This window comes from Eublepharis macularius, chromosome 5 (assembly GCF_028583425.1).
Source record: "Eublepharis macularius isolate TG4126 chromosome 5, MPM_Emac_v1.0, whole genome shotgun sequence".
Classification (NCBI taxonomy): domain Eukaryota; kingdom Metazoa; phylum Chordata; class Lepidosauria; order Squamata; family Eublepharidae; genus Eublepharis; species Eublepharis macularius.
In genome coordinates this window covers 135,385,449-135,673,806 of record NC_072794.1, presented here as the reverse complement: position 1 = coordinate 135,673,806, position 288,358 = coordinate 135,385,449, and the positions used below count along the sequence as shown (strand labels likewise).

The 288,358-nt window shown below is 42.4% G+C and overlaps 5 protein-coding genes across 6 annotated transcripts; 1 reads left to right on the top strand and 4 right to left on the bottom strand.

The window, feature by feature from the left end:
* Nucleotides 1-992: 992 nt before the first annotated feature.
* Nucleotides 993-2,072, bottom strand: LOC129329788 (trace amine-associated receptor 1-like). The gene has a single exon (XM_054979424.1). It carries the CDS (start codon nucleotides 2,070-2,072, stop codon nucleotides 993-995), a length of 1,080 nt encoding a protein of 359 aa, XP_054835399.1.
* A 49,145-nt stretch (nucleotides 2,073-51,217) lies between these two features.
* On the top strand, nucleotides 51,218-98,435 carry PIGU (phosphatidylinositol glycan anchor biosynthesis class U). Its single transcript, XM_054980533.1, has 12 exons — nucleotides 51,218-51,354; nucleotides 52,796-52,860; nucleotides 58,508-58,567; nucleotides 60,095-60,157; nucleotides 63,270-63,379; nucleotides 65,715-65,815; nucleotides 67,234-67,331; nucleotides 71,402-71,556; nucleotides 73,422-73,565; nucleotides 81,802-81,926; nucleotides 84,561-84,703; nucleotides 96,785-98,435. The coding sequence occupies exons 1-12, from the start codon at nucleotides 51,225-51,227 to the stop codon at nucleotides 96,896-96,898; spliced, it is 1,308 nt and encodes a 435-aa protein (XP_054836508.1). The 5' UTR covers nucleotides 51,218-51,224; the 3' UTR covers nucleotides 96,899-98,435.
* A 7,587-nt stretch (nucleotides 98,436-106,022) lies between these two features.
* Nucleotides 106,023-148,866, bottom strand: MAP1LC3A (microtubule associated protein 1 light chain 3 alpha). Its single transcript, XM_054981202.1, has 4 exons — nucleotides 148,715-148,866; nucleotides 128,622-128,677; nucleotides 110,115-110,221; nucleotides 106,023-107,222 (listed from the first exon to the last, which is right to left on the bottom strand). Exons 1-4 carry the CDS (start codon nucleotides 148,752-148,754, stop codon nucleotides 107,060-107,062), a joined length of 366 nt encoding a protein of 121 aa, XP_054837177.1. The 5' UTR covers nucleotides 148,755-148,866; the 3' UTR covers nucleotides 106,023-107,059.
* A 6,938-nt stretch (nucleotides 148,867-155,804) lies between these two features.
* DYNLRB1 (dynein light chain roadblock-type 1) lies at nucleotides 155,805-166,268 on the bottom strand. Its single transcript, XM_054980813.1, has 4 exons — nucleotides 166,161-166,268; nucleotides 160,910-160,985; nucleotides 158,822-158,989; nucleotides 155,805-156,237 (listed from the first exon to the last, which is right to left on the bottom strand). The coding sequence occupies exons 1-4, from the start codon at nucleotides 166,161-166,163 to the stop codon at nucleotides 156,194-156,196; spliced, it is 291 nt and encodes a 96-aa protein (XP_054836788.1). The 5' UTR covers nucleotides 166,164-166,268; the 3' UTR covers nucleotides 155,805-156,193.
* A 6,388-nt stretch (nucleotides 166,269-172,656) lies between these two features.
* Nucleotides 172,657-272,012, bottom strand: ITCH (itchy E3 ubiquitin protein ligase). 2 transcript variants are annotated; one of them, XM_054979591.1, is made up of 25 exons: nucleotides 271,958-272,010; nucleotides 247,959-248,042; nucleotides 244,980-245,070; nucleotides 233,467-233,608; nucleotides 231,871-231,995; nucleotides 227,989-228,126; nucleotides 223,932-223,974; nucleotides 215,777-215,946; nucleotides 213,533-213,767; nucleotides 211,793-211,888; nucleotides 209,429-209,603; nucleotides 208,600-208,660; nucleotides 205,838-205,922; nucleotides 203,567-203,695; nucleotides 200,562-200,634; nucleotides 193,153-193,224; nucleotides 192,697-192,785; nucleotides 189,517-189,676; nucleotides 188,558-188,691; nucleotides 186,756-186,896; nucleotides 180,059-180,179; nucleotides 179,610-179,714; nucleotides 178,379-178,475; nucleotides 177,222-177,294; nucleotides 172,657-175,984 (listed from the first exon to the last, which is right to left on the bottom strand). In XM_054979591.1, exons 2-25 carry the CDS (start codon nucleotides 248,022-248,024, stop codon nucleotides 175,885-175,887), a joined length of 2,721 nt encoding a protein of 906 aa, XP_054835566.1. In that variant the 5' UTR covers nucleotides 248,025-248,042; nucleotides 271,958-272,010; the 3' UTR covers nucleotides 172,657-175,884. The 2 variants fall into 2 exon arrangements, with proteins under 2 accessions (XP_054835566.1, XP_054835567.1); XM_054979592.1 differs by lacking the exon at nucleotides 247,959-248,042 and having other exon boundaries at nucleotides 271,958-272,012.
* Between the last annotated feature and the right edge of the window lie 16,346 nt (nucleotides 272,013-288,358).

The following is a 288,358-nucleotide window of genomic DNA, read 5'->3' as shown; positions in this document are numbered from 1 at the left end:
CCCCAGTCATCTATACTTTACCCCCAGGAAACTGGGTACTCATTTTACTGACCTCGGAAGGATGGAAAGCTGAGTCAGCCTTGAGCTGGCTACCTGAACCTGGCTTCCGTCAGAATCGAACTCAGGTCGATGGAAGGCTGAGTCAGCCTTGAGCTGGCTACCTGAACCTGGCTTCCATCAGAATCGAACTCAGGTTGTGAGCAGAGCCTGGGCTGCAGTACTGCAGCTTACCACTCTGCGCCACGGGGCTCTAGACTTATACATAATAGATAATAATGTAATAGATATATGTGGCTACTTGCAAGTTTGTACAGCATTTCTTTTATTCTTGTCGCATTTTGGGTTGGGGGTTGTAGTAGATAATAATGTAATAGATATACATGGCTACTTGCAAGTTTGTACAGCATTTCTTTTATTCTTGTTGCATTTTGGGTTGGGGGGTTGCTTTTTATTAAAAGCATGGCCTATTTTCATTCTATCTGTTAACAGAAACCAAAGTCTTGAATACTTTGGTATGGACTCATTTATGCAACTTTGTATTACAACAATGAGTTGCATACAAAGGGTACTTGTTCATTGCTGTAAACCTTTACACTAGCAGAACAGCACTTCTCTTGACAAAGGAAGGAGAAATTTTGCCAATTCTCCCTCCCACTGCAGACCCCCTTTACTTTGCCCTCCAAACATTGTGAGATGTGGTGCAGTCCATTCTACCACCTCAGCCTTCTGCCGTATCATTACCATCTCATTCTGCCACCAGGCCTTTGTCCACCAGGATCAGAGCGCAGCAAGTGGTCAAGAGCACCTGACACTGCAGTACAGGTAGAGCTCAGTAGTATGGATCTCATTTGTCCTTGGGATGAGAAACCACTGCTAGGCCCATTTGAGAGTAAGATACAAGTTTAATAAATATTTGCCTGGCTAATCATCCGGAATATCCTAACGAATCAACAGCAGCCACCCGTGACGAGTGGCAGAAAACAACTGTGCCATCAAGTACTGTCTGGGCGGAACATCTCTTTAAGGACTACCACACAGGCTGCAGAAGTACTGTCCACTTCCATGGAGTGACTAGGGCCCTGGGAGCCTGATTTTGGCGCTCTCTTGCCAAACAGTTCCCTAACCCCCTGCCGGAACTTGGGGTCCCAAGCACTATAGATGGCTACATTCCAACAGCTGTTGGAAGTGAGGATCCAGAAAGCATAGAAGGAGAAACGGCACCACTTATAACCCACCACAGAACCCACCACAAATACAGCAATGGGGCTGAAAGAAGCTGCAAAAGCAAAAGTCAAGACGCCAATGGTCTTGGCTGCATTAACATCCGAGAAGGACAGCTGGCTGCCACCCTGTGACTCTCCCCTTAGCTGTTTCCGGATCTTGCAGTACTGATGGAGGGCAGCGAAGGTGACGAAGTTGATGACTAAAGTGCTACCCAAGAGAGAGAAGTCAAAAACTGGATAAAGCAGCATAATATTCCAATGGGATTGAGGTGGTTTGTCTGTCGGAAACTCATAGTTGCAGAGATTGCTGCAGGAATTGTACTGGAAGGTAATATCCGGGGAGGTAAGCATGGGTATCACTGCCAGACAGGCACTCAAGGCCCAGGTGATAAGAATGAGCCAGATTGTCCTGCGTTTGGTGATCACCGCTTTCTTGTGCAAAGGCTTCAGCACTGCTATGCTCCTTTCCACGGAGAGCAGGAAGATGGTGGTGATGGAGACAAAGGTGGAGATGGCAAAGAGTGGCCCGATGATGTAGCAGGTCAGCTCATCAGGGTCCCCGCTCTCTCGTTCTATCCCATATGCCAACCTGTTCACTTCCCTATATACTGAGTAAGGCACCACGATGACCCCTACAATGAAGTCAGCCAGGGCTAAAGAGGCTTTCAGGTAGCCTTGCGGGCTCCGGAACTGCTTGACGTGGAGGAACACAAGGAGGCTCACCATGTTGCCAAGGCTGATGGCAACAATCAGGAGGACCATGAGGACTACCTTGCAGACATCCCCCGCAAAGTCCTGGCTGCAGAGTGTGCAATTGGGACTGCTGTCGCCACTGCTGTTTCCCAACATTGACCAGGCAGTCTTCGCTTCCAAAGGCAAACTGGGTGTGTGGCAGAGCTGCAAGCCGGGCTCTTCCCTGCTAGGATTCCATGGAAAGCACCTGGCAGGCTGTTTTCTTGTACAGACACCAGCTGATGCTCCAGAACTGCTGGTCCAAGCAGGTGAGCAAACAGCCGCAAATGGGAGCCCATGCATCAGTTTGCAAGTTGTTCACAAAACCAAGTCTGATTGGGTGGGCACGGATGGGTCACCTTGCAAGGATGGGAAGTGAAAGTCACAGCAAAGATGCTCCTGCCCACATGGCTGTTCTGGACTAAGTTCTCTCCCTCTCACACCCACATCCTTCCAAGGGAGGGAGAGCTGGAGCGGTGTGAGAGCATTAACCGGATTCTACACAATACGGTTGCCAATACTGTCATTTTTGTACATCATTGTTTGCTATGCACAAGGATATTTTACCAGAGTCTCAAACTCTGGGATTTCATAAAAGAGGGAGGGAGTCTCACTCTGTCCTTTACAAACACAGGCAAGCAGGAATCTCCTATGCTGGGGGAATGTTGCTCACCAGTCCTTCACCAGGGAAGTCTCGCACGACACTTGATCTGCACGAAGCAAAGACTTCCCCCAGGCTGGGAGTCGCTTGGCCTCTTACCAGAGAGAGATTACTACCGTTTCCTCGGAGGTCCAATGAATGCCCACATCTTGAAGCATGGTGGCAAGTTGGCAACGATCCGGATCCGGTGGCCAATGCAAGTTAACTCCCCAGAGGGCAAGCGGGGGTGGGATTGAATGCGGGCACGGTTTTCGCACTGCCTCACCCACTGCCCATCATCACAGCTTTATACAGCCTCGACGCAGTGGGGGCGATTGGGCGATTGCGTTCAGCGTCGTCGAGTTACACTCTGAAATCGCCCACGACTTCGTTTCAAAGGAGCAAGACCTCCCCACCTCCCCGCCACACACAGGCAGCCCACAGGTGCGGAGACGGGAGGGGCGAGCCCTCACCCCGCGCGCCCCATCTTGCCTCTTCAGCCTTGTCGCGCCGCGCGAAACTCCCGGCTGTTTGCATCCTCGGGGGCTTCCAGCATGGCTCTCCTTTCCAGTCCCTCGCCAGGCTACGGTGCCAGCTGCGCTCTGCCCTGAAGCCGTGCGACGGAGCTCAGCGGGCGGCCAAGGAGACGCATCCCGGCAAGATCTCCTCCCGCAGTCAGGAGCTCCGCTTTCCGCCTCCAGCCGAGTTGCAAAACGCGTCCGACAGGATGCAAGTCCAACACACGCCTCCGGCCACTTCGTAAAACAAACCGCTCTCTTGACCTCCGGCTGCCCAGCCCAATCAATCCACCCGTCTCCGTTCCCGCTTTTCCGGCCAAGACTCCGGAGACCTCCGCGCTCTCTCCTAGCCGTGCCTTCCAGGGCTTGTTGGTGCGCGTCCGTCTCCACACGGTCTACGCAGCCGGGTGGCCAAAGGGAGGCAGCCGCGAAGGTGTCTTGCGAGCCTGGGGCAGCGCCGTCGAGAAGCAGCGCCGGGGCTCGGCGACTTCCCAAGTGCTCCGGGCCTCCAGCCGGGCAGCAGGACAGCGAACGTCGCACGCCGGAGCGCCTCAACCAGCTCTGATCGCGCCGACAAGGAGGAGAGGGAGGGGGCGGGGGGCGTCGGGGGGCCGGCGCTCTGCAAGCGGCGGCGTCCCACGCGCTGGCCGAGGGCCAAAGCCAGACCGGCGCTGCCTGGGAGTTCCTTGTCCGGAGCGCCCAACCAGTTTCAACGGCATTTTAAGGCGCTAACCTCACAGAGGATCGCCGGACGCACAACTCGCTGACCGCGACTGCTTTGGGGTCCGACTGGCAAAAGTTTTCCGCGCGATGGGCCCCTTTTTAAAAAGACGCACTACGAAGACGCGTGTATTGAGAGGTCTTTATAACCGCCCTTTTGCGTCACAAGATCGGTATCTTGAAAAAGTTGCACCTAATAGATTTTTATCCCCCCTTCCAGCAAGCTTCTACCCTCCTCCATGTTATTCTCAGGACAGCCCTGGGGGTAGGTTAGGTTAGATTCGCGTTATAAAGACATCCTTGGCTCCCCCCACATGGAGGGTCAATAGATGTGGCCTGAGATTGCCAAAAGCCCCAATCTGAATAGATGTCACTGCAGTGCAGGGAGACTGGCTTGTCTCCCTCCCACCGCCCCACTGTTTTCCTGGTGGAAAAGCGAGTGCGAAGCTGCCATTTGTCCCACAGGAGAATTTCACACATAGCCATCTGTGCAGGGATGTTTCATCAACAGAGCAAATAATGGCTCTCCAGAATAATTTCAGGCTAGAAAAATGCCACAGGGGAGACTGACGCCCCGTCTACCAGGACGTCACATCCCATCCAAATTGGGCCCACAGATGTGGGAATTTAGTGTAGAGCACAGAACTCCCAGTACATGTCTAACTGAAAGTACTTGTGCTGGACGCAAGGACTTTGTAACATGTGAATTGGCCCTGAAAGATAGTGGCTGGCCCACGGTCACTCAAAAAGCTTCATAGTGGAGTGGAGCGTTGAATCCAGAGCTCCAAGTTCCTAGACCTGTATTCCAATTACTGTGCAACACTGTGTATGTAAAGTGCCATAAAGTCATAGCCAACTTGTGGCAACTCCTGGGGTATTCAAGGTGAGAAATGAACAGAGTTGGTTTGCCATTGCCTGATTCTGTGTTGTCTTCCTTGGTGGTCTCCCATCAAGGTACCATTTGATTCTCCCATTTCCTGAAGACACATGTCCTTTATGATTGGCAAGGGAACACACAAGTTTGGGTCCCATGAGGAATCAAGAGGGGGTAATAGCATTAGAAAACGCCTCTCAATATTGTTGGTGTGGTGAGGTCCTGGACTTGATGAGTAGCTTCCTGCTTACTTATCCCAGCTTCAGCAACTGTAGAGTAGCACAGTCATCCTAGGTTCTTGGCTCAGAAGCCAGACATAAGCTGTAAGTTTTACAGTGGTATATTTAGCCCCTAACAATCTTGCGAGGTAGACCACGCTGAGAAGAATGGCTGATTCACGGTCACAGACTGAGCACTGGTACTAGAACTCCCCACATCCAGCACAATACTCCAGCCCCACTTATGCACATCTGTTCTCTTTTGGGTGATTGATGGCCAATGGCACAGATACATCGGCCTCTGTGGCCTGGTCCAATAGCATCTGCCAGGCAGGATGAAGTAGACCAACCCCAAAGAAACACAGCTGTAAGAGAGATTGCAGGAAGCGAAAGAGCACAGAGTTGAACCTGTGGTTTCAGTAAGAGGCGGGAAAAGAGCCAAATGATTAAGAGAGCAGACCTAAGCAGAGTTACACCCTTCTAATTCTGTTGAAGACACTGGGCTTAGAAGGGTGTAACTCTGCTTAGGATGGCAGGACAAGTCACATACTGGAGGGAATTTTTCAGCAATGGTAAACAGGAGGCTTCTGGCACCCTAAAGACTAAACACAGTTTTCTTCCAGCAGAAGCTTTCATGGATTAGAGCCCACTTCTTTGGGCCTTTGCCAATTGAGAGTACTGGGGGGCAGGCAGGGGGAGGTAGGGTATCTTGGATGGATTAATTTGGGGTGAAAAGAAGGAGCCAAAAGAAGGCAGGCAGACTCAATCCTAGCACCATTGCTTTGGGAGTTTGCTCTTAGGAAAGACCAAAAAAGCCTATGAAGCAGTGTGTGTGAACTTGTTAGTCCCGAAGAAATCTTTAGAAGTATAAATTCATTATACAAGGCTGTAGCCTTCTCGTGTAGTCTTAGAGTATTCCTGAGCATATGAAGCTGCCCTGCATTGAGTCAGACTCTTGGTCTGCCTAAAAAGGTCATTCTAAACACCTGCCTAGGTATGTACCTTCTGCATGTGAAGCATGTGCTCTGCCACTGAGCTGTTACCTCTGCTGCATGGGTGTAGCCTCAGGGGTCTTTTCCACTCTGAGAAGGAACACTTCACATTTTCTAATATAGGCTGAAAATAGCAGGACATCTGCTGATGTGCGGAGAGCATTGTTATTATTATTATGTAGTGATTATGTACGTATGTGTGGGCGACAGCAAGCAAGAAATTCACTTGTGGACGGTTGTTTGATCATTATTTATCATTTTATAAATCTGCTGTTTATAGTCCCTTCAAAAAGGTTCCATCTGTCATCTTGAAGCTAATGTGAAAGTAGTTACCCATTGCATAGTGTCAGTTTCTGGTTTCATCTCTTTGGTGTGCAGTGGGGTTATTTCCTATAAAAAATATTCAAGTCGTTTGTAGAATGTCGTTCTTGCTGATATTCACAGCAGCCCCCACTTCAGGAAATGTGTTGAGCAGTTCAGAGGTATTAATAATGTCTTCCTTGGCTCCTGCTACTGTCCTCCTCCTCCTTTGCTAATTTTCCAGCTGATTTTGATGTTGCCTTCCCTCTAGATGCACATAAAGTCAGCACACATAAGCTTATTGTCATGTATGCAAACATCCATGCCATTGTTGTGTTCTGCATCTTATACTAAGAGTGGTATAAGCATCCATGCATCGTTGTGCAACTTATACTGAGAGTGATATAAGCATCCATGCCATCATTGTGTTCTACATCTTACACTACATCTTATTCTTATATTGATATAATGCCAAAGTTAAATACTGTATTTTATGCATTTTGTATAAGTCACCTGAGGGTGTCTAGACTGCTAATACTAATTTCCAGAGGAGTCAGTGACCCCTTTGTTATCTCTAAGAAATATGCGATTTCACTTCTGAGTGTCCTTGGACTGGAGCTGCAGCTATGTACTGAAATGTATCTCTTTCATAGGAGGGAATGATTCCACTCTGTGCTTTGTCTAGACTAAACTAATCTGTTCCCATGTAACTTTTTGGGTTTTCGCGCATGAATGCAAACTGCCCAAAGGTGGGAGTACGTCCCCTATAATCAGTAGTCCTATTGTTTGAATAATCACTTCTGCCAACTTGTACCTACGAGTGTACACCTGAACTTAATAGATCTCTGAATAAAGTTTCTTCAACCAATGCACCTGCATGCTTGCTGTGACAGTCTTGGGGGTCTAACTGCCAGGGACTGCTACCCTAGGATTGACACTTGCATTCTATGACTATTTTCCACAGACAGACTCCACTGCAGACCATGCTTTTTCTGTTTGAGCCAAATCAATGTTTTTCAGTGAGCCTTTGTGCAAATGGAAATGCTAGTAGCTGAGGAAGCATGCTCTGTAGTGGAGGCTGTTCAGCGCATGCAGAACGTCATTGTAGGATCCAAGCCATTATGCTTTCTTGATGCATGTACTAAAGGGGTAGCTGTGTTAGTCTTTTGCAGCAAAACCAAAAAGGCGTCTTGTGGCACCTTAAAAGAAAATTGATTTATTGTGACATAAGCAGCTTTTGTGGATTAAAGCCCGCTTCATCGGATTCATGTAGTGTATCCTCAGTTGTCAGGCATGACTAAAAGGTGTGGTGGTGGGATCTTTATTTCTGTGGTTGAATCCTGTGAATCAGTTCTGCAACTGGCAGTGCCTTTATCTGGCACAATCTTCCATCAGGACAAAGAGCATCAGTCTGGCAGAAGAGGTGTATTTCTTTAGAAGGCTTGTTGCACTGGAGGAAGGTTCTGCTCCTAGTGGAACAGATTCAGAGGATCCAACCCAATGCAGAATTGCAGAATGTTACACTAGACTCTTAATACTGTGAAATGCAAAGGTGCTCCCCAAAGAGCTGAATTATGAAAAAGAACAGTGTCATAACTCAGTGGCAGTGATCTTCTTTGCATGCAATTCCCAGTATCTCCAATTAAAAGGACCAGGTAGTGATGTGATGAAAGAACCCTACCTGAGATGCTGGACAGCTACTGCCGATCAGAGTATTTATTATTTATTTTATTCAGAACACTTCTATACTGCCTGTCCAGAAAACCTACTTGAGGTGACTTATAAGGAAAACATGATAAAAACACCATGCAATAAAATTAGTTAAAACTATTATTTTTAATGCAGCATTAAAAAAAAATACTGACCTTGATAGACTGATCTTCTGACTCAGTGTTCATGTAAAAATGTTCACATGAGAATTACGCAGATAATCCACATTAATTTTGTAACATGGGCCGTCAGTTGCTGACAAAATTATGGCATAATGGTGTGCATTACAGAGTGCCACCTTTGGGTACCCTTTTGATAATTATTTTTTAAAACCTGAGCAATTGTAGGGTAGATTAAAGGAATTTGTTGTATGCTCATTTTCAGATATCTAATTACTTCCAGAAATTATTCTAACTTACTTGATCTAACACTGTTACATTTTCAACAGTGTTGAGAAGATTAATTCTCATGATCTGTGACAGCAAGGGAGTGTGAATTCTGTATTCCTCCAAGGCCATCTGTTTCCTATTGTGGCACTTTACTTCCAAAATTAGAGATGAAGAGCAGCTGCTTCATCTATTGCCACTTTTATCTCCTGCATTGTCTCATTGGCCCTTTCCCTCAGTGCCTGCCTCATCTGCTGTTTTGATTTCCCTCACACACTCTCCTTTATGCTGGAACCAGACATAAGGCAGCACAGGATTTCCAGTTCTGGGTTTGCCTCTGATATGCAAAGCTGGGATCAAGGGCTTTGGGAAGGTAGGATTGCTGGACAAGAGAAGGGTGCTTAACCCTTTCTCCAACTGTTGCCTTTTCTTTGCAATCTCTCAACCTGCCCTAGATGTTTTCCCCTCAGCTGGGCTCTAAGATGGGCTTCCCAGTCAAATGGAGAAAAACAGCTGGAGAGTGATTGCAGGAAAAAATGTCAGGCAAATTGAAAGGTTGTGAAAGTTTAAGTAGAACTCCCGCCTAGCAGTTGTTCTCTGCAACTTCAAAAGTATTAGGTGGTTTTGATGTGAAAGATTGCAATCTGAGACCTTGGAGAGCGACTACCAGAGTAGACACGGTGCTGACCTAGACAGACAAATGGTCTGAGTCAGTATAATGCAGTTTCATAATGTCATGAGTTTCAACAGATTATAAGCTTGTGGATAGGAACAATATCAAACTTCTTGTTTTAAGTACAGTGCCTATCTTTTGTTGATGGTTAATAATAATAATAGTTCCCTGAGGAGAATATTGGGGACCAAATTCCTTTTCCGCAGCTTAAACATGAAGGTTCTAATAGCCTGCTAAAGGGAATAACATACCAAGATAGCTCAGTTCAGTTGTCTTCTACTATGACAGATATTCAGTACTCTGCATGGTTAAATAATTTCTTCACTAGACAAGCAGACACATAGATTAAACAAGCTGGACATTTTTTGAATTATTACAGGCCTTGCACACTGCAGCCAAAAATTCTTGTTGTTTATTCTATCTCTCACTTGCAGAAGCTTCTTCAGTAGAAGGTAAGACCTTGTCCACAACATGTCTCTCAACAGAAGTGCCTAAATGGTCATCTATTAAGAATTTGTTAATTATTTCCAAATCCTTCATAAATAGTCTCTCATAAACAGTCCTTCATAAAAAGGACTTCAAGCATATCTTTCATAAACAGTCTCTCACAATAAGACATCTTTGCCTGCATGACTCTCAAAAGATGAAGCATCTATTGATGTTCATTTGCCAAGCATGTGTTAAGTAGAAGAACAGCATGAAATTCTGGACAACGGACTGAAGGGCCACAAAATTAAGCTACAATAGTTTGCATAATTTTAATCTGTCAGGGTTTTTTTGCCACTCTATCCTTGATGAACTGGCACTAATTGCCTCATGAAATAACAGCCCGAGATGGTTTGTTCACACTCCATTCCCGTTGCTATTCTCATTGAACAGTTCCATTTAATCTTTGCTTATCAATTTAATTTGTGCTTTGAAGGAAACCTGATTTGTATCATTCATGCTTATTTCAAGGACTATCACATTTGGTGACTCAGTAGTTGCTTGTCTTGAAGTTCTGGCAATACAAATAACAGAAGAAAGATTTTGTGCCAATTGGAAGCATACAAGTGTCAAATGCATCAACTGGACATATTAGTGACACTTTCTGCCTCCTCCCATATTCCTGACACTTTGTGAACTTCATTTTCTGTTTCTTCCCCACTCTTCTAGTCCATTTTAGAAAAGATGAACTTATGGGAAGATCTATGGACTAGGGATATAACATTTACAGCCTGTCAGTTACTAAGAGAAAATTGGTATGGTACATCACCCCTACAGACATTGCAAAAATTACTAAGGGGTTTAATGGACAGTCAGTGCTGGAAATGTCAGTGCATGGATGCAACATTTCACCATATGTGGTGGACCTGTAAGAAAGTGTGAAAATACTGGATAAAGCTACATGAAGAGATGCAGAAGATTTTCAAACAAAGATTTGAGTTGAATCCAAAAAACATGTTATTAAACATTATACCAAGTAATTTCATTTATTGTTATATCTTTTTTAAAAATAAAAACTTCTATTTTCCAAAAAAAGAGAGAATAAGAACTGCAGAACACAAAAGTAATATTCACCTTTTTTTAAAAAAAAGGTGCCCCCTGGTTCAACACTTTTTAGAACACAAGCACAGTTCAACAGATGTTATGTTCTGGACTCTTTTTAACAACAACAACAACAAACAACATCAACAACATTTGATTTATTACATTGAAGATATCAACTTGTACTAATATTAAAGAAAATGTTTATAAGATGATATATAGATAGCACCTAACACCGAAGAAAATAGCATATGGGAACAACAAAATGTCAGACAAGTGTTGGAAATGTAAAAACCATGAAGGTTCATTATATCATATGTGGCGGACCTGTGAGGTAGCAGAGCAGTTCTGGGGAGATATTACAGAAGTTATGACTGAAATTTTACAAATCCCAATAAATAAGAACCCAGAGCTGTTGTTGCTAAATCTGAAATTAGAAGAGATTCCCAGGCAACAAAGAACTTTATTATTCTATAAGTTAGAAACATAATGTAACTGATAGTTTGATGTTAGGTTTTGTTTAATATATATTATCTATTTTAGTAGTGTGTTGAGACAGTTAAGAATAGAAAAGGGGATATAAGTAGTAGATTCAGACAGCGGGTTGGAAAACTGTTGGAAGTCTTAGATTAAGGGGGGAGGGAAAAGGGTGGGAGAACATGGAAGTGAGGGTTTTAATTGAAAATCTGTAATATTAATTTTTACTCACCCAATAAAAATTTCTTTAAAAAAACCCACAACATTTGATTTATATACTGCCCTTCAGGATGATTTAACAGCTACTCAGAGCGGTTTACAAAGTGTGTTATTATTATCCCCATAACAAAACACCCTGTGAGGTGGGTGGGGCTGAGAGAGCTAGAAGCTGTGACTAACCCAAGGTCACCCGGCTGGCTTCAAGCGGAGGAGTGAGGAATCATAGAATCATAGAGTTGGAAGGGGCCATACAGACCATCTAGTTCAACCCCCTGCCCAGTGCAGGATCAGCCTAAAGCATCTCTGACAAGTATTCATCCAGCCTCTTCTTGAAAACTGCCAGTGAGGGGGGTTCTCCAGATCAGAATCCTCGTTCTCCAGATTAGAATCCCACGCTCTTAACCACTACACCAAACTGGCTCTCGCCAGTTTAAAATTTCGGATCTGAATGCTGCAGGGATAAAGTTCTAGTATAAAAGAAGGGTGAGTGGATTCTTAAGTTTACAACATTGGTCCCCCACAGGATGAACAAAAGTCTCAAACTGCTATCTCTCACATGAGATAAAAGGCTGAGTCAGACCAGCGCACTTCACCCTCTGGAAAACTGTTGCTGTGGGAATTCCATGATACTGTTATGTATATATTTGCCTAACTTGTTGACGTTCTTGAGTGCTGTACACTATAGTTTTAAAATCCATGTCTCCATCTTTACATTGTACCTGTATCATATTTGTAATATTCATGATTTTATGGTTCTGGATATAGTTATATACTCAGCACATGCTTAGTATTTACTGTCTTTTAAGGTTTTTCTTAATTTTGTTTTAAATGGCATGATATTTTCTATCAATATTCCTATAGACCCCCCTGAAGAAGCATCAGTGAAATGTGTAGAGGCAGTATAGTCAAATAAAACAAGTGCACCATCATTTTTGTTCTTTGATCCACTGCTAGAGTGGCCCTTCAGCAACAGTTGTTGGCTGGCCCCTTGATTGTGCTTCCAAGCCCTGGATGGATTGTCTAGATGTAGACATTGGCTCACTCTGGAGCTCATGTTTGTCTTTAAAATGCAGGACAGACCTCTTGGTTGCTGATCCCTGATCACGCCGAGAATCTGTATCACTCCAGTTCCCAGATTTCTGCCCTGGTCTTCCAGCTTAAAATATCTGTATGCAGTGTTCAGACTCAGTGTGACATTCTAAGAATGTGAATTTGGATGTGAATCATGGAAATATGATTTTCAAATGGTTTTTATGTATATAGACTTTACCACTATGTTGCCTTCCGTACTATCTGTTGCTTTAAATATGTGCTCCTATGTCAGCCCTAGAATTGCTTATGTTCTGCTTCAGCATTTCTTCAAATCTGTATTGCTAGAAGTGCTTATGTTCTGTTTCAGCATTTCTTCAACTCTGTATTGGATTCTTGCTAATGTCTTTGTAAACTTGTGTTTATGGCATTGTTTATGTGAGGCTCCTCCCTCACTGGCGCCCCCCTCTGACCGTCTGCCACCTTGGCAGCTCTCCAGGTGGACATCCTCTGGCCTCAGATGGGTAGGGAAGGGGGTTGCACCACCTTGTTCCTTCTTCCCTCCAGCTGCCTCTCCCTTCACTTCCTCCTTGGCCTTCACAGGGACCTGACTTTAAAGGCCTCCCCTTGCCCCACCTTTCTGGCTCTTCTCCCAGCCTCCACCCAGCCTCCCTGACTGGCCCTGCTCTCAACCTATCTGATGGGAGGGCTGTGTAGACTCTGCAGTGTCCTGGTCCCACCCACTCCATCCCAGCCTAGGGCAGGGCGTTGGGTCTACTCTCTGCCTGGCTCACCCCTGCTGCTTCTGGATCGTCCCTAGTGGCTCTCTTGGCAGCTTGGGCCTGTGCTTCCCTGGCTCAAGCTGCTGTCAATCCCCTGTGGACCTGGCTAAGGTGGAGCTGCCTGGGCAGCTACAGGAAAAGGGTGAGTCAGCTGAGTGACTGCAGGATGACCCTCAGGGCTGTGTCTGGGTGTTGGCTGCTGCTGGCCTAATGGTGGAGGAGGCCTGGGGCCCTGTAGAGGCACCTGCAGCTGAGGTATTGCCAGAGGTGGCGTTGCAGGGCCTGAAGGGGGCCTGCTTCTGCAGTGGGGTTGGACAGGAGGTCAGCATTGCTGGGCGGTTTATAAAATTGTCCTTAATACTGACTGTACTAATCTCACACTGTGTAATCCACCTTGAGTTCACTCAGTGAGAAAGGCAGACTATAAATGACATAAATAAAATTAAAATAAATATTTATGTATAATGTAATGCTTTGTGCTTGATTATAGGCAAAGTGTTCAAAGCAAACTGAAGGTACAGAAAGGAAGGGAAAGCGGAACTTTCCTGCTTCTGCCACTAATCTTCAGTATAAAACGTTTGTGTCATTCAGGCTAAAAATTTCAAGCCAGCTACTAGTTTGAAGTTCTTTTGGCTTTTGAGAAGACACAATGACTGTCCCTGTACCTCAGATCTCTGTAACATACACAGCATACATTTTTAAAGCATTTCCTGACAGATGCCTATACAATTTTTTCCCAGGTCTTCTGAAGGCTCTGTTCAGATCCTCATATTAATGGACCCATTTTGATGAAGTGCATCTTTACTGTCAATATAAGCAAGCTTCTATACTTGGCTTTTAGTTAAGTCAAGGGAGAATTAGGGTACCATTGCCTTAGAAAAGATATAACCCTATACAAAAGCCCCATCATTCTGTCTTTGCTTTGAAGAACTTGCTATTCTCTGCGTCATGATTCAGATCAATTACTTTGGCCTTCCTTTCTAATAGAATTTTATGGGTGATTCAGTATGCGGAAAGGTGTTCCTTTGTGCGTTCCATAACAAAGAGCAAGTTAATTTTATGCTCTGTACATGTCATACAAAATAGCTTCCATAACTGGCAAAAGGAATGGCATAGCCAGTTAGAAGTTTGTGCAGGACTTTCTGAACAATGAGTCATTTCTCTAATGAAATAAAAATACACTTGACTGTGTGAAAAAAATCCTAAATCATCTACTCTCTGAGCTTACTGAAAGGGAACATTTACTGAGCTCATGCTTTTCTGTCACCTGTGCTGCCATTCCCAAGACTTCTCTGATATTGCTAGTTTGTGTAGACTTCTAAGGTCTTATTAGCAATAGGGTTGGATCCAGTGGAGGATATAGGGGCAATTGATGCCAATTTCCCTATCTTCTTATAGACCTTTCTCCCTCATGTTTTTCTTGGGGTCTTCTGTCTCCCCAAAGCAGCATTTAAGGGGGCAGTATGGCATGCAGTGAGGCAAAGGTGAGGGGGCAAGGAAGCCATGCACTCTTCTGTCCACAGAAGTTGCTGGTAAATTCAAGCCATTATGTGCTATACCTCAGTGGTTCATGAAATGGTCAATTAGCAGCACTGCTAAGACGAGGAATAGTATGAACAGTTGCAGAAAATTCATACTGAATCTGACAGAGAACAGCATATAGTCCATTGGAAGGCCTATGGTGTAATAATATGTAATGCTGAATTGGTTGTGAGAATGTGATGACCTCTGGATAATAAACTTAGTTGTTGTTGGAAGACCTATGAGGTGACAGTGTCAAAGTGTTACTCTTTTGCTACCGTTGTGTCCAGAGTAATTATTTAGGGAAATTCAATATTTAAAAAACTCCAGTCTGTGTTCCAGATTGACAGTGATTTGACCTTTAACTGTGATGGTTTCACACAATTTGGTGATGGTATCTGCCAAATCGGGTCAGACCTTAGGGGCAAAACTGGTGATAGCCAGGATGGTGTTGTGGTTAGAATGTTGGACTAGGAGATCCTGGGTTGAATCCTCACTCTGCCATGGAAGTTTTCTGGGTGCTCATGGACTAGTCACACACACTCTGTGTGCTGGAATGCAGGCAGGGAAACAGCCACGAGCCTCTCCAGCAGTCCGAGTTCAAACAAGCCAATAAGGGAGTGAGCCGGGAGCGTAGTCCAAGGAGCCGAAATGCAGGGGTCAGAGCCGAAAAGCAGTCAGAGCAGAATGGAGTCGCAGTGGAACCGGGCGGGTCTGTGCACAGGTGCTTCTGCACCAAAGGAAAGGGCGTCCTGGCTTAAGAGTTCTCACCTGCAGGACGGTGCTGCACTCTGTTACAACTCAAGGTCGTTCCGACGCTGCTTGAGTGCCTGAAGCCTTGCACTTCGCCTCCTTTCCTATGCAGCAAGCCGCTGCCTTCCTCTGCGCTGCCTATCAGGTTCGGGGGAGCTAGGTGGGGATGCTGCCCTAGTCTCAGGAGCTGATACAGGTAAAGGGGCAGCTTCTGTCCCTGAGTCTGCCCTGGATTCCTCAACCTGCTCTGGCAGGGATTCCTGCTGCTCCAGTCCCTGCTGGTTTTCCAAGCAGCTGACGCTGGAGGAGCTTGGAGTATTCCCACTCCTGTCGTCCTCCCCGAGGTCTTCATCCTCCGAGGACTCAGAGGCCATGACACTCTGAGCCAAATCTACCTCACAGGGTTGTAGTGAGAATAAAATGGAGGAGAAGAGATGTCAGATGCACCTTGCTTATCTGCCATGTGTGCTTATTATTCTCTGTACTGTGTTTGGGGCCTCTGAGGATGTGTAAAGAACTATCTGTGTAACTGTCTAACTATGTAGCCATGAGTACCTTATCTTGCAGGTGGCTGCTTTCTCTTTCTCGACTGGCATGGGAAAGTGTCCTTGAATTGTCAGCCAGAGCCGTATCTCCCTGAGACATTAAATGAGCTCATCCTTGTCTTCCCCTCCCCTATCCCCTCCAACCTTCTAGGCCCTGCGCGCCTAAATTCTAACGGTCTTTATCCCAAGGTGGGAACCCTGCCCTATAACTAACATTGCTTTCCCCCTTTACGTCACTTCTGCCAGTGTTGCTGTCTGAGCGCACTGATACTGATGGATCTCTAATAAAGAAACTTTAACCGGACTCTTGAAGTGTCTTCAGTGAAGTAACTGGGGATCTAACTGGCAGAGCCTGACAAGAAAACAATGTAAGCATATGTGAGTCTCCAATGGGGAGAAAGATAGAGTATAAATGAAGAACAAACAAACAAATAAATTAGGTGTTCCTAAAGCTCCAGCTGGTTATTTCTCTATGGTCAGGTTCAGCTAAGTGTCCCTGGACAACGTTGACAGGATCCTCTGAGACTGTGTGGCCTAGATTATTATGCTTCCTGGCTGTTAAAATCTTGTTAAGAAAAGGTGAAGGAATAGTTGAGGGAGATCATCAATGTTTCCCTGCCAGAAGACAACTTCCCAGGACCTTTTTAAAAAGACTATTTCGAAGAACACTTTTTTGGTCAAGTCTCCAAACTGCTTTTTTTAAGGAAAATGATTGAGTGGGTGATGGCAGAGGAGCTTCAGAGTTGTCTGGGTGACTCATCTGCTCTTGACTCTTTCCAGTCTGGCTTCAGGCCCAGTTATGGGACAGAGACTGGGCTGATCACCCTGGTGGATGACCTCAGTATGAAGACTGCTGGAGGGAAAGCTTCCCTTATAGACTTGCTTGTTCTCTTGGCTGCCTTTGATACAGATTATGTGCTATAATGTTGAAACACTGGAGAATAGAAATCAGAGGAATGGTGCTTAGGTGGCTTAAATCTTTCGTGTCAAACCAGGCTCAGAGGGTTGTCAATGGACATTCTGGGTTTGCTGCTTAGGACTTTCACGGCTCCATAGAAACTGGTACTGCAACATAGTGGTTGTTAAGTGGCTGGGTTGCGAATCAGCACTCTTGTTAGTTCGACTCCCACTACTGCCATGAACTCTGCAGGTGGCCCTGGATAAGCCACTCAGCCCCAGCTCCCCACATGTATTGTGGGGATAATAATAGCACTGACTTTGCTCACTGCTCTGAGTGTGGCACTAATCTCTTCAGAAGGGTGGTATATAAGTATACTGTTGTTGTTGTTATGCACACTGCTTTACATTCTTTAAGTGGACCCCTGAAGCAGAATACAGGTGAGTATTTATATTTAGAGTGTGACTTTTTCACGGAGGCTCAAGTTGGATTACACAGTGTAAGTCAATATGATCACCAGCTGGGTAATTCAACAGACAATACAATAGGGCATGGATTGCAGAAATTTGGAAACAAGCATGGATCTGAATAGAGATTTGAAACACCATGGAAACACAAAATAAGTAATTTCACATGGCATATTAAATGATGTGGAAACTCCCAATAGGAACATATCTACTCCAGTACCCAGTAGTATAGTCTACACTAGATTGTAAGTCCTTTTTTTATTTAAACCTCACATGGATGTTATTTCATCTTTTAGACCAAGCCAATTTAGCCACTGATCCAAACTATGGAAACTTCAAACTAATGAGCTGCCCATGAAGATAACCTGGAAACTTCAATTGTCCAAAATGCAGCAGTCTTTTTATTTAGTGCCACAAAACTCTACAGATGGGCAGGAGAAGGCAGGTCTGAGAAATGGGGGGGGGCAAGTTAGGGTTGCCAGATCTCCCTAGCAAATAGCAGGTGGGCTGTACCCACTGGGTCCTTTATCTTCTTTAAGAATCAGCCTGTTTGGGGCTGAAATTGGCCCTGTGTGAAGTGTGAGAGCACTCCTGCGGCCAGTATGATGATGATGTCACTTCCAGAACTAACATCATCATGCCAGCTGGGAGCATGCATGTTGCCCATTTTCTTGGTTGCCTGCCGGGGCCAGGTCATCACTGGGTGGTTTGCCACTTTCCACTGATAGCCAGCATTCAGTGGGCAGAAGAAAACTGCTGGGAGTTTGCCCACCACCAGCAGGCATTTTGCAAGGCTACTTCCGTTGTGACCCAAATGTGACAACATTGCATCAGGGCCCATTTTTTTGTAATCAGCCCAAAACATCACTGGCACCTCCAACACCCACCAATTACTAGCAAGGACCTGGCAACCCTATATGAAGTAGAATTGTGAGAGGATGGCTGCTCAGTCAGCTTCCAGACAGAGCTGAACTACACGTGACAAATTACACGGGGACGTTCAAGTGAAGGGAGACACAATGTTAGCCAGGAAGTGTAGTTTGTTAATAATCGACAGAGTCTTTAGAGAGGCAAAGAGGAAATTAACAAACCCTCTGAGTAGTGATCTTTGCTAACTCTGTAGAGAGAGGTGAAATTCAAATTACGCTTCCCGGCTAACATTACGTCTCCCTTCACTTGAGCGTCATCGTGTAATTCATCTCATGTAGTTTAGCTCTCAGTGTTTGTTTCTCCCCTGTACAGGTACTTTAGGCCTGGAGGTAGCTGGAGGCACAGCAAGAGAAATTGTGAGAAGATGGCTGCTAGGACATCCAGGGAAGACAAGAAGGAAAGCTTAAAGTGTACAATTAGTTCAGCAAGTCTGTTTACTAAAGTCTGTTCTGTTTTCTATTACTGGCAAATTTTAGAGCTTCTCAGTTCATGTTGTCTAATTGTTCAGCTAACAACACAGTTCACAATTGTGAATTCACAATACAGTCTACAATACAATTGGTTGGCTAACTACACAGCTGACTGGGTGCCGCTGGGTGGGTACAAGCTTTTTGGTGCAAGCCAAAGGCCTTGGGCCCTTAACCTGAGGGTCATAGGTAGGGATCCCATATGCTTGCCAATGGCAGGCAATCTCCAGGCGGTTTAACTGCTTGCCCACCCATCTCTGGTAACCAGCAGGAGGTTTTGGGCCAGTCAAAGATCACCTGCCACCGATAAGTACCCCAAGAACACATGCAGCACGCACACTCCCATTGGACGCAACAGTGTTACTTCCGGGAAGTGATGTCATCATGCAAGTGCTGGGAGTGCATGCACGAGAAACCAAGCACACAGAATGCACAAGGTAAGTGCCAGATCTCCCCTCCCCTCCCAGTCATAGTCATAGCCTAGACCTGACAGAAAGATCTCTTAGCATTTAGAAACCTTTTCCCCACCTCTTCCTGTTCATTTATTTTTCTCATATCATTGGATTTGGTTTTTTGCTGTGAGCCAATTTGGCTCCCCATTTGGGGAGAAAGGTGGAATATACATTTGAGTAGCCATGTCTGGAGAGTAACCATCTCCCATTGACCTCACAACCAAGTCATCCACTGAGAGCCAAACTACAAGTGACGTCTTACACAGGTTGGACACTAGTTGGCTTCCCTCAAGCTTTGATGGGAAATGTAGGCGCCCTGGTTTTACAGCTTGGCTCTCCATTACAGCTGCAAGACCAGGATGCCTACATTTCCCATCAAAACTTGAGGGAAGCCGACTAGTGTCCAACCTGTGTAAGACGTCACTTGTAGTTTGGCTCTGAGTTGTCTCTGCTCACGTTGTATTTGAACAGCTGGTTAGCCCAACTTCTCGATAACTGAATGGCTGATTTCTCCAACGTACAAAAAGCAAATCTCATCCTCAAAAATACATTCTCACATTTTTTGGGCTTGCTAAAAACACCAGCTGTTTAGTGGTTTCTTACCAAGAATAGAGTGGGCAGGGAAGATATTGTCAAAGTAAGGTTTTTTTAGTTTTAGTTAAGCTGTCTTAGTATATTTTGGAACACATATTCCGCACTTAAAAAAATAATTATAAGCATGGAGAATCAACATGAAAGGTAGAAATAGAATAAGGATTATAAAGTAACAGAGGCAGCAAACCTTTAACACGAACGCTAGGAGCAGGGCTTTTTTTCAGGGGGAACGCGGGGGAACGGAGTTCCGGAACCTCTTGAAAATGGTCACATTACTGGTGGCCCCGCCCCCTGATCTCCAGACAGAGGGGAGTTGAGATTGCCCTCCGCGCCGCTCAGCAGCACGGAGGGCAATCTAAACTCCCCTCTTGTCTGGAGATCACGGGGCGGGGCCACCAGCCATGTGACCATTTTCTCTGAAGGCAACCCACTGAGTTCCACCACCTCTTTTCCCAGAAAAAAAGCCCTGGCTAGGAGGCAGCACCAGGGGAAAGACTTGGCTTCTGTATGCAGTTTGTTGACGCTCCAGTTTGTTGGCTGTTTGGCTACTGTGTGAAACAGAATATTGGACTAGATGGACCACTGTTCTGAACCAACTAGAGACATATTATTATGGAGGAAGAATTTTGTGTTATTCACCAGTGCTGTACTGCTTTATACTGAGTACGACCATTGGTCTAACTATCCCAGTGGTCTTTCCTACCCATAAGACTCTTTATCTCGACATACCAAAGCTTGGACCTAGAACATTATATATTAGGGTTGCCAAGCTGCAGCCAGCAATGGCAACCCCTGGAAGAAACATGGTGTGGGACCTGCCACACTGGCCTTGTACCAGCACGCTGACAGTAAAAACTTCCAGTAAAAACTTCCAGTGACATCATTAGAAACTGTAGAATTTACAAAAACTCTATAGTTTTACCATAGAGCTTTTGTAAATTCTAGATCATCTACAATATCATGTCCAGCTTTTACTGGAAGTCAGCAACACCAGAGCACAATCCACCCACCCACCCCCATTTCCTCCCACTAGCACCTAAGATGCAGGCAGACAAAACTCTGGAATGCAGGGAGGTTTCCTGCTATCGCTGTAGTCCTAGGCTAGCATCCCTGTTTTACATGCATAACATGTGCTATACCACTGAGCTATGGCCCTTCTACCCCCCACCCCCACAACGGCTTTTGTGGGAGTTGTTTTCCTGTGCTTATATTTGTCCATGTTAGGAGACTTACAGAGTGATCCTGTGCCAAGTTACTCCCATCTAATCCCATTGAAACCAATGGATTTAGAAAGGAGTAACGCTGCATAGGATTGCGCTGTTAGCAATCTAGGAAGCTACATCTGTGTACTACCAATCGGTATAATCTACAACAGCCACAACTCCACTGACGCAAAGTTCTGTTGATTTACAAACACTCTCGATTAGTTGCAAGCAAGTACCCTTTTATAGCTGATGTTTGTGCCTCACTTTATTGTATTTATTTATTTTTAAACAGAAGGCTCAACTGTGAATAATTCAGATTGTTTGCTGTTCCGAAAATATTCAAAACTCTCATTCACTGTGACCAATTAATTTGAGTTTTTTTAAAAAGGCATGAGAGGTTTGTACAATAAGGGGAAATGAGAAGGGAAGAAGCCCTTCACATTTTGATTGTTGTTAAATGAAAGCTTTTCTGCTGTTGCGGGGACAACTACTTGATTGTCACGGAAACACCCTTGCAATGACGACTGTAGATTTCAAAGCTAGCCAGAGACATATAAACAGTGTATTCTAAGAAGTATGGTATCAAACCATTTCCTGATTTTTATCCTGACCTGTTCATGGCTGTTGAGATGTTACAGACACGTGCCCTGATGAACTACATGTGCAGATCTACAATGGGCAAGTAACACTTCTGGGGGTTGGGAAAACGGCATGGGGGAAGGCTGAAGCCCCTCCCCCCACATACAATGGTCTCAGACCAAATCGGGCCCCTGAAGCACTTTGAAAATTAATTCCCAGCAGATGTTGTCTGACTGATGTGAATGAGACTAGGGCCAGGGGAACCCAGACTCAACTTGCGGGAAAATGTCATGTCTATTTTGGCCTTTCCATGGTTAGTAACAAATAAGACATTGGTATTTTTTCTATGACTTCAACCTGATGTTGTGTAGTGGTTAGAGTGTTCAGCTGGGATCAGGGATACCCGGGGGGAAATCCACACCTGCTGTGAAACTTACTGGGTGACCTTGGGTAGACATTCTTTCTGAGCTGAACTTACCTCACACGATTGTTGTAAAGAGAACATGGAGGAAGGAAGATCCCTGTACACCACCCTGAGCTCCTTGGTGGAAGGGTGACATAAAAATGCACTAAACATTTAAATAAACTCTTTTAGTCTGTTAGTTCTTGGGCTTTGTGATGTAGCACAGCATTCCTCAAAAGGGCAAAGCATGCTTCAAAATTCACCAGAGCAGGAATTTAACATCCTGCTTTTCCATCCTTCCTGTAGAAAAACACTTCTTCATATATTAAATTGTGACTAAACTTTCTTAACTCTCTTTTCTACAAAGGCTAATAGGATTCTTTGGGATTCATTTATTTAGATATTTACACCATACTATCCTCCACAGCAGGGATTTAAAGTGGTCCCTCATCATTCTTCTCTTGTCCATTTTGTCCTCACAACAACAACCCTGTGAGGTAGGTTAGGCTAAGAGAGAATGACTGACCCAAGGTCATGCAGCCCATGATCACCCGGAGTGGGCATTTGAACTTATTTCTTCCAGATCCCAGCTCACCACTCTAAACACTATAGCATGCCATATTACATTGTTTTAAGATCTTCTGTAGCCTGCAAACGCTTTGTCTCCTAGTTTCTTGGTCTGCAGCACGTCTCAAGTGGGACAACACTAATAAAGGCTGCCTTCTGTTTGTCCTGCTCTGTTTCCATTTGTCATAAAACGGCAGCCTGATCTCCAACATATCGTTGTCCAATATTCCTATATGGCGTCATTGCCACATTTGTAGAGAGAAACTTTTCTTGAAAGAATTGCTAGCCTCCCTTTCCATTTTAGTGCAAGATGACCTTCTATCAGGGCCATAACGCCAAGCAACATATGGTAAAACCATGGGTGTGTAAAATGCCATCAAGTCACAGCCAGTTAAGGTTTTCAAGGCAAAAGATGAACAGAGGCAGTTTCTTGTTTATTATAGGGACATTGCTGAGCAGAAAGGAACTGGAAAGTAAAAGAGTGGAGTCATGTTCTACCTAGGGATGGCAACCTTCAGGTGGAATCTGGAGATTTCCAGGAATTACAATTCATCTCCAGACTATAGAGAGCAGTTCCCCTGGACAAAACTGCTTGAGGTCCTTCCCCTCCCCAACCTTCAAATCTCCAGGAATTTTTCAACCCAGAGTTGGCAGCCCTAGCTCCAGCCAAAAAGGAGTTCCATCTTCATGAGCTGTTTTTATGATCTGCTCCTGGCCTGACTATTGAATGAATATTATTTTAACTTGCTAAATGGTGTTTTGTGCTATGTTTATGACCTGGCTTGTTTTTATAGCTTGCTTTTATTCTATTGGTTTTATTATTATTTTATTTATAACTTGTCCAACAGGTCTCTGGAGAGGCAAGATGTATATTTTCTAAGTAAATAAATAATAGCTTTCAAATGTAACCCCATAATGGCCACTACACTGATGTTACATTTCTATGAGTATTCCGTGAGTGAAAATAAAAGGGAATAGATTTCCTGGCATGCAAATCTTTGGTCATCACAATGGGAGACTGAATCATTGTGTCTGGTATTATAAAATGATCTTTCTAAAATTATACAGTTGTGATTGTGAATACATGAAGCTGCCTTACTCGGTCAGACCTTTTGTGGTAGCTGGGGGCACCCTGACTTCCACTAGGGGCAGAGCTGAGCTGTTGGTAGGCCAGCCAGCTGCCCCGCTGGATGGCAGTGTTCGTGCCATGGCAGGAACCTATTGGCCATTCAGCCAGGGACAACAACAAGTCATGGCCCTGCAGAAGCTGGGTGCATGAGAGAAGGGCTCGTGTAAAGGCCTAGCCAGGAGAAGAAGCATTTCCCCCCCCCTTTTCCTTTGATATGTTAGATGCCTGCAAAATGAAGGAGATGGTGCTGGAGGAGGGTTTCTTAGCTAGCTTAATATGTATACATAGCTTGAATGCAAGAAAGTATTTTTAAACAGTATGTTGATTTTAAAAGGCATTCTGTTTCTGCCTGAAATGCTGAAGACCTGCTGTCAGAGTTATGCATAACTTCATTTTCTGACATTTTGTGATTGGCTCTGCTGCATGAGGCAGCCATTTTGTGGTTGTATCCACCACCTTGTGTCCGAATTCCAAAGGTGCCCACAGGCTGATTAAAGTAGGGGACCTCTGGTCTACTGTAACTACCAGTGTCTCTCCAGCGTCTCAGGTAAAGATCACTTCACCTATCAACTTGACTTTTAATTTGTAAATCGGGATTGAACCCAAGACCTGCTGCATGCAAAACAGATGATCTACCACTGAGCCACTGCCCTTCATATTACTGTAACTATAAATGTGGGCCTATATGGTACAACTTTTCAAAGTGGGCAGTGCTTTGACACATTTTATATTCTTCATTATCATAATAAATGTCAAAAGAACTTTTCTACTTGGTGTTTTATTCCTCTGTGTAAAAAGACAGAAGCTGTTTCTCCAGGCATATTCATTCACAAACATTTGTCCAGAACACACGCATTAAATGAGCAAACCTAAAGCTCTTTAGCTATGAAAGCATGTTTTCCCCAGAAGGCAGCTGGTCACAGCTGTCTTTTCCGCAATACTGATGGTGATAGCCTGAATCAACAAACTGCAAAGTTAAGTTTTAGGTGTTGCTTAGAGTCCAGAAAATGCAGGAGTCGGACTGGAAATGGAGATTTTCTTGGGAAATGAATCCTCACACAGATTTCTGTCAATGTGGAGCCAACCACAAAATGTCAGGGAATTAAGATAAAGGAGATTGCCTTGCTTCTTAATTCAAAGTGTGTGGGACACAGTGCAAATCATTAGTACATTTTTATCCCACCTTTCCTCTATGGAGGTCAGGGTGGCATACATTGTACGCCCCTCCTCCATTTTATCTTCATAATAACCTCTGAATTCACATCTGGCCCTAGGTCACCCAGCATGTTTCATGGCAGAACGGGGATTTAAACCTCCATGATCTTAGTCCAGGGGTTCCCAACCTTTTTGAGCCTGCAGGCACATCTGGAATTCTGACATAGTGTGGTGGGCACACCAACAATATGGCTGCTGCAGGAGATGCAGCCAGCTACAAAATGGCTGCTACAGCTTACCTCCAGTCACACAATGACTTGGCGGGAGTGCTCCCACTGCGCACTTTCCTGGGTTGCCTGTTGGTGGCAGGTGATTGCCACCTTCTGCTGATCGCCAGCGATCAGTGGACAACAGGGAAAAACCCTGGGAGATTGCCTGCCAGTTGCAGGCAACTGTAAACCTTATTGATGGGTGGAAAGGGCCCAGGAGCCCCGCAGTGTGTGGAAGCATGCTGTGGAGTACTTCCTTATCACTCCAGGAATGACGCCATTCCCAGTGTGACAAGGAAGTGAAGGCCCCCACATGGGGCTGATTTGATAAAAATCAGCCTCCAACACTAGATTGGGGGCCAATTTTTATCAAATCATTCCTGCACAGAGGCCTTCACTTCCTTGTCAGACCAGGAATGATGTCATTCCTGGTGTGACAAGGAAGTGCTCCACAGCATGAGTGCGCAAAATGCATGTACAAAGTACGTACTTCCAAGGCACATCCCCCGCCCCAACCCTCTGGTTTGGGCTCTGGGGGGATCTGGCAACTCTAATCAAATCTCCAGCAACCAGTCAGAAGTCATGCTTTGCAAAAGCCCCACCTGGCCCCACCCACTTTCTAAAAACACTCTGCAGTCACCAGAAAAGGTCTCAGCAGGCACAATTGTACCTACAGGTGCCATTCCAGGGACCCATGTCCTAGTCTAACACCTTAACCTCTGTGCCATATGGACTCAGTTGCTCGGCAGTAAGGGAATCACACTTTGTGTATGTTCAGGGGTATTTTATTATGGAATTATACTTCATATTTGTTTGTTTAAGACTAGGACATGTCTATAGCTACAGTTAAAACATAGGCAGGGCCACAAGCAGTATACTATATGCACCATTACTCCCCATGTGAAAATAAGGTGGTACATTTGCCATGCACAAAGAAAAAAATAATAAATCACAGCTTGGACAGCAACTATGTATACAGATTTTAGTGTTGTGTTTGCTTTGATGAGATCAGTCTTATTTTGTTTTGTTCCTCTGATTTAGGCAGATTAACAGAAGAACTAAGTAGCTATTTTTAGGTAGATGGGAATATGACCACAGGAGATATGTACCATTTCCATGGCTTCTCTGATCCCCCATTTGTACAACACGATAAAAATAGAGTCCATGGATAGCACAATTCAAACTGTTTATCTTGTAAAGGTTTGCAGTATATGCAAAAGCCCATTGATAAAAGGTTAGGAATTTTTTAAAAACCTAATTCAAACTGGCAGCAAGAAGAAACTAAAATTGAGCTCTGTGGGAATGGAATTTTTTTATTCATTGTTATAATCTTAAAGCTATATAAGTCATACTCAAAGGCTGCCATGACTGAACATGCAGAACATTTTAGAAAAAGATATTGCTATATTGACTTCATTTTCTAGTAGCATAAGAGCAAGGCTGACTGTAGCCATTCAACAGACAAGCCTTAAGAGATGCTTAGGGGCCTCTCCTTATCTGGCACCTCTCTTTTCCTCAAGACCAGAGGAAAATTGGAGGCCCTGTGGTGGAAACTAAATTAAAATCCTAGAATTGAAGGGTGCCTGTAAAACAAAACAATCCAGCGGCCATTAAAAGATTAACCATTTTTTTCCAGCATAAGTGTTTATGAGTTAGAGATGAAGCGAGCTCTGACTCACAAAAACTTACTCAAGACAAAATGTATTAGTCTTTAAGGTGCCACTGGACTCCTGTTTCACTTTGCTTCTATGGACTAACACAGCTACCCACCTGGAATTATCATAAAAGATGCTTGTGTAAGCTAAACTTGAAAAATTATGAATATGAAGGAGAAGCACTTCAGAATCTCAGTTAACTGAGAGGTGTGAAGGGGAGCAATCAAAGGACTCCAGAAGTGGTGGCTTCTCCTAAACATAATAAAAGATCCTAAAATTGTATATCTTCTAGTTTCGACCCTATGGAAAGAGTTTTCCTCTGATGTAAGAAACTTTTGCCAGGAGAAGAGCCTCTTGTAGTGGAGGAAAGCAGCACCATCAACGGAAAAGTTCTGTAGAATCTAATCCATAAAGACTACACCTGTAATATTCATATCCTCAAAGCAAGGTTCATTGCTAGAGCACACCTTCTCTCCAATTTCACATTGCTAAAGGCTGTTAGAGGCAGCCTTTGGCAATGTGAAATTGGAGAGAAGGGGTGCTCAACAATACCCTCTCATTTACTCAACAATACCTTCTCAACCACCAGTTTTTTTTAAAAAAAAAACCTGACCATGTTTATTATTTTGGTTAATGAGATATTAGAAAAACAATTGTTTGACAAAAGTTTAATACAGTTCAAAAGTGCCTGAACATCTGGGAAACAGCAAGCTATGTGCTACCCATGCACATATAGGGTTGCCAGCTCTGGGTTGGGAAATTCCTGGAGATTTTGAGAGGGGGGTTGAGCCTGGGGAGGGCAGGGTTTGGGGAGGGACTTCATCAGGGATATGATGCCATAGAGTCTATACTAGGGGTGTGCACTTCGGGAATCCGATTTTTGTAAAATGCCCGAATCGGACCCGATTTGGAAAGCTCCCCAATTCGGAAAGAATTTGGGTCAAGGAGTTTAAATGTCCATTTCCCTGCTGCTGCACAGCAGGGAAAGGGGCATTTAAACCCCTGAATCAGCTGCTCGTTGGGGGCTTCCCCAATGAGCAGCTGAGTGCAGGCGCCACTGTTGGGGACAGGGAACTCCCCAGCCCCGTCCGCGGTGGCTGAATGGGGTGTCGGGGATGCGGGCAAATGCCAGCGAGTCCCCGCCAGGCACTCCATTCACCCGCTGCTGATGGGCCCGGGGAAATCCCTGGTCTTGTCAGCGGCGGGTGAAAGGGGCAGCGAGGAAGCAGGCATAAGCCTGTACCTCCCCGCTGGGCACAGGAGAAACAGCCCAACACGCTCGCCCTCCCGGTGAGAGGGGGGGGGAAATTTCCCCTCCCTTTCGCACCGGGAAAGTCTGCACCGCCAGGCTGCTTCTCTGCTTCAGAGATTTTCCCTGTCTCTTTGACACTGAGGAAAAACAGCCCAGTGCACTCGCCCTCCCGGTGAGAGGGGGGAAATCTCCCCTCTCAGCACCGGGAATCACCCCTGCCGCCTGCCAGCTGATAGTTTAAAGGGATCTTTAAAGGGCCTGGTAAGTGGGCTGGAGGGGAGAGGGGTAAGTGCGAGATTTGGGGTGGGAGTGGGTGGGGGTGCTGGGAGAAAACCCCAGCCCCCTGAATCACTTTGGAATGCTCCGAATCTTTATGGATCATTCCGAAGCGATTCAAATATCCAAATCCGAAGTGGCTTGCCGCTTCGTGTTTTGGATATTTCCAAATATTTTTCCTCCTGGGGAACCAATGTCTGTGGCCTGGAGACCAGGTATAATTTACAACATTAGGTGGGGCGGCAAATTTACCTATTTTAAATGGTTCCACCCTTTAAATTTGGCTTGAAGTGGCATGCCCAGAGGAGGAACTAAAGTTCCTAATGGTAGGAATAATAATGTGCTTTTGATTGCTGTAGCTACTTCTGATGTATTAGGAGATTTTTTATTTATTTATTTATTTATTTTCAATTTTTATTCCGCCCTCCCCACATTTCCAGCAGGCTCAGGGCGGATTACAAAATACATAAAGGTGAAAATATATAGAACAGTTATTATAGTTAACAATTCTAAAAACATCCAATTTACACAGTTAAAAGACAATGATAAATATGAACACAGCAGCACAGAATTCCACTGATCAAATTTAAAACAACTTCAGAGCACCTCTGCATTAAAGAGTTTTTAAAAATGGGAGTATTGGTGGTGGCGAGGTCCCAATTCATCATCAACTGGCCGGGGGGCTCCGCCTAGCACCGCCCATATGCCTGGTGGAACAGCTCTGTCTTGCAGGCCTAGCGAAAAGATGCCCCTGTTCAAGCAGCCGCTTAGGGCTGGAGGTGATGACTCTCCCAGTCAAAGAGAGATATGTATATGCAGAGGGGGTGGGCACTACATCATTGTTTTGATTCTGGAAGAGACAGGGACAGCCTGTGCTGTAGCTGAAGCAACTTTCTCTCTGGAAATCTGATGGTGGATCTGCTACCATATAGGAGTGCTTTTTTACCTCCTCCTGTGTTCTATCTATATAATTGTTCATAAAGAAAGTGCTACAAAAACACTGTGAGCTTTGAGTGCATTTCCTCCAAGAGAAGCCAACTTGGTAAGCACTAGCCCCAGAATTTCTTACCATCAGGGAAGTGGGGTTAAGACTGCAATAGAAACATGATGTGTTATTTTCTCATCAATACCCCAGACATCTGTTACAGCTGTTGGTTGACCACACTTTTCTTAGGCTGATAGCCCAGACCTGATAACTGATGTTTTGTTGATGAGATGGTTAGGAGATTGTTTCGTGATCTCTGTGTCTGAATTATTTACTCACCTGAGTCTGGAGAAAGTGACCCTCCAGCAGAAGGAGGGGGTCGGACCTGTCTGTGTGAAAAGAAATTGCAGTCTGGAAGAAACAAGAAGCAAACTAGAAAACTGAAAAGGAAGTACTTTGTAGTGCAGAGTCTCTTTCTCTCTCTCTAGAACTGATGGAGGAAGCAAACCTTCTGCCTTTTAGCTATCTCTCTTTGCTTTATTTGTACATTGTAAATAAGTCAACTATTCTAAAACATCATAAGACTCCATCATTCTCTCATGCGAAGAAAACCTTCTCTGGAGCTCCTCATTGCTGGGAAGTGGCAAATACATAAAAGTATCTTATGCTGTAAAATGCAGCATTTCCTGACCATTACCATGAGTGATCAAAGGATTCTTCTGACTCATTGTTAAATGCTGCCTGCTTGTTGTGTAAACAGACACACTTTCATTTGGATGTGACAGCAATTTACTGTACATAATGCATCTTTATGCTTTCTTGAGAAATAAGACTTGGCCAAAACTGAAGATGGGCGGCATGAACTCATTTCCTGCTCTTACTATGGCAGAGCAAGCCCAAGTTTTTAATCCAACAATAAATTTATTCCTTAAGGTCTAAGATAAAATGGAGGGGAGAGAGCACAGTATTTATGCCATTCTCTGGAGGATAGGAGAGGATAAAATTGTATAGATATTGTTATGCTTTTTTAAAAATGAGATATCCCATTGGCTAATGTGAGAAATTAGTAGGTGGAGACATTTTTAATATAGGATTGGTAGCAAAGTGGCTTTTGCTTTGATGAATTTCTGTTTTAGTATGTTAAGATGGCTGACTTTGTTTCAATTTTGGGTTGATTTGATGTGAGTTGTAGTAGTCTGGAATAACAAATAGCTAAAAATGCAATGAAAAAACATTATAAATACATAAATTATAGTCTGACAGCACAACACTGTTTTGATTGTTAGTGAGCAGAATTGATCTAATGGGTCTTACAGCCTCTCAAGGGCCAGTTACAAACATAGTGACCCTTTGATCTACCAGTAGAAGGGCAGCAGGGTGTGGATTCAGGCTGTAGACTTCTGCCACATCCTTTTTCCTTTTGAATTAATATTTCCAGCCAATGTGAGCCACATATGGAGGTGAGTGTTTTTCTATATTCTAAGTGCTAGCAGCTTGTGAATATGGATACCTGACTATTTGCTAATGGCTAGATCAAGATGACATTCATGTTCAGGGGCCTGGAATGATACATTTGTCTACAGAGAAGTGAATGCAAAAAGTCAAATCAATATGGTCAGATCTATGCATTACGTGGCAGTAAATGCAAACTTGTCAGAATGCTATTAATCTGGTTAGCATAATAATAGCTGCACAGAAATTCAGGATGGCACATATGACATAACCAACCAGGGGCATAGCAGAGTAGTTCCCTTCCTTATGGAAAGCAGGAAGGATCTATGGCAACTGGGTTTATTATTTTTTCATTAGTTGATTTGAGTGATACTGAAATGGAACAAACTCATGTCCAGATGTTTGAGTTCTCTACCTGTAAAACATTCATAATTGGAAAGCCTAACTATAATTCTGTTTTACTGCAAGGGCAAAATGATAGCTATGTTTAACATTTCATCAAGATGATTACAAGCTCTTGAGAGCTCTTTAAAAGGTCGCATAAATCATGTTAGTGGGTCAATGGCAGAGGAACACATCAAGAGCAACCGGAGAGAAGAGGAACAGAAAAGGATTCTGGTCTAGCAAAACCGTTCTTGTAACTTGGAACAAGCACCATTTCTTGAACAAAGAAAAAATCTTTTATCATTAGTAGATGTGGGCAACGACCAAAAAATGGACCAAAATTTGACACGGACCGGCCTGGTTCGGTGTTCGCAAACCAGTGGATCTTGGGACGGGTGTTTTTCACAGACAAGACTACTTTTGGGCTGGTCCATTGGTCCATTGGTCTGTGAAACCAGACATGCCGGCACCAAGCAATCAATTCCATAGGCAACACAGGGGACGTCCGCAGACCTTCTCTGGCTGTCAAACAGAGAGCTCCCATCCTTCTCTATGAGAGCAGAAGGAGTAAATTCCCCCCTACCTCTCAGGCAAGTGGTTTCTGTTTCCAGCAGGCAGTAAGACCTGGAGAAACTGCAGGGTGGATTTTTCAGTCACAGAGGGATGTATCTGAAGCTTTTGCTTGAGATACTGGCTGCTTCTGTTCCACAGCCAGGCTCAGGGGCTAAGCATGTGAGGACTCACAGAATACTTTTATATATGATACTTATTAACAGTATCATTATTATTTAGATCACTTGTCCTGGCTGAGAAGGTGCCTGGGTGGGTCAGGGCTTTGGACCACCCCCTGTCCTTGCCAAGTGCGAATGAACCCCACCCCCCACACACACATGGGGAATTTTAACCTCCTTCCACCTGGGTCCTTCCGTCCCCAAGTCCACCAGTGGCTGCTGCCTTCTGGTTGCATTCCAGTAGAGGGACTCATTGTCTATAGCTGGGTTCATTCCAGGAGGATCTGACCCCCACCTTTTGGGAATTCCTTGCCACTAGACGATGAGGATCTGTGGTTTGGAAGCATGTCTTTGCACCATGGTGGTGCAATGAAGTGGTGAATGCATGGTTTTTTGGGTGCAATTTGTGGCAACAGACATGATATGGGATTGCGTGGTGGATTTTGGGTGGCCCCATGTAAAAATCAAGAGGATCCATGAGGATCTGTGCTTTTGAAGCATGTTTTTGTGCCATGGTGGCACCACAGATTGGTGGATGCATGATTGTTTTGGTGTTGTCTGTAGACTAGGACATGATCTATAATATGATGGCCTTTTTGTTTTGTTTCAATATAAAATCATATGCATTTATGAAGATTCATTTAAAATCATCTGGATCCGACTTTTACCCATTCCTTTTGATCTGTTCCCAGAGACTATCATATCACTCTGGTGGCTGCCATTCCAGCCCCAGAGCAGTTTAGCTGCTCCCAGGGACTGTCATTACACTGGGGGGGGGCCTTCATTCCAGGCACAGGAGGGTTGCCAGCTCCAGGTTGGGAAATTCCTGGAGAATTTGTGGGTGGAGCCTGAAGAAGGCAGGGTTTGGGGAGAGGAGGAACCTCAGAAAGGTATGATGCCATAGAGATCTCCCTCCAGCCGTTTTCTCCAGATGAACTCATCTCTGTGGCCCGGAGATCAGTTCAGGGAGATCTCCAGTCACCACCTGGAGGCTGTACACAAAGAAAGAAGCTACCCTCGGATACAGCTAAACACAAAGGAGGTAACCACCATTGAGGGATAGGATACAATAAAGTGCAAAGATATAATTCTTATAAAAATATTTTTGTATTTTATATCAAAAGTGCAAAGTGCAAGTGCTACTAATAAATATACAATAAATAGATTCACATATAATATCAAAATGTATAGGAATATTGTCCAAGTAGTAATATCCAGTAGTAGTCTCTAGTTCCGGCCACAAAAGTCCATTCAGATTCTTTCAATCAATGTAAAGCATTCTTTTTGCAGGTGCACACAGAACATCAGTGTGAAGATAGAAGACGTCAGTATTATCAGGTAAGTATTCTCAAGCAGATAATAATTGTATTTTCTTCTCTTTTACAGGTGGAGTCAAAACAGGGGGAGCAAAGGACCCCATGACCCAACAAGGGGCCAGCTAATTAACAACTTGTTTCATAAACAACTTCATCAGGGGTCATATATTTCATCCACCTGGTACAAACACCGGAATTCTCTTTGATGTTAGAGTTGGCACACCACAAAATGTTGGTCTCTAACTCCATTTCACGTTTTCATTGCAACTTTTTGGTGCTGCAATGTATCTCAATGGAGCCAATGCAAGTCAATTGGCATTTGCAGATCCTATTATACTTAATGGAACTTTCCTGGGGGCAGCCACTTTGGGTGTCTGTAACTCGGACATCCGAAAACCAATCTTCACCAATCTTGGAGGGCTGCTGGAGGAGAGCCTGCTGAAGACTTCCTGTGAGTTTGGCATCTCTGAGTGTGAAGAGGGCTGTCCTAGAGCCCCTGGAAGTGACGGGCCATTGACCGACAAACCGGTCCATGAATTAGGGCAGGTCCGTGAAAAGTTTGTGGTTCGTGGTCCATGAAACATGATGGACCATGGACCAATGGTCTGCGGTTTTTCCCCAGTCCATGCCTACCTCTAATCATTAGCCAAACAAAATTTTGTTTGGTATTCTTCAACATATTTGGCTTTATTTTTACAAGTATCCTCCCCTCCTTCCTCCCTATATCTTGACAGTGTGCCTTGACAAAAGAAGATGGGGATCAGTGAATCATACAAGTTTGGCTTGGAAGACATCCAAAAATAATTTTAATAAGAAAACATTTGTGTTTAAGAGAGCATGGACTCTAGCTCAAGTGGGAATTTTGTGCTGGATAAAACTTATGGTGTTTTAAACACGTTCCCAGAAAACTATTCTGGTAGTAATGGGAAGCAAAAAAACTCCCTCCATAAACTGAAGAAAATGGAACACTATCAAAAGAAACAAATTAGACATTAAGACTCTTCTTTCCTTGATTTACCTCTGCAGCCAGGATATCTTTGAAACACAGTGCGTGAAACCCATGGAGGCTCTGAAATTACTCCTTGCTGTCTGCTTACACTAAGTTACAGCAATTGTATCCCCACTATCTTTTTCGCATGTGGAAGACCTAACACAAGGTATTTCTTCTGATACAATTTCAAAACCAAAGTAAATGAAATTGTGAGCCATTCCATTGCTCCTTATGCAAATTATTTCAATAAAGTTACATTAAAGCATTTTGTGTTGCTGTAGCCATTGCATTACTGCTTGTGCAAACAAAACTGTACTAAGTTCAATTTCTTTCCATGCTTGCTCCACTGGATCCAGTAATTAAATGATACTGCAAGGATTTCAGTGCTCTTATAGGTCTCCTTGGGTAATGCGCTTTTCATTCTCAGGCTACCATTTTCTTGGATACAAATTTCCAGTTACAACAGTTAATACTGTGACTTTTCCAGTCTGCTTCACATATGTTTACTATAATTTCAGAATCTGTGAATTATTTGACTTTTGTAGCCTTCCACTGTTAGTATGAATAAAGCTGCAGTTTTGACATACTTTTATCCTCTATAAAGGAAACAATGAGTTGGCCCTCCAGCCTTGTTTCAAAACAGAGGCTTGGATTGTTTCTAAAATTACAGCCACAAAATTAATAAACAGCTTTTCCTTCATAACAGAAGAAGATCCCATTTCACGTAAATGGGATATGTGTCGTTGGTCTAACATCTAGCAGTTCTTCAAGACTTATGTTTTAAGTAATTAGGGCTATATAGTTATATTAATATTTGCTTGAATGTTTATGTAGGTTTGGAAGGAATTTCCTTGATCATTGGCAATTATTTCACCCCATTTCTTCTGAAACTCCAGGGTCTAAAAATGTTAATACAAAGTTAAAACCTCTTGAAGACAACTGAGAAGCTTTTGTTGGTACAAAACGCAGCCACTTGACTTCTGATTGGTTCTAGGTAGAGGTGGGCATGAATCAAAATATGAACCAAAATTCATCACGAACCGGGCCAGTTCGTGGTTCACAAACCAGCGGTTTGTCAGAGTCCATTTCTGATGAACTGCCACAAACTTTTAGGCCGGTTAGTTTGGTTCATTTTTTGGTTCTTCACTGCAGACAGCCTGGCGCCGATCAATCAGTTTCCTAGGCAACAGGGGGGATGGGCTTTCTGCAGCCCCGGAAGTGACCTTCTGCTGCTCCGGAAGTGACGTTTTCACGAACCAAACAAACTGGTTTGCGAACTGGGGCAAGTTTGTAAAAGTTCGTGGTTCGTGAAATGTGACAAACCACAAACTGCATGGTTCGTTTTTCCCCTGGTTCATGCCCATCTAGGCGCTACGAACACATTACGCCTGTGCTAAAACAGTTGCATTGGTTGCCCATTTGCTTCTGGGTTCAATACTTTTAAAAAATGTTTCCCTTCAGTGCTTCAATGGTGCCAGCCCTAATTCTCTAACCACTGTTTAAATGGTATACGCAGGTAATAGAAGGGCAGGCTGTGTTGCATTGTCTTTCATTTTTTGAAGGGAAGTAGGACATGTGCTTTTGTACCAACTGCAGAACATATCCTTATGAGAAATGATTTAAGTAAACAGAAGGGGAAAGGTATTGTAGTTCAGTGGAAGAAATGAGACCCAGTTTGGTGTAGTAATTAAGAGCGATGGGACTCTAATCTGAAGCACTGGGTTTGATTCCCCACTCCTCCACTTGAAGCCAGCTGGGTGACCTTGGGTCAGTCACTGCTCTCTGGAGCTCTCTCAGCCCCACCCACCATACAGGGTGATTGTTGTGGGGATAATAATAACATACTTTGTAAACCACTCTGAGTGTGTGTTACGTCATCCTGAAGGGTGGTATATAAACCAAATGTTATTTATTATTATTATAAGAGCATCTGCTTTGCATGTAGAAGGTCCCAGGATAATCCCTGACATCTCCAGTTAAAGGGGTCACATAGTAGGTGACGAGAAAAATCTCTGCCCGCGACCCTGGAGAGCATAGAAAATACTGATCTAAACCCCACCCCCCATCACTTAGGCCGTTATTTTGAAAAAAGAAAACAGGAAGCTAAACTGAAGAAGATAGTTTCAGGTGAGCAGTGGTGTTGGTCTGTAGTAGAAGAGCAAGATTCGGGTCCAGTTTCAGTAGCACTTTAGAGACCATCTAGATTTCCAGGGTGTGAGCTTTTGAGAATCAAAGCTCCCTTTAGTTCTCAAAAGCTCACAGTATAGAAATCTAGATGGTCTCTAAGGTGCTAGTGGACCCAATCTTGCGCTAAACAGAAGATGTTTATCTTCTGAGGCCAAAAATGGCCCAGGAGCAAGCCATACTAAGAAGCCCCTGAGGCACTACAGATCAGAATTGCAGGGATCACTTGGTTCAGAGCCAACCAGTGGCACCAACCATAGGAGTCTGCTCACCCACTGCACCCTTTCTCAAATTGGCAGTGTTATTAGGGGAGGCAAGGGATGAGGTTAACACTGATTATCATTGCTGCTGAAGGGTTTCATCCAAGTAGTTCCTGAGGTACTGACACAGCTTTTGAGGCTTGGTTATCCTTCCTCCTGTCTGCCAGCAACCCTCTGGAGCATTGGCCCTCTGAGAACTTTTCTTATAACTTAAATGGCCAGCCCACCCCAGAAGATAAATACATAAATGCATTACCACACATGAAGTGAAATCCTGCCCTCAAGTCATAGCCAACTTATGGCAACCCCTGGTCGGGTGTTCAGGGCAAGAGATTAACAGAGGAGGTTTGCCATTGTCTGGCTTTGCAACCTTGGACTTCGTTGGAGGTCTCCCATCCAATTACTAACCAAGGCCAACCCCGCTTAGCTTCCGTGATCTGGGCTATCCACTTCAAAAACAAGAGTCAGCTATTTCAGCTACTGTGAGTGAAGAGTCCACTACATCTGTTGAAAAAAATGTGAATCTGACTTGACCCTTGCATTTTAAAAAAATAGTTCAAGAAGTTAGCAGCATTTATGAGGAAATAGTGACTCATCGTGAGTGATAGAGAGACAGTAGAGATTAAGTAGATGCCTTTACGGAAAAGTAACCAACACATTTTGAAATGAAGAGGCTCTATCAGCCAGCAGCAAAGTAAGGGAGTGTACAAAAGTGAATTCTTATTTTTCATTCTTTTCAAAATTCGATCATTCTGTATTAATAATGGGCCAATTCTTTGTCATAGACACTAAATTTGTTATAGGTATGGAAGCTCTGCCTTCAACTCTGCTAGTTTCTAGGGTGTGAACAAAGAAGTAAAGATTTTTAAAAATCTGATAAAAGTTATGCAGCAGAACATTTAAAATAGCCTAGCTTGAAAATCAATTGCTGGTTCACAGGGCTTTTTTTCTGGGAAAAGAGGTGGTGGAACTCAGTGGATTGTCCTCGGAGAAAATGGTCACATGGCTGGTGACCCCGCCCCCTGATCTCCAGACAGAGGGGAGTTTAGATTGCTCCCCGTGGAAGGCAATCTAAACTCCCCTCTGTCTGGAGATCAGGGGGGCGGGGCCACCAGCCATGTGACCATTTTCAAGATGTTCCAGAACTCCGTTCCACTGCGTTCCTGCTGAAAAAAAGCCCTGCTGGTTCATAACAGCATGCCACTGTAAGCAAAGCTACACCCAGATCATTAAAGTCAATAGGCTTATTCTGATATTTGTTAAAATCAGGGCTTTTTTTCTGGGAAAAGAGGTGGTGGAACTCAGTGGATTGCCCTCGGAGAAAATGGTCACATGGCTGGTGACCCCGCCCCCTGATCTCCAGACAGAGGGGAGTTTAGTTTGCTCCCCGTGGAAGGCAATCTAAACTCCCCTCTGTCTGGAGATCAGAGGGCGAGGCCACCAGCCATGTGACCATTTTCAAGAGGTTCCGGAACTCCGTTCCACTGCGTTCCTGCTGAAAAAAAGCCCTGCTGGTTCATAACAGCATGCCACTGTAAGCAAAGCTACACCCAGATCATTAAAGTCAATAGGCTTATTCTGTTATTTGTTAAAATCAGGGCTTTTTTTCTGGGAAAAGAAGTGCTGGAACTCAGTGGGTTGCTCTTGGAGAAAATGGTCACATGGCTGGTGGCCCCGCCCCCTGATCTCCAGACAGAGGGGAGTTTAGATTGCCCTCCATGCCACTCAGTGGCGCGGAGGGCAATCTAAACTCCCCTCTGTCTGGAGATCAGGGGCCAGGCCACCAGCCATGTGACCATTTTCAAGAGGTTCTGGAACTCTGTTCCCCTGCATTCCCCCTGAAAAAAAGCCCTGGTTAAAATCAAGAATTACATTGTCATCTTATGCAGATATACTCCAATTTAAGCTCATTGATTTTAGTGGATTTAGACAGGAATAACTCTGCATAGACCACTATTATATTGGTCAGAGCCCTAATGTGGGGCATCTGGAGAGGCTCAGCAGAGATATTTCCTTCTCCTTTAGGACTGCACCTTTATAATGCTTCCTGCCATAGAACGATAGAAGAGGAAGACACATCCTCTGGGATTATTCAGAGTTCTAGATAATATAAAAGTGATAATGTATGTATCCATTAGCAAATGCTCCTAAATTCCTTTCAAATTGTACAGAAAACCAATGGCACCAATCACATTTATTCCAGCATGAGCTGTTGGGCACACTTCATCAGGTGCACAGAGTATACATCCACAAGAGATATATGCAAATTTACAAGCAACAGTGGCTGCTTTCACATGGGCATGAAGAAAATGCAGCAATGAGCAGGGACAATGTTTGCAATCCCTGTTTCCATGCTGCTCACTGCTGTCCCTGTTCCTCTTTTACATTGGTGCAGAATCCCTGACGTAATGACGCTGGGCCCCCACAGCCCGGCAACCAACTTTCCTTCCCCCCCCCTTCCCAGCTCAGCTGCAGTTAAAGGGCTAAAGAGAGGGGAACGCAAGCTTGGCTCTGCCACACTGAAAGTAGATCTTAGCTCTGCCTCCTCCTCAGATTGGCTGTGGATATATGAACCAATTGCCCACACTTCCTCATTTGAATTTGATCTGACTTAAAAAAGAAAGCTCTAGGGACTGTTAGGGGTCGTGCTCAGAATGTATAAGGTCCAAAAAATGTGTGGGCAGTGAACTATAGTTCAGATTGCAGTGAACTATAGGATGCTGGAAGTGTGTGTATGTGTTTAAACCAGGGGTCCTCAAACTTTTTAAACAGGGGGCCAGTTCACTGTCCCTCAGACCGTTGGAGGGCCGGACTATAGTTTAATAAAAAAAAAAAAACTATGAACAAATGCATCTAGAAGGGAAAAGTGTATGAAGACATTTACTGAAAAAATTGATTTAGAATAGGAAAATAACCAATGGATGGCATGTGTTTGCAAACATGGTCAATGGTATAAAAATATAAAGAATTATACAAAGTACCAATACATATACATTCAGTACAATGGATACTATAGAGCAGGGGTCCTCAAACTATAACAATCCACCCCTCCCCACGGCGGGTCCGCAGCGCCCCCCACCCCAAAGGGCTCCCACCTGCGTGGCCTTCCGCCTGGGCTCCTGCCTGCGCTCTCGCGGACTGGTGGAGGGAAGGGCGGGCAGGCGGGCGGAGAGGGAAGCGCAGCCCGGCTGAGGCAGAGCGGGAACATGCAGCCGCCGCCAACGAGCCCACCGCCAGCGAAACAGCTGGACGAACTGTTAGAGAACCCAACGCCGGACTACCACTCCCAACAGGCCGCGCAGCGCTCCCTTGGCCCGGCCGGCGGGCGCCTTGCTGAAAAGCATTGCGGGTTTTGTAGTCCGGGAGGCTTCTCTGCGCACCTGGCAAAAACACCCGGCGGGCCGGATGGCCTTGGTGGGCCGCATGTGGCCCGCGGGCCGTAGTTTGAGGACCCCTGGTTTAAACCAATTACTTCAGAGAGTTCAAACTCAGAAATCTTTCCCAAAACTAAAAGTCATGTTGTTCACCCAGACTAAAAACAACAATTCCTACAATTTCTTGGATCCTTAATACCCCATATAGCAAATGTGTATTGCAAGAAATCTGCTTGAATTGAGTTTTGGATTCCAGTATGACCACTGAGGCCTCTATATCTGCCTTTATCCTTGCCCGAATACCTGCTTAATGCCATATTCTCAAAACCCACCTCTTAATTCCAATCTCCAACCAAACCTAAGTCTAAATACATGTAACAGCAGTCACTGAAGAGTTTAGGCATTTCCCCCTCAGATTGCAGTGAACTATAGGATGACTTTCGTATTTAATGTCAAGTTTTCCCTTTAGTGAAAACAACTCTTAGTTTAATATGGAAGACAAATAATGCTTCATTGAAGAGGTTCCACAGTAAATCATCACACTTGTGTTTATACCATTGTAACAGCTCCTACAGTGTTATCCTAATCAGAATTTGTGGTAGGGTAGGAGCTTTCGTGCATCACAACTCATTTCTTCAGACACCCAAGTATCTGAAGAAGTGAGCTGTGACTCAAAAAAGCTCATACCCTCCCACAAATTTTGTTAGTCTTATAAGTGCTACTGGACTCTTGCTATTTTCTACTGCTACAGACAGACAGACTAACATGGCTATCCATCTTGATCTAATCAGAATTAACACTCTTCTAAACCCATTGACTGTTAATGCATTAAAGGTTTCTGCTTTAAAGAAAAGTATGGCACCTTGATATAAAGGGCTTTGCACAGATATTAGAGTGGCGGCCAACCATCCTGTTATATTACTGGTGATCAACCACAAAGCCATTAGGTAATGAAAGTTTAGAAGTGCATCAACATAGTGGGCCCATGATAGACAAATTGCTTTTATAATATACAATTACTTGGACATAGGTCCATTGAGTTCCAAGTAAACATGTTTAGGATTCTGTTTCATATTCAGAGAACAAGTGTATTTTAGGGTCTAAGAGATTGCGCTGTGATCACAAAATCAAATGTTGACTCTTCTGCTATTTATATAGAGTGGTCATCCACTCTCTATTTCAAGTTATGAGGTTGACAACTCTTCAGTAGCCTGTCCATTGTCATTACATCTCTCTCTGTACCTAATGTGACAACAACATAAAGATCTTTTGCACAACCTCCCACGTGTCAGGCAAAATGATTGCAGACAACGGGGCAAAGTTTACCACAGCCAAGGAACAAATAAACAACCTGGGTGGGTAAATAGGGAGAGTATTAAAAACAGATTAAAACCGATGTGATGTACGGACATTCTACATCCGCGGTCATGACGCCGGACAACGGTGGGAACAATGCAACACAACAATCTGAGGCCAAACAGGAACAAAACAAACTTCCCACATCCCTGGGAGACACCTTTTCAACTGGGGTCTGCACAAACCCTTCTAGACCAGTCCAATACCAACAACAGAGGGGCACCTTCCCTCACGACAATAGAAGTACATCCAGTAAATGCTGGGGCTTACTGCACACGCTAGCAGCAGCTTCTCTCACCAGCCAGACAAATCCAGAATAGCATCACATCCAAGCTCCAGCTACTCTGGAACAGCCGTTATAGCAGGGTAAGCCCTAAATGGCCACTTGCCACGACGCACACGTTCCCATGAATCCTGTGACTGCGTGTCCAAAGACACTCACAAAGGGACATAATAACTGATAACAGGCCACATCTGAAGCCTCGATAGTGCCATACCGAACAGATTGTGTTGTGTTGGGGGGGGGGCAGCTGGACCACACTTTGCTGCTCGCCATCTCTCACTTGGTCAAGTGTTGCCCAGTGGAGCTGTCCGGGGTCTGAGGCTCAGCCCCTGGACTTACTGGGAGGAGGGGACAGGAGACAGCTGGGAGACAGCTACCCAGCCTCCACAACAGGCACCCAGGTCCAGCTCCTGCTGGCAACAGAGGGAGGGAAAGAAGCACGCAAGCCTCAGAGGGTCAGATGGGGCAGGTGGAAGCCAGCTAGCTCCACCCTCTGATGGGAAGCTAGGAGCCCAGGCAGGGAGGGGGAGGACAACCAGAAAGGGACCTGACCAGAGGGAGAGGGCACAAGAAGCAGGGACAGCTAGCCAGCAGCAAGCCAGTTGGTAACCTTACTGGCAGTAAAGGCAGCAAAGGCAGCGCAGGGCCATGCCCCAACCTGCAGGCAGGCTAGAAGGGATTAGCAAGGACCAGGTGAGGCTGGGAGCAAAGCAACCACAGGTGTGACTGCCTGAGGCAATCAGCTGAGAAAGCCCAGCAGCCAGCAAAGAAGGCACAGGTGTGGCTGCCCTGGGCAGCCAGCAAAGCAACCACAGGTGTGGCTGCCTAGAGCAGCCAGGGCCATGGCTAGAGGGCTGGGGGCGTGGCTGGCAAGTGGAGCAGGGAATTAGTTAATGGATATAAAGGGAAAGTCACCTACAAGGTGGGGTGGTGAGTTAGGAGCAGGAGGTGGGTTGTGTAGGAGCAAGGAGGAGGTGAGGAGAATGAAAGAAAGGATGGGAGAAGGAAGAACTAGAGAGAGGAAGGAGAGAAGGAAGAGCCAGCCAGGAGGAGGTGAGGAGGGTGGAAACTGTGGAAGGCTGGAAGTAGGAGGAGACCACAGGGACTCTGACAGGTTAAGCAGGCCTGCAAGTGGTAGAGATGGAGCAAGGGTGAGGAATACCTCCCCTCCTTCCACAGAGCAGGAACCTGTGCAGTCCCTGTCCGTGGCCAAGAGCCACAGTTCAGGCGCACTGGAGCCATGTGTAGCTATGCTGAGGCCGAAGGCTGACAGGGCCCTAGAGGAGGTGGTGGTCTCTCTACTAGCTACCCCCATAACCAGAGCCAGAGATGTTAAGAGACTTCAAGCTAGTCAAAAATTTAAGTTGCTGTGATAGTCCGGAGTAAAGTCCCAAAACAAAAGCCATGTAATACCTTTTATTGAGACCAACCCAAATAACACATCATAATGCACAAGATTTCAATGTCTCCAGAAATGTCTATCATGCTGAATGGTAAAAAATATGGCATAGTAAAGTTTCAAGAAATAGGCTTATATAAGAACCACCTCTTCTCTATGCACCCCACAGTCCCAATCCAAATTGGGTCCTACATGCATGGGGATTGAAGAAAGCCTGAAAATCACTGGGGATTGTTACAGAGTCAGAGTGGGGACTCTGGATGCCCCCTATTTACTTCATAATGTGGGAAGGGATGATAGATAGTGACTTTCTTATTAGCTATACCCTGTGCCCACTGAAGTAAGCAATGCGGGATGCTAATGAAGAGGTCTTAAGATAATAGCCCGAAAGCTCTTTTTTTCCCTCTCCCCCCTCCACGGTCAGTCTGTATCACCCTCATAGCACTGTAAGCTGTAACGTTGCAATAGCACAGCTGACCCTGTGTTCTTTGTCGACATAATGCACTAAACCATAAGATTGGTACTTAAGAGGCTTGCAAATTATTTTACAGATTTGTTTTTGCAACAGTCTTTCTGCAACTAATTTCTCCACTGATGAAGATAGTTTGGCTTTCCTCTCAACATTTGCCTTCTTGTTCCATTAAGACCTTTGAAAGAGTGCCTTTTTGTGGTGTTCTGTATCATTCTTAATTCAAAGAAAGCCTCACCCCTTGTTGGCTCTGTCCGTACTGCTACGTGCACATAAACACAAGTGCACATACAGGAGTACTCTGCTTCATATCTCTAAATTACTGCTTTGAATGATGGCTGGATTGACATGGAGTGAAGGCAACTTCTCAGCACAGCATTGGCTGCAATGTACTTCACTCCCAATACTCCCCAAACAGTCTGTCTTCCTCATTATAGTGACCTTGTTTAGGAAATGTCTGTAGTGCCCCACCCATAGGGCTGTTTCAGGTTCAGGTGCAGGGAGGAGGAGATGATACCCTTTCTCCATGTGCACTGTTTAGTTTAATTTAGTTTATTCGATATTTAACCGTCCCTCCCTGCAAGCGGGTACAACAATCATAAAATATATAATAAAATTATTTCAAAAACAATCATTTGCAGAATCAATCAAGATGGTCACTTACACATTCATGTCCCCCAACATACAGAGAGGAAGGAAAAATGGACAGATGCAATGCTACTGGATATATACCGGATATATACATGGGGCAATTCACTACAAGTAAATAGCCCCATGCTTTACAGGAGACCAGTGGGAGGCTCAATAATGTCCTAATGCTGGCCTCAACCATATGCCTGGCGGAACATCTCTGTCTTGCAGGCCCACTGAAATGATGCAAATTGTAAATTTCATGTCAATAAAGGTTCACCTCTATGAACATCAGTCCAGAATAAAAAATAAGGCTATGGGGGCACCTCTAGTACAACATTATAGTGATCTTGCACACAAGGAAATCGACATGAAATTTACAATTTTGTATAAAGTAGAACAGAGAACTTCCGAAAATGCCATAAAGGAACTTAGAAGGAAAGAAACATACTGGATTTTCAAGCTTAACAGCTTGACTCCAGTGGGCTTAAACATTGCCGATGATTATTCTTGTTTTTTGGGCTAAACAATGTTAGAGTAAGATGTATTTGACTATTATTAAAGTTCCCTTTAAGAAATGAGCAGACTAATGGGCGTGGAACAGCTGGATATATTGAGCTTGTTACTGACAATGATTACAACAGCACTAAGAAGTGGTTTTATGAATGGTTACCTATGAATGATACTGATGGATTTTTAACGTGAGTAAAATATCTTTGTATTTCACACGTTGTATTTTAATGATGGTTATATTTATTGATAATTACTTTTGAATTTTCAGTATTGTGCACTCCTTGACAAAGATTGTAGGAAACGGGGCACATTAGGATCTGGATAACCCGTCGGAGGACTACCTTTGGATTTTTTACAGCCAATATGAAATAATAACAAGAAACAATATACAACAAGAGATTGATTTTGTTTTGCTGGAACTCTCCACTCGTTGTTGGACTGTTGCATACAAGGACCTGTGAAAAAAGAATATGCTGAGAGCGGAACCACAAGTGATGCCTGACACAGGTTGGACACTTGTCAGCTTCCCTCAAGTTTTGATGGGAAATGCAGGCATCCTGGTCTTGCAGCTTGACTCTCTGACTGCTGTCCAATGGACTTTTCAACTGTCACTTGTCCAACATTCCGCCAAGCTGCCTACATTTCCCATCAAAACTGGAGGGAAGCTGACAAGTGTCGAACCTGTGTCAGGCGTCACTTGTGGTTCCGCTCGGAGTTGTTACAATGCACTTGCACTTTAACAATATACATGTGCAATGAATTTTTGTAGCAGTTTGTAGCACCAGCACTTTATCAATTTATGGTACCTGTAGTTTAGCAACTTTTTTAATGGTATTGTATATGTGGAGTGTAGTATTTGTTTTATGAATTGCTATTTTAGTATTATGTGTTTTACTGTATAATGTGTTTTATGTATTAAATACACTGGTTCCATTCTTGTCAGGTGCCCACCAGTGGCAGACAAACTCCTAGAAATTTGCCTCTCTGCCTGCAAAGCCACCTGAAGGTCATCTGCCATCAGCAGCCAGCCCAGGCAAATGGCTGCATGCATGTTCCCGTACCTCGCACAATGACATCACTTCTGGTGTAACTGGAAGCCATGTCATCATTCCAGGGCCAATTCATTAAGAATCGTCCCAAAACATAACCAGAAGAGATGTCATTGTTCAGGGCATGGGAGTACATGTGCGAGGAGAACTGTAAATACCCATGCCCCTACCCCACCCCTGAGCTCTGGAGATAAGTTGTAATTCTGGGAAATCTCCAGGCCCCACTTGGAGGTTGGCAACCATATGCAGAATGACTGTAGCAATGGTGGGGGCACTCTCTCCGTCACCACTATAGGAAGGGGCGGGGCCAAGTTCTGCTTTCAATATGGCACACACCCTTCCCCCAGCTTTTTAAAGAGCTTTTCCCCTTCCCCTGCTGAAACATACTATAGCACTTCAGTGTGGTTTGGTGAGGGGGGGAAAGGAACTGGAATAGGATTGGAAGAACACTGCCATCTCGAGGGTTAGTTCATAGGCAACAGGGCTTGCCCTTTGTTTTGACTATATTCACTACTCATAGGCCTTGGCCTGGTGCCTGTGAGTTGTTAGCTAATCAGACAGAACTGCTGCACGTGGTACCATGTAGGCAGGTATGTGCCTGAGATAAGGAGTTCTGTGGACTGTAAACACAGAGCCTTCTTACACGGACAGATGCTTGTGTAACTCAGTTGGAATTAAGAACGAGTTCAATGTCTAGGGTTTTTTTCCTTCTTAAAATACTCCACTTTGTATGCACACATCTTGGTATAAGTACAACTGGATTTATTATGACATATAATGGTAGTTATGGACCCCCCCCCCCACCTCAGGCCTAGAGTCCCAGGATGAAAGGCCTATCAAACCAGGGCCTTACTTACTGTCCTAATTTCCTTGCAGAATCTGAAGTGCACTGTAGTTCCTGAGCCTAGGGGCCAGTTTCTTCCCAGGGAGTATGGTTGCCAGGTCCCCTTATGCTCCCAGCACTAACCTTTTTGTAGCTACTCATTTTGTCCCCAGAAGTGACATCATCACCAGCGATCAGTGGGAAACAGGGCAAACCTCTAGGAGATTGCCTGCCACCAGCAAGCAACTGGAAAGCCTAATTCTTTCTTTAATTTTTTTAAAAATTTGCAGTTATATAGCTTCAAAAAATAGTTTGGGCTAGTGAGTTTTTCATCAGTGAGCACTTTCCCATAATTCCTAAGCCCTGAGATCTCATGTCAAATTAGGGTTGCCAGGTCCCCTGACCTCCTGGGTGGGAGGTCGGAGGCCCAGCATCTACCTTTTTGCTTCCCCCTCATGCATGTGTGGAGTGTGTGGGCACTCCCAGCTGCACGATGACATCAGTTCCAGGAACTGACATCATCGCACAGGTCACATGCCACCATGGGAGCACTCCTGTGCTCGACAGGGGGGCAAACTGGGCCTGATTCGGGCCCAAATGGGTCAGATTCAGGCCTGAATCAGGCTGCTGTGGAGCACAGGAGCCACCTGCAAGCCTCAGAGGCTGGATTCAGCCCAATTTGATCTGAATCGGGCCCAAATTAGCACGAATCCAGCCACTGTGGAGCACAGGAGCGCTGCTGCACTCCGCAGCGGCCTGATTCGGCCCCAAATAGAGCCAAATTTGGCCCAATTCTGGCTAAATCCAGCTCAATTCTGGCTGAATCTGGCCGGATTCTGGCTGAATCTGGCCTGAACTAGGCAGCTACAGCATACGGGCGCATGCTACACTGCCCAGGAGCGCGCCCTGGGAGGCACGTTCCCCGCCAGCCAGGTAAGCGGGTGTGGAGGGTGGAAGGTGGAAGCAGGGGGATCCCTGGCCTCCAGTGGAGGACTGGCAACCCTATGTCCCATATATATCCTGCCTTTTCTGATTATCCCAATATGCCAAAGGAAAAAAAATCTACAGAATGTATACGTTAAGTGATGCTATTTTAACTCATTTACTGTCACCACAAATATAGAACTTTAATGTGTCCCATGCGCAATACTGGAAAGAGTTGATGGACTATTCCTTACGAGACCAGTTCTTATCTCCATGTTAATCTATTCAGTTTTTCCTTAGGATCGCTGATGAATCATCACATAAAATAATAACAATTTAGATAATCTCCTAGTATTTTATTACTGCAGTTTTGCCCAGACTTGCTAACATTTCTATCATAGATGCAACTAAGGTGTAATATGTCCAGTAAGGGAATTCAGTATCATGAACAGAATTCTTTTTAAAAAAAGAAAAAAAAAGAAAAGGCTGTCCAGAAACTGTTCCAAAGCAATTCAGAAGCTTCAGAATGCTTGGTTTATGTGCTATGTAAATATTTATTTTAAAATGACACTCAAGGGAGATGTGCGGGACTTGGAATCATAGTTCTTTGGCAGTGCTGCTGATGATTCAGAGCCTCTCAAAGTAGAATTTAACTTGTAAACTGTACTTCGTTGCAAAACTTGGGTTCTCGCAGTCATAAAAGAAGAATCTGAGCAAATCTCGCGCTAGGTAGCATTAGCATTCACACCTCTCATATATTATTCTTTTGACATAGTTTTCTGATTGGTGTTATTTTTCCACTCAGGAAAGCTTTAGCATAATGGCATTTTAGAAAATGTGTGTTTGCCTCCTCAGATGATTAGGACTCGCCGGGAATTCTTTACCTCAGCACAAAGAGAAATTATGCTTTTGCAATCACAAAACAAGCATGCCCAGTCCTTGAGCTTCGGACATCCTGAATCCATGAAGAAGCACATGATGTTACAAGGTGAAGTCCCACCATTCCTCACCATTCCTTTCTAGTTCGCGTACATGTACTGAACAGGCACATCTTGCTGCCTTGATTTGGAGTATGAATCTTTTTTTCCAGCAAACCACAAGAACATGGCAGTAAGCATAGTGCTGTGAATATTTTGACTTAAGTTAAAGAGATCTGAATTCAAACCCTCCTCACTCAGACATGGGGAGGATGTCCGTGGGGCAATCACCCTGCCTTAACCTAGTCTACCTAAAGAGTTAGGATAAAAATGGGCAGAACACTGAACCTATTTGGAAGCATACAACTCTGATTAATATAAAACAAATATAGGTAATAAATGGATTTTGCTGGCCATTGGTGTGACTATAAAGAGAGTGATGGGGAATATAATTAACATAAGAATATAAGCAGAGCCCTACTAGATCAGACCAGGAAAGGTGCTCCAACCCTTTAACCATATTGGTTGCCTTCATCTGTACTTTTTTCTGCTCTGCTTATCCTTTTCAAGTTACATTGACCAGAACTGCAAACAGTATTAAAAATGAGGTCACACCATAGATCTATACAGGGGCATTAAAACATTGGCTATTTTGTTTTCATCCCTTTCCTAATAATCCTGAGCACATAGTTTGCCTTTTTCACTGCTCCAGCACACTGCATTGATGTTTTAACTGAGCTGTGACCCCCAAGGTCTCTTTCCCCCTCAGTCTCAGCAAGTTCAGATCCCACTCGAACGTATGTAAATCTATGGGTGAAGACACAAGAGCAGGGTACAAACAAAGTCAAAGAACCAATAAATATATTAAGTATAAATATAATGAAGTCACATATAATCAAAGTAATGAACAACAGTCAAAGCAATAATGTAATGCAGGTAAGTACAACCGGGTGCTATATCAAGAGCACTATCACCAGGTAAGTACAATGTATAGTATATAAATCAGTAACAAGGTAAAGTCCATATAATGACGGAATATTTAATTCCACAGGTGGAGTAGACGTAAAAGAGGATGCACAAGGCAGAGCCACAACGCCCTACAAGCAGCACCAGCTGGTTCTGCTGTTTTGTCTCCAGGACCTCTTCAGGGGCGAGATGTCTCCACCTATCTATAAAATGCATGTAATAAATAAATAAATATCCTAAAAAGGAAATACCTTGTCCATTCTCAGATAAAAGAATTGTAAACATGGCTTACCCAGAAAATTCACAAGGTAACAATAGTCACCAACATATTTAAGCTGAGCACCCTACAAACTTCAAATCAATGCAGTCAAAACGGCAATTTTCAAGCGTACTTGCTAGCCAAGAGGCGGGATTAAATACATAGCCTCATTAGAGATATCCTCCCAACTTTTAAAGAAACCAACAGTTATAAGTAATTAAAGCCAGTCCATGTAAATCAAATACAAAACACAGAAACTCTCCAAACAGTAGCAAGCATATATACACCTTTATACAAGACATTAGAGCCCAAAGTATACATACAAAAGTCTATAAATAACAAGAGAGATCCAGCTCGCTATTTAGCCCCGTGGCTAAATAGCATCCATCATTATATGGACTTTAACTTGTTACTGGCTTATATACTATACATTGTACTTACCTGGTAATAGTGCTCTTGATATTGCACCTGGTTGTACTTACCTGCATTACATTATTGCTTTGACTGCTGTTCATTACTTTGATTATATGTGACTTTACACTGGGACAAGTGCGCATGCTGTCAGTAAAGGCCTTTTCCTTTCTGCCTTAATAACATTTGAGGAAGCTTACAGGTTTATTCATGTCTCAGGTAAGCTCACAGTCTGAGAATCTCTAGGTTGCACTATCCTGCCTATTGACTGATGGTGAGGTACTAAAAACTAGCTTTTTATTCTAGACCAGTAAATTGGACACAACTGGTTTCTTAGATCAGTAGACAGAATCCAAATATATATTTTTAATGTTCTGGTCAGAATGAGGTTTTGTGGCATTTGAACAATGAGGAGGTTTGATACATGCTGCCAGACTAGCATTAAACATATTTAACCATAGCAAAATTTTGTATATGGCTGGTGACCTCTGCTTCTAGAATGAAGAGATCATGCCACCTGCAGTCAAAGCAGAAGCAATACATGAAGCTCTGGTCCCTTGTTACTTTTTAGGCATTAGCTAAAGATCATTATTATGAGTAACTGGTGTCTGTATATCACTGTGTGATATATTGATTTATTGTGACATTCAATGAGGGTCAGTCCGCTTCATCATATACATAAAAATGTCACACTCTGTACTTGTTTTTTTGATTGTACTGTTTGCAGTTTTATTTCTATAGAACCATGTATGACAGCTGAGGATTTGTTTTATGTATCTGATGAAGAGGGCACAAATCCATGAAAACTTATGTCACCATAAAACTATTCATTTTTAAGGTACCCCAAAATTGATAGATACATGGACATATAGACAGGTAGGTAGATACATCTAGATTGCCCCTCCTTGTGATGCTTATTGGGCACAGGAACACATGTCAAAAAATACCTTTCCCCTATTTATAACAACTCTGGCCATTATACATGAAAATTATTAGATCAGCCTTGAACTGTATAGAATTACCTTTAGCCTTTAAGATGCCTCTGGACTCTTGTTTAATTTAGCCATGGAGAACTCTTGAAAGGAATTGAAAACTGCCCAAGGAGTGCGACCTTAAAGTAAGTAAGGTCTGGATTGGGTTTTTAAAAATGCAGATTGTTTGTTATATTTAGGCGTGAAATAAACAAGCATCCTGGTTCTCTGGAGCGGCTCGTGCAACAATGCCGTCTCTCTGCTACCCATACCAGGAAGCTAATAACCTTTCGAATGGTACAGGCTTCCAGACACAACACTTCGCTAACAATTTTTTGTGTCCCACTTAGTGCACCGTAGTCCTCAGGAAGTACAGCAGGCGGTAACGCAGGAGATTATGGGAATTGTAGTTTTCCTTCCTAGTTTGTACAGTAGACCCGCAGCTCCATAGCCTGGCCTGCGAACTACTGCTGGCATTAGGCCGGTGCCCTACCGTCAAGATGGCGGCTCCCTTGGTGCTGGTGCTGCTGGTGGCCGTCACTGTCCGGGCCGTGCTGTACCGCTCCAGCCTGGCCGGGCTCATCTCCGAGAGGGTGGAGGTGGCGTCCCCTTTAAATGCTTGGAAGCGAGGTGAGGACCTGTGCCCCGGTGGCCGGACGGCAGGGCTTGCTCCGAGGCGCGGATGTCGGAGAGGAGCAGGTTCCTCGCCTGGCCTCTCAAGGAGCCGCGCCGCTGACAGTTCCCGCATGTGGAACTGTCATTCCTCCCCAAGAAGCAAGTCCTGGAGCTGCCAGTGGCCTTACTGGGGGTTTTCCTTAGCTTTGAATGTGTGCGCCTTGATGAGAGCTTTCGTTAGAAGGAGTGCAGTTTCTAAAAATATTAAAGAAGAAATGTTTAAGCGTGTTTAAGATTGCCAGCTTTCCCCTGACAGGATTCCTGTGCCTTTAACAGCTGCATAATCTGCAGAGGAGCCTTGTCAGAAAGAAGACGGTGGCTACTCTGATTACGTGCTGGAGAGTTACTGTCCACTTGCTGTGTTGGGAGGGGCTGTGGCTCAGTGGCAGAGTAGCTGCTTTGCATGCAGTAGGTCCCAGTTTCAGTTTTTGGTATCTCCAGTTGAAAGGATCCAGTTGAAGGTGATGCGAAAGACTTGAGACCCTAGAGAGCCAGTCAGAGAAGAAATATTGACCTTAATAGATCAATATGAAGCAGAAAAGCATGTATCTGCAGAAAAGAGGCTTTATAGTAAAAGTATTATTAGTTAGAGGAAGATTTACACACAGGCAGTAATCAGTTGACCAACATGGAGGATAGACAGCGTTACAGTTAAGGCAATTTGGTCTTTTTGTTTCCTTGTATCCGTTCCTGTGGTATTGTCAGAAAATTAGATAATTAAAATATAATTACCAAGGAAGTATCCCTTCCATTTTGTTGAAATCAAGTGACTCTCTGGCAAGACTGGTATTGGAAATATATCTCATGAGGCCTAGTACAGAATATCTTTTATCTACCTCTAGCCCGTGTCCATCCCATAATGTATCTCTCATCTAGTCTTGCTAATAAACAGACATGGGGCTTATGATGATGCTGTAGTACAAAATTCCTTAGCTGGGGCACAGTCTATAGATCTTTCATTGTCAGCCTTGCTGAAGATATTTTCAAAAATCACTGGCACAGTGTATGGCACTGGCGCTGCTATGAAACAAAACTCCAAACTTATTGGAGTTTGCATTTAATGGTTAATTCCTATAAACTGCTTTTTTTGCATCCTTGAAATACTGTAACTGTGGAATGCAATGGGCAGAGGAATATCTTTTGTTTTCAGATGTTTAATTACTAGGAGTTGTGCATATACATTTTTAGGCTTCCTGGGAGTCCATTTCCTAGAATTCAGGGTTTTTTTTTGCCAGAGTGGGTACATAAGGCACTGGATCCATAGCAACCACAGTAGCTATCAGCAAGATATGAGTGTAAGTGGTTCTTCTTAAGAAATTGTCAGGCCCAATGCAAATCAAACCTTGCACATAGCCGTGACTTGTCTTAATTTTGGATATCTTGTGTTTTTTTCCAGTGGTAGAGGGGCTAGCCTTGCTTGATTTGGGTGTGTCTCCGTATTCTGGAGATGTCTTTCATGAAGTAAGTGTATTGTGTTTCGGTTTGCTAAAATACATGTGATGCTGTTATATTCCTAAGAAATGCTTTTTTATTGTAAAAATTCTAATCACTGTAGGCACAGTCTTTTCCCACCCAAGACCTGGGGCCACATGCAATTGAATCCCCACAGATCCCTCTTTCTCCCCGCACATACAAGCTGCATAACAGAGCAATCTCAGGTATGAGAGGTGTGCAGTGTACATATATACTTCCCATATTCCCATGTAACTTGCTTTGTGTCCGTGCTGTAGGCAATTTCTCAAGTTTTGAATCTCAGGTAGCTTCTATAGGGTGGAGAGGGAGAGTTGAATGAATGATGATGGAAGAAGTGTGGACAGAACTCCTGCTCCCTGGACTGCCAAGGAACAAGGAAGGACTGTGTCTCCTGTTTTAAATGGACTGCTTTCAATGTGCAAAATTTCTAGGTATATATATTTTAAAACAAATCCTATTTGTAAAATGCAAACCTGAAGGATTTGGCGGAGAGTGGGGGTGGGATTCTGTAATTTTTAAGAAGGCTGTAGGTGACCCAGATATGGAGAAGAGCTAGAAACTTTACAAAATAATTGATATAATGCTCAGTTATTTTTGATTTGTAAAGAAAAATTAAAATTAGTGTATGTGAGAACCAATGTGGTGTAATGTCACACTAGGAGCCAGGAGATCCAAACGTGAAACCCTGTTTTGCTATGGAAGCTTGCTGAGTTTCCTTGGGCCAATCACTCTGTTTCAGCCTAACTTCACAGGGTTGCTGTTGTGAGGATAAAATGGAGGAGGGGAGAACAATGTTGTAAGTTGCTTGGGGTTCCTATTGGAGAGAAAAGCAGGGCATTAATAAATACTTGACAAAGGACAACAAGGTTAGTTCCTCTTGCTCCCAATAGCCCATGGATCCCTATGCAGTTATCTATTATGTCTAAAGGCAAGAGAGCTGTAACCCCTCGTTTGTGCAGAAACATAGCAGGAATGATTCTCCCAAACATAAAACTGAAAAGAGCTGATGTTTGCTCATGTGTATGTCCCTATCAGGTCCATATATACATGCTAGCTGTCATCAGTAAGCCAGGGCCTGGAGTTCAAGTGGTGGCCAGGAAATGAGTAGCCTGTCATGGCTTATGTTTCTTCTTCTCCAATGGATCTATAAGATCTCATATAAAGAAAAGGGATTGTATTTGGAGGTGAACTCTCTTCTGGAATCTGTTCATCATCCAGAGTTGTTTTGCCATTACAGTGCCAAAACAATCATAATATAAGGAGGTGTCATGGTTATTCATGGAGAGATAGACACTGGATACCAGAACTGCTGTATCTCTTATAAACTGGTATAACAGCACAGCTAATAGCATTAGATTATCTATTGTGCGGGAGCTAATTATTTCCCCCTCCACAAAACATATGAAATTGAAAGCTTGTAGTGGGGAGGTACTATCAAAGCTGAGTGTGCCAGCAGTCTGGAAGGCATTCAGTTCTTCATGTGCAGTAGTAGCCAGTGTTCCCACTAATGTGAGCACGTGAGCAATTGCTCACAGATTCTGACTCCTCTGCTCACAGATTCTCAGCTGTAGCTCACAGGTATTAACTCTCAGGTGGCCCCGCCCTCCCACTCAGCCAGTGCCAGCAGGCGGGCCCAATAGGGATGGAGCCCTGTCCCGCTTCTCTTCTTCCTTCCTGGTTGTGGCTGGCTTAGCCCTCAGGGCAGAGCCAGAGAGCGATTCCAGTTGCCACCAGCTCTCTAGCTGGGGAACAGAGGAGAGCTGAGTGATGGGGCCTAGCTTAACCCCGCTGGGATCCCCTCAGCCCCAGAGAGCACAGAAGGTGGCACCTCAGCCGCTGCCATGGTGAAGGTGTCGTTTAACTTGGACTTGGTGCAATAGGAGGCTGGAAAGAAGAAGGATGAGGAGGGGAAGGAGGGCTGAGCCAGGTGCTCATCATGCCTGCTGACAGCCAGATGAGGAGGAGAAGACCATTGCAGTGCTGAAGGAGGCTGGTTGGATTTTACAGTTGATGAGGCCACCTTTTCGAGGGCTCTTCCAAAGTGGCTTTTACAGCCTGAAATGCAGACTCATCTGAGAACTGGATCTGGCTGCCTTGTCTCAGCAAGCCAAGCATCTCCATCTAAAATGAAATCAATGGACGTAGACCAGAGTAACTGTGCATAGGATCACGCTGTTGGGGGTTTATTTTAGTGCAGCTGCTTTGAGGCTGGCTCCAGCTTGACTCTCTCGTTTTCTTTTTTAAAGCCTCCTTCTTCTTTGCAGGCTCACAGTCCTTCTTTGCCCCCCACCCAAAATCTGGATCTGAAGCTAACGTGAGCCTCCAAGGGCAGCTATGTCTGACTTGCCTTGTCTCCTGCAGTAGAAGCTGAGGAAAGGCCTCCTTGTTCACAGAGGAGTCTGTAGGTGCAAAATTAAACAGGAAGCCTCAAAGATTTTGCAAGGTTTGAGTCCAGTGGCACCTTAGAGACCAACAAGACTTTAATGAAAGTTGTTGTTTCAGCTCACAAAGTAGATTTTTAGCTCACAACACTGCACAGCTTAAAGGGAACATTGGTAGTAGCATATGTTCTGCTCACTCTGTGGATTAATTGTAGAAAGATAGCACTAGATAGCGCTCAGCAGCACAGCAACAGAGTCTTGTGACTCCTGAAAGAGAAATGTTTCTTGTGGAATAAGCTTCTGTGGGCCAGAACAAAAAAATCCAGTCAAAAAAGTAAACAACCATGTCAGAACGGAAGTAGAAGATGAACTGCCAAAGCACGATTAACAGTGTACATAAAGGAACAATTACTTTCCAAATCAAATTCCAGACAGTTTTATTTATTTACCAGATTTATTGTGCTATGTGTACTTATGGACTAGAGCCCACTACATCAAATGCATTGTGCATCTGATAAAGTGAACTGTTTCTCATAAAAGGTTGTACTAGAACACTGGTTCCCAACTTTCCAAGTATGAGGACCTCTTTTTAATGTAATTCATGGACCCCCAAATGATAGGATGTGTACTATTAGTATCTGTTGACTTAGAAAATGCGTAACGACAAAAGCTACTATGAATTCAGTAATGCTTTCAAATGAATCTGGATTTCATTAATCCCAACATCTATGCACATTTGAAAAACAGTAATACTATGTAACGTGTGTGTGTTATGTGCCGTCAAATTGCCTCCGACCTATGGTGACCTTGTAAATGAAAGACCTCCCAGAAAATCCTATCATTAACAGACTTGCTCAGATCCTGAAAACTGGAAGATGTGGCTTCTTTTATTGAGTTAAGCCATCTTGTTTTAGGTCTTCCTCTTTTCCTACTGCCTTCCACTTTTCCTAGCATTATTGACTCTTCCAGAGAATCTTGTCTTCTCATGATGTGACCAGAGTACGATAGCCTCAGTTTTGTCATTTTAGCTTCTAGAATTAAAGCTTGATTTGATCTAGTACCCACTTATTTGTCTTTTTGGCTGTCCATGGTATCCACAAAACTCTCCTCCAGCACCACATTTCAAATGAATCTATTTTCTTCCTGACATCTTTCTTCACAGTCCAACTTTCACATCCATACATAGTAATGTTAACATGTGAGACATTATTTATTCAAACTGCAGAAGGTATGTTTGCTTATTTATTATATTGAGTCATTTAATGAGATGGCTGGTACTTAGGAGTGCCATTCCCCTGCCCAGGGCAGGGGAATCCCCTGCTCCCCCCGCCCCCACTTACCTAGCCAACAGGGGGGGGGAGTGCCTCCCGTGCCCACAGCAGCCTGATTTGCACCCCTCAGTGGGCCCAATTCAGGCCAAATCACACCCAGCAGTGGGCCAATTCGTCCCCTGGTGAGCACAGGAGCACTTCCAGGCTGCCTTTTGACCCTGCGTGATGATATAGCTTCCTGGAAGTGCCATCACTGTGCAAGCCCAGGACACAAGAATGCAGCTAGGTAAGTGCCAGGCTCCTGATCTCCCACTGGGAGAGTCAGGGGGGGAGGACGGACCTGGCAATCCTATTGGTGCTGCTCTGCAGCTTTCATTGGAGGTCGGATTGAAGGATAAACAATACAGACCAATGACTTGACACAGTATAAGAAAGTTTTATATGTTTGTATGGTTTGGAGTTACTGGTAGAGCCGTCTAGAATGATCCCTTTGCTAACATAGTTAGCAGTCTGTACTCACACTAACATAGTTTGCAGTTAGTCTGTACTCATGGGAGTTTGTTTGGATGCACAGTGAGTTGGGATGCACAATGAGTTTTCAGTCCTTGTTAGAACAATTGATGGATGCTTATTTATTTTGATTTTAACCATGCTTTCAGTGATAAGTTGGCTCCCAAAGGAGCTCATGGGTATCAGAATTTAACACAAAACACAATTAAAGTACAATACAAAATGTTCCTTGCGGGAAGAATTCTCAACCATGATGGATCCGGGCATAATCAAGTGTTGGCTGGTGTCCCCCCCCCCCCCATGGCATTAGCAATGGAACTTGGTTGGAAGAAAGGCAGCCTCATCTTAGAAAATGCTTTCAGATCTCTGGGCACATGTGTTGAACTGCAGGTCTTTCCCACAGCTGATAAGGTGGTGATTACTAATTTAGATGGCAAAATAAAGGAGACATCCAGTGGCACGTTATCTAGTAACAAAATTTATTCTAATCCAAGTCTTCTTGAGGCAGGGCTCCCTTCAGATGCAGGAACTGTCTGGGGGCAATCCCTCCTCCCCTGCACTTACCAGGCTCTCTTAAGGTGGTCAAGAGGGAGATGCTACATCCGGAAGACAATCTTGGCCTCTGACGGCTTCTTGATATAGCTCTGGGCCTTCCCAGGCAGGCTGAGAAGTGGGAGGGGCCAGGGAGTCCAATTGACAGGCCTACAAGGCAGCTGCTGGCCAAACAGCAGCTCCTTAAAGGGCTGCAGCCCATACCTTCATTCAAGGCATGGGCATTTCCACCGGAGATGAGAGGGAGTGGGAAATAGAAGCCCTCCTTGTAAGTAGGCAAGCAGCCCTGACCACGCTTGGGGGCCTCCGGCTGAGGATGGCCTAATATTGCCTGCCTAGATGTGAGTAGGTGGACCCAACTGGGAGCTGTGAAAATCCGGCTGGTGGATGAAGCAGAGCCATCAGTTGGCCTGATACAGTTTTGAGGGGGACATGGTTGCCATGGAGGCGAGCCTGGGGGGAAGGCACAGGTAAGGGAGGGCGGAAACCTGCCCAAGCTAGATAGATTTGGGGACTCCTTTAATAACTAGGTGACCTCCCCACCAGGGGTCCCCAGCCCAAAGGTTGGGAATCATTGTACTAGAATAAAAAAATGTTTTTAAGGTGCCATAAGACCTCTACTGTCACTTCCTGTAGTGAGCTTGCCATCTTGCGTTCTCTGTGGACTGAGACCTTTTCCCAGCTATTATTTCTTTCTTGGTTGAATATTGCGAATGATAACTGAACAAATGGCTCTGGAGTTACATGTTGCTGTGTACTTTATGAAAGCAATACAACATTGTTACTCAGAGCCAGAAGTGCAGTCTTTTTGTCATTCCCAACAGACAGTATTTTTAGAATAATTCCTAAAGGTAAGTTGCTTTGATTTGAAAGCAAGTTACCAAGACTAATTGTTCTTTTTTCTTTATTTGTTTCTCTTAGACACCACTAGTAATATACCTCTTTCATTTCCTGATTGATTATGCTGAATTGGTATTTATGGTAAGTGTTGCTTTCATTTTCATCTACAGCAGAACGGCATCTTTTTCAGAGTTGATTTCTTGATTTTTTGAATTGTGAATGGTTTGAATTTTTTGAATTTGAATGGTTTCCTGAACCATGTCAATGGAAGGGGTATTTACATGATACAATTTTCAAGCACCTAACACATGCTATGCACAGTTCTTGTAATGGTTGTTACAAAATGGTTGCTGCTTGTGTGATTCCAAGGTGGTGAGTGGTTTATGTGAGCCATTTTCATAATGCATTTGTATGTGCATTTGGCTTGGAAATTGCTCTCTTTGTCATTAGGAAACACATTCTTAAGAAATCTGGGTGAGGCTGCAGTTCTAAGCACATTTACTAGCATGCAAGCACCATTGAACTCAGTAGGATTTACTACTTTGGCTCACATTGTTATTGCACATATAAATATTTGCTAGGGGGGAAATCAGATGTTTGGACTTTTATTATAGAAAGACACCTACGTACCGGTAAACAATGCTGCTGCTGCATAATTAGCAAAGGATTTTGTTTTGACAACCGTGGTATAGTTTTATTACTGAAATGCCCCCCTTTAATCTTTATTTACACGATGTTCTCTTTACATAAATCATATCATGGTGTACATAAATCTGTTGACATCATCAGTTTTAACAGAATTGCTTACAGCTATCATGGGGTGACTGCCAGGGAAAACACAGGGAGGGATTTTGCAAAGTGAACACACGTACCACAGTTGTTTCTAAAATGCATACAAAAAGACATCTGCACTGTGGATGACCCCTTGATAGTGGACATAAGGTCAGTTTTCCAAGGTATGTGACTTAAGATCCAAAGCCTGAGAAGGGCCATTTGCTATTCCAAATATTTTTAGGACTGGGGTTCAGTGCTATTAATCAAAGTGGTGTTTTACCATGTGTTAAGAAGAGTATCGATTGATGCATCTACTGGAAGGAATTAGCATTTTGTATATTGAAAAGACATACGTGTGAGTCCCTCCACCCCCGGCAGGTAGCAAAGTATCAGCTATGCTTATGTTATTAATTAACACGGTTCTGTGAATCAGCTATGGATCAGAGTTTTTCCAGCTTCTTGAAGTAAGAAGTGACTTGATTAATGAGATCAATTTTCTACGACTCATCTAAAATCTTATCTATTAAATCTATTTAGGAAGCTATTATGCAGCCCAGGTAGCTCACAAAAAATTAAAATACATGGTAAAATACTAATAAAATCCAGAAATATCAGTCCAATTAGGCCAAAATCAAGCTTTTTCTAAGGTCTTCTAGGAGATGTACAGCTCCAAGATTTTCTGGAATGCCTGTTCTCAAGACATTCAGTTTTCTACATCTTCTCACGGGAGTTTTATGAAGTGTAGATAACCTATGCATCATTATTTATAACAGCTCCAAAAATACTTTCTGGAGACATTTCTGACTGAGAATGCTTGTACACTGAATTGCTGGTTATTGCCTCAGGGGCTGATTTTAATTTCTTTAATCAACTTATTGGTGATCTTATCTTTAGATAACAGATATGTTGACCGCTGTAGCTCTCTATTTGGCCATTCAGGACTACAACAAAGTTCTAGTAAGTAAACAAGTGTAATTCTTGGTTCCATTTTTGTTCATGTTGCTTACTGTGTCTCTGCTGTGCACTCTCTGTTCCTTCCTTCTCTTGATCTTTGATAAATAGTTTATATTTTGCATTCTGTGGGCTCCTGTGGTATAATGTCAGTTGCTCATGTGTCATATATGCCTGCTTCCTCTCACCATCCCAGCTACATTTTAATGGTTTATAGTGTCATCGTAAGCAGAATCTAAGTCCATTGAAGAAGGGTGTAACTCTGCTTAGGATAGCATTGTTAGCCTTTCACGGGGTGATGCTGCACTGCAGTTTCTTTGCGCTACTGAAGGATTCCCTTTGTGCATTTAGCTACAAATAGAATTGAAATAGTGGTTCTGTACAGCATTTAATATACATCTAATTCTGAACCCAGCTCCTGTGCTGATAGAAAAATTCAGAGAATGGAGTCAGGTACACACATTAGACATTTTCCTGTAGACTTGGGGGAACCACCAGGTTTGTAGCTCTCCCAATGGTTAAACATTTTAGAGAAGGGAAGAGCAACTCCCCTCCACCATGTGAGCCAGTCAGGTGGGAGGGGGGGAGAACACCTGAGGAAGGAGGAGTGGGAGCCACTGCTGCTGTCTCTAACACCCCCCACCCCAGCCACACACACACACACTATTACTGTGAGCTGGCCGAGCCAGATGCAGAGGGAGCTGTTCTCCACCAGCTCATCACCAGTACTGCAAGAGGATGGGCAAGAAGGAGGGGAGGGGAGGAGGAATGGAAACCTCCACCACCATATGAGCCAGTCGGGCCTAGGTGGTGACAATGCAAGTGGGTGCACAAGCAGCCCGTGGGGGAGCGGAAGCCACTGCCTCCCCGCCTCCCCGCAGCCACAGGAGACAGAAAGGTGGTGGTGGTGGTGCTGTTGCGGGTGGCTGAGCTGGCTGGTGAATGCCTTGCCTGGCAAGGAAGGGGCAGGGGGGATGGGATTCCCCCCCCCCCACACACACACACACAGTGAATCTGAAGGATCCTCTGCTTGTCATACTATATTCCTCATAAAAATCTGGCAATGGCCCTTCCAAGGCCAAGATTTTGTTTAGTTGAGAATAAGCCCCCTTAACCAAAGTCCACAATTGGTCCTGCAAAATTGTTGCTTCCCAGTCACTTCTAGAGATATGAAGGCTGGGGTGGGTGACTAGAAAAAATGGGGGGGGGAGTGTATTGACCCAGAGCCTCTCATCCCCTGTCCCTGCCGGTTCTCCTGACCACACAAGACAGCTAGGAGCCTCTTAAGAGTTCTGGTCGTTAGTTTGAAGCACCCTTGCGTCTGGGTTCTTTTTTGAGTGTGTGTACCTCCTTAGCAAGCAACACTGGAGACAGGCTGGTAAAATATAAAGGAATTTATTATAGAAAGAACATAAAAACGTGTGCTAGGCAGAAACCGCTCGTGAAAGCATTTAGGCAAGGCAAAAATAAATAACAGCTTGCTAATTCTATCTATGTTCTATCTAGCTAAAATTACTACTTTGCTGGCTATCTGACTAAACATTCTCTGAGTTGGTTCCAAGACAGGTTGTTCTTACCAAAGTCCATCCATGCCAGCTCACTCTAGGCATCCTGGAGTTGGCATGGAGCTAGAGGCTCTCCTCTTCCATACCTGGTTGCTGGCAGTGGTTACCAGGTAGCATAGCTGGTCATAACTGAACTGAATAGTGTCCAAGGGTAGAATGGTGGAAAGAGAGAGATTGTTGAGAAACAGTGAGGCCTCTTCAGAGTGGTGGGGGCCATCAGCTCACTCAAGGAATCAATCAGGGCTCGTTACTTAATTGGACATTACCTAAGTGTGAAAGTTTAGGGAGTATGGCTAGAGCTGAGAACAGCGCTAGGCACTGAGCTTCTCAAGGCCACTTTCTCAGCAAAGATAGGGATTCAGGTGCAGCCAATTAACAGTGGCTGTGCCTCTCTCAGCAAACAGGTCTAGAAAGATCTCTCACAGGCATGAAGCCTGAACCAAAGTTTTACTCTGAATATGGTGGAATAGGGCCTGCTCCTTACAGGGAGTTTTTGTCTTTTTTTTTCTCCCTGGTCTTTTTTTGAGTTTTTCTGATGGAAAAGTAAAAAAATCTGGAGGAACACTGGAGAAAAATATCTGTTAATATATATATTTTTAAAGAATGAATGAAATGTTTCTTCAGGCAATGTTTTTCACTCTCAAAATATACAGCGTGAAAAGTCTGAGGACTTCCTCTGTTTTTCCAGTGGAAAAAATTGGGGGAGCATTAAGAAAAATATGATTTTCTCTTTTAGAATGAGTGAAATACTTCATTCTGAGCATGAAATTCTTCACACTCAGAATGTATAGGATGAAAATGTCTGAGAACTTCCATTTTTTTATTGAAAAAATTGGGAAATTTGGGAGAACACTGAAAAAAAGTCCTGTACTTCAATTACTGCTTTTCTCTTTGCAAATGCAGTCATAAATATTTTTATTGCAATCATTATAATAAAAATGAACAATTACTTTTTGTTGCAAAAGAAAGTGAGTAACAAATGTCTCCATCCCCAAGAAAATATCCACTGTGAAAGGCCAGGATGGCAGAACAGGAAATAATTAAGCATGGAGAGTGGGAAGCTTTAAAACTAGAGAGGCAAAGAAGATTTTAAGAAAATGTAGCCATGGGATACCTAAGCAGTGTTTTGTCCCAACATGGATGACTAGATCTGTAATTGTGCTTTGGATTTAAAACACACACACAAATCACATCTGAAAATAGATGGGAAATCAAGACAGAAAGCTCTAGAATTAAACTGGTTGACTATAGTGTTGTCTATATTTCCTATTAAAATTGTGTGAACATATTGTGGCTGTTCCATACAAAATGGTAGCGTGGACACCGGCTGCATGCTTTTTGGTGAGAGAAGCAGGTTAATGGGGGGGGGGGGGGGTTGATTGTATTATTCATTTAAATATGTGTATCCTGCTCTTCTCCCTGAAAAGACTAAAATGACTCGCAATGGCAATGCCAAACAGATCAACATTTTCTGTGGCAGCATGATGATGGACAGGATAGCTGAACATATTCAGGTACAGAATGTTTCTGATTTGTACTGTTTTTCTCTCCAGTTTAAAAAACAGAAACTTCTAATAGAACTGGATAAGTATGCACCAGATGTGGCAGAGCTTATTCGAACTCCCATGGAAATGCACTATATCCCCCTCAAAGTAGCCCTGTTGTAAGTATTATCACCCGTGGATGCAATTCTTCTGATATAAAGAATGTTTAGTACTACTGCTTTTCTTGCTCCTTACAGTATTTTGGACACTTTATGGTTATAGCCAAACCTGACCCTAAGATATGAAAAAATAAAAAGGACAAGGAGTATTGATATTTTGTTAGCAGCTTTTCAGAGACTGGGAAACCTCTTAGGCACTCCCACAGTGAAACCATATGAAAACACCTCCGAATTTGAAAATGTACCCAGTTCCAATAGAAAAGGATTATCCTAAAAGCCAAAATTAGGAAAATCCTGCCATCTTTGTTTAGTTTGGATTTCTGATGAAAGCTCAGTGTTGGTTATCCTCCAAATTCTTTAAAAATAGACCTGGATTGGCATTAGAGGGAATCAAAAATTGAAGGAAATTTGATGTTTGGAACCTGATATTCAAAAGAAAGTCATCTAGTTGTGTTGACAAATGCTCTGATTTGTCCACCAGATTTAAAGTAACCGATTAAACTCCTCAGCTCTAAGACAAGGAGAAATCTGAAAGTCTCTGTTTGAAGAAGACATTTCTTATTCTGTCCAGTCCAGAGACTGCTGAGGGGCACTAAGATTTGTTGCTATTCCCCTCCTTTCCCCCACTAACCAGATTTCAGCACCCCCTCCCTCTATTGTCCCTCCAGCAAGCAGAAAATGGATAGAGCTTCATGAGCTGAAATAGGCATGTGTCTTACATTTGCTGTGTCTGCAGAACCCTGGATCAGGGCCCAGACAGCTGGCTTCAGAGGATTCTGCCCACCTGATGAACCTGCTCCAACTTCTAGGGGTCTGTCCTAAGATGTCTTCCCAAGATTATGCAGTGGAGACTTTCCAGATGGTTAAAACAGTTTTCTGTATAGATTGACTACATTTGATCCAGTATATGATTACTGATGCGAGAGAACAATTTACTTAAAGTGGCAATAATGAATCTAATCTCTTGCTTAATGAGAAATTGCCTGTCAGTGTGTCACTATTCTTTAGATCCTATTGAACTGAGATTGTTGCATTGTTAAAGGATTAAGAAGCTGCTGTCTTAACATGTTTAAAATACCATTCAATTTGGAAAACAGCCTCAAAGAGAGAGAGAGAGAGAGATTTTTTCTCAGTGGCTCCAATTCAAATATGTTTGAATTGCAAGTAAATGGAAATTTTTTAAATAGGCTGGTCCACTGCAAATGCCCACATCTCTCCCCTATGTCCACATAATTCCTTTATTCAAACCTATTCTGTAGTGGAGTGTGTCAGTCTTTTCTTCAATATGTTTGAATGCATTAATTTATTCTATATTTCCCCTATTTGCAAAGGTGTGCGGGCAGGTAATAGTGATTGGATGTTAGTAAACTTGTTGGCCCCTAGCCCCAAAAAACTCACAATTCAGATCAAAAGAAAATCAAAGGGGAAGACATTAGGAAAAATAAAAACATAATATTTCTATATCAACATAAAAATAAATCAACCCAATCTTTTCTGACTCCTGTTTCTTAGTTCTGCTCCCTATAACCTCCCTGTCCTCCACCAATTGCCAGCCTCGCTCACCTTCATTTTCTGAAACCATTGCTTCTTTGTCTACTGTAATCCCACTCTTGGCAAAACCCATTATCCTACTAAGAGACATTTCTCACCTTTCACATTGTCACTTTCAGAATGAGATTGGATATTAAATGTACCCTCTCTCCTCTGACAGCTCCCTTTCCTTTTTAGACTCTAATGATTTTGCTCTATGATGCAAAAGGAAGAGGCTCATGTGCAAGGGAAGTACTTAAACTGGCGGAGCACCAAAAACAGAATTAGCTCCATACAGCTTTTTCTCTCAACCTCGCCTGGTTCTCTTCCTTATTACAGCCACCATCCTATGTGCTTTTTTGTGCAGGTCTTGTCATCCCCAGCATAACCTTTTTGGGTGCTTAAAGGAGACTCCTTCTCCCTTTTTCACCAACTGAAAAGCTGGTTGCATTCATCCTATAATTTCAGTTCAGGGTGTTTGATGCTGAGATGAAGAAACCATTTGTATCCCAAAAGTAAAAAGCAAGACAGTAGAATCATACCAGTGATAATATGCAGTGAAGAAGATAATAGTGATGTGCTTTACAGAGTAACAAAAAGAGAGTTCCCTACTCCAAGGAACTAAGAAGAGGGTAAGTGTAAGGAGAATGAGTAAACGCTGTTACACATACATAGGCTTAGTTTCAGCTGCAGGGAAGAGCTAAGAAGTTAGACCTAAGTCTTCATGGAAGAGATGTGATGGAAGAGAAAACATTAGCATCAGAGAGGTGTTTTGGGACCTTGACCTTGAGTGTCTCTTTTTCAGCTATCTCTTAAATCCGTACACTGTGATGTCTTGCATTGCAAAGTCCACCTGTGCCATCAACAACACTGTAATTGCATTCTTCATTTTGGCTACGATAAAAGGTAATGCTCTTAGGGAAACATGCATACATACATACTCTGTTTTGCTTTTTAATACATTTAAGGGATGCACCACTGAACAGGGTTGTGGCTGAGATTTCAGAGCAGAGGGGATTACGATGCCAAAACTGTAATCTGTTGGAGACATTTTTCTCAATTTAGCAAACCTTCCCAATTCCTCATTGTTGTAAGTGCATTTTACAGTTGCATTGCATTTAGCTGCAAGAACGTCTTGTGTTCCACAGAGAATAAGCAAACCAAACAGTGTGGCCCATAGTACATCAAAGTAAACAGCCTGTATTGGATCACCACAGTTGAAGCAATTTTCAATTCCTTGTCTTAGAATATTAGATGAACCTAAAGACTTATTTCCCATCCTGAAAACAATTTTGAATATTCCCATTAGGAACACAAATATATAAACCTGCATGGAGGCATTAAGAGCTCTTTTGGATCCTAAGCAGCATAAATGCACTTGCTCTTGAGGAAGGCAAAATCCCAGCCTTCCCCCTCCCACTGCAGCCTTCTGTGCCCCTTGAGATTGTGCTTCTGGAAGTCAGTTAACTCCTAGGAACAGTGTTTCTGTGTGTGGGGGTGGGGTGTGGGGGGGTCAAAGTAGAAATCTGTAGCAGAAGGGGGAATTGGCAAAACATTGCTCTCCCCTTCTCTCCAGTTGTAATTACCATTCTCTCAAAGGAACTGCTGTTACACTGCCAGAAAGGCACTTCAGGATCCAAGCCTCTGTGTTTGTACATGGGGCACATGGATTTAACCATCTGTTTAGAGGTAGTTCCATGTCTGAGCAGTAATGTTCTGTTACATGTAATGTGCCCAGAGGTTAACAGAGCATTTCAGAAACCTAAATTTTTCTAGTTCCGGAGTAGGATGTTTTTCTTCTTAATAATTTTTTTTATTCTTAATAGTTACCCGAAAGACATTTTCTGCTTTACTTGTGCTCACCTGCCCTTGCTGTGTAATTCTTGCTTTCAGTTATAATCCATTTACACAAGTCAATGTGCAGTCCTGTAGCAATTTCCTTAGTGCTCAGTTTGCAGCCATTATGAACTGGTAGTACAGAAAAGCAAGTGCCTCAAAAAAAATGGGTACCCCCCTTTTTTGGCTATAAGGATGTCGCTACAACCTTATCAATATCCATGATGTTACAGCTAACCATGTGGCCCATGTTAGGACTGGAGGGGGTGGGAAAATAGATGGGAGGCATGTGTAAATCACAGGGTACAAGCATGCACAGAAATCTTCTACCTGAATGCGCTCTTAATTTATGTTAACTATTCTGTTCTCAAAACATTCCCAGAGATTATAGCATTGATGTTAACCAAAAAAACCCCTTTTTAAAAGTCCTTTTGTTTTTGAAACTCTTGATTATTAATAATCACATTCCCTTTTATCCTGTTTTGCAGGCAGTGCCTTCCTAAGTGCTGTATTTCTGGCTTTGGCAACATACCAGTCCCTGTACCCTCTCACCTTGTTTGCACCGGCTCTTCTGTATTTATTGCAGGTAAATATTCTAGAGAAGCGAGCACTACCTTTTGTGTGGCTTACCTATCAGTAGATGGAAAGGCTAGCAAACAGGAGGTTGATAGATACATGGTGACAGGGTTGTTAATGTTTTGCAAGACCTGTGTTTGGGCAGATGGCTAGAACGGGAAAGCAACTTGCAAATTGCTTGCAAATCTTCTTGGCAGAAACACAACACAGTCTCTTGCAGCCAAAAAAAAAATATATAGCGTCTTGTGAGCACCAGACTTGTGCCTGTGCTGATTTAGCTCAAGAGAGGTGCATTTTGATGACACCCCTGAGTCATCTAAGCAACCCCCGCCCCCCGCCCAAGAACTCTGCAGTTTGCAATGATCACATATGACTTGTCTTTCAGTAGAAAAAAACTAATGCTGTCACTGAAAGCATCTGGCTTCTCTTTCTGAATGTGGATCGTAGTCCTTCAGAGAGCTGGATGCTGATGGAATCTTTAATTATTCATGTATACACACACTGGATCCTCAGAGGGCACAAGACACTTCCACAAGATCTTGGGACTGATATTTTAGGAAGAGCAGCCCTATGTTAGCCTGCAGGAGGCTGGAGCATTCCACTGCATCCTCTCACTCCAGTTGCATAGGGTTTTATACTGACAGCCATAGCACACTATGCTCCACTATGCTGAATAGGTCACAGTATCCAAAGTTCTTTTCTGCAGTCTAGTGGGACAAAGACAAGCCACACACACGCTACTCATTAGACTTACAAATCAGACCAATTTGTTAAGGACAATGGCACTCTAGTCTCAGCTGTAGCAAATAATCATATTAAAACGCGTACAGAACACATTATATTACCTTGCTTCATTGGTACCTAGTGAAAGCTCCTACAAGGTGGCCAGTCCACTTCTGCGGTAGAGAACATTATGATGCTTGGATCTTCTCAGGGCTGGCAAGGAGAAAGCAGACTCCTGTGGCCATGCCTCACTTTGGTTTTGCTGCATCGGAAAGCACAGAGGCAAACGTCCATGGAGGGCTCTTGATATTTTTTGGACTATATCTCTCTGAGTGTCTCTTGCCCTGGAGTGCTGTGAGCTTCCATTTTGCCAGATGACACAACTAAAATAAATATTTAAAAAATATAGTTACACCGTCATTCTACAACTTCCTATTCTTCAGGTGCTCAGGCCATCTGTTCAAGACAACCTTACTTTCATGTGTACGTATAAAGGAAGGGGTAAGGCATGGTTTGTGTCACAATTACAACCATTGTAAGACTTTTATGAGGGGACAGTTTGAAGGAAATGTTGTCAGGAAAGGGAGCAACAGTACTTGGAAACATGGTGGGGGAGAGGCTTTTTTTATACAGGTAGGAGGGCTGACTGTAAGGAAATAGTTCAAAGAGATGCACTGGTAAAGGAACAGGGACTGTTGGCTATACTGCTATGTACTGTCTATTGCTGTAAGTATGTTCCTGCTGGGTCATTTCTCCATTGTTTAATATGTCAAGTTTAATTACTTATGCTGTTTCAGCATTGCTCCTGCCCAGTAATCGGATTTGTGGTTGTTTGCAGATTGCTGCAAATTTGCCTTTGCCTACCCTGTTGCCTTGTCTCCTGAATGTCCCAGCTGTTGATCATATTGATTTACACTGTGTAATCTGCTTGGAGTCTCAGTGAGAAAGGTGGATTATAAATAACATAAAGGAATTGTCAAAAGTAGTTTAGAAGTCATAAAAACAAATCCATGCTAGGGGCTCAAAGATATCTCCCCCAATCTATTAGTTACAAGCTGCTTGCAAAATTATGAACAGTATCTAAATGGAACATGGGCCTCAAAGCAGCGCAAGTTAGATTGTGGAAATCCCAAGTTCAAATCCCTGCTCAGTCATAAATTTCACCATGTGGTCTTGGCCAGGTTGCTGTGTCTCAGTCTGAAATCAGGGTTGTTGTAAGGATAAAACATGATTCTGAGATCCTTGGAGGAAAAGACAAGTTACACATCAGGTTAAATATATGGGCAGGATATTCAGTGCTTCCTTGTCCCAATGTCAACTCTTACACTATGCAGCCCCCACAAGATGAGCTTTCATTTCATATGAACTTCCGTCAAGATGGCTCTTTTCCTAATGTTAATGCATTGTGTCCACCCTGATGGAAACACATTGTTTTATACTATAAATTTACAAAAAAGAGGTTTGGGGGCGGGGGAGTGATTAACCAATTCTGAAAGTGCTGCAGTCCATCAGAGACAATATAAATCAGTCTATGCTGAGAAATGAAGTTATCATTTCCCAGCTGTGACTGTCCTTTAACTGGAGACTGACAGAGGTGAAATTTGGGTCTCTTTGCATGAATTGCATGTGCTGAACCACTGAGCCAAGCATTTGGAGCTGAATCTTTGACACTGCTGGTTTGCCTGTTATCAAATAATAATTTTCCTGAATAGATTTTGTTACTGAAATCAATAGGATGTGTTTTGTGAATAACCATGGCTGTTGAAAGCTTTCTAGTGATTTTTTCTGAGTTAGAAGTAGAGCTTGTTGTCTGATAAAAGATTTTTTTTTTAAATCTCCTCCTCCTCTATATGAAGCTTTCTTATACTGAGTCAAACCATTGGTCAGTATTGTCTGCTGTAACTGGCAGTGGCTCCCCAGGGTCTCAACTACAGATCTCTCATTGGAGATGCTGGGGATTGAACCCAAGGCCTTTTGCATGTAAAGCAGGTGCTGTCCCTCTGAGCCATAGCCCTGCCACATATTTTGCTCGTTCTTCACTAGTCTGTAGTCCTGGCAGCAATTGGTAACTATATTCCCTGCTGCTTTCCTCTTTTTTTCCCATTTCAGTGACATCAGAGTGAGGGCAGGGAACTTTGCCCTCGTTCTGATTTAGCTTCAGATGTCATTCATTGCATGGATTTTTTTTTTTGCATCATTAGAATGAGAATTTTGCTTTCCTCCCTCAGTCTAGCCTCTTGCCAGAAAAAAAGGATATTGAGCAGCATCAGGCAACCTGGCTGCTGGGGCAAGTGCTTCTCCCATTTGCAGGACTTCCAAAAAGTGCTGAGGAGTGGGTACTCTTTATAATCTGCAGACAGGGTAGATATTGTGGGTCTGGATCAAACTGTGTAACTTTTCTACCAAAATAATTTTGGAATGTCGTTGTTGTCTTTTGATGCTTGCGGTAAGGAAGTCCGTGAAACAGTTAAAACTGCTTGTTAAATCTAAATTAAGCTCCTGCTTTTACATTTGGAAAGCTGTTGCTTTCCCCCCTCGCAACTCTGTGCTTAGTATTTTATTTTTAAATCCAGCTTCTGTGCAGATACGCCACAGTTTCAGCAGCTGTATGATAATTTGAAATGTCTTTGGGCTAATAACAAGAATTTCAGAAGCTTTAAAGCTGCTGGCAGATGTTCTGTTTCTTTTAATTTCACAGGAGCTTCATAATTAGAGAAGTTTCTTATAGATTTTTTTTTTAAAAAGTGCTCCCTTGCCTTGTCAAATTAATCCTGCCAGATTTTTGTTCAAATTGTTGAGGTGATTCAGAAAGTTGGTTTTGTGGAGCTTGGGAGCATGCCGGATCTACTCCCATTTTATCCTCATTTTATCCTGTGAGGGTAGGCTAAGAGAGGGACTGGGCCAAGGTCACCCAATGAATTCCGTGACTCAGCTGGGACTTGATTTCAGGTCTCCCTAATACTAGTACAGCATTCTACCCAATTTTGAGATACATAATTTCACAGTAACCAGCTATTGTTTAGAGGTGCCTGGATTTTAGATGTTAACCTGGTTTTTATGCTATGTTTTTAATTGAACATTCTTGTTGTAAGAATGCAGGAAGGGGGGGATATAAAATGAATAAAATAAATAAATATTTTACAAATTTATATGGCTATAATTTAAAGAAATAATTAAAAAGTAGGACTTGAATAAGCTTGCATAGAGGAGTATATTGTATATACCCGGTTATCAGAAACAACTTCTACTCTGTGTATCCCATTACTAAACATGATGCATACATTATCTTTTTTAAAAAAATCAATTTTTGCTTTAAATTTTAATATATATATATATATATATTTGTTTCCCTCCTAGCGCCAGTTCATACCAGTCAAAATGAAAAGCAAAGACTTCTGGTTTTACACTGTGCAGTATGCAGGGCTATATTTGGCAAGCTTGGTGGTGATTGTTTGCCTCTCCTTCTTCCTTCTCAACTCTTGGGATTTTATTCCATCTGTTTATGGTTTCATGTAAGTAAAACTTGTTTTTGTGCACTGAATATGTCCACAAATAAAATCACTGTCCCTTTCTCTAAGGGCTTTTTGGTAGGCATTATCACCCCAAACAAACACTGACCCTCAATAGGCAACAGATCTCTTGCCTGTGCATAGTCCCTTGTTAATTAGGAGTTCTTCATTGATGTGATTCTGTGGGTGAAAATAGTACAACTTAATGTACCTGAATGACTTGGAGGATACTGAAGCATTCAGATAAGCAAGCGTTCTAACTCTCGATGTGCAGAACATACAGTGATGCTGAATTAACAGTCTTTGATGAATGAGCTTTGTTCAGTGGAGATTTTTGTGGGTTAAGAGAAGCTGTGTTCAGAGATTCAAGAGCAACTCAGTAATAGAATAAACTGTCTATAAAGGGTTGTAAGCATTGCCTTTGGTAGCTTTTCAGAAAAATATTAGACTGGCACCTGTAAGGGAGTCTCAAGCTTCAGGGTATCCTGTCTTGGGTAGGGAGTTGAGAAACACAATCCATTTGTTGTCTTTGAATGCTTTGGTATTGCCTTCTTTGGTAGTGGTAGTGTCAAAATAGCAAGTAAAGAGTTTCCTGATGACCCTGATAGTTTCAACTAACTGTTACTTGAAACTGGCACCTGGCATAGTTGTCACCTGGCTTATGATTGACAATGGTTGCTGCAGAAGCTGATATCTGGAAACAACCTTAGTTGGCATACAAGTTAAACATGACAAAATGGTGACACGAAAGGAAATGTAGTAAGAAGCTCAAAAGGCTGGTTCTGTTAGAACTCTGGAAACAGCATTTGTTCATTGACATAAATGTCAAAACTGTTGTTACAATAACATTCTGGATGCATCCCACTGACAGATCCTTTGTTTCTTTGGACAAGACATTACTCTCCCTATTGCAAATGAGATAGGAGGGCCAGAAGCATGTTGGGTGTAGTCACCTGACTGACAGACAGTCCTTCTGCCTTGCCTATGTTCCTCTAAGTAAGATCTGAGATCAGTTCAGTCCTCTTCTTTCTCTTCCGGTACCTGGAGTCATGGTGGTCAAAGAGCTGTGTTCGTGCTGAATCCCTTTCTGTGTTCAAACTGAATTCCTTTCTCGAGCAAGTTTTAAACGTTGCACCTGTATAACATAAAAAACAAACTCACCACCTGTGTGTTTTAAAATATCTCAGGTTCATGGGAAACTAGAGGGAGCCCACAGTTCCAATCTGAAATATTAGTGCAAAAGCAGTATTAAACAAGTGAAGCAACGTCTCATTTCTTGATCGTTTTCCAGCCAGCCATTTTATCTCTTCTGCCTTCCATCAGCAGTAATTTTACTCTTGTTTTCTTAACGTGAGATGATACATTCCTTGGATCTGCTGTTATAGCCAGTAGATGTCACTGTATTTCTGCAGGAATGGAGAGTGTTATCAAGTCGAAGCTGACTTATGGCAACCCCAGCTGGGGTTTTCAAGGCAATGAGACCAACAGAGGTGGTTTGCTATTGCCTGCCTCTGCATAGTGACCCTGGTCTTCCTTGGAGGTCTCCTATCCAATTACTAACCAAGGCCAACCCTGCTTAGCTCCTGAGATCTGACAAGATTAGGCTTGCAGGTCAGGATGCAGGAATGAATATGCACTTGAATTTGAGTGACAAATGTCATAGGGACGTAGGGGCAGTTATAAGAAAGAGCAGCTTTAATTCACTTGTACGTCTTCTTAATTAATAGTCGCCAAGCAGGTTTTGGGATTTTTCTAACGGTGTGTGAGAATATTTTTATATATGTGCATATTTATGAGGCGGCTATTATAGAACAGTTTGGTGTGTGTATACTCGATCAATAATTTCAATATTGCTGCATCCATTACAGCCTTTCTGTGCCGGATCTGACCCCCAACGTCGGCCTCTTTTGGTACTTCTTTGCTGAGATGTTTGAGCACTTCAGCCTCTTCTTCGTATGCGTCTTTCAGATCAACGTCTTCTTCTACACCATTCCCTTGGCAGTGAAACTAAAGTAAGTAGATTCCTTTTGTCCTTGCTTTGTTTGGGGGAGCCATCTACCTTTCTTCTTGCTGCTATTTCAGCTTCTGCTGGCAGGTAGTGTTTATGAGCTTCTTGGGGAAAGGACAAGATAAAAGTATACATCAACAAATCAAATCAAATTTATTATTACGGTCCTAGACCAGCAAGAAAATTACAGGAATGAACAGTGTTACAGAAATAAACTAGAGAATACAGATAAAAGATACCTCAGTAACGTAATGGATTACATTGCCTTACATTACCTTAAAATGTTTAAAATTTAAATTTCAATATATCATAAAAACCAGATGACGAATGTAGAAAAGTAAAAAACTCTCTCAGTGTTAACCATTTTAGATATAGGTACAAACCAGGGACAGTAACCTTGGAGGAATTAAAAACTTTAAAATCACAGTATAAACAACTCCTTCAAAGGAAAAAGCAGGAGGCAGTTGTCCTTGCATGGGAACAATTAAATCAGACGACCAATCTCCTATTTTGGAGATTAATTGCACAACACTCAGGCAGTGCTCATAAGATGACAGACACCATAATAGTGCCAGAACTATGGGGAAAACACTACAAGGTTTTGTATAGAAATTTGGCAGGGAATAATCATCAGACAGTAGATCTTAGTACCCTTTCAAAATGGCAGCCTGTGAATCCCACAGAAGTGAAGCATCTTATTGAATCTTTAAAGCTTGTTAAAGCACCTGGCATTGATTTGATCCCCCCTGAGCGAATAAAACAAAATGTTGACTGGTGGGTTCCTTTCCTGACGGAACTATTCACAATAGTAGACAACACCAGAAGAATCCCAAGGGATTGGGGAGTTGCCGTCATCATTCCTATTCATAAAAAGGGCAGTAAAGATGACCCCTCCAATTACAGACCCATTAGCCTTTTGAGCTCTATAAGTAAGTTATATGCAAAACATCTCCAACAGAAACTTAGGGACTGGATTGAGGAAGGGGGCTGCCTAGCTGATGAACAAGCTGGGTTTAGAGAGGGGCACTCAACACTAGATCAATGTGTGATCTTAGACCACCTGATCACAAAATACTCCTCCAATTCAACAGCATCATTATATGCAGCTTTCATCGACTTAAAATCAGCGTTTGACTCAATTTCTAGAACCATTCTGTGGGGAAAAATTAGAATTTACATCAATAGACAAACGCTTATTATTTCTGCTTCGGGCCCTACGCGAAAATAATACTCTACGAGTTTGATACAATCCCCCAGGCCACCTATCAGATTCAATAGAAGTAGGGCAGGGAGTCAGACAGGGATGTATACTGGCCCCCCTTCTGTTCAATTTATATATTAATGATATGGTATCCTATTTAAACAATCCAGACTTCCATCTCCCGAAAGTTGGGAACAGGCATATTCCTGTGCTTCTGTATGCTGATGACGCAGTCATACTCTCCAGGACTCCTGTAGGTCTGAGGAGAGGTTTGCGCTCACTTATGCAGTATTGCCTGGATAACACTCTAGAGCTCAACTATGCTAAAACAAAGATAATGGTCTTTGCCCAGAGACCCAGAACTTATTAATGGAACCTGAACTCAGTCCGTGTAGAGCAAGTACGATGCTTTAAGTATTTGGGTGTGGTCTTCCAGGCGACTGGGTCGTGCAACGCACATATTGCCCATGTTGCCTCGAGTGCTCAAAAGTCTGCCGGAGCAATTCAAAAAAAATTTTGGACCAAGGGAGGTAGATGCCTGACAGCTGCATTTAGGTTATTCTCTGCAAAATCATTAGCTCAATTAACGTATGGAGCTTTGCTTAGTATTAAATCCAACTGTACCTCGACGGAAATGATATAGTCAAAATTTCTGAGAGGTATCTTTCAGGTCCCCCCTTGTACTACAAATGCTGCAGTCCGACTGGAGGCAGGCCTGACAACAGTAGAGGCCAGATTATGGATTGCAGCAATTCTTCATTGGTTAAAGCTAATTTTTTCCCCTAAAGGACTTGTAAATCTAATGCTAACTGATCATTGTGCACCATCTTGGGCTAGCAAGATAGATAGTAAACTAGCCTCTTATGGCTTATCGCAGCAATTACTGCTCAGTATGGGTTACAACCAAGCCCAAAAGGCCATTAAGCAGAGAATAATATAGGCCGAGAGACAACATGACTTAAACAGAGTTAAGGTGTCACTGTTTGATCCTGACCCTATGGTTAGGCTAACCCCTATGCCTTATCTTTTTAATCTTGCCAATCACGAACACAGGAGAGCCTTTACGTTAATGCATTGGGACGCTCTTCCATCTGCTGTACTGGAAGGCAGATACAAAAGGATGCCACTGGAAGAGCACCTGTGTCCCTGTGGTGATGGGAAAATAGAATCACTAGAACATGTCATCTTTGACTGTAAAATATACATGCAACTACAAGAAGTTTACATAAGGCCCATACTTTCTGCTTATCCGGGAAGACATAGAGCATTTCTACTTTCAAAAGTGCCCTCAGATAGATCCCAGGATATAACATATAAGGTTGCCAAGTTTGGCTGGATGGCAATAAAGAACAGGAGATCATTCATTACCAACTAAAGACAGTTCTGTTTTATGGTTTTATGGTTTTTTACATCAACAAATAATAATTAGGATCACTTTTTGTTTTCAGGTTATTATGAATTTTGTCACCCAGCCCCAGAGCTTTTTCTGTGCACCGTGACTCAGTCGCAGAGCTCATACTTTGCATGCAGAAGTTCCCTCCAATTAAATTATCTCAGGTGGCATGTTTTGGGACCCTAACTCATGCAGTGGCCAGATGTTGTTGTTTTTTTGAAAATTTTTATTTTTTAATATCTAAAACAAAAAACTACAAAAAACTACGAAAGTACAAGGGAAGGAAAAAAGGGAGAAAAAAAGAGAAAGGGAAGGGGGTGGTGGAAAAAGAGGGAAGGCAACATACAAACAATAAACACTGCACTTCAATGCTTTCCCTTCATACTGCCATAATTAAGAATTAAACCTTAATAAAGTAATGATGGAATGGTTGACCTTACAAAATACAAATTACAGTTCAAATTAAGTCTTTCCCCCCCGCCCCAGGCCTCGGACGCAATTCTCTCTGAGCAGCTACAGCCGCAGCGCTCGTTGCCTCCCCCCTCCCTTCAGGCTTCGGATCTTCTTCTTTTTGCTTGGTGTCTTGCCCAAATTCTTGATTTTTGTCCACAAAATCCCTTAGCTGATCTTCCATGCAGTGGCCAGATGTTAATGGGGCTGGCCAGTTTGAACACATTACTACTGTTCTACTAGATTAGTGCTCACTTTGTTTCCAAGCCCAGTTTGAAGCGTTTTTGTTAACCTTTATAGCCCTGAATGGTTTGGAAATGAGATGCCTCAAGAGCCAACTACTGTAACATGAGCCTGCTTGTGTACTAAGATCATTTGCGGAGACTCTGCTCCGTGTCTCGGTGCTTTCACAGTTTCAGCAGGTTCCTCTACTTAACAGGGCCTTTGGAGAGGAAGCTGTCATCTCCCTCATGATTTTTCATTTTAGAACTGTTGGGAAACGCGCTCTGTAATGCTGTCAAATTTGAAGAAAATGGCCAATATGTTCTCCTGACTGAAGAATCTAATCTCTTGCTGGGGAAGCTGCTTTCTACCCACCAACCTTATTTGTATGCTGTGGGGGGGGGGGGGGCGGGGGGAAGAGATTGCTCACTGTAGCTGAAAGTTGGGTTTTGCTGATCTCCCATCCTGGTAACTTTGCTGCTTCCTTGACTTGTGGAGATGCAGTAATTGGAAGGGCAGGGGGAATGATTAGACATCTGGCTGATTTCCCTTCTCCCCACCCAAACAAGAGATTCGATTCTTCAGTCAGGAGAACTTATTGGCTGCGGCAGCCATTTTCTCCAAATCTGACAACATTACAGAGTGTGTTTCCCAACTGCTGGGCCTGCAAATTAAAGGATAAAAATAAGCTCTTTCTCCTCTCCCTTGCGTAAGCATTTCATCTGTCCCATCTAAGGTTGCTAACCCAATGCTGGAAACCGGTGGGAGACAGTGGAGTGCAGGGACATGTAGATTGCTGTTGCTCTGACAGCACGATGTCACTTCTGGCACAAACCTGGAAGTGATGTCATCACGTTAGGGAAATACTCTAGGATTCTACAGAAATTCTGATATGATAATATTACTTTTGGATTCACACCAGAATGACATTGCACTGTCAGAGCAACAGTGACCCCCCCTCCCTCCCTGCCCTTCCAAGTGGCAGAGTGGGAGACCTGGCAGCCCTAGTCTCTGCTCAGCTTGTGATGGGGAGAAAATAGCTCTTTCTACCTCCCCTTTTCCAATGCTGAAATCAAAAGCATCACTTCTGTCCCTCCCCAGCTTGGAGGGGAGGGAAGAGCTCCCTTTTGCAACTTGATTATGTAGAGAGTGGGTAAGAACCCAACTCCCAGGTACTCCCTGATCAGGTGTCTGTCAGCTTCTGACCAACAGGCAGCTGCTAATTTGTTCAGCAATTGTTTGAGTTGCTTGATGCAATCCAAGCATATCCCTGCTTGGCCCAGTACGATTGTCAGTATTGAACAAGGGAAGCTTGTCTGTGGAACAGGTTTGTGGAGAAATTCAAGGCATTCCTTAGCTTCAAACTACATCTGCCCAAGTACATCATTCCAGGCTGCTTCAGCCATTCTCCCTTCCTAGCTTATCTCATTTGCAGGTCATGCATTTCTCTATAAAACCATGAAATTCAGGTATTGTTTACTTGACCATGTATCCTGTGGTGGAAAGGGGCTGATTTCAAAGCTCCTGATGTTGCCAGCACTGTATGTATGTATCATATTTTCTCTCTCCTCTCCCTCCCCCTTTCTTTTTCTTTTCTATTTCCAATCTCTAGGAAGAAAGTGTTATAATGAGATTTAGTTAACCAGCACATGCTGCAGGCTGCAGTTAGGGAGCTTTCCACAAGGATACCTATCTCAGGGCCAAGTCTAAGGGTCTGAAATACCAGGAAATGGCTCTAGGTTCAGAATTAAGGGAGGGAAGCTTTCCTGAATAGAAAAGTGGTTTGCTTGCAGATTCTTGACAGCCTCAGTCGGTGGTGCTTTAGCAAAACTGAGTTTTTCAAGAGGGCTTCTTTACTCAGATAGGTGGGCTGTATTGTAAGGAAATGGTCTCAAAGAGATCCATCAGGACAGAAATAGGGACTATAGACTTTACTACTATGTGCTTTTATGTACTATCTGTTGCTTTAAGCATGATCCTACTGGATAGTTCTATGCAGTTTAATGTGTCAATCTTAGAATTGCCTTTATTCTGTTTCAGCAGTCCAACTCTATATTGAATTTCTGCTTGTTTTAAATCTTTGCAGATTTGCATTTATATACCCTATTACATTGTTTATTGAAATGTTCTTGAAATTAACTGTACACTCACACTGTGTAATCCACCTTGAGTCTCCGTGAGAAGGGTGGACTATAAGTAACGTAAATAAATAAATAATTAGAATAAAAAAAATTAATCTGTCTCTGTGGAAGGACTTGGGCAGGATTCTGTGAACAATGTTTCTCACCTTAATTCCTTTTTTCCTTTCAGCCTCATGTAGCCGGTCCTAGGAAATTTTCTTCATTCCACAGTAGCCTAGAAGCTTCCATCCCTTTTCTCTTGCTTTAACAGTTGCAATCTTAGAAGATAGCAGGTGTTCATTTTGACCCCTCTAGTCTGCTGGAGTCGCACCACATACTCTGCCTATTCCATGTGCTTGGAAAGCTAAGAATAGTGTGAGAGGGACTCATGTGACCCTGCCCTGTGACTGTAGTGTGTGATAACAGTTTAGTATCCCTCAGCTTGAAGGTGTCATTCTGGGTCTCTCTCAGGCCATGTTTACATCTGACTTGACTAGGTATTTCACAGGCTTGTTTTTGCAGCCTGCCTTTCTCCCCTTTTCATTAAGACCGGAACATGTGCTATAGACGCAGCTTCACGTGAAGCGGTGTTGAAGTGGAATGTGCTGCTGTCCAGTTTCTGGACATCGTCTGGGCAGTGTCAGGATAACAAGTCAACCTTGTTTTTAAATGTGAGCAGCTATTTAAGAGGGGGAGGTGGAAGTGGATAGAGCATTGAACTTGCAGCAGGGAAAGTCTGGCAAGCGCAGTAGGTGACCTTGGGTCAAGTTACCATCCCTCAGCCAGGCCTACCTCAGAGCAGTGCTCTAAATTGAGATAACCCATGTATTCCACTGTGAGCTCCTCAGCAGAAGTGTGTACGTATGTGTTGGGGGAAGGGTTGTACAAATATAATAAATGCCCTGAGAAATATTTGAAAAACCACCAAGAGGATGCAGGACACTTCTGCCCACCTTAATACTAGCTGTACAGTGTGATAGCTTCAATGCTAGTGCAAAGACTGCAGTCTGTTCCATTTAATAATATAGGAACTGTGAAAACCAGCACTGTGACCTTTACAGCAGTTGTACATCCTCCACTTTTATAACAGGTAATGTTGGACCACAATTGATTATAACTGAGGTGATATGGGACCGCTACTGTTCTTGAAGAATAGATGTTGTGCAGTGATTTGCTACATTTTTACAGATCTAAGGTGTTTGGCATTTCCTTTATTCTGGATCAAACGATGATGTTTATTGAGCCAAATGCTTAATAATAATAAAAAAAGAAATATCACTGCTCCTTGCTGCATCCTGTCAAATGGGCTCTAGCCCACAAAAGATTGTTCCATAAATAATGACAGTCTGTAGGGGAGCACAAGAACTGTTTGTTGCTTTTGCTATGACAGACTAAAATGTATTTATTTATGCCTCTCCTTTCTACATAGTTCAAGGCATCTTACAAAATGATTAAAAAATTTCCAAATTAAAACCAAGATAAAAGCCCCTCAAAAGATGCCTGCCTTTCACATCCCCCCAGAGCCCTGACAAACAAGCAAGCCTTGCAGTGACACCTGAATATCTCCAAGGAGGGGGCTCCCTTCAACTTCTCAGGGAGCCCATTCCATAGAGCAGGGGCTGCGATGAAAAAGGCCAGGGCTCTGCTCAGTGCTCTGTACCACCAGGCCAACCTGCTTTTCAAAGAGCAAGGCAGGTCCAAGAGCACTCCAAAGCCAACTTCTCTCCATCGAAGACAAGTGGGTTCAGTCCCTCTAGAATATCAGCCTTCCCACCCATCATTACCTCTGCCTTGTCTGGATTCAGCTTCAGTTCGTTCTGCCTTAGCCACTTGATCACAGCATCAGAGCAACAGTTCAGAACCAAGATGAATGCATGTGGAGGCTTAGATAATGGTGAAAATTGGAAAATTGATGACTAGTATGGAGTGGTAGCTGCATGAACCTTTGACAACTGTGTTCTTTGAGAAAGAGCTTGGAAACAGATACAATGGTGATCTGGACCTTCCGTTAGAATACTGATGTCACAGAATTATCAATGTACACCTAAAGAATACACACAAAGGTCTACTTGTAATCTGTGAACTACACAGTTTATTGGAACTAAATCTTGGACTATACCCAATTCCAGTTGGAACATAAGGCGAGCTTGAATGAAAGAATTAGTGTGTACATGGTGCTAGGAAGCATTTGCACTTTAATACCTGTTGCAATATTAATAGAGCACTTGAAGCACTGGACACTTTATGTATTGACTTTGGAGCATATATGACGCCTGCAAAATAATTTTTCCTAGGACTGGTTACATGTGGTATAGTTTTCTGTTAAATTATGCAACTACTGTAAATAAAATAGGGAGACATTGTTATAATCCTATGGTGGCTGGAGCTGCCATACAATCAGCAGAGAAAGGTGTGATGGTAGTGAGGCAGAGAATCAGAGCTGAGCCGCATGTTCCTCTATCACTGAGGGCACAGCCCTCCTGGGTCTGTTTTATTTTTGAATGCTGGGAGGAGGGAGAAGAAGGATCTTGTTTTTATATGCTTCATCTTGTTACAAGGGGAAAAAACTACCCTGGCCATAACAAACTAGCACAAGGTTCGCCTTAACACAGCTACATGCCATTCATTTTGATGTGGGCAAGTATTCAAATATATGATCCCCACCATAGTGTTAAGTGGTATAGACCTCAGTTTAGCATTTAGAGGGCCAGTTGGAGAAGGCTGGTAGCCTGTTTGTTTCATTGAGTAACAGAGTTGTTACTAATCTTTCTCATACCACTGGGTAAGCAGCCTTGAGCGTTCCCATAGCATCCACACTATCAATTTAACAACAATCTTTTTGTTTCTTTTCTAGGGAGCACCCTATTTTCTTCATGTTTGTTCAACTTGCTATCATTTCCATCTTCAAGTCCTACCCAACTGTGGGAGACATTGCCCTGTACATGGCCTTTCTTCCACTCTGGAGCCACTTATATCGATGTAAGTTCTTGCAAGATGGTTCTTTCCTTCCAGCTGCTTCTAACTGAGTCACTGTCCATTCAGAACTTCAGTTCCTTCCTTGCTAATCAGGGCCCAATCAGCATTCTGGTTTTAATTGCAAAAGACCTTTCAGAAAATTCAGAATTGTTTTTTCTTAAATTCCCAATGTGGGCACCTTGCAGCAGGCTTCATAGGAGGACACCTGACTAACCAGGATGCTAAGCATGTTAAAATGTTTGGATTCCAGACATACTGCGATCCTTACGGTTTCTTACTATTTGGGAGTTCCCAAAGCACAGGGAGAGTCCCGTCTGCTCCTGGTGGGGTGTTCCTTTAAACGTTTTAGTGCATCAAAACAAAGTGGATTGGACAACCACTTGCTCATTCTGTCATATGATAGGAATGCAATGGTCACTTTCTACTGTAGCATGTCATAATATTCTGTCCAGAGGGTGTACGAGTCTCTTTTAGCATTAAAAAATCATCTTCAGACGAGAGAGTGTGGTTTAGGGGCTTAGCATGGTAAATATAATGGCGCAGGTGCAAGGGGATGCAGGTTCTTCTGAACTGAGATCTAGGGCCTAATGTCATAGAACTGCATCTGCATATCTTAGGGGAACTGTTTCCTAAGAGCTAGTTCATATACTCTTGTTCCTTGGTGGCTTAGGTGCCCCTTTTGGAGCTCACCAACCTTACCATGGAGAAAACCTGTGAACCTCATTTTCCATCAGATATTGAAAAAGAATCGTCATCAGCTGCTCAGGCTTTTTCTTTCACTGAGTTTCTGAATGTATGATCCAGCTCATGACGTTAGCAGGTATCAGATAATTTAGGCTAGAACATGCAAAGAGCAATGCTTACCATGTCTATTCAGAAGGAGGTCCCGTGTTAGTCAGTGGGGAGGTATTTTTAGGATGTCAGCCTTTAAATAGCATTCCCTCTCCAGGTTGAACAGAGCATGTTTTTCGGCAGTTCAAAGCTGTAACATCTCTCTGGCTTATTCAGTTTAGCTCTTAATGTGTGCACTTGTCTTTTTCAACGTGTACAGACTGAGAATAAATCATACTTCTGGATGACTTTAACCGCCTGCTGTGAGGACATTTGCAGAGGCAAGCACTCCAGAAGCATTAGACCATAGGAAGGTTTTTGCTTTGCATCTTGGAGTGACTTGCCTTGGGGGCAGCTTTTGTGATAGAAGTCAGCCAGCTGTTCCTGACTGCATTGTGGATTGCATTCGCTCCATTTCTAAGGATTAAACAAGACAACACGTTTGGCTGTGGTCAGGGTTCTCTGAATACTGCATGTGCAGCCTTGCAGCATCGCAAAAAGCCTCTCCCTGTTTTGGCTTGGGAAACAATGAGGGGTGGAAAGCCCCTCCGTCCCCAGTACTATGGTCCTGATCTGAATCAGGTCCTGTAGTGTTTGGGTAACTAAGTTTCCTTCTGCTGCTATGAGGTTACAGGGAAAGCATGATGGGTCGAAGTCCCCTCAGTCAGCTCATGGCCATACGTTTCATGTATCTTGGCCCTAATGGAAATAGACACCCAACTTTAGTTCATTCTGAAGTGCAACCTGGGTATGCAAAGGCATAGAGTCACATACATGAAATATATAAGCTTGCATTAAAAAAACAGAAGAGCAAAATGATGCTGTATTTTCTTTTGCGCCATATTTATGATATTTTGTAATTGTGATATTTCATAGCAAAATATGCTAAAAAATTGTGTTCTTTTTTGGGGCAGTGGTGTGTCCCCCTGAAAAAGGATGCAGAACAGATAACTAGTAAAAATAGTAACTCCGGTCTGAAAGCTGTAATTAGTGGAAGCAAAGGGAGATTTAAAATTCACTTCCATAATTAATTGCAGCAACCTGATTGCTGTAGAAAAAGGTTCTGTGATATATTTCTTAGTGGGGGAAAGCTTTAGTGAGTCTTGAGGAAAGAAAGGCATCAACACTTTGGTGGTTACATAGTCAACGTGGATACCACCTCAGGCTAATGAGATTGTCAAAGCATTAGATGGGAAGCAAAGAAAAGCAACTTTATATTCCTTATAGGGCTACCGGCGGAAAAATCAATGAATTAAGTTTTTAGCATGTAAATCTTGGAAGAGAACACTTTAAAACAAAATATTTTATCTGAATGGGTTTTTATGTATACATTCAAACAAAAAGCTTCACCAGCGCCAGATATTCTCTATGTACCGTTTTCTTGGCATGACCAGGAGAAAAAAGTCATGTATAAGCTACAGAAAACAAGTGCTGCTAACATTGCTCTGCACTTTAGAACTGAAAAAACTGAGTCCCAAAATAGCTCTCCATTCAGTTCCCCTCAACTCCCCGCCCTTAATCCGCCAGTGATATAGCTTGTGCTTTTGTCTTTTGCACCTGCTTACATCCAAGTAGTGGAAGCGGGGGCTGTGCAATGGGCACAGAATAAACTTGTCAGTGCTCTTGTTGCACACAGGAATTGCCACTAATTATTAGTTCTTGCCAGAGGGATTTCTATAGCTGCTGTCTTTAGAACCACCCTCTAAATTAGTAACTGCCACCCCATTATAGTTTATATGGTACAAAGCCAAGGACTTATTAGCATATGTTAAGCCATTTTAAAGATGCCTCTTCTTTTCATTGCAGTCCTCCGGAACATCTTCATCCTCTCCTGTGTACTCATTGTCTGCTCCCTCCTCTTTCCTGTTTTATGGCATCTCTGGATCTATGCAGGAAGCGCCAACTCAAATTTTTACTATGCCATCACATTGACGTTCAACGTAGGGCAGGTTAGTAAAACGAGGCGGTGAATAAGACCTGGGAAATTTTCTTCGAGTTCATAGCAGCCTAATCCCAAGCCACACAAGCAAAGAAAAAGCATTGAATTCAATATTTAATACAGAAATAATCATAATTGGAATCTTAGCATTCTTTTCACCATTTATTTGTTTTATTTATTTATTTCCCTCTTTCTCATTGAGACTCAAGGCTGATTACTTCATCAAAGAGAAGCTGCAAAGTATGTGGATAATGACTTGTGAAATTTATAAAGAATGCAAGCAGAATTCTGGTTTCTGGTGCTCCAATATCTAATGGCTATTGTCCATCTTGGCTGTGGAATGTTGGGGGGAAATGCACCTGTTGTACATTTTGGATTTAGTTTCTTATTGTTGGCTCCAGTTTGGCTAACACAGCAAAGATATTTTCTTCGAGAACTGAGCACAACAATGGGAGAATAAATAATAAGGACTTGTTATTCCCAGTTGGCAAGTTAGAGGAGAAGCTGCTTTCTCTGACATGGTGGAGTTTTTAGTACATTCAACTTAGAGTCTTCTGCTGTTATGCAGCTCATATCCAGGATGCAGCTTCCCATTGTTTACTGTGGCTAAATGCCTGATGGTCAGGAATGGGAGGGGACACTTCAAAAGAACAAATGAAAGGCCCTTCTGGATCAGACCAGTAGTCCGTCTAGTCCAGCATTTTGTTTCTCACCAATGTTTGTTTATTCACTTTGTTTATACTCTGCCTTCCCCCTCAGTGGGGACACAAAGCAGTTCACATCATTCCAGTTTATCCTCACAGCAACCCGGTGAGGTAGATAATGCTGATAATGTTTGACTGGCCTAGTCACCCAGCAGTCTTCCAAGGCAGCATGAAGATTCAGTCTTGGATTTCCTAGATAATAGTTTGACACTCACATACCACAAATAGTCTGACACTCACATACCACAAATAGTCTGACACTCACATACCACAATGCCCAACCAGATGTCCCAGAGGGCCCACAAACAGTCACAGAGACCAAAGCCTCCCCCAGCAACTGGTGTTCAGAGGTATAGCACTATTGTGTACCATTTAGTTATCATAGCCAATAGCTGTTCATGGCCCTATCTTAGCAGTCTTAACAGGTGTGGCCTGTTACTGCTTATATACCACTCTTCTGGACAGATTAGTGCCACAGTCAGAGTGGTTAACAAAGTCAGTGTTATTATTATCCCCACAATACAGCTGGGGACCTGGGGCTGAGAAGAACGGCTTACCCAAGGCCACCTGCAGAATTCATGGCAGTAGTGGGAGTTGTACTAGCAGAGTGCTGGCTTGGAGCCCAGCCGCGTAACGACTGTGCTACAGTAGATGAAGCATGCTGTGTGTTCTATTGTAAGGTCAAGATTTCCTTTGAATTAATTGAATCTGAATGGTTTATTGGGAACCAGTTACAGTTACAAAAATAAGAAACTGGGAATTCCAGATATGATCATATGTTGTGTATCTCTGCTGTATCTAAGCTATTTGAACTCATTGTGGGATTAGGATGCTCTTCCTTTGTTCTTCTTAAATTCAGTACTTCAAGGTTATCATCCACTTAAACATCAGTGGAAATTTTGGCTTCTAACCTAGGTCGCCTCTGCCCGGTTAGCTCCCATCTGTCAACTTTAATTATGCTTTTAATTACACGAAGCAACTCCTCTCCCCAAATTTCATCCTTCCTTCTACTTCTGGCCTCTCTTAAGCAACAGCAATTAATTCTCATCCTCTTGCCAACCTCCAATTTGTTTTCAAGATATGTTCCTGCAAAACGGTTTGTTTTTATTTTCTCCTGAAAGGAACCAAATGTTCCTTTTCATGTGAGAAGATTACACTGTGACTTTTATTTTGATAGTAAGCAGCGTGTTTAGCATGTTTTTGTCTTGTTTCATAAAGGCCATCATGCTTTGAGGCTGGAGTTAACCATTTATTGAAGCTATTGAGATTGTTTAGAAAGAAATCTGGCAGGTAAAGAAACTATTTATAGAATAAAGAGAGGCTGTGAGTGTTCAGCACAAAGATGAAGAAGATAGTTATAAAAACAGTGCTCTGAGTAAATACAGGGGTCCACCGCTAGTAGTGGATGGCAGCTCTAGGTCACCAGACTCACATCCAGATTGCCCTTTGAAACGTACGGATTATCTATGAAAACAGCTGTTTCCTGTAGCCATTCATAGCAAAGTAAAAGCACAGATGGTTATATATAATTCTGACAAACCAGAATATTTTTCTTGTTAGTTTAATATAGTTGACCTGCGTGTCATAGCTGATGTCATTATCAGCCTATGAGTGGAATTTGTTATATGATATACTTACGGTGGCAGCCCAAATAGCCAAGCTTAGGCCAGGGTTATTGGATATTGGGAGTTAAGTAGGGCTGGCCACAGTCAGTAGTTGGATGGGAGATCACCAAGGAAGAATGGGGGTTCCTGTGCAGAGAAAGGCAATAAGTAACCACTTCTGCTCATCTCTTGCCTGGAACGCCCCATGGATAGGGTCGCCATGAGGCGGTTGCAACACATTGGCACATTCTTCTTCTATACTTACAGTGCAGTCCTAATCATAGTTATACCCTTTTAAGCCCATCAACTTCAGTAGACTTAGAAAGGTGTTTCTCTGCTTAAAAATGCACTGTTAATCTGGAATCACTAAATTTAAAAGATAGAAATGACCATGTTTCTCCAGCATTAAACAGAGTATGATATAGGTTTAGAAGCATTAAAGATCTGGAAAGCATAGTTATTTTTAAATTTGTTTGAGTTCTCTTTAACTTCCAGATGTCTGTCTTTTATCATGTTTTACCATTTAAGTTTGCTGTGAGTGCTTGCAACTTTATATAAAAAAAAATCTGTGGAACTAAAAATGCTGTTGGAGAACCAACTGTAGACTAGGCAAAAGTGTTCTGTGAGATGTATGTTCCCAAATCATATGGCAAGAAACACAGTTTGTTCTTGCCTCTGTTCTACCTCTTTACTAGCAGTCTCATCCCTTGCATATTCACTCTGAAGTTAAGTTCCACTCAGTTCCACTGAGTTCAGTGGGGCATACTCCCAGAATAGCATGCACTGGACTTTGGCAACGATCTGCTTTGTCTAGTATTTTATAAGGAAGTAGTATATATTTTCAAGTAGATGACAGGCATTGTCATTGTCCTATCCAAGTTTACAGCAGGGAAAATACATGTCATACACATCCAGATGTAGGGAGAAAACACACACACACAGCTACATTCCAGCACTCAGGCAAGAGCCCTGCTGTGACTGTGTTAGTCCACGTACCTGCTGTTCTGTGAAAGCTGCCAAGTATTTTGCTTTTCTTATGAGTGGATATGCCCTCTGGGTAGAAAACCTGTTGTGCTACATTACATTGTCAGCAGAAGAGCCCTGTAATGTTTTCCTTGCAGAGTTCCTTATTGTTGTTTGTGTCAGCACTTGACCAGCAGGAAGATTGGGCCCAGTTAGACTCTTTTGGTGATGTCACGTTCCTTCTCATTAGTGTTACCTCAAGGCCTCTTTCCTCCAGTCTCACCTTTCATGTTTTCCAAGTCTGTCTTGGTCCACCTGACCTGGCCAGAGTGTTCCAAAATAGCACCCTGAATGTCATCAAGAGGGTGCTGAGTCCTTGCTGAGCAGCAATGTGACTCCCTAAGCATATATTTGTTCTAAATCAGTGTATTTGTAAAAACAATCCTTGCTCTTCAGGCAAAGAGGCTAAAGTTACTTGAAACAAGGAAGTTGCTTCTGCATCTCCTTGATGGACTGGTAGATGTGACCATATTATGAAGACGTATTATTTATTTAATTAGATTTTTCTGTTGCTCAGTGTAGGTTGCTGAGAATTCTGCTTGTTTTGGTGAGTGGATATGCCTTCTGGGTAGAAAATAGGACGTGAATGAAGTGTTAGTCTCACAAATGCCATGATAACCCTACGAGATAGGTTGGTAATGATGGCCAACAAATGAGTTCATCCAAGACCATCAAGAGAGTTCAGAACTAAATAGCTGTGTGATGTTGTGCTTTTCATAGCGAGCTTAGTGTTGTAGCCCTCTGAGAGCCACAGCATACTTTGTACAAAGCAGGACAGTTTTGAGGAGGCCACCTTTGTATGTTTGATGAGGAGCTTGTTGACACACAAGTCACAGTTCCAAAATGAGCATTCTTGGAATCCTTTGTTTTTTATGGGGAAGTAATTTGTAGCTGGCACCTGTGATAGTTGCCGCATTTTGAGATCCAGCTGCCTTGACTTATAGACTGGCCCAGAGAGTCCCGTGGTGATGAGTCACTTTCCTGGAAACAGCAGCAGGCTGTCTCACTGCATTAGTCCTTCAATCACGATAGAGTTCTTTCCAATGGACAAGTTCCCAGCTAAGTTAAGCTGTTCCTTTCCTGCCTGCATTTCCATTAGAAATTAACATGATATTGGGAAGGGTTAGCTTCAAAGCTGATGTTGTCATTGGTTGAGCCCAAATTTGCAAGTGACAGTAAGTCCCAGGCCTCATTGTCCTGAGAATCCCAAAGCAAATTCTGCCTTCAAAAAGTATCCTTTGGGGGAGGGGGTGCTTTTTCTATGAAAGTGTATCAGAAATCGCCTATCAAGAGAAAATACTGTCCATCATAGTTCTAATCTGGTTATGAGTATTTGAATACTGACTCTAAGTTTAGTAACTTTCAATATCTAAAGCATTGGCTCAGCAAACTACCACCATTACAGAGCCGGAATAGAAGTTAGAATAATTTTTATTGCTTGGTTTCTTTTTCTTTTTTGTATTAATATTTATTTATATGTTTTTCAATAAATAAAATGCTCTACAGCAGTATAGTTCTGCTTGCTTAGGGACCTTCATGCTTGATGCTTATGTAATGGCCATGATTTGAAGAAGCGTTTGGTGGGAAGCCGGCTGATAGAGCTGTGCTCTGTGTATGCCCTCCTAAGCAAACTCTCCAAAGGCAATCCCTACTTTGTGGGCGGAAGAGCTAGAAGTGTGCTTGCTGGGCAAGATCTCTATGGTCAGGCCCAAGGAAGGAATTTTATGCCAGAACTTGATTGGTAGACTGCCCCTAGGTGAACATGTTCTGAATATCACCATGTGGGAGTTTCTTGATTTACTAAATACACATTAAGAATGAGAGAACATGTAAGAGCAAATGGGGTGCCAAATGTATCTTGATTGTATGATTTCAGAAAGCAGATGGAGGTTCAGGTAGCAGAGTGCTCCCTCACTGGGAGAGCAAAATTCCTGCACAGATAAAAACCTGCACATTAGGAAGGCTATGCTAGAACCCATGCCCCTGGAATACTAGATTTCTGTGTCTTTAGATATATCTTGTATCATGTTTTTATCCTGCTCTTCCTTTGGAGGATATCAGGGTGGCATACATGGTTCTCCCTTCCTCTATTTTAGCCACACAGTAATACTGTGAGTTAAGTTAGGTTGAGAGAGACTGCCTAGCTCATAGTCATTTTGGTAAGTTTTGTGGCTGAGTGGGGATTTGAACATGACACTCTAGCCACTCTGCTGCCCTAGGCTAGAGAGCTGGGTTTGAATGTGGGAGATCAAAGTTCAGATTGGTTCAGAATTGCTTCACTCTTTATGTGGCACTGCAGCAGACCATTCTCTGAAGCTCTCTGTTGCATGTTCGCTGTGTCTCTTCAGGTGCTCAGGAACTCACATCTCTTCACTGTGAATTCGTAGGCGCTGGTGTGTTTGTATTGCTATGTAAAATGAAAAGTAGCCTGAACGAGGACTGTTTGTTAATTATTAAAATTGTATAGAGTCAACATGAGCAGGCCAATAGACACCGCACAACAGGGAATAAGGAACAGTGGAAAGTCAGAGGTCAGGTATGATCACTTGAGAAATGATGAGTTGTCTATTAATAGAATCTGCTGTAGGAGAGAGGAGCCCAGCAGTGGCTGCTATGGCCAGCCAGGGAGAGCCTAGCAGTCTCTAGTCTCCGGCATGGCCACTGATGCAGTCTGCTTAGAAACCTGGATGATTCATATTTCAAAATCAGCTCTCTCCACCATAACTGGGGAGAGAGGGAGGTAAACCACAGCAGTAAGAAATGAACCAGAAAGACAGCAGGAAAAAAAATAAACATTAGGGAAGAAATAAGGGAATGGGACTACTAAGCAAGAGAGAGAGACAGAAAAAGGGTGGATTGAAAAACATTAGTCACCCAAGATTAAAGCCTGCCTGGATCAGACTGGTGCGGATCAAGAGTAATTAGAGCCCGTTGGAATTGTGCATGTAAATGAAACAGAAGTGGTGGTGGTTATTGCAAAAGCTGGCATAAAGGAAATGTTACTGGAAAACTTGTTTCTTATTCCAGAATTGAATGAAATTATGCCATTTATCACTATCATAGCTGTCATTTTGAGTTTGCGGCGATATTTTGAGACGTTGGAAAGAATCTTTTATTTGATTTTTATTTGCAACAGCAGAAGTCACATTTCCCCCCCTGATGGTTGTGTTTTTGCTTATTTTCTTAGCTCCTGGTGCTTCCCGCCCCCCCCCCCCGCCCCCAGTTACTCTTAGCTTCAAAACTGTTAATGCATACACCCATCAGTCTGCTTTTGTATAGATCTTTCATTTTATGCCATCATATATGTTCAGCTGCTTTCACATAGGAGAGGTGTGGCTTTGGGCTATTAATTGTAAGAGGAAAAACTGGGTCAAGTGGAAAGCTAAAACCCCAGAGCTCAAACGCAGCATGCTGGAAACCATTAAATCATTTGCTGCTCCACTGGAGAGAAGGTGCCTATACTCTGTATGCAAATAAACATGTGCACAAGAGGCCTGTTCATCCAGAGTGCTATTTGTGTTCAACTTTCTGTTGCTGAATGTAGACAGTTGATGCTGATGAGGAGGAAAAGGACTAGCAAAAAGGAGAGGGGGAAAGTAGTCCCTCTGTAAATGGTATTAGATGGCCCTGTCTGTATGTGTTTGTGTTCTGTATGGAGGCCCTGCAGCTTCACTTAATGAGATGTTACGTTGTTTTTCACTTGTCCCTTCCATTTTCCATACTTTGATTTGTGCCAGAGCCACCATACTTTAAACAACAGAAAACAGAGGGGAAAAAATAAAGATATTCATGAAGGACTGCTCCTGTGCGCCTTTGAAGTTTTTCACCTTCCCCTTAGCTTGACTGTCTGTAGATAAGCAGTCCCCAAACATGGTGCCATGGTGCCCACTGATATCTTTCTTGGGACCCATCAAGTGTTTCTAGAAAGTGGATGGGGCCAGGTGGGACACTTGCCCAGCAGGGCTTCTGATTGACCTTTGGAGATTTGACTGGCTGCGCAGATTAAAATAGTATTGTTTTAGTGGCAGCCACCACAACAGAATTGGTTTTATTCTTTCTCACTCCTATTTCCCAGTGTGTTTTTTAAATTATCCCCTTTCTCCCCGACACTGTGTGTGTGGCTCCACCTCCGGCAGCTTCCATTTTGTGGTTGGCTCCGCCTTCTGTGGAAACCATTTTCAAAGCGACTTCCGGTTTGGGATCCATGGAGGTCTAACGCAGCTCTAATCATGGAGCTGACCGGGCTGCCGTTTAAGCGGCCGGCGGGGCAAAACAAAGCCCGCGGCCAACTGTTCTCAGGTGGAGAACAGGCATAGAACGCTCAAGCACCTCAGGGCGCGTTGATCTCGGGCGAGGGGGGGTCCTACGCAAAGGATCCTCTCCCGACCCTTGAGGTCCCACCCTAAGACAGGTCGGCTATAATCTCTGCGGCAGTCCTGGTGCCAATGCGGTTGGCATAAGACCTACATGCCCAAGCTTCAACAGGGGAAAGAAGAGTGGATGGGAATCTAAGATTGAAACAGTGATTACAACCCACGGAAAGTGAATGAGAAGGTAAAGATCACTATCTATTGAAACGGGACAGATTATTTAAAGTAAAGAAGAATTAAAGTAGACTTTTAAACTGCAACAGACTCAGTATAAGGAGGGGAGGACCCGGCAAGAATTATATTAGAAAAAGGACTAAGTTAAACGAAGCTTTTAAAGAAATTGGACTATTGTTTTGAATACCTGTGGCTAGAAGGAGATATCAGGCGGTGAGAAAGTTTTACCATCGCGAGAGCTGCTGTGGGAAGTCGGGAAACAGGAAGTACGTAACAACGATAGAGTTGCTGGAGAGAAGCGGCCCTTGCCGGAGGGCAGGAAGAAGGGAATCGCCATTTTTGAGAGGGGAAGAGCCGCGGCTTCAGCGAAAGAGGAAGTAAGCCATATTGGATTACAAAAATCATAGACGAACCATAGAGAAAAGACGCCCGACATTTTGGACTATTTAAAAGGTTTTTTTGGAAAGACCGGGACTTTTAAACTAAAAGGACATTAAATCAAACGCCACGGAGCTAAGGAAGAGAGCGGATTCGTGGGAGCGAGCCAAAGCAAGCCCCACGATGTCGAAAAAAGAGTGGCAATCGGCGATAGAGAATTTGGATAAAAAACTTTTAGAAGTGATTAAGGAGCTCAAGGACATGAAACCGGAGTTGGTGAAAGAGGTTAAAGAGGTTAAAGAGACAGTAAAAAATAAGCTGGCAGAAGTGAAGAAAGGTATGGAAACAATGCAAAACGATTTGCAGGGAACACAGCAAAGAGTCAAGGTAGTGGAAAGCGCGGTGGAGAACTTAGCAGATACGCAACGAACAGAGATGAGGGTGATGAGGGGGGGATGGCGGTTGCGGAGAGTAAACATATGGAGAAGCAGCTGAGGTTTCGCGGCTTGCCGGAAGTGGAAGGAAAGACAGCTCATGAACAGATTGCTGAGGTGTTAGCTGAATACCTGGGGAAGGAGGAGGAGGAAGTGGTGGCTATCCTAGATGTGGTATACCGTGTAAATTCAAGATTTGCAACCCAGAGGAAACTACCAAGAGATGTGATTGTGCAATTTACAACCAGAAACATAAAAGAGAAGATTGTGACTAAACAGTTTCAAGATCCATTGGAGATTGATGGCAAGACGATTATTATCATGAAGGAACTACCCAGATCGGTGTTGTTAGATCGGAAAAAATACAAAGCTCTAATTCAGATTCTGAAGGACACGAAAATAAGGTACAGATGGGAATTACCAGAAGGACTGTCCTTTGAATTTGGAGGAGTGAAAAAGCGCATTAGATCTGAATCAGAGATGGAACAGTTTATAAGGGACAATGAAAAGGACTTACCAGCAACAAGATTATGAATATGGAGTGCAAAGTTTTATCTTGGAATGTAAATGGACTTAATTCACCGAATAAGAGAAAAAGTATTTTCCACTGGCTATTGAAACAAAAATGTGATGTAGTGTGCCTGCAAGAGACTCATATTAGAAAGCAGGATGTAAAGTATTTAAAATTGAATAAATTGGGTAATGATTTTGTAGCGGCCTCCAATAAGAAAAAAAGGGGAGTGGTATTGTATATAAAAGAGGAGCTACAGCCAAAGTTAGTGATGAGAGACGCGGAAGCCAGATTTATAGCAGTGGAATGTATATGGAATTTAAAGAGAGTACTGGTGATTGGAATTTATGCACCTAATGGAGCTAAAGAAAGCTTCTTTGAGGACTTGAGGAAGCAATTAGATGAACTTTCCTATGACCAGATAATTCTTGCAGGAGACTTCAATGGAGTGACAAACTTGGAACTGGATAAAAAGTCAGCAACTGCACAAAAGAAAAGAGGACTATTACCAAAGACGTTTTTCGTATTGACGCAACAGGAAACTTTAGAAGATGTATGGAGAAGACAAAATCCCAAAGGCAGACAATATACGTTTTTCTCCGCGAGACATTCTACGTTATCAAGAATTGATATGATCTGGGCCTCAAAAGACTTAGAGCTTTGGATTAAGGATGTGGAAATAATGCCTATGGTAGGCTCAGATCATAATCCAATTATGTGGAAATTGGGGAAAAGGAGAGGATCAAGAATAAATGAGGATTTGCTGCAAGAGGGAGAAAATATGGAGATGTTGAGAAGAGAAACAAAGTTTTTCATACAATATAACATGAACAGAGAAGTACCAACCAATAAGGTATGGGATACCTACAAGGCAGTAATTAGAGGCATATTACTGGACTTAAATGGAAGAGCCAGGAAAAAAAAGAGGAGAAGAGACAGGAGATTACGGAGAAAATAAAAGCCAAAGAAATACAGTTAAAGAAAAGACCAGGGAAAAAGAAAATTTACCAGGACATTAAAATCCTTCAAGAACAGCTGACAGCAATGAATAATAAAGAATTGGAATGGAATCTTAAGAGAATGAATCAAAAGGTGTTTGAAGGCGCGAATAAACCTGGGAAATATTTGGCATGGCAATTGAAGAAGAGAAAGGAGAAGAAGATAATAAATAAAATCTGTGAGGACAATAAAGTGTACCTGGAGCAGACAGCTATCAGCAGAAGACAGTTAAAGTGCAAATGGTGAAGTGGGCTATTAATTTTAACAAAGAAATAACAATGGAGGCGTGGGAATACTTGTGGAAAAACACGTTGAAAATTACGACATGTACCAATATTAAAGAGAATGTCTATAAAATGATTTATCGTTGGTACTTGACACCAAAGAAAATTGTGCTAGGGAACTTGAATATGTCTAATAAATGCTGGAAATGCAAGAAACATGAAGGATCTTTGTATCACATGTGGTGGACTTGTGAGGTAGCTAGGAAGTACTGGGGGGAAATAATAAAAGAGATAAGTGAGATTTTACAATTTCAAATAAATAAGAACCCAGAACTCCTGCTGCTGAACTTGGGAATGGAGAGCATTCCAGCACAATATAGGACATTGTTATTTTATATGACAGCAGCGGCTAGACTTTTGTATGCGCAAAAATGGAAAGTGCAAGAAGTGCCAACTATCGAGGACTGGATTTACAAATTGCTGTACATGGCGGAAATGGATAAGATGACAAGAAAATTGAGAGACCTTGATCCAGGACAGTTTAACACGGACTGGGAGAAGCTGAAACAATATTTGGTGAAAAAATGGGAGGTGGGAGGAGAACTGTGGCAGTTTGAAAACTACTGAAATGCAATAAAACAAGAGGGGGGTGACTTTACCGGGGAGCGGGGAGTTAAATGAAAATATCTAGGCAACTATCTTAGTGGATTATTATATTAAGTAGTAATTTCATTTTTGACTGATAATTGTATAACGGAGAAAATATATAATCAAAATAGAACAAATATAAGTATATAGAAGTTAAGTTAAATTGATTAACTTATGCTGAAGGTATATGGCGTTTATAGTTATATTAAGAATTTGGGTTAAACTGATTAATTATTATTGATAGATAGCTATATAATGGAGAAATTACATAAATAACATAGAGTATAAGTTAAATGGACACCAGTAATGATGATATGCTAGAAATGTAATGTTTAGTTGATATAGTGAAGCCTAGAAGAGAGTGAAAGTATATATACAAGGGATAAAATAAGTTAGATATAAGTAGGGGGAAATTGGACAAGGGGTTGGAAAACTGTTGGAAGTCAACCAAAAGGGGGGGGAAAGGGAGGGGTTAGAATAAAGATAGGTAAAGGAAATTGATTGTATGAAGTATGAAATATAATGATGTCTAATCCAATAAAAAAAATTTCAAAAAAAAACAAAACCATTTTCAAAGCACTTTGCATATATTGTCTCAGTAATCCTTACAAAAGCTATGTAATGTTGGTCAGGACATGTATGAAGTTGTCTTACACTGAGTCAGACCATTGGTCTCTCCAGCTCTGTACTGTCTGCTTTGACTGATGGTGGCTGTTCAGAAGAACCTCAGGAAAGAAAGATCTTTCTTACCTGCCAGCTGAGATCTTTTTAACTGGAGATGCCAAGGACTGAACCTGGGATCTTCTGCTTCACCACTGAACCACAGCACCACCAATATTATCCTCCCCCCATATTGTAAATGGGTGACTGAGGCTGGCTTAGTGAATTCTTTTCAGGGGTAAAATTTGAACTTGGGACTTCCTGATTTGCGGCTTGTTCTCTTTATTACTAGGTCTACAAATGTAGCCATTTTGTTTTGTTTTGAAAGGACTGACGTAACTTATGCTTGGTTTCTTCTGCAGATCTTGCTCATCTCGGACTATTTCTATGCCTTCCTGCAGAGGGAGTACTACCTCACTCATGGACTCTACTTAACAAGAAAAGATGGGACAGAGGCTATGCTGGTTCTCAAATAATCCTGTTATCCAACATGATTCGGAGAACAGACTAAACAGACAGTACTTGGGGTGGGTGGGCAGTTATGACTGTTGGGAAAGTACCTTTTGCAAACGGAAAAAAGGGCTGCAGTTTGTGTGGGAATAACCTAATTTATACCGTGGTACAAAGAGTTTGGTGCAAAGAACGTAACAAGATGAGAAGTCTGCCTCTGTGGCCCACAGTCTGTTTTGAAAGTTCTTCTTCTAACCATATTTTTGTTGAACGTAAGTTGTCAGCTCTGGGTGATTCATCAGGAGTTGGTGAAAGGCATTTGGACTGCAACATAGCCTGTATCTTAATCACGGGAACAGACAAGGCCATAAGATTATTCTTACAGTTTTGGGGAATGCTGTTGGAATTACCTTTCCTTTTTCTGGAAAGACGTATCTTCAATAAGCATTTATTTGGTTCCTCCTCACACTCTTCTTTTCTTGGACTGGAGGCTCACCTGTCTAATGTACAAAGTTTCTTGGGCCCTTGAAGAACGGGTATTGGGCTTCATAGACTGGAACACTCCACTCACCCTGGAAAAATGGAGGCCTTAGATGTTCTGTACTTCATGATAAGTGGTTGATTCAGGGTAATAATTCAGAATGGAGCTGCTGACTAGACCATCCTTGGAGACATGGAGAGGTCAACTCCCTTACATGCAGTCAACAGAAGAGACTTGGGTGGAGCTTTCAGATGGATGGAGCGTGCTCAGTTTTCTTTAAGGAAAATGACACCATTTACAAAGTCATTTGTGTGGGTTCTTACAGAAGAGTAACACACATTTTATGTATGTGGACCAGAGAGGCAACAAGTGGTCTCAATAAACATTTTAGCTTTTAAGGTTCATAGAAAGATCCAGATACCACCAGTCCTTTTATTTTGGAAACCTACTGTATTTTTTCTGATCTCTGGGATTTGGGGACAGGGGCTGGAATGTACAAAAGGGGAGCACAGTTTTCCATGGGCTCCTTGGAAGGGGTTTGCAGCAATACACCATTGCAAATATCTATACAAAGTGTTACTGTCTCAGCAGGATAAGCGTTAAATGTGATTGTATTAGAAAAGTGGTTCTGCAAAAATGGCTGCCCTGTCCCACCCGCCTCCAGCGCACAGTGCGTCCAGTTAGATCTCTTCCCTTCGGTAACCAAGACACAGATATTTTTGTTTGGTTGCTAATTGCTGCTATTTTAAAACTCTTCTGCCCAGTACAGCTCCAGTTGACTTCTTTCTCTAACTTGTTTTATAAACCCCCCATGCCTTTCCTTCACACAGAAGCCAAACAGGATCCAGCCAAACTCCTAAGGCTCTGAAGGATTTGACAAGGCATTCTTTTGTCAGTTAGCCAAATAGGTGGGACATAGGCCCCCCACAGCACTTACAACAAAATGTGTCCTTGCCCCGTTGCCATTTTTGCAAAGCCATTCTGCAGGGCACAATCTCCTTTCTCTTACAATGGATTTCTTATTAAGGAATTGTTCATAAGGGATTTTTTTAAAAAGAGAAAAATAAAAGATTCTCGCCTTATTGCACTACAATTAGTGCTCTGTCAGTCCAGTGTCCAGAACGAGGGTGACTTTTATATGGGCAGAATTTCTAGCGGCATGTAGCCTTTCCACAAGGAATTGTAGGAAAGAAGCTGCTCTCCAGGCTGATTCTAAAGGGCTGTCTGAGTCAGGGCTCTTCTAAGCCGATGGGGAGAGTTGGGGGAGAATTCAAGGGTACTTTGCAGGGTGAGTAGTAAATTATGTGTGTGTGGGGGGGGGGTTCCTCTGAGTCCTCTTTGAAGCTGAAGATGTGGCATCTGCTTTGGGGCTAGGGGCTAAACTCTAGAAAGCTTTATCTTGATGGTTTTTTTCTCTAAAAGAAACCTGCAGGCCCTGGCTGGCATTTATTTAAAAAATTTATATCCCACTTTTCTACCATGGCTTCAATCACAGGTGGGCATTGGTTTGGACACAGACTACCAGGATTTTTCTTTGCTTAAAACTAATTGGCAGCCCTGTTATATGTGAATGATAACACACAATATGTTATGTTAAACTTCTCAAGGTAAACTATTAGGCCATTCATCCCCCTACCCCTGTACGCCTGTACAAAAGGTGTCTCCAGAGCAAATGCTCTCAGGATCACTCAAGTCACTTAGTAGATTCTTAATGCAGGGGGAGGTGTTTTTCAGCACCATTTTTTTTTTAAAAGACAAACTTTAAAAAAATCTATTTGCAGTTCTGAAAACAGCACAAAGAGATTACATGTGGGGTAGTAGATGCTATTGTCCTTTTGCAGATCTCCATCCCATGAGTGTCCCACTTTTCCCTATAGCATCCAGGAATACGTAACACATAATATGAAGTGATGACTATGCTAGGGGTTTCGCTGTCCCCACTCACACTCCTCCTACAAGCACCAGGCAGTGAATTGGAGCAGAGGTGAGGGAACTTGGAATTTGCCCACACCACGTCACCCACTGAGTATCCCTGGATGTTGGTAGAAGAGACGGAGAAGGGCTGGGGCTGCTGTTTGTGGTGGCAGCTTCCAATATATCTAGGTCTTCCCGGCAGTGAAGGAGTACATTGGAGATGATAGATATTTCTTATTGTGAGGAGTGGCAATCAAGCACAGCAGTCTGATAAAACATCATAGGTATCCTTCACTTGCAGCAAAATGCTCTTGTGTATTTTAAATGACCTGGCTATGCAACATAAGCCTGGTTTTGGCATTGCCTAATAACATAGCCTGACAAAATGGCAACCTCATTTTAGTCAACATTTTGTTGAGTGGCAACAAAGTTATACCATCTTCTAGACTTGTATAAAGTTCATTTTCTTCTCAAAAAGTCACTTTTTCACAAATGGAATTGCCACTGATTGTTCATCACTTGATGAATCAGAAAACGTTTGGTTTGTTTGTTTGAGGAGGGGTTGCACTATGTATGCAAAGCAAGATTAATGTCTCTCAAACATTAATTACAGGAGATACATTTGTGACAAAAGGCAGGAGGAGTAGGTGTTATGCCAATTGCCCTGTATATATTTTGTACACTTACTGGACCTGGAAAAACCATTAGCTGATGTTGGGTGTGTGGATTTGGCTAGTTGAGAGTGTCCTGTTTCATTCTTACCGAAGTGCCATAAAACCTTTTAGCTAAATATAATTAATGTAACATAATCATTTTCCTGCCCAGCTCAGTTGTCTTGATTCTATTATTTTCCCCCTTCATTTTCATCCTCTTAAATCCTAATCTGGGCTAGCATGCAGAAGGCTTGGAGCTGCAGTGTCCTGGCACTGAGCAGTTGCCATAGCATCAGCCATTTTCTTTCTCGTGTGTCTGAAGGGCATCTATTTGTGCAATAACAGAAGGCTGACTTTTTCCGGAAGCAAAGTGCTTTTTTATGGCGGCCATTTTGATGTGGCTATATAAAGACAAGTACTTACTAGGTTGTACTAGAAACACATCTGAAAAGCACTAGCCTGTATCCTGTATTTCCTTCCTGTTAAATTTTTGTGTGATTCTTACAGGTCAGTGGTTTTCTCATATTTTTATTTCTTGGAAGAAGAGAAGAATATATTGTTTTCTCACAGGTGTGAGAAAAGGTAGGGTGGGAGGTAGTGACTGGCCCAGTGGACCTCATAGCTGAGGAGGAATTAGAACCTAGATCTTCCCAGTCCCCAAGTATGATATCCCTGCCCTCCCATATATTTTATGTATTTAGTACATTTTTATCCTGGCCTTCCTTCAAGGAGCTCAGGGTGACATAATCCCCTGCCCCATTTTCCTTCATAACAATCCTGTGGGGTAGTTAGACCAAGAGAGCTTGACTGGCCCAAGGTTGCCCAGTGAACTTCGTGGCATAGTGAGGATTTGAATGTGGGTCTGACCACTACACCAAACAGGCTCCATTGCACCATACTGTCTATGTTGGTAAGTCCACTGAGGAAATCCTCAATATCATAAGAACATAGGAAGAGCTCTGATGGATTAGATCAAGGGTCCATCTAATTCAATGATTTGTTTGTAACTAAGGCCAGCCAGATGTTTCCATGGAGCCTATGAGCAGGAAGACTTATACCCTCCAACTTTTCACACATGAAAATAGGGAGCACATCGTGCCCCCGTTCTCATACAAAATAGCATTAAGCATGCACTTGACCTCTGCCATGCTACAGGCTACACTCCACATGTAGCATTCATTTGCCCTACACTAATTTAATACCAAAGGGAGTGTGTGATTTATCAAATTTAAATTAGAAAAACATAACTGCCCTATAGAAGCAGCTAGTCAAAACAGACCTCAGTAGCTGTTCTGTGTTCAGCATGGGACCGGTGTCTTGGGGTTCCTGTTTGCTGCATTTATATTTGGTGACAAAATGATCTCCTTTTCGTTAGACTGGGGAAGGGCTGAACCCTGAAGAGCAGCAACTCCACAATTTGTTTTAAATATTTTTATGTATTTGTGTTTTAAATGCTTTTTAATATCTGAAATGGTTTAATGTTTGCTGCCTTGGACACCCTGAACTGGGTGGAAAGGTGGCATAGAAAGGTTTTTAACAACAACTCAAGCACCTCTCATTAACAAAATCTAAATAAAACAGCTTCCAAAATGAAAAAAAGTAACTGTGAAATAGGGATAGGGACCAGAAAGTAGTGATGGTCCCTGGTAAAAAAGAACCACTGAAGCAAAGGCCATGTCTGCTATGGAAAGCCAGAGTAAAGAAAAAGGTTGTAGCACTTGTTCCAGTGTCAGCTTATTCAATGGATGGGGTGGAGGGGCTATTGGGCTTCATTATTGCCTAGCATGGATAGATAATAAAGATAAAGCACTTTCCCGCAGGCTGAGATGGGCTCACTTTCAGGCAAGTGTGGCGTTCATTACTGCTATCGTGGAGGAACCCCTTCAGGTTTCCACCAGTCTCAGCCTAAAAACCACCTTCCTCCCTCGATTTGGTTATGTTTCTACAAGCAACCTACCACACTGTTCCAAATGCATTTAGATTCACATGTCGAAGGCTAGAAACATGCAGCCGGTATCAACTCTCGTCTAAGTGATAGGGCTTCTTTATTATACCTGGGCAGTGCTTCAGGGATGGATCTGGGGAGTAGCAACTGCTAGGAGATGGCTTTCCTGCAAATGACAGGGTGTGTAGGGAAGGCTGTTCAGCTGGCAAGATCTAAAGCTATAAGGCATTTAAAACTGGTGCCAGCAACAAATATTGGGGGAATGATTCTATCTTTGTAAAGGTGTTACTGTGCAGCTCAAGGACAGGAGAACAGGTTTGAAAGGAGGCCCTCTTGTCCTACTAGCTGCACTACTTCTGATGTGGAGTTATATTTTACCCATCTCAAGATTTTACACTCAAATTACTTAGAACTAGTTGGAATGTTGCTGTCAGCAATTTACTTGTGTACGTGACCCAATCAGGGTTTCTGTGCCTTCTGTTAATCTGCTGAAAGGAAAGAAAGCCATAGGATATGGTATTGAAACATAGTAAAGAGTCCAGCAGCACCTTTAAGACTAACCAACTTAGCTGTAGCATAAGCTTTCAAGAACCACAGTTCTCTTTGTCAGATGCATCAGTGTTGTGTGTGTGTGTGTGTGTGAGAGAGAGAGAGATGAAAAGCCAGTAGGATTTGCACAGCCCAGTGCACCTGGTGTTTGGCAGCCATCCTTGTGATTAACTGAAGCACAATAAATTGTGCCAGTTAATGAAATTTATGCAATTTTGCATCATTGATATAAGTCATGGGTCTAACTCACAAGGCTGGTTTTGGGCACCCTAGGTGAACTTTAGCAGCTTTAGCAGTGCCCTCCCCATCAACATGTACTCATTCAATATGGAAGGAAAAAAGAAGTCAAGAATGACTATTTGTATGTGATAATGTTAATATTTCTTAAAACGGGGGGGGGGGGACTACTTTTGCCTAGTTTAGTGCCCCTTAAAGCACTAAACTTTGCTTTATGCCTTGCTAATTCACAAGAATAGGCTGGCTGGGGAGACCAAAGACCCATTAGGTTAGCAGTTTCCCCATGGTGGCCCACAGTGACTACGTCTACGAAGCCCAGAAGCAAGACAATAAGATAACCCTCCTCTGTCCCATTGCTCCTCCAACATGTGGTTTTCAGAGGTGTGGTGCCTCTAAACATGGAGGGTTCATTTACTTGTCATGACTAACAGCCATTTATGGATATATTCTCCATGTGTGCCTTTGTTCCCCTTTACAAGCCTTCTATGCTACTGGCTGTGTCTTGTGGAAGCTAATTCCAAAATGAATTGTGTTGTATGAAGAGATATATTTTCTTTTGTCTATCCTGAATCTACTAGACATCAATGTCATCGGGAGACCGAGTTCTAGACCTAAAGGAGAAATTCTTTTTGTCTACTTTCTCCACAATATGCAAATTTTATAAACATAGGCCCTGTTCCTCTTTTGTCTTTTTCTTTTTTTGTGTGTTCTTGTTGAGTAGGACCTGTTGTCTCCAAAGGAGCCCTTTTATGATTATTTCACTCTTTGGCTTGCCAACTTCAGTTTAGTGCAGTAGTTAAGAGTGGCGGGACTCTAATATGGAGAACTGGGTTTGATTCCCCACTGCTCCACTTGAAGCCAGCTGAGTGACCTTGGGTCAGTCACAGCTTTCTCAGAGCTCTCTCAGCCCCACCCACCTCACCGGGTGATTGTCATGAGGATAATAACAACACAGTTTGTAAATCGCTCTGAGCGGGTGTTAAGTTGCCCTGAAGGGCAGTATATAAATTGAATGCTGTTGTTGTTACAATTGATCTCTAGTCTACAGAGATCAGTTCCCCTAGAGAACAAGGCAGCTTCAAAGAGTGGGGTCTATGGCATCACACACACCACCATTGAGCTTCCACTCCCCTAACATCACCCCCAAATCTTCAAGAATTTCCCAAGCCAGAGTTGGCTACCTTAGCTCCTGTACAAGCAGATGAGGTGTCTAATGCTGTTCTGTTACATTTTCCCCCCACCATACGGGCTGCATGAAAAGACAGTCAGAGTCACCAACCAGTTGGTTGTTCCTATTCAGTCCAAACATCCAGAGAACATCTTAACCTCCTCCTTCCCCCACTGGCAGCAGAGCAGCTAGCACATGGTCAGGGCCTGTTGAGTGTACAAGTGGTTGTTGCTAAAATAGCACCTGATGAAGTGCAGAAGAATTTGCAGAGGGCGGTAAGGTGAACAGCACTTAAGGGTCTTTTTTAGTTCATTGACAGCATCTTTCAGATTTTGAATTTTTTTCCCCAGAACTGAAGCTTGGATGCTGTGGCTCTGTTTAGCCTTTTTTGTAAGAATTAGTACCAATGTCACTACTGAAAAAAAAGGCATCGCTATATGGATTTCCGTAGCTGCTCTTCAAGCAGCTTTTTACACAGTACAAAAGAGAGAGGCTTCTGCCCCCACCATTCATTTGACCATGTATTTCCATTACAATTACTTGTCATTAGGACATTTCAAAACATGTGTATGCTAATGCATAGGGCAAAATGTCACACGCTTGCATTTCACCCCTGCTCATTAGCATGCCACTGTTAGAGAAAATGTTTTATTTATGGTATTCTTTACTTGATTACCATGCATGCTGCTAACATTGTATCCCAGCTTTGTTTTAACCTAGGCTCAGTCCTTCCAACTAGGTAGTTGCTTATGACTGAACTCGTAGGGAACCAATGTTTCTGTAATAGCAATAAAAAGAAGAGGTGTTTCCTGGCTGAATGCACAGGCTTCTTTTCTTCAGGAAAGGGGGGAGTATAAAGGGAACACAAACCAGTGAACTTCATGGCATAGCGAGGATTTGAATGTGGGTCTAACCACTACAGCAAACAGGCTCCGTTGCACTATACTGTCTATGCTGATAAGTCCACTGAGGAAATCCTCAATGTCATAAGAACATAGGAAGAGCTCTGATGGATTCGATCAAGGGTCCATCTAATTCAATGATTTGTTTGTAACTAAGGCCAGCCAGATGTTTCCATGGAGCCTATGAGCAGGAAGGCTCATACCTTCCCAACGCACATGCAGGGAAGAGAGGAGTATAAAGGCAACACAAACCAATCCCAATGGCATGGAAACCCATGGGCCTGGCACAAAGAACAGTAGCAGCATGTTCTGGTTAAGGAAGGGGATGGAATGGTGAGTAGGCTGCATGCTGGTAGAGCAGGCGGGGTCATGAAGGCAGCCAAAATCAAGAGGGAGAGAGAGGATCTGGTGCAGGGAGGAATTTTACTTAAGGATTTACTTAAGTCCTATTCCCTGGTGGCTTGGCTCAAGGGAAATCACAACCCCCATGAGACTTGGACAAATGCACGCTCCTGTTATACCCGGTAGAAAGGAAGTCGTAACTGAGTTGGTTCACTTCTTAGAATCCAGCATCTTCCTGATTGCAAACTCCCATTCTTTCTGTTGTCACAGAGGTTCTGTGTTTAAACAGATGCTTTAGGTAGGGAGGCGTGGCACACACAAGCTCTCGAGGCTTTTACCAGCTTGAGATTTCTTCACATACAAACAGGTCCAAGTAGTGTGTTACAGCACCAGATGCTACCCCCGAATCACTCAGAAACAAAAATCATGGTTTCATCAGCTTAATTCACAGTTCAGGGCTGTGCAAACATGTTAGACAAACATGTACCCTGCCCCCACCACTTCATGCTGCCCGGTTCCAGTTATGCAGAGCACTTGGTGCTGGGCATCATATCCCTCTCCCTGGAGCAAAACACTTTGTAGTGCAGTGCTGGCATATGTGTGTCCAGGAGTATGTTAGCAGCACAAAGTCTCTGAAGGACTCCTTCTCCCAAACAAACCCTACCTCCAGTAACCCACTATGGCTCATTTTAAAGACATTGGGAGTTCCAATCACAGAACTCCAGCAATATATGTAACTATGGCCTTGAGGATCAGACTGAAAAAGCATCAACCTTTTCCTGTATTTGTAGGATCAACACCACTGATAATGCAGAAATCAACATTGTGAGCTAGTGAATTAAGTACTTTCACCATCTCTCCCTATTTGTAGCAGCAGCTAAATCCTCCAGAGAGATCAAGACATTCATTATCAAGAGACCTGGGCATGGGGGAAAGAGAAATCCATTGCTCTTACAAGATCAATTTTAATTTATCTTTATTTATATAGATATTTGCAGAGACTCAGCTGGGTGTATTTTGTTTTCCTGTTGTACACACTTTTTTTTTTGGTATCGTAATTCTTTTTTTAAAAAAGAGAGGAAAGGAGCAATATAAATCAGTACATTCCTTGAGTGAATGGTTGGTTTGCCACAAGGGAACCAAAAGAACAGAAAAGAAATTTCTGCATGCAAGACTGCAAAAAAGAAAAAGAGGCTGGCATCTTTTTTTTTAAAAAAACCAACAAAATACCGAACCTCATCAAAGACAAAAGGACAAATATTGACAGAGAAGCAGCAGACTTGTGAAAAACACGCTAATTCCACTCTCACCTCTACTACATTTTAAAGTGCAAAGAAGCTTGGGTTGTTTTGTCGCTGTTGTTTCAAAACCTACATAATACAAGCAAATTATATCCCCCCATCCTGCTTAAAATTAATAAAATAAATCTATTATACACAGTCCTGTAGAGACGCCTACTTCTACTTTGTAGCACCAAGAATTGATATGCATGTCATTAAAATCAATTAAAACTCAAGAGCAACAATACATATTGACTGTTCTGAAGAACTTTCTGCTCTTTAATAAAGATTCAGTGGACAAGTCCCTCACCTTCCCCAGGAAGGCAAGGAAACATTTCATTTCTTCCTCTGCCTGCCACAAGCCACGTCCATTTGGCATTGGACTAAGAAAAAGGACATTATGACAACAGAGAAAGAGAGAGAAGGGAAGAGATAGCACGCAGTGGGGTGAGTGAAATGGAGCAATGAGTGTCACACACAAGGAGTGGAGCAACGGCGAGGATAAAGTCAAGACTCATGGGTCATACATTCACATACACACCGAACTATCTTGGTCTGTTGCACTGCGAGGGGTGGAGGAGCACATATTGCTTTTGTGCTACTCCTGGGCCACAAGCCTCTCTCAGCACTGTTTGCCAAGGTGGGGGGGGGAGTTGGGGAGGCAGGGGTATTAGATATGCAACAGTTTGGTGTCAGTCCTCTTGTGGTTTAAGGGCTCAGTAGCCAAAGGTCTCCTGCGAGGCATAGACCATGTAGAGGAAGCCATCTTCGTCTTTCTCTTGCTCGTAGATCTCAGAGATGGGGGTGGAAACGCTCACCATGCTATGCTGGTTCACCAACAGGAAGAAAGCCTGGGTAGGATTCAGCTGCAGCCGGCGCCTGGCAGAAGGGTATGAAAGAAGTCACTGCAACCAAGCTAAACACACAGGCCTGGCACACATGCACAACTCACTACAACAATTAAGACATGGGTGACCAACCTGTGGCAGTCAGGTCAAAAATAGTAGGGTCATGTGGCTCCTTCCAGCAAGAAAGCAGCCGTGTTAGCAGTCATACCACCACACCATTCTAAAAGGAATATCATAAACCTCTTGCTATTAAGTCCTAGACAATGCTTGGCCCTAGGCAGAGTGGATGCCAGCCAGCCTGGAGACTGGAAAGTTGCCAAGCCATGAGTCACAGGGGAAATGACTGACTGATGGCCCCCACACTCCAGAGAGAAGCAGAAAAAATGAGGCTTCCTGAGAAAATTCCCTGCCTAATCCCATCAATGCCTTCCTCCTCCGTTTCTCTCCCACTTACCTAACTGGGGCTATTCAAAATGTTTGATAACCTTCCTGCCTGGTACTTACCAGGTCATAAAGCAATATTTTTATCTATAGACCATCCCAGATAGTCATACCAAATCTCTCCCAAGTTATTGCCCTACCTCCATAGACAGCCATTAACTCATTGTTTTAGGGCACAGACATCAGTTTTGCCCCAGAATATGTTTTGCCCTATAACTGGGCTGCCCAACTATGTACTCAGAGTGTGCATGCCTTGGTACCTGTCCACGCACCCCCCCTCCCAATTTGTTTGGACCTCTTCTCTCTGTGAAATGCTGGTTGTTTTGCTGCTCCTCTGCAGACGTCCTTCTCTCCAAGATTATTAATTATCAAGCTTCCCCTGCCTTCATAGTTAGCTCGGTGTGTATGCTGTGTTTTCAGTATGCTTGCTTTTTATTTTTCAATTAATAAAAAACCCTTTCCTGTTGAACATCTGCCTGTTTATTTGAGCATTCTCTAAGGGAACAATCCTCATAGACATAGGTGGAAAATCTCAGTTACCCATCTTGCTTGTCTCCTTTAATGCTAATTCCCCCAATTAAGGAAACCTCCTATTTGGGTAACAGCCAAGGAGGAAAGAGTTAAAGTTTAATTCTCTCTCTCCTCTTCCTTGTGCAGTTTTTGTCTATAAGACAACCCTTACAGTTGCATTAGCAAAAAATAAAATAATGTTGTTTAAAGCATACACAAATTATACACAGCAGAGGAAGACACTGTCCTATGAAGAACATTCTCACCTCCCCATACCCACCCCAAATGCCCTTTTTGAAATTCTGCTCCTGGGAGACAGGAACAGTATTTCAGGGCTCATTTTGGACTGTAGTGGGAAGGGGTAGGTGAGAAAGCTACACTCTGCAAGTGAAAACTATTCTGTCCACAGAAACACTCCATTGGATCAAGTGGATCACATGGATTCCTTATCCTCCTGGAAGAGGCACGATTCCCTTTCCTGCTAACCTGCATTTGTAGAACTTCTCTTGTGAGAACCATGTGGGCTGCCTCTGAAGTTTTTGCTACTTTGGTCTGTAGGTCATCTTGATGCAGCGGATGATTCTAGGGGACATGAGTGTATGCTGCTCTTTGCATGGCAGGCCCCTTTTGAATTGTGCCAATATGTATTTTAATTCTTTAGAGTCATAGATCCAGAGGAGTTAGCCGTGTTAGTCTGTAGTAGCAAAATCAAAAAGAGTCCAGTAGCACCTTTAAGACTAACCAATTTTGTTGTAGCTACAATAAAATTGGTTAGTCTTAAAGGTGCTACTGGACTCTTTTTGAATTCTTTAGAGTGTTTTTCTACTGGAAAATTAAGTAAATTTCTTAACCTCTTCTCTCTGTGAAATGCTGGTTGTTTTGCTGCTCCTCTGCAGACGTCCTTCTCTCCAAGACTATTAATTATCAAGCTTCCCCTGTCTTCGTAGTTAGCTCAGTGTGTGTGCTGTATGTGTTTTCTGTATGCTTGCTTTTTATTTTTCAGTTAATAAAAACCCCTTTCCTGTTGAACATCTGCCTGTTTATTTGAGCATTCTCTAAGGGAACAATCCTCATAGACATAGGCCTTTTAAAATGGGTCTATAAAAGGAAACTAGTCACATTTGGTGTTATAGGACAGTTATAGCTTACCAGTTATTTTGTAACTGTACTTAAATTTTGTGGGTATTGCTTTTAAGGAATTTATTGTGGCAACAAGATCCCTGTATATATGTGCGTGTGTTATATATTCTTTGTAAATTCATTTTATGATGATAATGGACCATTTATGAGGACTTTGTTGAAACATGTTTGGTCCTTTGGTCTATTCTAACATAATTAATGTTTTTTTATATAAAAGTTATTGAATTTGTGCAAAAGTTATTCATTTATTACAGGTTTTGCATCATTGTTTTTAAAGAACAGACATACCCTTTCCTGTCAACTTTTAAAAAACTTTTTGAATTTCAGCAGGTTGTAGCTGTAGTCTCCCCGGCCCAGGCTTCTTTCCTTTCTTTCCTGAGCTACGTATACTAGAGGCATTGGTAGAGGGATAGGTCTGTAGACCATATTACTGTGCACTGTCCTGTTGCTGTAAGCATGTTCCTGTTGGATAATTCTGCATTGTTTAATATGTTATATCAATTTTCTTAGGCCTGTTTCAGGATTGCTTTTAAGCTCAATATTGGATTTCTGCTGTTTTCAAATCCCTGCAATCCTTAACACAATAGTGTTGTTTATTGTATGTCCCAGCTGTTGATCATATTGACTTAATACTATGCAAGCTGTATGGATAAGTCTCAGCGAGAAAGGCAGAGTATAAATAGCAGACGAACATCCTAGGGCCATGATAAGGGAGGATAAGCTAACCAAAATAAAGTTTGGGCATCATTAGGAACCTTGCTGAACAGAAACAAAGCACGTGGTGCTTACTACTGGGGTAGACCACTACATGTTTGCATAGAGGCAAACTTACCGAATTATTTTTACCAATTCACTCATGTTGACGTGGTCAGGGACTAGAAATTTGGTCTTATCCAGCACAGGCAGCTGCTTCTCTCCCTTGTATCTTTCAATTATTACCTGGTGTGAGAAAAAAACAGACAGGTGAGTTTTTTGTCCTGTTGTATAGAGGCAGCTCATAGTAATGGGCTGGATCCGGTGGAAGAGTAGAGAAGGGAATTGATGGAGTGGATCTACCTGCCTTCCCCTTCCTCACGCAGTCTGCCACTTGTCCCCAAACTCTTCTCTGAGGATGGGGAGAACATCACAAGTCAACTGTGCTACAGAACAGACTGCTGCAGCAACAAAGATGAATTAGGTAAAATCATCTCCCTTCAGTCTTTCACTGACTCAACCTTTGAGAAGGAGAGGGAGAAAGAGGCAACTTTACCCAATTCGCCTTGTTACCTGATTCACCTCATACTGTGGTGTATCTTGCTTGTGAGGTTCTCCAGCTCTTTGAGGAGGAGTTTCAGGCAGCTTGGGGGAAGGGGAAGAAAGGGGAAAGCTCAGCTCCACCAACGCCTTTTGTGAACTCTTCCTCCAGATCCAACCCAGCGCAACCAGGCTTTCCAAAGACAAACACAAGAACTAACAGGTTATAAACATTTGTGGTACGTTCATACAAATGAAGGCGCAGAAGATTATGCCCTTCTAGACCATGCTATCTCAAACGGAGTCCGCCCACTACATTAACAATATACTCAGAAGCATACTGGTAACATCATGAAACAAACCATGACAGGTGAGATGTTTCCATTTCCATTCCACGCAGTGTTTGGTTATTTTTAAAAAGAATGACATGTTTTTTCCTGTTGCCACTGTAATTTTTACTGATTTACTGAATTGCTTTTAATTCCTGGTTTTATTACAGAAGCTGCTTTAAAAGCCTTTAGCTGAGAGGCAGGATATGCATTTTTTTTAAAAAAAAACCTAAATATCTGTCCAAACTAAATATTTGTACAAACACAAAATGGAGACAACTCTTTAAAAAGTGGGAGAATCTTCTAAGCCAATAGAAAGATGATGCAACATTTCTACCACACTGACTGACACAGAGGAAATGGACAAACTGAGACTGTCAGAAGAGTGGGCACTTTAAGATGAAAATTAAGACTCCAACAAAACCCTGTCTGCTTCCTGAATAAGCAGTCACTCATTGGGCACATCAGGCCTGCTGGACATCCATCTTCCTTCACCCCTAATCTTTAACTTCCCACATTTTTCACACCTCCCGTGGCTTCCAGAATTATAGTCATCGAAAGATGATGTGTATACATACAACAATGTAGCTGCTCCCCATAATTGTGTAACCAAAATTAACATGATGCAAATTAAGTTCCAGTATGTTCTTCAAAGGATCACCCCAACCAAAAAAATCCAGAAGAACAAAGCTGCTTTCCATTTGAGTTTCAGGAAAACTGGTAGAATCACCTCAATTAGCCAACCATCTGGCCAGGCCTTGGTTGCTTCCACATGGGGATGATTCCAGTCCCCTGTTCTGATCTGACTGCCACTGCGATGCACAAGCATTCACAGCAGCAATTGTGCTTTTCCATGAAAATTTACTCCATGCTTTCCTTCCCACCTGCAATTCTCCCCATACCTCCAGTAGGCTTTTTGCCTTTTTAAAAAAAGAATTATTGGTAGTTGGCATAGAGATAAAGTGTTTTTTTTTTAAATAACAAGTCTGCTGATGACAGAGGGTGGAAGGGAATAGCAAGCAGCAGATGGAATGATACCTGATATGGTGCACATTCCCTTCCATACTCTCACAAAGCCACGTTGGGTATGATTTTCCAGGAAAGATATACCAAAGCAGGTTTGGGGGAAAACGTAGCAGATCCTGAGAAAACCCAGAAGGCTAGTGGAACCACATGGATGTTATACAGAAGCCAAATATAAATCCACTGCAATTTGTGTGTGGGCGGGGGTGGGGGTGGGGGTGGGGGTGTAGAGCAATAACTCCATGTGGAAGTAACCTATATTTTATCCATGAATGACTGGCTCCTTTCCCATTCAACCAGAATAATCCTATGAACACCTCTGAACAATAATGCCTCATGCTGTACTTTTGTTCGAATAATACAAAATAAGCTTTTGCCCCATCATGACACACTCACAAGGAGAACAGAAGAATTTCCTTAGTTGATCAGACTAGAGTTCCACCTACCCTAGCACTCTGTTTCCAACAGGGCTAGTCAAATGCCACTGGGAAGCTTACTACCAGGTCATGATGAAGTAGTCATCTTTTAATGGCTGCTTCCAGTTACTGCTTATCAGAAGTATACTCCCTTTGGGGGCGCCATTCTTTACTATGGCTAATAACCATTGACAGACCTCCCCCTGTAAATTGGTTTAATAATTTTTAAGATCTTCTATAACAATGGCCATCACAACTCGCTGTGGCCATGTAACCTTGCGGAATTACTTCCACTTGTCTGACTTCCAAGTGGTATTTGCTTTGAACTGTTGTCTGGTTGTCTCTAGACAAAAGGAGTGTGGTCCAGAAAGCTAACAACTGCTAGCCTTTATGGAAGATACAGTGGTATGAATTATTCAGTTACTGTGCGTGTGTAAAAAGTATGCCTCCGGTTAAGTCGGGAAGAGGCATTATAAAACCACACACAAGACAGCAGTAGTCATAAAGAAAGCTTAGTGAGTGATCCAGCCAACGTGACAAGCCAGCTGTCTTTTTTAATAACAACAACATTTGATTTATATACCGCCCTTCAGGACAACTTAACACCCACTTAGAGCGGTTTACAAAGTGTTGGAAGACTCTCCTCTCTGCGGAGGGAATCCAAATTCAAGGCCTAAGTGGTTACATGCAAATAAGTTTACTAATTAAGTAGCATAGTTTAACTCTTTCATGACAAACAGAAACACTTGCTAAAATTCCAACACAAAGTGTGTTATTATTATCCTCACGGCAATCACCCGGTGAGGTGGATGGGGCTGAGAGAGCTCCAAGAAGCTATGACTGAGCAGGGGCTCCCTCCTCTGATCCCTCTGCTGATGCTTAGATTGTGCGTAGCCCTCCCAAGGCCTGCGGAGACAGTGGGGAGCCCTGCCTCCACTGCTGTGTGACCTTGGGAGGGCCTCGGTGCCATGCTGAGCCTTCCCACAGCCCACACTGGACTCTTCCAGGCCTCTGGAGTTCCCAAGAAGGTAGCAGGAAGGTAAATCGTTTTGCCCTCACTCACTTCTTATCCCTGCGCACGGCGCCTCCATGGAGATAGGGAGGGAGTGCTAGGGAACACGGTTTGCCTTTTATATAGTAGGATATGGAATCGCACAATCGTGCTACTCTGTTCACATATTTATTAAACACTTTTGCATTTAAAACTTTGAGCGGGAAATCAGCGGTAGAGAACGGAGTACTACATATGCCGAGTTTCTACAGAAGCTGAAGGACAGGACAACAGTATAGCACAATCTGGTATGTGCTCAAAAAAAAAAAAAAAGTTGGGCAGGAATGCATCAATGTCATTTGTGATGAGGCGCAGATAAATAACGTACTTTCTGTTAGGCGGCCTTTTTTTTCTGTGACAAACACACCCACATAACATGCATGAGGACGATGCACGTGTAAAGTGCATTCTCGAAGTGGATTGGCAAGACTTGGCTTTGGGACAGGAAAAACCCAGAAAAATTGGAGTGTGTGAAGTGGCCCGAGTTTTCCAGATTAAGAGCCTGCCACTCTTAACCACTACACCAAACTGGCTACCAGTGAAGGCACCAATCCCTTAGGTTGAAACATCTAGAATTGCATATGGCTGCAAACTTACCAAAGTGAAAAAGCATACCACCCCTCCCCCTCCAAGAAATTTAAGAAGTGCACAAAGAACTATACTATTGAATAAAGATGGGAGTCAACAAGTTCAGTCCGAAACCCTCCCAATTCATGATAAACTAGTGAGTAACAGAGAAGGAGTTTGGCATAGTCTTCTCTCTGACTCATTAGAGCGTTTGTCTTTCTTATGTTTCACTGTTTATATTTAGCTTTTCTTTCTCATAAATATGAGTTCCTTGATACATTTGCAAGGGAAGGGGGTTCAACCATGCAATGATTGTTTTTTGTTTTCTGTGTGATCACACCCACACACAAACACACAGCAGTTTAATTAGGTAATTTTAGACTCGGGTTGCTTTCACATGGAGGTGCACCCACATAACATCATCTCCTTTCAAGGTTTTCCCTGCTTTTCTGCAATCTTTCCTAAGCCTGGTTTGATATACTCCTCAGTCAAACCACCTTTGTGTACTAAGTGGATCAGAAGGTGCATATTTTTGAAGGTCCCACCCACATTGGCACCATTTTTCTTGCCTCAGCCTTCCTAGGCCACTATTTCCCCTGCACCACTGGCAGTTGTTCAATTGCTGTAGCATGGTAAAATGGGGATCCAAATCTGGCTCTCCAAGGTCCCAGTGTGACAATCTAATGACTACACCATGCTGGCTTTCATGATGATCTCATAGATCAGCCTGCCAGAATAGCTACTGGCCAGCCACTATTCTGCTATACGAAGACATGTCCTGATCATTGCTTTTCAGTTGGAAGGAAACTTGAAGACAACACAAACTTTACAGCACAGAATCCTTGATAGACATTAGATTTTCAAGAGATCTGGAGCAGAAGTGTGTTCTGAACACACAAGCAATATATGCCTTAGTTTCTATCCAGCTAGGCACTCCCCCTTTCAGTTGAGTTCCAGCATTTCCATCTGTAACTGGGCCCCATCCAGCTACTTGGCAGTGCTGTTCTTGCATATAAACACAGGGGACACACAAGAACTGGGTGGGAGCTGAAAAAGGTTATAGGAAAGGCAAGGAATCAAGAGAATTGAAAGTAGTGAGCATAAATTTAGCTGGAAGAAATCTCATGGAATCTTTAGCCCAGTGCCCCCAATCTAAGGCAAAATATCTGGTATATTTGCAACTGCGTTCCCACAGCAACTTTCTGCGGCCCCCATGGGGAAGCCATGTATATAGCTGGAAGTATGGTACGTGTGCTTGAAAAGGGCAGGTACCAACTCCTTCGCATATGAAACCAGGTGGTCACCACCACTGTCATCACCCTTCCAGATCTCTCAGACTACACTAGCTCTCACAGCCTGACTTCATGTGTGTTGCAAATAGAGTATCTCACTGTAATTTACAACTCTTTGACTGCACCCTAGATATCTTTCAGGGAGGCGCATTGAACTTGCTCCCATCTACACTTGTCTCACTGTTGCCAAAAATCTGTCTTCCTGAGATCAATGACAAATTACTCTCCACCAAGGGAGTTATAGGAGGAGACTTCCAATCTCCTTAAAAATAGGGATTGAGAATAGTTTGGGAAGGTAGGAACATGAGAATTGGATCATCCCATAAGCCCATCTGGTGTACAACTCTTCAGCAGTGACCAGCCAGATGTTTCTAGACATAGCAGGATAGAGATCATTAACCTCTGTTCTTTGCCCATAGCATCTAGTAATCAGAATATACAATCACAGGCAGTACACCTCTGAAGAAATATTACCTATGTTGGTTTTTAAGGTGCTATTGGACCCAAATCTTGCTCTTCTACTACCGACTAACACTGCTACCCACCTGAAACTATGAATCTATCTAATCCTTTTTTTGAAAGCCACCAAACAGAGACCTTCAACTAATTCCTATGTTTAAAAAAATCTATTATGTTAATTATTCGTCATGTGAATGAATACTTTGTGTGGTCAACCCAGAAACTACTGGTATTCATAGAATGTGCCCAGAATGTGTTCAATTTCACAGAATGTGATATTATGTGTTCTTTCTTTTTCGGAGATTGTTCATGCTGCCATAGGCTTTTAGGGCCTTTACAAATATGACATTCCATTCATGGGAGGCTTCCCAGAAGTGGAAATATGAGAACTATTAACTCTATTGTTCCAGCCACTGTGGATGAAGTGAACAATTGCCCTCTTCTTCTCATTGCCCTGTAGACATTTTCAAATCTGAGCTTCTACAGATCGAGGAATGTCCTCCAGCCTAAAAAAGCTTCCCTCTTCTTAAGTGGCTCTTCCATTGGATAAGGGGCTACAAGATGGAGGGAGGCTCCTGCAGGAAGGCTTCAAATTCTGTTTAGTGGATTGGCAGGAAATGAGCTTCTGGGTACAATTCTGCTTGTTTCATCTCAAAAAGGACACTGTAGATCTGGGAATGGGAAAGGTACCAAAAAGGGCAATCAAAATCATCAAGAGGTCAGAACACCTTTCCTAAGAGGAAAGGCTAAAGAGTTAAGAGGCTTTTCAGTTTAGGAAAAACTGCTAGTAAGGGCATGAAGGTATATAAAACAGCACATGGGTCCTCTCTCAAAATGCTAGAGCTGATGGGGTGAACATTCAGGACAAACAAAAGAAAGTATGTTGTCATTCATTGTGGAACTCACTTGTCAAACTTACTGCAATAGGATGTGATGGATGCTATCTTAGATAGCTGTAAAAGAGGACTACCAACCCCCCCCCCCAACTCTGGTGGATTGGGCCATCAGTGACCATTAGCCATGGCAGCTGAATGGGATCTCCAAGGAGGGAGGCAGTCTATCATTGAATGCCAGATACTGGAGTGGGGCACAAGCAGAAGCTGTTGAGTCCCATGCTCTACTGTAAGCCTTCTAGGGAATATAGTCAGGCACTGGGGGATCTAGGAAATAGAGATAGATGGGCCACTGGTTTGGTCCAGCAGGGTACATCTTATGTTCCTACATGAAAGGGCAACAGGAGGAGATCATGCAGCCTATTTGGAAGAGAAGTATAGCTGAAAATTAATTACGAACCCTTTGAACTAAATTACTGGTATATTTTTCATTTCATAATAATTAAGGATGCTAACAGCATGCAATTGTCCTTGGTAATCACCATCATCACCCTTGAGTAATCTTGATCATAAAAAAAATTAAGCACCTTTTAACTACACACCCACTGTGAGGCTGGCAAGTAAAGAGGGTGATGGAAGCGATCTTGGATTAGATCACAAGGCTGAGTCTGATCTTTCCCCCCTCTGACCTCCCCCCACCTTCTAGCCTAGTGAAGAATTCTGGAGAGCTCAGACACTTGCACTCTGGTTTATTAGGAATACAAAATGCATTACATGCCTCTTGTTTTGCTATGGATCACTGCAGCTACTTACATTCTTTACCTCCCTTGGAGAAAGTAATACCCTTTCAGTTAGGGGTGACCAGGTGACTACAGCCAGCTCTGTTTTACCTTTCTGCCCTCCTCCACTGCCCTCCTCCATTTCATGCTGGGCAAGAAGTGGTGCCTACACTACACTACAATGTAGTGTGAAATGTCACAACTGATCCCATGAACACCTTACATAAGCTGCACATGATGCAATATCTTGCAGTGCTTGAGGCACTGTGAAAGCCTCACGCTGTTGGATCAAGGTTGTGGTGACTCCGAGAAGCAGACAGAAGCAGTAACTTCGGCTGAAAGCCTAACATGCAATCTGACGGGAAAGACATATGCAGTGAGAAGTTATCAACATCTGGCCACGTTTAGTCCCTTCCAACACTACAGAAACTTGAAGGGCCAACTCAAGAGCACAACTAATAGATGTTCCAGCCATATTCCACAAGTAGAAGAGGTTCTTTACAAAGCAATGTCCAGTTCATAAATTAGCGGGAATAGCCTTGATGCTGGGTGGGGGAAAGCAGTGGTGCTGTTTTCCCTTACTGTATTTTTGGAAAAAGCAAATGTTACATGACTGCATAAGAGAACAATAATTCTCTGCTGCAGAACAAAGGGGTCTTCCACAGGGCAATGATTCCCTGTAGTTTCCTGTTGCCGCTGTGGTTGTCAATTCAGCACAACAGCAATGGGGCTTCTAGTTGAAATGTTTCCCAACCATTTTCCCTGTCCTATTCCTTTGTACTTGCAGTTCCCCTCCCACACACACCTTTCCCCATTTGTTTATAATGTTATATAGCACTGTAACATTATAACAGTTTATTAGCCCCCCCCCCAGCTTTTATTTTTCAAAAAAGTCTCTACTCATGCCCCTGCATGCAATTAAATGAAAGGAAAAGTGCATCTCAGAAACTAAAAGGACTAGAGAATTTTTAAAAGGAAAACTGCAAATTCAGTGAACCTAATAGATACATCATTATGAATTGATCTAGCTATTGCTGCTTTTTAAAAAAGTTCTCCAATGGTATGGGGGAAGAAATAGCAGCTATGGGGAGAGAAAGGGTGGTGGCATCTTTGGAAGAGCAACATACCTTCCATATGGAATGCAAACATGCTTTGGTGGCATGCCAGCAGGAAAGAATGGATCAAAAGTGGTTTGAGAAAGCACAGGGAAATCTTGGAAACAGTGTTTTCAAAAACTTGAAAAAAATCCACTGCACTGGGGAGCCCAAACTAGAGCAAGCAGTCCATGTGGAACTCTCTAAAAGTTGAGAGAAATAACTGCCATATAAAACAACTCACAGCACAGAGCTGTAAAGCAACAGGCAGGTATGCTTAGGGGTTTATGGTACAGTGGCATCAAAGCCATTTAGCCAGGCTGTGTCAAACACCAAGTTACACTTTGTTCCCTCAAGGACCAGGTCCCATTCATGCCCAAATACTTTGAAAGAGGACAGCCAGACAATAGTTTTCGAAAAAGGTGAAGAAAGCATACAAATGAAATGCCTCCTCCCAGAAATGAAGCTTGGCCCATCAGCTTCATCGAGTGACTCCCCCCTCCCCCGTGCTCCCACAAAGCTAGAACTTGGAGGTCTCCCATTAACTTGACAGGCAGATTGACAAGGGAGAAAATTAAAAGTATTTCATTCAATGCATGCAGTTCAGAGACAGCAGATGTAGTAGTGAATGAAAGTATTGTACAATAGGTAGAACACTGGCCCAAAAGTGGAAAGACCCAGATGCAAATTCAGCCTGCTCAGTTGATGACTTTCTGCCAACCTAAGGCTTATTTGCCAGCTGCACTCATTTCTGAAGAAAGCTGATATTACCACAGTGCCATAGTAACATCCATATTTTACTACCATTTGCATTTTGCATCCGTGATTTGAAGACTAGACCTCTATCTGTTTAATGGGTAAAGCAACACTGAAGAAACAGGCAATGGATAGTCAGCACAAATTTATGCCACTGGTTATTATATAGATCATAACATTGTTTGATAGGTGCTAATGATGGTAGCATAGCTACCTTGCACATGATATAACAATTAAAGCACTAGTTGGGTGGATGAGGAACTGCTGAAGAGGAAAGTGTTGATAAAAAATAGGATGACCTCCTCCCAACACAAGCTTAAACTGGAAAGATGTTACATCACAACAGTGATGTAACAAACACACGTTTATTATGCAAAAGTAGAACTGTTTGCAAAGCCTTTAACAAAACATCAGAGGTGTTTTGCAAGTTCAGACCAAGCTCAATCTAGTTCAGCATCCCTTTCCAAATGCAGCCAGCCAGCTGCCTCTCAGAGCTCACAAATGGGGCTTAAGGGTGCATATCCTGGGCACGTAGCCCATTTTAACAACTTCAGCTTTAGCTCCTCCAATAGCTTCAACTTCTTGAAGAATTCACTCAGGACTAACTTCCATTTGAATTACATTTGAGAAATGATGGCGTTTCTGATCAGGTGAATCTCATGGGAAAACAGCCTGGCTGAGCATTCGAGCCCACAGCTGCAGTATCTTCAACTCCATAAGTAGAAATGAGGAATTTCTGAGCCATTTCCAGTCCTTTTAAAGGGGGCTACAATGCAAATGCCGAACAAAAATATGTGTAATAAAATGTAGAATAGTGCTTTTGAAGACACAGAACAGCCTCAGGTTTTTTTTCATTGGTGCTCCCTGCAGTGCTTTCCTTCTCTTTCAGAATCCACTGAGGAGCACAGAACTGAGATGTACCCAGAGGCCAACAAGTCCAACCCCATCCTCAAAGCATGGCCTTATGAATATATCTCACCGGGGCTACATCTGAGGATACCTGAATTCAGAGACTTGAGCCATGAAGAGACAAGCCAGACCACTCCACACATCTGAGGAAAGCCCCAGGTTTGCAGAAAAATCTGAGCCTTAAAAAAAATGTAAAACGTGTATGTGTGTGTGGGGCGGAGATCTTCCAAAATGACAGAAGCAAAACCTATAAGCTTTAAAAACTTATTTTCCTCATTTATTTATTTAGGCAACCTAGGATTGCCAGGTCTCCCAGTACTCACCTTCAGGATCTCCTTGCATGCACACAAAGCACAATATCATCCCGGAACATCATCACACAGGCCTTGGGAATGCTCCCGTAACAGCAACAACAATATTCAATTTAGATACCACCCTTCAGGACAACTTAACACCCACTCAGAGTGGTTTACAAAGTGCGTTGTTATTATCCTCACAACAATCACCTAGTGAGGTGGGTGGGGCTGAGAGAGCTCCAAGAAGCTGTGATTGACCCAAGGTCATGCAGCTGGCTTCAAGTTCTCTAGATTAGAGTCCTGCTGCCCTTAATCACTACACCAAACTAGCTCCACTGAGCTGATCTGCCCCATTTGGGGACCCAAATTGGCCCAGCGCAAAGCACAGGAGCACTCCCAATGCCTGCATGATGATGTCACTCCTGGGACATGCTGGGAGCTGCCCTAGGAGGCCCATTCTCCCGCCTTTCTCCTCCACTAGCCAGGTGAGTAGTGACAGGGGCAGAGGCTGGGAACAGGGGATCCCCTGCCTCCACTAGGAAATGGCAACCCTAAGGCAACCACAACAGTATTGCCAACCTTCAAGCCTTGGTTTCTCTTAGTAAAAGGTGAGGAGAGGGTAGGGTTACCATCCCCCTGTTGGAGTGGGGGATCCCCCGCTCCCACCCTCCACCCCCTGCCCCTGCTTACCTGGCTAGCAGGGGAGGCATGGGCCTTCCGGGGCGTGCTCCTAGGGGGGTGCAGCATGCTCCCACAGGCCCAATCTGGCCCAGATTGAGCCTGAAATGGGCTGACTTGGGCCCAAATTGGGCCGCTGATGAACACGGGAGCACTTCCATGCTCCATAGTGGCCCATTCCAAGCCGATTGAGGCCTGATCTGGCCAATTCGGGCCCAATTTGGCCCCCCTGTGGAGTGTGGAGCGCTCCCTAGGGAGCCGCGGTCTGTGCAGGAAGTGACGCCATCGCGTGGGCCCGGGATCGCGCATGTGTGAGGGACACTGAAGCAGGTAGGTGCCAGGGCACCCACTCCTGCCAGGATGACAGGGGGACCTGGCAACCCTAGGAGAAGGCAAGATGCTTTCCAGCCTTTCTTAGCTTTTAAAGGAGGACTTACTGGGGCCAGGCCATCCAGGAACTATGCAATGACTTGAGAGTCATGTGACTTACATGACTTAGCCTGGACTGACTGACTGCTACTGTTCTTCAGTGGTCACCCCAGGAAAGCCAATGTGGAACACTAGTTAGACATTTGCACTAGGATCTGGAACATCACCACTCTGCTGTGGAAACTCACTTGATGACCTTAGACCAGTCGTACACTCTCCACAGGGTTGTGGCGGGGAAAACAAACTCTTATCCACCTCTCACAAACCTGGCCCTAGATCTAGGTTAGCACATGTAAACTTCCAGGAACTAGCCTGGGTACCAAAAGGATATGCAAGCCTTGGGCATGTGGGAGGGCTTTGTAGGCTGAAGAGAGTGCTCAGCCAATAGAAGGATCTGTCAAGCAAAACAACTCTGGGTTGCTCGTCCTGCCTATTAGTTCCCTGCAAGAGGATCCTTTTGGTGTCGAAGGGGGGAGGTGCATAGCCTTTTCTGTGCTGTGAAAGATTGTGGGCCCTGAATAAATGCATTCTCAGACCCCAGTCCCCTTCTTTGCTACCCCACAACAAACACATACAGGAAAGATTAGAGTGGCAGGACTCTAATCTGGAGAACCAAGTTTGATTCCCCATTCTTCCGCTTGAAGCCAGCTGGGTGACCTTGGGTCAGTCACACCTTCTCGGAGCTTTCTCAGCCCCACCCACCTCACAGGGTAATTGTTGTGAGGATAATAAGAACGCACTTTGTAAACCACCCTGAGTGGGCGTTGTTGTCCTGAAGGATGGTATATAAATCAAATGTTGTTGTTGTTATTACGAAGTGGGCAGGGAAAGGGGAAAAGATTAGGATTCGTGCACATGCACCAGGGGGTCATCTTGGTACCAAGATCCTCCCCAAATATTCAATCTTGCTTTTCCATTGAAAAGATTGTAAGGGAAGGGAAGAGAAATGGATACTGTATCAGAGAGATGAAGAGAGAACAAACCTTCCTTCAAACCCTGACGATTTTAATCTTTTTTTAAAAGACAACATTTACATTCGAAAGAAAGAAAAAGCAGAGAGAAGCTTGCAGCTACAGACACCGCACAACCGCCTTTGAGAAATGCAGCTGGTGCTGGATTGCTGCTGATTTTTTGGATCTAGGAAATCCCATCTGCAAGAAAGGCAAAGAACAGACGAGCACACCCCCGGCTGGCTTCAGGAGCTGTCCTGTGAATCTATCCTGCTGTCCAATTCCTCATGCTGATGTTTGACTGAAACAATAAGGAACTTCTCTTTAATTATCTGCCCCCACCCGCCCTACAAGAAGCAAAAATTAGTCTTGACAGGAGAAGAAGCTGCACTGGACCTCTCGCTGTTTGAGCAGCAGCTGGCAAGCGCCTAGAGGTGATAAACGACAGGGCCAGCCTTCTCATGGATTTCTGTCAAGACTCTGTTTCGCCTGCCCATGATTGAAAGGCACCTGGGAGAAGCAAATGGGATGGCGCTACTACAGCAAGTTGTTATTAAACTCCAGCAGCCTCCTGGATGTTGAAAGAACAGAGGTGACATCACTTCGGCTTCATAGACTGACTTGGGCCGCATGGGAGGGAGGAGAACACAGTCCAACTCCTATCCATCATCTGCCACTCTCTAAACTCATTGGATATCTGCTCCCACGTCAAGTAGAGCAGCAGAGGAATGCATAGCGTCCAAGCATCCAACCAGTATCATTTTTAAAGAAAAAGACTCCTATAACTGTGCATTATGTTTTAATTACTAGAGGAATATGGATGAGCAGGGTGGTAGTGAGTAAAGATAAACTAAATAGTTCATTGCCAACTATAACAAACAAAAATCCACCACACTTATAAGAATCATTTCCCACACCTCAACAACAATGGCAATAAATTCTTCCCCAACAAGTAAAGACTAGAAAGTTGAGGCGTTTCACATGAGAAAAAAAAGACCGCTAATGATAGATGTCTCTAACATCATGCATGGTATGGAGAAAGTGCATGGGTACATCTTTTTCGGCGTCTCTCATAATATATCCTGGCACCCTGTGAAGTTGATGGGCAGCAGATGCAAGACAGCACAAAATTAAGTCTTTCTTCACACAATGAATGCATAATTAACTTGTTAAATGTGCTGCTGCAAGAGGTGGCAACGTCTGCTAGAGTAGGTGGCCTTAAAAGAGCCAATGTGGTGTAGTGGTTAGAATGCTGGACGCTAAGATCCGTGAGACCCAAGTTCCAATCACCACTCTGGGTGACCATGGGCCAGTCACACATTCTCAGCCGAATGTATCTCACACGGTTGTTTTGAGGATTAAAAGGAGGACAGGAGGACAATGCAAGCTGCTCTGGGTCCCCACTGGGGAGAAAGGCAAAGTATAAATGAAGTAAAATAAAATTTTAAAATGGTATTAGACAAAATCATGGAACATAGATTCCAGTTGCTATTAGCTTTGATTGCTGAATGGGACCTCTATGTTCGTAAAGAGTATATCACTGAATAATAGACATCAGCAAGGGGAACCTTTGGCCAATGTGTCCCTGCTGGGAGCCTTTGGGAGCCCCTGATTGTCCACTGTGACTAACAGGATCCTCGACTGGATGGACGGGTGACCTGATCCATCAAGTTGCTTCTTATTTATTTTCTGGGGATTGCTGTTCTCCCAGGAAAAATGATTCAATAGAAACACCTTTCAAGAGGTTGATGGCATGGAGGGCAGGTGGGAAAGAATATTACCCATTTCTGGCACTATCCAACAGATGCAGTAGCATTAAAAAAGCAATCTTTTTTCTTTCCTAGTAGCACAGCTGGGGCCTAGTTTTAGATTAGTCTATAGAAAACTATAAATTATACAAAGAAAAATTCCAGTTTCTTGGTGTAGTATTATGATTCCCCCCTCCCTCAGAACAATATAACCTTGCTGCTAGCCAAAACAACTGTGTGTAGTCAACCAGCCATACAGTTACATTGGACTGGTTACAAGGCAAAGCTAAACCAGCTATTAAAAAGACAAGATTTTACACCCTGTTAGTAAACTAGTTACTAAAGCATAGCTTGGCTTGCTCCATCACCAGAGAACATCTATACTCTAGATCTCACCCCAAGCAGCTGACAGCCCAGATTACATACAAATGAACCCAAAAGGTCATAAAATTAGAACCAGCATGGATAGAGAACACTGCGGGCAGGAGGCACTAGCAAGGGATACGTCAAGCATTAGGTGAAGACAGCGAAAAAACTGCTATGGAAAGGAAAATGATTCTGCTCAGTCATAAAAGCAGTTTCTCAAGTACCTCCCCCACCACCACCAGTTTCAAACTGGGTAAGAGCAGACAGTGGGCTGTACAGTGTTAGAGAGTAGTTGTGACCTTAGGTTGGTCACACTCTTTCAGCTTAACCTACTTCACAGGATTGCTAATAGAGGAGGGAGGGCCATGAGGGCAGTCCGGAGGAAGAGTGGGATAAAAATGCAATAGATTGCCAGATGTGGAACAGACAAAAACAATGATAAAAGATAATGTATTTAAGTATGCTGCTAATTTAAATCGAGTCAAATCCAAGATACTCATTATCATTATAAAATCAATCACTGCTTGCAAAAGTACTTTCTGGAATTAATTAATCTATCTGATAGATCTTTTGTATTTTTAAACTGTGCCTTCAACATAGTTAGACAGGAAATACAAAGATGACTCACAGATGTTTCTGTATGTGTCATCAGAATCAAACCAAAACATTATCTTTTCCATTATATAAGGAATTAAGACACAGACTTTGCAAGCTCTCTGTAATAAATTATTGGATTTTATCATAGGCCAAAAAAATTGTTACCCTTTTAAAGATGTAAATGTTAGTTACTACAGGAAAGCATTACTGACAAAAGAAATTCCCAAAGTCAAGTTGATGTAAAATGGTTGTTCTTTGTGTCAGAGACCAGCCAATGTCAGAGTACTGGTGTTCTAATGCATTTCATGTACTGTATTTGTTCTTCTTTGAAGAAGTCTGTAGTGAATTTTGGTTGATGCAAAATGTGACAGATTCTCTGTCCAACTATAGTCTGAGATAATAGCTAAAAACTGCAGAGCTTAAGAAGCCAAGGAAACCCTGAAAGAGAGTACATCTGAGTGGGAACATTTACAGCTGCAAAAAGAGGCCTAAATCCTGGCTACAGTAATTGTTTTGGAACAATTTGTGATTAAACTGGTTAGAGGTCATTAATTCATTCTTGGAAATCATTCTACAGGAATCGTCTGAACACTTAGGGAAATATTGATCCGTTCAATAAGTAAATATTGGTTATGCAGTATACTCAAAGACAGAAAGAGAAAATGTGCTAAGAAGTCACAAGGGAGCAAGCTAGAACTGCCAAATCTTGCTCAAGCTCTTTCTTCACCCATTCACGTGAATGAGATTCTGCCTCAAACAGATGTTGCCAATTCATGCACAAAAAACTGTCTTAAGAAAGTGATGCAAATGGCTTACAGTCACACTGGAGCCAATGAGAGAAAGTGCGGGGAGGAGCCTCAGTCATGGAAAGGGGGAATATATTATGCTCTCCAGTACAACAGGGGCAAAACCAGATGTGACTGTGAGTGTCCGGCTTCCTTCTTGCCATCCCTGAGAAGATCCAATCTGACTCCATGCTCTGTAACTGAAGCCGAAATTCTCATCACTAAGTAGAGAAAGATTCAAATCCAGTAGCACCTTAAAGACTAACAAGTTTTCAGGGTATAAGCTTTCAAGCATCAAAGCTCCCTTCGACAGATACCACCTGAACCTATCGTCATTAAGCAGACTCTCAGTCACATTACTGCTTACAATCAAACTTAGGAAATCACTAAAAACTAAAAACTAAAAGTACACAAAAGTACACTAAAAACTAAGTACACAATTCTAGCAATAGCAAATAACCCAGTTTGGCACACACAAAAAAACACATTCTATTACCTCAACCAGCTGAGGAAATAGAAGACGAATGCTTTAAGTGGTGATTTGCTATTGCTAGAGTAGTATGCTTCATAAGCTAGTTCGATTCTAACCAGTAGTGTGTGCCTTGATCCCACTGGAATCCTGATAAGAACTTGGTGCCCTAAGAAGGAGGTGATTGCAGTGTAACAAAACAAACAGGCAGAACTAGAACATGGCAACCCAGAATGATGTGTATTCCAGAAGTACATCATTTACATCCTGAATTGTGTGTCAAAGTTTGGCATCAACAACATTTGCTTTTGTAAAAGAACAAAAATGTATTCTTAGTCCCAGTAACTATAGGGAGAATCTTAAAAATATAAAGCCATCACTGGTGAAGTCTGAGGCAGATAATGCCCTTGCCTCCTCCATGAGGAGGCCACCAAAAACATTTTTGTGGATGATACTTAAAGCATTTTCCTGTCTACTGCTACTATGGAGATTCTCCAGTGATCCTAGGCTGTTTAACCCACGGATCTGTTCAAACATTATGGCCTTTCATGTCATTCCCCTAGATACTGCAAGGGATCCAAACAAGAATTCCTGTCACATAATTGTCACATGAAGTCGGCATGACTGAAACTAATCTTTTAAAAAAAAATTTACTTATCTAGTACATTCTTATCTCATCCTTCCTCCAAGGTTCTCCAGCACACATGTTAGGATGAGGATTTGAATCCAGATCTCCTAGATCCTAGTCAGATATTCTAACCACTCTCTCATTGGCTTCTTTACAGCACTTGTGTTGCTTTCAGTTCTTGTCATGATCTCACTCCTTCCATAGATTGTGTTATTCTTAGCCATCTGACTGACAGTTTCATTTTAATTACTTTATCAGCTGCAGGCAAAACAAACACGATGATCATGCTATTCAGAGAAAAAAAATATACAGGATCACTTCCTGGAAAGCCTGGGCATTCAGAACAACAACCTTCGATTTATATACCGCCCTTCGAGACAACTTAATGCCACACTCAGCGCAGTTTACAAAGTGTCGTATTATTATTCTCACGACAATCGCCCTGTGAGGTGGGTGGAGCTGAGAGAACTCCAAGAACCTGTGACTGACCAAAGGTCACCCAGCTGGCTTCATGTGGAGGAGTGGGGAATCAAACATGGTTCTCCAGATTAGAATCCTGCTGCTCTTAACCACTACACCAAACTGACTTTATTTTACATGCAGGGCTATGGCTGAGGCAGTTTCTAACCAAACCAGCTTGTCCTTTTGACAATGCAAAGAACCAGGCATGATTTTCCTGTGGCACAACTTAAACTGCCTGTAACAATATTTGCAGCAAAGATAACTATGTATCCCACCCAACTCCATGTGTGTGTATACTTCATTCTGCTGTATACTTCCTCCTGCCCTTCTGTACTGCCACCATCAGCCACTTTCTCCAACTGCTGCAGCTGAAGTCTGGGCCTGGCCAGTTCTGCAGGCTCAGGCATGATGGGAACAGAATCAATTATTGTGATCTGAACAATGGCAGAAGAGCTGGGGTGCAAAGTTGGCTGCTCCTCAGAAAGTTCACTTGCCCATGCAAGTTCTGAAGGAACAGGTAGCTGTGTGTGTGTGTATGCGTGTGCACGCTTGTGTGCATGCGTCCGTGTCCCCATCCCTGGATTCTCCTCCCCCCTTCCTTATGCTTAATTTAAAATTGTCAATGCAGCCCTATGAGGCAATGACCTACACAGCTGAATATAAAAAGAGGAAAGAGTATAGTTATTGGACAGGCATTTGTGTTAATAAAAATGTGCTATATAAATACTAATTACATTACTATTGATATTAATTAGTATTAATATCTTCAATAGACACTAATTTATATGAATTAAGTTCATACTAATCAACCCCAATTTTAATTAAATTAATAAAGTGAGCACTTTCTTCAAAGTACAAATAGCACGACTGAGTTAGGCTTCTATCTAACAAATAAGTTTGACAACCCTGGCTTATACAGTTTACTTTAGAAGAAAAGTGTCTGGGAGGACCTGTCAGACATGTACTACGAGTTGCTATTTAGTAACTGCACAACAGCAGCCGAAGTGGTATTTAATTTCAAACAGAAGTGAAGTGTGTCAACAAGTGAGGCATGAGAGCACGTTCAGGAAGATGGCATGCAAGGGCAGTGGCACGGCAAACAGTCCACCCTGTACAGTTATGCCCTAGAATTCACAGAAGATGCCCATGTGCGCATACATCCACACCCACAGAGGAAGCTTGGTACTCACTGGAATTTTGTTGGGATGCTGCTCTCGGATCTGCTGCACCTCTTTACAACGGTCCGCTGTGAAAAGGGGGGAAATTCAGATTTATTTGAAAGAAGACACACTTGCAATCTGAACCTCTTTCCTTTCCTTCTGGTTTATTAAAAAGAAGACAGCACTCCCCCCTGCAGAACTCAGAGGACAAATATTAATCACACGAGTTTCTGCAATGGCCCCCTCAGTGCTACGAGCAATATCTGTTGCAGGTTTATTGCAGGTCATCTGGGCTAGGGAAAATCCCAAGCAACTGGCTGCCTAAGCACCTAACAATTTATCGCTAGCACCAAGGCCACTAAGAGCCACCACGGATACTCAGACAAAGGTTCTTCACCCACCTCCCACATTACCCAGATTCATCTCAAATGGAAATTAATCGCATGCCAAGTTGCCTGGCTTCACAGGTCCCAAGGGCAAGGTTCTCTGGAATTTTGTCCCTCTTGTGCCTTGAACACACACAACTTGGTAGTCCAGGCTGGCACCTAGGTTGGCCCATCTGAACATTTCAGAGTGCAAGGTACAAAAGATGTTGGATGTTGATATAAAGTTCTTTACAAAACTGTAACCAGGAAAAGCCATGTTTTGCTAGCAGAAACATGAAATCAGGTCAAACTAAGATAGCAATATGACTTCAATCATACAAATACTGTCCTAAATTATAATTTAGTATTCATATAGCTTTCCTCCCCCCCCCCCACAAGTGCACAAATTACTTTACATACAACATCTTGATAAACTCTACAAGCAGCTTGTAAAGTAGTCTGGTACTATCGCTTCTAATCTGTCCTTCACAAAAGGCCTAATCTGTCCTTCACAAAAGGCTGACCAGCCCAAAAGATTCAGAAGCTGTAAACAAAAATCTCACCCTCACTTAGAGACAGGCACAATTTTGGAATGACGCCTAGATGCTCTTGATGTGTTTGGCACTGCAGTGCAATATGAACAAGGGCCTCTGATCTAGCCAAATATCATTTGCAGTGGTGATGCTCCCTCAACATTATTTCATGGATTTTCAAGGCTAAACTATTCCTCTCAGTTCCCAAAGGAAGGCAACTGCACACTGCAACTTCCTTCAGCTAACCTCTGGGCCCCGTTTCCTTACCTCCCAAGACCATCTTCCCACAGTTTTCAGTCCCATCACTCCTACGGTTGCCAGCCTCCAGGTAGTGGCTGGAGATCTCCTGGAATTACAACTGGTCTCCAGGCCACAGAGATCAGTTCACCTGGAGAAAATGGCTACTTTGGGGGGTATACTCTATGGAATTATACCATGCCAAGGTCCTTTCCCTCCTCAAACTCCACTTTCTCCAGGTTTCACCCCTCAGATCTCCAGGAATTTTCAAACTTGGAACTGGCAACCCTAATCACTCCCCACCTGCCCATACAACTGTTTTGGTTTCTAGGTGATGTGTTATGACATCAGACACAAAGATCAACTATGTAGATAACACAAACCATGGAAATGGTGTGGCAAGGAGATGGTTGACCTAATATAGCTAAACTGGACATTATCTACATTGTTAAAGCTGTTGTTACTAGCCTCTCTCTCTCTACCAGCTTCCCAGGGAAGCATTCAAGATGGAACCCAGTATTCTGATGTGAAAACATCCCTCTGCCTGTGCCCTACTGTGAACAGATGAACAACCAGGGCCACGTTATACATTCAGGTATGTTTTAGGTGCATTATCTCAAACTCTAATCCTGTTAAGATTGCCACATTTTTTCTGTTTTCTCAGCCTTTTAATGGAGAAGAAACATGCAACTACTTCTGATTTTGCCACATCCTTGGAACCAAAAGCTACTTTATGAATTAAGCAGCTTTTACCTGTGAAGAGAAAGAAAGAGGACTAAGCAACCCCAAAATTTATTTTAAAGTAATTGGAATCTGCACTTCTTTTCTCGCAGAAAAAAGCCCCGGATAACTCACAACAATCTTTAAACACGTGCTATGTTTATTTGTTTATAAATCAATAAAAATTAGCATAGCTTCCAATTAAAAGTGTAGCAGATGAAAAACCAAATCTCAGATCATTAAAGATACTGAACTGCCATTTCTGTCTGACATACTGGGCAGAAAGAAGTAAGAAAAGGCAGATAAAGAAATAGGAAGAAGAGACAGGATGGAGAAGAAAAGACACGACAGTGGATGCTCCTTCATTTCTAGAGTGCTGGAAGAAGACCTGATGTTCATGATCACTACAGATGGAAGGAAGCAGCAGAGGAGTAAAAGATAAAACAGCCTACATTTTGTCTCTGTTGTCTGACTGGACCAAGAGTCAGTAGGCTTGCAACCCCAGGATGGGAATTCCTGGAGATTTAGGGGGTGGAGATTGGAGAGGGCAGGGTTTACAGAGGGGAGGGACCTCAGCAGGGTATAATGCCATAGATTCCACCCTCCAAGGGCTAAGCTACAAGTGACGAATGACACTTGAACGGCAAGTGGATCGAGTGGAGAGCAAGTGGAGGGCAAGTGAACAGGGAGGAATACACTTGCCGTTCAAGTGTCATTCATCACTTGTAGTTTGGCCCCAAAGCAGCCATTTTCTCCAGGGGAACTGGAGAAACTCCAGGAGATCTCCAGCCACCACCTGGAGGCTAGCAGTAGTTACCCTAAGTCAAAGGGACAGTCTAACAGCTTAACCAGTTGGCTTTAAACCACGAGAACCTATGCTAGAATATTTTTTTAAAAGGATTCATCTTTAAAGAGCCACAAGAATCCTGCCTATTTTTGCTGCCTTACAGCATTCTTATTGAGGCTGAAATACCTTCAAAACAGGTACTCTTAAAGAGAGCTGCTATATTTATTAGGTGCAGTACCAGAGTTTGTGTCAAACAGGAAGATATGAGGAAGGAACATGTGAGCCCCAAATAATGTTATTTCAGCCAACAATAAGCAGGAATAAGAGAAAAATGTGGGAGGTTATGTGGGCACAAGATGTGACCCCCCCCAAGTTGGTTTTGCTCTTGTAGAACCTCTAAGCAATTTGGGGAGAGGGGTGTTATGCTCACCTATATAAAGAAAGAGCAAAAAAATTACTTTCACACACAGCGCTGTGTGGTAAAGTAGACTTTATGGGGCAGGGGTATGTGTGTGCATAAATGGGTCTGATTCAGCAGGACTCCTCTTATACTGTCACGCAACTGCTCCACACTAAATGCTACAAAACCATTGTGGGCACACTTGAGCAAGCCAGTAGATTCTCAACAATCACCAACACCACCAAGTAGAGGTAGCAAAAACAGAAAGCTAAGTATTATGTTTGCAATAGGATTTCAGTATTAACAGCAATGGCGGCAACATATTGAAGTTTGTTTGGTATTTGTTATAGTTTCACATGCTCTCAATCAAAAACAGCAAGGGGGTGGGGCAAGGTGAAAGGCTGATACCATTTGCAAGCAGCAAATAAAGAGAACTGTGGACAAGTGATTTCTTTATTCCCAAACTGGCCATCTCTGCAACAGCCTGCCTTAACAGGAGGCAAAAATACAAAATAGAGTCCTTGCAACTTTGTATAATATTTTTGAGCACCTCATGACACATTCTTAAATGCAACTGAGCAACTGTTTGAAGATTAACCAATTTATTCTGTCAATGCAAATATTACATCCTGTCTGTTTTCAGAACACTATAATCTGGATGACACAAAATACAATTAAGGAGGATGACAGGATACGGTAAACTATCTTGCTTAGAAGACAGACAGTGTTGATGGCTTCTGGATCCCCACATTTCTGACAGTTGCCCTAATCTCACTAAAGATTTTTAAAGAAAGAAGGGCTTATAATGTATGAGCAATGAGAAAGTTCAAAGACATTAAGCAGGTTAGGCAGGTTCTAAAGTTTCCCCCTAATCATACCAAGACACAGAATGAAAGCTGAACTGGTGCAGTCACAAGAACTGTTGACTGGCTCTTGCGATCCAAATTACATACGGCATTGTGGATCCATGACAGGCTCCCCAACCAGACACTTTAAATTAAAAGCAGCTGCTAGGATGGCTGGATGGCACCATGCGGGTGTGTAATTTTTCTATCTATGCCATTTGCCTGATTAAAAAGTGACCCACCTGCTGTGCTGCTTTTATCCATGGCAGGGCAGGAGGGAGAATTCAGCTACCCTTTTTGTGTGTGTCTACCCACTGCTCTCAGCGGGGGCTTGCTGCAGCCTGGGGGCCAGGGCCATCTTTGATCAGGGAAACAGCATGAGTGGAAGAGAGTTAACTTCCCCTTCCTCACTGCTCAGCAATATGAACCCAATTCATATTGCCATTCGTCCCTCACACACGCCCCTCTCATGCCTCACAACAGCAGCTTTTATTAGCTAAATTAAACATTGGGAGATCCTCATTCTCTCTTCTAGACTTCTTGAAACAGACAGACTTCTCAACAGGAGAAATTCTCCTCTAGCTGGCAAATTTCAAAAGCTAGGCATGCCAGCAATAGCTAGAACCCTGCTGCCTGGTTATAGTATAGTAAGAAAAGTTTGGGCTATGTCACACAAGCTATAGTAGAAGCCTGCCTTGCTTTGGTATTCTCTACCAATCTCGTTCCAGGTAGCGCAACAGTGAAGAGTAGAGGATTCGGTTTCGTTTTCTCAGCCATGTCGGACGCTCCTCTCGGCAGGTCCGAGAGGAAGCGCCCGAGCACCCTGACCGGGCGGCTGATCTGCGAAGATTAGCCCCCAAGACTCCCAGTGAGGGAGGCAGGGTCCGGGAAGCTGCGGGAAGAACCCCCCGAAAATTAATGCGGGGGGTAAATTGCCCGTTTGTCCCTATGGAGGCCGGCAGACGTGCGTGGCGCCTCGAGTGCTGCCGGGCTATGGAAAACGGCAAAGAACAGAACTAGGCGGAAGCCTGCAAGTAAGCGAATCCCTTCTGTTATTACAAGCGTACGCGAAGGAGTGGTGGGATCTGAAGCTAAGAAGGCTCGTTCTTCCCCTTCGCTGAGTTTCAGAATTTGGGCTGGCGGTCCGTCCCCCCCCCTAAAATGGCAGCGAAAAAACAAAGTCCCGCTCTGGGTAAGTCAATCTCGGCTACCCTGCAGAAGGGAGAGTCGCTTGAGGAACTGGTGCGCAGGGCGGTTGTTGAAGCCATAAAACCCTTTGTTGACAAGCTGAACGAAACAGATCAAAGGGTGGGCTTAATTGAAAGCGAAGTGAAAACCATTAAGGAAGCAGCGGGGGAGGGGCAGAGAAGGCTGCCCGGGAAAGTGCGTCACTCGTGAAGGCTACGAAAAAAGAGTTAAAGCTGGTGGAGAACCAGCTGATCGGGCTACAAGTGGAACGAACGCAGACAATTTTGCGCCTCCAGAACGTGAAAGAGGAGGAAAATGAGGATTTATGGGGTCTGGTCTCGGAACTACTGGCGACACCCGCGAGGACAACTAAAGAAGAGGTTAAAAGCGCCATTTTGGAAGTCCGCCGGGCTTCTTCAAAATATGCAACGAAGCGTCAGCTGCCTCGCGAGATCACCATCGATTTTTCATCTAAAAGGATCCAAGACACTATCCTATATAATTCATACAATGCGGATTTGGACTTTTTGGGTAACAAAGTTAAGATATTGAAGGACGTCCCATTTTTAGTTCGGAAAAGACGTTTTAAGTATAAAAAGCTCGCAGCTCTTCTGAGGGAACGTGGAATAAAGTACAAATGGTTATTTCCGGAAGGAATCTGGTTTAGCTACAAAGATCAAATCTATAAGATATTATCAGAAGATCAACTAAGGGATTTTGAGGATAAAAATCCGGAATTTCAGTGCACCAAGCAAGAAGAAAGGGAGAAGTCTGAGGAGGGGGGGGAGGAAACGAGCACTGCGGCTGCAGTTGCTCAGAGAGAACTGCGTCTGGGACCCAGGAGGGGGAGGAAAATTTAATTTGAATTCGATTGTAATTTGTATTCTGTATGATCAACCACTCCATCATTACTTTATTAAGCTATTTCTTTATTATGGCAGTATGAAGGGAAAGCATTGAAGTGTAGTGTTTAGTGTTTGTAGGTTACCTTCCCTTTTTTTTTTCCACCCCCCCTTCCCCTTTTCTTTTTTCTCCCTTCTTTTCCTTCCCTCGTGTTATTGTAATCTTTTGTAGTTACTGTTATTGTAGTTTGTATGTTAGGTATTGAAAAATAAAAAAACTTTCAAAAAAAAACAGTGAAGAGTAGAGATGGGCATGAACCAGAAAAAACCAAACCATGCAGTTCATGGTTCGTCACGTTTCACAAACCACGAACTTTCATGAACCTACCTCGGTTCGCGAGCTGGTTTGTTTGGTTCGTAAAAAAGTCACTTCTGGGCCAGCAAATCACCACTTCTGAGTCAGCAGGTCACTTCTGGATCAGCAGAAGGTCTGCAGAAAGCCCATCCCCTATTGCCTAGGAAACTGATTTATCGGCGCCAAGCTGTCTGCAGTGACGAACTGAAAAATGAACCAAATGAACCAACCTAAAGTTCGTAGTGGTTCATCAGAAATGGGTTCTGATGAACCACCGGTTCGTGAACCATGAACCGGCCTGGTTTGTGCTGAACTTTCGTTCGTATTTCAGTTCATGCACATCTCTAGTGGAGAGCAGTTGCTAAACTTGGCCATCTTCTTCTATCTAAATTGGTTCACTGCTGAAGATGTCTGTTAAGCCACATAAAACCACAGGCAGGGAAGGAAGGAGGGGTCAACAAATCCACAGAGGAACCACTAAAAATCAGTCCCCTTATTGATTATATGGGTACATCCAGACTCAGTGTGCCACAAATAGAAAGCAAGAATAAACATGTTATTGCCTAAAGCTAAAATCTCATCAGAGGGGCACAATTTGGATTAAACATTTTACAAAGATATAACATATAACATACTGGGTATATTCCAACAACCTCAGTTTTCTTCCTACACCCAGCAAACCCAACCTGACAAAGTCTTACATGACTCAAAAAGCTTATACCCAGAATGTCAAATGCTAGTTGACCCAAATAAAGTTATTATCCGTTGGCTCAATTTCTAGAATTGGAATTTGTGTATCATTACCTACTTACTGGTTCAGAATCCCTCTGGTTGTAGCTACCATTTAGTCTGCTTACTGGGTGACAGAGATGTTTCATAATTGGGTGGTTATTTTCCAAAGCCAATGAATCATTGCAAATTGCCTCTAACTTCAGGGAGAGAAAACAAAATGCACCCCAAACCCAGCTCTGCCTCTCCCAGTACATTACACACCACACAACAGATAAGTAAGACTGAACATTTACCAAGCACTTGACATTTTCGCAGCAACAGATTGGCCATATGTTTTAGATTACATCATCCTCGATATAATTCCTGTAAGGGAAGCTGCTCTCCTTTCAATGGAGAGCTTTCCTCCCCATTAAGACTGGAAAGGACAATTTAAAAAACTTAAGAACCTAAACCTCTATTTTTGTATGCATGCTGACAATTCTTTCAGAAACATTTTAAGAAATTTACATCACTATTGTACAGTCATGTAAAAAAGCGTATCACAAACACAACCAATCAACCAGCCATAACTTATTAACTCTTCAACTGGTGAGAAATTGACTAATCATCTGAAAAGCACCAAGGACAACCTATGGACCTGGATACCTTCTGTCTTATCATGGGATAACAGCCCCCTGCATGCATTTTGGCCTTCAAGTTATATCAATGGAAGAAACAGAACTTGACCTGTCTATTACCACTGGCAAAATCAGGGGCTCTCTTTTCTTTCACTTCAAGATGAAAATAATAGAAGCAGGCTGCCCTATCTGATGTAAATAGCTCCAGAGAACACAATGAACTGTGAATAAACCAAGATAAGCAAGAGGATGTGGCTGGGGCACTTGGAGCTTCTTAATCTTGGAAACTTGACTATGTAATACCTAAAACAAAGAGTTCAAGAAAGGAGAAGTGGGCTGGGTACACACAAACAGAATTCATAACTATACCCGCAGGCCCTGCACTTCATCTCTGTGTGCGCCATGTCTCATTGAAACAAGGGTCCATGGGCATGCATCCCTGAATGCTTCCTCCTTGTGATCTATACCTTTCATTTTGCAGTGTATGAACTGCTTTTAGGGAACCTACACACATTGGGGTATATATGTACATGTCCCTGGGCAAATGGGACACTGAAAATGTACGGAAGTCAGGGGTACATACAGTAGGCATAATTCCAATTTTCCTTCTACCCCCACTTTTGAATGCTTGCAGAAAGATAGAAGTCCAGATAGGAAGCCAAGGAGATAAGCCAAAGGCTGGGCCTATGGCTCAGTGGCAGAGCATCTGCTTTCCATGCAAAAAGTCCCAGATTCAATTCCTGGTATCTCCAGTAAAAAGGAACATATAAGCAGATGTGACCTCTGCTTGAGACCCTGGAGGGCCAAAGCCAGTCAGAGTAGACAATACTGATCTTGATAGACCAGTGGTATCACTCCATGTAAGGCAGCTTCACGTATAGGGGGGTATAAGGAACCCAGATGTAGGTCAAGAATGACCATCACTTAGGACATCTGGGAGCATAAGGAACTCTTAGATCTAGAAGAAGGTGGAGTGAAAATTGGTGGAAGGAACATTAACAATTTGAGATATGCGGTTGACACCACATTACCGGCAGAAAATAGTGAAGACTTGAAACAACTACTGATGAAGGTTAAAGGAGAAAGCCCAAAGCAAGATTAGAGCTGCACATCAGGAAGTCAAAAGTAATGACTACTGAAGAATTACAGAATTTTAAAGATGACGGTTGTTGTGGGTTTTCTGGGCTGTATTGCCGTGGTCTTGGCATTGTCGTTCCTGACATTTCGCCAGCAGCTGTGGCTGGCATCTTCAGAGGTGTAGCACCAAAAGACAGAGATCTCTCAGTGACACTGAGAGATCTCTGTCTTTTGGTGTTACACCTCTGAAGATGCCAGCCACAGCTACTGGCAAAACGTCAGGAACTACAATGCCAAGACCATGGCAATACAGCCCGGAAAACCCACAACAACCATCGTTCTCCGGCCGTGAAAACCTTCGACAATTTAAAGATGACAATGAGGAAATTGAAATTGTTCAAGTTTTTCTATTCCTTTGCTCAATCATCAACCAAAAGGGAGGCTGCAATGAAGAAATCAGAAGAAGATTGAGACTTGGAAGAGCAGCTGTGAGGGAGCTAGAGAAGATCCTTAAAGAGAAAGCTGTCTCTCTGGGAACCAAGATCAAGATAATCCAAACTATGGTATTCCTCATTACCAAGTATGGATGTGGAAGTTGGACAATGAAGAAAGCTGAAAGGAAGAAAATTTATTCATTTGAAATGTGGTGCTAGAGGAGTTTTGCAGATACCATGGACAGCCAAAAAGACAAATAAGTGGGTACTAGATCAAATCAAGCCTGAATTCTCCCTAGAAGCTAAAATGACGAGATTGGCTATTGTACTTTGGTCACATCATGAGAAGACAAGATTCTCTGGAAAAGTCAATAATGCTAGGAAAAATGGAAGGCAGTAGGAAAGGAGGAAGACTTAAAATGAGATGGTTTGATTCAATAAAAGAAGCCACATCCTCCAGTTTGCAGGATCTGAGCAAGTCTGTTAACGATAGGACATTTTGGAGGGCTTTCATTCATAGGGTCGCTATAGGTCGGAGGCAACTTGACGGCACATAACATGTAGAGGAATCTGTCAAACTACAAAATTTATCAGGATGCTAAACAAAGGGATGTTGGGCCTCCGTGCTATGTATGGGCCTCCGTGCTATGTATGTATGTACTATGTATGGATGTGGAAGTTGGACAGTGAAGAAAGCTGAAAGGAAGAAAATTTATTCATTTGAAATGTGGTGCTGGAGGAGAGTTTTGCGCATACCATGGACAGCCAAAAAGACAAATAAGTGGGTACTAGATCAAATCAAGATTAAGGCTATCGTACTTTGGTCACATCATGATAAGACGAGATTCTCTGGAAAAGTTAATAATACTAGGAAAAGTGGAAGGCAGTAGGAAAGGAGGAAGACATAAAATGAGATGGCTTGACTCAATAAAAGAAGCCACATCCTCCAGTTTGCAGGATCTGAGCAAGTCTGTTAATGATAGGATGTTTTGTGGGGGGTGGCATCTTTCATTCATAGGGTCATGACTCGCTATAGGTCGAAAGTGACTTGATGGTGCATAACACATACACACATTCACAACAAAATGAAAAAATTATTCAGGATGATGAAAAGCCTAAGCAGAGAACAAAGGGATTTCTCCAAAGTGAGGGAATGCATAACAGAAGGGCAAGGAGATTCAATGCAAGTAAATGAACATTTGGGCAAGATGTGACTGTCTTGGGGTTGAATGAAAATGTCCATGGCGGCAATGTAAAAGCAGATTCTATGTCAGGCATTATACAAGGCTGAAAAATAGAACAGCCAATGACTGCCAGCCACCTTGAACTAAGAGTCAAGGCAGGGTATAAATAGTTTCATAAATAAATTCAATAAATTGTTTTACTTCATTTATTCCCCACCTTTCTCCCCAATGGGAACCTAAAGCTGTTTACATTGTTCTCCGGCACACTCCATTTTATCCTCACAAAATTCCTATGAGGTAGGTTAGGCTGAGAGCGTGAGACTTGCCCAAGGTCACCCACTGGGCTTCCATGGCAGAGGAGGGATTCAAACCTGGGTCTCCCAGCATGTAGTCCAGCACTAACCACTACACCCTGCTAGCTCTCCATAATGCCTTTATATGAATCTATGGAATGCCTCTGGAATACTGATTTGTATATTCACATCAGTACATTTTGTGGAACAGGATTTCCCCACTTCCCTTACCTACTGAAGCCCACTGAGTTCCCATTTTGTTCCTGGGGACATGGCTACTGGGCCCTTAGAAACAGCCTAGGGGTAAGCAGCAGGAGGAAGAAACTGGTGGAAATTACCCCCCCCCCTTTTCTTAAAAGGAGAAACAGCAAAGAAGGACTTTTGCCACTGTGTGCAATGATGGCTGCCCTATTTCAAAAGGAATATCATGGAACTGGCAAAGATATTCAAAAATGCAGCCAAAATGATCAGAGAGGTGGAGCAGTTTCCTTATGAAGAAAAGCTAAAGCATTTGGAGATTTTTTGGTTTAGGTCTGGGGAAAGGTGATAGGGATAAACAAAAAAGAGTATACACATTATTTATGGTATAGAGAAGTAGATAATCTCCCCCCTCCCATGACACTAGAATTAGTGATGGTGTGCGTGTGTGTGTGGGGGGGGTAGTGTGGGGAAGAGGTGCTCATCTAATTAAATGTATTGGTGGTAGATTCAAGATAGATAGAAGAAAATACTTCTCCATACAATCTAGAATTAAATTAGAGAATTTATTTCCACATGATCATAACAGACTCAGACGGCTTTAAAAGGAGACGAGACACAAACATGGTGTCTATCAACCGGACAATGGCCTTTTTTGTATAGGCAATTTTTGCCATGTTTGGCCCCGTACCTCTTCGAGTTTTCTTCCACATTCCAGACGATTAACTCTCCTTTCAGATTTCAGTGCGGTGTTTCAAGGGTTCCAAGTTTTCTCCCCGCGCAGAAAAAGCTCAGGCAGAAAACTCAGAAGAGAACCATTGAAACACTGCATTGAGATCTGAGAGTTAATTGTCCGGAATTCAGAAGAAATCCTGAAGAGGTATGGAACCAAATGCAGCAAAAATTGCCTCAGCAAAGAAGCCCAATCTTTTGCTGGCAGCCATGATAGCTAAATGGAATCTCTATGTTCTGAGGGCTGTCACTGAAGCCTGTTGCTGTGGGGCAAAAGGAGACGATTCAGTTGCCTTCAGAGCCAGCTTCTGCCTAGAATCATCTGGCAAAACACAGTTGAAAAAAAAGGCTGGTCTAGATGTCCCTATCCAGCAAGAGTTTTGTTGTGTTCTCATGACCAGAATGTTTATTATATATTAGTAACAATTACTTTGGAGAGGAAATAACTTTACAAGAAGAATATGAATCCATTTCTAAATATTTTTGCTCAACTAGGACTTAGGTTCACAAGTGCTTCAGACCTCCACAAGTTCCTCTGTGTGTTTTCTCCCTTATAAAAATATTTATTTGACCTAAAATCCTGGGCACAGCTGTTTGTGCAGAATTTTAACTGTGACCAGATTATGTGCAAGTAATAGAGTGCCAGATCATAACCCTTATGTTGGAGGCCAGGAGAAATGAAATCAAGAGAAGGAAAAACATACATTCAAACTTCCAAGATGTGTTATGAGAGAATGAGTTAAGATGATATAAGACTCGTTAAAAGTTAGATACGAAACTCATTCAAGTATTTTTTATCTCCATGAAAAAAACCAACAATCTCCAGGCATTCCTTCACTGAAGGCTACACAGCACTGATTGTCAAACTCTACTGCTACTGAGCTCATGTAGTGATTAAATGAGTGGGCTCTGAACCCTATTTAAATTTTAGCTCAACCAAGTATTCACTGGGGGCAAGCTTTGGTTTGAATCTTCTGTCTATAACATGGGGATACTAATGCTGGTATAGTCTACAGGACTGTTGTAAAGGTTGATAACGTGAAATATGAGGAAAAGAATTACATATGTGGAAGCTATTTGTTTCTTATTATTTTGTTAAGCCCTGCCCATATGACATCAAGCTATTATGCAACATGGGCAAGAATTGTGATCAGGTGTCCTTTGGTCCTGGCACTGCCTGAGTAGGTCACATGCATCCAAGTTGGGCAAAACAAGGCAAGTGAAAAGAGTTCAGGCTGGGGTTTGCAACATTCTGACTTAGGCTTCATGTTGGCATCACAATTGTGAAGTATATTTTTCAGACCTGATTTACAAGTACAGAGTACATGTTGCTTTAGATAGTAGCATTAGCAAAAAAAAACCCATCTGAACAAAAGAGAGACCCCTGCCTTCAAGGAGCTTACAGTGGATCCTAAGCATTACAAATGTAGCATTGCTCATGAAGCAGAATCCTTCCTTCACCTGCATGCAATCTGAGTGCCTCTCCACACTGCTGCATCTGCAGCAGGAGGGTAGAATTGGCAGAAATTCCCCCCTCCCCACTCTTGAGCAGAAATGGGACTTGCACAGACAAAAGGGGACTTAATAACTAGGCTTTAAAGTATAACAGGACAGAGAGAAACAGGAGAACGGCTCATCCAAAGGAAATGAAGACCGAATGTGAGCAAACCTAAACATTTACATAGATGTTGTCATTGGAGGTGAAGGAGGGCCACTTAAATGCTTTGTGAAAAAGGAGATTTGGGGGGAAACAGAAGTCTCCCCCCCCCCAAGTTGTGAGTGAACACAATAGTTTCTTTTAATTCTGTACATACTACCATCAAAGAAACATTTATGACTCACTGCCACTCTTTTTATTAAAATATTTCGTTTCTGAGGTAGACCCAGAGCATTTCAAATATATTCCTCTTTATCAAGAGTAATATAAAACATGCGCACATCTATATAATGGGGAAAAAACATGATTCCAAATTACCATCGTAACTGATGGCATTATTAAATATCAACATATCTATATTATAAAATGCATTACCATGACATTATGCCTTTAAAAAACAACCTGTCAAACTAGACAGACAGACAGACACCCTGTTTTTTTCCCCCACTAGGGACCCAAAGCAGCTTACATCACTTTTCTCTCCTCCATTTATTCTCACAACAATCATGTGAGGTAGGTTAAATCAAAGGGACTGGTCCAAGGTCCCCCAGAGAGCTTCTACAACAGAGCAGGGTTTCACATCTGGATCTTCCAGCTCCTAGTCTGAAACTCTAACCATGACATCACATTGATTTTCTGGTACAATAGGATGCCTATGTTGTGTTTTCCGACTGTGATTAATAACAGGAGGGGATTTTTAAAATTTGATTTTAATGTGTTGGGTCAACCTCAGAAACCAAATCATTTTTCAACAGAACCTGCAGACATTTTTTTGTGTGTGTGCATGGATATGGCTCCCTGGCTAATCTCTGCCATGTCTTCCCGCTGTTTAACTCAGCTATGCACCTTTCCACGTCACTGGATGACACCAAGCAAAATGGAACAACGCAAGCTATAGTGAGTCAAGCCTGGGAGGCAAAGAGATGACGCAATGCCACCTTAGTGGCTCTAGACACAAACATGACCAAGGGTTGTTGGTTTTCTTAGCACAGAAATATAAACAGATAAATTAAAAGGTTAATGGATTACATCCAAAATCCTGCCATAAATGGACAGAAACAAAAAATGTGGAAAAATAAATCTGAACTGTAAAGATTTTTTAAAGACTGTGGGAAGTACGTGAGGCAAGGATATCTTGCAAGTTGCTACACCACATGAGATTCTCTCTAGGAACTTGGCACCACACTCAAAGCTGAGCTTATGTTATGTGAGGAGACAGAAGGGCAGCTAGGAGCATTTTGTAAACAGAGCTCCTTTGAGTGCCCTTGCTTGGTTTCTTTGCAGGCCTGCCTCACAGCTGTAAAGCCTGTGCTGCCCCAAAGGCAGAAGCCTGGAGCACACCTGACCTCTCCACACTCTGTTTTACTTCCTGCTCCTTTGGCCAGCAAAGCAGCAGCAGCAGCAGCAGCAACAACTCCTTCTCCTCTGGTCTCAGTACAGCTAGATGGCTGGCTGACGCCCCTCTCCTTCCCAGAAAGTATTTAGCAAACCAGTCAGCTGAGGGAGCGAAAAGGGGCATGTGGAAAATAAGCTGAAAGAAATACTGAACTAGCACAGCTGCCTTGCCTGACCTCCCCATCCCAGAGTTCCTTGCTTGCTCCTCTTAGACTATTTTAATCCCACTTGTTTTCAAACAAGATGACTAAGGAAGGGCTGAGCAAGCGGCCCTCCTCTTTTTCTCTACATCTGAAGCAGCTGTTCCTTACAAGCCCACAAGTGGCATTTGTGAGGAAGAATTCAGTTCAAAGGAGTGGACAAAAAATACCAAAACAATAAAAGAAAAATCCCAAGTCATTAGAAACAGCAAAACAGTAGCAAAAGCAGTCACAGCAGCAAACAAAATAAACAGAAGATGGCAATCTTGATAAATCAAGAACAAGGAATAAGAACCAATATAAACTATACCGCTAACAGTCAATCAAGTCTTAGCATTCAAATGGTAGCAAGAAAAGTGCCCAACCCCCCCCCCCCCCCCGGTTAGGGGTGGACATTCTACAGATGGGGCATCATTAGCATGGCAAAGGCTGCTGTTGCTGGAGGCACTGGGAGAAGGACCACTTTGGATCATTTTAGTGAGCAAACAGAACTATATGCTGTTTTTTTCATATATAAAAAACTGTTTGAGAATCTCTCTCTTGTTTGCCCCTGCAGTAATTTTACAAGGCAGGTTTCTAATATTATACTTTTATTGGTGCTAACATAAAATATAGCTAGTGAGAACTGGCCACTGAGAGACTGGGTTTCAAACCCCCACACCACCACGACATGATTTTGCGACAGTCACTTTTTCTTAACCTAAGCTACCCAATTTTTTTGTTTTATTTTATTCAATTTGTATTCTGCCCTTCCCACAGCCTGCAGGCTCAGGGCGGATCACATACATCTAAAACACACAATAATAATTTACATTAGATACATTTAAAATCACTTAAAACAATAATACAATATTTAAGTATTTAAATATTGTTGCAAGGATAAAATGAGGGAGAAACCCACGCGCATTGCCCTGAGCTCCTTGGAAGTGCAAGCTAAAAATGTAATAAAATGAATAGTATCTCTCTGCCTTGGTTCTGGGGTTGCTCTTAACAGTTTCAGGCAGGCAATGTGTTCCCTTATTTTTGACGTCCAGGTAATCTCTTTCTGGGAGAGACTGTACTTCTATGTACCCTTAAAGTGCTGGTCCCACAAGTGCCAAATTTACATCTATACAGAAAAGAGGCGCCTTTATACTACTTTTTTGATACTGATCATTTAGGGATTTGTTTTGATTACTGTTCTGTATTTTTAGTTATCTTTGAGAACATAGTTGCTTTAAAAATTCAACAGGTACAGCACTTTCCTAATACAGGGATAGGAACAGTTGCACTTGTTCAGTTTCTGACTCACATACAATTGTTAAAAAACTGCAGGGAACTGGCCTAAAGGAAGGTGACTCTCCCAGAACCACAAGAAAGGGGCAGTGAGTGGCTGGGGTCAAGATAATGCCCAGACTAATCTGCTCTATGACACTGGGTCAGATCAGAGACTGTCTTTTCAAATGTGCCTGCATAGTATTTAGTGTCCAAGACAGACACACCGCCAAAGCAGTGTCATAGTAAACAGCAGCACTCCCTGCACCCAAACAATTCTACAGACTGGTTCAAGTGCTTCTCTGCCTAGGTTCAACTTAGATAAGGGATGGATACCCATCCAATTTCAACTAAAATTCACTGGATGCTTTTAGTTCAATCATTCCTTTTGGACCTCATTCTCCACTTTTATAATAAGAATGATGGTGACCTCTCATAGCATTGGTGTGAAGCTGAAAAAGCATCAGAAAAAGCATTTCTCCTAGATGTCTGTGGAAGATATGGATTGCCCTCAGGCAGAAAAGTTTCTGTAATTCTGGAAGGCTCTTGAAAGCCTTATAAATACCACAAATGACTAACAGAAGTTATATTGTTTTTGTGGGTAAATTCACCTTTATGGATTGTTTACAAAGACTGTCATTAAGCATTTCATATTTCCCCAAGGGAATACACAATGAAATCATAATCATCATCATCAACACTTTCTCAAGATCAGACTTATCCAAGATCGGTGAAAGAGTAAGAGGTTGGTAGGTGGAAAAAACAGCAGCTGCAGAGGTTCAAAACACTGCCACTACGCATGTCCTAAAAAGCCTAAATCTAAATACAAAAAGAGCAGATAAGGTTGTGACTTGTGAGTCTAATCTAGCTAACTACACACTCCTAAGCTGGCATCTGAAATAAGGGGTCTCTTTTATACATCAAAAGTGTTTTCAACTAAGATGCACTCTTAAAATGAAAGCCATTCTTTTAGAATACACATTTCTTGGCCTGAACACCATAGCCCTAAAACCCTTAACTTGGAAGGAAGCTTAAAGCAAACAGATTCCCCAAAAAGAGCAAGATGGAGGTGGGTTAGATTGCAATCAAATAAATACATAACGGAAGCCATTTGATGGACAAGTGTCTATTAACCAGCTGTCACTGAACAAGTTCCATTGCCTTACAACAAAACAAAAATGAACAAAGAAACAAGAGTTTAAAGGGGGACCAGAAGGAGAACAGTACTTGGACACAGTTGATCTTTGTGGCTTTGTGGTCTAAACAAATGCTTTCCCCCCACATATGCAAAATGGAAAGTGAACAAACACAACATTTAAGATAAAAGAAAGCTATTGCCTGGCATTGTCTTTGACAAAATGAATACCTGCCTGAGAACCATTCTTCCACAGAATCTTGTACTTAAGCCGCAAGAATTTTCTGCTTACAACAGAAGGGGCTGACGCCACTCTCAACTGTTCTTCACTCACAAGTGGTCTGAAAGCCTTTGACATACTGCCATAGATGAAGCAGGGGGGGCTACAGTGCGCCTTGCAGATTCATCTCACTAGGAATTGGTTCTGAGAACTTCCCGATGGGCTGTGCTCTCTCCAAAAACAGCACTCAGAACAAGCACTGCCAGGAAAGCACTTTGTTTTGCGTTAATTTATTCTGTTTCTCACCGCCAGGTGGTCCAACTGGAATGTGTTGGCAAGGGCCCGGAAAGTTGAAGCTGAATAAGTGAGCTGTATGAATTAGAGGTTGGAACCTTGAGGAAGGAAGATGTTGTGAATGGCACAGAGCAACCCCCTGACAAATTTCAAATCCATCTCTCTCTCTCTGGCTTCTATCACTTGATATTGCCTACCTGTTTCCATGCATCCTTCTGCATTCATAAGGACCAGAAACTTCCCCTTCTTTAAAAAAAAAGATTTAAATTTTCAGGATGCTATATTCTGTGCAGATTCCACAATTGTTTTAATAATCCTCCAGATGTGAAATATGGCTCACTACACCACACTAAGTGATCATAACAGGGGGGGGACAACAAATCTCTCATGTTGGGCCCATTAAATGAAAACCAATTTCTTTCTGAAAGGAAGTGACAGCTTGTGCACATGCACACACACACAAATTGTTGGATAAGTATTTCTATATACAGTACTCAAGAATAGATAATTAAGAATGAAAGATAGGATGAAGACCAATATAATCTAAGTATGGTGTGAAGTATGGCATGAAGTATGGCAGAAAGTTCTGATGTTCTGGAACCTGTTTTCTATACAGCAATTATATGTGTACATGTTGTCCAGTCCACTGCATGTGACTCTGAATTAACCCTCACTGTGTTCAATAGGACTTACAGTACAATCCTAAACAGAGTTACACCCTTCTTAAGTTAATTGAATCCAGTGGGTTCAGAAAGATGAAATTCTGCTTAGGTCTGCAATGTCAGTTCAACTAAGGATGCATAGGATGGCAGTTTTCGGTCCATCTCCCCCACCCCCCACCCCCAATCCTTTGAGTTGCCCCTGACAACACTAGGGATGCTGCTTTACAAGGAAAACAGAGCCCTCCTTTTTAAACAAATGGCACCTATCCAGGAGCAGCATCCAAGCAACTGCACTGTGAGGCAAACAAGCGGTAAACCTTCCCTTGGACTTTTGCATTACTTTTATCTGGATTCTTTTTGCAAATGAAGAGGAGCAATAATCGAGTCAACGGGATTGCTTATCAACATGGTAGTCAGTCATTCACAGCTGCACAGAGATTTATTTTCCAGGCCACATAAAAATGACCAGTGTGAAGTCTTAAGAGCACAACAAAGCTTTCAGCAGCAGAGGCGGGCCTCTGCTTGTTAGCTCGGATCCAATCAGAAGCAGGAAAGATTTCCAGTGGAGGGGAGGGAAGTGGCTCTGTTCCAGCATAGCTCCTTTCCCAGATGCCGCCTTCCCCCCCCCCCCCAAATACCTGGCTTCTTCTGGGGTGGGGGGTGTCTCTGGCACAAGGAGTGCTTCCAGCGCTGCCTCGCTAAGCACCATCATTACCGCCTCTAGACCACCTCAACACCTTATTCCCCCCTCCCCATTTGCAGGCATTACATCACCGCCCGGCTAAGGCTGCCGCGGCTGCTAATTCCCTTTGGCTTCCTTCCTGCCTGCTTGCCCTTCCTGGCTCCCCAAGCAGGGAACTTGAGCGCCGAGGCAAAACAAAGAGAGTCCCTCCTTGGCAAGCTATTTTCGGGCCTAGAAGCCGGGCGGGACGGGGAGGGGGGACGGTGTGTGGAGAAGCTGCGCCAATTTGGATGGAGAGTTTCCAGATGGCTCCGGAGGGGGCCAGAGCATGACGGAGCCAGCCCCTGGCACTGGAAGGTCAGCGCCTCCCCCCCCCCGCCCCACTTGGTTGGTGTAGGAGGAGCGACAAGACCTCATAAAACGGGGTGGGGCGATTGTTGACTGCCAACTAAAGCAATCCTCCCCCGCCCTCTCGGGCACCTGGGCATTGTAAGACAAAGGGCGTACTTAGCCCCCCCTCCAAACACCCCCCCCCCTCCAAGATGCGCCCTTCCCAGCGCCTGCTAAAACAGTCTGGTTTGGATGTTGGACGTGGAGAGGCTGGGGACACTAACCGCGAATGGCGCAAACCAGGCAGCACCTGCCCTCCATGGCTCTATGCCACACACACGCACACACCCCAGCTTGGCAGAGCTCTGGATTAATATTCGGAGAGAGGGGCGCAATCCCTGGAAGGGCGAACACGCCTCCCTCTGGGTCTCTACCGTCTCTTACCCCACTGCGCCCCCTTCGGTAGCGCAACTGACCCGCGAGAAGGAGCACTTGGGGGGCGCTGGGGGGAGAGCCCCTTGGGAGGAAAGAGAGAGGGCTTCGAGGAGCCAGGCGACCTCAGCCCGCGGGGAGCCAGCCAGCCAGCCACCCACAGCAGAGCAGAGCCGAGCACCTCCGTCCTGCCCTTCCCCGGTGGCTGCGAAGGGGCGGGAGGACCCCCGAGGCTGCTGCTGCCTCCCGCCCCCTTCCCCAGCGCCGGAGTTTTCCGCCTCTTGCCGGGCCCGGCGGCCAGCCTCCCCAGCACCGGGACTTACAGAAGCTGCGCCGCTGTTTGAAAGGCCGGTCCGAAGGCATCTCGGCCGGGGATTGGGGCAGAGGAAGCGCCGCGACTCAGCGGGGACTCGAAGCTCCTCGGCGCGCAGAAAGGGTCCCGACGTCGGGCGCCGCCTGAACAGCCGGGCGGCAGGTGCCTGCGAGCGACTCGAGAGGCGACCGCTGCGCTGATGCTTCCAGCGCTTCCGCCGTCGGCTGGCCGAGCGAGAGCGACTCCCGGAGCGGGCACGGCGGCGGTGACTTCATCTGCTGCCTCCTTAAAGGGGAGGCGCGCGGTCCCGCCCCTTCTGCAGTGCGGCCTCTCGGCCAAGGGCGCACCACCAGGCCGGGGCTGCTGGGGCTCTGGCCAGCCTCGCTCGGGGACCTTCGGCGAGATATCAGCCGCGGAGCGTGCAGAACAATAGCCGAGTAGCACTGAGCGTATACAGTGCGGTATGCTTGGCAACGAGTCCTTGGCACAAAGATGGGAAGGGGGGGGTCGGGGTAAACGTGAGCGCCAACCCCTCTCTTTCAGGTAGGAAGGAAGATCTCTGTGTTTATTTACTTCATTTATTCCCGCCCTTCTCCTCAATGCGAATCCAAAGGGACTTACATAATTCTGTCCTTCATTTGTCTTCGCAACAACCCTGTGGGGTAGGTTAGGTTGAACTAGTGACTAGCCCAAAGTCGCCCATGCCAAAGTGGGGATTCGAACCTGGATCTCCCAGTTCCTAATCCAACACTCTTAGCACTTTCACCGCATTGGCTCTAGATAGAGAACACATTGCATAGCAAGTTGCATAGCAAGTTGCTTGCTATGCAACTTCCTCTCCGTTCTTTTCACAAGAGCTGTCCTATGCCAGGGGGTTCTAGTGCTTTCCACTGAAGTCACATGCCTCCAATTGCCCCTTCTGGGCTTGGCTTTGCCCTGCTTGCCAATCTCCTCCAGCTAGCCACTCCTATGGCAGAACTGGGAGTTGCTGTCTGGATCTTTCTTCATTGCAATGTTACAGTGTAGGTTTGGATTTCATAACCTTAAGTCAGGAAATGGGATACCATGTGCTGAAGAGTATCTGTATATAAGAATTCTCTCCTCCCTCCCCAGACAGGGGAACCACTGAGAGTCTTCGGGTATCCACATTCTGCAGAAATTGGTTCAACCTTCACACTGGTTGCCTCCACATTAGATTTTACTATGGAGCTGCCACCAATTGACAGCTTGCTTGTTACAGAGAATCCTGACATCATCGGCAAACTGCTGCATTCGTGTTGCCACTTTCTATTTTGCTTTTTCTAGGTCCTTCTTTGTTGCAATTGTATTTGTTTATATGAGACTGTAACACAACATGACCAGGATATGCGCAATGGGTTCACTTACGCAAACAGCAACATTTTATTAAAGCAGTACTGAATATCTGTTACCTAAAAATGTCATCTTAACTATCACTTAAAAAAAATCAATTTGCACCACAGCCCAGATCTTAAAGGTGGTTGTCAGCACCAGATATTACCTCTGGTAGTAGAAAGAGCTGTTGAATCACAGACTTGTGGAAACACTGTACGATTTTTAAGGAAAGTGACAAACAGTGGTTGTTTGCCACTGCCTGCCTCTGCTCTAACTTGGTGGTCTCCCATTCAAGTACTAACCAATTGCAATCCTGCTTAGCTTTTGAGGTCTAACAAGATCAAGCTAGCCCAGGCCACCCAGATCCAGACAACAGCACTATTATATACATTAAACTAATGAGCACCTAGGAGGAACTGCTGGATTTCTCAATGCTCAAACACTTCAACTCCAGCAACCATATTTTTAGTGCTCATTGTAAACTAGGTGCACACCCAAACATGTAAAATATGAATGTGACTAATTCTTTGCAAGCATGTGTATCACATAAATATACTCAGTAGGGAACCTCATAGGCTCTAGCCTCTTGAGTAGTAAACATGGGGAAAAGCTGAGATTTTTAAACAAAGTAATGCATTAAATAGGTGTGACTCTAGCAAGGTGCCATCTCATATTTTCTTTCTATTTAATAAACACAATGGATAAATTACTCAAACAAAACACATGTGTTATCAATGTACAATTAGCTTCTCAAAATTTATTAACATATTGCATTATTCATCCACAGTGTTTTGTAACCCTTATTCAATGTCCAGCAACCCCAGGATCCCCCTTGTACAGACTGGGAACCAAGACTGAAACATGGTGAAGCTTGAAGGCCATCCATCCAGTTCCATGGCCAAAATTGTAGTAAGCATCAAGTTCTCACAATCCAAAGTCACTGCCCAAATTCACTGCCCAAATAATATTTTGTAACTACTTTTAGATTTTCCATAGAAACAAAGAAAACATAACACAGAATACCCCCATGCCTAAGTTAGTAAAGACAAGTATTTCAAATAATCAACAACAAAAGTAAATCTAACACTAATCTAATAATGTGTTGAAACTTTCATTTGCAGACTCAACCTAAAAAAAGAAAAAGTAGGGAAATCATCAAAACTTAATCTCACGGGTTCTTTTTGTCATAATTGGAATACACAGTAATTTTTTTTCCGATGCATTGGGCCTTAAATACTGATTCATCTTTCCTTCAACAGTGAATAATGGTAAGCACAGTAGCCATTAATAAACACAATGCTAACTCCTCATTAGAGTTATATTATTTGAGTGAAAGACTTTAAATAGCTATTTCTAGAAGTAATTAGATAATGGTCAATATGACTGTGATCATGTATAACCTTGGTTTTGATTGGGATTTGTTGACAAGATGAATTAATGTTTGGTTGAGTCATAAAAAATGAATACAAAACTATTTTTATACTAAAAATGCATGTGTCATGCATCTATTGGGAAACAATTTCTTTTGTTGTGTCTCCTACCTTGATAATAATCTAGAAAGATTCCTGTCTGTTCACTATTAGAAAGGAAGTGCAATTAATAGTACAATTTAGATCCATTATGCAGTCTGCAATTTACTAGGAATCTGTCCCCTTTTGGATACACACCTTAACGTGGTGAGGGGGTTTGAGTTTGTCAATGATGCTGAGAGCAACACCGTCAGGAGCACAGGCTTGGTAAAGAGTCTAAACTCCTGGAAGTGTCACTCAAGCTGGAATGGTCAAAGCTGAGACACCAGACTAAGATGTATCCACCCCCTTCAGGAATCAACAGTCATATCAGCAGAAGAGAACTGAATGTTCTAATGGTGATAGGAGCAGAGGAATCCTTAAAAGATTAGCTATTGGGAAGCAGCAGTAGTGGAAGGTGACACTGACAGAGGATCTTTCACAGGCAACAGCAGTGTCACTTCAACTAACCCTGGTTAGTGCTGTGAAGCAGAAGAAGGCAATGGCAAACTACTTCTGCTAATCTCTTACCTTGAAAACCCTATGATGAGATAATCCAAAATGAAAAAAGATATAGTACTGGAAGACAGGACCCCCAGGTCAGATGGCACTCAATTGGCTACTGGGGAAAAGCTGAGGACAAGTACGAATAGCGCTATTCTTAATTATGGGACTGGATTAAATCCGAAAGGACATCCAGTTGTGGACATGAATAGATGCAAAAGGAAAGTCCAGAGCTGTGCGATACATGTAATAGGAACATGGAACATGAGAAGTATGAAGCCAAGAAATGGAACGTTTAAACATTGCAGTCTTGGGTGTGAGTGAATTAATGTGGACTGACTCAGGATATTTTCAGTCAGAAAAAAACACAATGCTTTACTGTGGAAATGAAGTCAAAAGAAACAGTGAGGCAAGACAAAGCACAAGCAGTCAAGAGCTGCAATGCAAAGTCTGACTGAGTAATATCAATCAGACTTCAGGGAAAGCCTGTTAACATAACCATCATTCAAACTTATGCTCCAGTTACAGATTATGAGGAGGAAGAAATCGAAAACTTTTACACAAGTGTCCAAGAAGAAATTGATTGTACACCTAAACAAGATATGCTGATAATCATAGGTGACTGGAATGCAAAAGTAGGAGATAAAGCAGAATCAAACATAATTGGAAAATTTGGACTAGGATCACAAAATGAAGCAGGAGAGCAACTCATAGAATTTTGAGAAGCCAACAACCTGTTCATTGCTAATACATGCTTCGGGCAACCAAAGAGACGATTGTAAACGTGAAAATCACCAGGTGACCAATACAGGAAAGAAACAGATTACATAATTGGGAGCAGAAGATGAAGAAGCTCTATTCTCTCTGCTAAAACAAGACCAGGAGCTGATTGTAATACAAATCATGAGTTGCTAATATCAAAATTAGAATAAAGCTGATGAGAAACACTAAAAGAATCATAGTGCCAAAATACAATCTAAATAATATTCCTGAAGAATTAAAAGACCAGGTAAGGAACAGATTTGCAATACTAAGTTTAACTGATTGTTAGCCAGAAGAACTTTGGGCTGAAACCAGAGATATTATCAAGGAAGAATGTGCAAAGACTATTTCTGTAGCCAAAAGAAAGGAGAAGCCTAAATGGATGACTGAGGAAACTTTTAAAATTGCTAGACAGATGAGAAGCAAAAGCAAAAGGTGACAGAAATTGGGACAAAATTCTAAATGCAGCTTTTCAGCAACTTGCACAGAGAGACAAAGAAATCTATTATAATAACCTGTGCAAAAAAGGAAGAACAAGAGGTCTGTTACGAAAGATTTGAGAAATCAAAGGGAAATTCAAGTCATGGTTTGGGAGGCTGAAAGATCAACACGGAAATACAGTATCTCATTAGGAAAAAATAAGGGAAATATGGAAACAATACACTGAAGAACTATACAAAAGAGATGGAAGGATGACAGATACTTTCAATGAAGAATCTTTTGATGAAGAACCAGAAATCCTAGAAAGTGAAGTAAAAGCTGCACTCAAAGCTATTGGGAGAAACAAAGGACCTGGAGTAGATGGAATACCAATAGAGCTACTTGAAGTTACAGAAATGGAGTCCATCAAAATCTTAACAAGAAGTTGTCAACAAATATGGAAAACAAAACAATGCCCTATGGACTGGAAATGCTCAGTCTACATTCTAATTCCAAAAAAGGGGATGCCAAAGAGTGCAGCAACTATTGAACGATTGCATTAATTTCCCATGCAAGCAAAGTGATACTCAAAATTCTACAGCCAAATATATGGAATGAGAAATGCCAGATGTTCAAGCTGGATTCAGAAAAGGAAGACGCATCAGAGATCACATTGCAAATTTATGACAGCTAGTGGAACATAAGAGGGAATTTCAGAAGAAAATCAGCCTGTGTTTTATAGATTACAGAAAAGCTTTTGACTGTGTGGATTGTGAAACGCTATAGAGAGTCTTAAAAGAAATGGGGGTGCCACAACATCTGATTGTTTTGATGTGCAATCTGTAATCTGGACATGAGACTACTGTAGAATATGGAGAAACAGAATGATTTCAAATTGGCAAAGATATCAGACAAGGATGCATATTATCTCCCTACCTGTTCAACCTCTGTGCAGAGTATATCATAAGGAAAGCTGGATTAGATCTAGAAGGTGGAGTGAAAATTGGTGGAAGGAACATTAACAATTTGAGATATGCAGATGACACCACGTTACTGGCAGAAAATAGTGAAGACTTGAAACAACTACTGATGAAGGTTAAAGGAGAAAGTGCCAAAGCAGGATTACAGCTGAACATCAAGAAGACCAAAGTAGTGACTACTGAGGAAATACACAATTTTAAAGTTGACAGTAAGGAAATTGAAATTGTTCAAGATTTTTTATTCCTTGGCGCAATCATCAACCAAAAGGGAGACTGCAATAAAGAAATCAGAAGATCGAGACTTGGAAGAGCAGCTGTGAGGGAGCTAGATAAGATCCTTAAAGAGAAAGCTGTCTCTCTGGGAACCAAGATCAAGATAATCCAAACTATGGTATTCCCCATTACTATGTATGGACGTGAAAATTGGACAGTGAAGAAAGCTGAAAGGAAGAAAAATTATTCATTTGAAATGTGGTGCTAGAGGAGTTTTGCAGATACCATGGACAGCCAAAAAGACAAATAAGTGGGTACTAGATCAAATGAAGCCTGAATTCTCCCTAGAAGCTAAAATGACAAAATTAAGGCTATTGTACTTTGGTCACATCATGAGAAGACAAGATTCTCTGGAAAAGTCAATAATGTTAGGAAAAATGGAAGGCAGTAGGAAAGGAGGAAGACTTAAAATGAAATGGCTTGATTCAATAAAAGAAACCATGTCCTCCAGTTTGCAGGATCTGAGCAAGTCTGTTAATGACAGGACATTTGGGAGGTCTTTCATTCATAGGGTCACTATAGGTCGGAGGCAACTTGACGGCACATAACACATAGAGGAATCTGTCAAACTACAAAATTAAGCAGGATGTGTTTGAATTTAGAGAAGCATAACTTATCCTTGCGGATTAGAATATCCATTTGTGGCAAGTCTGACATCCTAAATACATTGTCCTAGCAAAGGCGAAATCAGGAAATAAAAGCACCTTTTCTCAGGATGTAATATCTTGAAAACTGGACTATTCTTTTTCTGCTAAAGTGCGCCATTATGTTTTGTACACAATTATACATACTTTTTTTAAAAAATGGGAGATTTCACATGCAAAGATTTCTTCACTTTACTGTGATGCACCCATTTACCAGTATTACTTGTGTATACCAGTTGTGCTGGGGCAATGGTATCTGCATGTGGGTGTGGGTGCTAAACAAAGGGATGTTGGGCCTCCGTGCCCTTCCTTGTGGTTTTTCTGGAGGCATCTGGTTGGCCACTGAGGGAAGCAGAGTATTGGCCTAGACAGGACACTGATCTAATCCAGCAGAGCTGTCTTTCTGAACCATGGTGAACAGGTGGTCATAACTGACCCATCTTAATAAGGCAAAAAAAGCCTTAAGACAACGTTGCCTCAGTAAATAGTAAGGAGACATTAATTAAAGTAATGATTGTCCACTGAAAGACTGCATCTACAAGCCACTTCTAAAAGGAATACTGTTTTAAAGAGAATTAACCTACAGTTTTCACCAAAACTGAGTAAGATAAAGGCATTTTAATTTTTTAGAATGAAAGAAGCAACACATACCAAAGTAATTTTTGATTAGGATTTTTTAATTCATTTCAGGAAAAAAGGCTCTCTATATTTAAATAAATGACAAAACAAAAGGGGGATAAAAATCCACTTATTTAGGGATTACAAATATACAGACAATAGCAATGTTAATCAGATTAAATTCTTAAGAAACATCTATTTTTGACATTTAAGTCACCCTGATTTCATCATCAGACTTCTCCATGGAATGACAAAGACATTTCAGTCATATTAAAAGATTCTTCAAACCTATGTTTACTAAAAAAAAAAAAAAGAATTTCTTAAACTTTATTACGGTGGCACAAGCAGTGAAATAATAATGGCTGTTCTGGATATTAAATAAAAATGCATTTGGGTATAAGGAATTTTAGATCTTCTTAGGAAGCTTTCACTCAGTTGGGTTCTGAACAACAATCAGGAAATAGTCCTTATCTGCAAGGAAATAAATTATTATTTTTAGCCTTCTATTGTTAATTCACACAGAAGAGGTTTTTTAAAACATGTATATTGGTTAGTGACATCTATGTTGACTTGTTTCTATTCACATGCAACACCATTAACAACCCACTTTGGAAATTCACTTACCATTGCTCTTTTTCCTGCCTCCTAACCCTTATGACTGACTGCCTGCCCCCTCAGTCACAGACCTGTCAGCGAAATATACCGCACAATCCTACGTACTGCAAGGTGTGCGAAAGCCCACTGGTTTCAATGCTCTCGGGCAGCGATCTCCAACATGGCACCAACAGGCACCGTGTGCCTGCTTTCCTTCCCAAAACAAAGAGCCAAAAGGTGCTTCAGAATATTCCAGAAGGCATCACCTTTGGGTCTGCAAGGAGACTGCATGATGAGAAATAGCCATGTCACGACAAGGATGTTTAGTCTGGAATCTTCTAACATTTTGTAATTGCCTCCCATGGCAGCCACTACTCCACCTCAAAATTCCAAAAAGTGTCCACAGACTCAACAACCACCTCTGCTCTTTGCTATGCTTAACACAGTACAGGATCAGTCTGTTCACATTTCAGGACTTGTCAGAAGGGGATATGACTGACACACCTGCTCACTTTCAATAACAAGCCCTCTTCATATTGTCTGTCGTTTAGATCACAGTCCTTGATTAAAAAGTAGGTGTGGCTAGGATAGGAATGGTGCTGAGGAACTCTGACCCACTCTTTGAGTGAAGATAAGTAGTGTTGTGGTACTGATAGTTGATTACTGATATCAGATTATTCTGAGAAGCACACAGATCACTGTGAGTTGGCTGGAACATCCTGGATTACAGTCTCTCTCTCTCTCTCTCTCTCTCAGGATCTGACACAGAATAGTGAATATGCTACCTTGTAGAAGTGCCCCTTCTTCCCTATCTGTGCTCTAATAGTATATTTGTAAATAAAGTAAATATTACAAAAATGCCAAAATAATTTTATTTATTTTTTATTTTATATCTTGCTTTTCTCCCTTGTGGGCACCCAAAACAGCTTATCACATCGTTCTCTACTTTGTCCTCACAATAACAACCTTGTGAGGTAGGTTAGACTGAAAGCTTGTGATGGGCCCAAGGTCCTCCAGTGAGCTTCTATGGCAGAGCAGGGACTTGAACCTGGTTGTCTCAGGTCCTAGCCCAACATTCTAACTCCTATACCATGCTGGCTGTCAAGTTTCCAGTGTGTTGTCATTCAAAGGGAAACAATGTAAACAGTGCTGCCCCGGGAACTTCCTACTGCTTGATGAAGTATGCAACAATATGAAATTTGTTGTTAGTTACAGCACATTGCCATCAAGACTAACTTGCACAACACAGCATGTAGTAGCAGTAAAAGTTGAGAATCATTGCAAGATCAAGGCCACAGACCTACACAGTCTTCCAAGAAAACAAACATAAGACTAGGCTGTAAAACTGTTACTATATAACAGCCATGCTATATAAACTGTTACTATATAACAGCTAGCTACGACCAAGATGTTCAAAGCTTTTTGAGTTTTGTGGCGCATCAGTAACCAGGAACACAGACAAATACTACATGCAGCTCTTGATTTGGGCTCAATATTATACTTGAGCAAGCTGCACTCACATTATATTGTCTTGGGATAGTATAATCTCTTGCAATGTAAGGAAATAACCAGTCTCTCTCTCTCTATATATGAGATTTTAACGCAAGTATTCTCTTAGATATGGACTTGAGACTAGCATTTTAACTTCTGCACTGTCTAGACTGCAACAATCTGCATTAAGACACAATGTGCAGAATTAGCCTTAATGAAACTATAACAAGAGTCAGGTTGTCATCCTAAGAACTGACAAGCCTCAGCAATAGAGACATGTCTGTCTCCTGTTTCTCTATAAAGGATATTTAATATCAACCTGGAGTATTAATAAAATGCTTTTGTAGAAAAAAATTACTATTCAAAACTCAAGATAATATTGGTGTTGGTAAAACAGATTTAAACAAAGAGTAGCTTGATATAGCTAACTCTGAAAGAGCTTCATTTAGATCAGTTTCTGAATTTAAAGGGTCAGTCTAGAAACTGGGACATCCAGGTTCAAATATCCACTTTGCCATGGAACATCGCTGGGTGACCATGGGCCTGTCATACGCGCTCATCCTAGCCTATTTTAAAAGGTGGTTGTGAGGATAAATGGAGAAGTATGATATTCTAAGCCACTTTGGATTCCTATTGGTAAGGAAAGCAGGGTATAAATATCCAAATAAATACATTTCCCTTGAGTCTCAGTGAGAAAGGTGGACTATAAATAATATAAATAAATGAATAAAATAATGCATTCAACAGTCTCATTTCTGGAACTCTGCATCCAATATACTAGTCCCCCAGAAAACAGTCTAACAATGCAATCCTAAACAGAGTTACTCCAGTCTAAGCCCACTGATTTCAATGGCCTTAGAGTAACTCTGCTTTGAATTGCACTGTAAATGTGCTTTATATAGCTGCTTTTCTGAAGCTGAGCAGATTTGGCCCTGCTTGAAGAATAAAATTGAACTCTCTTCTGTTTTACCTGGTGCAACCATGATTTCATTTTTCTTGGAACGAATCCGCAAGAAGGTGAGGTCATTCTGGGGATCAATATCTCGCACCGTGCCCCTGGCCTTCATGATTAAGCTGTGTATTAAGCCTGCGTATTGCACAGTGGTGGAGTTGTCCATGGTGCTTTTAATGGGAATACCTGCAGAGTGCAAAGGATGCTCTGGATAAGTTAGGCTAGGACATTCCTTGCTAACAGAATCTTTTGGACTAATCCCAAATATAGGTCCTCATTCTCTGCAATGTATGTTAATTCCCCTTGCCACCCAAGGTTTTATAAGAGTCAATTCACATGTTTGTGATGTAATCTCAATAGGTTGGTTGTGTGAATACAGCTATCAGAACTACTGTCTTCCCATATGAATATGGTACCCATCAAGTGGCAGCACGCTTCTCATGTTATAAAACTTGCCTCCCTTTCAATATCCAAATAATTAAAAAGATTTGCCCATATTTTATAAATTCATCTAGTATTTGCAGAGATCGTATCACAAAGAATATGAAAACTTATCTGAGATCCTGAGTGATAGACAATTTTGCTGGACACTAATATATAAAAGAACTCAGGCTATGATGCACACTTACTTGGGAGTAAGTTCCAGTGAGCTCAGTACAAATTTGTAGATGGTATTTTTAAAATGCCATTAATTTTTAAACAACAAAGTAGCCTATTGGTACCTTAAATGAGATGGCTTGACTCAATAAAAGAAGCCACGTCCTCCAGTTTGCAAGATCTGAGTAAGTCTCTTAATGACAGAACATTCTGGAGGTCTTTCATTTATAGGGTCGCCATAGGTCAGAGGCAACTTGACGGCACATAACACACAACACACACCTTAAAGATTAACAAATGTAGTATAAACCTCTGGCTACAGCACTCCTCTGGAATTTGTTTTTAAGTACATGGGGGCCATTTCCACACACGTTGAATAATGCACTCTCCATGCACTTTAGCAATCCTTTGGAAGTGGATTTTTTGTTCCACACATGGAAAAGCAGTTTCAAATGTTCACTAAAGAGTATTGAAAGTGGATTATCCAACGTGTGTGGAAGCAGCCAACTGTAATCTGTTCAACTTAACTGCACTGTAAGATGGCCCTAGTCCACAAAAACTGGACACTAGAATAAAAACTTCTCCTACAAGAAACCTGCAGGACAGTAAGAGAGCTACCCTACTGGAAACTTAAATGCAATAGCTGATGTGATGCATTCTACTGTTTCTGCTCCCGCCACTACAAAATAATTTCCAAAACACACACACCTTTCCATTCAGGTTCTCACATTTGTCCACATCAACCAATTTAAACAGGAGCTCAACAGCAGAAAGTGACTCATATTGGCTTAATAAAGAGTGTGGGCATTTGGAAAAGGTGTCTTTCATTGTGGGCACTTTGGGTATTTGGTATTATCTTGCAAGATATTATTTTAAATGTTTATTCTCCACAATATATTGTTTTGATATATCTAGTTCTTGGGCTGTTTGTTTCAAGCCTTTCCTAGGAGAATCACCTTTTTACAAAATGATCTCTTAATAATTATTAAGTATGTGTGGGTCATCCCCTTATAAGCAATGTGTAACACCTAAGCCTGCAGCTCCTTTTAGAACAGGAGTGAGAGGCAGTGGAAAACAGGTCTCTCTCTTATTCTGAGGGTTCTCCACATTGAATATGGACCAGACGGGCCTTATTCACACAAGCATTCACACGGGTCCAATACACGTCTTTCAAACCACACACACTACAGCAAAATCCACAAGCAAACCTTTGCCTTTCAAACTTATTGTTTCAGTAATGAGGATCAGGCTCTTCGCGTTTATCTTTTTAAAAAAGATGCCCGAACTAACGGAGATACAAGAGATCAGAGATTCGTTCTCCCAGTGTTTTTGTTTTTTTTTTAAAGCGGAAAGGTACAGTGGGAGGGGTCAACCTTTACCTCTGTGCTGTTATCCCGATCTAAACTGCTCCTTCCCAGAAGAGGCTGTTAATTGGGCAGGATGGGGCAGGGGGGTGGGGGAGATTCATTTATAAATGGACAATTGAAAACATCTTTAATAGCATAATACCTTCTGAGTTAACAACAATGATTCCTTGCACTCCCTTCTGACTCTGAATTCGCTTCAGGGTTTCTTCCACCTCAGCCTAGGGAAAAAGAATTAAAAATGCTAGTTTGTCATGGGAGATGCATTTTGTTTCTAGATAATGTTCTGTAATAAGACATCTTAAAATAGAAGAGGATTCAGAGATATACTTCCAAGCAGAAAAGTGCAGCTATCTCTAGCTCGGCTGTGTCATCAAAGTCTGCTTAAGCTTCTCCTTAAGGCTGTAATTTTCCTTGCAGCATCTGAAACTAAGCCCTTGGAAGCCAGAAACTTGTTTCTTTTATCTTTCCCAGCAGCTTTTCTTGCCAAATCCAAACCTAATGCAAGGTGCAGCCCAAAGTTCTCCAAGGCTTTTGGCAAAAGGATGGAGGTAAAATCCTAAGTTGTTTTACAGACAAATTGCTCTTTCAGGCTATTTTGCAGATGATATGATAGATTTCTTAGGTACTTACAGGCATTATCTATCTCAGAAAAAACACCTGGGATTCTCCACCTATTGCAGGATTTACCAGCTAAGCAAAACTACTCTCTATACTTTTCTTGATTAGATTTGAAATGTACATAATTACATTCTACCCTATTCTTCCTACATTTACCTTGATCCTGTGGTTTATTATTTTTTTCAAACCTTCTATAGAAAAGGTGTGCCTAGCGGGGAGGCGCTGTATTGCATCTGAAGAAGTGGCTTCAGATGATGAGGATTTATGCTGCAATGAAATTTTGTTAGTCTTTAAGGTGCCACTAGATTCCTCCTTACTGCATAGAGAGATACTGTAGTGATTAGAGCGCGGAACTAGAATCTGGGAGACCCAGGCTTGAATCTCTACGCTTCCAAGTTTGCTCACTGGGTGACCTTGGGCCTGTCACAAAGTCTCAGCCTAACCTGCCTCATAGGGTTGTTTGAGGATAAAAAGGAGGGGAGAATTATGTAAGCTGCTCCGGAATCGCACTGAGGAGAAAGACTCGGAATAAATGCAAATAAATATGCGAATAATTGCCATGTGTTCCAGAGTGTAATTTGTGAAGCTCACTGCAAGTGTTTAGTTTTGTTGTGTTTGCAGAAACTGGACAGCAAAGCTAATGCATGCACAAAAAAGGATACCGTGGTTCAGCAGTGGATAGCGCAAGTGGAGGTTCTGACAAGTGAGCTGACCACTAATATTTGTATATAGTTTGGCAGGATCACAACTGCTGGGAAGCTTCTACTGTGAAGGGGTTAAATAAAACAGCCATGAGCAACCCAAGCCAATGGTGTAATAAAAAAAAAAATAAGGGAAGATGTAGACAGGAATGCTTGGCTTTCCCAGGGCTAATATGGAAATCAGTTCCCTCCCTGTACAATCAGACTGTGTGGAGACAGGAACAGCCTCTCTCTCCAGTGAAAACTGAAAGCAATAATGACTTGCTTCCTGTTAAGATATTACCAGGATAACTGAAATCAGGGTATTTATAAAGCAAAAATTCAGTTTAAATCAATTTATTCCATAAGGCTATGATGTGAGTTTTTCATCATATGGACTGTCAAATATTAGTATCTGGTTATAGAAAAATATGTAAATCTGCAGTCAGAATGATTTTTTTGTTTTCTTGATATGAAAATATCCTATCATCTACAACAAATTATAACAACAAAAGACTAATGTAGACTAGCTATTAACATACCAGATCAAGTTGAGTTCGTAGGTAATTATGCCCAACATTTTACTCAGCTAGTTAAAGCGTCAGTACGGTAAAATTCCATGCAAAGTTCAAAATCACAAAGAATGTTTTGTCTACCACTATGGGAAAGTAACTTGCTCAGAGATACATAAAGAGCCACATTGCTCTTTATGCAACGTTAACTTACCACAGTGCAGTGTGGTGGTGGAAAGTTGACTTATGGCAACCCCTGGTGGGGTTTTTATTAATGCTAACCATCTATGGTTAGCAGTAAACTAAATGCAAAACATTGTTAAGTGCCTCATCAACCTTCCTGAAACACATTAAAGTAACTAATCCAAAAATGTTCAGGATTTGGTAATGATCAGAAATGATTAAATCTGACCATTATTCTGGCACCTTGCTGTCCTCTTTCCTGGATAGTTAGAAGAGTAGCAAGAGACAGAGTGACCCAGCAAATTTGTGTGCGACAGAGACACTGTCCAACTACAACAGTTTGCTGATATTCCTGCTAACCAGTATTGTTAAGAGCTGGTGTTTCTGTACACAGTGTTTCCACCAATCACTGCACTGTCTCAATGGCTTTGAGTAGCCATTCTGACTCTGCACAAGTATTGGTCTTGTCTGCATTCACTATTTTGATATCTTGGACTGCATGTGCTAGGCAGAGACAAAGTATTGCTTGTGCTCACTGACACATAAGTAGAGGTGTGTAAATTGGGAGGAAGGGGGCAAGGTTTTGACCTTCTCCTTTCAGAAAGAGAGGCAAAGACCCCATGTTCAGCATTAATTCTCATGTTACACTCAAAATATGTATATTATTATGGGAATTAGCTTGCAGGGTTCCACAGGAGCCATCTTATCTCCCATGTTATTCAACCTCTATGTAAAGCTTTTACGAGAAGCCTTTAGCTCTGGAATTGGATGTTATCAATATGCGGATGACTCCTGTATCTCTCTGTCCAAATCCCCTTGTGCTACAGTATAGGTCTTGAGTCACTGCTTGACAGCTGTGGTCAAGTGGCTGAAAGCAAACAAATTGAAAATGAACCCAGACAAGATGGAAGTTATGCTGGTATGGAAGGTGGAGATACTGAAGAACATTATGCTCTCCACTTTCAAAGGGGTTCAGCTGACCCTTGCAGATTCTGTTAGGGGTTATACTGGATCCAGCATTGCTGCAAGAGAAGCAAGCAAAAGCAGTTGCAAAAAATGCCTTCTTCAAACTCAGTCTAGCTCGAAAGATGACCCCCTACCTTGACATGGCTGAATCCATACCATGGTAACACTAAGACTATGCTACTACAATGCACTCTACATAGGTATCTCCTCAAAGTCAACTCAAGAGACTCCAGCTGGTGCAGAACACCACAACTTGATTATTATCCAGAGTTAGACAAAGCATATTACTCCCATTCGGTAGTCACTCCATTGGCTTACCTATCTGTTATCAGGCTCAGTTCAAGATCATGACTATTGCATTCAAAACCCTTAATGGCTTAAGCAAATCTATGGGCCTGCCTCTCTCCCTAAGTTCCACCAAAGCAGCTTTGCTCATATGAACAGGGCCTTTTGCAAAGGCTAGCCTGCACATGAGCAAAGTCTTCAGCTGGGTGTACATACGCATTCTCTATGGTGGCCCCATCTTATGGAATGGGCTATCTGAAGAGGTCAAGAAAGCTACTCTCCTGACTTTCTGTAAACTATGAAAAACTGAATTATTCAAGGCAGCTATTTTACATGGGTAATAGGGTTGTGCTGTAAGGAAATGGTTCAGAGAGTTGCTTTGGTAAAGGGATAGTGAATGTAGACTATAACACTGTGTACTGTCTGTTGCTGTAAGTATGCTCTTACTAAGTAAAAGGTAAAAGGTAAAGGTAGTCCCTGTGCAAGCACTGAGTCATTACTGACCCACGGGGGGACGTCACATCACGACGTTTTCTTGGCAGACTTTTGTTATGGGGTGGTTTGCCATTGCCTTCCCCAGTCATCTACACTTTACCCCCAGGAAACTGGGTACTCATTTTACCGACCTTGGAAGGATGGAAGGCTGAGTCAACCTTGAGCCGGCTATTTGAACCAGGCTTCCGTCAGGATTGAACTCAGGTCGTGAGCAGAGCTTGGGCTGCACTACTGCAACTTACCACTCTGCTCCACGGGGCTCTTCTTACTAAGTAACCTCTGCAATAACAACAACATTTATATATACTGCCCTCCAGGACAACTTAATGCCCACTCAGAGTGGTTTACAAAGTATGTTGTTATTATCCTCACTACAATCACCCTGTGAGGTGGGTAGGGCTGAGAAAGCTCTGAGAAGCTGTGACTGACCCAAGGTCACCCAGTTGGCTTCAATTGCTTATGTTTTGTTTCACCATTGCTCAACTCTGTTCTGTATTGGATTTCTGCTCCACGCCCCCCCCCCCCCCGAATTTCTGCAATGGTTTGTTGGATGTCACACCCATTGATCGTATTGACTTACACTGTGTAAACTGTCTTGAGTCTCAGGAAGAAAGGCAGACTATGAATAAATAAAATCAAGTGATCAGGTCTATGCTGTACACAGATTGTACCTGCATTCACTCTAACTTGTGAATAGGGCTACAGTGATAAAAAGTAATACATAGTGAGAACAGTTTAGCTCTCCTCACAACCATGTTCTCACCATGCAAGTGAGAATTTTATTTCTAGAAAGAAAGCACTTATTCCTAATCTGAAGTTTGGCATGGGAGACCCCATGAGTGGGTTACAACTTGAAGGCAATGGGCTCAGAATGGCTCTGAAGAACAGGCTCTGTTATGACTGGATGTGTAAATCACATCCAGAGGACAACAAGGAAGCCAGAAAGCAAGCCCTGTAAGGACAGGTTGAAAGAGGAGGGCATGTTTCAGAAGACAAAGAGAAGACATGATTGCTGACTTCAAATATCTGAAGGGCTATCATGTAAAAGACAGAGCAGACTTATTCTCTCTGGTTCTCGAGACGAGGGCTAGAAATAATGGGCAGAAATTACAAGGAAGTAAACGTTGGCTAGGAGAAACTTCCTGACATTAAGCTGAAAAGACTGCTTCAGGAGATGCTGGATTCTCCTTCCCTTGAGATCTTTAAGCAGACGTTGAATGGCTACCTTTCAGGGAGGCTGCCATTATGGACTTCTGCACCGTCTGAGCAAGCAGTTGGACCAGATGACCTCCAAGGAACCTTACAATTCTAATCCCAAAGCGGGAGCAGGGACACTCTGTCATAACAACCATGCTAATGTGTGATAAAATCCTATCATGCAATACTTCTGCCAAACGTGGCATGCAGAAGATCAGAACAATGTTGGAGAGTCCAAGCATAAATACAGGCGTGGCACAGCAGAGGGGCGTAACTGTGCCCGCCCAGGGCTGCTCGTTCCCCCGCAAAAGCCTTCTTTAGTCGCCCATCCCCTCCTAGGGAGGTTCCCTTTCCCTCCCTCGGCTCCTCAACTGCGCCAAAAGCGGTGGCCCCTCCCCTTTCTGCCAGGAGTTCGAAGGGAAGCAGCTGCCCTCGAAGGGCACAGACTTTTACTCACCATGGTGCAAGGCGAGGGACAAACACCTTCACACCTGAGAGTTCCCCGGCTCTAGGGTCTGTCCGTGTGCGCGCGCGCGCTGCTCTCCGGCTGCGGGGCCGGCGGCGAGCTCAGCCAATCGTAATACGCAAAAGATGGGTCAGGGATTAACGTCATTTCCTGCATCCTCTTTGGGCGGAAACGCTCTGCCCAAAAGGGAGTGGCTGGGTTGCGGTGTTCCCTGGCCCGGGATGGGCTTGTGTAATTGCTGTTAAAAGAGGTGCAAGCAGTTCTCCGATTGATGTCAAAGCTGTTATAATAGCAGAATGCCTTTTCTTTAAAAACAACATCTTTACCTTGAGGTTTGAGGTATTTTCGGGAGAAGGGGAGCGAGAGCGCGCGCAGACAGTTAACGATCTTCTCTGAAATCCCCGCTTAAGTGCAGAGGAAGGGCTTATATATACACGAATAGGAGGGAAGATGGCTGAGTAATGCCCCGATACTAAATAAATGGAAGTGCTATTTAGAATGAGCATTTGAGGTCTCACCGATTAGCAAATAGAGTTGGCATGCCTTATAAATTGTTAGATCTTGCAAAAAAACGTGTTTTTGCAAGATTGTTGGGCCTCTCATCTCTCTACATGAAAAATCGGGCAATACTTTATTAGAACCAAGCAAATTATCATACCATCACCCTTCTAGTGATATCTTCTGGCTCGTCAGATAGGACGATTGTTGCTTAAAGGGAGTCTGCCATCTAGCGACAGAAACAGGCACCCCCAAAAGCCTGAATTCTCACTAAACGGCAGGTGTTAGTGAAATACTGCCGCCGCCAGGCTGTACAATGGCTATTCAGCACCCAGTGCAAGGCAGACGGAGAAGTTAATTTCTAGGCAGGACAATGCAAAAGAGAGCTCGCACACTACTCAGTTCTCCACGTCCTTCTGTGAAATTCCTGTGTGCGTGCGCAATTGGGTAATAGAAATCAAAGAAATTTTTTTAAAATTAAAGCCTTTCAAGAGAGAAGGAAGAAGAAACATTCCTCAGGCCCTATACCACAAGCACACCCAGCTATTTACGGGACACCACTGACTTCCTCAGGAAAATACAGTCCATTGACAACCTACCTGATGACACCATCCTAGCAACCATGGATGTGGAGGCTTTATCCACCAATATCCCACATGCGGATGGACTGCAAGCCATACGGAATATTATCCTGGACAAAACCACAGCACACCTCGCCACTGAACTTTGTCACTTCGTACTCACTCACAATTACTTCGAATTTGGTGACAACTTATATCTACAGATTAATGGCACAGCCATGGGCACACGCATGGCACCACAATATGCTAACATATTCATGGCGGACTTGGAACAACGCTTCCTCAGCTCCCATCCACTGGAACCACTACTATACTTAAGATTCCTGGATGACATCTTCATCATTTGGACCCATGGGAAGGAAGCTCTTGAGAGATTTCATCAAGACTTCAATAACTTTCACCCTACTATCAACCTAAGCCTGGACTACTCTACACAACAGGTACACTTCCTGGACACCACTGTACAACTACATAATGGACGAATAAATACCACCTTATACCGGAAACCAACAGACCGATACTCATATCTACATGCCTCCAGCTACCACCCTAAACATACCACTCGGTCTATTGTCTACAGCCAAGCCTCTGCTCCAATGCTCTCGACCGAGACTCACACTTAAGAGATTTACAACAAGCATTTTTGGGACTACAGTACCCACCAAATGAAGTGAAGAAACAAATCAACAGGGCCAGACTAGTACCCAGAAACAGCCTACTCCAGGACAAACCTAAAGGAACTAACAACAGAACACCACTGGTTGTCACCTATAGCTCCCAGCTCAAACCCATCCAACGTATCATCAGTGAGCTACAACCCATCCTGGAAAATGATACCTCTCTCTCAGAAGCCCTGGGTGGAAGACCTTTCCTTGCCTACAGACAGCCCCCCAACCTTAAACGACTTCTCACTTACAATCATGAATCGGCCAGCAGAGTCACCAGCACAGGTACCAGGCCCTGCAACAGACCCAGATGCCAGCTCTGCCCCTATATCTACCCAGGGAATACAATTACAGGACCCAATGGCATCAACTACACTGTCTCTGGCTCGTACAGCTGCTCATCCTCCAATCTGATATATGCCCTCATGTGCCAACAATGTCCTTCTGCTCTGTACATTGGACAAACCAGCCAACCTCTACGCAAAAGAATAAATGGACACAAATCTGACATTAGAAATGGAAATGTCCAGAAACCAATGGGAGAACTCTTCAATCTACCAGGACATTCCATCAAAGACTTAAAGGTCACTGTAGTTCAACAGAAACCTTTCAAAAACAAAATCCAAGGGGAGGCTGCTGAACTGGAATTCATATGCAAATTTGACTCTGTCAAGCTGGGACTGAATAGGGACTATGAATGGTTATCACATTACCACAGGTAACAGATTTCCTTTACAGAGGTGGGGTCTGGGGGAGCTCAGTGGCACCTGGCGTGGAATTTCGGGAACCACAGATCTCTTTGTCAGATGCATCTGGCAGGGAGAGCTGTGGTTATCGAAGGCCCATACTGCATTGGAATTGGATGGTCAAGCTGTTTGGCTTCTACAAACTAACAGGGCAAACTCCTTTGAAGCCAACTGATACACACACCAAAAGGAGATGTTTACATATACTAGCAAAGGAATGTTTTGATTGCTCCCTCCCCCTCCCCCCCTAATTGCCTCTTCCCTCTTCTGCTCTTCTGTGTTTGACCAGTCTCTGTATCAGGCATCTGACGAAGAGAACTTGATTCTCGAAAGCTTATGCTAAAATAAAATTGGTTAGTCTTAAAGGTGCTACTGGACTCTTTTTGATTTGGCAAATCTGTTCCCTCCAAATCCTCTCTCAGCTACTATCAATGAGATTCAGGACATGTTTATATGTATTAGTTGATGTTTGGAAAATTTGTGACGGCCTATGGGGATATAGATAATAAACTCTTTGGTACTTGGTGACATGTTTATATGAAGAGAAAATCCCACACTAATAACTATTTCTCAGTTCACTGAGAAGCGGAAGCAATCGTTAATGGAAGCCAAGATAAATTATAGTTGGCAGTTCAAAGCACATCACTACTTAAAAAACGCTTCTAGCCGGTTTGACAGACTTAATAGTTGCCATTATATACAGGGGGCAATTTCCTATGCCTAATACTGAACTGGTAATCTCTTTAAATTTCCATTTCAGTACTAGGTATGGGAAGCTGCATCCAATTGCTCAGGATGCTGCAGAGTACAACAGCCACAGGGGACACTCTAGGAAAATAAAGCAACGCAACAAGGGGAGACCCTTCGAAGAGTAGAACAATCACTGCCAGTACAATGTATCTAGCGTTAAAGTGCAAACAGTGCTCATCTATGATTAAAACAATTCATGAAACTCCAATATCAATACATTTATTGATTGTATTGATATTGGAGTTTCATGAATTAAGTCAATAAATATACATATATATAAATATCACATAACAACAGGTGGAGTCTGAACATAAACTCCTAAAAGTCAATATATTGATCCAAGAAGGATTTGCAAAAGTCTGGATATTTCAGCTGTCTCCAAAATACAGTGTTAGACTGTCTGCTCTGACCAACGTGGTGATTCATTGCTTTCATTGAATAATTTGCTGTCTATAAAATAGAGAAGAAGCCTATGAAGAAGTGAAACACGAAACGGGATGGAATATTTATGCTGGCAAAGCCCGTAGGCGGTATCTCTGAGTTGCAACTTCTCCTATGAATATACAACATTGTCTAAAGGATTACTTTACTTCTCTGAAAAATGGATTTTGACCAATATTGAAATACCAACTTTTGCAACTCGTTCTTGGATCAATATCTTGACTTTTAGGAGTTTATGTTCAGACTCCACCTGTTGGATTGTTATGTGATATTTATATATGATATGTATATTTATTGACTTATTTATTGATTGTATTGATATTGGAGTTTCATGAATTGTTATAATTATTAGTTGAGCACTGTTCGCACTTTAACGCTAAATACATTGTATTGGTAGTGATTGTTCTACTCTGGGAAGGGTCTCCCTTCGTTGCGTTGCAGGATGCGGAATAAGCAAGACTTTGCTGTCTTTTGGTCCCCCCTCCCCCCCAAAGGGTACAGACAGGAAGAGAGCCCAATGCTTTGTGCAAGAGCAGTGTTTTGCAGCTAAAAACAGTAAATATTGGTTCAGAAATACATCTGAACTAGCAGTGGCTAGTGGAAATAAGGTGGAATTAATGCATTGAATTCACATTGCATTGGACCAGAATAGGATAGCTCAGCCCATTCTCCTGGCTTTCTACACACTATGCAAAAATGAATTATTCAGAAGACCTTTCTACTCAGATTATAGGTCTGTGTCATAAGAAATAGCTTAAAGAGATAATTTGGCAAAGGGCATGGAGTGTAGATTAGGCTATTGGGTACTGGTCTGTTTATGTAGATAGATTCCTACTGGGTGGTTCGACATTGCTAAAGATATATGTTAATTACTTACACTTTAATTCAGAAAGGTTTCATCTATGTACTCAGCTTTATGCTAGTTTTCAAATTTGTAGCTACCATATTTATTGTATCTGTTTTCATTGAATGCTGTAACTGTTGATCATTGGGCTCTGTGAATGCCCTTATATGGTATCAATTTGCAGTATATAATCTGCCTCGGATCTCAGTGAGAGAAGCTAATAATAATATCAATTAAGTCCCTTTACCCATGTGATGGACAGGGCCCATGGCTGTGTTTGTTACCAAATCCCTAGATGCTGCCAGCTAGCAGGAAGTAGGGTTGTTCAGAGAAATCTTAATTCCTCTTTACCCAGTTTCTCCCTAAAATACCAGCAAATTTCAGAATTTCACTCTAGATGCTCAGATGCAGGCAGTGTCTCCCCAAACCTTCCTACCCTCCTTTTAGAACACCATTCATGGTATGTAACATACAACAACTGCAAGGGCAGAAGTTAGAAAAGAGTGTATTGATTTGATTTCTCTTTGAAGAGAAATCAAAGATAAATGAAAGAAATACCCCATGTAAAAAAGAAACTGATGGCTACATCTAAAGAAGTGAATTTTGGAAAAAGAAATACTCCTCCCTGTAACATCACTAGCAGGAAGACTTAGTGGGTAAGCAGATGGTAACATCCAGAGAAATAGCATAGATACCCCAAAGTCTAGCAGTTTCAGGGAAATGCACTAGCCGTGGCTAACTAGTTTGGACCCGAGAGTGGTCTCCCAAACGTCTAGACTGTCAATGGAAAACTACCCAACTCTAGTGAGTGGGAGGAGCTTTATCATTTGCCTCTTGGAACTAAGCTAAATGGGCTGCTGGTGGTGGAGAGTGCTGTCAAGTCATAGCTGATGTATGGCAACTCGTGGTGGGTTTTCATCAACTGAGCTCTAAATTTTGTATCAGGCTACCTAGCTGTTGATTTTGTTCTGTTCTCACCCTGCTGGTAAAGGAAAAAGACTGAATTTCAATGTTTAAACCACATGCCCCAAGGGATTTCGTATGTTAGAAAAAGTATTTAACTAGTCTGGTGTATTTATGCTTTTCTTTCTTTGCTTTTTTACACAAACCCTTGACTCTCCAGTTAGAGTTACTCCATTTTCACTCATACCTTCTACTTTTTTTGGTCTCTTCAATCTGAAATAAGATTTGTTGCATTTCTTTGAGTGCTCAGCTACACCTTTAAACAGCTCAGCAGCTATCATGGGGCCGGGCTGAGGTGAGGTCTGAACCAAGACTCTCTCTGTTCTATGTCATGACAAAACAAAATTTCACTTTTAAAAACAAGAAATAACTGAACGTACTGTAGGTCTCAGGTGGCAACCCAGAGAACATATTCCTGTATGGGGTGGGTGGGAGAGAGGAGAGAGAGAGAGAGAGAGAGAGAGAGAGAGAGAGAGAGAGAGAGAGAGAGAGAGAGAGAGAGAGATCTCTGCTGGATTCAAGCAAATGAAAAAAAACCTAGTTTGCTAGGGATCCCACACAATGCAAGAGGATTACAACTGTGTGGAAAGCTTCAAAGGGTCTTCATTCAAGCCCAAACACACGCATGAGACACATGCTGGCAGTGTGGACCAAGAAGGAAAACTGACCCAACGAAAGGACATACAGATTATGTAGCTAGCCTGCACATGCATGTGCACAAACACACACTCATTCATTCTCTGTGTCTGCCTGTCTGAAAGTACTCTTAGTACCAAACCCATTACATCCTTTGAATAGGTCACATTTTCACACTCCACTCACAGCAGAGCATTGTTGCTCTGCAACCCCATCTAACTCAAAGCAACCGGTACCAAAACCCTTTAGAGTGCACATTTCCACTGAAGAGAAGACAAGCTGAATAAGAATCAAAGAGACGGCTGTACTCTTCAAAGCTTTTAAGAGAAACTTTTCACATCATACAAGGAATGACAACAAATACCAGCTTTTTAGTACTTTTATAAAAGTTTGACTTGGTGAGAGACTTTAACAGTTACCTGAGTATTTGAGGTTAACAGTTCAAGGAAAATTCAACAATGGGATTCCAGTACAGTATTTTACAGTCCAGTGCCTCTGGTTCCAATTCATATATTAATTAGCTTGGGCACATATATATAACATTGATTCTGGAAAAAATATGCAACAGACCTCCTCACAAAAGGGGCTGGAGATACCAACGCACTGACAGCAGTTTCAGTTTCAAACCTAATACACCATGTATGTATGACGGTTATGAACCAGAATTTTTGTTTACAATAAAGTAGTGATGGGTCATGAAATCTTACACGCTGAATTGGAAATGCAGATTTCATAAAATCTATCCTGAGCTATTCAGAAATATAAGGCTTAGAGAAAATTAAGATCCGTATACTGAAGTGTGTTTTTATAAGGCAAAGTTTCAAATAGTTGTATGTCAAATCAGACTGTGAAATCCTTAAATGCATGCAATAGCATGTGGTAGTTATTGCTGTCCATAAGCTGTTGAATCTGGTGAAAGCAGACAAGTCCTGATCTTATGGAAAGCATTGTTCACAGCCCAATTTACCCCAGACAGCCACCCAGCAAACCCGACTGTACTTCGGCAAATCTCCCAGGTTACCACAATGAGAAGAGTGCACCAACTGCTCAAATTACTTTTTATTATTGCAACATAACATGGCATGAACAGAATTTACAAAGCAAAGGGAATTTTAAATAAACTTTTATCCTGATTTTGGAGATATTGCTAGCATAATGCTTACAGTAAATCTATTTGAAACAACACTTCATGGTCAAAATTTCATTTGTTAAATATCCCGAGTGCTTAAAATACTTTCCTGTGCTTGGGATATCCAGCCCCCATTTCCCATGGAATACAGCAGTCAAGACAAACACGTTTGCCATTTAAATTAAAAGAAACTGAACACGCTAGACCCTAGACTGCAAAAATATATACAAGCATTTACCAGTTTCAGAACTAAACATTTGATCCATAAAAATACTAAACAGCCATACCCTATAGAACTAGGGCTTTGGCAGTTTCAATGAGAACTATCCTTTATTTAAAAATATAGGGCAGAAAGCCTTTTGAGTGATATTTATACATTAACATTATTCTAAGTCCCTATACAAATTATGAAACATTATGTAGAACATGAACTATTTGCCATAGTTACTCATTACCTCACTTAATTCCATTTCTGTCTTATAAATGTTAGATAGCTAAGATTTATTAAAATCAATACACAAAGTATTTCTAAGGCTTTTTCTTCCCCCATCAGCTATACTTCTAATACAACTATCAGGTGTTCCGGCAGGTGGCATAAGCAGACACAGCCCTAGAATTCACACATGTGCCCTATAACACCCTCTACTAATGGAAGAAGTGGGTCATTATTGGGAGAGAACAACTTTTACATGTATTCTTTAAAACGCATCCTGGAAGGGAGGAAATGCTGGCATCGCCTGTCATTCTCCTTTCTTGCAAGGAAAATGGATGGTACACATTACTCTCTTAGAAAAGCTCTCAAGACCAGTCACTTTCAAAAACGGCTTTCAATACCTGGAATGCCACCCTGATCTTTCCCCTCAAGTCTGAATGGGTAGATATTTGCTACCAAAGTAAGAGTCCGCTTTATCAGTTCTTTGACCATCTTGACCAGCTTTCAAATAATTTTGTTCCCCTCATACAATAGAACAATGCCAGTATATAAGCATGCACCATTGCTGTTTCAAGTGTCACCATCTCTCCTATATAGGTTCAGAGCAGCATGCACACCTCTGAAATACAACAACCTGGAGGAAAGGATACAAGGCAATAAGCTGGAGACAAGAACAAAGTGCTTTCCTTTCAAAATGGGAGCATATTTAAAATACTGTCGTAAGTGGCAATGGAGGTGTCATTCAGTTGTAGCAATGAAGAGGAATCTTGTGGCACTTTCAACACTAACACATTTTTATTCCAGGCATAAACTTTGGTGCACAAGATCCTACTTTGTCAGATGTGTGTGGTGTGAAGCGGCAAGGCAGATCTGAAGACGAAAGCTGTGAAGAGAATAGTCTAAAAGGCCATGAGTAGAATTAGAATGCCTTAAGAATCATTTCCCCAGACTAAAAATGACCTGGGTGTTCCTCAACCATTACAGGCGTTAATGTGGTAGCAAAATTAGGGAGATTATATTGTTACCAATTACTGCTGTTACAGTTTTTTTCCCATCTTTTACAGAATATCATACCCTATGGTCCCAGGATTTCTTGCACCTTACTTCTGCTATTTACAACTTTTATTTCCAACAAGATGTAGCCCATGAAAGCTTATGCTGGAATAAAGAAGTGTCAGTCATTAAAGTGCCACAAGACTTCTGTTTATTTTTACTGGGTACTAGTAAGCCATAGCCTTGCTGCTAGAAAAAACCCTAGCATTGACAGCTGAGTCTAGTTCATTGGTCAGTTTTGTGTGTTGAGCTTTCATCACAAATGAATTTGTTGCAGAGTCCCAGTGTTTTCTTTCAAATTCACCTTAGTGTATCATAAACAAAGTTTTAAAAATGCACAGATTGCGTGGATTATGTGGAAACTAAATCAAATGTAGAGAAATGGGATTCTCATGCTAAAATTAACAGTGCTGAGTCTTGGATGAGTACATTTGTTTCACATGCCTCTCCATATGGCTAGCTGAGATGACATGGGAATAAGCTTTTGGAAGGTAGAAACAGTCAAGCCACACTTGGGTAAGAAACGGTTAACACAAGCAGGGGATCTCTGCTAGCAGTATCCCCAAGCTGATTGCAAGCAAGTGCTATTAGAAATAAGGATGCTGCAGCACTGCAGCTACCAATGGACTTTCCAGTGCATCAGCAGCAAAATGATGCTACTAAAATGGAAAGGCAAAAGGAGTAGTTCTTTTTTTAAAAAATCATTCCAGTTAATGAACCCAACCCAAGACCCAGAAATATAGCAAGCCTCATGTTAGGGTTTTTTTTTTAAATAGAAGTATCATTTTGGATTTCTCAAATAACTGAGGAGAAATTATTAATTAGTGGGCATAACATCCATTTACTTACACACTAGCAATTATTAAATAAAATCAAGGTCAAGTCTTCTTTACAATAAGATGTGCAACAAGCAGAGGCAGAGAAAATGCACACCATATATGAATTCATGTTCTTTGGGTGCAAATCCCATCAATGGCTACTCTTGCCCAAATCCTTCCGTCTCTTCTATGGCAAACAAAAGCTTCTCCTTCAGTTGTTCATAACTCTTGTATGGTGGTAAGTCCAAGCGGTTGAAACTGAAAATAAGCAAGAGTTTCCATTTGATTTCTTAACACAAAACCCCAAACACAGAGTGACTGATATTCCTAACAATACCATTAACTGGTTAAAGAATGGGAGAAGCATTTCCTTGGCTTTACAATGCCTCAGTTTTATTTTACAGTATATTCCTTCTAACCAAACTGCCATTGTAAGGGTGCTGATGCCTACCTTCTGTACTGAAGTCTTCATTTTCCCCTCTAAGCTTAGGAATATACATGAATATTTACAGGTTTATATTTATTACATTTTTATCCTACTCTTCCTCTAAGGAGACCATCAGTTGCCTCCTCTCACATTTTAGCCTCACAGCAAACTTGAGAGATACTGACTGGTTCAAGGTCACCCAGTGAATTCCATGGATAAACAAAACATCTGTGCAGCTAATACAACAGTCTTTCCAAGGTCCAGTACAAGGGCTGAACCATCTTCTGTGTTGTTAGTATGATGGAGCTCAATACATTTATAACCCCATCTATAAGCAGTAATGGTAAAACAAACTCTGAAATGGTGCAAAAATCCTGTCCTATATTTTGGAAAACTGTTGTCTTACAAAGAGTTTTTAAAGTTTCTTACCCAGTGACATACTTCTGGAATATTTTTCTCCAAAGGGTTCACTAAGCACCTTCATCGTTGATGCCAATACTTATTTTGTCAAGTGTTTGATTGTTTCCTATACTGCTGCTGTACCTCTTTCTGATTTTTAAATTATCTTTTGCTGCTGACTTACAGCTTTTTTAAAGATCTTTTGCTGCTGCATTTATTGTAATTTAGTTTATATTAGCCACTTTGAATAAATATTATTTAGGAAACCAGAAAGGAAATTAATTTGAACAGTTAGTTAAAGGAAATACAGGATCCTTTGCCTTCTGTATTATCTAGGCCTTAGTAATACTCTCAATATCATGCATTTTCTGATTCTAAATCTAAACCTTTGTTCTGTGTATAATTTCAGGCATCACAATAGAGGCAGGCCACATTTACTATAAGTATGCCCTCAACAAGAAGCTTCAGTAAGTCATGGCCCTGTGATGAACATCCATGGTGTGCTGACAAACTTGTGGCACATCCATGTACACATGCCACATACTTCAGAGTACATGTAAGATGTTTTGCACAAAGTGCCTGTCAATCTCTTGTTAGAAGGCGAGACAGAATAGCAATAGTAAAAACTGATCAAAATCACCATTTTGTCATCTAATACGGTTTACTCACCAAGTATGGCTTCTAGGTAACCAGTTTTCTTTACCAACTTTTTCAATACAAAACTTTTGGGGTCCATTACTCCCTACAATTTAAAAACACCACATTTCAGATTTAAGGCATTATACCAAAATGAAAACTGTATCCAGTTTACCATAATACGATCTGTGTTGTAAACACAGCAGATGAGGATGAATATCAGGAGCTCACAACCCGTGTCCACATAGAAGAGCTTCTTGATTTCAGTTAGAAAGTCATGTGCAGAGCAGATGTATTACATTTATGGCACTAGAGGGCACTGGCTGTAGTATTTAAGCTACCAAGTCCTTTCCATGAAGGGCGGGTATTGCCATCATAGATACTTGTGGGGAAATAGTTATCATGCAAACATCTTGCATGGCAGGGACAATGCAGGAAAAGACTGATATGTTGCTGGTACTTCATATAAGGGCTTTTCTGGCGCTTAAGAGGAGAAGCAACAAATGATCACCTCCAAAATGTAACAGGTGGCAATGAAGAGGATGTTTTCTGTGCTGATCAAAATAAAGATCCTCCTGAAATCTGCATCAGCAGCATTTATTGGATAAGAGGTAATGAAAGCAGACAAAGCCTCCGGAGCTTAGCTATATTCAGTCCAGGAACTCTACTACATCAAAACTGACCAGACCAGTTCTGATAATTTTCTGGAACCTCCGTTTTGGCCTGTTCTACATGATAAAGTAAAACAACTTTTGACAGCATGTGTCCCCTTCAAAGTACTTAAAGAACAGTTTTGAAGCAAGCTCAACTGTCAGCAGATCAAAGGAAACATACAGGCTAACTGACGAAGAGAGCTGGGGTTCTCGAAAACTTATGCTACAAACAAGTTGATTAGTCTTTAAGGTGCTACTGGACTCTTTACTATTATACAGGCTATGGTTCCTCAGAATTGTTAAGTTGCCATCCATTATGCAGACAGAGCACATTTAACTTGCCCAGTGCTTTGTGCTTTAGTTCACTCCTTGTCACAAAAGCCTTAAAACCTTTAGCCTCATTCAACAGACAGGAGACAGAAGTAGACAGACATAAGCCAAGATATCCCACCATATATGAATGACAAGGTTTTAAACCTGGGTTTCAAAGCCAGCAAGCGTTCTGGCTCTCAAGCACTTCAATACCATTTTGCATACCCATGAGATCAGCAAATCCTCCAACTGGTAATCGGCATGTTCCAGTAACAAACTGTAGCAGTCTCATTCTCTTCTCATTATCTATTTCCTTTACAAACTGAAAGAAAATGCATTTTTAAAAGTTGTTCACAAACACATCCACACCCATTCAGGGGCATCCATCCTTGCATACCCCTGAATGGGTACATGCAAGAGCTATGAAAAAAAACATAATCAGGAATTATTTGTTTACACCTGCATTTATTGCAAGTTTTTAAAAAATGCAACCAGGAAGTACTTAGTTAACCCCATGCAAGTTAAAAAAAAGTACTGACAATTAGCACAGAAGATTACTTTTATGAGCTGTGCAGAGATGGGGGCAAGGGGCAGAAAGAGCAAAGGGTAAAAGTGGAGGAATCCAGTAAGGAAGTCTATTGGAAATCACAGTCTAGATAAGATTTTGAAAAATTAACACCAATGAGGTCTAATATATTTCACTACATTCTCTGACAAGGTACAAGTGAGGGGGGGGGGGAAATCCTTGCATGGATAGGAAACGTTTTCTCCAAAAATTGCTGTCTAACTATTTTACCAGTTTCTTCTGTATGTCTTAATGTTGGGTAAAGAAAATAGTTCCAGATTCCTTTGTACCTTAATACTGTAGTAGTAGTAGTAGTTAACTATAATGTGGCAACCATATATAGTATTTTTTTTAAAATTTCAAAGAATATTTTGCTTTGGTGATTAACTGTCAACCATAATTTATAATCATTTTTAATCTGATCACCTAAGCCTTGCTTGAATGATTAGTCTGACTGGATAACAAATACATATTCTTCACAAAGAATGCCCCCCAACCCCGGTATTAAATTGCTTAAAGTACTTGTACAGTCCCTCACATTTAGTCTGATAGTGAAGGTCCTACTGTTCTCATTTTACAGACTGACAGTAGAAGCCAAAAGATTGTGGCACATACAGTACAAGGTCACTCGGGAGTAGGTGCAGCTGGGGAAAAAAAGGACTTGTCAAGGGCCAACACCATCAACAACAGGTCATACTGCTGTGATACTAACCAAACAGCAGGTATTACGGCCTGATTGTCACCTGTAATCCAAATGTATTTTAGCAACTTTTCAAAAAGGAACATGTGTGTGAGAGAGAGAGAATACAGTTCTCCAGAGATGACCCAGTAGAGAAGATTCAGTGCTGACAAAACTTGTATAAAAATCTTGCAAGTTAAAGGAATACAAACCTGCCAAAACCACACAATTTGTTTGCTTGTTCTGGTGTAATGCCGGTAGATGGCATGCCTTTGCCAGTCAGTTAAGTCAATCTCCTGCATGCCACATAAAAGCACCTTTGTAAACAGAAAGGCAGGCATTAGTTTGCAGTTGTAGTTAAGTATGTGAAATGACAGAATACCTCTCAGGGTTGTTTTTTTTAAGTGATAATGTATTTAGGATTTGTTTTCCTTTAGGTAAGGCTATTTGATCACCCAAATTTCAAAACCATATTAATAATAACATCCTAGTTTGGATAAGAACAGACCTCTAGCCATTGTTAATATATACACTGCTTGGTTGACTTTCCTTAATCTTTCCAGTTGGTTTTATATTGGATTTATATTAGGAAGCTGCCACTTCATTTATACACCCCTGCAAATATGCTACTAATTTTTCTACACCCCAAAGTCAGCCTTACCTCTAGTTCCTTGGCATCAAAGTATTGCAAATATGTCTGTGGTAAAATCTCATTGAAGCCCTCAAAGAAAGCTTGGGTCTGTTCTTCAACACCCCGGGAAAGCCGCCATTCTGCTACTAGCCTACAGCAACAAAAGCCACAGTTATTCATTCAAAAACTGTCTTATTCACTGATATTGCCAACTGTTATCTTTATGTAATGAGTACATAAAATAGGATTGGATCCCACAGTGGTGCTTTCCTTTGGCACAAGGAGCCTTCCTCTGATAAAAGAGGATCTTCTGTCAGAAGAAAAAAAACAGTGTTGCACAGTGTTGTTGCACAGTGTTGCAACTTTAACTGTTGTTCATTGAGGTCTTCCGTGCAGGCACACATGGGATTGCACACGCAGAGGCCTGGAGGGTTTTTAGCTCTACTACCACTAGGGGGCTCCCCTGCCTCCTACTGCGCATGCGTTGCTGTCTTTTCTGCCGAAACGGCCCTCATAGGAAATGGGGCTCCTCCCCCTTCTACCCTCAGTCCTCTTTCACCACCGTGCTCTCCAATTATTTAAGAAGAAGTCAAGCAGGGAAGGGAGGGTATGTGTGCCTGCACAGAAGACCTTGATGAACAACAGTTACAGGTAAGCACAACACTGTTTTTCATCGTTGGACTTCTTCTGCAGACCCATATGGGAGATTAACAAGCTATTTACCTGGGCAGTGGATGTTATCTTTGTCGTCCACAGGTCAACTCCATCACATGAAGATTGACTGGAGCACCACTGTGCCCACTGCTGCCTCTCTCCTATCCAGGACATCCAACACGTAGTGTTTGACAAACGTGTCTGCTGATGACCACGTGGGCTGCTCTGCAAATATCCTGGATCAGGACCCCTCTAAGTAGGGCCGCTCATGAGGCCTGTTATCTTGTAGAATGTGCCTGCACCTCTAAGTCAGCATACTCAAACAACATTTTATTACCTTCACCACCCACCATGCTGTAGTCTGAGCACTCGCCTTCTTTCCTTTGCTAGGGCCAGCAAAACACACAAATTGCTGAGAGTCCACTCTAAATGTCTTGGTGCGATCTAAAAAGAACAGGATAGCTCTCCAGACGTCCAATGTGTACAGAGCTCTCTCTGCCTCATTCAACTGTTTATTGAAAAAAACAGGTAATACAACGTCCTGAGACGTGGAATTTGGAGACCTCTTTGGGGAGAAAAACTAGTATGAACTACTTAGGACTACTTTCTCCTGATGGATTTTCAGGAATAGGGGTTCCATGCTCAATGCTGCTAGCTCACTCACCCTTCTTGTTGATGCAACAGCTAGCAGCAAGGCAACTTTCATGGAAGGAAATCACAGGTGACAGAATGCCAAAGGTTCAAAGGGCCGTCCCATCAACTTTGCCAGTACCAGTTGTAGGGACCATTGAGGCACTACCCTACGCGCAGGAAGAAACATATTATTCAGACATTTCAGGAAAGTCTTTGATGCGAAGTGAGAAAATACAGTCTTATTGTCCACTGGAGCGTGGAAGGCCGATGTGGCTGCCAGGTACACTTTTATCAAAGAGTTAGATAATCCCCTTTGTTTTAATTCCCATAAGAACTCAAGCACATTGGCTAGCGCACATTCAGTCGCTCTCAAGTTCCTGTCCTCTGCCCAAGACCTGAACCTGTTCCATTTTATCCCATAAGACTGTCTGGTGGACAGTTGCCTAGCATTCAGCAAAACCTGTGTAACATTTTCAGAGAATCTACCTAACTCACAATTAGCCAGGTCATCAGTTGTAACTTCTCTATGTTATGGTGGAGAACCCTGTTCCACGACAAGAGGTCTGGCTCCTGTGGAAAGCGTTAAGTCTGCTTTGCCAACCGTTGCAAGCTGTGAAACCATGGTTGGCGAGGCCAATGTGGAGCTACCAGGATGCCTTCCATGCCCTCCACTTGCATTTTGCTGATCACTCTCGCTAATAAGGGAACAGGCGGGAAAGCATAGCAGATTGCTTTCAGCTCTAGTAGATTAAGATGTGAATCTTTGTCCTGTCCTTCCCATAATCCATGTGCATGGAGGTCTCCACACAAAGCCCCCCCAGCCTAAATTAGATGCATCCGTGGAGATGGACAACTTGGTGGGAGTGTGACCAAATCGAACCCCTGATAGCAAGTGGGACGGTACCGTCCACCAATCTAATGAATTCAGTAACTTCCTAGGTACAGAAATTTTTTTCCTCTGTGAGTCCCTCTTACTGTGAAAGACAGACAAAAACCAGAGCTGCAACTCCCTCATTTTCAATCTAGTGAACCTGACCACAGCTGTGGTTGACGCCATGAAACCTAATAGGGTTTGGATCTTCTGTGCCGACTGGAAACAGTTTCTCTTGAACTGTCTGATCAGCCCCACTATCTTTCTCTGTCTATCCTCAGGTAAAAATGCCCTGTTCACACAGCCATCTAGGACTGCTCCTATGAATTGCACCTGTCTAGCTGGGATCAGTTTCGACTTCTTTTCATTCACAAACAGGCCTAATGCAAGCCAGGTCCGTAAGGTATGTTGTACCTGTCTATTCACATCATCTTCTGATTGACCAGAGATTAACCAGTCATCTAAATATGGGTAAATACAACACCCTAAATCAAAAAGAGTTATCAAGTGAGCAATGTCCATGGCTATACACTTGGTGAATACCCTTGGGGCTGTGGACAAACTAAACGGTAATACCTTATATTGATAAATCTTTCTTCCGTAAGTAAACCTAAGAAACTTTCTATGGTCCTTATGGATGGAAACGGAAATACGCATCTTTCAGATCTAAGATGGCAAACCAACTATCTTGCAGTAAGAATGTTACAACTGTAGGTGAAGTGCTCATGTGGAATTTGTGTGTCAATATTGATTTATTCAACCCCCTCACATCTAGGATGGGTCTGCGTCCCCCATCCTTTTTGTCTTTAAGAAAGAACCTAGAGCAAAACTCCAACTCTGGTTCTCCCTCAGGCAATTCTTGCACCGCCCCCTTATCCAAGAGGTTTTAGAGCTCATTCCTCAATTCCTTACAAATCAGTGAGTCTAAATAAACAGGCATCATAAATCTTAGGTAACTGTCAAACTCTACTTTATAACCCTGTAACACAATCTTTAACACCCAGTTGTCTGATGTGACAGCACGCCATGCTGACAGCAATGCCCTGGAGCCATTCCTCAAAGACGGGGTCCAGCCCCTGAGCCAGTCAGAATTGCTTCTGAACTTGAGCCTAATCTTTGCTGTGATGGGGTTGAGCACCTTGTCTTTGCCTCTGGTCCTGCTTCCGTTTAGAGAAGTTGCCTGGAGAGGTTTGATACTGCCTGTGGGTAGGATACACATATCCCTGGTATGGCTGGTAATGGTAGTACCATCCCCTATAAGCTGGTTGTGGTCGATATTGCGACCTTCCGCCTTGTTGTGTTGATGGCAAAACTCCATAGGACTGGGCAGCTAGTCTGTCTTTGCATTTTTGGGACAGATATTCATCCGTCTTATCTGAGAACAGTGTTTTGCCCTTGAACGGGAGATCTTCCACTTTGGCCCTCATCTCTGTTGGTAAAGCTGTCGCTCGTAGCCATGCATATCTCCGCAACACTATGGCTGAATACTGGCTGAAGTGTCCACCACATTACGCCCTGCGTTGATTTGGTGCCTAGACAGTCAAACAGCTTCTTTTTGAAGTATCTTCATTAAAGGCCTTTGCTCTTCAGGCAATTTGTCCACAAATGCTGACATCTTATTCCAGGGGCATTACTGATATGCCCCCATCATTGCCACGTAATTGGCAATCTTTATATTCAGAGCTGAGGATGAATACACCTTCTGGCCTAAAGCATCCAACCGCTTTCCCTCCTTGTCAGAAGGGGTCAAATAAGGTCCCTGGTGCTGTTTGGACTGAAGTTCTTCCATCACTAAGGATGAAGGCGGAGGGTGTATGGACAAAAATGGATAAAATTAATCTTTGGTTTTATACAGGCTTTCAGCCTTCTTGTTCCTAGTCACAGCCATCGCCGGTTTTTGAAACAGTGAGTTCATTATGTCCACAAAGCCTTCTATGACCGGGAAGGCTATGTTGGAAATGGAGCCTGAGTATAAGTGCTGCAAGATCTTGTCCTTGGCCTTCAGCTCCACCGAGGAAATGTCAGTTTCCAAAAACTTAGCCATTTGGATCAACTGCTCAGTGTAAGAACGATAGTCATCCATGGGAGATGTCTCGCCTGTATCCCCAATGTTCTCCTCTGGGGACGGCTCCGATGGCAGAGTCGGGCTGCGTTGCTCTGGGGAGGGGTCTTGTTCCCCTTCTGGTTCCAACAGTTGATAAACCATTCAAGAACCAGAAAACAAATGGCGTCTTTCCTGTGGAGCCAGTGATCTTTCCCTCGGGAGAACCTCGGTGTAAAAAATCCTGCCCACGTCTGAGTCACCACTGTACAAACTGCTCAGGTACCACTCATCCCTGTGGTGGTAACGTTCACTTGGAGAGCGCCTCGAGGAGGATCTCCTCCTAGGAAGTTCCCCTTCCTCAGTCGATAACCTTGCTGACCTAGACTTAGAATTGTGGGATGGGAATCTGGATCTCGGCAATGGAGCTGGAGGGTGTTCAATTAGGATCAATCTCCTGCCACCACACTCGAGGATCTGCCCGAAGAGTCTTTAGCAGACCAATGTTTTGTTTTCTTGGCTCTTTTCCTGGGTGGTTCCACACCCGGAGTCTGATTATCCTTCAGAACCGAGCCTTCTGTGGTCGGAGCCAGTGGGGTGATCGATTCCTTCTACTTCAATCTCCAGCCTTTGTCAGTTGGTTCTGATCGAGTTGGGGACTCATGGGTCGAGGGTGTCTTTCAGATCCACGTCGGTTCCATCTCACCTGATGCAGGTGGCGTCGGCAGTGGTCGGTTCTGAGGGATCTTCAACCCCAACGGGTTGCGTCTCAACTCCAAAGACGGTCCCGGAGTTGGCGACTTTGGATCCGACATAGCGTCTCTCTTGTTAGCGGTTGATTTTTTTTTTGCCTTCATTGCAGACTCCTGCACCACCATTGCCTTAGACCACAAGGCTAGCTTGAGCCTGCTGGATCTCTTGGCCTGGCCCTTTGCTGTAAAACTTTGGCAATGTTTGCATGCCTGGGAATTATGGCTCTCTCCGAGGCAGATCAAACAGATGGAATGACCATCCGTTTTGGTCATCTTTGCCCTGCATTTCTTGCAGCATTTAAACAAAGCTTTTTCCAACCTTTTTCACCAACACTGACGAAGTAGAAAGTAAAGAGCACTTATACCTGACTCCAGCACCACGAGCTAAACCTCTCACCACGGCGGCAAAAGAGAGACAGAGGGTAGAAGGGGGAGCCCTGCCTCCTATGAGAGCCATTTTGGCAGGAAAGATGGCCGCACATGTGCGATAGGAGGCAGGGGCACCCCCCCTAGTGGGAGTAGAGCTAAAAAACCTCCAAACTCGGCAGGCCTGTGCACGCGCAGTCCCTTGTGGAACTACAAAGGAAGACCGACGATGAACATCTGGTATCAAGGGAAGGCTCTTTGTATCAGAGGAAAGCATCACTGTTAGCAAAATGGATCTACCAGGGGCAGCACCAGTGGCCGAGAGGGCTTTGTCACATTACTCCAGAATACAAAGTGGGTAATTACACGTTGATAAACACTGTTTTGTGGCTGTCTGCTTCAAAAAGTTAGGTGGAAATAACAGATAAAACTTTCTACTTTGAGGAGAAAAGTGTTTTGGGAATGATGTGTATGTGAGATGAGGAACATACATAGGCTAGTCCGTCAGCAACAGCGTAATCTGTATGGCAGTACAACATGACCGCATCACACAAACTTGGCAAAGTTTTCTGTTGTAAGTTGATGGCCTATATCAGTACGCTCATTTTCCTATGCTGCATACTACAATAGCATCTTAATGCGTTTTGAGGAAAGTTAAAAAGGGGATTAATTCTTCAGCAGATGCTCTTACTGAATTCTTTTGGTGCCTACTTTACACTGAATACTTCCATGCAATCACGCATACAAACAATTTTTTCAGGTTGCTGATGTATTGGGAAACAACTGCAGTTGGTACAGCAGCCAGAGGATGCAACTATCTTCAATAATAGCAAGGAAGGCTGAAATACAGATACTAGTTTTTAAGTACTGGATAGTGCAAGTTATTAAGAGTATTTTGTTGTGCAATAAGCAGGAATTAAACTCTGCTATGTTACAGCCATTTTCAGCAAATGGTTGAAGCAAAATGATCTACAAGCCATGCATATATAACCAGCTATAAAACTTCACTCAAAATCTGCTTGGAATTGTTCCATCCTAAAATCTATGGCCTAAAAACCAATTGCCCATTGTAACCGAGCGACATCCCAACATTTACCACTAATATTCGGGATCAGAACCTTGAACTAAAGCTCTTACATTTTAAAGCAAGAGACCTTTTGATCTTAACATATGGCTCCAGGCACCTTTGGGCAAGCCAGATACTGGATCTTGTAGTAGCCTTGGCCATAGTTTATTAGTAAGTTTACTTATATTGTATTTTTCTTTTTGCTGCTGTAAGCTGCTCTGAGTCTCCTTCAAGGAGAAAAGCAGCCTACAAATATTTTTTAAAATAAGATTTAATAAAAGTTTAATAATGGTTACAGAGACTAAGCAAAGAAACTATACTTTGAAAACCACCTCTGCACTTACCTAATATATTCTTCCTTGTTCTCCTCAGTAACCAAGATGTTACTGCCATTGGGCTTTAAGTCATGGCTCTTAATTTCTCCCAGAATTTCTTTATCAACTGAGAAATACATTTCCAATCCGCATTCTTCAATATTGTTTTCCCTATAAGAAACAAAGACTCTGTTGTGAACTACAGAAATATCTTCTCTGCAAGATATACAGTCTAATAATTACCATGTGCTCCATTAATTTTATGCTGACAAAAGCTATTGTTTTTCCAATTACAGGTCTATTTACATGTCACACATATTAGGTTAAAAATTCTTTAAACTGATTTCTTCATTAACATGTGGAGAAGGAGGAAGATTCTTCTGTGAGATTTCATAGTTTTTAAAGTCCATTTGTGCAAAATTTGCATGACAACTCATCACATTGCTGAGGTGAGGAGCATTTCATGTGATTATTCTGGAGTCACTCTTTACAATGAGCAGGTCTTCAACAATGTGGACAGAGGTAACTAGAGTGGTATGCTAATACTGCTAGTGGCAGTTCCCCAAATCACAATATGATTTCTTTCAGCTGCTGTAATCATGGGAATTGTTGGCTGTTTGGGGGTATTACTCCACATGGTACAAACAACTTGAAGTATGGCGCTCACATTCATGTTTCAGTATGAAAGCATGCGTGATCACAGGGGTTTTGGAAAAGGCATTCAGTCTTTTACTTGATTTTCTTACTGCTGTGGAAACTATCCCATACCCTCTTGCCCAGCAATGTTCTCTACTCTGTATACCGCAACCTTGCAGAATTTGCCTTTCAGTCAAGAAGCAAAGCTAAGATACTGGCATGTGAGGCTTATAAGAGTTTATTTTGAACCATGACCAAAAAGAAATGTGATCTAGAATTCAAACTAATAACTGAATAGTGTAGTTTACCATGCTTAGATATACTGCATAAACCATTTATACTTTTCCTTTCATTCTTTCTGCTCAATTAACTGAAGCAGTTCCTTCCTCTTTTTAAGCTATATTTGAAATTTTAATGTATCAGAGATCTTTATGATTCAGTTTCACTACAAACAAGGATCCACTTGTTCTCTAAATACCATTCTGTATGTAAGACAGATTTACTTCAGTTATTATACGCATTTGTAGCAAGTATTTTAATTAACTTAATTAAGGCACAGAAAAAACAATCTGGATTGAGCTGTCTTCAGATTATGGAATATCCACACTAATGAAATGATACATCTTGGTAGAAATAAAATACAGGGCATTGCATTCATATATTCCTGTTGGCTAAATGAAGAGCCTTCCTTCTGTGGGAATTCCCTGAATCCAAACCTTTGCAGCCTATCCATGATAGAGTTGAATTTAATTGTCTCCTAAAAAGTCTTCTCTATATGCCAGATTCTGGACATTAAAGTTATATCAGAGCAGAAGAAACTGTTGGTCAATGCACAGCAGATTAGAGAAGGAAAAATAATACATAAGAAACAGACGATTCAACTGTATTTGCTCAACATCAATAGAGCTATCTAATATTTGTTCGTACTTAATAACTGACATGGAACTGCACTTAATGACATGGAACTGCACATCAGAGAATGCAGCAGAGAATTAAAAAGGTGTGTGCAGCACCTGAATTTTGAGACAAAGCTGTTTATGAAAATGCACATTCAAAAGCAAATAGTGCAGTTTTAAGTGGTATATGTCAAATATTGGTTAATATACGTGGCACACAACAGTGCTTGTGTTGTTTGAGAATACATACACAGTTAATTTTTTTGATAGTTTCAGAGATGAAGTTAGTCAGAAACTCACTTTACCCAGATGAGCGAATTGTAAAATTCAGGATCAATGGATTCTAAATCTTTTAGTCCCACTGGTTTGTTGAGCATACGTTTGTAGAATGGTAGAGAAAAACCTGTGTCTATAAATTTCCCATGAAACAATGCCTGCAAAAGATGGAAACTATTTTATATCAATTTCACTGTACACAAATCCATATCTATTCTATCTCACAACCACCAGATACCAAACAATTGGACAAAATCCATCTTAAAGCATTAAAAATATCTTCCAGAAGTCACTAGCTCTTTTTAAGTAACTGTGCTACCCTCAGACCATGTGGGACATGTTAGAAATCTTAATTATACAAACTAAACAGGATATGATAAAGACACAAACCCAGTGAAGTCCTTGGCTGAACTATGATTTGAACTCATTTCTATTCAACATCCTCCATAGTGGCTTCATGCAATAAAGATGTATTTCACAGAATAGAGTTGGAAGAGATCTTACAGACCATCTAGTTCAATCCCCTGCCCAATGCAGGAACAGCTTAAAGCAACCTGACAAGTGTTCATCCAGCTGCTCCTTGAAGACTGCCAATGAGAACCTCTGCTTCTACATACATATTTGATAAACATTAAGGATTTTATGTGATTTATGGTGTTCCCATCTCTCCAAAACTGAAGGTGATGTACTGCAATTTCAGATTAACTGTCACATCTAAGGTTCTAAATGGGAGGAACAGAATTAAAAGCTTGCTAACATTTTCAGAGCACCTGCACAAATGTGCAAGAAAAAAAGAGAAAAGAGTTCCTACTTGAGAAGGTTTACAGTCTACGATCTCCCTACTCCAGACAGATTAGAAGAGTTTCTGCTTCAAGTTTAGAAACTGGAGAATGACTCAGACCACTCTGCAGCTCCTCAGCCATGACTCTGCTTGTCCCTAGCAGCCCTTCCCCTCTCACACTCCTAATCAGCTTTGAACTCACCATGGCAATAAATCTGCCAATAAAGCGGAAGTATTTCAGGTGGTCCGGATTGATGTAAGAAGCTGGGTTTATCTGTAGGCAGTAGTTATCCTTCCCTGCATATTCAAACAGGCAATACATTGGATTCAGCACTTCATGCGACAACAGAAAGAACCATTCCCTGGAACCACACAAAGAACTCAAGGTCAACATCAAAAAAAACAAACAAGTTTAAACGCAACTGATTTTTACAGAAGAACTTTTATAATCTCTGATGACAATGGGATTACTCTGGCTTCAGTTGTAGGTAACCACTTATTTGCATATGATTGGTTTAAAGCATTTGTATGCTTCATTTTTTAATTTATTATGTATTCATTCAATTTTTATACCACTTCTCTTCAGTTGAGATCTCGAAGCCATTCACAACAATTAAAAACAATACAATAATATAATATTTGATAAAATCACAATAAAACAGCCTAATACAATAATTTAAAAAGCTCTAGTCCGACCCCCAGCCTATAAAACCCTGCGAATATCATAAAAATTGCAGGTAGATAAAATGCACAGCAATTTGCTCTGTCTCACAAAAGGATATTAGCTAGCAAAGGCACACTGGAATAGTTTTGCCTTACAGAGTTTCCGAAACACCAACAGGTCCTGCTGAGCACGAGCGCCTTCTGACAGTGCATTCCATAGGGAGGGCGCCACAACTGTAAAGGCCTTCTTCCTGGTGGAAGAAAGTCATGCCACCCCCAGGGAAAGGAACCATCAGTAAGCCCTGCAAAGATGAACGAAGCAGGTGGGGGGTTCGTAATGGGAGAGGCAGACCCAAAGGTATGAGGGTCTCAGGCTGTGAAGGGCTTTAAAGGTAAGGACCAACACCTTGAATTGGATCTGGAGGCTAACTGGTAACCAGTGCAGCTGCTTCAGGACTGGTGTTATATGAGCTGACCATGGTGAAAGTTATTGGCCCTGGCAAAGATAGAAAAAATCCTGTTCTAGTCACAATGAACACCAGTTTGTTCATGGAAAGCTTAGAATCAAGCCAAACCCCCAAACTCTTAAGAGTCTACAGCAGAAAGCTGGGCTCTGTCAAGTACTGGGAGTGATAATTTCCCCACAACTGAAGTCCTTTCCAGCTCCAGGACTTCAGTTTTCAAAGGATTTAACCTCAACCAGCTACCCCTCGCCACTCCACTACGGCACCCAGTCACTGGAACAAGGAAGAGATATCTGCTTCTGATTGCTTATCAAGTAGAAGGTAGAGTTGAGTGTCATCAGCATATTGGTGGTATCCAACCCCAAACCTCCTCTGTGTGTGTGTGTGTGTGTGTGTGTGTGTGTGTGTGTGTGTGACAGAGAGAGAGAGAGAGAGAGAGAGAGAGAGAGAGAGAGAGAGAGAGAGAGAGAGAGAGAGAGAGAGAGAGAGAGAGAGAGAGAGAGAAGCATTGGGGACAAGATCAGTCCCAATGGGACCCCACAGTGTATTTCCCTTCAGGATGAACTCTCACCTCCAATGACCACCTTCATTGAATGCCCCTGGAGGAAAGAGGCAAACCATTGGTAGCTCTTACCCCCAACGAGGCTAGGCAGCTGACCAGGACTGCTGCTGACAGATCTGATCAAATCACCAGCGCACAACTGCCCTTATCTAGCTGAAGCTAGATGTCATCAGCCAGAACCATTAAAGCAGTCTCAGTCCCAATGTCCAGTCTCAAGTCAGACTGGACTGGATCAAGAACTGATGTATTATTCAAAAACCCCTGAAGCTGGTCAGTCACTGCCCTCTCAACAATCTTACCCAGGAAAGCTAGCTCCCCTTTATCCAAGAAGGGCTTTTTCAACAAAGGTTTCACTACCGCCTCCTTGAGGGAACTAGGAAATTAGCTCGACATGAAACAGTTTGGGAAAATGTAGTTAAGATTTCAGCATGTACCACTGTGCGTGAAAATGTATATAAAATGTTGTATAGATGGTATTTAACACCAAAGAAGTTGGCCAATGGTAATAGCCAGATGTCTGATAAGTGTTGGAAATGTAAACAGCATGAAGGTTCATTCTATCATATGTGGTGGACTTGTGATAAGGCTAAGCAGTTCTGTGGGGATATAGTTAAAGTTATGTCAGATATTTTACAAAGGAATATAAATAAAACCCCGGAATTGCTGTTATTATGTATGAACCTAGAAGATTTTGATAAAACGGACAGAGTTATGGTGTTTTATATGATTACGGCGGCCAGAATGTGTTATGCACAGATGTGGAAGACTCAGGAGATACCATCTATGGAAGATTGGACTTTGAAAGTTTTGAACATGGCAGAAATGGGCAAATTAACAAGGAAATCGAAAGAACAAGAAGAATTGGACTATACATCAAGCTGTGAAAAATTTAAGAAATATGTGGGAAAAAAGTGGGACATGAAGGGGAAATTGTGGTCTTTGGAGAAGTAGGGGAGATAGAAACTTACTTAAGCTTAAAAAGGGGTATATTTTACTATATGTTATGGGATTAGTATAGTATATTTACAGGGGATATGTATGTAATTTTGTTTTACTTAGTTAGCATGTGTACTTATTATTACTTATGTAATGTTTATATTTTTAACTAAGATAGGTAATATAGTTAGAGTAGATAGTAGGTATAATATAGATATATATTACATTAGTATTACAGATTTTATGAATTTATATGATATACCTTTTAGATTAAGTTGGGTATGGAAAACTGCGGGGAGTCACCAGAAAAGGGGGGGGGAAGGATGGGGAAAATGCAATGGGGTGAATAATGATAATGATTTTTATGTTTATGTTTGTAAACCCAAATTGTGTATTTGTGCCTTAGACCTTAGCCTCATTTGACTGTAGCGTGGCATACCTCCATTCATCAAATATATAGAATAATATATATTTATAGAATAATAAATAAATATATAGAATAATAAATCAAATAGGTTATTTTTTACATCTGGGATGGTTGCAAAGTTGGGTACATACAGCACCTACAGCTCTACATTAGAAACATCTTTTTCCTGTATGACTTTCAGGAACAAAATTATACTGATTTTTTTTGATTTTAAGAAATAGTTTTTCTGAAAAAATGTTGGGGGGAGTTAATGCTGAAAAACATGCAACAACGCCTTACCTAAAAAGCCATTTTTAGACTTGTATATTTTATGAAATAAGGCATCCTTACCGTGCAACACCACCATAATCTAATCCTTCTTCTCCAGGGAAGATGACCCACAAGCGTCTTCGTAAGTCCTGAGGGCTGAGACTCATTATCTTAGTGGGGGAAAAGGTTAGGTGATTAATAATTTCACAACTATCAGATTTAAATGATTTTAGTTACTGTGCCACCCCACAGTTCCTCATGCTCCCAACCATATCAGCTATTAATATGTGGAGATTTTGTTATTTTATTTGTTCTTTCTGGAACATGATTTTAAATGTAACTGAGGAGATTATGAGATTGTTCCCTGCCATGAGCTCTTTGAACAATTTGACTGAGCTATTTTATAGGAACAGACTGGAAGTAGAAGCAAGGAACTAGCAATCAGGTACATTTTAGAGTGAGCTAAGGATTACACAGTTTACATCAAATTCCTTCTTTCCACAGTTTCTCAATAAGTACTCCAACATAGTGCATTACCTGTTGGAAGGAGTCTTCAAACAACGTCTTTCTGCTCACTGTGATTTTTATGTGCTGGGGCATAGCCAATTGCTGAAATGCAAGAAACAGGTTTAAAACACACAAGCCAACTATGTAAGACAGTCAAGCATACACAGCAGGAATTATGGGAACAGCATATCACAAACAGAAGTCACAGTTATGATTTATGAAGCTTATAAGGTAAAGTGTGTCATTGAGTTGTAACCAACTCAGGCTACCCCATGAAGTTGCATCTCATGGGGTTTTCAAGGCAAGAGATAAGCAGAGATAGTTTGCCATTGACTTCTTTTGCATAGCAGCCACAGTCTTCCCTGCTTAACTTCCAAACTCTGACAAGATCAGGCTAAGTCTAGGCTATCAGGGCTTCTACTTATAATAATTAAATACCGTCAAAGCACGATCAACTTACAGCAACCCCTCAAAGGGTTTTCAAAGCAAGAGACTTTCAGAGGTGGTTTGGCATTGCCTTCCTCTACATAGGAACCTCATTCTTTATTGGTGGTTTCCCATCCAAATACTAACTATGGATGATTCTGATTAGCTTCTGAGATGTGATGAGCTGTTGCCTGGTAATAATTTGCTTCTTAACAGTGGTGCCAATGGGTAATTTTGGACTACAGACTTCTAGTTGTACAGCCCCCCATTAGATGGTAACATATTCAAATGCAAAGCACAGAATGGAATTCTACAAGCTTATCTTATCCTCTCATTTCTACATGATATAACCCAATTCTCTGCATATTTACTCAGGAACCAGTCCCATTGTGCTTAACAGGGCTTGCCAGCAACAGCCTGCATTTGAATACCTCCCTGCTGAACCTGTAAACTGGGGTTCCGCTCTTCAGTCCCAAAATCTGGCAGCTCTAACTTATTCATTCTGTTGCTCAAGGTGACACATGAAATATTTCCTAAAAGATCCCCAATGAAGCTTTTGAGTGAAACATGCAGGGATCTACAAAACTTTAATAAATCCATTCACCTTGCACCTGTTTTTTTTTTCTCTTGTGCATACTGGTGCAGCCATTGTTTTTCACCAAAATCTGGCCACCAAAGGTACCACTGATCTTTAGAGCTACTTATAAGGAAGCATCTCATAACCACTTTACATATATGATATGTTATTTTAGATTAGTGATTCTACTTCCTGTGTGCGTTGCAACAAACATTAATAATATTCAAAATATCATTCTGCTGTAGGTAAACCATATGTACCTCCTGTGGGGGTCTCATGGCCCCTCCCTTTCCCAAACAGGCATACACAGGGGGAAAAGCAAGTCTTCCTCTCATGTTAAAGATTTACCATGAAAACTATTTATTTATATCATTTATAGTCTGCCTTTCTCACTGAGACTCAAAGTGGATTACATAGTGTGAGATTAGTACAATCAGCATCAAGGACATTTCCATAAACAATGTTATAGGATTTTACAAAGGCATAGCATTAGCAAGGATCCAATAGAGAGTTGAAGAATTGCCGAAACAGAACGTAATCAATTCTAGGACTGACATTAGCTAACATGAAGTACAGTTAGTATATAGACTTACATATTCAAAGCAACAGATAATATACAAAGCAACAGTGGTGAAGTCTATGGTCCCTAACTCATTAGCAAAGCATCTGAGACCCCCCTCCCTACAATACTGTCCTCCTATCTGAATAAAAAACGTTTTTGAATAATTCAGTTTTGCATAGTTTGTGGGAAACTAGGAGAGTGGGTGCCCTCTTGGCCTCCTCAGGCAGGCTGTTCCACAGAGTAGGGGTCACCACAGAGAAAGCCCGTGTGCGGGGTGCTGTTGATTTTGCCCATGTGCAGGTTGGCACCTGCAAGAGACTCTGTTCAGATGAGCGAAGCTGCCGTGGAGGGACATAGGGAGGGAGGCGGTCCTGTAGGTATGCTGGGCCAAGGCCACGAAGAGCTTTGTATGTAATAACCAGTAGCTTGAACTGAGCCCATTAACTGATAGGTAGCCAACAGAGTGACTATAGGATGGGAGTGGTTCACGCTCCTGCTCGCTCCTGCTAACAGTCGAGTTGCAGTATTTTGCACCAATTGGAGCCTCCTAGTTAAGTTAGATGGGAGACCAACATATAGTGCATTACAATAGTCAAGTTTTAATGTTACCACAGAATGGATCCCGGTGGCCAGGTCAGCTGTGTCGAGGTAAGAAGCCATCTTCCAGGCTAGAGTGAGGTTGTAGAAAGCATTTTTTTGTGGCTGCCTTAACTTGTTTTTCTAGTAGTAGTGCTAGATCCAGTTTAACCCCTAGGCTCTTAACAGAGTCTGCAAGGGTCAGATGAACTCCATCGAAAGTGGGAAGTACAATGTCTTTCAAGATCTCTGCCTTCCCAACAAGCATCACTTCAGTTTTGTCTGGGTTCAATTTCAAATTGTTTTTTAGCCATTTCACCACAGCTGTCAGGCAGCGATCTAAGATTTCTACTGCATCCTGTGGAGACTTGGAGAGCGAGATATAGAGTTGGGTGTCATCTGCATACTGATGACATCCACCTCCATAGCTGTGAATGAGTTCTCCTAAAGGTTTTACATAGAGGTTGAATAACATGGGAGATAAGGATGCACCCTGCGGAACCCCACAAGATAGTTCCCATTCTAGAGATAGTTGATCTCTGATGGCAGCCCTTTGAGTCCGTTCCATGAGAAACTATTTAAACCAGTCCAGGGCACATCCTCTGAGGCCCACTTCTGTTTCTAAATGCCTCAACAGGATGGCATGGTCTACTGTGTCAAAGTCTGCAGACAGATCCAGGAGGAGCAATAATGACGCATGGCCTTTGTCTATATTCAGACAGAGATCATCCACTAACACTACTAGTGCTGTCTCTGCCCCATGCCCTGGCCTAAATCCACACTGGAAAGGGTCTAGAGTGCTAGAGTTTTCCAAGAAGATCTGGAGTTGGTCAGCTACTGCTCTCTCAATCACTTTGCCCAGAAAGGGCAGATTAGAGACTGGGTGATAATTGGCCACATCAGTTTTGTCTAGAGATGGTCTTTTAATTAATTGATGGATAACTGCCTGTTTGAGTGGCCAGAGGAAGAAGCCCCGAGTTAGTGATTGATTTACAATAGATCTCAGTGGTTCACTTATGTGATCTTAACTTGATTTTTAACAGCCAAGTTGGGCAAGGATTGAGTGCACAAGTAGTGGCTTTCATAGATGCCAGGATCCTGTTAAGGTTTGTCATTGTAACTGGCTCAAAGCAGTCCAAATGGTGTATTAAGTATTTCTCCTATCTCATTTGCATTGCAGCTAGCATCTAGGTTAGAGCGTATTTGTGCTATTTTATCAGCAAAAAACTTAGAAAAGGCCTCACAGCTAATTGTCTGTTCTTAGGCCTGTAAAGATTCAGATTTAGGGGTTAGAAGGTGTCTGAATGTCCTGAACAACTAGGATGGTCGTGAACGAGCCAACGCAATGGTTGCTGAGAAATAATGTTTCTTTGCTGCTTTCATTTCCGCTTCATAGATCCTCCAGTGTGTTCTGTAGCAAGCTCTATCAGCTTTTGTGTAAGTTTTTCGCCAGCATCTTTCTAAATGTCTTCTGGCCCGCTTCAGGTCAGCCAGCTCCGTGGTAAACCATGGTGCCGGCTTCTGTACCAAGGGCTGGATGTAGATTTCACTGTTCACTGTCTCAAACTGTAACTGTTGTCAACCATCACAGAAAGCGCAAGTGCTAGGAAGCTGCATCAGGGAAAGGTCCTGTTTGTTGGCCAGGGCAACTGGTTGGTTGACACAAGTTGCTGGACTAGATGCACCACTGGTCTGATCCAACAGGCTTTTCTTATATCAGAGTCCAAGCTTTCTGACAGCTTCACACAATTTTATTTCAAATTACGGTCCTATATTTGGGTTTCAGTTGAAATAAAATCATCTTGATTCTTCCTATAGTCCTTCAAAGTTTTTTTGTTGGCTACATTCTACATCGAACCAATCATTTTCCCTTTTACCACATTTATTTTTAAATGACCATGCCATATAAACAGGTTTCAACAGGTTTAAAAGTTGAACTAATAACTTTGGGAGGTACAAGGAAAGAAGGTCCCCACCATCAAAAGAATTCAAAATATTAACTACTCTTTCTTCCACTAGTGAGGACCAACAGGTTGATCTTAATAATTCAGCCACTGGCAGAACCAAAATTTCCTTTTCACAAAACAATAAAACATAGTCATTATTAATCTGGAGAGAGATTGACAAATGGTCACTACTTATAAAATCTTCAACTTCAAGTTTCCTAATATCAGGGACCAAGGCCAGGGAAACCAAAAACAAATCAAATTAACTCCTTTAGTTGTCAAACACATAAAATCCCCCAAATAACTGATCTCTTTACGCCCATTTAAAATAACCAAATTCCTCCTCTTTATCAAATCAAACGGCACACAATCGGCCAAATATCCACAGAACACCTGTCATGTAAGAAAGTATATCCTATTGATTCTATGTCACAATCAGTCATCCCAACAAACTTTAATCATTCTTCATCATTAGGGTCAATACAAACGTTAAAATCCCCCACCACTAGAAAATCATTAAGCTTCTTCAATAGTCCATTCAATTCCTCCCATACATTTCTTCTACTCCTCTGATGGGGCAAGGGAGAAATGTATCTATTAAGAATCGTTCCCTTAACACCAAACGAATTGCTAAAACATAAGGAAAGGTATATAACTTCTCTATCTCTCCAATGTGGATAGAATTAGAAATTAAACAGGTCAAACTTCCCCTAGAATGCCCACCCTTCTTCCCCTTTTGAGCAGGAGCCACTAACATCGTATAACCCTCCAAGCAAATCTCTTCAGTCACCCACATTTTCTGTACAGAATAGGATACAAAATTGCCTTGAGAAAATATTTATCCCTGGAATTGATATTTTTGTGAATCACCCTGCAATATTCCATAACCAAATTTTATATAGTCATCATGAAGTCTATCTTGTGTTGATTTTGTTATGCAATCTGGACCATAAACAACACAACTATTAGAGATTGACTTGTTTATTACCCCATTTGGTTCCAGGGATTAAAAGTTCGTTCTCTTTTCCCTGCTCTTGTAATAGTTGGAAATAAGGTATGGTTAGGATCAGCGTAGAGTAAGTTTCAACAACATTCTGATTTTCATCTGTAGATCTAACATCCATTTGAAAAACACGTTTACATAGTTTTTCCAAATTCTGCTGTAAATATCTAAATAGATTGATCATTTTGTTCTGTTCACTAGAGGAAAAGTGCAGAGAAAGAGGCAAAGAGATGTGTCTCTACTGAATCCAGAACTACACTACCTGGGGATCCATTATGCTGATCCTCTAGATGCTAGAGTCAAAATTTAGAACCACTTTCTGCAGGTCTTGTGTTCTCCCATCCATTTCCCTTATCAGTTCCTTCCTTTCTATTTGGTTTATAGATATTTTCCTCACCAGCTGGATCTGCTCTTTATTTCTATCAAATTTCCATCCTTGTGGTTTCTTCTTACGAGTTGTAAATTTTGAAGAGAATTAAGAATTATTGAACAGGGACGAGGAATTAATTTAGAATTGTGAACAAGTGATTTGTTAATTTCACACACAAATGCATCCAATGCCAGATGTAATGGCTATATACCCGAGTCTTTTGAACAACACTGAGTTATATCACATTATTCTTTTTTAAAGGTTGGGCGACTGGAAGCATCTGTTTGGCCAGGAGTTCCCAACGTATCTCCTTTACTCTGTCTACCATTTCCATAACAATAGTTTAAACAATGGGAATAATTACTTGCTCCTTTTCCCTCCTTTCTTAACCAGTCATCATCAATCCCTTCAAATACTAAGGTAGTTTGTTCAGGACAGTGAGACTTATTTGGATTCATAGGTGAGCATACAGACAGTTTTCCAAAAAAAATCTTCCATACAACTCTGTTCACCCACTGAGAGGGAATCTCCCTCTAGTGGATGTTCTCCTTTCCTCCCTATTCCAAAATCTGTTTATAGTGAATAGATGGATAAAAGAAACCCAATAATTAATAATTAACTATATTAGTTGTGTTTATATTCAGTCATTAAAATAGTACAATAAAACCAACAAACCTGAGTTGACTCAACCAGGAAAACAACAAAACCCTGATAAAATGGCCCTTTGCAATCACTCGCTCTCTAAATATCTCCTGGGTTCTAACCAAAAAGCAGTTAGAAAACCAGAGTTATAATTATTAAAACAGAAAATAAATGCAACTAAAAAAAGCCTCAAGAACTTAACTCAAATAAACACAAGATGAAATGACAACCACACACAGACAAGAATATACTATGCCTTTTCCTTGCATCTCTCCTAGCAATAGTTTATCACAGTCAAAACCTCAAGAAAGAAAAGAAAAATAATAAATTAAAAGAGAAAATAGTTGGCAACCATATTCTTTAGACATCTCACTTCTCTCTTGCGTAAATAAGCAGAGGAGGTTGAGGAGGGAAGGGGGAAAAAAGGGAAAAAAACACTGCCAATAAAGCTTAAAAAGGGAGATAAAAGCAAAGCGAGATGAAGTGAGGCAAGAAAGAATGAAAACAGAATATAACAAACCCTGAATAAGAACAAAGATTAAATAAAATAGAAACTCTGAACACGGAACTCAGTATTGTGTCCTGCAATATCACATTGGAAACCAGAAGTCAGAGTCAGTTTTACATTCAACTGAACATGAGAAAATACCTTAGATACTGACAGATTATCTTTACTCATATTCTGTAACAGAAATAAGCTGAAATTTTTTAAAAAGCTTATTTGCAATTTGTTCCTAGTCAGATGCGGTGAATAGTATTAAGGGTGAAAAATGTGTGATGCAAGCACAAATTTTATCTTGCAACACTAACAGCTAACAGCTGCAGCATGTTTGTTTTAGTTTAGACTTCTGCAGCGTTTAGACTTCTGCAGCGTGTTTGTTTTAGCTTAGACTTCTGTCTAAAGAGGTAACCTTACTTGTTTGGATAGTCATCCAGTAAGCCACTTATTTTGCTGGTGCAATTAATGCCTTTCACCCACCAACTTCTTGTTTTGGATTTGCCCATAAGATATGCTTTCAAGTAAAAAAATCATTTTATTTGGTAGCAAATTGATCTATAATTTGACACTTATGATCATTTGTGTCAGAGACAAGAGGGAGGAGGCTATATTTTCTTAATGTCCTTGCCTTCACTGGTGGAAGTAGTTGTGAGCTGCCACTACTACAAAGATCACTCCATTCCAGTAGTACAGGAGCCTTATGGCATCAACAATCATGTGTGTTATATGTTATATAACATGTATTTCTGATAACTAATCCTAAAATACAGTTAAATGCTTGTTTGGATGTTACTGAGAAGCTGTACCTTCATAAAAAAATTTCCGAAATAAAAGTTACCTGACACCAAAACCGGAAATACTGGACTTTTGCTTTGAAATCACGAACATAGGCTATCTGAGGTCCATTGTCTCTGGAAAAAGAAAGCAAAATCACATACATGGACCACTACTGTGCCATTTACATTAACTTCATCATATTTCTGAGTGCCTTGCTTAAGTTAACTGAACTAACAGTTATAAAACCGGAAAGCATCATTTTGGGAAGAACATATTGGCATAATTACTTTTTCGAAACATTTCTGAAGTTACTAAATACTTCACTTAACCTGCACCTGGGCAGATACCCAGTTTACAAAAACAAGTTAACAAAATATGAATCTTCCAATATACTAAACACAAACCTGTTTCAGCCTTTCCCCATTCTTTCTTACAGTTAATAAATTATTCTTGATAATGGTTTCTACTTCTAATTCCTTCAAATAGGGCACCCAACTGAAGAGAGTAAATGTGGGGAAAGGATACCTTTTGGACAATGGCTTGGATCCAGTAACTGAGAAACTGAAAATGAAGATGTACTTGGTACAGTAACACGTAGCATTTTAATATAATTTTTAACTAGATGTGCATATGTATTAATGGAATGAACATATAGTTTGCATGATTTTATTTAATTTAGGCTATGTCTTGTGCATGCAGAAAAGATAGTGGAGACTAGAGATGTGTGATTTGGGTTTCTGATTCGGGAAAAATACCTGAATCAGACCCGATTCACAAAGATTCAGGATTTCCAAATCAGCCTCAGCATGCTGGGCCCATTTCGGAAACCCCAAATCAAAGCTTCCCGAAGCGATTTGCATCGCTTCGGGAAGCTTCAGGTCAAGGAGTTCAAATGACTCTTTCCATGCCGTTGCGCAACAGCAGGAAAAGGGCATTTAAACTCCAGATTCAGCTGCTTGGCGGTGACTTCCCCACCAGGTAGCTGGGCCAAGTCGGCAGAGTTTAAATGCCCCTTTCTGTGCTGCTGCCTCATCCACCTGATGGAGGGGAGGACGAGGGAATTCCTCCATCTCCCCAGCATCAGGTGAATGAGTGGCAGTGCAGCAAGTTTAAACTTGCTGGGCCACCGCTGCCTCTTTCACCCGATGAAGGGAAGATGGGGGAATTCCTCCATCTCCCTCCACTGGGTGAAGGAGAAAGCAGCGACCCAGCAAGCTGAAACTTGCTGCGGCCGCTGCTGCATCTTTCAACCAATGGAGGGGAGACGGGGAAATTCCTCCATCTCCCCAGCATCGGGTGAATCAGTGGCAGTGCAGCAAGTTTAAACTTGCCAGGTTGCCACTTTCTCCTTCAGCCGATGGAGAAGAGACGGGGAAATTCCTCCATGTCCCCTCCGTTTAAACTTGCTGCACTGCCATTCATTCATCCAATGCTGGGGAGATGGAGGAAGTTCCCCGTCTCCTCTCCATCGGTTGAAAGAGGCAGTGGTGGCCCAGCAAGTTTCAGCTTGCTAGGTTCTGCTTTCTCCTTCATCCAATGGAGGAGAGACTGAGGAATTTCCCCGTCTCCCCTCCATCGGGTAAAGGAGAAAAAGGTAGCCCGGCAAGTTTAAACTTCCTGCGTTGCCACTCATTTACCAGATGCTAGGGTGATGGAGGAATTCCCCCATCTCCCCTCCACTGAGTAAAAAAGTCAGTGGCCGGTGTGACTTTAAACTTGCTGGGCCACCGCTTTCTCCTTCACTCGATGGAGGGGAGATGGAGGAAGTTCCCTGTCTCCCCTCCATCGGGTGAAGGAGGCAGTGGCGGCCACAGCAAATTTAAACTTGCCGCGCTGCTGTTCATTCACCTGATGCCGGCTAGACAGGGGGATCTCCCGTCTCCCCGGCATTGGGTGAAGAGGAGGAAGCGGCAGCGGGGCAAGTTTAAACTTGTCACACCGCCACTCACTGACCCGTTGCCAGGGAGATGGGGGAATTCCTCCCTCTTACCGGCATCGAGTGAAGAGGAACCTGCGGGGGGCAAGCTTCCATGTGCTCTGAATCTTTATGGAGCATATCAAAGCAGGCCGATAAGCAATTTCCAAAGCAGCTTGCCACTTCGGAAATCACTTATTTCTGACTCTTTTCCCCGCTTGTAAATTACGCAACAGGAAAACTGAATCTTTTTTTGCTGCACATCCCTAGTGGGGACCCAATTGCTGTCACTTGGCACAAGCAGACAATGAGGGATAATTTTAGTGCTTCTGCTCACATGGAGATCTTCTGTAGGATCCATCTCACAGGTATGCATCCTACCCCTGAGCAAAAATTTAAGTTCAGTAGAGGAAGAGCCACTTGAGATGAAGACAAGCTCCTTAGGCTGGAGCAAAGTTCTAAATTTGACTAAGCAGAGGAGTGATAGGATATATGCCCATGGGAAGGTCCCAATGTGCACAAGGAAGGGGAGTCCACAATCTCACAGTAGGGCTTCAATCTTCACTGCAGTCTACCTTTTCCCAAGTGTCCTCTGCCTAACATGTACTGTTACTTTTGGTGGCAGGGATACAGCATAAGACAGGAAAGAACAGTTCTGCAAGGAACAATATGTTTACAATTCTTCGGACTGAATTTATTATCCTATTTTGATTTACAGGTGCACTTTAGAGGATGTAACACAACATACAGAAGGGAGATAGCCCTTGAAGAAGCAGAGTTAAACCAATTTTGAAAAACAGCATTTCCAAGAAACTGAACACTTCACTTTTCTCATTTCTTAGATTTACCACTGCTACAGATTATGTATATAGTAAGTCAAAGCCCACACAATACATGGTTGAGCTGGTAGCTATCTACTGTTAATGTTCACTTAGGATGTTTAACAGTAATTTAACACAACTGTCTCCAGGATGACTTGACAAATATATTGACTAACGTATATTGCCACTAAAATCATGTCCTTTTGACAGGTGTGAAACATTACTCCTTCAAGTAACAAAACTAAAATATCTATTGTAAAATCATACTAGAATCCCAGAGTTAATGTAATAGACCCCAATAATAGATTGTTTTACTGAATGGAAGCTTACAGAGCAGATTTTCCAGTACGAGGATCTATATAGGTGGTTGTTCTTCTATTGTGATCAACAAAATATGGAATTCCATCCACAGTAAATCTCATCTCCCAGCCCTCTGGTAAAGGTTTCTCATTCAACTGACTGCAGAAACAGATGCACATAAGGTATGAATCCACATTATACAGTACCACAAGCCACTAGATGCTCTGTTTTTATTCACACTTTATTGTAGTAGAGTGCCAATTCTAATTAAAAGATTAGTTATACCAACAATCAAGGGAGATTTAACCAATAACAAACCATAAAACTGTTTGCCAGCTTATTTTGATTTCCCCCCTCTTCTACACCACAAATATTAAGTGTTAATTACTTGTGATCAGAATATAAAAGTAGAATTACACCAGGCATCCTAGCCAAAAGAACTCATTTATGGTTATTCCACAGGCTCCACTATGATCATCTTCCATCAAAATTTGTGTTCAATACTTAGTACTACTATCTTGTCTCTCTGATGTCTACAGATAGCAGGGGGATTTGCTTGTTGTTTGCTCTGTTTTTGTTCCCAGATCACAGAAAAAAGCCAAGAGCCTAGGCAAAGTTACCAGAGTTCCCATGATCTTTAGGTTGTGGATTTGTTTAGGTGGGTACAAAATTCCATGATTGCCAATTCACAGATTAAAAAAAACTATAATTATTGGTTTCCTGAAGTTTCCTGTGAGAAACTGCAGAGTTCTGCATCCAAGAAATCAGTTCCTACCCTCCATCTCTGGTGCCTATTTGTCAAAAAATGAGGATCTTTGATAAAATTAATGGAGCGATGTTCCCATGATCCCAGAATTGCATAACAAAAATCCAATACAGGCACTGAGGAATCTCAGTTAAGGCACTGGAGTTGCCAAATCTGCGTGTTGCCAAAACTGCAGGATTGTGAAACTGCTCGCAGTTGTTTAAAAACAACTGGGCAAAAAACCAATAACTAATCGGCAAAATTTCACTTGACTGCGTTTTGCTCTGGTAAGCAATCTGGGAGCTGGACACCGCAAGAGTTCACAGATGCATAGGAAGGAAGGGAACTGAAAACTCCTTTGCTGAATCCCCTCATTTTTAAGACATCAGACTTTCATTTTTATTTCTTAAACATTCTGGGCAATTTCAGAACTAAACCTTGTCATTCTTCATTTCTCCCTTTGTTTGAAAAGCCAAGAGCCATGAACATAAGTAGTTTCATAAATATAACATCCTTTAGTTAGTGTTTTAAACATCTGTATTGTTAGATATTATATACATACATGATCTTTTCAAAGTGATACTTCCATCACTTAAAAGGATCTTAACAAACTGGGAATCTACAAGGAATTGCAAGAGAGGGAATAATTTGGAAATTCTCCCCACCTCAAACCCTATTGAATTCTCAGAAGACTTAGCTACCTTAATCTTCCTCCAACCCACCTTTTCCTCCAAATGGTTCTCAACATGCTTTGCCTCTGAGCATGTTTAGTTCTCATTATCAAGCTATTTGTTTGGGTTTATTTTTGTTTTGAAGAATTTATAGAGCCCTGTTTTTCAGTCTACCTGAGAAGTGACCCAAAATATGTTTAAGTCTTTGTCTACCAGTGGCCTGATTTTGCTGTTTTCCTGACTGGCATGGGGAATGACCAGTTTACTATTAGATATAGTGAAAACAAGCCGTTTAAAGATCCCAAAAGGCCCATATGCTGCATACAGCTCCTTGTGTACACATGTGAGTTTTCTGATTTTTCCCTTCTCATCAAGCCTTCGTGCCTTAGTGAGTGCTGTTCCAGAGCTTTTTGGTACGTGTTTGTGCACATGATTGCACATGTAGGGGATACAATATAAAGGAAGAGCTGAAACGCTCCTCTGTAACAGATACAGCACAAGTGGTCCTTGGAATCTCTATCCCTTATAATTTATAAAGGTAGCTCATAAAAGAAGAGCAGCTCTTAAGGTAATAAGTATGACAACCTATTTAGGTGCCAGTTATTATCTGTAATATAAAAAACACAAATTCAGCCAACCAACACACTACATGAATTTTTTTCTCAAGATATGTTAGGTGCAAATATGTAGATTTCCTTTGTTAATTATTTCTATATACACATTCCTGAATATTTCGATTGTAAGGAAGTGCTCTCTTATTTACTACTACTTGGATTTTGAACACAAACACACACTCTTATTTTAGTAGTTGATGTTAACTTGGTTTTCTCTTTGCACTCAGAAAAAATTAATAGCTTTAGAATACTATTAAGAGAAAAATCTTACCCTTGGCTTCTGGGATCTTCCCACTGTGTAATGCGAGTATTATGATTTACGAAATATACCCTGCCATTGCTGTCTGTTCTCTTTTCTGACAGAAAATAAAGTAATATTAGTTTTTATACTCAACTGAAAAAGCCAATTCAGCTGCACATCAGACTTTTTAGGGTCTCTATTTAAATGTAAATCCAGTATTTGTTTTAAAAGTCAATCAGGAACAATCTACATGTGGCATCTAAATATTCACTCAGTAGAGCAATAATGCTTCCAATATTCCAATCCCCTGGTTTGGGAGCTCAGGAGTGTACATGTTAGGCTTGCATACTCATTGCTGCCTTTTCTTTGAGCAGTAGGATTCCTTCTTAGCAAGCCAAGGATTGTTATGACATGTGACCCTAGCAAGATGAGGTCTGAGCAAAACATAGCATGCCTGGAAGCCCAAATAGCAAACTGTGATCAAACCACTGTTTGCAATTATAGTTTATATACGTATAAACATGAATTGGCCTTATAACAAAGTCTGATGATTGGTCTATCAAGGTAAGCAGATCTCTACTCTGACAGGCATCAGCTCTCTAAGCAGAGATTGCCACCTACTACCTAATCATTTTAGCTGGAGATTGCATGCAGCTACAGCCCCTTCCTAGTTTCTAGGCAAGCTATGCTTTGCTCAATCCATAGTATGCCCAGTTTAAACATAAAGGAAAAACAGAGTTTGCCACAAAGAGAGAGGAGGGAGAAAAGGAAGGACATTAACCTTAAGTTCAGACATGTATAGTTAAACCACAATTGACTGTTACGTATGAGTCTGCATGTGTTAATGAAAAGTACATTGCAATCTAAGCCCTTTCCCTTCATCAGTTGTCTTCTAGTACCATAGGAAAGCCCAGCCTTGAAATTTCCACAGATAAAATTCACCATTCTCTTGCCGGTTTTGTAAGTCTACGTTGATTAAAAAAATAGATCTATTTATTCACTTTAGCAATTTTCCTATAATCTATTCATGAGACAGTTGTCTAAAATGAGGGCAAATGTATTAAAAATTCAAAGATGCTGCTCAGGTTGTGTTAGAATTTACAGTGCAATTTATCTATAAACTGCATATGCCTTAAAGTGGATCTTGCATCCGCATGTGTGGAGGGACTGGCATAGGGCTCACTACAGCTTTGTCTCCTTTTATCAGTGTGCATGTACTTAAGCATGCCTGATCACTATTAACAATGGGGCATATAGATTTGAGTCAAAACCAAAGTGGTTTTCAGGATGTAAACTTTCTAGAGTCAAAGTTCCCTTTGTCAGATACAAGCAGGAATGAAGATCCCCGAGTATATGGGATATATGCAACATTTGTGTTCCATTCCAGCCGTGTCTCTGCTATGGGTACAAGAGAGTAAGGAGGGTGAAGATACAGGAGGCACACAGAGGCCTCACTTTTTAAGTAATATCCAGTATACTATAGTGTATATCAGAAGGAGAGAGCTGCATACCAGTCCTTCCACACAAGGATGACTTTGGGAATGGACTGTGTATTGCTTGGATCCAAAGAATTGTGATTGGAGCTCTGTTGGCAGAATGGAGATTTTTCTTCTCTTTTGCAACATCTGCAGCTCCAAAACAGCTAATCCTGAGTATCAAGGGACCCTCAAAAACATGTGTGAGCTACAGCCAGAACAGAAAAGCTGAAAAAGCAAGTCCCTTCTTGCATATGTGGGTGTGCCTTCCACTTGGGGAAGGGCAACTTTGGATCCAATTTTGGACAACTTTAATTATGTTTGGCCAGATTTCACTTAATATCCAGCACTCCTGCAAGCTGCAAGAAAGGAGCAAATTTGTTTGACACTGATTATCTCCTGTTATCAGACTTTGTCAAAAGAATGAAGAAAATATTCTTTATCCCAGCCAAGAACAAGTACTTCAGGGAGGGCCTTGCATGGGTCTACAGAGTGCAAGACAAACTGTCCTATTGGTTGTTTGGGCCTAGATAGGACTTACGCAGTTCTGAAACTAAAGTGATAAATACACCCTGGTCTTGGAAATCAACTCTATGACAAGAGAACAGTATCTACGGAATACATGGTTTTATGCTTTGATTTTCTATGCTGAACACTATTTTAACATTTTAAATACATTTTGCCTTATCTATGCACACAGCTTGCAGATGACTATGCCAAAAGCTCTGAACTGGAAACTATACTGGATTGTGTATAGACTCAGGTAAACTCTACTTCATTTTATCAGATGTCCAGAATCACTGAAGTATAGAGAACACATCTGGTGGTAGCTAAACCAAGTATTTATTAGCATACTTATATACTGCCTTTCCCTTGTGACCTAGGTTTGCTTATAATACTGTTGAGAGACTGTACTGATTGAAGATCATTGGTGTATCTCACAAGATACATCACAAGTCACTGTGACATGATCACTTTCCAGTTCAATAAAATACAAGTTTGTTTCAGAAGATAAAAAAATTAGTGTACCTCAAACTAACCTAACGTACGCATTAAAAATTATTAAAATATTTATATCTGGCCTTTCCTCTTAGCTGAAGATAAATGACAAAATACAACGTAGAGTATCTCTAGGCCACACCCAAACATTAATTGCTTAGATATTTCATAACTTATTAAGGAATTTTGTTTCATGCTGTGTGTACTCTTGGTTGGTACTGACCAGCTAATTAGAAAAATGAACCCAGATCTCCATTTTGTTAAAAAAGTAAATGGAAATTAAATGCTTTTGAGGATCAGCACGTGTAAAGACCTTACCCCATCCATGTGGCAGAGGACCAAGAGGGTCAAATTCTTTGTTCTGAGTGAAATCTTGATTCTACAATCACAAGATGATACAACAGCCATTGATGGAAAAATCTAAGATATCCAATCAACATTAGAAATCTTGAGAAGAGCGCATTTCCTCTGATTACTCATCTAGATTGCAGGACTGTCATTTGTTTCAACATGAGCACTGCTCAAAAAAAAAAAAACACACAACAGAAATGGAAGGCTAGAAGAAGAGGCAGGATCCAGCAGATCTATTTCAATAAGGGTGGCATTTTCTGCCAGCATTAGAAGCCCTCCTCAATACAAGGGACTCTTCTGCCAAAACTAACTGCATTACAAGAGAGATCAGGGTTTCCAAGTGTTAACGAAAAACAAAGCGTGATTTTTAAAAAATTATTTTGTGAAAATAGCTTGGCTCTGATCCATCAAGTTGATGAGCCATGCCCCTTGCAGGGCAAGTCCCCACTTACAGGCATTACACTAGGAGATTCACTGAAATCCACTGTTAGCGAGCATTAACAGATTGCTTAACTTGATCCAGAGGCAATTTTGAGTCCTGAGAACAAGGTTCCTAGGCCAGAACTCAATGGACCCAAATTATATCAAACTTTGACTATCAAAAGCTGTTTTCAAAACAGATCTTGCCAACTGCCTCAGTGCTTATCTAAATGCAGCTTGTTTTGATCCGATACCACTAGTACTGTGTATTTGCAACTGACAGAATAAGGAGCCACATGTGGAAATATTTCTCTAGGTCTAGAAACCCCGCTCCCCTGCACATGGACATGAATCTCAACACAATCAGTATTCTCACCCCATAAATGAATCTCTGATTAAACTGCTGCATAGCTCCTTGAAGCTGGCTGCGTTGAAGCTGCCATTGTTCATAATTCCGAACAGATTCTAAAGTTGGTCTCTGCCAGGTTGTTGTTCTGGTAAAGTGGTCGACATAATAAATCCGTCCCATGTTGTCAACTCTGCGTTCCCAGCTAAAGGACACAGATAAGATATTCAGATGCATGCATTGACCTCATAATACCTTACCAATAGGCAACTGGAGGGGAACAGGAGAGCTTGTTCTATGTAAAAGAGAAAGTGGGTCAGCATAATAGCTCTGCGGTCTTGCTAGAAGAGTGAGGAAAAAGCAGTTTTAAGCACCATCTCTTGGCCACTCTGTTAGCTGATCTCCATATTTTTTGCAAAACAGTAGAGTCCAGTAGCACCTTTAAAACTAACCAACTTTATTGTAAGAGCCACAGCTCTTTTAAGCAGTCGGCCCGGCCTCCACCATCTTTAACAGCCATTTAACAGCTACTTGTGATATTAAATGTCAACAGGCCCCTGGATTTAAAATGGCAGTTTGAATTGCAGCCAGGGGAATTCCAGCTAACAGTTGCTGAGTCCCGCCTGGGAGATCCAGGCATGAATGGAATGTGGCATGTAAATGCGGAGAGACTCGTGGTGATTAGTTTTGCAGTCTCCCCAGCCCCTAAAGGAATCCAGCGCAACAAAGGTCTCACAGAGTCATCCCCACTTAACACATTCCTTTTCCTCCTTCCGTGATGAGATCTCCTGCCCATGATTGAGGAGAGAATCAACTAGCATTCATAAGTATTTATAATTCATTCCTGGGAAGGTACATTCCCCAACTAAATTCATCAAATTAGCTCTGGTGGACTTCATTAACGAACCGCCCTTTTGTGCAGAGCCAGGACAAGTTTTGCATTCTCTTTCACACGCCCTGGCAGCTACCAATCAAGGTAATCAAACCTTTTGTTACTCCCAGGAACTGACCATTGGAGTCTTTGTTCCAACAGCTAGGTGGGATCTCCCACCTCAGGGCACGTTTTACCCTGTAAGAGTAGTGCTCTGGCCCCATTCAAATTGTACACGCTTACTGGATCCAAAGCGCTGTTCCCTTGAGGTTTGCCCCAAGCCTCTTGCTCTCCTGGCTGAGAATGCTGGCGTTTGAAGCTGCCCTCTTCCCCCGTGGACTGGACTATTCTTCAGGATAGGTAGATATACTTTGCCCTCCCTCACTCTATTCCAACTTCTGCCTAGCTTCCTAGGTGTGTGTGTGTGTAACCGTTTTTACTATTTACCCTGTGTGTATGTGCATGCATTTTCCTCTTTCAATAAAATATTTCTCTTTGATATTTAAGCACCAGCCTCGTTTGCTATTTTGGAAAGGGACCCCGTAGACATTGATGAAAAAGATCCCGTAGTTACCGGCTTCTTGCATAGCCATCTTCCTTGCTTGCTAATTTCCCCCACAATTCTCTTACTCGCAAGGAGACCAATTCATCTTCTTACATCTGACGAAGATTGCTGTGGCTCTTGAAAGCTTATGCTACAATAAAGATGGTTAGTCTTAAAGATGCTACTGGATTTTTTACTATTTTGCAGCTACAGACTAACATGGCTAAGTCCTCTGGATCTATGACCATAACTTTTGTAGTTTGATTTATTTTGAATCATAGTTCTTCAGCTAAGTTCTGAATGAGCCACTAGTATCTGCAGCTAGAAAATTTATTATTTCATTGTGTTGAAGAAAGATAGCACATGAATATTTTAACAGTTCAATAAAATCCTTTAGCCATCCTTTACTTTAAATTCATGGGAAGTATCTAACACAACCACAGCCCATCTTTTCAGCAAGATGGCCATTTCCTCATACTTTAGAAGTTACAACCTGTATTTAAACAAGTTATATGCCAACTCACCAGAGACCTGCCCGAGGCAGTTCATGAAGTACAACATGGTAAAATCATAAAAGTAGCATAAAATGATTAAATTAAACCATAATCACAACCCTAGCTGTAGGGTGCATTATTGTACACATGCAAACTCCCTGTGCCTTGGGATGATTTTGCCTCCAGTTTTTTGAATCATGGAGCAGCAAGCAGTGCAATAGGTCTGCCTATATCAGATCCATTCCTATGGGTCCTCCTGCATCTGTTTGGGAGCATCATAAGTTTCTGCAACCTGTGCAGCAGTTGCCCAGCCACTGACCAATTTTTTTAACTAGACTTAAGTAAGGTTCACAATACAATAAGGCCAAATTCAGAAGATGCTCCCCAATCACCAAGCAATGGCCTAAGCCACATAAAGATAGAAATTTTAGACTAGCATGGAAGTCCACTGGAAAGTTACTTTCTTGGTTCAATGAGTAACTCACCCTGGAGGAAGAGGCTCTGGCCTGTCCCACGTGGTTCTTTTTTCAACATGATCTACATAATACACTCGACCATGCTGGTCCATTCTTTGCTCCCAACTAGAAACATCCAAAGAGTTCATTGTTCAAATCTATTCAGACTTGCATCCTTGCTATCACATTGATTTGCAATTGGTTCTAATACTAGGACAACAAAATATCTACATTTAATAGAAAGGTGCTGCCTAATATATATCTAACTCTGCACAAGACTGAGGATTGATCATCTTTTCATGGATGTATCTTTATCATTAATATGGTATAATCCATGAGGCAAATTCCATAAGTGTAAAATGTATGCTTGCTTAGTAGCATGTTTTACTGATCACTTTTCTATCACAATTTACATATGGCCATTCCTCCAAGGAGCTTAGAGTGGCATTCACAGGAGATTAGCTCACTTTTACTCTTAAACCATACCCTAAGTTATGTTTGGTTGAGAAATAATGCCTGGTTGGCACAGAGTGGTAAGCTGCAGTACTGCAGTCCAAGCTCTGCTCACAACCTGAGTTCGATCCTGGCGGAAGCTGGGTTCAGGTAGCCAGCTGAAGGTTGACTCAGCCTTCCATCCTTCCACGGTTGGTAAAATGAGTACCCAGTTTCCTGGGGGTAAAGTGTAGATGACTGGGGAAGGCAATGGCAAAACACCCTGTAAAAAGTCTGCCAAGAAAACGTCGTGATTCAATTTCCCCCCATGGGTCAGTAATGACTTGGAGCTTGCACCTTTACCTTTTTTACCATGATCACCCCACAAGTTCTAAGATTGTCTTCAAAGCCTTGCTCAATCTCCTGGGTCCAGGTCTGTGTATTTCAGCAGAGGGTAAACCACTATCTACCAAATGCCTGATAGTTCCAAAGATGACAGAATGTTTAATGACTTTATTTAAGCCAAGAAAGCAATTCTTACGTTACTGAGCAAGAGGTTTGTGTGTGTTTGTTTGTTTGAACAACTAGGACACAAGTTACTTGTTTTGAATATGCTCTCTCAGTCTGCACATTTCAGGTACAGAGCTTCTTAATCTATGCAAGCTTGAATGCTGCCTACTCCTGCACTATACCATGTTGGACTGAGACAAGAAAGGTTCCCCATAAATTAGGCCGAATCAGCCTTGCCAGCTCACCCAAATATTCATTCTACTGTTTAGAAGCAGTGTATCTTCTCACTTGCACCCATTTACTGCAATACTCATTCTCCTCCATAGGCATACTAAAATCTTACTGGAGCACGCCATCCAACTATGTTAGGTTAGCATACCGTCTTGCTGTTTTGACACTTTTGTTGCTACAGAGGTCAGTTCCGAAGCTCTAAATCCCAGTGTATTCAGCACTATAAAAGCTTTAGGTGATGGCAGAGAATGAAGGCAAAGTCTCCCAAACTGTTATTATAGATGTCACATATGAGACCCTATAGAAACCATATTGTTCGTGCTGATTACTTACTACTGCTGCACTGTGTGCTACTTTTCCATAGTATAAACAAATGCACCTATTTTCATGCAGCAAGTACAGTACTTGATGGTTACAGAATTGGTAGCCACGGTGGGAGCTAATTGCCTTGGAAGAATAAAAACAGCAGTACCAGCAAATTGCTTATCATAATAACCAACTCACTGGGAAAACAATGAAAGAGGTTTTGTATTAGGTAAAAAAGCTTGATTAGAAATAAGCAGATATTACAAGATATAAAGAGCACCTAATTCTTACCCAGGTGGAAGAGGACCTTGACTGGCTGGATGATGTGGTTGTGATGCAGGAGTTACTGGCTGAACTTGTCTGGACACTGGTGGTGTAGTCAAAGCAGCTGCTGCAGGTACAACTGCTCCTGATATTGACCCTTCGAGGTTTTGTTCTAACCCAGCACTTGCAGTTGAGGTTGGCACCAGGCCTGTACTGGCCCCTTCTGGTTCCGGGGATGCAGATGAAGGGCCATTGGGACATGCTGCAAAAGAACGTGATGGGGCGGGGGAGTAATGTTTCGTATTGTTAATTGCAATAACAAAAAACATGAATTGATCTATTCGGTACAAAATAATCGTGAGTCAGATTTTTAAGCAAGGCAGTTAATACCTAAAGCAAAAATGTTGCAATAATATCTATACAAACTATCAAAATTCACATTGATTATTAAAGAGAAAGTTAACACTACCACCATTTACATTTGCAACTTTTCAAATAAACATACTGTTCACTATTACAACTTCAATTCCAGGAAATGTACATCCTCGGTCATTTAAAATCATGAAAGCAACTGCAGCCTCCTCCTCCTCCTGACCACAGAACTGGAAATTTTTAGAGAATATTCCATAGACCAAAGCTTCAGTGGGAGTATATAGCTACTACTTTATTTTCTACAGAGAAAAACATCCATAATGTAAGCATGCAACAGTGTGTATTCTCAAAGATACACTGTATTATACTTTTGTTCCTGCCTTTCATCAGAAATCTTTTGCTGAATGGCAGACAGAAATATTTGGCTTCATCAATCCAAAAGCATTACCCATTAGGATTTAAGCCACAGCAGTATAGATAACCAATATTCAAGAAAGTAGACAAGTATAAGGACAGAATAGTTCCAGGGAAGTCTAGATTTTCCTCTTTTATTAATCAAGCGTGGTTCCCCCCAGGACAGGATTCATCCTTCAATCTAATACTACAACAAACCAAGATAACAAGGCTAATCGATATAGCCTCAAATTTAGGCATACTGGGAAAATCAGATATAGAAAATAAATTAAACCAACAACTACCCTGGTTCAAATACCTACAGCTCAAAAACATGGCAGAGCAAATAGACCTGAAAACAATAATGAAGACTCCCTTGACAGAATTTGAACAGATCCTACATTCATACACGTCACAGAAAAAAGGAATGATTTCTATACTTTATACCATCTTACTAAATACACTGAATAAAAAACAAATATCCTGTCAAACCTGTTGGGCCAAAGATTGTACCGTAGATCAATCTATAATGACGTGGAAAAAGATATGGTCCTCAGACATATTTAAATCAAATGTTATTCAAACCAGGATACAAACATTTAAGATCATCCACAGGTGGTATCTTACACCACAGAGACTCTCCCATATCTCTTCATCAGCATCCCCACTTTGTTGGAAAAAATGTGGAGAGATAGGCACGTTTGCCCAGTTGGTGGGAATGCAAATTTGTAAAAAAAATTCTGGGAAAAAGTCATTGAAACAACCAGGGAAATCACAGGGTACGAAGTGCCTCTAGACCCAAAAATTATTTTTCTAAGCCAATGGGACGAGTTAGCCATCCCAAAGATCAGGAGAGAACTAATAGCAACACTCTTTGTGGTAGCAAAGAATGCAATAGCACTAGAATGGAAAAAAGAAAGGGTACCCTCGGTTGGCTTCTGGTTTGAAAAAATTTGGAATCATTTTATAGTGGAAAAAACTCACAATGATCTCATTGTAGCAGAACAGTTCCCTACGAACTCTAATTTTATGGAAAAATGGCTACCTTTCTTTGATTACGTAGATATGCATAATATCCAACCCAAATCAAAAATATCTCAAGCAATAACCCAATCTGGAAACTTTATTCTGTAATTTCAAAATATGATAAACTGTATTGCCTTGATTCCTCTTTCTATATCGATGTCACCACTATACTGGAAGAGTTGTAATAACACTTGTTCAAATGTTTATATTGTTGTTAAACTATTGTTAATAGTTTATATTGTTGACTTTTGTATATTACGTGTTTATATTCAATAAAATGAAAATTTTTAAAAAAAAAGTAATTTCTTAAACTAATCCCTGGAAACGGATCAGCTATTTCTACATAACTGGTATAGCTTCCATTATATTTGACAAAGCTTTAACATAAAGTGGGGAGGTAACATATAATTGTAAACTTGAATTAACTTCACAGGCAACAGTTTTTTAGGGGGGAGTCACATTTTCACATTGTATACATACCAGATGGAGCAGATGGTCTTCGAGGAGTGGGTGGAGGTGGTCGAGAAGGTCTGGGGGGTCTAGAAGGCTTAAAACCTCCATTTACAATTAAAGGAGAATCATTACCATTAGCCACCCTGCTTTCACTAGACCCAGAAGCCTTGATGCTTTCCGGACTGTGGGTATTATTCCTGGAGAACAATCAAAAGCAAAAATTACCAACTCAGTGTTAAAACACTGGCTTTATTCATACATCACAAAAAGCCTGTTTGTTTGTGATGGGCACAAACCCAGCTTGTTGCCATGGTTATGTGCTCCCTCCCTCCTACTGTGATATGTGAAGCATGACCAAAAACTTCTTCATTTCAGAAGCCTTTAGACTCCAGAAATGAAAACAGAGTAGTTTGCAATCTCGGTTTGTGGAAAAGAAACAAACCTCAGTTTGGCTAAGGGCCTTCATTTATCATATGGTATAAAAACAAGCTTTATGACCACATTGGTCATCATAACAGATCTTGAATATTTAATGACAGTCGTAAGTGTTGATGACTCCTAAATACAATCAATTATAAAGTGATAAAAGCCTTTTGGATATACCCCCCCGCCCAAAGCATTAAGACTTTTAGAGTCGTGATGCAATCAATCAGATCATTTACCTTTAGCTTTTTCTCTCTTTGAATAATTCACAAAGTTATATTTTTCTATATACCTGAAAGATCCCAAGCATATACACCTTTGTCTGTGGGTGGCCTGCTTTTGAGCTTGGCATGGGTGTGGGGGATGGGGATCCACTTAACTATATAGGATTGTATCCTAGGAACTACAAGTACAATGTGGCTTATTTAAGCTGATCTCTTCCCTTGCCTTCCCCCTTCCAGCTGTAAGTCCCAAAGCCCCATAAAGGCAATGTTGGAGGTCAGGGAAGCCTCATAAATAAATGCCATGAGGCACTGGCAGCTGCTGTGAGGACAAGGGATTGCATGAAATCACCACATTTCCTTCCTTCCACTGATGGTGAAAAAAGGGTGGTGTAAGCTTTCCACTGATGCAAAATTAAAGAGAATTTGACCTTTTCCCTTCATCAGTGCAGCTATTGGCATTTTGTTCACAAGTATCTGCTGACCTTCTTCACTGGCTTTTCTGAGAAGGCTGTTGGGGGAAGGGGGAAGCAGGGAAATCCCTGTGACTACCTTCCTCTTGCAGCTCATAGGATCTAGCCCAGAACAATTAATATTTTGTTGTTTGCAATGTACTAAAGTTCAAGACTTGCTTCACTGCATCTTGAGAAGCAGGCTGCTTGCAGGTGGAATGCAAAAGAGCTGGAAGTATTTGCTGGGCATACAAGCAAGAAAGCTGAAGTAAATATATCAGGCATATAAATCACTATGGTAGGCATACAAAGTAGATGCAATTAAAGCTAGGCCTTCTTTCCCTCCTAAAGCATTTATCTTAATTGGTCTACCATTAGATACTTAGCAACAGTGCAGTAACACCTATAAGACTTAACAAAATTAGTGGTAGGGTATGAGCTTTTGTGAGCCACAGCTCACTTCTTCATATCTGAAGAGGTCAGCTGTGGCTCACAAAAGCTCATACCCTACCACAAATTTTGTTAGTCTTATAGGTGCTACTGGACTCTTGCTCTTTTCCACTGCTACAGACAGACTAACACAACTACCCATCTTGATTAGATATTTAGATTATGAAGTAATTTCATGTGTTGTACTGATATGCAGAAAGTATATCTGTGATCTTTAGGTGTCATCCTAATAGTTTTTTATTCTCTGTAATGCCTCAACCCATGGACATATATTCTTACACCTACATACACCACCCTGTAGATGCCACTAAGTAGGCCCTCTTACAAAAGATCAGTCACAACTCCAAAATGACTTGCATAGGACACTATTATACAGAGATGCACAGAGTGACTGAGTAGTTCGTTATATGTCTAACACTGAGCCCCAGAATGCAGATGGCAAAATCAGGGTCATCAAAAGCAAAATCAGGGAAGATGTTTTTATAAACCAGGGACAACCTCCAGGTTAACAGGAAAATCTTAAAATTTAAAGAGGGAATAACATTTTTTTAAAATTAAAGAAAAAAATTTAAATGCTGGTATTTCATGAGATTACCATATGATACTTTAGCAGTTGTTTCAGACTGCCTAGGCAATAACCAACATCAGTGATGTTGTCTGCACCTGCCTTGGTAATCCAAAATGGCTGCCACAAAATGGCTCACAAGGTGAGCTGAGAGAAGTAGTGACCAGGTAGGTAGGATAAGGAAGATGGGACATGGATGAAACTGAAGTGGAGGGAAGAAAGTTGGGACAGAAAGCAGCAGAGGCAAGAAAGGTAGGTGGAATGGAAGGGAGAAAGCAGGGAAGAAGAGAAGCTGCAGGGGCTGTGAGGGTAAGGAAAGGAGGGAAAACTGAGACAGCCTAGGAAGACAGGGTACCAGTACTATGACAGGGAAGAGATTCACCCCCACCATGAATCCTTGCACGTCCTACATTTGTGTTAATTCTACTATACAGAACAAAGACAGAATACTAGCTCCACCAACTACACAGGATTAGCCCATGCCATCCTTTTTCCATAGCAAAAAAGAAAGCAAAAGCAAACGAAACCACACCTGAATATTGTGAAAAGTTACAGAATGTATCCCTAACTAGGGGTGTGAAATTTGGTATTCAGTATACTTGGATAATACCAAATAATTGTTGATTAGGAATTATTTAGGCATGCCACATAACAGAAGAGAATTTTGAATAAAATCTGGATACCAAATAAATAACCTGAATTTATTTGGATTTATCCGGCAAACCCAGCTACATCCTTTTTAAAGCTGACTAGCTGCTCTTGCAAGCTTTTTTCTACCTCCCTCCACAACTTTCCAAAGTTTTCCTGGGCTTTTTCCCCTCAGAGGAGGGGGAAGTGAGTGAATTAGTAAGATTTCCTCCCTTTGTAGGCTTCCCAGACTGGTCTGGAAATGGTTGGATGTTGTTTCTGTTGAGCTTGCAACAGTGTCCTTCTTAACCTCAGCTTGGTTTTTTGAGATTGGTTCTGCTGGGATTCCGTGGCTTGGGTATGGTTCTGTTGTGCTTGCATTGGCCCTGGGTTCAGCCTGTGTGGGTTGAGTTACACTGGTTCTGTTGGCTTGCAACAGTGCCCTTCCTTGCTTCAGTTTGATTCTGCTGAGATTCTCTTTGTTGACACTGGTTCTGGTGAGATTCTCTGGTGTGATGTTGGCCCCCTTGTTTAACTTTGGCTCTGGGCGGATTCCCTTGCTTTAGTTAGGTTAGTGGACAGGCAGGACTAGGTTCCCTGCAAATTTGGTGTTTGCTTGGAAAATGCCCCCAGTGTGCCACTCCCCCACCTCCACAATAGTCTTCCCCATACAGTATAATGTTTGGATAATTTTGAGATTCTCCAGTTTTACCAAACCAGATTAGATAATCTGATCTGGATTTCAGGAATACCAAATTTTTATGGCATTCCTCCTGAATATCAGATCCAAATTCAGCTGATCCCGCCCCCCCCCTCCAAGGTATGGCCCAGGGCATGCTAGGAAGAGCTGGTGGAGCTTGTTCCCTTCTCAAGCAGTGTGCCAAATAAGACCAACACAGCCATGTTTAACTTCAAAAGGGGTAACTTTTCTGAGATGAGGGGGTACGTGAAGAAGAAACTGAAAGGGAAAGTAAAAAAGGTCAAAACACTTGGGGAATCTTGGAGACTATTTAAAACTACAATCCTGGAAGCTCAAATTAAATATATACCGCTGGTTAGGAAAGGCACAAATAGGTTTAGGAAAAGGCCAGCATGGTTAACAAGCAATGTAATAGAAGCTGTAAAAGGTAAAAAGGATTCTTTTAGGCAGTGGAAAACTAGTCGGAGTGAGGTTGATAAAAAGGAGCATAAGCTGTGGCAAAAAAAGTGCAAGTCTGTGATCAGACAGGCAAAAAGGGAATATGAGGAGCATATTGCAAAGAACATAAAGAAAAACAATAAACAATTCTTTAAATATATTAGAAGTAGGAAACCAGCTAGGGAGGCAGTGGGGCCCTTGGATGACCAAGGCGTAAAAGGATTACTAAAGGGTGATAGGGAAATGGCCGAGAAGCTGAATGCGTTCTTTGCTTCTGTCTTCACTGTGGAAGATAAGAAGTGCATGCCCACTCCGGAAGCACTGACTTTGGGAGGGGTTTTGAAAGACCTGAGTCACATTGAGGTGACGAGAGAGGAGGTTATGCGACTGCTAGATAATTTAAAAACTGATAAATCACCGGGCCCAGATGGCATACATCCAAGAGTTCTGAAAGAACTCAAGTGTGAACTTGTAGATCTCCTCACAAAAATATGTAATCTGTCATTAAACTCTGCATCTGTTCCTGAGGACTGGAAGGTAGCTAATGTTGTCCCCATCTTTAAAAAAGGTTCCAGGGGAGATCCGGGAAATTACAGGCCAGTCAGCCTGACGTCAATACCGGGTAAGTTGGTGGAAACTATTATCAAAAATAAAATTAGTGGGCACATTGATGACCAAAAGCTGATGAGGAAAACTCAGCATGGGTTCTGTAAGGGAAGATCTTGTCTCACCAATCTGTTAGAGTTCTTTGAGGGAGTGAACAAACAAGTGGACAAGGGAGACCCGATAGATATTGTTTATCTTGACTTCCAGAAAGCTTTTGACAAAGTTCCTCATCAAAGGCTCCTAAGTAAGCTCAGTAGCTATGGGATAAAGGGCCAAGTCCTCTTGTGGATCGAAAACTGGCTAATTAATAGGAAACAGAGAGTGAGTATAAACGGGCACTTCTCACAGTGGAGGGTGGTGAGCAGTGGGGTGCCACAGGGGTCGGTATTGGGTCCAATGCTTTTTAACTTGTTTATTAATGATTTGGAATTGGGATTAAGCAGTGAAGTGGCTAAATTTGCAGATGACACGAAATTGTTCAGGGTGGTGAAAGCCAGAGAGGATTGTGAGGCACTCCAAAGGGATCTGTCGAGGCTAGAAGAGTGGGCATCCATGTGGCAAATGAGGTTCAATGTAGCCAAGTGCAAAGTAATGCACATTGGAACCAAAAATCCAAAATATAAATACAAGTTGATGGGGTCTGAACTGGCGGAGACTGACCAAGAGAGAGATCTTGGAGTCATGATAGATAACTCACTAAAAACGTCAGCACAGTGTGCGACTGCCATAAAAAAAGCTAATGCTATGCTAGGGGTTATTAGGAAAGGGATTGAAAACAAATCAGCCGGTATCATAATGCCTCTGTATAAATCGATGGTGAGGCCTCATTTGGAGTACTGTGTACAGTTCTGGTCGCCACACCTTAAAAAAGATATCATAGCACTGGAAAAAGTACAGAGAAGGGCAACTAAAATGATTAAAGGGTTGGAACACTTTCCCTATGAGGAAAGATTGAGGCGCTTGGGGCTCTTTAGCCTGGAGAAAAGACGACTGAGGGGAGACATGATAGAGGTTTACAAGATAATGCACGGGTTAGAGAAGGTAGAGAAAGATGTGTTTTTCTCCCTTTCTCACAATACAAGAACTCGTGGGCACTCTATGAAATTATTGAGCAGTCGGGTTAGAACAGATAGAAGAAAATACTACTTTACACAAAGGGTGATAAACACATGGAATTCGTTGCCACAGGAGGTGGTGGCAGCTACAAGCATTGCCAGCTTCAAGAGGGGACTGGACAAATATATGGAGCAGAGGTCCATCAGTGGCTATTAGCCACAGGAGATAGATGGTATTCTCTTTGTGGGGAGGTGGTGCTCTGTTGTCTTGGTGCTGGAAGGAAGGCAGTGGGAGGGCTTCTGGTGTCCTGGCCTCACTGACAGTCCTTTAGCTGGCACTGGATTTCTAGCCACTGTGTGTGACAGAATGTTGGACTGGATGGGCCACTGGCCTGATCCAACATGGCTTTGCTTATGTTCTTATGTTCTTATGTCCTTGATTTCAATTACAGGGTTCCCAAAATTCTGGGAACAACTCCCATTAAACTGGTACTAGCTTCTGTATAATGTACTCATGGCTCTAGAAACGTTTAAGACATGCAATAAATATTGCCTATGCAAACAAGGCTGCTACAAAACTATGCCATCCTGAGTATTTTGCAGTACATTTCCACATGTTCTCACATACCTTTGCACTGAAATTAAGAAGTGTACTTGCACTATTTCAGTAAGAACTATTATACTTTAATCTGATTTGGAATTAAATATCCACACACTCCCTAATTTTCTTTAGCCAATTCTGAAATTTGGGAGCCCTGCCCAGTTGCCTCGCCTCTATCTTGAAGTCCCAGTGCTCTGCACCATCACACCCATCCCTTCACACACAGCTTACTTTGAAGCTTTCTGCAAGTCAATGTGGTGTAGGGGTTCGGGTGTTAGACAAACATCTGGGAGACTATGAGCACTCCCTTTCTTGCCCTCTGGGGTGCCTGGAGGTAACCAGTGACAGCCTAAGCCTCCACCTGCCACTCACATGGTGTCTCCCCAACCCTCAGAGGGGCTTTCATTCCTCCTCTCTTGCACCTGCTGCCACCATTTGGCCTTTGAGGGAATTGCCCTGGGGAGGGTCAAGGCTCTCCACTCCCTGGGCACTCTGAGCCTTGCCTCTCCTACTACTCAGCACTTGGTTACTGCAGGGACTGTTTACTGCACCTGTGCACCACTGGGAGACCCAATTGCCAACAGACCACCCCCTTCCCGTGTCAACTGTTTTCAGTAGAATAGTTGAGCAGTAGGAGTCTGTGGTACAGAGAACAGCAACCAGCATTTAAGAATTAAATAAGCATTTATTGAAGAAAAGAGAAAAGAAAATATGCACACTCACACTTCTAAGCACGCCATCAAAGCAAGCAAGGGAACTCAAAAAGAAATGGGTAAAACTGTAATTCCTCTATCCTTTCCTTGGTACATGCCTAACTTAGATCTTCTGTTTAGGCAGGCTCTCCATCTAAGAAAGTTCCAGTTTACTGAGGAGAAGTTATCTCTCTCCTGGTTCAGGCCTCCAGCCTCCACATGGTCAATGGCCACCACCTGCAAGGAGCCAGCTTTCAGCTCCTTCAGCTTCAGCTCAGGTCAGCCAAAGAGATCCCCCCTTCACTGTGCCAAAAGGTTTTATTCTCTCCCTTTACCCACCCCCAGGCAGATCAAAGGTGCAGGTCAGAGAGGCTTCTCCGGGAGGTACAAGGAAGAAACCTTTCTGGCATTTTAGTCCTCCAAGTTTCCCCACACCCCACCCCACACACATCTGGAAGAGCAGACTTCTAGCTGAAAGCCTTCTGGCCATATCTGTATGACTGAAGTCCAAGGCTAGGTGAAGCTTAGATAGCATCTGGCTTTCCCTCAGAATTACTATGAAGCAAGAGTTTTTAGCATTTGAGTTTAGACTTAATTCATGCTGCAGTTCATTTCAGTAAAGCTGAGTTTTTAGCTGTTTCATTCTTAGGTAAGGGAACAATGAAAGTCCATGTTTGTGTTAATGAGGCTGAGTAAAATGACTACTCAGCCTTTCACTTTAATATACCTCCCCCAAGTTGATTAAATGAGGACAGAATTTTTAAATCTTTTTGTACACAAAATGATATAGAAATATCATTCTAAGGATTAGTTCATTAGAAAACAGGATACTACACAGATTTCACCCAGGACAAGAAATCAGTGGTTCTGGGAAACTATTTTGTTAGACAAGTGCTGTAAATTACGTTAGACATACCCTATACTTATTCATTAAACACTGCTTATTTTTAATGAAGTTCTTAATATAAATTCTCAAATATTCCTTTAGAAAATTTGGCTTACTACCTAAAGTGCTTTAAAGAGCGAGAAACTTTTTCATGATTCAAGCTATTGAAGGTATTTTTCATAAGAACATAAGAGAAGCCATGTTGGATCAGGCTAATAGCCCATCCAGTTCAACACTCTGTGTCACACAGTGGCCAAAAACCAGGGGTCCTCAGGAGGGGAAGGGACACTAGAAAGCCCTCCCACTGATTGCCCACCCCAAACACCAAGAATACATAACATGAATCCCACCCACCAACACTTCCAGGCATTTTCCAATATAATGGATTATCTCTCCAACTGACAAATCTCTTTAATACTCTCTAAGTGTAACTTCAAAAAGAACTATCTTCAGCTCAAATGCTTACCTTGTTTCATTTTTTGCTCTGGAGCCATCATTCTGTGTGGGACCTTTAACATTAAAAGAGAAAGGGGCAAATGTAAAATTTGTGCAGGCTCCTAAAGAGACAAAAAAGAAGCCTCTCTCTTCCAATAATTGTATGTACAAGAAGATCTCCCGTACATCGTTCATGTTTTAAAAACTGCACAAGACAATAAGAGCTCTGACAACACAAGCACACACCCTTGCATGCATGAAGTTTTTAGATTTTATCTTCTGATTTAAATTCTGGAAAGTATCCTGTCTAAATAAACAAACAAATCATTTCTTGTTTTTAAGTTTTGAAAAGTCTAAAGACAAATGTCTCAAAGTTTATACAGATCTACTTGTAAGAAAATTTCACTTATTTCAATATAGTTTATTGTTAAATGTGTAATTTGTTATTTCAAGGAACCTAAATCAAGTCTAGCATTTTTTTATTGTATTGGTGCCAATACCTCTCCCAATGATAGCCAAGCGTTACTACTCCTAGGAGCAATGAAAGGTATACAGTACAGTTCAGTACAGGGTTATTAGAAGTGACTGGTAGCAGAGCTACAAAAGTGATGTAAACCTAACTATGGCAGTTAAAGCCATACATAGGAGCTGCAGCACAGAAGTGCTGATATTTGAATTTGGGAATCTATGAAAAAGGAAGTAGAATGTTAAAAGATTCTAATGAAGTCTGGAAATTGCTGTAGAAAGTCTAATTGCAAAGAAGAAAACAAAAAGGAGTCAGGATTAGCTTCTCAGAAACATTACCCAATGCACAAGGTAGAAAGATATCGCTGCAACTTGAAAAGAAGACTAAAAGGATAACAAACTGATCCAGTCATGAAATATTTGGTGATTCAAAGAGGCAACTTACCAAAAACATGGGTGGGTGAAGGGATTAAACAAAAGCCTATGATGGCATTATGGGCATGCAGAAATGAAAATTGGGAAGGCAAAGGCACAATAAGGAACAAACAAAAAAATAAAAGTGAAATAAAGGCCACTCTACAGATACAAGACAGTGGTCAAATGATGAAGAAAACAGCAAAGGCATAAAATACTTTTTTCATCTCAGTTTCACACAAAGGATTCTTGCTTATTACCCTTTCAGTCAGTCACCTTCCCATTTTTTTGTGGAAGTCGTGGATAGCTCACAAAAGGGGGGAATGTCTGTCAATTGCCCCTTTGGCTGCAATCCTCATCCCTCCATTCCTCATCCCATAGCATTCCAGAGAGCCTTCAGGAGTGGCTCTTCAAAGGGCACTGAGAGCTGTAGCAGGTAGGAGAAATCAGCAAAATTCCCTACTATGAGCGCCTTCTATTTGCAGTTTTTAAGGGTCCAACCCAAGTATACCACTATCTCTACAGCTAAGACATTTGACCAAAACTATGAGGTAGATAATTTGCTACCTGGATGAACTCTGCATCTTCAAAAATCAATGGTCCCAATGTATACAACAGAATGCTTGGCTAGTATAAGGTAGGGAAAAGCCCATGTAACATGAAAATGAGGTGCAAAAGGTGAAAAAGCAAGATCTAGTGAACTTCAGCTCTCAGCCTCCCTTTAATAATAGACAAGGTACTGATGCAATATAAAATGTCTGTGTAAGACAAAGTGAACAAGATCAAGGTTCTAATGAAGATTTAGCAAGTCTATCTCCCCAAGTCAGCCCAAGATACTTGTGTTTTTTTGTGTCTGTGTGTGTTTTAAATTAAATGTTGCATTTTGAGGTGGCCTGCAAGAACAAAATATACATAGTAAAGATCAAATACAATAAAAAAAGTATTTTAGTGCTGGAGTTGGAAAATTGATATGTCATCCCAATCCCCAAACTAGTCTGGGTTAGACTATCAAGAAATTCTCCAACAAATGCCAAAATGAGTAGAGGAAGAAAATAAGAGCTTTTGAGCTGCTCCCCATTCATTTCAACAAGGCTTGTTTCTCTGTTCTACTGCTCTTAAGGGAACCCATAGTCTTCTTTGTGAAGCAGTCACCTCACTTTGCCTCATGGCAGGGACACCCTGGGAGTTGCCAAAGAGTGATGATGTCAACTTGAATCTCCTTCCACAGACAGAGAGACTACTGCCAAAATGGAGGGGGAGGTAAAACAGAGTATTACAAAGATGTTTTCACTGGTTATGCTCCTATACAAGTTTTTTAAATGTATGGTAGATGAGTGAATAACTAGCTGAGAAACTGTACCCCAAAAGTGGTTGTAAACAGTTTAGCAGCCACAGCTGCTGGCGAAACGTCAGGAACTACAATGCCAAGACCACGGCAATACAGCCCAGAAAACCCACAACAACCAGTTTAGCAGGTGCTTGGGGAACTTTAATGAGTGGTGTTCCAAAAGGTTCTGTCCTATGCTGAGTACATAAAATATTAAAAGATCAAACAGACTATAAAAATAGACTTCAAGATCATAATTCAAAATGATGGGCAAGTTCTAAAGAGTTGACAAAAAGAAATGGATGAAATTTAGGACAAATGTATACTGTACTAAGAACAGCCAGAGGCACAGTACATGCCATGGGAATGTCTAACCAATAGCAGTGCAGAAAAAAGGTCCAGGGTCATAACTGACAAAGTGAATTTGAATCAGCAACGTAGTGCCATTGCAAAGCAAGCAAGCACCATATTAGCTTATACAGAAAGATATCTGACACAGTCCTCTATGCATTCCAGTCAATACAGTTTCCAACAGAAGTAAATTCTGGTCACTGCACATCAAGATGAAAATGGAAAAGTTAGTGAGAATCTAAAGTGCTAAAGATATTGGAGGTCTGGAGAACGGGAAACATTAGGAAAGACATGAAGCGACCTGTGTACTCTGGTAAAAATAATGGAACATAAAAAGCACAAGCACCCTGCCAAGCATGTACGGTGTCTGCATACATTATTATCCTTTCCCCCATTAAAGCACACAGAAATCAGACCTCATTTGTATGCCTTAAGGAGGAAGAGAAATAGAAACAGAAATATACACAGGTATGATAAAGTTCTTGAATACAAAGCTACAAAATATTTTGCAGAAACCAGCACTCAAAGGAGACAGTTTTCAAATACATGAAAAGTGGTGCTGCAGATGATAGCTCAGTCTTCCTGATGCACAAGACATAAAATCAAGGCCTCAAACTGCAACCTAAATTTTATGTTGGACCTTTAACAGTGTAACCCTTAGGACACTTTCCTGGGAGTAAACCCTACCAAGTAGGCTTGAGTAGGTTTCAAAGTAGCCCTGGTTAAGATGGCTATGTAAAGTAGTTTCCTAACAATTAGAGGCAGAGTTGAGTCTATCTTATAGGAAACTACACAGCAGGTTAGACAACCATTAGATTGATCACTTTATATGGATTCAAACCATGATGTAGGGAGACTGACCACATGTTCTTTTGAAGTCATAGCCTGCTGTCTCATTTCTGAAGATGAGGATTCACTGTCCTGAGACCAAGACAGTTCAAGGTAAGATTCCTATTTCCAGGAAGGGATTGATCTGATGATTCATGAGATCTTTTCAGTTCTTTTATTTATAGTAAAGTAGTCCTTTTATTTGTAGTAAGATAGTCAAGTCTACAAAGTTACTAGGTTTGTTATTCTCACCTGCATTCACATACCAACATTAGCACATGCTGCGCACCAGTAGTCTACAAGAATGGGGGATAAACAACTCCTCCAATTTATAAAAGGTTCCCTGCCTGTCAGGGGGTGAAAGTAAACTGATACAAACCGGTACTGAGTACTAATAAGAAAGTATTCAAAACGGTACTTCCCATCTTCTGCTTTGAGCTCCCCCCTCCTTTCCAAGAGACAGACAGTACTAGTAAGACATTTACTTTCACCCCTGCTACTTTTTCACCTAAACAGATGCTTTCTTACTAGAGGTAATCTACTCTTCTCAAAGCTGATGAAGGAAAATAATATATAAATTTTCAACTTTTGCTTTCTTTATAACATACAGCTTCAGCCTGAAGAGAGAGAGCTTATTATGATATAACCACTATTTATACAATGTAACCACAGTACATATACATTATATACAAGTATTACTCACTTCTTATACTTGAAGCATCCCCATTAGTAAGCAGTTCAGGATCTATTTGCATGCCATCTAAACAAACAGACAAGTCTCCAATCACTTCAACTGGTTCTTTGTCACCAACAAGAAGCAAGGTCACGATCACTTCTTCAACTATTGAAAATACAGAAAGATTTACTATTTTTGGTGCTTGATATGACTGATTATGATTAGCTACATTAGCTGAAAAATCTCTCTGCAAAAAAGAACTCAAATAGAAATACAGCTCAATAACAGAGGTGATAACATAATTCATTGATTTCTCCAGTGCTGATCTTGACAGAGGGAAAGCATGGCATAGTGATTAGAATGCTGGACTGGATCTGGGAAACCCAGGTTTGAATCCCAGCTCTGCCATGGAAGTTGACTGGGTGACTGGGCCAGTCACACACACTCAGCCTAACTTACCTCACAGGGTTGCTGTGAGGATAAAATGGAAGAGAGGAGAGCAATGGGAGCCACTTAAGGTCCCCACCGGGGAGGAAGGCTGAGTATAAACAACATAAAGTAAATAAATTAAGCAGGCATTATATCCTTATTGAGCTCTAGGTCTCAGTTATACACTGAAGATCACACTCAGCCTACGGAAACAAAGATCACAGTTCTATTAATTTATTAAAATGTTTGACTACTTTTCCTAAATAGGCCAAGGTGTCTCATATTTACATTCATGAGCTGTACTTGGAAAACACAAATATTGAGCTAGAATACTTCATTTTGCCTTAGAGGTCAAGTCCCAAACAGTCACACACTGAAGGTACTGCCAAGCTTTCAGCAATGGGGAAAAAAAAGCTAAATTGCATGGTAAGCACATCTATCTCACTTCTGTAGTACATTTTTGTAGCGCAAGCCTCTTTATAGTTCTTCTCATTTACCTTCATAACAATACCAGTCTGTATAATTTCTCTGCCAGTGCTCAGCAGAAGAGAACTCTGTCCGTAACTACCCTCTGCACCTACTGAAAGAGTCTTAACTGGACCAACCATGCGCTAAGATTGAATGTAGATAGTCTGCGGCTGCTGCAGAGCATCTTTCTAAAGGGCCAGAGTCAAAGCTTAACAACTTCTGAAACAGGCTGTAACATTTCTCCTTTAGGGCCAACATTCAACAGCCAGGATTGAGAACGCATGGGTTAGTTTAAATTTCTATATAGTTCTTTCTCCCTCTTAAACCACACAACAGGACTCCTACTGAAGTTATTCAGGAGTCTCCAAAATCACTGTCAAATTTTGAGTGCAAACTTTGAAAATCCTTTCCCTGCATTCTTCTCCACCGTTTCCATACAAACAGATACTACAAATAACTTGAACCTATCTTACAAGGGAGAGGAGACTGAGAGAAACATCTCTGCCAGCTATTAACTGAGCCTTTGCTTTCTCTTCCTGTTATAAAGTTTGGGCAAGCCAGAGACACAAGCCAAAGAGACTGTGGCCCTTTGCTCATAGCCAGTGATCTTGGATGAGCTAGTGCACAGGATCTAGGACTGGCTAAAGATGTCGCTTGTTTTTGTTAGTTTATCTTGTAATTTTGTATTGCCCCCATCAGAAAGAAAAGTGGTATATAATTTAAACATTAAAAAACAGAAATGGACTAGAATGTCTAGTTCTACACTTGATCTTTACATAGTGCTTACTAAAGACCTCCAAGAACATTTGGATACTAGAAAAATGGATGAGCAATATAGACATTGTATGGTTAAGTGTGCCTCCTATAAAGCTGTATGGGAGAATAATCTGAATATCCCCTAAAGACCATTCCCGACTCATTTGTTGTATGAATATCAAAAACAGATTAAACTACATATGTAGCAATTATTTCTGACCTTGAGGTGCAGGGATAGCCGTAATGGAAGTGCTGAACTTATATTATATAGTTGAACCCCATGAAGACGGAGGTCCTGTACTTGAGCCATGGACTGTCGGAGGCAGGGATCCTTCTCCCAACCTTTGGGGGGGCACCACTTGTGCCCGTACCATCGGATAGGAGTCTGGGCGTGATTCTGGATTTCTCCTTGTCTATGGAGGGCCAGATCGTGGCTGTGGCTCGGGCAGCCTTTTTCTACCTTTGGCAGGCCTGGCAACTGGTGCCCTACCTCTCGGCCCAGGACCTAATGACAGTGATCCATGCAACGGTCACCTTCAGGTTAGACTACTGTAACTCGCTCTATGCAGAGCTGCCCTTGGGCTTGATCCGGAGACTTCAACGGTTCCAGAATGCTGCTGTGCATGTCCTAACTGGAACTTCGTGTAGGACACATAATGCCTATCTTGCAGCAGCTTCACTAGCTCCCAGTAGAATTCCGGATCCGGTTCAAGGTGTTGGTTTTGACCTATAAAGCCCTAAATGGACTGAGACCAGCATACCTAAGGGACCGTCTCACCCTGTATGTGCCCTAGAGAGCACTTCATTCAACCAGAAAACATCTACTGGTGGTCCCTGGCCCTAGGGAGGCTCAGCTGGCCTCTACTAGGGCCAGGGCCTTTTCGGTCCTGGCCCCAACCTGGTGCAACTCTCTGTCTGAGGACACTCAGGCCAGCCAGGATCTTGTATCATTTAGGCGGGCCTGTAAGACAGAGATGTTCCGCCAGGCATATGGTGGAGGCTAATTTTAGCCCATCATTGCCGAGCTTTCCACCGGTCTCCCTCTACAAGGGGTATAGAGAGTCCACTCACGCTGGTTGCCCCAAAAGGGGTACAGTATTTTATCTGTTTTTATGACTGATTTTAAGTTGTATTTTAATCAATGTTGTACCTCGCCCTGAGCCTGCTTGCGGGGTGGGCGGGTTAAAAATAAATAAATAAATATTTATACATGAAAACCGTTGTATATTTGTGTATGAAAACCTATTCCAGTCCTGATAAAAAATTAAAATTAACTACTGGAAAGGAAATCAGGAAGTGGTAGCATCTTGAAACGTAATTATGCAGCACTCCAAAGATTGCTATAAATCGCTGAAGACTCAGTTAACAGATGCCACATCCATGACATTTGAAGATATGATGACTCTTGTCTCATTGCATATATTAAGCAAAGATACTCGCTCCCCACAATAAGCACATTTAAAAGGAATTATATTATGCAACTGAGACATTTTTCATCATCTGGCAATTTTTATATATGCTCATTTATTCAAACAGCAGTACTAAGTCCCAATATTCAAAATCAGAACCCCAAGCAGCTTGAGGATCATTGGAAAAAAAACTGCCCACTTTCACAATACACTCTTTCAAAGCTACTGAATCCTGTTTCACACCCCATTTTGCTGTAGGATAGTACTTAAAACAGTAGCTTTGGGCTGCCACCATAAATTATAGTGGGCAGCAAATTTGTTCCATAAAATAATCTCAGAAGTTATGCAATATCATTTACTAGGACCATCCAAATTACACAGTAATGCACTATTGTTTTACTACTTGGTTAATTCTTATAACACGTATTATTCAACTTTTATTTTTAGTACCATAAAAACATGCATCACAAAGGCTACATTCAGAGGTCACAGCCTCCAGTGTAGACTCTCCTCCTTGCACATGGAGCCAAAATTGAAAATGTCCCGGTCTGAAAGGATCTTTAGCTTGTTCTAACATCATAACTGGGGCATTTTCTTTCAGTCCAGAAAATCTGTCTCAGTTTCACACATGAGGAAAGGAAGAGGATAAACCATGTTTGTCTGAATTCGTTTGTGACACTTGAATACAGTTAGTCATAATACAAGATATGACAAGAAGAAACCTTAAAAGAGGTATCATGAAAGAGGTATATTAGTGAACTCCCAATGCAGTTTGTTCAATTAAATAGTTCTTTAAAAGGAGCCGCCCATATATAAAATTATCAGGTATGTGTTATTACACACTTACGCTTCATATTGTTTGCTTTGAGTGTTGCATGAACATCTAGAGTGGCACTTCCCAGTAAGACATCAGATTTCAATGTTTGGTGACTCCATACCCGAAAATTTAGTTTGCTGACTGGAGTGACAATTCTAGAAAAACAAAAAACCGTAATGCATACTTTGAAAGCAGCGTTGCACATCCCAAATTACTATTTTTCATTTACTAAGCAACAAGACTGAACTATTACCTAAACTTATACAATAATTAACCCCTCAATTGAAATGTGAAAGAAGTGACTGAAAGCTATAGCAGTGCCAATTTGGGGGGAGGAATGGAATATGGCTCCTTAAAGGTGTCTATCACTGACCTTAAAATTATTATTTCTTTTATTACTTCTGAAGACTGCTTTTTAAGCCTCTTCGGGTTGTTTACAGTTTGTATATTATTGTTCAAATGATGCCAACTGCAGCTTTTTATAAAGGAAATATCACAAAGTCAGACATAAGACGCAGCTCTAAGAGATTTCCATAGAAGGCATCACACTCTGAATTGCGGTAACTTATGAGTTTCATGATGATCAGACTCTCAGACTCTGAATTGCAGAAACAATGAGTTTCATGATAATCAGACTCTAATCATACACACAGTAAATATAACTAACTTCTTTCTCTACCACATAAATAACAATGTGCAAAACCAATCATGAGCGTAGATAGAATTCTACTACGCCACTGAGATTTTTAAAAATTCCAAAAATTGTAAGGCATAGAAAAAAACAGAAATGTTGAGGGAAATTGAAATATATACATTACATATTTTCCTATCAAATCAAAACTTCTTTTATTGAATTGACATAAAATGCATTATTTATAAGTCAGTATAGATTGTGGTATTTGGCATATGGAATTTTAACATATTTTCATTTTCTATGAGAAAAATAGCACATATACTCAAAAATTGAAAAAGAGTGAAAAATGGCTACACCTTATGCTACCACAGCATATGTATCTTTAATTTTTGCCATCTGAGAGGTAGGAAAAATAAAAGGTGAAGGCAGAAAACAAATTCTGTAGTAAACAAAAGAAATTGTATTTGGATAGGTACTCTCATAGAGTCACAACAGAGAGCATGTTTGGATGTTACTTTAGACTCTTTAATAATATATTATCATTAAACACATTATAGCATTAATTGTTGCCAAAATTAGTTACATTTAAGCAAAAAAATCCTGAAAATGCTGTATGTTGACAGTTTAAGTTATTTTTTCCATGCTATCCAAAATTTTCTAATTTTTCCACTGGAAAAATTGAAAAAGTCCTCAGACTTTATCATACTATACATTTAGAGTACGAAAACCCTTGCCTTACGACGAAGCATTTTACTTTTTCTAACAGGGAAGATATTTCATAGGGGTTTCTTTTCAGTGTTCCCCCAAGTTTCTCAATTTTTCAATTGGCAAATTGGAAAAAAGGGCCTTGAGATTCCCCCCCTCCCCCCTCCAATTTTTACATTTCATTCCAGGTCCTCACATTTCTCAAGCATAAACTCATCTCAATCTGAATTACACTGCAACTATCATTTAGAACAGAAGAAGAAAGCAAAGTATTTCCCCAAACCTACACTGTAAGATGTTGTTTCCATTTTGGGCTATTAGTATTGTTGCATTTTTCTGTCTTCTTTGACTGTCCATCTACTGATACTTCCACATAAGGGCTAGGTCCAAACCATTTGTTTTTGTTCTCTTTCAACTTTGCAGAAATAACTATAAAAAAGAAAAGAGAATGAATGTACGTTTTATTTTCTTAGAGAATCAGCTGCTAGGATAGCGAAACTTTGATTTTTAGCCAAAAAGTATCTTATACACTTAGGGAAAAAAAACCCTCACATAATGCAAAATTCTTCTCCAAATGCGGCGGTGACGTTGTCCTAGGATGCTGGCCACCTGCTGCCACCCCACCACCACCACTCACCTGGCTGGCGGGGGGGGGGGGAGGAGGTGCAGGGAGGCTGGCTGGAACACAAGGTAAAATGGTGCACATGTGCTCCACAGGCTCCCAATGACATTAGTTCGTTTTAACCAAAACAGAGCATTTTCTCTATGTTTAGAGCCAATTCTTAAAGAATCAACCCTGCTGAGACTCTGTCACTTCTAATTTAACCAGAAGTGACATCATCAGGAGAACACACGCTAAAGAAAGAGAAGCAGTGCCTTCCTGCCAAGAATCTCATCCCCCCCACACACACACCTTTCAAGGTAGGGGGACCTGCCAACCATACACTCCACAAAAGATTTCTCTTTTCATGCAATCCCATGGGTTAGATTCTACCAGCTTTTTTCATTTTTCAAAAAGCTGGTAGGATCAAACCCGTTTAACAGAAATAGATGTGATGTTTGAAAGTAATCAGTACATCAAAATATTTAATTTTCTTAGCATTCTATATTTAGACTGTGTAGTAGCAGATTCATTCTGGAGAAAAGTTCTAAATAAATGTTATGCAATTATTTTTATACACCATTTATTCTCTGAAAAATGATAGAAACTTTCTGCTTCTGATGTTTTCAAGATACTTCAAAGAAACTAAGTTTCAGCTGTAGTATTCTGAAGAATAAATCTGAACAAGCAAAAACAAGACAAAGGTTGGCTATGCATTTTCAGTGTGGGCACTATCCAACACACAAACCCAGTTATGATCTGAATTTAGCTCTTTGCATTGATGACACAGTACATCTGCATTTCACTGAACAATTCTATTACTCTTTTAAAGTAAAATATGAATATACCCTATCTTAGCTTTGTATTGCCTTTCTATATCCCCCCCCAAACTACACTATACCATCCCACACCCCACCATCCTTCCTGACTGTGATATATCTGTGGCAGCACTCACATTTTAAAAAGAAGCAGCAGCAGAACTTGGCCAATAAAGCTAACACTACATGTCTATTTTACTTAATGGTATTAATATAGCTACATAAGCTTAACTTAGCACCAAAGAGTTGAGTCTCTCACTTCAGTTACAAAAGTGTTAGAAAATGAATTTCTACCTCCCATGCCTAATTTTAGAACCCTGGTTTCCTGCTCACAGTTTAAGATACAAGGAAAATCTCATTCCACAAGAGAAGCAATCTGTTTAATTTAATTTTTCTCTTTCAAATTTAACTTTTTTTAAAACCAATTTACCATTCAACTGGGGGGAGGGGTAAACTCCTACCAGGCAAGTGGCTAGGGTTGCCAGGTTTCCTTACCCTCTTGACAGGAGGGCAGGTACCCAGTATTCACCTTCACTGTGTCTCTCGTGCTCCTGTGTAATGATGTCACTTCTACTTTGCAGCGGGCCGATTTGGTACCCAAACAGGCTCAGTTCAGCCCATTTGGGAGCCAAATTGGCCCTCTGCAAAGTGCAAGAGCATTCTCAGGGCAGTGTGACATAATCACACCACCCTAGAGTAGACATGGGCACAAATCGAAATATGAATTAATTTTCGTGATCTTAGCCTGCTTAACCTTGACAGGAAGCTCTCCTTGCCAACTGGAGAACTTCCATTCTGCCCTATACAGTGAGGAGCAGGGGGGTTAATACCCTAGGCAACTGAAGAGGTGGGCCTTCTGTAGCCAATCCCCGTTAGGCAGGGCTGTCTGCCAACCACAGACTTCCTGTTCTGCTCTATGTGAGCATTTGTTATATAAGGCAGAGCTCTCTTCCTTGTGCTTTTCAGTCCCAGTAGACAGAGGGAGAGGGAGGAATTGTTGCTGGGATTGGAGCGAGAGTGTGGAATTGAGCTTTTGGCGGCGGCTGCTTTAAAGAAGACTGAAAACAAACCTCTTATTTCCAGCTCTTGACCTTACTAGGAAGGTCTTTGAGTGAGGGTGCCTTTTTTCCTCCACCCCACTCCACCCTAGTCTCAGGCCTTTGCCTGGCTCTGGGGCCTAGGCGCCCCTTTTTAAAATTCGCTTGTCATTGTTTCTTCTTAATTCTTTCTCTGCTCTTTTGAGGGCTCACACTCTTGTTGTTTCCTTCGGTTTGGGGGCTCACCCCCCAAGCCCACTCTCAGGGCCACTGCTTGGCTCTGGGGCCCAGCTTTGTATGGATTCCTTGCCTGAGGGCCTCACTCTTCTGTTTGCTCTGTCTCTTGTTGTGCACTTGTTTGGTGCATCTCACCCTTGTTTTGTGCACCTACTGTGTGCATTTTACATCTATTTGGAGCACCACCTGGGCAGGTGTTTCTGTGGTGTTTGGGGGCTCTCCTCCCAAGCCCAGTCTCAGGGCCGCTGCCTGGCTCTGGGGCCAGATTTGTGTGGGTTCCTCGCCTGAGGACCTCACTCTCTTTTGTTTTCTTTTCTTTAATTTTAATTTGAGCTCCTGTCCTGACTGGCCAGGTGTCTGTATGGTGGTTCTGGGCTCTCCCCCCACATCAGTCCCAGGGCCACTGCCTGGCTCAGGGGCCAAGTTTTCTGGGTTCCTCTGCTGAGGGCTGAAACTCCTCAAAGTTTTCTCATTTCTTTTGCTGTTTGTGTGCAGCATTATGAAGCATAGAATGGAGGGCAAGGGTGGTCATGGGGGGAAGAAGTGCAAAGGTGGCCAGGTTGCCCATCGGTGCCCAGCAATACTTGGGGGGGAGGAGGTCTTGGAGACACCAGAGACTCCTACTGTAGATCTGCCTGTGGGGGCTGCGGAGGAGGCAGAACAGGTCTCACCGCTGGCGGGAGTGGAAGTGGATAGCCTCAAAATTGTTGAGGAAGATGATAAGGGGGGATCTCAGGATGAATGGTGGGGTTTTGGAGAAACATCCAGCTCCTCCACATCCCAAACTCTTGAGACTGTCCCTGCCTAAAGCCCGCCCCTCACTCCGTCTTCCCAACCCAGCGCCACACCACGGCCGGTAATCCTTTGTCTTCCTCCTGACTCACCAACTCCTGGCTGCCATTTCAGTCAGGCACTCTGGCAGGACTTCCAGACCCTTCCCTACGAGCCCTGTCTGGTGCGGTGCTGTTCCTGCAATACCATGGTGTGTAGAGGCTGTGAGCCTAAGCACCTGTCATCAACCACCCTCTGCTCGCATCTGCAGAGGCACCACCTGAGCCTGTTGCCTCCGGAGCCATGCGAACCATCTGGCAGGCAGACGAGGAGGGCTTCTGATCAGAAAGAAGTGAGAGCGTAACAGGAGTCCACCCCGAGCAAGAAGCCTTGCACTGAGGGTGCTGCAGGTGGGACTGGAACATCCAGGCAGGCTACCCTGCAGGAGGTTGTCCCCTCAGAGTCAGTGATGGTGCCTAGCAAAAGAGTCAGAGGGAGGGCTCAGGAGGGAGGCACTCTCATAGTGGTGGAGATGATTGCCCTGGACGGACTCCCTTTGTCTATCATGGACAGTGTGGGGTTTCAGAGGTTGCTGTGTCATTTAGCCCCCTGGTTCACAATGCCGTTGCGGCAGACCACTGGCCGGTGAGTCTTGCCCGCCCTCTACCATCACGTGCAAGAGATGGTATATAAGAAGCTGTCGGGTGCCAAAGGGTGGACTGTGCACTTCATGGCGGATATGTGGAGTGGCTGTCATCACAGCTACCTCACCCTCACTGCCAACTGGTAGCAACCAGAGGACCTCCGCTGCCCCAGGGAAAGGTCAGGGCCCCAGGGTGAGCTGCTACCCTTGGTGCCAGGCTACAGAGTGGTTATTCTCCAGGCATGGGGGATGGATGAGGATCACACAGGGAAGAACAGTCATTGCAATCAAGGCAGGACGGAGGGACTGGTCGTCCAGGGGTGATTTTGTCTGTGGCATCATGGTCACCAATGCGGGAAGTAACATGCTGGCAGCCCTGAGAGAGGCATCCCTTGATGGCCTTGTCTGCCTGGCACATAAGCTGCACCTGATCATGATGGATGCTCTTGGGCTAGGCAGCAAGGTCAAAGCCAGCTAGGACAAGGGAACGTTGTCCATGCGTGTCTTGTTGGACAGCTGCCAGCATCTGGCTTCCCACTTCTGTAGTGTGAAGTCTTTGCCCAAGCTACTCCAGAGGCAGGGGGAGGGGGGCGAACCCAAGCACCACCTCTACCACGACATGCCCACCCACGGGAACTCTACCTACAACATGGTTAGTCATCTGGTGGAGCAAAAAAACCCGGTGAAGGACATAATGTTGTCTGTAGCCATTATGTGGGAGGGAGAGGAGGTCAGCATCAGCTCTACGGATTGGTTAACCTTCTCCCAGATGGTCCATGTCCTGAAGCCATTTAAGGACACCACTGAGCTCCTCTGCTCCTGCCAGTACAGCCTGGGACAGGTCATCCTCCTGATCCATGGGCTGGACCGGGTGCTGGCCCAAGAGCTGGAGCATGCGGACACTCTTTTCCCCAGGGTCAGGGACTTAGTTAGGAGATTGCAGGCGGGCATAGCCGCCCGCTTCCATCCTCTCTGCCAGGAGCTGCCTTACAGACTGGTGTGCATGTGTGACCCCGTATAAAGGGCAGCATTGCCCTGCGGAACGGCCAGCTGCAGGGGTGGAAGAAGGACCTACGCAGAGCAGTGCTCAGATTCCAGGAACAAAAAGTGGGACTGAGGGTTGAGGGTGTGAAGGGCGGATTGAAGGAGGGGTGGTGGTAAATCAGTCACGAGAGCCCTCCCAACAGGGACGGCTGGAACTCGTCAGCACGAGGGATGGGCATCACCTTCTGCCCTCGTTGCCTCCCCACAGGGCGGAGGCCCCCCCTAAGAGTGGGACTTACAATAACCTCCCCCTAGAGAGGGAGAGGCATCCATCTGTTCACCATTCAGTCCAGGTCCTGGCTGGGGGAGATGACCCCCCCAGGAGTGGGAGTTAGAATAACCTCCCCCCAGAGAGGGGGAGGCATCCATCCATTTGTCTGTTTGCCCGTTAACGTTCAGTCCAGGTCCCAGGGTGAGGGAGATGCTCCCCCGGGAATGAGAATTAGAATAACTTCCCCTCGTCCTCCATCCATTCAGTGCCACCATGTCCAACAAGCAGGTTCTGTTGATGGCCATCCTCAAGAGAGGGACTTAAAGTACGCTCCTCCCAAAATAGAAAAGAGTCCACTAGCACCTTGAGCTTTTGAGAATCAAAGTTCTCTTCGTCAGATGGTTATTCTTAAAGGTGCTACTGGACCCTTTTTTATTGAGCGATTAACACGGCTTACTCCACTGGATCTCCCCGCAAAGGGGGAGGCATCCGTCCCTACTGCCACGTCCAGCGGGTGAGTTTTGCAGATGGGAGGCATCCAAGTGTCTTATTTAGTGCACCCTGTCCTGCCTGGGTCAGTGTGGAGGGCATCTGCCGGCGCCACCATGTCCATGGGTGGTTTTGTTGTTGGGCATCTATCCACTGCGTTGCTCTGCTGGCCCAGTGAGGGGGACATAGTCTCTCCCTCCCCGACCCAGGGGAGGGCATCTGCTGGCACCATCACGTCTGGCTGGTGGGTTTTGTTGGCAGCCTCCACTCCTGAGCATGAGAAGTGGGCATCAGTTCAGCCATGCTGCCCTACTGTCTCCATCCAATGGACGGAGTCTCTCATTTCCCGACCCGGGGGAGAGTGTCTGCCAGCGCCGCCACATCTGAAAAGTGGGTTTTGCTGATGGGAGGTGGCCAAGGGTCTTATTTTGTGCATCCTGTCCTACCTAGGTGGGTGTGGAAGGCATCTGCCAGTACCACCATGTCCATGGGTGCTTTTATTGGCTACCACTGCTCCTCAGCACGAGGGGTGGGCACCTATCCACTGCATTGCTCTGCTGTCCCCAATGGGGGGGACATGGTCTCTCCCTCGCTGACCCAGGGGAGGGCATCTGCCTGCGCTGCCATGTCCATGGGTAGTTCTGTTGTCCGCTGCTCAACACAGTGGTGGGCACCTATCCACTGCTGTCCCCAGTGGGGGGGGACGTAGTTTCTCCCTCCCCGACCTGATGGAGGGCATCTGCCAGCGCTACCACATCCAGCTGGTGGGTTTTGTCCGTGGCCTCTGCTGCTGAGCACGAGGGGCGGGCATCAGTTCAGCCATGCTGCCCTGCCCAGGGGACGTAGTCTCTCCCTCCCTGACCCAGGGAAGGGCATCCACCGGCACCGCCATGTTTGGAAAGTGGGTTTTGCAGATGGGAGGCAGCCAAGGGTCTTATATAGTGCACCCTGTCCCATCTGGGTGGGTGTGGAGGGCATCTGCCAGCGCTGCCATGTCCATGTGTGGTTTTGTTGGCCACCACTGCTCCTTAGCATGAGGGGCAGGCACCTATCCACTGCATTGCTCTGCTATCCCCTATGTGGGGGACGTAGTCTCTCCCTCCCCAAGCTGGAAGAGGGCATCCACCGGTGCTGCCATGTCCAGCAGGTGGGTTATATCAGCAGCCACCACTCCTCAACACGAGGGGCAGGCATCAATCCGCTACATTACTCTGCTATCCCCATCCATTGAACTAGGTCTTAACCTCCCCAACCGTACGAAGGAGGAGGACACAGATAAAAGCCATTGGTTGGATGCGGTGGGAGACCTTTGGGGCACAAGAAAGGTGCTGTGGCCCACCTCCACCTACCGAGGCTGTGGCACCCTGGGGGATGGAGGGGAGGCAGTCCAGAATGTAGACCACCTCCCAGGACCATAAGGAGGGGGCGGTCACCGACAAAAACCGATTGGTCGGATGTGGTGGCTGCCAGCTGGCTTCAAGTGGAAGAGTGGGGAATCAAACCGGGCTCTCCAGATTAGAGTCCCACGCTCTTAACCACTACACCAAACTGGCTCTCGGGAGGTGGGCCCAAAATTTCTACAGATTCCTCCTCACACTGCGGTCCCATTTCACATGTGTCATATCCAATCACATTCTCAAAGAATACTGAACCCTACCCCCCAAGAAGAAGCAGAAGTAGAAAGCTGCAGCAGGAAAAGGAGGGAATCTAAGATTCAATTCCTCAGTCAATCACACTGCTTAATCAATTACAGCAAACACAAAAAGACCAGCAACACCTTAAAAATGAAGACATTCAGACATCATGTTCATGATACTTAGATGAGCTAGAAAACCCTGAGCTTACCAACTCCTTCCTCCACCTGCAGAGCTGCAACTGAAGACTTCCTGACTTAAAGATTTAACTCTAAATCAAGTACAGAAGCATTTACTGTGTACAGCCAAAGTCCACTACAATCAAGCCCAGTGAATTAAAAAATTGTAGCTATCATCGCTAAAATAATCAAGACTAAAAATTCTTACATTAAAACATAACTCCAATGTGATGCCTTAATTTGGGTGCCTTAATTGGGACTTGTTTCGTTCAGAATAACTAGGATTCTACACTACAGTTTAACCTTGCTTTAAAAATCCTGGTTACCCGGGGTGGGGTGGGGGGGGCTCCACATTTTTAAGGTGCTCAAATTCAGATGTCATAACAAATGTTAAATTGAAGATTGCATATATCAGAAACCCTTCATTCCTGAATCTGCAAGAGAAAGGAGGATGAAAAAGAGTTGGTACTGAGAGGTTTTTAGGTTTATTCAGATCATGAACAAATTACAGTGTATGATGTCTGAATGAGATTTACTATGGCATAAACTCTCATAGACTACTAGACACTAGATGCATGAACTGTTCTCACACATGCACACACACTCACTTCATGCATCTGATACAGCAGACACAGGGAATTCGGAAAACCTTATAACACAGTAAAACTTTAAGTACCATTAGACTTATTTTAGGTAACAGACCTGACATACGTACATAGTATCAAACCAAGAGAGCCAGGAATGTGCAAGCAGCCAGCAGGGGAAGGTCAAGCTTATGTTGTCTTCTTGACCCTATGTGCATCTCTTAACAGACAGCAGGAATGGTCTAAATGCATGACGCACTTAGGGGATGTCATCACCCCCTGTCTCACCCACAACCCTGACCAAAATCTGTCCTTAGCCAACCAGGTCAATACTGGCAGCCCCTCATTCTGAGCATCAACATTTTGGACTTACACAGTCCTCTTCCTAAATTTTTGTTAGTTCAGCCAGCTTCTGTATGCACAATGAGTGAAAGCATTTGCTAGTCTAAGTCATTTGATTTTACTTTTTTCCAGGCGGAGTCACAGTTTTCTCTCCATTTAGTAATCTAAGGACCTTTGTTTTGTATCACAGTAAGATTAAAGTCTAACTGATGGGAAGTAGGAGCCAATTATTATTAATTATTAAATATTTACATCAGGGCAGCGCCTAATGGTACAAATTATTTTAAAGCAAGTCAACAGGCTTCAAAAGAAATGAGATTCCATCCACTATTTTTGCTTTTTAAATTTCTGTTTATTTTACTATATTTTTTCATCTTCAAGAAGCCCTTATTACTCATGTCTGCTAAGAGCTTGACCTTTAACTGCACTGTCACAGTGCATACAGGGCAAACTAAAATTTCCTTCAGGGTATCATTATATTTACTATACCAGCTTAAGGCGACCTTTATACTCGTTCTCCTCCTCAAATTATAACACAGGCAGACAGCTTCAAAAGTTATCGTTTTTCTTCACATTATGCTTCCCTGCTCAAACCACAACAAATTCCAGTCTTTGTTTTCCAATCTAACATGATCTGTGCAGCAAAACAAAAGCAGTAATAACTGTATTCAGTCCACCGCAAGCTATTATTTTGTGGCATAGCTGACAGCACTAACAGTTCACGAGTCAAATGAAGCGTTCTTTGTTAGTACTGCATTGGGGGGGGGGGGCGGAGTATAGAAAGAAGCAACAAATTGCATAGATCTTTGGTTATTTTTCTACCTCTCAAAGTCATACCTGGTAGGTAAAGGGCAACTGCTCTGGATCATTTTTTTTAAACCCACTGTTAAATCTTTCAGTTAAAAAGCAGAAATAAGTTCAAACAATAACCAATGTTAACCAATGCACAACTATTCACACTAAACAGTAGTTTGTACTAGAACACTGAATGAACACTCAAGAACTAAATTAAAGGTTCTATCTCTTTGGCATTTGCTGTTCTTCAAAGTAAGATCACTAATCTATAATCAGAAACACTACATTTTATAAAATGTACATTTTAAATAAATTTGTAAAATACTGAATATAAGTTAAGCTATGAAGGCCCAGAAACAGGACTGCCAGGTCTCTGGGGGTCAAACTGTGTAAATAGAGGAGCAGTGGGGAGGTAGAAGGTACTTATCTCACGCCGACTTATTGCACCATAAAATGATATTATTTCTAGCACAACATGGAAACAATGGTCATACTTGGGGCCAATTCTCTAAAAATCAGCCCAAAACTAAAAATAAAATCGTACACATTTTTCTACTGAGCAGTTTCCCCCATTCTAACCAGCTTCCTTTATAATGGCATGAAGACTCAAGTAACAGATACTTGTAGAAGGAATATTTAAATGCAGTCAAGTTGCTATAGGAAAATACTCTTCTGCTTTAAGTAACTGAACTCTGCCTTTAGCATGCTATACTCAGCTAGATACTAAGATCTGTTCAACTTGGTTACTTAACTTACTTTTGAATGAAAAACATTTTTTTCACTGCAAGGGCCGTATCAAAATGCTGACCAGTGAAACACTGTTTTTTTTTAAAAAACAAAGCATTAAAGGTTCCTCTGAACCTCTGTTAACCTTCCTTCTCTTTTCTACCCTGACAGCATGTGTACTTCCTTCTCTCTACACCCCTCTCTCTTACATTTAGTGCCTTTATAAAAAAATTCTCCACCTTTACTAAAATCTCACGAAATCAATGTACGACTCCAAGCTTTTAAAATACTTACAAGATGGTACAGCACTCTCAAAAAACTATCAAAAATTATTCCACCTTATTCCCCCCTACGCTGGAAAAAATATGGAGAGGCACCTATGGTGGCAGTGCGGCGTTATAAATAAATGTTGGGGTGATATCACAGAACAAATAGAAAAGATAACATACAAAATTCCATTGGATCCACAATTGATATTCCTTGACCTTTGGCAAGAAATTCAAATCCCAAATATATATCGACAACTCATAACAAGCCTTTTAAATGCAGCAAAGTCACTAATATCTCTTAATTGGAAAAACCATCTCCCACCGTCAGTGTCACAGTGGTACTCTCAAGTTTGGGATCAATTTATAATCGAAAAAATTACTGACAGGATTCATTGTTCCAATTCACTTAATGGGAAAACAAATTTTTATGAGAAATGGATGCCCTTTTTTGAGTCCATCGAAAAGAATGATATGCAGCCTTCAAGTTCTTTATACTGTAATATTTTGGAACAATAAAGATTAATGCTAAAGATCACTGTTTAATGCCATGAAAATACATTCAAAGTATATCTCATTACTATATTGCGTTACATTTATAAAAATTTTATGCTTTTAATAATATTTACATGTTAACCTCACAATATGATTATAACTTATCATTACATGTACCAAGTCATTATATGTATCAAGTTGTTATATGTATCAAAATGTTGTTATTGATTAATAAAGTTTTAAAAATTAAAAAAAAAATTCTCCACCTACAGGCCGCTCTGCAATCTGAAGGGTTACCACTCACACCACTCTTTTTCTCTACCTGAACTCTATTCTCTTTACTTTTTCTCTACCAGCACAAGTTTCTCAGAACATCTGTACCTCTGTCTTTTCCTACTCTACAGGTTCCGCGTTGCTTAGTTCTCTCACTTTTTTTTTAAATAACTCATTCTTATTCCATTTTTTTATCTCCCTACCTTAAGTCCCTACACATTCCTCTTTTCTGAGGTCAGTGGCTTTCACTTACTCAGCAATTATCAGGCACAAATGTTACTACACACATCTGAAATTCTGGAAAGGAAGAACAATATCGACATACAAGAATATGAATGACACTGCCTCCATCAGCGGAGGGTTAGCAACAGCTTATGAGCAAAGATAATTCTTTGTCTGTAGATCAGAGTAAGCCCACAGTACCTCTAGTTAAAAAGAAACTTCGATAGCAGGGATGAGAAATGTCTCTGCCTGATGGACCAATAATTTAACTCAACATACAGTATATTTGTATCTTCACCTCTCCTACTGATGAGCCTCTGAAATCCCCATACAGATGTAGGGAAAGGTCATAAATAATGAATATATACAATTCCTCCAAATAATTAGCTGTCTTGTGGGCCTTACATTATCCCGGCCTTTTCTAGACACTTACCAGTGACCTGAAGTTGTGATTTCATAGTTAGTCCACTGACAGACTCTGATCTTGACCCATTACCAGCCATACCACAAGAAGGTTCATGAACCTGAAGAGAGGAAATGAAAATGCTTCAGAAAGTAAAATTAAGAACAGCAACCATATACTTGAATACAGCAGAACATCATTTCACATGACACCTAAACACTACATCAATCAATCATCTATAAACCTTGCCCTTTCTTCATGGAGCTCAGATGACATACATTGGTCTCAACTATCCATTTAGATGTCCTTCTAAGGATTGGGACAAACTTGTCTCAATAAGAGATATCTGAAACCATATATGGTAACTTTCCCCTCAATCCCAGAAGAGAACCAACCAAACCACGGCAGGGAAAGAAAGCTTTTATCTCGTGCAATAAATTTTGAAGCCACAGTAGAATATGGCCACTTTTCCAGAAAAATGGAGATTTTGAGGGAAACAAATATATGCAACACTTACTTTCCTACCGCCTAAACATATTTTGCTGATTTAACTATAGAAAATGCATTGTTTATAGCTAACTAAGCATATAGAATTGCACTATTTGGCATATTTACCGAACGGAAAAGTATGTGTCTTAGTTTTTATAAGAAAAATTACATATATACCCAATATATGAGAGTTGCAAACTGCTGCTCCCTATTCTACTTCAGCATACGCATCTTAATTTTGCCATCTGAGAGGCAGAAAAAAATGAAGGTAGAAAACAAATTCTGAAGTAATCAAAGTATTATTTCAACTGAAACACTATTATACAGGTACAATATGTAGGATTACCAGCATATTTGGATATCAAGTTACTTACAACACTGAAAACGCTACTGGATTAAAGTGCTACTGGGCTCAATTTCTGTTCTACAGAAAACTCTGAAAATCATGTATTATCATTAAACACATTATATCATATTAAATGTAATAATTTTGGCAAAAATTAAACAATAAACATTCTTCAAAATATGTTGCATACATCTACAGTAAACATAGGGCTTACTATTAACTAATGTGGTGGATTTTTTTTGTTTTCTATAAAAACTTCCATACTTCACATTTTGCTTTCATGCTACAATTCTGAGTTAAACTTGCCTTTAAAATATCTTACTGATTCCAGTACAGGGAAAAAAATCATACGAGTATTTTTCAATGTTGTTCAACATTTTTCAGTTTTTCCACTGGCAAATTTGAACACAGTCCTCAAACTTTTTTGTGCTCTACATCTGGAGTGAGTAAAATTTTGTCTTAAAAAGCATTTTACTCATTTCAAAAGATTTTTTTCCTCAGTGCTCCCCAGACCTTTCAATTTTCCCCACTGGAAAAACTGAAAAACTGTATCATCCCTCCCATTTTTTTTCTGGGTCTTCAGATACTGAGTGATTCTGCACACGTTGGATAATGAACTTTCAATGCATTTTATCAATCGTTTGAGGTGGATTTTTTGTTCCGCACACAAAAAAATCCGTTCCAAATGATCTATAAAGAGGATTGGAAGTGCATTATCCAACGTGTGCAGAATCACTCACTTAATCCTTACCTGAAAGTCTATTAATTTGATACCATCTTCTGGTTGCCCTTTCCCCACATCTAATTTTTCCCTTCAATTTTTGAGTTAAAAAACACTGCTTGTGTGTAATATCTAAAATGCAGAACAAGTTTTGAAAGCAAATACAACAAAAACAGAGTTAATTATAGCCAAAACACGGAAGTATAAGTGTGAAAAAATGTTATTCACGCTGGAAAACAACACAAGCAACAGACACATTTCACAATATACAAACTGTCATTTGATAGCTTTTGACAGGGTTTTCCCAAAAATATACAATCTGGGAAGAAAGAGTTCTTGCAAACCACACAAGTCAGCACATTTAACCAAAGAGCTGAACAGGAATAAATGACTAGTACTATTCATAAAGAGCTGGCCTGGGAACACCTGAAGCTGCACTATTTTTTCCGGAAAATAAATGTAAACTTTATCAGAAATCTGGATGGAAGACTACTAGGAGTCCTGTGTGAAAATATAAAGCCACCTCAAGCAGGTTTCCTGGAAACGCAGCACTGAAATGCTGAAATTAAATATTTCTTTAGGGAAAAAGTTCATAGAGTTCAAGGAGGAAAATAATTCTTCCAAGTTTCAAGTTATTTCAAATGCATTTCTTGCAGTGTGAAAAACACAACTTGTAACTGACTCTGTGATTTTAAAATTATTACAATGAGATCAATAAGGCGCTAGCACTTTCAAGGAGACAGGAGAATTAATAATTCAAACATTTGCCTGTATGATGTCAGCAGTGGTTTTAGTCTTCCTGGAAATCTTTAACTATGGGAAGTATGCTTTATGACCAAGAACCTCTTAGAATCTAGTATATCAATGGTATGTATTTTCAACTCATACACATACATTTCTTCCCAACTGGAAGCAGCAATGCTAACTGCCTGGATTATGTAAATTATAAATCATATGGAAGAAAAGTGGAGGGGAAGCTCAGTTCCTTGAAATTCACTACTTCTCTTCATTACTTGAGTGTCTAAATGCTAAAAATTCTGAGCTCACAAAGCAAATGTAGTTTCAATAGGTGTTTTTTGCCTTTAAATTCTTGGCAGCCAATACACTGCCCTGTATTTCTGTACCAGGAGATTACTGTAATTTCTATCATCATAAGTATTAAAGAAATAAAATCTCAATAAAGAACAAGAAACCCAATCAGCACTACATAACTAATACAGCAGGTAATTCCATGAATTGGCTGCATCAGAAACCAGTATCACTCCAACTATATTCCTGAAATGAGATTACATATATCCCAAAGGTTTAAACAGAGAGAGAAGGATGACATGGTAACAGAGGGAACATGTGAGAAAGATGATCTATAAACGAAAAAACTAAAATAAGAGGCCTCAACTCTAGCAGAAAAACAGCCAACACCTCCACCACCACCACCCCCAGTACCAGAACTAACCTTGTCCATGGGAGCTCCTTCCTCCAAGGATTTGAGGGTGGTGTACCCAGCTCTCCTCTCCTCCATTTTATCCTCACAATAACCCTGTTGATGAGAGAACGTGAATGGCCTCAAGTCATCCAGCAAGCTTCAGGGTAACATGGGGATTACAAGGAACTAGTATTTTTTTGTCAGCTGTTGACTCATGGCTTGTCTCTCCACTAGTATAATATAAAGACAGACTAACAAATCGTGAACTTTCCTATGTGTATCCTGTTTTTACAAGAAACTCGTTAGGTAGCTTCAGAAAAACCATTCTTTTTCTACTGTAGCCCCCCTCCCCCATACCTAACAATATAGAAATACTGCCCTACTTTATAGGGTTGCTGTAAAAATAATGCTGGTCTGTATAAAAGTTATTATTTTGCTTTATAGCTCCATTTCCAAGTATATTCTTCTTGCTTCTTTTTACTGGGGAGGACTTCTTAGCACTGCCCCAAACTATAGAAATTGCCTGTCTTGGGAAGTGAGACGCACCACAGTTATAGGTACAGGTTAAAGATTTTTTTCAGTTCTGGAATGCCTTTGATTGAAATGTACTAAAGTTGCTGTTTTATCTTTTAATAGCTTTGCTTGTGCTGTTTTAGTCTTACTTTAGTCATACACCTGTAAATTACGGAAATATGTTTATCTTTATGATGATATCTCCAGCTCTCTTAGCTCCCCTTTTGTAATATGTGATAACATTCAACTGGTTATAAAATAAATCCCGTCTCTCCTTCACTTCTGCATACGCTCATGTTGTGAAATAAAGCTTTTGCAGTAGCAATTTCTTCATTTTATTTAGTTAATTTGTATGGTGACTTTCTGCCTCTCAGGTACCCAAGGCAGCTAATGATCAATGAAAACATAGAAGTGTAATAAGATTGAAAACATAAGTGCAACAAGATCCTCCAGTTTGCAGGATCTGAGTAGGTCTGCTAGAGATAGAACATTTTGGAGGTCTTTCATTCATAGGGTCGCTGTAGGCTGGAAACGACTTGACGGCACATAACACACACACAAGATTTAAGACTATTTTTACATGATCTGAACAAACCAGTACTTGCATCAAGCATTTATTTTACAGGCAGAGGAAGTGATTGTCTTGCATTTTAATGTTTCTTCAAAACACAATATCCTAGATTTTATTTTATATTAAATACTAGAGGCTGAGGAACAAACTGACTGATATGCTTGTATTTTGCTTCATATATAACTTATCACAGAGTTTTCAAGTAGGAATACTAAGGAACATCAATTTGCTATATTAACTTTAAGACTAATATATAAAAGGCCATGCACAAGTTTTTGTACACATGCTAGGAGTTCTGAGGCCCTATTCCTATCAAAGGTCCTCTGCCCCCAAATCCACACAAAGGTAACAACAGTGTCCAGATAAACATCTGATCCAGCAAGGAGGAATGTCCACAGACCCTATATGTGCACAAAAACATTTTAAGAAAATGCAGCAGGATCTTAGAATTATGACCTAATTCTGTACATAGAAACAATGGGGGGGATAGGAGGAAGAAAGAAGAGCTGTGCACACAACAGAGTTTTGATACTGCAAGTTAACAATTTTCACTGTCAAAAGAGTAATGTTCTTTAAAACACCAAACAACAGTTAACCTCTTTGGCACTGGGAACCTGCTGCAGTGTCGGTTGCAAAGCAAGATCTAGCTGTGTTCATAGTTCTGTCTCCCACATTCATATTGCTTATTTGGACCAATATTCAAATAGAGTAAGCTCTTATGCTGAAGACTAGATATGCCAAAATGTAAAGTATATCCACATAACAGTACATAAAATAGAATCCTGAATAGTTGATTGCCCAAGTCAATTTCAACTGCAGTTTTAACACTGTGTCAAGTCTTAATCCTTTAATCTTACAACTTTCATGTTTATTTATTTACAAGATTTTTACCCTGCCTTTCCATCCTCATAGAGCCACCAAAATAGCTAACAAATTAAAACATAAATTTAAAATCTCATCTTAAAAAACAATTAAAACCAGCACACAAATCCATCATTAAAACAAAACCAGAGATTAAAATGAATACAAAGATAAAAACAAAAATCAAAACTTTGGGTAGGGAGGAGGAATCGTTGAGTAAATGTCAAGTGAAATAAGAAAGTCTTTCATCTGCTGGTGGAAAATGACAACAGAAGGGTAGAGACATGTGGAGTTGGGTGCCACTACTGAGAGGGCCCTCTCCTGGGCTGCTAACTGCCAAGTCTCAGAATTATGGCTAGTCAGTGTAGCACAGGAACACACACTTGGAATGCAATTCTGGCTTAGGACAGAATGCTAGCTGAGCACCACTTCTGTGGAGTGAGCCCCACCCCCACAAGTAAATATTAACAACCAGTGACTTATACTGGGGGCTATAAATGTTCCATATTTAAACTACCTGGCCTGAACCAGAAACATTTTAGATTTATGAGCCATAATTTATATGTAATAACAAATTAGACCACTGAGGAAGGCCCAGAGAGCCAAAACGCGTTTGTGATTCTGTATAACTAATGTTACTAGGTCTCAAGGGCTTTTAACTTTGTTTCAGGGTTTTTAATCATTTATGCACTGTGCAATAAATAATTGTACTTTTTATATATCTTATATTTTCTTGGCTGCTCAACCATCTCCCAGCAAAAATCATCCAGCAGGGTGACCAAGATTGTGTCAGTCCTATAACCAGGCACGAAGGAACCAAAAGGAAATAATCAGCCAGGATCTAAATAGGTTTATCATCAGTCTTTGGTAGTTTAGGCCAATTTTCTATCTGAAACACACTGAAATGTATACAGGGTTTTAATGAACAAAACCATATGCTCTGTAGAAAAATTATATCCATTTTTTCTATGCAGGGGTTTCATATAGGCACTGCATGGTTGTATAGAAGAGTTAAAGGCACACAGTAGAGGTAAAAGTTTAAGATGCCCAGTGGCTGGCAGTTATCTATTAGTCTTCAAGCTCTTGGTATTATTAATTGAGTTTCTGTGATATCACAGAACCTTGCATGAAAGAGCCTGGATTTCAACACATTGAAATTAGTTCACTGTAAACATTGTTAGAGATGCTGTGATATTAAGAAGCATTGGCTAACATTGTGAATTGCTACGACACTCTCATTCACAAGAGCCTAAGTAGAAAACATGGGAAAGTGAGGAGATGGCCAGATTTCCGATTAATTCTGCTTCCTCTGGAAGGTTTGCTGCTTTTTGCTGCAAAACAAGAGGGCTGTTTGTGATCGTGGGGTGGATCCAACGATCTTTCATGTAGCCTTCTTCTAGCCTAAGGAGCTGTCTTTCGCAGGAAAAGCCATTTAAGCTGAAGGACGGCTCCTTAGGTTGGAGGAAGGCTTCAAGCTTGAGCCAAAAACAATGGTGAAATACAAATATCTGTATTAATATTTTAAAAATTAACTGATTGATAAACTTTGCTCAGTGGAGTGGTAGAACAGGAATATGATCTACCCCACTGTGTCAAACATGCATATATCTGTTATTGGCAGGAAACACAGACCCAAGTTTAGATTGAGCCGGTCAGAATAAGTAGCAATTCATTTCAATATGTTGTATTTTCCATATACCATTTACAGTTTTACCTAGAAAACACACACCCTGGTTTGGATGGTCCAGGCTAGCTCAATCTTATCATATCTCAGAAGCTAAGCAGGTTAGTCCTGGTTAGTGCTCAGATGGAAGACCATCTAGAAAGTCCAAGGCAACAACAAGCCATCTCTGTTGATCTCTTGCCTTGAAAGCTCTGCAGGGTCATCATAAGTCAGCTGCAACTTGATGGCACTTTCCACCACCAGAAAACATCCCATGTGCTCAGAAGACAGAAAGCATTTTAGCCATGCAAGGGAATTAAATGCACCAGGCACAGCTAGCTCATTTTGTAAGGAAGAAAAAAGGAAGCAAACCCTAAGACTAGCATATTTAAGACAAGAACTTATCTAACAATTTGACTCACATATGCACCACACCACACTTTACCAATGAAACATCTATGTTAGCAGAAAAATGTGAAACAAATCAGTAAAGCTTAACGGTAGCTAAAACTTATGGCCATGGCCTGAAAGGATGTGTAATTCTGCCACGGAAGCCAAGCATGTGAAGCCTCAACACTGCCTTCATGTTAGATTGTCTTGGAACACACAGAGACTGTTCCAAGCTACTAAGAAGAGGAATGGGGTACAACTGTAACAAATAATATACTGTATGACCACAGGTCACTGTAACTGCACTGAATAGTTTTGTTTTTCTGAACATAGATCTTCCAAAATGTAGATAACCCTTATTAAGTATACAGAACTCAACTGGAAAGTCTAAGCATACAGGTACAACCACATTTTTCCCCAAGATCACAAACAGAATTATGTAATCTTGCTCTAGAAGTTCACCTTGCACCCAAGACTGGGGAGAATAAGCTTTTATTGTTCTCAAGTATTCTTTGTATTTAAGCTGCTGTCACATATTTACAACTCAGAATGAAATAATTAATTCCCAGAACATTTTATTTACAACCCAATCATGTCAGAAATACGTAATTTGTAACCAACTACAGACTGAGTTCTTTACCAAAAGACAATTCTGCAATCTAATGCATCTAGGTGAATTCTCGTGCAATGCCTGGGATTTTAATGGTTCTGAGCACATGTACAACCCTTTGTGTTACAAGGGATCTTATTATACAACCAATGGTCAGGAAGTGACTTTGATTATGACACACTAGGCAACAGTCCAAAATTCACTGTTCCTTGTTAGACTGAACATATGAGTTAGCATTTTTTAAATATACAAACTGAAAATGATCAAAACATTTAACAGCTGCATTGTTTATTAATACATGGATCCTAAGGTAACAAACCTGCATTACCCAGCTGTTGATAACTTAATAAAGTTCGCAATTAATTTTAAAAGGAGTTTAATTTTTCACCAGATTAACACCTACAACACAAAAATATCAATGCATACAATATTATCAAGCCTACTACTTTTTTACCTTCCTCTAATATTTCTGCCAGAGTCAATCCAGTTCAAAAGATAACCAAAACAAATTATTCATTACTAATCTTAAGGGTCTTAACTCTATGGCTAGCCATATTAAGTCACAGGATGTGGAAAGTCTGAAATATCCAATTGCCATGAAGTTTAAGAGTTTTAAATGAAGAATAAAACTTTTTATCCCTTGAAATGGGAAACAGCTGAACTTTGAACAGCTGATGGGGGGGGGAACTAGGAATATTTCCTCTGCCATCATAAAGTGCTCAGAATTCCAGAGCACTGAACTTACCATAAAACTATTTCATTAATAGGATTTATTTTGTAGAAGGTGTCAATCTCTGGTCCCGGGCCATCGGCACCAGGGGATGGTGAGCCTTCCAGGTTGGCCTCACAAGCAGTCTGGATAAGGGTACGCCTCAGAATCGGGGAGAGGAGGGGGTTTACAGCACCCATGTCCCTATCTCCTTGCATCGGGTAGACAGTATGCTCTCCGCTCTCTCTCAAGCTTGTCTCATTGCTCTCTCTCTCACTCACTCTGTCACCAACACTCCTCACTGGCTTCCCTTTCTTGCCCACTTATATGGGGCCATCCTAGGTCTTCATTCCTGTCCCCTCCAGGTGTCAACCTGTCTCTGGTGCTCCCTTCCCCTCCCTGTAGTACTGCCAGCTGAGCTGGCCTATCCCAGTGTCTTCCCCGGCTCCTTCTAAACCTTGGGCCTGGTTGGGCTTGGCCTTCTAAACCAGGCTAGCTGGGCCTGGTTGGGCTTGGCCTCAGAGTGGCTGCTCCGGCTCTGCTGGTCTCAGGCCAGCTCCCTTGGGGGCATCTGATTCCTAAGAGCCCTGGTACCGCCTGCCCACCTCCTGTGGGCTTGCGTGTCTCACTGGTGGCCCCCGCTGCTTGTTGAGCTGCCTCAGGATTGGTTGGCGCATTTGGAGAACAGCTACCAGCATTTAAAAATTTTAAAGTATTTATTAGAAAACTGCTGTCCATGCATCAGAAACCAACAGCATGCCTTATACATGAACTCTCTCAAACGATATTCCAGAGTCCTATTAAAGTACCTCAACTGATTCATTTAATACTTCTGTAATATCCACCCCCTAGGCTGTTGACCATTGAATCTCTGCACAGTTCAATTTTCTGACTTTGCCTCCTTTAAGAGACAATGACTCAGAAAGGCCCCCCCTCTATTGGCCTTCCTGGGACCAACTGTCATTTGGCTCCGTCCTTTCTATGGACCTTCCTGCTATGGACATGTTATGCAATCATCATGAAACAGTTTTATCAGTTATTTAAGATCTTATACAGGAGTCTGCTTTTTATTTTCTCTTTTCATCGCCTTTCCCCTGTTTTCCCACTATACTGTACCCAGTTGTTTTGAACTGTGAACCACTTCGGCATAATGGCAGAAAGGCAGTATATAAATGTGCGGCAGAATAGCCCCACTGCTCAGTGAAGCACTACTCAGTCGTGCCTTCCAAGGCACCTAGGCATTAGTAGCTGCCCCAAGTCAACGGCTGGCAACAGATCACTCTCCCAGCTAATTTGGTCTTTGGAGAAGTTTTTCTCTCTTTCTTTTGGGACACAACGACCATGACCACTTGGCCTTTGTAGGCTAGCAGCTCTCATGCACAGGCTTGCCATTCTAAGGACAAAGGCTACCAGCTCTCATGCACAGGCTTGCCATTCTAAGGCCCGCCTTGTGCCTGAATCTCCTGCTACCCAGCATCTGCTTACTACAAAAAACCGCTTACTGCACTCATACACTGCTAGGGGGGTTAGCAGGTTGCTGACAGACTACCCCATGTTGCCTCCATTTTAAAATAACATGTCTGATTGGTGGAAGTCTATGTGGCATGGAGGACAGTGTCTGGAACTGAGCTCCCCGCCCAGCCCAGACTGGGCACAGCCCCTCCCCACCACCACCACGACCCATCTGCAGCCATTGGGAGAAGGTGGTGCAGACCCCACCGGTGAGCGCAAAGCCCAAGCCAAGCTGCCCAAGGTCCGATGGGCAGCAGAGCCAGAAGCCTTGCCACTGCCCCAGCAGAGCCGCTGATGCTGCCCACAAGTTCTGGCGATGGTTCCCTCAGCAAGAAATGCTACTCAGCGCAGCGAGACAGTGCAAGGGACCAGAGCAGCAACTCTGCCGGCTGTGGCAAACACTTCAGCCTGTCACTCAAGAGATCTGTGACCCCAGACGAAAGCAGCAAGATGGACGTGGCCAGCAGCTAACTGGGTGGCAGCAAAGCAGCCCACAAGCAGCCTCAAGGGGTGGGATAGGGTTCTGCCAGTGGTGGGGGCCAATAGCCACCTAGGGATGCTGAGAGTGGATGGGAAGCGAGGACGCTGGCCACACTTCACCCAGGTGCTGGGCGTCACCCTGAGGGCAGGTGGGTAGGAAACGGGGCAGGGGTGGTAACAGGAGGTAGGGATAAAAGAGAGCTCCATCCCCTGTCCAGGTAAGAGAAGAGAGGACAGCCTCTGACGCAAGGGGCATCCTCTCAGGAGAGACAAGGCTTTAGGGGCACCTACACCCCCACACTATCTTCTCCAATCTGAGACCCATAGGGGGACGCTCCCCAATGGGCTGATTAGGCAGACAAGGTGGCCCAGAAGCAAGAGCAGGAGGCGGGACTGTGACCAGAGGGCATCAGCACCATGGCTGAAAGGCGCCCTGGCCCCGAGCGTAACCACACTCAACAGACAGCTACCAGCATTTAAGAATTTTAAAGAAGAAAAATGTTCAAGCACATACCCTCCAGCACCACAACAGACTGAACAAGAGATCCCAAAAGAAAGGTGTAAACACACAAGTTCTCTTTCCCTCACTTTATACATGCCCTGGTTGATGTTATTTTAAGGCACATTCTTTAATAGAAAAAGTTACAGCTTTCTGAGAATTTTCCATTACCTTGTAGTCCTGGTTCAGGCCTGCAGCCTTCCATGTGGCCAATGCCCATCACCTGCAGAAGCCACGAAAGAGATCCTCCTAGCTCAATGGAACCAGTCCAAAAGAGGCCTTCCCTTCTGTATCACAGGACTTTATTATCTTTATTTGTCGACCCCCAAGAGGAGTATCAAAGAAGCTTTTTTTGAACTCTCCAAGAAGAATCCCCTTTAGCATTTTAAACCTCCCAAATCTCTCTCCTCTCCTAGAAATCTGTCATCTCTACATTGTCTCCAGATGGACAGGCATTTGCATGTCTAAGGCCCTGGCTGGAACACCTTCCGTTCTTCCTCTCCTCTTCTGCTTGTTCTCTGCTGAGAGATACTTTTAAAGTAAAGGTGAAGGTTCTGGTACCATCCAAACCCTCCAGAGTCAAACACATTTCTACACAAATGTATTAAATAAAATTATCAGCTACTGCTGGAGAAGAGTGATTCTACCAGGTGTCCGTAGCAGGATTATCTGACCTCAGAAGAGTTTGCATACTGCTGCAATCAAGATACAATGATGACTCTTCTTATATATTCTAAAGGTAAAGGTTTTGTGGTTTAAAAGTAAAGCATATCTCTAGTTTTAGTTTAAAAATGTGACCCTTGATTAGTAGAAATTTGAGGAATACTGTCCTATAGTCTACTGAACACAACGAAAAACCAAAAAACAAGGCATTTTGGGAAATATCTACCCAATGTCTTTTCTAAGTCTACTAATTAACCATAACCCCAAGCATGGAATGGACCTGAAGATCTTTTAGATCAAGGGTATCTGAAGAAAGAAGCTTTGACTCTCAAAAGTTTATCCCCAGAAAATCTTGTTTGTCTCTAGGATGGACACAAATCCTAGAACACACCCATGCCCCAAAGGCAATATTAATAGCTTGCAGTATACAAAAGTCTGAAACAACTATCATTTTATCTCAAAGTGGCACTGATATTGCAATAGACTAAAAGGGAAATCTGAGCACCTGTTCCATATTTGTTCAGAACGATGTTTTTCATACTGGATGTAAGCATAAACAGGTGCTCTACTTAGGATGGCATGTAATTATGAGCCTTTATACATTCTGTGGGTCCGTAATGAGCACGAGAATATAAACTTGGCAATGATTTGATTGTACTGGACATGTTCCTAGTGTCAAAACCTATCATCATAACTGGCATCTCCTGGCAGTTTCAGAAGTAGGCCTAAATGCTTCACTACCTAAAACATTCACAATTTTAGATGACATTAAACTAAAGCTTCACACAGTTTTACCTAAAAATGAAGCCAAACTCTTATGTTTCAAATAAGACACCTTCTTTCAGATGTATCTTTTCAAAGAACTACTTTATGTGACCCTCAACAAATATACTCCAGAACATTTTAGAGCATACAAATAAGCTTTTTAGAACAAAGTTTTTAACACATTGCACTCCTTGCCCTGAAGGATCCATTTTAAATATACGAATATGAGCAGGCAATTATAAAATTCAAAAAGGGAGATCAGTTTGCAATTCAAGATACTGCAATTGAAGGATGAAAATGCTTAACTTGGAAGCTAATTGTCCAAAGCTGTTCTAATTTCCATTAATTTACCTAAAACATCCTGATATCTAGGCAACCTGACGTGGTTAACAGAAGCAGAACCACTAACAGTGAAATCCTTAGCAGAGTTACTCTAGTCTAAGATCAATGGGCTTCAACTGGAATAACTCTGCTAAGGATTTCACTGTAAGATATAAATTTACAGACAGCTGGCTTAACATTCTTGATATACTGGGTCATGGAAGCTCCCTGCAACACATGTTCTTCCCTACAAAGAAGTCCCAAGAACTTGCTCACTCTTAATTCAACATATATCAATTCAATAAAAGCCATCAGCTTCCTTATTTTGTGTATCTTATAGACATCTGCAACTGAAACAAACATGTTTAGCTCACAAGATAAAATTTCTGTCACACATATATTGTAAAATCTCACTCAATTCCACCTAAAGGATAGCTCAGTTTCCAAGGCTAACAAGGAAACACGTTTCTGATCACCACTGTCACCTCAAATATTCCTAAGCACCTAGTACATCTTTGCCATCATTGGTGGGCGTGCAGGCACCTATAACTACTTGCTCCACTTGTCAAAAGTGTCCTTGAAGATCCTTGTCACTCATGCTCTATGCTCATCACCACATGCTTTCCTCTCCCTTCTACAATAAGGGCCAACCTAGATATGAAGCTGGGGGGGGGAAAGGTTTCCAGGACAGATGGAAAAAGTACTGAAGGTAAGATGGGGGAACAGAAAACATCTGCCCAATTTTTTTAAAAATAGCCGCCACTCCCCCCCCCTCCACTGCTGTTGTATACATGAATGGGTAGATGTATGTAAGAAATAGGAAATCCTTTTACCATTATTTAATCGAGATCACTTATTCCAGTTTGAATTGCCTCTCTATGCATAAGCATACACTGCAGGTATGAAGAAAACTCATTCTTCTACCGACTCACCCCAAATCTCTAAATACTTCAAGTGATTAAAGGGTATTAAGTGGTAGCAGATACGTTCACTGAGGCACTCATACGCTTTTAAAGCAGAAGCAATGTGCATGCAAACTTGCTCTTGGTGCTGCAGGTCAGGATATTAACATTCTGAATCCTATGCTCTGTTTTATTAGTTCCTTGTGCTTTTGAAAGGATTTCCATTCACAGAATGCAACACAGAAGTCAAACGATATGTGTATTTGACAAGAGTTAAAGGCTTGTTTTTAACAGCGAATTTAAATGTTCACCATAGACTTCAACTAATAAGCATCCAATTGTATAATCTTAAAATCTTTCCTTCAGCTGTAGGGAGCCAGTTTGGTGTAGTGGTTAAGAGCACAGGACTCTAATCTGGAGAGCCGGGTTTGATTCCCCACTCCTCCACTTGAAGCCAGCTGGGTGACCTTGGGCGAGTCACAGTTCTCTGGAAATCTCTCAGCCCCACCCACCTCACAGGGTGTTTTGTTGTGAGGATAATAATGACATACTTTGTAAACTGCTCTGAGTGGGCATTCAGTTGTCCTGAAGGGTGGTATATAAATCGAATGTTGTTGTTGTTGTTGTTGTTGTTGTTGTTGTATTTTGCAGACTAGAAAAGATTCTTGAGTTTCTGCTATTAAGCAAAATGTTTAACTTCAAAGTGGCTGTAATCTATAAGTGCAGATGGGTCAAATACATTCCTTCAAGAACTGCATACATATTATGGCACACCATGGATTTCTATTATTAAAACATGCACAGGGAATCAGCAGTTGGCATTATATCTACAAACTCTGAATTTAGACCCCCCCAAAAAGTTGCTTGTTCTCCAAACTTTTTCTCAGCACTCAGTGTCTTAGAATATAAACATAAATATGTGTGTAGAACAACTGTTTGACAAGATCAATAAGATATTTGTCTAAAAAATAAATTGTAGTCTACATATACACACACAGTAGTAAGCTTACCAGCAAGCTGTCTCCTTAGTTTCATTATTAGTATACTATATATACCAATATATTAATATATTATGGAAGTTCTTCCCCATAACAAGATGCAAAATTAAATGGCTTTCTTTTTTAGCACTGTGAAATTAGATGTAATAAAATTTACCAGAATGTAACTGTTGCTGCCTCCACTCCTCAACAATTGAGTCTTCTCTCTTGAAACAATTCACACACAAGCTTTAAAAACCTGATTTAAGAACTGAAGCATGACACAGCTTGAAAAAAAAGTAGGAAAAAAACGTTTGCAAGTAAAAGATTAAGGATTTTGTTTTTCTCTGTAACGCTGTTGGAAATAATCTACCACAAAACATCAGTAGTATATCTAGTAAACTTAATGTTCTCATGTGTAGAAGAGATACAATTACAGAAAAAAATGACAGGGGGAGGACAACCATGCATCAAAGTTAGGATGGACAAGGATTGCAAGCTTCCCTCTTGCAGCTGGGGAATATATTTAACAAAGGAAAGCATGCAGGCACTACCAACTCATCTGCCAGTACAGGCAGTCATGTTTCATACAACTGAGGCAACTGAGCAGAGGAGGGGACTCGCATACTTTTCAGCACACTTCATTTAAGAACATTTTAGAAAACCTCTTTGAAGACAAATGCAGAGCCAACTACAAGTGGAGAAAGTACCTCCTATTCTCACTCTCTCATTCACACACACACACACACCATTCCATAAGTTGGAGGTTATCACACGCATGGGCAGCTGTGTACACACAAACACACACACACAGAGAAAGAGAGAGAGCTGCCCATGCATGTGATGACCTCCACCTTATGGAACAGCCTGCCTGAAGATGTTGGGAAAACTCCCACTCTCCTGGCTTTTCCAAAACAATGGAAAACTGAATGATTGAGGAGGGCTTTTTTTACAAAGATAATAGGGGTGTGCTGTAAGGAAATGGTTCATAGAGATGCTTTGGTAAAAGGATAAAGGCTTTATACTAGGGGTGTGCGCTTCGGATATCCGATTCTGGTTAAAAACCCGAATCGGGCCCGATTCAGAAATACCGAAACAAACCTTTCCAAAGCAATTCGGATCGCTTTGGAAAGCTTCGGGTTAGCCAGCAGCAGCCCTTTGCTGGCTGTTTGCAAATGGAAACAGCCAGCAAAGCTCTGCAGGAAGTTAAAGCTTCCCACGCTTTCTTAAAAGAGGGGAGGGGGGAGAAGGAGTGACTCACTACCTCCTCCTAACCCCTCCCATCTTGCAAAAAAAGGCAGGAAACTTTGCTTTGCCGGCTGTTTGCATTGCAATGCAATGCAATGCAAACAGCCAGCAAAGTCAGAGATTCCAGCCTAATTTACAGGTTGGGAGGGGTGAGGAGGGGTGAGTGACTAGACTAGAGTACAAAGGGGAGGAGGAAGGGGGCTCAGGGAAGGGAGGGGGAGTTAGGAGTGTCCAATCCCACTACTGCATTCTCCTTCCAGCCAACGGAATCTCTGGAAGGAGATGCTGCAGGGGATTTAAACTAGAGGCTAGCCTTAGGACCAGCTTCCATTGTGTTCCTGCTGGCCTAGAGAGAGACTTTGAGAGAGAGTGCCTGTTTCTCACTGTCTCTGTGTTGTGGCCTGCCCTGCCTGGACTTCTGCTGCGAGGATCATCTGACTGACTCAGTGCTGGAGTTCAGGAGTCTGGTAGGAGAGACAGTCAATGACTTACTGGGTTTTCTATTTAGGGGTGAGGTCGTGGGTTTCTGGGGAGAAAGGGAAGGGAATTTAATTTGAAGCTTTTTACTTTTAATTACTTTATTTTTTTGTGGGGGTGAATTCTTGTGTGTGGAGGGGGGCCTCTTTTGCTTTGAGTGGCTGCTGGCTGGGGCATTTGTTTTTTGTTTTAAGAGTGAATAGTTTAGTGGCTTTTATTTTCCAGTTGCTGTTGGGGGGGGGCGCTTAAATGTTTAAAGAATTAGGGGCTTGATTTTTTCAGTTGTTGGGGGAGGGGTTAAAGGTTAATAGTATGGATTAAAGGTTAACTTAATACTTACTAACCAGCTTCCATTCCTTTCCTGGCCTAGAGAGACTCCTGCTGCCGCTGCGGCTGGTAGAGGCTCTCTGTCTCCAGTTTGGCTGCAGCCTGCCACTGAAGAGGAGAGGACTTCACCTGGAGGATTCCTACCTGCCTGACCATCGCTGGACTGCAGGACTGGTGAGAGAGTCAGTCACTGACTCACTGAGTTTTCTATTCGGGGGAGCGGATGGGTTTCTGCTTGTCTGGGTGGAGGGAAGGGAATTTAAAGTTACTGTTGAGGCTTAATTTCAATTGTTGCAGGGGGAGTTAAAGTTTTTAAGTGTTAATGTTAGGGCTGTTAGTTCAGCTGTGTTTGGTTCTACTTTGGGTTTCCCAGAATAGTTTTAAATAGTGTTTTTATAAGGTAGGCCTTCACTGAATATTTGCCATCTGAACTAAATTGATAGGGAACCAAGGGTAGTTTTCCCCAGTAAATAGGATTCCATAGGAAAAGAATTAGTTAGAGTTAGGTTCTGTTCAAATTATATTATATATATATTCATATAAATAGGCTGCCCATTAGTTCTCCCCTAACTAGGGTTTCACTGCCCATCTCTGGCAACCTTGGAGCCAGGTCGGGCATTTATTGTGGTAATAGGCTTCCATTTATATTGAGGTTTAGGGCCAGCTTGATTCCTGATCCTGAAGAGGAATTTAGCTGTTTGGTGTGTAGGTTTAGGTTCCCAAAAATAAATAGGGCCTTTTAAAAAGATATTTAACTGACCATCTCCAGTAGTAACAGAGCCACAAGAAACACAGATTTAGAAACAGGTAGATAGGTTTTTTTGAAACTAAATTGTAAATTTGGGGGGGGGGGTATAAAAACAACAGGTAGTTAGTGTAGGTTCCAGGAGGGGAAAGAATGGCTGATAGGAAAGCTGAGAGGGGCCCCGGGGGAAAGGCTAGAGGTAAGTCTAGAGGGGTAGAGGGGAGGGGAGTGCAGCAGCTATCCCCGCATCTGAGCAGAGGCCCTCCCCTGCGCTGCTGCCATTCACCAGCCTGGCTTCTGGTGACAGGAAGAGGGTTCGCAAGGCCGTCTTTCCTGAGGCAGCTGCTGGAGGGCCACCCCCAACCCAGGTGTCTGAGAGAGGGGCTGGCAGTGGGCAGGGGCCTGCTGCTGAGGCTCCCCCTTCTCCAGCGATTGAGACCCAGCTGCTGGAGGAGGGGCAGCATGTGGGATGGACATGAGACACATGACTTTTCCTGTGTTCCCACTCACCCCAGGGACCCAGCGGATGTTGGTGGAACTGCAGGAGGAACCCCCTGCTGGGTGGTCCTTCCCTGTTTTCTCTGAGGCCAGCAGCAGGCCACTCACGGCTGTGCAGGAGGAGAGGGTGCTGGAGGAAGAGGAAGAGACTGTGGTGGAAGAGCCCACATCTCAGCCCCTTCATCCTCATCTATCTCCAACTGCCCAGCTGAGAGTGGGACATGATGTGTCTGGCCCGAGCACCTCACAGGAGGTGTCTGCTGGGGGCCCCATAAGTGCCTCCCCTGTGCAGTGTGGGGCCCCAATTACCTCCGATATCTGGAATCACTTCGACAGAACGGAGGACCCCCGGTTTGCCCAGTGCTGGCATTGTAGGCAACAGATCAGTCGTGGTAGGGATGTGAACCATCTCCCCATGTCCAGAAAGCGGAACCACCTGAAGAGGCAACACCAGGCAGTGCTTCTTCAGGGGGAGAGTTCCAGTGGCACCACAGAGATGCCAGCTAGCCAGAAGGCGGCAGGCTCCTCTGGTGCTCTCCCTCCACGGGTTCCTGTAGGGCAGGGACACCAAGCCTCTCTGCCGGAGATGCTTGGTGTGCTGAGCCCTAGTGTGCCCAGAGAGGGGATCCAGAAGGTGACCCAGCGTGTCACGCGCCACCTCGTCAATATGACTGCAGTCGATGGTCAGCCTTTCTCTGTAGTAGACGACTTCAGCTTCAGTGGGCTGCTCCATGATGCCTTTGCCTGGTACACTATATCCCTGCTCGCACAACGTTGAGCAGGGCCATGGTGCCCTCATTTTACAGGGCCGCCAGGGACCACATGAAGGCACAGTTGTCCCGCATTGCTGGGAGAACTGTGCACTTCACGTCCGACATCTGAACCTGCCCAAGTGTGCAGCATGCATACCTCTCGCTTACTGCACACTGGTGGCAACCTGAAGACCTTCAGGGCGGGGGTGAGGTGTCCAGAGTTAGGCAGGGAAGGATGGGAGACCGCCGGGCTGGCTACCACAAGGCCTTGTCAAGGTTCTCGATGTGTCGCACACAGCGGAGAACATCACGGCCACCTTGACGAAGGAGCTGGATGGCTGGATAGGCGAGGGCACCATCACCATGGGATGCATGGTGACAGATGGTGGCCAGAACATGAGGGCAGTGGCACAGCAGGTAAGCCTCGAACGCATTTACTGTGCGGCTCACAAACTTCACCTAGTGGTGAAAGCTGCGCTTGGGATGGGCTCCTACCCGGAACTGCAGGACCCCGCGACTTCTAGTATCTCCTGCAGAAATGTCGGAGGCTCACAAGTTACTTCTCGTAAAGTGTGAAATCGACTCACGAACTGCACCAGAAGCAGGACAGGACAGGCGTGCCAGAGCATGTCCTGATCTCTGACATACTCACTCACTGGAACTCCACCTGTGCCATGCTGGAGTGCTTGGTGGAGCAGCAGGCTGCACTTGAGGCGTGGCTCTCAGAGAGCGAAGCTGCGAGTCAGGTGGAGTGAGTTCAGCCAGGAGGATTGGCTCACCATATCACCCACTGGGTGAACTGGACTAAGTTGCAAGAGTTTCCCCCAGTTCAGTTTGGGTGGAATGGATGTGTGACACTGGTTTGGGCTTCCTTGGATTATGTTCCTATGGTTATGTTGGGGGGGAGTTGTAAATGTTGTGCTGCTGTTGTGCTGTCTCCCACCCTTAGCCCAGGAACTCCAAGAAATAAAATCTTTTTGCACGTGATTGTGTGTGTGTTTTGTGATTCTCTGATGTGAGGATAGTTGTGGTGCTACTGTCTAGGAGACTGTTGTGATGTGACACTAGTGTCATGTGCCGTTAATGCTGTAACTGAAACCTAAAAAATAAAAAAAAATTAAACTTGATTCAATGCGAGTTTGTGTGTTATTCCCTGGTGTGAAGGTTCGTTCCCATCATAGGGAACAATGGGGAGGGGCTGGCCAGCCCACTCTGGGGGTGGTGGGGAACTTGGGGTACATGTTTGTGGTTCAGGTGTGCTTTCTCAGGGACGAGTTTGCACTCAGGAGTGTGCCCTCCACTGTGGCACTCCTGGCCTGTGCATAATTGCCCTGGGAAAGACAGTTTAAAAGTTCCCATTAGGGAATTTAATTTAATTTATTGGATTTATACTCCACCCTCCCCACATCAGCAGGCTCGGGGTGGACAATCATCTTCAGGATCATCTGTCCCAAGGGGGAGTGGCTGGCCGGGGGGGGGGAATTGGGGATACATGTCTTTGGGTCTGTGGGGCTGCTGAGGGGGTAGATTGAAAGGGGGATTATGCCTGTGGCCATGGATGTCACATTCAATGGGTTCCTGCTGTGGGAGTCTGGATATTCCAACAACAGGAACCAATGGAGAATGGCTGGGCAGTGGTTTGTTGTGGGGAGGGGAGTTTGGTTCTGAGGGGCTGTGTAGTGTGTAGCCATACTGTGGCTGTGGCCATTGGCAGCCACAATCCATGTGTTTCTGCTGTGTGGGAGTCTTCCCCACAGTAGAAATAAAATGGTGTGGTGGGAGAATCACCTTTGGGGGGCCATAACATGCCCCCACAAAAGTGCTATCTCCCTGAAACTTGGGGGAGGGCATGGTAGGACAGGTAGGAGAGGTCCCCTGACCATTGGGTGCATTTTGCTTGCAAAATGCCACCCCAAGCCACGTAGCAAGCCCCTTTGTTTTTCCCCATAGGGAATAATGAGAGTGGAGGAGGATGGGGGCACCTTCTTTGAGAGGCCATAAAATGGCCCCCCAAAGTGCAATCTCCCTGAAACTTGGGGGTGGGGGTGGGGGGACAGGTAGGAGCAGGTCCCCTGAAAATTGGGTGCATTTTGCTTGCAAAATGCCACCCCAAGCCACCTATAAAGACCTTTTGTTTTTCCCCATAGGGAATAATGGAGAGTGGAGGAGGATGGGGGCACCTTCTTTGGGAGGCCATAACACGGCTCCCCGAAGTCCAATCTCCCTGAAACTTGGGGGGGGGGGACAGGTAGGAGCAGGTCCCCTGAAAATTGGGTGCATTTTGCTTGCAAAATGCCACTCCAAGCCACCTATAAAGACCTTTTGTTTTTCCCCATAGGGAATAATGGAAAGTGGAGGATGGGGGTACCTTCTTTGGGGAGCCATAACACGGCTCCCTGAAGTCCAATCGTTCTGAAACTTGGGGGATCATTAGAGGAGAATTAGGAGAAGGTCCCTACCAAGTTTGGTTTGCTTCCTAAAGAAAATGCCCCCCCCAGGCTCCCAGAAACCCGGGTGCATGTTCCCCATTGAAAACAACGACGTAATCTTTAAGAAACAAACCCGAATCTTTCCGAATTGGGTATTCTGAAGTGGCTTGCTACTTTGGAATCCCCTTTATTCTGAATTTTTTCCCCAATTTGGGTAAACTGAATCGGGAAACTCGAATCACTCTGGCCCTGCACACCCCTACTTTATACTACTGTGTACTGTTTGTTCCCAAAATTATGCTCCTACTGGGACATTTACCTGTCATTTAATATGTCATACCAAATGTTTTGTTTCAACTCTGTATTCAGATTTATGCTTGTTTTCAAATTTCTGCAATCTATACCTTATTGTATTACTAACTGAATGTCCCAGCCATTGATTGTATGGACTTACACTGTGTAATCCACCATGATTCTCAGTGAGAAAAGCAGAATATTTATTTACTTATTTATTTTGAGAAAGAGAGACTGTGCACAGAGTCCTGGTTAATCATTCTAACGGATGTATTTTAAAAAACTCTCCCACATGGAGCAAGCCTTACTAGAAGTTCAGAGTAAAGACAACACCAACAAGTCCCAAATTCATGTCAGAGGTATCCAACAATATGATCACACCATGCTTACACAACATGACAGACAGCTAACATTTTATTGACCTGAGTTCTTGCAAAAAAGAGGAAGTAATCATTGCAATAATGAAAGCAGTGAACAGGTATGTATAGTCTCTACTTGTCAAAAGGCATGCAACTTTTACGAACCGAATCACGAGTTATGCCTGGATAACTTGATTGTGCGCTCACTCTGAACACAGTGTTTTGCAAACCTATAAATCCTCAGGCTATTCGGCCAACTACTATTCAGCCAGTTCCACTACTATCCACCTACGTTATTTTTCTCCTAATACGCTGTTGCTGCTCATGAGAGGGATAGCAGTATAGCATACAGTTGTCTATGTCAATCTGCTACTAGTCAGCTCTCTCCTCAATTCAAAAATTGTTGACTAGAAATTATAGGAACTGCTTTGGCATGTTCTTGATAAATGATCTGATCATTCCTCTTTACGTGTACAGTGAACTACTGACTAAGTTATGCGTGGAATTTCTGTGCTTAGGAGTTTAGTACAAACCACAACACCACAACATGCTTGAAGAAGATTATGTAGTACTTGTTAACTGTTAATAACACTAAGCACCAAGACATCACTATACGAATTATTTCAATTTGCAGTAAACATTGGGGAATTGGTAAGGTGTGAAATGTATACATTTTGCGATTTAAAAAGGTCCCTTAAAACAGATTACCAGACAATTCAGAACATAAAAATATTTTTCACACAATCCATAATTTACCAAATTCACCACAAGATATAGTGATGGTCACTGGCCTAGGTGGTTTTATTCATAGATGACAGACTTAACTAGCCACTTATTAGCCACGATAGCTGAATGGAACTTCCAAGTTTTTAGGCAATACGTCTCAAAATACAAGTTAGTGGAAGCAAACAGCAGAGAAAGAAGGCTATTGCATTCATGTCCTTCATGCGGGGTTCCTAGAGTCATCTGTCTAGTCATGGTTGGAAAGATGCTATTAGGTGTACCTTTGGCAAGGCTCTTCTTACAGCATGCCAACAACTGTGCTCTAATGTACGATCAAGTGTCAGTAACTTCCAAGTGTTCCACATAATCAGTGGTTCGAATGTCCCTCAGCCAACCATAAGAAGAGACAGACGCAGAGTCCTGTGAATGAATCAAGTCTACACCATTTATTAAACATGGAGGAGCAGAGGTTACACAGAGAGTAAAGGGTTCCTTTGTGTCCAATGCTCATCAAAGCTACAATAGCTGTGCAAAGCATTTTATACCTTTTGATTAATTACAATTTGTTGTTCTATTGCCTCAGACATTACTGTGGTCCCCATTGGCTCAAGTGGGCTACCACCTCTAATGATACAGTAGTCCAGGGGTATCCTTATTGGAAGAAATAACTTTGGTCAACAGCATAATTACAATATTTCCCGATTGCCATTGCTTATCTTATCCATGCTTGTTTTATCGCTAGAAGGAACATCTCTTCCTTTCCCACACATCTCTTTCACAGGCTTTTCATTATATCCATCTCTCTAGCCCATATAACATTTTACCAAGGGTGCCCCAACGACGCTTTTAGCAACCTTGTATGCCACAAGCAGAGATTGTTTCTCTGGGTTCCGTGGGAGAGGAGCACTCTCCCTTCCTGAGGAATGTGCTTGAGGTTGCATTTAGCACCCATTCCCTTTGCTCCGGGGCTTCTTCTCAGCCTTGAAAGGTACTGCTAATCTGATTAACTCACAGCTAGCTTCCTTCTTTCGGTAACACATTTTCCTTCCCGTTCTTCTATTGCTACATTTGGCATGAACAACTTTACTAAGAAGTTTCTGTATCACCTATAGGCAGTGTTTAGCTAATAGTGAGTACATGTGCAGGTGTAACTACCTTATAGCAAGCTTCACAGTGGCTGGTCTCAATCTTCACAGTGACTAGCATACATAAAATACATTCTGCTTTGGTCGTTTTGCTTCAAGTCTTATTCTCTTGCAAGTTGCATTACAAATACTACATTATCTCCTGAGAATAATAATGCATAGCATAGTAAAGGTATATGAAATATTCTTTTTCATTAAATCTACTTCCCACACAAGTGTCTTCCAACTTCCAAATGTAGCGTCAGTAACTTCCATAGAATGAAAGCCTACTGCACATTATTCTCTAAGATGCAGATCACATCTTGGCTCCTAAACTGGAGTTCAAAAAGGCTTCAGAAGTTATATCTGTTCCAGAATTATACCAAACATATATTGAAACCCTGAAAAAGTATTTTGTTTATTAGCAAACTTAAAGAGGATTCAGTGTGTTTATTTATTTATGAAAAGAAAATGGGCCAAGATTTTTAAAGTGGGATAGAATATGAACAGCCCTGTGGCGCAGAGAGGTAAACTGCAGAACTGCAGCCCAAGTTCTGCTCACGACCTGAGTTCAATCCTGGGGGAGGCTGGGTTCAGATAGCCGGCTCAAGGTTGACTCCGCCTTCCATCCTTCTGAAGTCAGTAATATGAGTACTCAGTTTCCTGGCGGTAAAGTGTAGATGACTGGGGAAGGCAATGGCAAACTGCCCCGTAACAAAAAGTCTGCCAAGAAAAAGTCATGATGCCATGTCCCCCCATGGGGCAGTAATGATTTGTGCTTGCATAAGGGACTACCTTTACCTTAGAATATGAACAAGACAAAATATACTACTAGATGATCACTACAAATAGCACAGTATAGTTAGATCTATTATGTCCCTATTAAAGTCTTGTTTTTTATTTCACACACTTGCTTTTCTTGACTTGCTTCGAATATTAGTTTTGAAATCATTCTTTTTGTACAGCCAACATACAGTGCAAGACAATTTTGGTTAACTGTTTCAGTAATCTCTAATTAAATGTCATTTTTTGGCGTAAGTATCACTGTTTTTTTGCTGGCACATGTCTGTAAGAAATACTGCTTTTACCTACAAGTACATTCCCTGACGGAAGTAAGAAATCTCTTTAGAAGTGCAATGTAAACCTAGAACCTAAATTATTAAAGAACAAAATGGAAGCATTCTGAGAAATTACTTGTATCTACAGACATAAGACAGGTTCAATCTGTATTAAAACATTTCCTTTAAAAATTCTTTATACAAGAAACAATAAGAGGTGCTTTCACGGCAATCCTAAGAAAAGTTGATATAAATTGACTCAGAAGGCTATACCACTGTTTAGGATTGCTCTGACATTGCCTAACAAATTAACTTGTATAAGCTTCTCTGCATTTAAGCAGCATGCTGACTAATCTCTAAGAACATTTCAGAAATACCTGTCTGTTATTTTCCACTGCATCGTCTCTCATTTGTTCACATTGTCAACCCAAAATACTAAGTAACAAGAAGCCACACTGAAATAGTATGGGTTCCTGATAAACATCATTAGGAAGTTGTATTTTTTCCCCCAAGGAATCATTGTGTTATGGAACAGAACAGAACTTGCTCCAGGTTGCTTTCTTGCAGCATGCAAAAGTAGCTACCAACACTTCAGTCTCATTTTTAGCCTATGTTGCTCATGGTATAGACTCTTCTTCAAGGAGGAAAAAAAGGATTCAAAGATATCTTCTCACTTCTTCATAATCTTACTTCTGGGACACACCAGCACACAAGATTACCTTCCAAACAACTATGAATGCAACTACATTTTATTAACTCAAGAGATTTCTCAAGTTGTCTAATTGCAATATTCTCTCTTTCCAACAGCTTTTGCCATTTCTGGAGTCCTACAAGGCCAAGGCAGCAGTGTTCACAACCACCCAGAGAAAGAGTGTGACTGGCACAAGTTCACCCAGCTTGCTTCACATCAAAGGGGAGATCTAGCCATGAGTCTTCCAGATCGTATAGCAACTATGCCACACTGGCACTGTAAAAAAAAAAAGCCCTTCAGGCACAATTACATACTAATCAAATCAAAAGGAATGGGAAAAGAACAGAACAAGTTGCAAGAGAGTATTTCAAACAGTCTGTCCCAACACATATTTCCTTGGAAATTAAATCCCACTAAGTAAGGGTACATAGGCCTCTGAACTTACAGCCCAATACTACACAGAGTTAGCCAAGTTAAGATCATTGATTTAATAGGACTTGGGCACCCCTACCTCTGCAGGATTAAGCACAGTTACCTGAAGTAGGCTGTAGTGAAATCAAGGGCATTAACATTTTTCTGCAGCTGCAGCCATGGACAATAAAGAATATAATACCAGAGCATAATACATATCCAAGAATATCTTTCTCCCACAGAGGGCTGCTTTTCTCCAACGACTGTTGTTAGTGCATAATTTTCAGGACACTGACATTTAAAATCATTTTACAAAATATTTAAGCTCTCCCTTTGCCCCTTCCTACATCTCAAAAGAAGAGGAGTAAGTAACTCAGTGTTTTGGAATGAGAACTGCTCCTGAATTAAAATGTAGTTCTCTTCAGTTGGGATTTTTTTTAAAAAAAAGGCTCAAAAAGAGACCTAATTTCAAAATACTTCTTAAAACTTCAGAACAGCTTTTTAGCTTCACAACAAACCTGTGAGATAAATCCACCCAGCAACAGCCACTTCACACTCTCATACTGGCTGCATATTCTCCTAAATGAACAGTACTAAAGACCATAAAAACGAAGTGGTTGTAAATACACAGGACTATGGGCTAAGGAGTGACAGCTCGACAGAGTCCACTCCACATTTGCAAATACATAGGTTCATAACAAAGTGAAACTTTCAGCTGGAGCTCCCCGTATATAGTCACTGTACCTAATCGGCCCTTTTCCAAAAGAAAAAAAAGGGGATTAACTAACAAAACAACAATAACAACAACCGAACACCAAATCACGCAAAGCAACTCAAATAAAAACACACCCAGGAACGATATTCAGTTAGCCGAAATACATCTGGAAACTTTGGCTGTATCAGATCTTCTAGACCTCAGTAAACGACAGCACCTAAACGAATCTAACCAAACAACTATTTAAATAAATCGAACTGGCGAAACCCTCAAAACCTCACCCTTTCCACTCCACGGTAATTAAACGACCACCAAACTCTAAACCGAATGATAAGGACGAGATCCCTCCCTAGCCCATCCATTAGCCTCCTGCTGTGAGTACCTAGGAGAATTCTGTTGTGTGCCAAAATCACTTTTCGTGATCTTCCAGCAACTGACAGCGAAAAGTCAAGCAGTCCAAAGGCAAGTCGGAAGGAGGATGACAGGCCAGCAAGAGGCCCTTCGCCGCCTAAGATACCTTCCTCTCGTTTCCTCCTACCCCACACTCTCCCCCCAGTGTCTGCCCCCGACGGTTACGGCACCTGCTGCGAGCCCTCCTCTCCGTCCATGCCCTCCTCCTCTACCCCCCCCCCCCCGCCCCCAGTCAGGCCTACCCCTCCACCCAAAGGAAACACTTCACAGGGGAACGAAAAGAGCTGCAAACGCTCAAGGTCCGCAGACGGGAGCGCAGGAGACTTCTTACCTGCCAGGAAGGCGACAACTCCTCGCCTAAGATGGCAGCCGATCGGAATCCAACGTGAAACAACGACAAACCAAAGACGTATACAACGAACGCATGCGCTGAAGAAAAGGCGGTGAGGAGAAGACAGGCGGGACTACGACTCCCAGCATACTGCTGGAAAGGCCTGCCGCGCCCTGATTGGTTTCTCCGTGTTCGCTCGGGAATGCCCTCGTTTTCTGATTGGGTCTGGCTTTGTTGCTGTTTTCTTGGCAGGAGGGAGCGGTGATAGCGTTGGGGTCGTGGGAGATGCTTTTCGTTGTGAGGCGTCTGGCAGCTGTTGCGTGGGGTGGTCGGCTCGGTTGTACAAATCACACAATTTGTGGTTTGAATCACGAGGACAAGCTGCTGCTGTATTAGAGAAAATAAATGGGACTCTTCTGGCCCGTTCACTTTTACTCTAAAAACTTAAGCTTTCGTGGGATAAAGTGAAAAACGTGTGTCTTTAAGGGGCCGCAAGACTTCTGTTTTATTTTTGCCCCCAACAAACTAACATGGCCACCCCTCCTGGAAATACTTTAGACAAGTGCACAAAGGTCGTTGTACCCGTGCATATGCGTCTACAGACTACTCACTATTGATTGGATGGAAGATATGGTTGCCACCCGCCCGTCCCGTACATTCCAGGGCTCGTTTAGCAGCGGGCAGAAAATTGGTTGGAGAAGCATTTAGAACATGTCTTTGCTTAACAGGACACAGGAGCCTTAACTTACGTTTCAAATTAAGTGCATTTGAAGTAGATGCAGAAGAACAAAAACATTCTCAGTGGATCATCAGAGTCGTCAAATGATGGTTAGCAAGAATCTGATCGCATTCATAGAATTTGATCACACACACACTCGCATATATATGTATATACCCAGGAGAGCCGGATCTCGTCAGATCTCAGAAGCTAAGCAGGGTTGACCTTGGTTAGTAATTGGATGGGAGATCCAAAGAAGATCAGGGTTGCAGAGGCAGGTAATGTCTGTTGCCATGAAAACCCCACCAAGGGTTGCCATATGTCAACTATTGAGGGCAGGATTTCATTTCATACACCCACATACATGCACATGTGTGTGTATTGGTATAAAAATGTGATTCTTTTCCCATCAATGTATCTGTGTCTAGGATCTCTTCTGCTAAATGTATGCTTTTATATGGAGCTGTTAAAGGAATGTGATCCCTGCAAAAAATTTTAAAGGTTGTAATAAATCTAATGGTAGAAAACATCATTAATTGATTGCTGCTCCATGTAGGATGCTCTGCAAAGCCTTTCCTAAACAATCTAAAACGACTTAATCTGCATCTTTTGCCAGCTTCTCCATCCCATTTATGCTACTTATTTTCTAAACTCTGATTGTGAGATGCTAATATGGTGCAGAGGTTAGAGAATGTCAAGACTACAACAAGAAAGTTTTGGGTTCAAATCCTCATTCTGACATTAGTTGATCCATTAGTTGATCCTGAAGCCATCACTTAGGCTCACCTACCCCCACCATAGGGTTGCCAGCTCCAGGCTGGGAAATTTCTGGAGATTTTTTGGGGGGGGGAGCCTGGAGAGGGTGGGGGTTGGGGAGGGGAGGGGCCTCAGTGGGGTATAAGGCCATAGAGTTCACCCTTCAGAGCAACCATTTTCTCCAGGGGAACTGGTCTCTGTTGCCTGGAGATCAGTTCTAATTCCGGGAGATCTCCAGCTACCACCTGGAGCCTGGCAATCCTATCCCACCAGGTTGTGACTATAAAACAAAGGCGCTGGTTTGATCTCTTTTGAAGAATGGTAAGAATAAATGAGACAGACAGACATTCCCTCTTTTATTCATTTAATGAAAGTTTTCTGGTATACAGCATCCTGCCATATTATAAAAACTAACTGCATTTCTTGGCACTTGAGAATACTCTGGATTTTGCCTTTAGTTGAATGAAGGGTTATTCTAAAAGAAATTATATTGAATCAAAGAAAACACAGCAAAAAATTTGATAGCTTAATTAAGAGCATTTGTGGATGACTTACAGTGCAATCCTAAGCAGAGTCAATAGGCTTAAACTGGTGTGACTCTGCTTAGGACTGCACTTTTAGTCTTAATTTTAGAGGATCCACTAACAGGAGTTGACTTTTTATGTGTAAATTAAAAGAATTTGGGCACACTACCTTGCTTTAAAATTAATAAACAGAGAACAAAGATTTTAAGAAAAAATTTGGATTTACACAAACAAGTTGATTCGATGAAAAAACCAGGTTTTGTTGAAAAGAAGTAAAATGTTTGGCTGCTACAGTGGACATAGGAATCACTTTGGACATGTTCTTTTTCATGGAGTAGTGGCTTTCGTGATAACTGCCAGAGGAAGGAATACAGAAATGGGAAGGAAATGCTGGTACCCCCGTTACAGTTACACCTCAACTACACCTCCACTATTGGAACATCTCCTCCTGGAAATGAATTGGACTTTGTCTCATTAAGACTTTGGTCTTATATACATTTATATAACTCAAGGCACTAGCTCTTTAGCATTGTAAGCATAGGTCATTTTAAGTCTACGTTTATTTATATGGTCTGCTGTTAAGCTTGTTTTCAAAGGACATGTGACCTTGCGGCTGCATTATAATAAGATGCCTTAGAGCGTTGTTGCACAGCCAGAAATTACTGTACACAAGAACTTGAATTAATTTGTATTAATGATTGATTCTTTGTATATATTTCTTGATACACTGTACATATATCAATAGAGTTTATTTCACTTTGTTAGTAAGGTTTTCATGGTGCAATTGTTTGCTTGCTTTTTTGCTGTTTATCTTCGTGATTCTCTCACATGGGGAGAATGTTTTAAACAGAATGTTATTTTTGTTTCAGACAATACCTGTATTGACATCTGATATACCATTAAAAATGGCAGAAGGATGTATCAAAATGTGTGTGGCAAGGGAAGAAACAATACATTAAATATAAAATATTACAAGATACTAAAGAAAGAAGCGGTTTGGGGCTACCTGATTTGAAAGTATATTTTGCTGCTTGTTGTCTGGTATGGTTGAAAGAATGGTTATTGCTGAGAAATAAAAGGCTATTGGAGTTGGAAGGTCAGGATGTAAGATTTGGATGGCATGCCTATTTATGGTATGATAAAATTAAAGTTAATGTAGATTTTAAAAATCATTATATCAGGCATGCCATTTTGTGAGTATGGAATAAATATAAACTTAGGTTGTGCCCAAAAACACCTTTGCGGACCTCAACACTGGAAGCCCTTTTTAGACAGGAAGTGTTAACCAAATACAAGTAGTTAACATACTGTGAGATATTAGATTTTTTACAAGGTGAATGTAAAATGAAATCAAGAGACAATTAAAATTTACAAGGATATAATTGTCAAAGTTTTTCTATATGCTGTTAGAAAGGTTTAAACTGATAAAAGACTGTACAGATTCAATCAATCCATGATGGTATTTGAAACAGAATTGTGTATGAATGATGAACGTTATTGAAAATGTATAAATATTTGTTGAAATTGGAGACCGAATAAGAACAGGTGAAAGAATGTATGATTAAACAGGCAAAAAACTTTGGATATAATGTACAAATTGAACAATGGGAAAATATGGGGTTGAGGGGTCTTAAATTTACATTATGTTCTAGCCTGAAAGAAAACTTTTTAAAAATGATGTATCGTTTCAAATAGATGTTGGAAATGTGAACAGCCTGAGGGGACATACTATCACTTATGGTGGACGTTGTGTATTGCTGGAGCTGAACGAAGGCTCCTGAGGCCTACATGGCTATTGGGTGTTTTTGCACTGGTAACGGCCAGTCATAACTGTTGCCTTATAATCAAATCACTGTGCTGTAAATAGTTACTTTGTATATAGTTCATGCAAACGAAGGATTCTAACTACTTGCTTTGTATTGGTTGTTGCTAAAAAGGGGTGCAGTTTTCTTAAGTATAAATTGGCTACTGTTGAGCCTGGTTTCAGTCTGTCTGCTTCCAGTCTTCAATAAAGTTGTTGTTATGAGCTGTTAATCACAATACTTAATACTGGCAACGAGGATGGGATGATGATGAGGTCCACAGGACTCAAGTGGTACAGCCCAAGCGTTCTGAACTGCAAACCACTAACAGGTTGCCCTGTGCCAGCTGTGGAGGAAGCCACGACCAAAAATCCTGCAGATTCTGTGATACCGAATGCTGAGCTTGCAGAAAGAGGGAGCACATCACATGTGCATGTAGGGCAACCAGGAGCAGAGGCTCCCCGCCGCAGACTCCATGCTGAAGTTGGCTGGAACAGAAGGATTTCCTTCCGGCCCGAAGAATGCCACTCTGTGACCAAGTGTTCCAGCCATACCACAGTCCTGAACACCTGAACGCCCACCAGGGAAAAGATCAGAGTAATGGTGCACACCGAAGGAACGCTGTGCGAGATGGAGGTCGACACTGGGTCAGTGCTCTCAATGGACACCTTCCACCAAGTGTGTCCCAGGGAAGTAGAACAACAGCTCAAGCCATGCAATATACACTTGACTAACTTCCAGGGTCGTCGGATCCCAGTGGCGGGTGTCGGCAAGTTCAAGGTCAGTTTCAGGGACTTTCATGGCTCCCTCCGCCTGTTTGTGGTCGAGGGGCACCACTGAAGTTTGCTGGGACTTGATTGTTTGGGGCGTTGGGAATCCATATCACCGGCGTCCAACAAATCAGCCAATCGGACATCGAGGCTGTCTACTCGGAGTTTCCATTGGTGTTTGATGGATCATTGGGATGGTACACAGGACCACTGGTCTCCTTCGACCTGGACCTTACAGTGCTGCCGATCTGCTTGAAAGCTCGGCATGTTCTCTTCACTCTCAAGCCATGCACTGATGAGGAGCTGGAGCGGGTGATTGCACAAGGGGTTCTTGAGCCTGTGTCACATGCCCGTTGGGAGACTCCCATCATCACACTCATCAAGGTCAATGAGACAATAATCATATGCGCGGACTATAAGTGCACCCTAAATAAGGCACTGCAGCAGCACGCTTATCTGGTACCGGTAGTGAGCCACCTCCTGGCATCACTAGCCGGGGGCAAGATCTTTGCAAGGATTGACCTGGCACAAGCATATCAGCAGCTTCCAGTAGATGAAACCACCGTGGAAGCACAAACCATCGTGACTTATCGAAGCACATTCAAAGTAAAGTGGCTCCAGTTTGGGGTCAGTGTGGCACCTGGAATTTTTCAAGGACTTATGGAGGGACTGCTGAGAGGCATCCCTTGTGTCATCACATATTTTGATGACATCCTGAACTTCCTCTACAGAACTCACCGACTGCCTTCGACAAGTAATCTGTCATCTCCAGGATGTTGGACTCAAGGTTAAGAAGGAAAAATGCCAGTTCGGTAAGCCTCAAGTAGAGTTCCTGGGATTCCTGATTGATGCCGATGGCATCCACCTTACAGCCAGCAAGATGCAGGCCATCTGCAGTGCACCACCACCTCGCTCCAAGAAAGAACTTCAATCATTTCTCAGGCTCCTGAACTTTAACCATTCCTTCCTGCTGCACAAGGCATCACTGGCTGAGCCATTGCATCAACGGTTAGAGAAAAACGTACCCTGGGTCTGGGATCAGAAGCACAAACAGGCATTCTCTGCAGTCAAGGAGCTCCTTTCATCAGACAGCGCACTTACCCATTATGATGGACTCAAGCCGCTCATACTTGCCTGTGATGCCTCACATTATGGAATCAGCGCAGTCCTAAGCCATCAAATGCCTGATGGGTGGGAGGCCCCTATTGCTTACTTCTCCAGGACCTTGTCACCGGCAGAACGGAACTATGCCCAAATCGACAAAGAGGCTCTTGCTCTGGTCGCGGGTGTAAAAAAGTTCCACGACTATGTCTATGGACGGCACTTAGAGATCGCCACTGATCACAAACTGCTACTAGGCCTCTTTGCCCCAGACCAACAGACCCCACAGGTCATGTCTCTGAGAATGCTGCGCTGGTTGGTTTTCTTGTCTGCTTACAACTATGGACTTTCCTATCATCCGGGCAAAGCCCTGGGGCATGCCGATGCCTTCAGTCTGCTATTGCCGGGCCCTACCACTGACCCATCTCCTGCTCATGGGGTCATGCAGCTAAAAGACCTACCCCAACCACCTCTCCTTGCTTCAGACATCACAGCCCACTCTGCTCTCCCAGGTCCTCAACTGAGTGTGGAGGGTGTGGCCTGCTGGCCATCTCGACACTAATTTCCAGCCCTTCAGTCCCTGCCAGCATGAGTTATCAGTCCACAAAGGATGCCTGCTCTGGGGGAACAGAGTCGTCATCCCGTCCAGGCTGCGTCAGTGTGTGCTGGAGACACTTCATATGGGGGACCTGGGGATCATCAGGATTAAGGCTCTGGCCCACAGCTACAGGTGGTGGCCAGAGATGGACCAAGCAGTGGAAAGATGGGTCCGGACTTGTCAGCCCTGCCAGGAGTCTCGCCCCGACATGCCACAGGCCTCTGTGCACCCATGGGAGACAACGTGCACACTGTGGTCACGGCTCTACATTGACTTCGCTGGGCCTTTTCAAGGGCACATATTCCTCATCGTGGTGGACTCATTTTCAAAGTGGCTGGAAGTGAATCCTGTGTTGGCCATAATGTCCGCAGTAGTCATCCACTCTTTAAGGCATCTGTTTGTGACTCATGGACTGCGAGATGCCATCATCTCAGACAACAGCGCACAGTTCACTTCCCAGGAATTCCAGAGGTTCCTTGAGAACAATGCCATCCGACACATCACATCTGCGTCTTTCCACCCATCAACTAATGGTCAGGTGGAAAGAACGGTGCGGTCAACCAAAGACTCCCTCCACAGATTAGGCCAAGGGGATTAGAGCCAGCAATTGGCTGATTTCTTATTGTGGCAGCACATCACCCTGCACTCCACTATGGGACAGACCCCAGCAGAACTCTTGATGGGGTGACGGCTTACCACACTGCTCGATCGGCTCCATCCAGACTTGGCTGCAGATGCCCGGCAGGAGCCGGAGGTTTTGGGGCCACCCAGGCAGTTCCAGCAGGGTGACTTAGTTTACACCAAGAACGACGGGGAAGGGCCGATCTGGGTTCCAGCATCAATGCTTAGGGCAACTGGGCCGGTTTCCTATGAGGTGGCTGATGCTACAGGCAGAACACTCCAGAGACACAACAACCAGCTACAACAGTGTTGGTTGGAGTGGGTGCAGGGACTGGATAGAGACTATTCACCCTGTACCACTGACACAGGGGCTGATTCAGTGGTGGTGGCCAAGGAGAGTGGAGATATTCCAGTGGCACCAAACTGTCCAGAAACTCCAGTGAGTTTGAGAGACTCCTCCTCTTCTCCTAGTAGGACAGAGCCTGTTGCCAACACTGGGCCACCAGTCAGTGGACCATCCATTACAGAGGGGTTGCATAGGTCTCAGAGGGCTCGCCATCCCCCGTCATACCTTGGCAAAGTCATTTGCAATGGGGTGTCCCAAACTTAGTGGGGAGGGGTGTTGTATATTGCTGGAGCTTGAGTCTGAACAAAAGCTCCTGAGGCCTACATGGCTATTGGGTGTTTTTGCACTGGTCACGGCCAGTCATAACTGTTGCCTTATAATCCAATCACTGTGCTGTAAATAGTTACTTTGTATACGAAGGATTCTAACTACTTGCTTTGAATTGGCTGTTGCGAAAAAGGAGTGCGGTTTTCTTAAGTATAAATTGGCCCCTGTTGAGCCTGGTTTCAGTCTGTCTGCTTCCAGCCTTCAATGAAGTTGTTGTTATGAGCTGTTAATCACAATGCTTAATAGTGGATGTGTAACAAAACCAAAAAATTCTGGATACAAATACGTTTAAGTATTCAAAAGATCTTGAAGACTAATATACAAATGAAACCAGAGGCTTTTTTATTGGAGCTCATGAATAAACAGCTAGAAACTACTAATGGTATATTGTTTCTGTATATGACAACGGCAGTGAGATTGTTGTATGCTCAAAAACAGACAACATTACCTAGCTAGTGGCTAGTGAAGATGATGGAGCTTGCAGAGATGGCCAAACTTACTTCTTTGATTAGGGAAAAGGAATTGTCTAAATTTATTGCTACCTGGAAACACCTTATAGACTTTTTGTGTGAAACAGAAAGAAATGAACTGATGATTTGTGCTTTTGAAGATTAAGAGGTAAAAAAAAATTAGGGGGAAATGAGATGTACTTTGTTCGTGGTAATTTTAGAGTGAGTGTATAATATGTAATGCCTGTATATCTTTCACAGAGAAAATTGGAGATTATTCCTATCTATTTCCTCTTATTAGTATTTCTTCCTTTTTTGTTTTTGTTTTTTAATTTTTCTTCTTTAGCTTTTTAAATTCTGTTTTAAAAATCTTAATAAAATTATACTTTGTTTAGGTAACAAACACAAAACCATGTGCAAGCTTTTGCATCAGGCTGGATATTTCAAAAACAAAATGAAATGAGGAGGGGGGGATAATGCCTTAATCTTAACACCTTTTAAAATAAGGTTGATTTACTTGTTATTTCTTTCAATAGTCAATGCTGGTTCCAGCTGACTCTGTACCAAACCAGGAGGGTTAGAAACTCCATTTCTGCTGCCTACCTAGGACAAGCCAAGCCTGTAACATAGAAGACCCACACATCTGATACCCGAAATGGCCATATTCAGAAATTAGTGGAAGAACTTTTCATTTTACTAGGGTACTGAACTGTGGACCTGTAAGTCACCATTTTAAAACAAAAGAAGTTCAAAAAGAGAGTCCGGCATTAGAATTAGAATTGATCAGGAAGTTTGATACTATCTAATGAAGGCCTCAATAAACACAATGGATTCCTATCACACTTAGCATATACAGGAAGATTTTATTATCTACTATTACGGCTGTTGTGAATCATCACTTTTCCTATCCTAAATACAAACGAACTTTTCATAGAATTGTCACAGACTATTGCTTTTCATTGTAAGTGTTTTCCAGATGAGGACACACTTCCAGCATTAGGATGAAGCATACTTTAGTCCACAAAAGCTTCTGCCCCAATAGCAGTGCTATCCTATGCAGAGTTACACCTTTCTAAACTAATTAATAAAGCCAATGGATTTAGAAGATGTAATCCTCTTTAGACTGGCACTGCAAATCTGTTCGTCTTTAAGATGTCACAAGACTTTTCTTGGCTTTTGGGGGAGCATCCAGTTAAGCTGATGGGCAATAGATTTGAGATGGACAAAAGGAAATAGTTCGGTAACAACCAAGTAATTAAATTGTGGGATTCACTGCCAGTGGACATAGTGATGGCAACAAGCATAGATGGGGGTTAGATGGAGAAGTGATCCAGCAGTGGCTACTAGTCGTGGTAACTAAAGGGAAACTCCATAGTCAGAGACAGCAAATGGCTGAATACCAGTGGTAGGAGGCAACATCGGGGAGGGCCTTGGTCTCTATGCCTTGTTTGTTGGCCCTCGAGGGTAACTGGTGGTTGAAGGAGTTAAAAATAAAAAGTAGATTCTCTCTCATTCTAACAATAGGTGTTAAAGGATGTGGTTTTCATGAAACTAAGACAGTTGAACTCAGGCATATAGTAAAGGGAATAGAGATGTCTAGGACAGCTGAATGCATACACAAATTGAAATAAAAGATGTTAAGGGTTCTAAGAATTGCACTTTTGCGGTTAAACGGCAGACAGGTGAATGCTAGAACAAAGTGTGCTTGCTTAATGAAGCTCAATATTTTCTACCACGCCTTGAATAAGTAAAGAGCTAATTTTAATGGTCATGCGATGTATGTAGAGGGGGGTTACCATGTAAGATGTTAAAGGCGGTTCAGAAAGACTGTACCTCCTGACTACCCTAGCCAATGGGGGAAAGAGAGAGGGACTTGGTGGCCGGGGATAGGGGCTGTGCTTATCAATGTATGAAATAATGCTATAAAAGAATCATTCTTGCTTGGATCAAACAGACTGGTTGGCAGATGCTGGCCTGTCTCCTTCTATAGCAATAAAAGTTTTCTTAGAGGTACTCTGGTCTCGGCATTTTTGCTTTAGGAAGACTATACCGCATTTCCAACAGTGTTCACTCTGTAAAACAGGATGCTGGACTAGATAGACCCCTGGTCTGATCCAGCAAGGCTCTTCTTATGTTCTTATTTCTCAAGATCTTCCCTAGGCTTCCCTTGTCTGTGGTCTGTTTTTATTGTTATGTTTTTATGCTGAGCTAGGCCTCTTTAATACTTCATTTTGTTTAATATTTTTAATGTTTTATTTTTATTATTTTTAATTTCTAAGCCGCCTTGGGCAGGTTCCTGAAATGTTCTAAACAATGTTCTAAACAAAAAATGTTCTAAACCAACCAATAAATAAAATAACGGACATAATGGTAATCCAAAGAAAAAGATCCATTCTGTTTGGAGAGATAAAGCTTGCATTGTGCAGCCCATAAAGCAAAGTTTGATTCTGCAAGATAACAGTGCTTTCCAGGTTCAGTAGCACTGGTGTAACAAAAGCTGGAAAAAAATTGCAGCCTTGATGAATGGCAGCAGAGGCAAAACTAACAAATACCATACTGCAAATCAACACATTATTCCTTGACTGATCTGGCCTTACAATCGTTGCTGTCCACCTTTCTTACAATGTATTGTCTTAGTAGTAACTTTAATTCATGCTCTACATTCTTTTAACAATATAGTAATATTTATGCAAACATGTTAGAGCAGACTTTGATCCTGACCTTTGTCTATTCATTTATCTTTGCAGTTTCATTTCAGCACATTTTTTTTTCTTCCTGGTGACATTCCTGTCCTAGTCCACTGCTTTTCTTTCATGCTTTTTCCATGGGCACTTTTTAAAAAGCATTTGTTCTTAAACAAGATAATCTAATCAGGTTCTTTTTGAAGTATATATGTAACTAAAATCCCAACCATAAATATGTTAATTCACATATTTACTTTTAAGTATGCCTATAGCAGGGGTCCCCAACGTGGTGCCCAGGGGTGCCTGTGAGCACTTTTCCTGGCACCTGCCAAGTGTTTTTAGAAAGTGGACAGGGCCAGGTGGGCCTTTTGCCCAGCAGGGCTTCCGATTGACCACTGGAGGTTTGATTGGCTGGGCAGATCTGCTGAAGTTGCTTCAGCAGCAGCTAACCCCACATCACAAGGGTCTTCACTAGAGATAGGCACGATCCAAAAAATTTTAACAATCCAGCGGATTGTGGATTGGCGCCAACGACGATCCTAAATTAACAATCCACGCCGATCATCTCCCGCTCCCGAGCCGTGGATCGTGGATCGTGGAGGCAAAAGCGGAGGGGCACCCCGCTGTTCCCAGCGATACAGGAACGGTGGGTGATGCCGGCGGCATCTGTGTTTGTTTTTGGCCGTCTGTGTTTGGCCGTCAGAGCTGCCTATCAGGGTTTGCAGGGATGAGATTGGAGTGCCCATGGCTACAGAACACCCCCTCCCTCCCCTGTTTAAGATGTTTATAAAGCAGTGTTTCATGAACTTTTTAAAATGTCTTGATTAAACAATTATAATTATTTTCATTGTAATGCAAAGCAGCATCAGGAGGCTGCTGCTGTTCAGCAAATGAGAAGTGGGGAGGTTAACCCATTACTTTCCAGCTGTTACTCTGATCAAAGTTTTCCTGAAGCTTTTTTTGTCCCCAGGAGAAAAGACAGGAGTCGCCATACCTTTTTCCTATAGAAAGAAAGCAGTTCATGCAGTAGTGTTGTCAACTTCCAGGTGGGACCTGGAGATCTCTCAGAACTACAAGTGATCTCCAAATGACAGAGATCCATCCCCTGGAGAAAATAGTAGCATTGGAGGGTGAACTCTATGGCATCAATACTCCCCTGAAATCCCTCCCTCCCCCTTCCCCCTCCCTCCCCTGGGTCTCTTCTCCCAACTGGTGGTGAGTGTGTTGCTGCTCCATGGTTGGAAGGAAGCCCTGCTGATCAAGGAAAGCTGGGCTTCCATTCGGGTTTCCAGGGCGACAGAAGGAGGGCAAACAGAGCTCAGGCTTTCCCCTGGCTCCGTTGCCAGGGGAATAGATTGCTGGCGCCTGAGTGTCTGGATCCCCGATCCGAGCCCGAACGCAATGATCCAGGTCTCTCCCGATCTCTGGATTGTTGGCCATGGCCAATCATGATCCGCCAGGTCATGATTGCGCAATCGCCATTATCATAGGGTTTTTTTGATCGTAATGTGGATTGTGCCCATCTCTAGTCTTCACTGTCTTCCAAACATATGCTGTGTGTATGCAAGCAAATATTTTTAAACAGTATGTTCACTTAAAAAACACCATGTTAAACAAAGCATCTGCCCAAAATGTTGGAAGAGTTACTACTGAAGTTATGCTTAACCTCACTCTCTGACATTTTGTGCTTGGCTCTGCCTCCTGTGGCAGCTATTTTGTGGTCGCGCCCACCACCCTATGTCCCAAGGTGTCCACATGCTCAAAAAGTTTTGGGGATCCTTAACTTATAGGATCATTGCTCAGAACAGCATTCTAAATGTTCAGTAGAAATCCAGAGTGGGAGTATGAAGCTTAATGGGATCACGTCTCTAAATTTCAGATGTCTAGGAACTGGTTAGATTATTAGAATTAGATTAGATGATGGATACTGTGTAAATATTGTCCAGCGTGATTCATTTTTCCATAATATCATGTTAGATGCTGTATATGGGTTTTAATTCAAGGAAGAAGAAAACTCAAAATGATCTCGCTGGCCAAGTAGGGTTGCTAGCTGGCCTGGAGAAAAATGCCCTCTTCCTTTAATAGAGGCTTACTGTATAGAAATAGGCAGTTGAAGCTTTTCATTGCATGGAGGTAAATAACATCAATTGGTAAATAACATCCCATTAAGTCTCTATTAAATAGCAGGACATTTTTCTCCAAACCAATCAGCAACACTACCAGTCACTCTGCCTTAGCCTAACCTACCTCACAGGGTTGTTGTGAAGATAAAATGAAGAAGGGGAGAATGCTATATAGAGCCATGAGCTCCTTGGAAGAATGGTGAGAAAAATATGAACTAATTAAAGTAAATATAAATAGATTGGCAAAATACAGGCTGACGTCCTAGTGAATTCCCCAAGCTCACCCAACAAGCTTCCATGGAAGAACGGGGATTTGAACCTGAGTCTCACAGGTCCAAGTCCAACACCCTGAGCACATACCACAACACTCCAACTGCAGCTTCATTTCCACCACTGCACCACAATTGGATCATTTTGTTATTATCTCAGAGGTATGGGGCCATTCATGAAAAAATAGCTCCTGGTGCAGCTTGGATAATGTTTAAAGGGTTCTAGAGAAGCTTATTATATTGATTGTAAAATGCTTTCAATGTGTGTGCATTTGGACTAAATGACCTTTAGGTTCTCTAGTTTTAGTCACTACTACTAGTCTTATGATTCATCTTTTTGACAAGGTGGGACAGGTGAATGGAGTAAGATTGCTCAGAATGGTCTAGCTGGTGCAGATGTTGTGTGGTGAGAAACAGATCTTTAAAAAAATCCCTGGAAAAAAATACACATAAAGAAGGAATGGAAGTTTGTTTTCAAATGAGAGTCCCCTCAACATGAAAGATTTATCATATTGTTTTCATACTTTTGCACCTCCTGTGTGTATTCTCTACTTATGTGGCTCTGTTATGCTAAACGGTTATCAAACAGGCCTTTATATATCAAGTTGGCATATAATTCTGTGTTTTGAAGTAGTAATAAGTTATATAGGTAGGGTTGCCATATCTGGACTGGGACATTCTTGGAGATTTGGGTGAGGTGCCTCTAGATCGCAGAGTTAGGGGAGGGAAGTCCAGGATGGGGAATGATGCCATAAAGTCCACCCTCCAAAGCTGTCATTTCATTGGGTGTGTGTGTGGGGGGGGATCTCTGTAGTCTGGAGATCAGTTGTGATTCCAGGAAAATTTTAGGCCTCGCCCTGAAGTTGGTAACTCTAAGCCACTTCATGGAGCATAGGGGAAAGCATGAGGACTAGCATCTTCATCAGGAATGCAATTAGCATGCAATATGTGACATTTTTAGCCTTTAATGTTGCACTTCCATAGGACCAGTACATGTGAATAGTACTGTATCAATCATCATGAAGACTACAATAATCCATTTACTTATCTGATGTAGAATGGGTGGAAGTGGGCAATCACATAATTACACCTCAATCTTGATGTGGAGGAGGAATAATCTCTATGGCAGTGACTGTACTTGTGCTTCCACCTGTGTTTGAAATTGCCAAATGCCCTTGTGCAATTGTTTGATCTTTGCACGACAATATCTCAGCCTTGCAAGTTTAATATCATAAATACTTCTTAAAGAATCAAGAACTTAAGATGAGTCCGCAGCAAAATCACTGGCCTTGAAGCCAAGAGACTCGGGGCCAAAATGCACAATATATGACGTGACTAGGATTATCCCGGGTGGCTGACCTGAGTTGTAGTTACATGTATGATTGGGAGAAATCACCTTCAAAGCATTCTGATGCTCCGTATGGCTCAGAAGTGCTGCAAGGAGGGAGGAGGGGCATTAGGCTCCCCCCCCCCACACACACTATTTTTGCCATGGTGTGTGTGTTTCTTTACAACTTGTGTCAGGTACCATGTTGAGTATTCTGGCCCTCAGATTAACATTTTTACTTGCACAGTAAATTAAGGAAGGGGTCTTGAGTAAATTCTTATTTCAGTTTCTGTTTACCATTCAAGCATGATCTAACTCATAAAGTAGTTAGAAGGGGAAATGAGGTCATAGCTGCATTAAAACATGGTATAATTGTTGACTAATAGAGTCTGCATTTGCAACGAGACTTACTTTTGTTCCTTCCTCTCTTTCCTAGCCCAAACATGCATGGCCCATTCCTGACACGGAGAATGTGTTGTCACGCAAAAGAGTGGGCCGATGCTAATTAGTAATCATATTTTAAATTCCACTTCAGCTACTCCTACTCACTGCTGGAAGAGTCAACAGGGGGAAATAACAGACTTCCTGAGATACAATATCAACAAAGTCTTCTGCACAAGATTATCACTTCCTGAAGAACAAGTATGATGAATAGAAAAGACAGGTAAATTGTTTGATCTAGCAGTTAAAAGTGCAATGACAGTGATCTGTTCTTTAACACACAATTGGAAGGTAGGCCAAGTAATTTCTAGGTGCCTAAAAAAGGAAAAGGGCTGGATCTAGCAGAGTGCAGGACTTCCACCCATCAACCATCACTTTCTCAGCTTGCCCCTCCATTGGTGGAAATCATTGCATCTGTTGAAATGCTGCACTGGACCAAACCCATTATCTAGAAAGTCGAATCCAAAACCAGTAACCATGCAATACACTTTAAGGGAACCAAATCAAGTTTGGTGTCGTGGTTAAGAGCAGCAGAACCGGGTTTGATTCCCCACTCCTCCACTTGAAGCCAACTGGTGACCTTGGGTCAGTCACAGCTCTCTGGAGCTCTCTCAGCCCCACCCACTTCACAGGGTGATTGTTGTGGGATAACAATAACATACTTTGTAAACTGGTCTGAGTGGATGTTAAATTGTCTTGAAGGGCAGTATATAAATCGAATGTTATTATCATAGACAGAGAACTGTAAGCCTTCAAATTTTCCAGAACTCTTTATCAGGCTGGATATTTTAAAAAGGGAAAAGGGGGCGGGGGAAAGATGTTGTAGGTCTTTTCAAGTTGTAGTCTTAAGAACTGTTTTTTGATCTTGTGTAGAATGTCAGGCAAATGTGAACAGATCAAGTGGCGCTGGGCTGCACCTTTGCCCATCGGCTGGCATAGTATATTGCGCTGGACAGGGCATCCCATAGTAAAGTCCACACTGTTTTGTTATTTTGGTTGGTCTTAATAAAAGTTATTACATGCCTTTCATTGTTGGGTTATGCTCTGAACCAGCTATCTGTTAGAAATAACAATGTCTGGTGTACTGCAGCAGCAAGAAGTAAGAAGAGCCTACCATGCAGGGGGCAGCAAGGATCACTTAGTTAGGACAGTGAGAGTAGCACCTCTCTTGTTTCCTGGGGGTCATTTCCTTGTCTTGTCTCCTATTGGGCTAAACAGGGCAATATCCTGCTTCTTCTCTCTCCTGCCACACTTCTTCTCTGTCTCTGCAAGATGTAGTCAGATAGCTAGGATCTATCTCTCCCCCTTTCCCCCAAGTATGTAACTTCCTCAAATAAAGCTTTTGCCTCTCTGACCAGCTCGGCGTTTAATTTCGCAGCGTTCTTTAACACTCGCTCTAACACTATCTGCAACCTTTATCCAGAGTGTGTGCATTTTTTATGTTGAACACGCTGTCCATTTCCAATAAAGAGGAATTGTCACCTCTGGCCAGCCTAGGAGATACTTGGCTTAGACCAAGTATGCCCAATACACCATCCAACCTTT

Coding starts and splice junctions, on each gene's coding strand:
- LOC129329788 (XM_054979424.1), bottom strand. CDS start 2,072: ATGTTGGGAAACAGCAGTGGCGACAGCAGTCCCAATTGCACACTCTGC.
- PIGU (XM_054980533.1), top strand. CDS start 51,225: ATGGCGGCTCCCTTGGTGCTGGTGCTGCTGGTGGCCGTCACTGTCCGG. Junction 71,557..73,421: donor CCATCTGTTTATGGTTTCAT/GTAAGTAAAACT, acceptor CATCCATTACAG/CCTTTCTGTGCCGGATCTGA. Junction 81,927..84,560: donor CTGGAGCCACTTATATCGAT/GTAAGTTCTTGC, acceptor TTTTCATTGCAG/TCCTCCGGAACATCTTCATC.
- MAP1LC3A (XM_054981202.1), bottom strand. CDS start 148,754: ATGCCTTCGGACCGGCCTTTCAAACAGCGGCGCAGCTTCT. Junction 110,222..128,621: donor AGCATCCCAACAAAATTCCA/GTGAGTACCAAG, acceptor TTCTCACACCAG/GTAATAATTGAAAGATACAA. Junction 107,223..110,114: donor GAATTGGTAAAAATAATTCG/GTAAGTTTGCCT, acceptor CCCTTCTGCCAG/GCGCCGGCTGCAGCTGAATC.
- DYNLRB1 (XM_054980813.1), bottom strand. Junction 158,990..160,909: donor CATTGTTGTTAACTCAGAAG/GTATTATGCTAT, acceptor TGCACTCTGCAG/GTATTCCCATTAAAAGCACC. Junction 156,238..158,821: donor TGAAATCATGGTTGCACCAG/GTAAAACAGAAG, acceptor ATTTCCTTGCAG/ATAAGGACTATTTCCTGATT.
- ITCH (XM_054979591.1), bottom strand. CDS start 248,024: ATGGAGGAGAGGAGAGCTGGGTACACCACCCTCAAATCCTTGGAGGAA. Junction 223,975..227,988: donor GGATGCTTCAAGTATAAGAA/GTGAGTAATACT, acceptor TTAATGTTAAAG/GTCCCACACAGAATGATGGC. Junction 192,786..193,152: donor TTGAAGACTCCTTCCAACAG/GTAATGCACTAT, acceptor TCCCCCACTAAG/ATAATGAGTCTCAGCCCTCA.